The 236,296-nt window shown below is 50.8% G+C and overlaps 12 protein-coding genes across 18 annotated transcripts; 8 read left to right on the top strand and 4 right to left on the bottom strand.

Moving 5' to 3' along the window:
* The first annotated feature begins 4,322 nt into the window (after window positions 1–4,322).
* On the top strand, window positions 4,323–62,427 carry DIP2B (disco interacting protein 2 homolog B). 2 transcript variants are annotated; one of them, XM_065751463.1, is made up of 38 exons: window positions 4,323–4,444; window positions 30,496–30,567; window positions 36,358–36,504; window positions 36,994–37,119; window positions 38,350–38,562; window positions 40,871–41,014; window positions 41,764–41,883; window positions 42,453–42,650; window positions 42,891–42,982; window positions 43,606–43,716; window positions 44,343–44,466; window positions 44,989–45,098; window positions 45,836–45,938; window positions 46,477–46,541; window positions 46,801–46,894; window positions 47,402–47,521; window positions 47,852–47,966; window positions 48,615–48,754; window positions 48,844–48,980; window positions 49,220–49,300; window positions 49,553–49,680; window positions 50,037–50,151; window positions 51,092–51,293; window positions 51,946–52,055; window positions 52,187–52,267; window positions 52,835–52,958; window positions 53,907–54,028; window positions 54,574–54,685; window positions 55,103–55,212; window positions 55,820–55,950; window positions 56,507–56,675; window positions 57,608–57,778; window positions 58,246–58,307; window positions 58,429–58,486; window positions 59,087–59,161; window positions 59,616–59,793; window positions 60,053–60,176; window positions 60,643–62,427. In XM_065751463.1, the coding sequence occupies exons 1-38, from the start codon at window positions 4,357–4,359 to the stop codon at window positions 60,893–60,895; spliced, it is 4,725 nt and encodes a 1,574-aa protein (XP_065607535.1). In that variant the 5' UTR covers window positions 4,323–4,356; the 3' UTR covers window positions 60,896–62,427. The 2 variants fall into 2 exon arrangements, with proteins under 2 accessions (XP_065607535.1, XP_065607536.1); XM_065751464.1 differs by lacking the exon at window positions 38,350–38,562.
* A 3,820-nt stretch (window positions 62,428–66,247) lies between these two features.
* Window positions 66,248–77,883, top strand: ATF1 (activating transcription factor 1). Of its 5 annotated transcripts, none has more exons than XM_065751470.1 (8): window positions 66,248–66,449; window positions 69,960–70,073; window positions 71,985–72,113; window positions 73,925–74,022; window positions 74,907–75,037; window positions 75,621–75,800; window positions 75,896–76,055; window positions 76,822–77,883. In XM_065751470.1, the coding sequence occupies exons 2-8, from the start codon at window positions 69,966–69,968 to the stop codon at window positions 76,964–76,966; spliced, it is 951 nt and encodes a 316-aa protein (XP_065607542.1). In that variant the 5' UTR covers window positions 66,248–66,449; window positions 69,960–69,965; the 3' UTR covers window positions 76,967–77,883. The 5 variants fall into 5 exon arrangements, with proteins under 5 accessions (XP_065607542.1, XP_065607539.1, XP_065607538.1 ...); XM_065751466.1 differs by lacking the exon at window positions 66,248–66,449 and adding an exon at window positions 70,171–70,247 and having other exon boundaries at window positions 69,991–70,073; XM_065751468.1 differs by lacking the exons at window positions 66,248–66,449; window positions 69,960–70,073 and adding exons at window positions 70,215–70,247; window positions 70,408–70,548.
* Window positions 77,884–80,510: 2,627 nt separating this feature from the next.
* On the bottom strand, window positions 80,511–83,264 carry LOC136058183 (transmembrane protease serine 12-like). Its single transcript, XM_065751471.1, is given in 7 exon segments — window positions 80,511–80,516; window positions 80,617–80,736; window positions 81,354–81,499; window positions 82,115–82,157; window positions 82,159–82,315; window positions 82,317–82,519; window positions 83,058–83,264. Coding segments are annotated over 7 exon segments (840 nt in total). The 5' UTR covers window positions 83,223–83,264.
* Window positions 83,265–84,009: 745 nt separating this feature from the next.
* Window positions 84,010–86,350, bottom strand: TMT1A (thiol methyltransferase 1A). The gene is made up of 2 exons (XM_065751482.1): window positions 85,748–86,350; window positions 84,010–84,254 (listed from the first exon to the last, which is right to left on the bottom strand). The coding sequence occupies exons 1-2, from the start codon at window positions 86,246–86,248 to the stop codon at window positions 84,018–84,020; spliced, it is 738 nt and encodes a 245-aa protein (XP_065607554.1). The 5' UTR covers window positions 86,249–86,350; the 3' UTR covers window positions 84,010–84,017.
* Window positions 86,351–91,617: 5,267 nt separating this feature from the next.
* SCN8A (sodium voltage-gated channel alpha subunit 8) lies at window positions 91,618–138,998 on the top strand. Its single transcript, XM_065751477.1, has 27 exons — window positions 91,618–91,808; window positions 100,142–100,471; window positions 106,632–106,750; window positions 107,970–108,059; window positions 108,268–108,396; window positions 110,439–110,530; window positions 114,385–114,606; window positions 115,204–115,267; window positions 115,667–115,808; window positions 116,273–116,479; window positions 116,654–116,941; window positions 117,446–117,805; window positions 119,780–119,915; window positions 121,559–121,797; window positions 122,007–122,180; window positions 123,087–123,443; window positions 124,193–124,663; window positions 125,062–125,179; window positions 125,864–126,018; window positions 126,582–126,755; window positions 130,552–130,674; window positions 133,986–134,270; window positions 134,703–134,756; window positions 135,077–135,214; window positions 135,875–135,979; window positions 136,531–136,801; window positions 137,268–138,998. The coding sequence occupies exons 2-27, from the start codon at window positions 100,196–100,198 to the stop codon at window positions 138,413–138,415; spliced, it is 5,937 nt and encodes a 1,978-aa protein (XP_065607549.1). The 5' UTR covers window positions 91,618–91,808; window positions 100,142–100,195; the 3' UTR covers window positions 138,416–138,998.
* A 5,365-nt stretch (window positions 138,999–144,363) lies between these two features.
* On the bottom strand, window positions 144,364–145,038 carry TMDD1 (transmembrane and death domain 1). Its single transcript, XM_065751472.1, has one exon. It carries the CDS (start codon window positions 145,036–145,038, stop codon window positions 144,364–144,366), a length of 675 nt encoding a protein of 224 aa, XP_065607544.1.
* Window positions 145,039–147,740: 2,702 nt separating this feature from the next.
* Window positions 147,741–150,743, bottom strand: FIGNL2 (fidgetin like 2). 2 transcript variants are annotated; one of them, XM_065751442.1, is made up of 2 exons: window positions 149,566–150,743; window positions 147,741–149,502 (listed from the first exon to the last, which is right to left on the bottom strand). In XM_065751442.1, the coding sequence occupies exons 1-2, from the start codon at window positions 150,741–150,743 to the stop codon at window positions 148,590–148,592; spliced, it is 2,091 nt and encodes a 696-aa protein (XP_065607514.1). In that variant the 3' UTR covers window positions 147,741–148,589. The 2 variants fall into 2 exon arrangements, with proteins under 2 accessions (XP_065607514.1, XP_065607513.1); XM_065751441.1 differs by having other exon boundaries at window positions 147,741–150,743.
* A 31,295-nt stretch (window positions 150,744–182,038) lies between these two features.
* Window positions 182,039–185,222, top strand: ANKRD33 (ankyrin repeat domain 33). The gene is made up of 4 exons (XM_065751474.1): window positions 182,039–182,332; window positions 182,999–183,128; window positions 183,413–183,553; window positions 184,438–185,222. Exons 1-4 carry the CDS (start codon window positions 182,039–182,041, stop codon window positions 185,202–185,204), a joined length of 1,332 nt encoding a protein of 443 aa, XP_065607546.1. The 3' UTR covers window positions 185,205–185,222.
* Window positions 185,223–186,659: 1,437 nt separating this feature from the next.
* On the top strand, window positions 186,660–194,493 carry ACVRL1 (activin A receptor like type 1). Its single transcript, XM_065751481.1, is given in 15 exon segments — window positions 186,660–186,963; window positions 188,551–188,621; window positions 189,632–189,856; window positions 190,269–190,486; window positions 190,571–190,670; window positions 190,989–191,074; window positions 191,076–191,136; window positions 191,208–191,272; window positions 191,274–191,307; window positions 191,310–191,483; window positions 192,548–192,693; window positions 192,696–192,747; window positions 193,668–193,798; window positions 194,346–194,382; window positions 194,385–194,493. Coding segments are annotated over 14 exon segments (1,494 nt in total). The 5' UTR covers window positions 186,660–186,963; window positions 188,551–188,554; the 3' UTR covers window positions 194,483–194,493.
* Window positions 194,494–195,289: 796 nt separating this feature from the next.
* Window positions 195,290–214,224, top strand: ACVR1B (activin A receptor type 1B). Its single transcript, XM_065751465.1, has 9 exons — window positions 195,290–195,451; window positions 206,633–206,872; window positions 208,294–208,542; window positions 210,460–210,690; window positions 211,026–211,193; window positions 211,679–211,835; window positions 212,115–212,239; window positions 213,883–214,013; window positions 214,099–214,224. The coding sequence occupies exons 2-9, from the start codon at window positions 206,698–206,700 to the stop codon at window positions 214,222–214,224; spliced, it is 1,362 nt and encodes a 453-aa protein (XP_065607537.1). The 5' UTR covers window positions 195,290–195,451; window positions 206,633–206,697.
* Window positions 214,225–218,515: 4,291 nt separating this feature from the next.
* On the top strand, window positions 218,516–222,179 carry TAMALIN (trafficking regulator and scaffold protein tamalin). The gene is given in 10 exon segments (XM_065751440.1): window positions 218,516–218,668; window positions 219,820–219,869; window positions 220,275–220,329; window positions 220,844–220,913; window positions 220,916–220,945; window positions 221,038–221,288; window positions 221,571–221,637; window positions 221,736–221,914; window positions 221,916–222,018; window positions 222,021–222,179. Coding segments are annotated over 10 exon segments (1,098 nt in total). The 3' UTR covers window positions 222,161–222,179.
* Window positions 222,180–224,099: 1,920 nt separating this feature from the next.
* On the top strand, window positions 224,100–234,976 carry NR4A1 (nuclear receptor subfamily 4 group A member 1). The gene is given in 8 exon segments (XM_065751445.1): window positions 224,100–224,104; window positions 226,831–227,489; window positions 227,491–227,604; window positions 228,412–228,541; window positions 230,276–230,427; window positions 231,306–231,508; window positions 233,024–233,202; window positions 234,647–234,976. Coding segments are annotated over 7 exon segments (1,686 nt in total). The 5' UTR covers window positions 224,100–224,104; window positions 226,831–226,832; the 3' UTR covers window positions 234,898–234,976.
* Window positions 234,977–236,296: the final 1,320 nt, after the last annotated feature.

The raw sequence follows: 236,296 nt of genomic DNA on the forward strand, positions 1-236,296 counted from the left end.
CTTTTTAAACTATAATTTTTACAGGAGACTGGATTGTAGATCTGAGCACATGAACGGCAGAAGTTGTCTTGTACATGCAATTGGAAGGAGGCGGAAGGGAGTGTGTCAGAGCTCCTCACTTGACCTTCTTCCTTGCCTCCTCGAGGGCGACTTGATGGGGGTTTTTTTGTTTGTTTGTTTTTACCTTACTTTTTTCTTCCTCTAATCTCTTTATTACAGGCTTTTGTGCATTTATTATGGTATGTTTTTGTGAGGCAGACCTGGTATCGATGACTGATGGACAGCTGCATGGTCCTTGGTGTTAGCTCTATGTGCAGAGAGCCTGAAATTGTGGGGTTCAGTCTCACAGAGCTGTGTGCCCTACCAGGCTCAGGCTGGAGTCCGCTGTCGAGCAGTTAGCAGCTCAGGTGTGGCTGGGTTTTCTGTAGGCTGACCTGTCTGAGTGTTCTGGAGTAGGGCACGGGGTGCTGTACGCTGAAATCAGGGTTTACATGTACTGGGAACTCATTGTTTACAGCTGACATAGTAACAACTGACCTTGTAAAATTGTTAAAGTGGAACTAAGGATAAAGAATGAAAGAAAAGCCCTCGTGTTCAGAGGAGCTGCTCGCAAGGCAGTGTCTGGCCTAGCTTAGTGGCGACTCAGTTTGCAACACTATTTGTGCAAGTAGTTAAGTTTAAAGGCGATTACCGTCATGACCAGAATGGGAAAACTCAGTGCATTCATCTGCCAACGTCAGCATGCCCAGGTTCAAAGTTCTGTGTGAAGCGTTAGGGAGGAGGAGGTTCCGGCAGTACGAGATGACGCCTCTTTTCTTTCTTTAGTGAATAGCAAGTGTACAAACTTTTTTAAGTCGTAAGTTGTGAACACTGGAAAACTCAATTGTGATATATACCGTAAACATCTTAGTAATATATGTTAGTGTTGCCATTAGAATGAATGTAAGTGGCAGTTAAAATAACTGTGAAGATTTTCATTTTCTGATTTCTTAGCCAGATAACCCTTGGCAACTTCTTACTCGGTAGGCATTCTCTATCAACTGCTTTGAGAACACTCATATCTATTTTTATAAATATATATATAAAGCCAGAGTTGTCATTTCTCTAACTTATTATTCAGCTTGGCAATTGCTTTGATTTGATTCATAACACAATATGATGTATTTATGCAGTTAACTGTTCATTTCTACGCATGTTATATATATACACATATATATTAAAAAAAGTAAAAAAGAGAAAAAGAAAAAGAAAACCAAACCAAAATCATTACTCACTGTTCAACTACCTGCACCGGGTTTGGGCTGACAATAATTGTTGATCACATCTACAGTTTAGGAGTGCTGACAGAACCCTTCTCCGTTAATCTCAGTCACACCACATTTGTTGGAACGATAGAGAATTGGAAATATTTCCGTGGTTGAAGTTCACTTCAGAATTATTTGTGTTCCGTTGAGAGGCCACGAACGACGACCACGGCCAAACTGGAAAACAGATGCCCAAAAGCCACAGATGTTTGGGTCGGTGTGCGCTGTCATTGCGGGTGCGGTGCTAGGGTAACCTCGTAGTGCTCCACGGGGAAATCAGAGCCTTTAACAATTGTGAAATTTAAGGTTTTTTTTTTTTTATTGATTAATTATTTTATTACTCGTGGATAAAGATGAACTGCGGTTCGGTCTTTCCTGAATGATAATTGGGAAAATGTGACCGCGGAAAGGAATGCTGCCTATGTCCTGGGTGTATATTTTCCAGCAGCAGAGTTACAGCTCTCGTACAGCGCACACGAATAAGTCTGGAAACCTGTTGGCTCTTATTTTTATCTTTTTTTTTTTTTTTTTCCCTGGCATATTCAGACTTCTATCAAATCAGAGCACTCGTAATTATTTATTTAATACTTATCTGCAAGGATTTAACATTAGCATTCCCCTTTCTTCTTCCCACCTACCCTTTGTATTGTTTTTTTTTTTTCCTAATCTTTTGTGCGTCGAGGGAAATAACCAAGTAAATATAAAGGCTGTGAAAACTATAGTTCTGTGTGCAAGTTCTCCTGCAGTACTTGTATTGCATGGCAAGCGTTTAACTTACGGGCTAGCTGCTGTGCTCTCGTCTCTGTGATAGACTCAGGCGAGCTGTAGTGTCTGTGCCCACCACGTCTGCCTGTTGGGACAGACTGAGGGGCAGCGGGGACGTTGGGGAGCCAGTGGGTTTCACTCGTTGCTCCATCCGCAGAGGTGAAACTGTCCCTCGTTTGACAGCTGCATTCAGAATGTGCTGCAGGGGCAGCAGCTCTCAGCAGCTCCGTGTGGTGTGAGCACTGCTTTCCCTGCTCTGTGGATGATGATAAGTGCATGCCGTGGCCCTCGGGTTCAGGAGCTGTGCGTGGTTCTCAGCATCGCCCACTTCTGTTACCCGCAGAGGAGTGCTTCCCCTGTGAAGTTCTTTTCCAAATGATTGTGCATGGGAAAGACGGGGCTGCTCTCTTGCGTTTCCACTGGAGAGTGAAAAAGAGTAATTATTGTGCATGTGATAGTTTAAAAAAAACAAAAAGTGCAAAAAAAATTTTTTTTCTTTTGATTCATACGATTAAGTTAGTTTTATAGTATCTTACATTCCTGCTATCTTTGTTTTTAAAAAATAATAATAAAAAATGTTAGCCTGGCACAGTATGATGGTGCAGTTTTAGCAGTAGATTTATAAAAAAGGAAATAATAAAAATGTAACCCACTGTATTAACCAGAAGAGAAAGATGATACTGTGGCAGATCAGTAGCAAATAAGTGACTTAATCAACGCTTTACTGTAGTTCAATAGCTATGGCCTTACTACTTTGTCAATATCAGCTTAATTGTCTTGAAAATGTCTGCTATTTTTACTGTTACCCGGGGGAGCGTCCTCCTGGGCTCGAATATCTGCTATGTACAGATGATATTTTAAATTTGTAAAACGCGCCATTGTATTACAGACGATGCAACAGAAATGCACTTCGGGGGGAAAACTGCTTCTGATGAGTTCTTTTTGTAAATCCTTGATTACTACAGATATGCAATAGAAAATCTCCTTTCGTTTCTAACTTTGATATTTCCTTCTGAAAACGTTAACGATCGTTGCCATTAATCTGAATGATTTCTCATGCTCTTCTTTGTGTGTGTATATCTATCACCTATAGTCCTGAGCTTCCTTTTAGGATGGTACAGTTTCGGTTTGTCCGTAGTGTTTTAATTTGCTCTTTAAAGTGCCTTTAGCACAGGCACTGCAAGAGGGCTTTTGGAGTCTGTTTTTAATGTTGGGAGGGACTTGAGATGGAGTTAAAGCAACTTACATCTGAAAGAAACGAACCCAGATCCGTCTGCAAACTGTTAACAGCCTGAAAATTTTATATTTAAGAACCAGAGGTTTATTTTTATGGAGCTTCAGTTATGGATGTGGTTTCCAGGAAAAAAACAACAAACAAATTGCAAACTTCAGCTCTAAACAGACTGTGTGTAAATGGTTGAGATTTTTCTTTTGTTTTTGATTATTATTTTTTTAATAGAATACACAGGATTCAGATAATATATTGAGCTGATGTGGTTACAGCCCTTTGTGAAAGGGGAAAAACAAAACAAAATCAATCACATCTCCGCCTTCTCCTGTTTGTCTGTTCTGATCTATTCCCGTTGTTGAAACTGTCCAAAAAAAAAAAACCACAAGCGAAATTTGTGTAAAGTAGGTTCATGCTTTAAATGTTCCAATGATGATACGTGTTATTTGTTTTTTTTTTTTTTTTGGACATCGCCAAGGTGCTATGGGAAATTGAAATAACAGAAAAAAAAATAAAAAGCTGATTTAAAAGGAAAAAGCAAAACAAAAAAAAAAAAACAAAAAACCACCCACAAAAAAAACAACTAAACCACCACCAAAAAAAGGAAAAAATACCACAAAAGCCAACACCGTCTCTCGTTGTGATCTCTGTTACGCGTGTAGGGCGGCCCCACGTGAAGGGGACGTGAGGGGACGGCGGGAGGCGGGAAGCGGCGGCTTCGCCTCAGGAGCTCTGAGGGAGCGCGGGAAGAAGGGAGGCGGGAAACGGAAGCGTCGTCTGAGGGGACGCGCGCTGCTCCGCTGTGTGAGGGGCAGCGCGGGGCCGCCAGGGGGCGCTGTAGGTGATGGGGCCGGGCCGCCAGGGGGCGCCGTGAGGCGAAGCTCGGCACGCGCACCGCCCCGTCACGTGACGCGGTGCTGGGGCTCTCAGCATGGCGGAGGTGGCGGCCGCTCCCGCTGCGCCCGCGACCCGCAGCCCCCGGCGCTGAGCTCGGCGGCCGGGCCTGCCTTTATTCCCCCCTCCCTTCTTCCCTACCCCTTACCTTCTTCTTCTCCCGCCATGGCCGAGCCGGCGGCCGCGGGCATCTCCTCGCTGCCTCGCGAAGTCCGCGAGCAGCTGGCCGAGCTGGAGCTGGAGCTCTCGGAAGGTGAGGAGCGCCGGGAGCTCGTCCGCCCCTCCCCGGCCTGCCCTGCGCCGAGCCGAGACCTCAGGGCTATGGGAGAAGGGGGGGGATCTGTGTGGGCAGTTTGAGGAGGGGGCTTGTGGGAGGGGGGGGGCTGTGAGAAGGCCCCAGCCCTGAAGGGGTTTTCTGCGCGTGGTGGGGAGAAGAACCTCAGTGTGTGAGGTAAAAAAAAGGGATCATGGTCGTGGGGAGGAGGGGGGGGTCCTCGCGTGGATGGGCCGTGAGGGTCGCGGGGCCGGAGCTGTCCGGGCCGCTCTCGTTGCGTGGCCCCGGGGAGGGGTGGGAGTGACAGCGGCGGCGGTGGTGGTGGTGCGGGGGCTCGAAGGGCCATCGGGTGAATAGCAGCGTGCAGCCGGATGTGCTTTCAGCCTCTGACTTCTTTTCCGTAGCTGCGATGAGGGGACGCGCACGCTGTTGTTTTCTTTTTTTTTTTTTTTTTTTTTTTGCTGTGAACAAAACCCAACGAGTTTTGTTTCCCGTTCAGCGCCGGTACGTCTTTGTTTCCCGGAGCTTACGGTGCTGCTGTGGGGCGCGGGATGAGGCCGAGGTGCGGTGGGGGCTGCGGGGCTGTGTGTGCCAGGAACCCCCGCCCCATCGGCGCTGAGGTCGGTGCCATAGCGGTGCCACGTCAGGAGGAGACCTCATGGCTGCAATCGTCGCCCCCGTGGTTAACAAATTGACGGCACATCGAGCTACAGTATCATCCCTGCTCTGTCACTTCGTCCTGGAACGTACAGAGCTTAAAAGGAGACTGTTTGCAGTGGTGAAGATTTGAATTCCTCCACTGAGCTTCCCATGTTGGCATGCAGAGCTCAGTGTACTGCCCGATGGTAGTGCTTTTTAGCACAGGTTGTTTCTAGTTGGACTTAATGCTGCCTTCATGTTGGCTGTCGGCTCTTGTGAGTGTGTGTGTGTATTTTCCTGCCTGACCTTCTCCAGATATGCTTTCTGTAAACATTTATTGAAAGCGATAACCCTGTCTGGTGTTTGGTTTTGGGTAGTCCACGATAACAAAGAATGGAGGAACATCCTCTTCACTCCCCAGGAATATAATGAGTGGTAATTGATGGTTTATGGAGGAGTTTGCTGGATGCTTTTAAGCGTTTGCTTCTGTTTTCTGAAAGTTGTTCCATGTGATACTGACAGTTTTAGTTTGACCCGCTGATACAGTGCTGCAAGCTGTGCTTTTAAAAGTCCTTTTGATAGAAGGGCTGGCTGTGACATCATGCTAATCTTTATAAAGCTTCTAACAGCTTAAACTTCCATGCTTTGGAGTGAAGTTTCCTGTGTTATGTAATTCTGTGAACACTAAATCCATTACCACTTCATGGATTTAATATCCCAATTTTTTAGCATGCGTATTACAGGTTTCTTTGTGCCTATCCCTCTTCCTGTTGGAAAGCCTTGAGCACACATGATGGCATGTGGCCATGGCTCTGCTTTCCCTGAGATAACTGAGGGGAGCTGTGATGGAGCAGGGGGTCAGTGGGGTAATGTCATTGAAACGTATGTCCCGGATTGAGACTTCAGCTTAAAGACTTGAAGGTGAATGTGTGCATTGTTAACTGGGTATAACTATGGATCTGTTTATAGTAAACAATATCGAATAGAAGCATTTTATTAAAAGTGGCGGCGGTGCTTGGTGTGTGTCTGATTAGTTCTTGCTCAGCTAACAGCACTTGATCCTTCCCCCGCTCCTAACTGCAAGCTTTATTTTCTCAGGTTGCCTCTCCTGTGCTCTGAGAGTGTTTCTGTTGGGGTTTCTGAGTAATCATGCCTCTCTTTGGGAGTAGGAGAGGAATTGTACCTCGGGGGGGGGGGGCACGTGTTCAGTGCCCCTGATGCAGGCACTGGGAGATGGGTGATCCTATATGGGGAGAACCATGGGCAGGTGGAGTGAAGGAGTGCTGCAGCTGCGGGTGGGCTGGGAGCACAGACATGCTGTGGGCTTTGTGCTGTGCCACTGTTCCCACTCGCCTTCGTGGCTTGCAGAATCTCTAACAGCATGGGGGAAAGAGAGTGTTAAAATCTTAACTGACGATATGCTTGTGGAAGATGCTGTGTTGGCAAGTAGGATGCAAAGCAGAACAGAAGGATTGGTTTAAAGCATGCTTTGAATGATCTGCAGTGAGACTTTCTTCACAGAACAACAGTGCTGATGGTAACTGTGCCATCCCTGCTCTGTTCCTTAACTGCACCTCACGAGGCTCAGAGTGGAAGTAGCAGCAGTTCCCTTCCTGAAGAACCTGAAGTGTTCCTGCAGCACTATGGGACGTCTTTCAGGAAGCAGTAATTCTTCCATTAACAGAAACCACTTTAATTTCTTTCTTTTGGTCTTTAGTTGTGTGTCCTTATTTGGCCTCGGTGATTGATTTGGGTTTAGCTCATTTATTTCTAAATGAGTTTAGATAAGACTTCAGTTGTCTTCTATAATACGTTGTACCCAAACCTCCAGCAGCACATTTTCAGAGGGATTCTTTACAGAAGGGATCAGTGTCATTGCCTCTAATGAGAATGATTAACTGCAATGAATTAAGTCATGGAGCTACGTGGAGCCTGGAACCTACTGATTACTCATGCTTTCCTTTTTTTCTTACTTCAGTTTTTTTTTCTTTCTCATGCTTTTTTTTTCATCTGTCAGTAACACCCACATTATGCATCAGTAACGATGGGAAGGGCTGGCTTTGTGTTTGCATCTGCTGCTGCTTGAGGAGGAGAAGCGCTGGGGATCTGACCTTTAAGGAGGTCTTACCCAAACTGTTTGATAAGGTTCAAAGAAACAAAGTTTAACGTGTGCTGGAGCTCCATTTTATGCCTTCGGGGCTGAACCACAGCTGTGTGTGATGGGGTCTGTGGGTGCCCTGTAACACCTCTACTCTCAGAGCAAAGCACGTGCAATCCTCCATGTATGCTCTGAGATGTCAGCCCTGGAGTGCAGTGTCTGGGCACTCTGCTGCTTTGGGGGCAGTTCTCAAGCAGCTCTTCTCACATTAACCATGTTTCAGCTGTGTTAATACCCTAAGAAACTCAGGTACTGCTGGATTCATAGGTTCTAATGAAGCACATTCTGTATGTTTGCTTTATGCAGTGAACGGTGCGAGGTTCGCACTGTCTGCACAGTGAAGTTTCTTCCCTAGGTACCAGTGGTTGTACACTGGAGCTGCTGCTCTGGAAGTAGGACAGCTGTCTCTGAGAGGGTTCAGTGCTCTCCTGAAGCGCTTACTTGGCTGCTGGTTTGTGTTTGACTGTGGTTTCTGTCTGTTTTTAACTAGTAAAGGGATGTGAGTGGAGTGAACTTCAGCTCCTGACATCTGTGAAAGTATGAGGTAAGAGGAGGGGGAAAACCCCGCCTAATAATAATGAGGAATTCCTGTGATAGCACTTCGGGCTCCGAGCATGATTTGCCCTTTCTGGGTTATGTGACAGCGTTATCATATCACTGCTCTTGCTTCATGTACAGAAGGAGGTGGTTTCTGTTGACTTTTCTGGTTAAACATCCATTTGGCTGTCTGGTGTGTGATTTGGTGTGGGTGTTTCTGTGAATGGCTTTGCGCACCTGTGTTTGTTCCTTTTCAAGTTGATTGTCTCTTACCAGAGATGTGAGGCAGAGGGAAGCTGTGCGTAAGGACTTTCAGAAGCAGAAGGGATGGTGGCTGGTGTGGAAAACGTAGTATCAGCAGAACAGCTGAAACCCAGGACTGAAGGCCAGCCAAATAGGATAGAACCTTACTGGAAGGAAACATGTTGACTCAAGCAATTGGGTTGAGTCTTTATTTTGTTTGGCTTGAAAAATTCCTGAGGAATCCTGGTGTTTTTCTCTTCCCTCAAAAGCTGCGCTTTTCCGCTTTCATTCTTTGATTGCCAGGCACCCGTCAAAGTAGGTGAGGACCTTTTTAACAGATGGAGTAGATGAATTACAAAATCTAAATAGATTAGGGGAGAACCAAAGAAAGTAATTGATCGAGGAAGGTCTGCTTACATGGAATTTGCTGCGTGGGCAGAGAGGTTTCACTTCAGTTTTCTCCCTGTTGTTCAGAGGGGAGCTGTGACTATAGGGAGCTTATGAGTGTAAGCAGCCAGCTCTGATTGTCTTGCAGCTAGCAGGACTCTCGGGTGGTTTTGCACATTTATGCAGCATTGTACCCACAAGTCTTGCATTAGGCAAAACTGGTAATGGGAAAGCTTTTATGTTGCTTCTTTAATTTACCTGCAGGACTGACAGCGGATGGGTACCAAATCTGCTGAGAAATCTGTGTATGGCTTTGACACAGCCTCTCCATATGCAGCCAACAAAGGTACAGTTCTGAGGCAGTGCTTTGAAATGCAGAAAAATCCTTTTGGAGCACGTCATGGAGAGCTGTTCACACAAATTCAGAGGTGCTCATCCCTGCCTCATTTGGCTCTACCAAGATCCCGATAGGAGACTTCGTTTCTCATGGTGTTGTATTAAGCTTTACAGCAGGGAAAGAAGTGGTGTGAGCATGGTTGCCCGTGGATTGCTTGCAGTGCCCATCACACAGGAAAAGGAAATACAGCTCAAGTCATTATCAGCAGAGGAGCAGGGCAGCAAAACTGTCTCCAGTCCATCAAACAGAATGTCCCTCCGAACATCACGTACTGTGCAGATGGTCAAAGCAGAGCACTGAGAGTGATGAGTGGTTTGGAGAAAGTTAAATGCTAATGTGATCAGGAGTAAGTTATACTGTGCAAGAAAAGTATTTGGAGCATCCAGGTTAGTATAACAAAGAACAACCAGGAGAGTTAAGAGTGTGCATCTGGTTGCATTGTTGCTCCTATACTTAGGAAATGAGGAGCGGGTTTGGGGCTATTTTTAAAAGCTGCAGCTCTGACCCTTTGCCTTGGGGAGGGGAGGAAATTAGAGGCTTTAAAGACACTCCTCCACCTCCTCCCTTGCTTCTCTGAAGCCTTGCTAGAGTTAGAACCAGTTTTCCTCAGCTGGGCGGAGGTTGACATCTGGTAGCAATGATTCTTGTGTTGTCTTTGTGCTGCTTACTCTTACTACTGGTACAGTTTGCAGTTTCAGCTGGATTCTTAGACTGGAAGCATTGATCGGGCTTGTTAGCCTGACATCTGCAGTAAAGCTCTCTCCGGTGTTTTTTGTGGTATCCTAGACCTTCAGCTTTCTATCTTAAATTCTGTAGCATGAAATATTAAGGGGTAGATGTGATGGATGGCAGTAACTGCGCTCAGCCAGGTTGCAGGTCTGGAGAACACTTGGAGCCCCGTAGAGAAACAGGCATGCAGAGGACCCCGCGTGTTTCTAGTTCATTGGAACTGTGTCAGAAAAGGTGATGGGTTCCTTCCAGATTAATTTTTGTCGTGAAGCTTTCTATTCATTGGATTTATCATGTTTATTCAGTGGCAAGTTTCTGAAGCCAAAGAATGAACTAATGGTGAGACATCCCAGAGGTGCACGCAGAAGCTGAATGCTTTCCTGTTTTGATTTGCCTCAAATATAATGTCCAGATAATTTCTTAAAATGCTTTTATTGAAGCTGCTTGCCCCAAAGTTACAGAAGGCATTTCCTGAGCCTCAGTGGTCTGCTCAGTTCCTTTTGGGACCTTGTTGAGCAGTGGAACTGAAGTGTTCTGTTAACAATCGGTTCAATCTGACATTTTTCTTAGACCTTATGAAGTCAGGGAGGAGTCATCAGGCCAGGGTGTCTCATTCTATTAATTAGGATGAAAGATTCTTAAGTTTACAGTGGTGATTTATAGCTAACGGCTGCTGTGCTGGCAGCCACGTTACATCTGCTGCACAAATTTTGCCATTATGTTTTGATGACAAGTCTTGGGAAAGGCCTCACACCTGTATTCCTCATTCTGAGCCATGCTGGCCACTGCTGCTTTTTCACTCCTGCGTGGATTACTTATTTGAGTAGAACGCCCATTTCTATCAGCATGCACTTTTTTCTTCAAACTTCAAAGCTGAATGTGCCTGCAACACACCTTGGAGTACACGCACAGGTTACGTTGGTACCAAAGGCAGTTGATGTAAGAGTGCCTTGTGCTTTTGGCTCTAGAAAATGAATGCCTTCTTTTATTTAGTGTACCTTCTGGAAGAAAAGAAAAAGGTTGCTTAAAGTTTTAGAACTTTTCTGCCAGCATCAACTTTTTCTAATTCTTCTGGACCTGAGAAGTGCTGATACGAACTAGGTTTTGTGTGAATTCCATAGGGGTGGGAGCCCACAGAGCCTGCAGGGCATGCGCTGATATATTTTGGGAACCTAGGATATGAGTTATTGCCTCGGTGATCAGCAGCTGAGTTGTTCCCCTGCAGTCAGGCAACCTGCTTCCAGCAGCTCCACGTCCCTGGGGAGCTAAAGTAACCAAGAGAATTGTATCCCAGCCTGATAAAATTAGGTCTTCTGTAATCTCTCCGAGGGCAGCCGGATGGCTAGCTGCCTTCAAAAACATATGTTTTAATACAGGAGTAATGCGCTCCATTTTGAGTGGCTGTAGCTGTGGGAGCTGGTTGACTCTGAATAAAGTGCTCCCATTTTGCCTCTGGGATCAGGACTGATGTCAGATATCAGGTCTAAAGTGCAGCGATGGAAAAGGATTGTTTGGGATGCTTTTCCTCTCCTTTGCCACTGTACCTTAGTCATAAAGGATTTTGAGAACAAAACCTTCCTGTTGTTGGGAATAAAGCATGTATTGCAAAGAGGACTTAGCTACAACCTAGAAATGCATGCAATCATTCTGCATTAAGAAATGTACTTTGGAATAGCAAGGCTTTTGTTCCTCTAATGCAAGTTTATAATAAATTTCTCTCAGAGCAGCTCAGGAGGAAAAAAAAGCATTGCTTGTGTCTTGTCCCTGTGTTTCGTGGCAGCTCCAGCACAGAGGGAAGGTAGCAGTGCCATTGCAGCTCTAAATGCAGGCACTGCTAGTTCTGCTGGGAATCGACTGATCGCATCAGACTGCACTGTCTGGCTGCTGAATTTATCAAAGAAAGCCAAAGACAAGTATTTTTCTGCTATGAATATTCCCTGTGATCAGTATCTGTAGTTACCAGGAGGATGGATGGTGCTGAGCAGATGGCAGCGAGCTGTGGCTCCAGGTTTTTGGGAAGGTAGAGTCAGGTGAGGCTGTGTTAAGGAAAGTTTTATATTGCTGCTGTTTCACCTGTGCTACCTTCAGTGCATCAGCTTTTCATTTAGAGTGCTGACTGATCTTTGAAGTGAAGAACCTTTTCAATATGAAGCACCTTTTCTGAAAGTTCTGTAACCTCCTGGGTGAGAACAGCGATGAATGCACAGATGTCAGTGTGGGGTTCATGATAAGAGTGCTTTCTTTGCCTCGTCGTCATGTCTTCATCGTCACCTTTCCCTGTAATTACCTGCTGGGAGCTGTACCTGCTTCTGGAAGCAGTGATCTCACAGATACGCTGCCCAGACAAAAGAAACCCTGGGGGAGGGGAAGACGCTTTGAAGTTTTCTGGTCATTTTCTAGAAAGAGCAATAAGCAAAGGTGAGCGGCTCTAAAGGTCGCTTTGCCTTTCTGAGAAGGTGAGATTGTAGCTAACGGCTCCGTGTGGAGGTGCAGCAGCTGAGGCTCCTGCCACGACCTGCATTGTCACTGAGAAGGAGCAGGAGCGCTCCTCCCAGGAGCTGGAGGTGACACGGCACATTCCAGGCAGTGCTTATTCACCTTGTGCTGGAGAGAGCAGAGTCAGGTGATTGAACGGAGATAAGAGGGCCTCGATCCTCAGTGCTTCTGGTGGAGGAAATAAACAGACCTTCCCATCTTCGTTTGTGCCTTTGGATGGAGGAGGGTGCTGCTGGGAGGTTTGCTTCAGCTGGCTCCTTCCTGCGTGTGCTGTGGAGTGCCCTCAGCACACAGCTTCTGGCGGCAGGGTTGGATCCCACCTCATCCCCTTTTGTGTCACCAACAGCCCATATGTCTCAGCTGTGTGCTGGGTAAAGCTCTGAGCTGCAGGGGGCAATTGATTAAGCTTTTAAGAATGTAACTTTCCTTTTCTAAAAAGAGGAAATTGAACCATTTACTCCATTCCATATGCAGCGAATCATTGGTTGTACACCAAATTTATGAATTATTTTTGTACGGTTATTTAAACTTTTCTAGCAATCCTGAAGAGAATACTGAACAACACAAAGTGAAGCCTGTATTGCGTTAGCAAAAAGTAGATCTCAAAGCACTCATGTCAATGCTTTGTGCTTTTATTTTCAGACTGAGACTGTTTATTCTTAGGGCAGAAACTTAAAGTGATCCCTTGTGGATTAAAAGGAAAAAAAAAAAGTGAACAATTCTTATTGTAATTAGAATGAAAACCTCCACGCTTACACAATGTTGGATTGGAAGTTGCTCCAGTGAAAAGGGGGAAGTGTTGTTTTCAGTTTGCAGGCAGGATGCACAGAGCAGAGCTGTGTACCATGCAGAGATGTTGGATGCTCAGCCCCAGCTCCCTTCAGCCGGCCGCCTGCTCACTGACCTGGGAAGAGCTTGAAACGTGCAGCCTGGTAACTGCTAGCTGGGTGTCTGCAGTGTGCTGGGAGCACGTGTCCCTCTGCATGCTCAAGTAATCTCCAGTTCAGCACTGACTGCTGGTGTGTTTAGGTTGAGCACGCTGGTACAGCCTGTATCTGTGGGATTACCCCTCTCTGCTTTACGTTCTTGTGTCCCTCTTGAAAATTTCCCAAATTAAAAGAAGTATGTATATATATCCTGTTGCATAGAAAAAAAAAAAAAAGTCAATTATTGAGTCCAGAAGCAGGAGAATCGTGGATGAACACAAAGCAAATGAGTCAGATAGAAATAATCCTATTATGTCTTGGCTGCTGCCACACCTAGAAACCTTGAACAAACACTTCAGTTCTGCATGGCCATTCCTGTGTTTGATACACTTTACTTGTTAAGTCCTGTTTTAAAATTGCAGCATGTAAAAATGGCATAAGGCTACTCACCACGAGTGTTAAATAGTTGTTTTGGTCACTGTGAGCAGAGACGCAGATGCCTGAGCACAGCAGATTTGCTGTTGTTCCCCCAAATTGGGAAGATACAAAATCTCAGAGGTGCTGTTACTGTGAAAGGCTCTCAGAGCAGTTCTTTTTTTGCAGCAGACCTTTAAAAGGGGGAAAAAAAAAAGCCTGCCTAGAACAGCAAACAGGAAGATGTAATTCCCCTTCGGCTTTGGTGTATCCAAAGGTTATTCCTTGTGTAGGGCCTCAGTGAAGCACTTCTGGTATATCTCGTGGTAGCATGGGAGATGTAAAGAGAGGCATAAGGATCTGGCAGAGTCATGTTTGATGTATTGTGATTACTGTCATGTGTCTCCCTAGGTAATTACTTAATAGCTCATCTCCTTTGCACTTTCATGGTGAATAAGTTGATCTTAAAGAAATCTGAATGAAAACATTTTTTAAAAAGAAGAAAGCTGAACCCTTTCTTCTCGGCCCACATTCTGATCCTGCCATTGCAGCTCTCTCCCAGGGGCCCAAAGCCCTGTCTGCCAAGGGTGGCTGTCACCACTTCCAGGGCTTTTTAGGAGATGTTGGGGTTGGGTTGTTGGTTCTTGTCCAGACATGTTCCGTTTGCTTCACGTCATTCTTTTGTACTGACTGCTGTCCTCTGGGTTTGTATGGGGCTGTGAAACATGATCCTCTGTCCAGAAGGAGTCAGTTGAGATTTGTCTTGTGCATGCTTACCTGCAGTAATCCTGCTCAGTTTATCAGTGCTGCACTGTGACGGCTCATGATATTTAGTCCGTGTATTTCCCTGGAGTGAAAAGGTAATTTCTTGTGTTAAATGTGATGGAGAAAGCCACATAGAAACAAAGGTTCATGTCGTGACATCTCTATGGGGCTTTGTTTATGGGAACTTCCTCTTCTCCTTTGACATAAGTGATGCTTTTTTTTCCACGTTCTGTGGGCTGAAATGGATGAAGCAAAGCAGTGGGGGAGAGGGGCAGCAAGTAAGGCACAGGATGTTGGTCAGAATGTGCTGAAGGATCAGAAATCATAGAATTGCAGAATGGCACAGGTTGCAAGAGACCTTAGAGGTCATCTAGTTCCAACCCCCAGTTTACTTCCAACTAGGAATCTATGGAACTGCTTCAGATAATCCCTTCAAAATAATGGAAACAATCCAGTGCCACACAAGATGCTGCAACTTGGCCTTTTCTCTTAGGAAAATTACTGTATTTCTGTTCTTTTCCTTAACACTCCAGAACAGCTTCCTGTGAACAGTGAAAGGGACACAGACGTCACATAGCACTGCAGGCACACTCCTCTTCCAGCAGGGAGAGATCTATTTGGGCAGAAGGATAAAAGCAAAGACTTGGCATGGAGAGCTGGGGAAGGAGTAAGTAGTTTGGCTGCAGGTTATGGGAGGTCTGGCAGCAGGACAAATCAGGACGTACTTGCTGCTTTGTGCTGCTCTTACCATGCGGTGACAGCCTCGGTTGTGCGGGTCCAGCCATGGGAGCTGACAGCCTTAAAAAATGAGCAGTTGAATATTTGATATGGGAGAGGCAGAGCAGTCCAAGAAGAGAAGAATGAAAGGACCTATCGAAGCAGAGAGATTTGGGCAGTGTGAGGCTGCTTTTTCTGTAGTTCTGCTTTTGAGAATAGCTATTTCAGAACAGCTTACATTTTCTATGGGTGAAGTGTGACAAAAAGTCTGCAAAAGTTATTGTTGCATGGGAGCAAGGCTGCAGTTATTGGGCTGTTTCCATGTTTTGAAGGGGTTGTTTGAAGCTGTTTCATGGAATCCCAGCTGAATGGTAGATTTCTGCTCCTTCAGCACATTCTGCCCCAAGCAATTGCAGACTGCATCTCTCTTCTTAACTCACTAAACCAGTTGATGGTTGAGCTTTGAACATACCATCTGCTGTTTAAGTGTTACATGCTGTGAGATACGCAAACGAGAAGGACTGTTCTGGTTGTTCCAGGGAGTTAGCTCATGGAGGGGAAAAGCTGACTTGGGTTTCCTGTGATATCCTTTACCTCTGATTGTGCAGGCTGTGAATTCAGAGCCGCCCTGCATTATCTGTGGATGGAGGCACATATGAAAAGGAAGAAGGCAGCTAGGCCAGGGCAGCTTGCCAATTGCTTAAAGCCTTTGTTAAAGACCAAAGGAAACCTGCGCCCATTTAGGCACTCGTACAGCCCCAGGGGCTTTCTTGGCCTCATATGTAAAGAAGATGAATGCAGCCGCATGGAAATGATTGCACACTTTTGCATGTCAGTCTACATTAGCTTTTTAGACCCTGGTTGTTGTTTGGATGCTAAGATCTTGTGCTTAATTCTCCGAGTTTTCATCCAGTGGGTCTGTCAGTACAGCACTCAACCCATCTGGTGAAACTGAACTGTGAGGAGAGGATCTTCTGTGTGAGAGCACTGGCAGAACCCGTCTGCTATTGAACTGCCCCAAGCCTGTCTGTGACTTCACCCTGGTTATGGGGAAGGAGGTGTCTGCAGCAGTGAGGGACAGCTGTCTCCCTCCGATGGCTGCTTTCTCCTGGTGATAAATTCCTACTTCTTGATTTGCTACGTCCTTAAATTGAAAAATAAAAAGGGGAGGGGGAAGAAGGGAGATAAGAACTCCACTCTCAAAATAAACTTCAATTTTAAGCCAGTGAAACTAAGCAAATTAGAAATGGCCACACTTTGAAATCTGCACTGCTGTGCTGTTTCTCTTTCCTCTGCTTGGAAAGAAGGTTTTAGTGCCACATGTAGCTGTTCCACCAGTCACATCACATCACTGCTGGTGCACTGCTGGAGCTGAGGTTGGCTCCTGAAAGCTGCATTTCTGGGCTGACGTTTCTCCCTTTTAAAGCTTTCAGCATGAAGTATTCAATGGTATCTGCACACAGAACAGTCAGCACAGGCATCACGCTTCAGGGATCTGTAGTAGAGGTATTGCGTTGTGAGTGCATCCTCTGTCTGCGATTGCTACCTGAGTGTGACCTCTGGGTTTCAGGGCTGCATTGCATTGTCCTGCAGCAGAACTGGAGCAACAGGGAACTTCTGGCCAGAGTTCCCTGAAGAGTGGATGAGGTATCGCAGTCTCTAAGGGATTTTTTTGGGGTACTGCTGAGACAGTGTTTGGTGGGAGCATCTCAGGCGAGGAACTGATTTTGTGTTTTATCTACTGTACTGGTTTGTGCTTCTAGAATGCCAAATACTTTAGGAAGAAATACCATCTTGCTCAAGGCATCATGAAGGGAAATGATTGCTTTATTTCCCAAATACCATTATTTTTCTGTTACATACCGTGGCACAGATTTTACTTGCATAAAATGTATGGAGTCAGCAGGCAGGTCTTACTGAACAAATTGGAGGGCAGCAATCCAAACCGATGCCTGTTGACTAGCTAACTCCTTTTTCAGAGGTTATGCTTCATTGTGAGCTTTGTCCTTGGACCTCAATTTCTCTTTTTAGCCAGAATGTCTCGCCTTAAATTCCTGCTGTCAGCATGTCCTCAGCCCTTCCCACTCCTCCCAGCCCCCAAAGTGTGGAATAGTCTCCAGTGCTTCAGCCTGCTATTAGAACAGCCACTGTGTTTGCAGTTGAGAGCAGGGCCTGCTGCAAATGTAGTGCTTTATCAAGAAGGTGCAAGTGTCTTCCTGTTAACATCATTACATTGACAGACTGTTTTTATAAACATTTTAGTGCTCTATGAAACGGGCAATACCTAGTGATTACAGCTCCATTAGGTGTAGTAACAGATGGTTAATACAAGTACTTTGTCATCAACAGCAGAAAAGCTAAAGTGCAAGTGTTAGATCCTGGTCTCTTCGAGCGTAAGGCTGGAAGTTAATATGAGAAATGGTGGAGGATCTTAGCAAGCAGCTGCCTGGGATGGTGCAGGGTAGGCTGGAGAGGGGTAATGAGTCACACTGGAACACGGACGCTGGGATGAATTGTACAGCAGTGGAGCAGGACCACAATTGGGATGATCCTCAGATGGGCAGACCACAGTCTTGTGTAAAACTGCCAGGTTTTAGAAGGGGGAGGGCTCCCACAGTTATGAAGTTAAAGGGAGAGGCCTGGAAAGTCCCTGCCTTTCTGCCAGCCAGAGTAGAGGTGGAATTAGGCCATGGCCATCAGATAACAGCACCGAGGTCATGCTGTGGAGCTGAACCAGCAGCTTTGCCACACATCTGCAGTTTTGCCCTATACGCCTGCATGCAGTTGTACTTTCCATCAGGTTTTTGTAAATGGGGATCAGACACCTCTGTGTCCCTGCTAAGATAAGAATTGCAGACAGTGTTTAATTAGACTTGCTTTTTTTTTCCAGTGATACTTTTCAGTTTAGTCCTGTTTCTTTTGTTTGTTTGCTTTCTAGACACCTTAGGCTTATATGTTCTTAAAGGTTTATATACCCATGCCTAGAGAGAGCATAGTTGGCCCTGCAGGCTTTCTTCCTCTAAGAACTAGAGTTCACACTTCAGGGTTTCTGTTTTAGATGAGTAACTTGGAGGGCTTACACGTTTTGCATAGTAAGAAAACCAGCCTAATACTGTTAAAATTAAATGCTAGCGGTTACCAAAGGGTTCCGTTCATTATTTAAAGTAATGCTTCTGACTTCGAAGGAGATGGGCTATTGCTAAGGGAAACTGCACAGTCACCATTACATTAAATTTGTTGCAGAATGAAAAATTAAAATATGATCTCACTGTCATTAAAATGAAGTAATTGATGTCACCACTCCATTAGATTTTTTGGGGATCTTTTGGCAAATCGCTCTGGGTCTCTATTAACACCTGATCAACCAGCATCCTTAAATCAGAGGGAACAGGAGATATCTTTCAGTTACACAGAGAGCTACAAAGGAACAGCACAAGGAAAAACTAACCAGAGCAACCCTGTGCCGGGGGTGCCAGAGGTCTTCTTCAAGGAGATGTCTTTCTTGAGGTTTGTGAGACCAAGTCAAAGCAACAGTTGGAAGTAAAGCTGAATCCATTTCTTTTAATGCACTTCCTCCTGAGTTATGTGGCTTGGAGATAAGTGAACACGACTAAGCATCAGAAGTGGAATTTGGGAGAGAAGGATTCTGACTTTATCTTTGACATGGCAAACAGACCCGTAAGGGCAACACAGTACTGATAACCATTCAGTTCTGCTTTTCATTAACTGACATAACAATTAGCTGCTGTTAGTCATTCACTGTGCTGCTTGCTGCTTTGTCAGGCAACTTTCAGTTCCCAACGTGTACAGCTGTAGCTCGTTTTTTTGGTGTTTTGTTTTTTAGTTCATAATACCATCTAGCATGTTATGAATAAAATTTGAAAAAAAAAAAAAAAAAAAAGTGCATCCCTGTTTGCAAGAAACCTTTCATCCCTAGCTCTGGGCTCTGCAGAACTGGAGTGGTGAGGAACCTTGTGTTTTTGTGCTGGCTTCATCCCTTTCTGAATATTAATATTTAATTTAAGGCTTTTTAAAGCTTTTAGCAGGTTTGGGCTTTCTTCCCTGTGGTGGTTATATATGAGGACAACTTGAGAGAGTGTTCTGATGAACTTAAAATATGGAATATGATTTTATTTATTTTGATTTATGACTCAAAAAAAAATCTTTCTAGAAGTTTGTCCTGTTCTGGATGCTTTGCCATTAACAGCCATAGAACAGATCCGGCGCTTCTCTCTTTCTTCCAGCTTGAGCCCAGCCAAGCAGGTACTCCTCACATCCAAGCCATAGCTCCTTCTTGCGGTGAAGGCTGATGTAGTGTGGCTCTGCAGAGAAAACCATGGGTGAGCAGAGGTCCCTGTGCAGTGCAGCAGCTTCCCAGCAGCTCTGTGCTGAGGTTGAGCCTGCATTGCTTTCGTGTGAGCAAGCAGTGTCAGCACGGGCATTCGGTGACGTGGCTTTCACTGAGATGCACTTACATGTTTTTTACCCAGTATTTTAATGATACATTTTGCCTTTTGACAGTCTGAACCTCATTAGCACAGATATACCATGACATTGTACCTGTTTCTGGAAGTTGAGTTTTGTCTCTTTAATAAAAATTTCTTCTTCACATGAAGAGCGCAGGATGTGAGAACATCCCTGGTTTGGGTCGGTTGCCTTTCAGGGTAGGAGACTACTTGTCCTGGGAAGTAGGAAGCAGTTTATAGAATGATTCTATTTATTTTTTTGATTTTTTTTCCCCTTACTCTGTGCAGCTGCCTGTGTTACAGGAGCTCGTGGTGGTTTTGCATTGTGCTCACTGTTATTGATCAGGGCTGCAGAGGGGTTTGTGCGTCGCTGCTGACAGCACACAGAGCTGTGACTGAGCCCCACTGTGAGCATCCTGAAATCGGGTGTAGGTGGTTCAGGCTGCAAACAACGAATGGGAAATGCACTCAGCCTTCTGGCTTTTGCAGAGCCTAGTTTTGTTTACCAGCTCATGTTTCTTCCCACTTGGCTGGAGCAGTTGATCTGTTGTTTAAAGTATTTGTTTATAGCTAACGCTGTCCTTTGATTCTTTAATACTGAATTTACTAACAGGAGCTTTTAATTTACCTACTGAAAGCTGTGTCATTTCTAGGAGAATGTGTTTGTTTTTCTTCCCTTTTTATTATAAATAAATCTCAATGAGTGTATTTCCACTGTATCAGATGTCTCTGACCTTCGTGTGAAAAGGGTGCAGGAGCATTGGAGCCAAACTGAGCTGTTAGGAGAGCAGTTGTGTTGAGGTGTTTGCTTATCCAGCGAAGCTGTGCTGCCTTGCTGCTGTGATATGCCGGGTGCCAGGTGTAAGACACGCTTCCCTTTTCATTGATATTCAGCTCTTGTGTGTAGTTAAAGGCCGACTCATTAATATCACAAATGTCATATGTATTGTGTTGGAGCCAGTCCCTATTGTGGCAGTGATGTACAGTGGAAGTCATGCAGATGGAAGCTGCCCAGTTTGCTCTTTGGTCAGTGAGGTGGTTGGGTTTTAGTGTGTCTCACAGTGATAGCTTTGCTTTTCCAGCAGGAAGGCACTTGGTGGGTGGATCAGCATCCCCAGCACTGACATCCTGGGATGGCATCTGCTGCTACAAGAGCTTCCCTTCCCAAGAGGAGTCAAGTGCTGTCAGACCTGAGTAATTTGGCATTCCCAAGGAGCTCTACAGAAATGGTGGCGTAGGTAGAGCCGGGAGGAATTCAGATGAGATGATTTCTCAGCCTCTCTGTGGGGCTGCTGGGGAGGCTTTAATTATTTGTTGTGAGAACAAAGCAGTGATTGTCCAAAGCTCTGTGTTATCCTCTGTTTCTTGTTTGATGGAGAGCTTCTATTCCCTGCTCACTGAGAACCTCGCACAAGGTGGTTTGGAGTCATTTGTTTTGTGATTACTTTGTTGTCATCTCCTCCTTTATTTTTCACTAATGAGAAATCAGCAAGATGGAAGTTTTCTCCTGTGAATTTCTCTTACGTGAACGTTTGGTTGGAAACTGTGATCTCAGGAACGGCTTTTTTAACAAGGCCACAGTGACACATCCTTATGATAAACTCAGAATATTTGGGAAGGTAAATACAGGAATTCTTCATAGTGAAATAATTTTCTGACAAAGATTCTGTCTAAAACTGCATCAGTGTCTGCAGTATCTTTTTTGTGTGCTCTTGTGTTCATTTTGTTTGTGTTCTTTTCCTTCTGGCAAGTTGCTGACTGTGTGCTCTTAAATAATCCCACTGATTTCTCCATACTTCCTTCCCTCTACAAGACAGACCTTTGAGAATTCAGTTTATTGATGGAAAAGGAGATGCTGCACCCTTAAAGAGGCCCCAGTAGAGAAATGTGATGTGAGCAATAATTGTGGTTCTGGAGATAGCTTGTTGAATGGGATCTTCCTTGCTTCTAAGCCTGTTTGTTTAGGTTCAGGGTCCACTGGTGTAGTTGTAGAAAAAATATTTGCCTTCAGTTCTGTGAAAATACACTGTGACATCAGCGCTGTAGTGGTGCAAGGCATGAGAAACACAGCTGGTGTGGTCATTTTGCAGCAAAAGAAATAGGTATTGTAATTGGTCTGAGTGTTGCAGCATCCTGCATAACAAGGCCAGCAAATTGAGACTGACTACTCCTTCCCTTACGATAATAACATGTTTTTTTTCTACTTCAATATTTTGTACCAAAAATCGAATGCAGTTTTCTTTTTTTTTTTTAAAGAAAGGTGTTTGTGTGCAGAATCAGACAGGAGGAATTGGTATGCTGGGAGCAGTGCTTAATTTCCATTGAAGTATTTACATTCAGTAGCATTGTGATAAATCTTCTGGAGGTTCTCAGCTCCTGAGCTGAGATGGAGCATGGTGCAGCATCTGTTAAGCTGTGCTGTCTCTGCTGCAGGAACATGTGCTGCCCATTATTGGGATCTTCTTCACTGCTTAAAGGCGTTCACATTGGGAGGATCTTTCTGCATCCTGTTATCCAGCATCTGAACAAAGTCCTTCTGAGGCAGACGCTTTGACTCTTCAGCATGCCTAAAGAGCCCAAACAGAAGTTACTCCTCGCATGATCTTTCTTGTAAAGAGCATTGCAGCTGACAGAATAATGGGTTTTCTTAGCCTTGCTGGTGACATGCCAGCATGGTTTCCTTAGCAGTGAAATTCCTCAAGAAGCCAGGGTTGCTGATCTGAACAGAGCTGAAAGCTTAACACTGCCTGCACTGAGCACTGGGCTGGGGCCTGCTGCTGTGCCATCCTACCCAGTGCATTTTCTTCTTTCTGTTCCAGTCCAGTTTCCCAAGCTTGCAGCCAACTTGAACAGGGAGTGCTCTTCAGTGCAGCACAGGCGGCCTTGTCCCAGCGCAGAGCACCAGCCCTGGTGTGGCATGCTGTCAGCTGGAGCGCAGCTCTGCTTTCCTGGGACTCTATTTCTGATGGGGTTATGCTGAATTACCACGTGCAGAGCAGACTTAAGGATATCTGGCAAAACGCAGATGGATCTTGATGCCTTTGCCTGGGTTCCACTAGTCAGGATTAAAAGAAGTGAAAAAACAACTAAGAATGATTTATTTAGTAGCTGCTCACTGACTCGGCCTCCTGTCTTTTTGTCTGTATTTGACAAAGTGTATTTCTTTTGCAATTTGGTGGGAGTTTCTGAAAGTTAGATTACTGGTTTTGCACACTAATTTGAGGCTGGATAAAAATTAATAATTCTGTAGCTTTGATGTTAAGTAGTGGGATCCTACTGCGGTGACTAATACTGTTGAATAGCAACTATCTGAGAGAAAGCACTTGTGAGTGCTGTAAAATGACTGTGGTGTGTGTTTCAGATTTGAATGTTTTAGGAAAAACAGAGCATTTTGCTGTCTTAAGCAACCATCACTTTCTCAGCTGCCCTTTTCTGTGTAGTGAGAATTATTACATCCTCATGAACACATGCCTGGTATTGCTTCCTTGAGGGAATCAAGGTAGGGGGCACACAGGAGAACATTGTGACAGAAGTCTCATCACTTTAGTTTTGCTAAATTCATTCTCATTATTGAGGATTTTTGTTCGGGGGGTGATCCTTTTAAGTGCTAATGCTTTTCACAGATATCTTTCGTTTTTCCAACATACATCATCATTGAGCTCATCCAGTTACTTGCAATAGCATTTTCCCATCTGGAAATACATAACTACTGTGCTCAGATGCAGTGCAACATGCCAACCTGCATGCTAGCCTGCTCTGCCAACACTGTGTTTAAAAGATGAGTTACATTTCCATACTTGAATACTTTGTGATGAGAAGCCCTGTTTGATCAGTAGATAGCGGAGTAATTGCTCTTAACTTCTTTCGTTTCCCATTCTGACATGGTATTCAGAAATCTAGCATTTAATTACAAGGATAACCTCAGGTAGAGTTGGCCTGGAGCAGGTTGCATCTCCAAACTGATTTTCCAGATGGCTTGGAAAGGTGTTGCTGTGGTGTCAGACCTGGAGCAGGGTTACCTGTGGCAGCTGGCTTTTGTTAAAGAAATCTGTTAGAGAAATGCCATGTGTCTGCCTTGTAAGGGTGAATCCACTGTGATAACAGTCAGACAGTTTTCATAGAACCATAGGATGGTTGGGTTGGAAGGACCTCCGGGCTGCCCTGGCCTGTCCTACCCCTCCATCAGCCACTCAGGGCCCTGTCTGTGGTCTTGAGCACCTCCAGGGATGGGGCACCCACACTTCTCTGGGCACCCTGTTTCTGTGTGGCCACATTTGCTACTGAACAGAAGGCTGCTGAAATAAATCTGGATTCTGTGTGCAAGAGCAGAGGAGAAAACACCCCCATGAAGAAGGATCTGCAAAGCCTGAGGCTGGGAGCTGTTTGGTTTCATTGGCTTTCCAGATGAGTCTTTATTTTGAAGGAAGATAAGGAGTTCTCTTTGGATGCTTGTATGTATTGCCGTGTTGAAAGCAGGCTTGATTTGGAAATTCTGTCCATACTGGCCTATCTTGTGGAGAAAGTGTGCTGTTTCACATAGATGAAGATGTTGTGAGCTTTTCTAGTTGGGCTGGCTGGGCAACTCCTAGGAGAAGGTTATCAGCACTCACCGTTCTAGTAGCTCAGTTTCAGCCTTAAGGAAGACCATGTTGCACCTAGTGAATAAGTGCTGAATCACACGGCTGCTGCTCTTGCACAGAGTTTAGTCATTTCCTGGGAAACTTTTGTTTTCAGTCTAGTGGTGGCGGGTTGTCTATGCATTTGTGCAAGGACTAAATAAATGGGAATTTCTGCTGGTGTCTGTGATCACCAGGTTAGTCAGGAGAGTGTATTCTGACTTCTCATTCTGGCTGTTCTGCTTCATTGGGGTTGGAAAATGCATCGTGAGTGGTTTTACCCAGTGGATTGCTCAGCTCAGACTGCAAGCGTAGTGAGTTGTTAGATATGTGCACGTGGCACTTGCTGCTTCTCATTTCAACATGATGCTTTGGTGCAGCATTGGTATTACAGGACATGCAAGGGATCTACACCTGAGCTCAAATTCTGTGTCAAGACTGTGATTGTGTGTCAAGAGAAGGTGAAAACCATTCACTTGAATAGATTTTTATAAAATCATATTTGTGACAAAGCTGTGGTTTAGTGCCATGTGTAATACTCCAAAGGGAAATGGCATTTCCCCCATTTTTCCTGTAGTTATTAAAAAGATCGTTGTTGTTTTTTTTTTTTTTCCCTAGGATGAGGTTAGATGCAAGATTTATTACTTGTTTATGGGATTAAACTATTTATATGCGTGTGCTGGTTTTATGGGTAACGTGTAAAATTTGAATGGCTGCACTTTGCAATGTAATAGCTCACATAAAAACGGACCTCAGTAATTGCATTTTGGAGATATTTGTTAGAGGCTATGAACCGAGCAACTGTTTAATAGAGCTGACAGGATTTTGTGATGTGTTTAAAGGCTTTGAGCTTTTACTTACCTGCTGTAAAGGTAGACGTCGCTCACGCAGCAGTTGCTGATTCACCTGTGTATCACACATCCTTTTGTCACAGGTCTGAGCTAATGGGAGCATCTCTGCCTTGCAGTTTTTGCATATGGGTGAATTAGAAGTAGGGCTTTGTTTGGCTGCACGCTCATTTGAACGGCTTACCTGGAGAAGACTTTGGAGGAAGCTAACTCCAGAGCGCTGGCATCACGCTGATGCTGTGAAAACCGTGCACATGTAACGTGTAGGAATGTTCTTGTGTCTGCTCCAAGGAGAAGAATCAACAAAATTGCAGCTCATATATGAGAGGCTCTTTTATTTACAGTGGGAAGCTTCCAAGTATTTTTCAGCGTCCTGAACTCATTTTGCTAACTCAGGACAGTGGTGTTTTCAGCAGCAGCGGTCACATTGAGATTCCATACGTGTCTTTTTTTTGTGGGAAAAGGGAAGGCTTTTCAGCTGGAGCTGCTCCACTTCCCTCTCCTTCCCATTGCTCACCCCCTGCTCACAAAGACAACTCGGCTCTGTCCTCAGCTCACCCAGGTTGGTGATGCACCACATATGGCATCTAAGATTACAGCCCATAATACACGGGCCGAGACGGGTGACACGAGGACACTGGGTCATCTGGAGCTCTGCAGCACTGTTGTAAGACAGAGATTCTTCACTGAAGTTTCAGTAGTAGTGTTTGTCATCTGAAGGTAAAACAACATCAGCAGCAAATTAGAAAGGCTTAAGGCACACACAGAGCACCACACGACCTCGAGTGGCACAGAGCCACCACGACACTGTCACTGAACTGTGCCACGGAAATCTCATCTTCAGCTGCACTGTTTTGGGGGAAAGAAATGCTGAGATTAAAATAGCTCAGTGAAAAATGCACGGAACAGAGTCTGTGCGGTGCTGCAGCCAAGTGAGCTTGTAGTGGGTATAGATCAATCTGGAGCTGATCTGTCTGAAACTTCGAGGGCTGAAACCGTAGCAGTGTAATGCTCACGCTCAACAAACACAGCTTTGTAAGACCCGATGTTTTTTTCAACTGCCTATTCATGTTCTTAATGGGAACAGAATGGTGCAGTTAAAGGGAAACTGCAAGGCACAAACCTGCTCTGTTTTCCTTTTTTAGGGACGTATAGACCAAGTAAGGCTCGCTCTCTTACTGAGAAATCATTGGCTTTGTATCTGGAGGACTGTGTAGTTTGCAGACCTTGGTGTTGCTTTCAAGAAGGTAACCTGATGTACAGCTTCACCAGAGGGAAAGAGGAGTGGATCTCTGAAGCTGCATCATCACTTGGCCAAATTCAGTCCCCTCGCTCTGCCTACACTTTTAACATAGTTTCACTGCTGAATCTAAGGCCAAAGAGTGTTGGGAGTGCAGGACCATTGACAGGTACGCTCTGTTTGGACACATGGCCTTGAAGTAAAGGTTCCAGTGTTGCCTTCTGAGCTGCTGCAGCCTGAGATTGAGGATGTCCTAGCATCAAACCTGGTAAACTCATGGCAGAGGGAGTCTAGGAGTTCCCTGTTGGCCAGAAGTGGGAGGAGGATGAGCTCTAACTCGAGAATAAATGAAGGAGTGATGACAGTATCTGTTCCTGTATTGCTGTTCGGTTTGATAGCTGTTATCTACCTGGGCCATAGCTGAGATGGTCCAAAGTGCTGAAGTGCTACTTCTTATTTTGGATTGCACGCATGTTTCAAAGGCCTTACCTGGATGTGGCGTGCCACAGAAGAACATTCTGTGCATTCAGCTGCACTTCTGAGGTTTCAGCATCTCCATTGGTTTCTGCTTGTGGACAAGGACAGGAAATCCAAAATGATGGGGCTGAGTTTTGTGTTCTTGCAGAGGGAATTAGAGGTGATAAAACTCCAGGGAAATGTGACCTGTGTGTGTGCCTGGGGATCCAGGAGGGGAGGAGGGCAGACAGGCAGAGTCACAAAGGTCACTTCTGTGAGTAAGATCTGAAATACAGATGCAGTGGTGATAATGTAATTATTTTCCTTTTTAATATAAATTTTGTTATGGTGTCTGCTGTTAGGTAAACAGAGCAGGTATCCGTATTAGGGGGCTAATGAGCATAACCAGAAGCATTGCATGAGTTCTCTGTTAGCAGAAACTGCTTGAAACATCTGAACTGTGTTTTTGCTGTTGTTTTAAAAGCATACAAATGCTTCCTAAAATGCATGCGCGCTCATTTTGAATTTGAATCTTTTGCTTGATACAGTCAAGTGTTTGGAGGCTTTGTTGGAGAGATGCTGTGTCCTACGTGATCATTTTCCTTAATTTCTCCACTGGAGTAATTATGGTTTTGTTAGACAGTAAATGATTCAGTGTTCTCATTCCATGGGGGGAAGGGGAGCGTGGATGTTGAAAGAAGAGCATTGTCTGAGCGTAGCAGGATTAGCTGGTGTTACCACCTTGCGCTGATTGAGCACCACTCTTCAGAGCAGATCATCAGCACTAATTGCTAAAAAGCAGCCTGGCGTCACAGGGCGGTGAGGCTCCTGAAGCTTTAAGCTCCTCTGTTGCAGGATTTGAATATAGGTGCAGCATCTGTGCAGCTGGGTTGGGGCTGGCTGGGTTTCCTCCTGCCCTGCGGAAGCCTGTGCAGAGTTCGTCTCTCTTGCTGTCAACAGTTGGAAAACACAGGTTGGGCACGTACCATGAGGATGAACTGTGAGAAGGGAATCTCAAGTGCCATTGTGCATTTTCCCAGGGAATTCCCTTAAAGCAGAAAGGGGGTGTTCTTCTTGGGCTGTTTTTTTAGTTATCTGAGAATTTTAACACATCAAATGTCACAAAACTTTGAATTGATGGAAGCGGGGCTGATGGAGATTTACCAGCTTTATGGAGCAGGAGTGAATGGCTCTGGAGATTGCAGCCCCGTTGTCTTTGTTCTCTTCCTGTTGCTGTAATTTATGATATTCTGTGAGGAAATCCGCCTTTTCTCAGATCTAGCCATGTCCATTTCCTGTGGAGCAGCAGAGAAGGGAGAGCGTGGAAGTGAATTTCTTTTGGTGGATCTCTGATTTCTGTCTCAGTGAATCGATACCAAATGTGGACTGTATGGGACCAGAGGGAACACACACAATATGTTCGTTCCACTTGGTGCAGCACTTAGAAGGACATTTGTTTCCAAGACTTGTGATGTCAGCTCAAGCATAGCTCTTGTGCTTGTGGTAATCATGGCTTCGTTAAGATGATTTTAAACCTATCACCCATAGCTGCACACAACCTTATTTTTCCTAAGTCTTGCTGCCTGTGTCATGCTGGTGTTTTGTTTGTTTGCTTGTTTACAAGCTCTACGTGGAAATTCAGCAGTGGGAAGTCAGTGATGCTGCAGGGAAGTCCCAAGAATTTCTCATCTTGATTTCAGTTGGATTTTACTCCTTGTAGCTTTCCTGCTCTTGCCAAATAGCAGAGAATTTTTTCTCTATTAGTTCATGCTCTGAGAAACCTTTTTTCAAGTGACAGTGATCACGTGGTAGTTAAGGTTGCAAATAATGTTTTGACCTGGGTTTCCTTGTGTTCTTCTGCAGTATTTCACCTCCACTTCAAGTCTCCAAAAGCAGCTCTGTGAAGCACAGGGCTTGCATTCCTGGGTTGATGGGTTTGTTTTGCTGGTGGGATATTAGTGTGGAGCAAGTGATTGGAGATTCTATGTAAAATAGAATGAGATGCTGTGAGTGCTTAAACAGAGCACTGCGATCTGTTTGCAGTGTCCTGCTATTCCTGAGTAATTCCAGCAGTTTTCTGTGGCAGATGTTTCATTATGTGTAGCATATAACCACCACAGTCAAGAGTCCAATTAAATCTTGGGGAGAAATTAATCACAGAACAACAGACTACAAACAGACCTGTGGGTTGGCTTCCAGGGGAAGTCCTTCCCCTTCCCATGCAGGTTTGTTTTTTGTGATGTTCCCCTGCTCTGTTTGCCACCCAAAGGAGCCAGGGCAGGGAATCAGAGCTGTTCTGAGAAGGGAGAAGAAAAGCCCAGATCAGTTTGTAGATCTGGTTCGTGCTCAGTGGAAATATTACCCCTTTGGTGTGTGCTCTGTGTATGGCTTTTTGGAAGGTGCAGTTTTCTAACACAAACAGCATACCTTTCTTATGAGCTGGATTAATTGGACTGAGCTGTACATTGCAATCAAGCATAAAAATTAATGCTTTGCTTGGCATTTCAGTGCTTTGCGGACATTCTAATTTTCTATTGCTGGATTAGCTTGGACTTGTTGGGGCCTGACTCAAGCTCAGTAGAAGAGAAGTGAGATAAAGTTGCGTGTGCAAGTGCACACCCTCTGCCAAGCAGTGCCTTTATCCATTTCAGCTTTTGCTCTAGGTGTTGAATGACAGAGATTTGACTGTCCAGGAAAAGGAGCTAACTCCATTCCCTCTCCAGGCGTTTCAGTACTGCAGTATCACCTTTATAAGCAGAACAGCCTCTTAGCTGCTGTGCTGGGGGGCTTACAGCCTGAACCCTGTCATCACCTTTCTGATGTGACCCTCTGCATGTGGCTGGAAGTGCCAGGCAGAGGACCAGCAGCCACTGCTGTCAGTGCCTAATGCTCTGCAGTTCTGTGCTAATCAGGCTCATGGCAAAGCAGCCTGCTCTTCACCATCCCTGTTTCTTGCTGTGATACAAATGTGGGCTGTACTTCGGCTTGAGTAAGGACTACCAAATAACTCTGTTTTCTTACTGCTGTGTATTTGATCACTTCCAATATTTCAGCTCTGAGAGAGATGAGGTTACAAGTGCAGGTCAGGCTACGAGAAGGCTTGAAATGCTGCAGGGCTTTTTGTTTTAATCCCTTCAAGGTTTCCGTCTTTCTTGTGGTTCTGATGTAATGTGAGAAATTAAAACAAAAGACAGCAGCCAGATGGTACATCTCCAGGATCAGACAGATTAGGGTTTTGTTGTTTTTTTTTTTTAAGGGAAAAGTTTACTAATACTCTCTTCTAGAGTTTTTGCTTCTGTGGAGCTCGAGCTCCTATCTTCTGCATCATTCTGCTAGCAGGGAAATGATGGAATTACAGCTATCAACAAGTTAAAAAACAAACAGCAGCTTGCTTTCACTGAATATCAAACCGATGCAAATAAGTGTGATTTTTCTGCATCACACCATGTGCTTGCAGAGCAGTAGTCTTGAAGTTGGCTCTGCTCATCCTTGCCTCTCTCTGTAGGTGCTGTGCATGATGTTCCTTCCAGCAGCAGGCATGATTTTATTTGCTAGAAACTCTTCTCAGTTTCAGTACTATGAGACCAGACTCTGAATGTGCAGTTCCCTTTGCCCTGTTGTTTGGGAATGGCTCTGTTTAGCTATATCCAAGTTGGCTTTGTGGTCACAGCATATTTTTGTGCACTCTGAGTTTCCCCTTTTAGGTTTTCATGGCTTTGATATTTCATTTAGATAGCTGTTCTCATTCAAATTATTGCATTTAAATACTGTGTTGAGTATATCTGTAATCTCAAGGGAAACTATGGGAACTGTATTATGAAGACTTTGAAATCATAATGTACTCACATGGATTTGGTTTCAGATTTTCTCTGGTGAATGTATTGACATGTTCAGGTGAAACCTTCATATCACCAAAAAGAAACATAAATGAAACTCGACCACATCCTCAGTGTTCTGTTTGTTTTAAATTATGTTTTTTTTTCTTCTTGATTTTAGGAGACATCACACAAAAGGGGTATGAGAAGAAGAGAGCAAAGCTCCTGGCTCCATACGTCCCACAGACACAAGGTTGGTGCTTCTTGTAGCTGGTGTAATGATTTTGCATAGCCCTGACATGAAAGGGATCCATGAAATGGCAGTGGAGCGAAGCGCTGACATTTCACTGCCCGCCTCTGAGCCATTCTGTTTAGATATGCGTTTCCTTTGCTACCTAATAATTACACTTGTGGAGTTTGCATGGCTGCCAGGAAGTCATGGGCAATGCCTTTAGTTCCCTGGTTCCTCCAGAGCTCCGGGGGTTCCTGCTGGTTCCGCTGTTTGTTGGGGCTTTGCAGAGTGCCATCCGTGCCCTCTTGTTACCCTTGCTTCCTGCTCCTTTTTCAGCAGAGAAGTCAGGGGGTTTGAATCAGTCATAAAATGTGAGGTCCTCACAAATCATTCTTGAAACTTTAAAACTGATTGACTGCAGAGCTGGTCCGTATCTTGTCTTTCTTTCAACCATCTTAATTCCTCATTAGAGAAACATCATCATTTTAGTTATGCGTTGGTTTATTTTACTGCTGTAGCTGAATTCACGTACTATGTTTACACCTGTTTCTTTTGGATCAGAGATCCTCAGCTATAGGTCTGACTCACTGCAATATAATTATATATAGCTTTAAACTGAAGGACAAGGCTGAAAATATGTCCAGTAATTATTATGGGGTTGCTTACCCAAAATAATTGTGCTACTGATATGCTTAACCATTAAAAACTAATCCGTCTGGCTCTTAGCAGTGTGGGGAGTGAATGGGTATGATAGGCAGCCATGACTGGACTTACTGTAATTTACTGAGACTGAACCACTGCCAAGAAAAGAAAAAAGTGAAGGCTCAAAGTGCATTTATTGACAATCAGCACTGCTTCCACTGGGGAAAGTTTGTATGGGTTTTCTGAGGAAATTGCTGTGGTTCAGGCAAGTGCTTGAGCAATACAAAACAACTCCACCGCTGTTGTGGTAGCACCTGGACTCTGCTGCTCCAGACCACTTGGTGCCTGCGTTGCTGGGCTCCTCCATCCTAGGCATTTCCCAGCTGCATTTTGTTTGCATATTCTACAAGAGCTGTTGCTGTGTCTCCTGCATGAGACTGACTGCCATGGTGGGTGCTTCTGTACAAAAAACAGCATATTCTGATGGACTGAAGGTAGTGAGATGAACACAAATTGTTTTTCAGCCTTCAGCTTGTTACAGGAAGCACCCTGAGTGAGGACTCCTCCCTGAACCACGGATGTGATAGGAATCTCTGAGGTCTCAGTGCACACAATCAGTACTTCAGTATCAAATCTGTTTCTGTTATTTAAGGAAACCCAAAGCTAATACATGTGACTAACCCCTCTTCATGGTCTTTGTAAGTTGGTGTTTGTTAAGCAAGTCTTGCAGTCTCAGTCCAAGGTGTGTACCAGCAGATCTTGAGCCATCCAAGCTCCTCTCCAGTGTTGGGTGCCTTATTGGCAGATTGGCATTAATGGAGCTCACTGGAGGCTGAAGCTCTCCAAAGTGCTTTTCATCTGCCTGCAGAATGTGTCCCTTACACCCATCGCTTTGTGCACATTTGGTTTGTTTCAGAAAATCTTGCTTAATTAAGAGAGGAGAGGGAAAAAAAGGCGAGAGTGTCTGTGGCCCTGTTATTTTAATTGTCATGCTTTGTAAGTCTGCAGAATGAGCCAAAGTCTAGGAGGAGGCGCGGGTTGGTAGGAGGTCACCAATTAAGATAGCATTTTGACTGCTGTTCTGGCTCAGCCTCAGCTCTTTATATATCCTGTAGCCAGATGCCTCTGTGTCTGGGAATCTCCAGTTGTAAAAATGCCGTTGAAGTCATGCATGAGGGATACAGAATCAGGTCACCCCTTTAACGAGCAGAAAATTAATTTAGTTCACAACGACAACAGGAAAAATGTACTCCTGGCATTTAGTGCGTTGCGTTTCTCAAAGCTCGTGTATTGTCTCCATTTCATAGATGTGAAAGGGATGAATGAAGGTGGGGTGACATGCCAGGGCATGTCAGAATTGTAATTTGGGAGATTCTGATTGCTAAACCCGTGCTCCATTCCCATTGCCTCTGGGAGCTTGCCTCCTTATTTTTGAGATAAGGCAACAGTGTTGGTTACCTAAAGATAGGTGTTTTTCTGGTGCAACATCCATTTTTGTAAGTGGAACGTACTGAAGTGATGGAGATCCCACTCCCTGGTTGTTACTCCTCTGTTTCCTGCTGGCTGCAGCACAAAAAGGCTTTGGAGGAAGAATTCTGAGCAGCATCCCAAGTTCTGCACAGTGAGTAATGGAGCAGATTTCAGTGTTGCTTGCTTTGTGTCATGCTGCTGACCAACCTCCTCCAAAACTGAATGCCACCCTACTGTCATCTCGTTGTTGTCTTTCTTAATGAGTTTAGCTGTAGCTAAAAGGAAAGCTGCCATCAGAAGCAGGCAGAGGGCCTCAGTGGAGGGAGATGTTGCTTTTGCTGGAGTAAAGCTGGTGTTTTGAAACAACTCTTAGCCTTCTGTGACAACCAGGAAGGCGTAATGCAGTGCTATTTCTCTCTGCTTTGTGGGTGTGCTTGCTGGGTGAACTGTTCTGGCACCTGGAGATGGCACAGTAGCTCAGCACCTCTTGAAGTCTTTGCTGTGGGCTGCAGGCAGACTTCTGCCTTGGGAAGAGCTCCTGCCTGGATCAGTTGCTGCAAATCTGGAAAAGCACTTAGAGCTTTTTAGCTCAATCAGTGCGGATGCAGGAATACCTTGTGCCAAAATTAGCAGCACTTGCACAGAGACTTTTGGCAGAGTACGTTTTTTTGCTATTTAAGATAATTCATTCTGTTCCTCTGCTAATGTGTAAAGGAAATTATATTCATTAGCCCTGACTCACTGTCAGGCCTTTCTTTTTAGCTGCTGAAGTTCTGTGGTCTTGCTCCTGTTTTTATTCTCATCAAGAAAGAAACTAAACTATCTTAAACAGCTACATTTGGAAGGGAATATCGAGTGCTTATTGAACAGAGGGATGAGCACAGCGGGGTGTGTTTTGAGTCCCAGTACACGAGGAAAGGGTGTTGGAGCACACGAGTGCTGCGCTTGGAAACCTGTGGAGACCGATACCATTCAAAGCTGATGCAATTTGATCTGTGAATTTTTGTCGTTAATGTCTATTTCATTCCTTTCTTCATTTTTGTTATTCACGGATGGCACAAGGCGGAAGCATTACAGCTTTGTTATTTTACCCCTTCATTTCTTTGAAATCACAGCACTTTGGAAAGGAAGTGTTCCTGCTTTGCTTCGCACGTGGGCTGCCACACGTGTCCCGTCCGTGTGCTTTGGGTTGCTGATAACCCAGCACGACTCTGCTTTCCATTTGTCCTCCTTTTTTTTTTTTCCTTTTCTCCTCTTTCATTGAATTATTTCAGACAGGAGCTAAAGTGAAATGGTAATAACCAGTGATAGAACAGCTTTGCCTAAACCTGTAAATCACGCACACGCGCTGCAGCTTAGTGCTGGAAGAGTTTCACTCACTCACAAGATCTGACTTGCAGCTGCCACGCATGGGGAATTATTTTCTTCCTGATGAAGTCTGAGGGGTATCACAGTTACAAATAAAGCTTAGTGCTTGACTCTTGGAAAGCAATTTATCCACTTTTGAAATAATTTCTAGGACTAAATCAATGGGAGCCGTGATTTCTCCCATCGTGTCTTGCAGGGCAGTGCTGAGATCCATCTCAGTCTCTGAAATCTTCATCATGAGATGAGTTCTCAGCACAAGGAGGGAGCAGTAATGATTCTGGGAGTGCTGCTCAGGATTTGCAAACCTCAGCTATTTGTGTTTGTTATTTACATGGGTTTTATTTGGAAAGCTGTGTTATAAGGAATAGTCCGATACAAATGCTTTGTGCAGAGCTGTATGCAAAACAGCAGAGTAACAGGTTTGCTGCTGTTCTGTCAGATGAACAAGCCCTTGCTGCCCTTGTTGTTCATGTAAATATTTCTCCTTGATGATATGTGGTGCTTTTACTGATTCTTTTAGCCTAAAAATACTTCTATTTTAAAAATCTCTGAGTCTTCAAAATCACTGATCTTCCACCTTCAGCATACTACAGGGAGCGGAAGACATCCAGTTCTGCTAAAAACTGGTGTCAATTAAAAATCCATAGCATCCTTCAGAGTCAGTCTTCACATTACTTTTTTCATCTCTGCAGTTTGCAGTGCTGCCAGAGGAAGCTGCAGCTGTGGCAGGATTGTTGTGAAGGGAGCACTGGGTCGTCACCTCACCTGCCGGGCACATCTCACCTGTGTCACTTCCTTGTATGATAACCACATTGATTTGCTGCAGCTGTACACATCGTTTCTGATGTGTGCTCAGATGCTTTGTTGGGTCCTGTGGCACGTTGTTGTGTCATTGCAAAGTATTTGAATAAAGCACTTGCTCTTGGTGTGCCTTGCTGCTTACAAGCAAGTGTGACCCTTTTGTGCAGGGAGTGTTGCTTACCTGGTGATGCCCAGCAGAGCGGATGAGATGTTTCTGTGAGACTTGGAAGAAAGAACTGAATATGAATTTAATAATTTATTACAAATAGTGCTAAATGTGCTGCTGACATCTAGTGGGTACTCAGCTTTGTAAATGCTTAAATTATCAGAAAGAGTTAAGCTTCTCTTTGTTGTCTGTGAAGTTGTGTTGCCTTTGGATCAAAATTAAACTTTCCTTTATGATGAGGACAAGTGTGGCCCAATTTGGGGGCAGTTCTCTGCTGCTGCTTGTATCCTAGATGAGTTCACTTTGGTATTCAAAGAGATAATTGACTTCATTTGGGTCTCATACAGTCTGTGCCTATGTAAATTTAACATGCTTGGTGCTATGCAGAGTATAAGGAGGCTGGCTGATGAATTAGGATTTAGGATCAGGATATATTCAACACAGAGTTACTGTCAATTTTAAAACTTCGGTTTACCAATCTTGTTTCAAGTTTTGGATGAGTGATGCTGAAATAAGAACTTTCAATGTAACAAATAAATATTCTGCTCTTTAGGATTGTTGGAAGGTGTAGGAGATGGCTGAAGGTTTCTGTAACAAGTTAGGTGTGATTTGCTGGTATTATAAGTACCCTGAACTGGAGGTGCTTGCTTTAAGTTGTTTACGTAAAACCACACACTAAGAAAGTGGTGCAACTGGAATTGGAGCCCAGCATTTGTGGTTTCCTCTTCAGTTCTCTAATCCGTCGGTAGTTTGTGAGAATTCATAAGCAGTGCATATTTAGATGACACAATTGCTCTTTTCTTGCGTGACTTCAGGTGACAACCTCAGGGTAATTGCAGCTACATGACCTTTGTTTTTAGTCTTTAAGAAGTTCCCACTGAAGCACGGATTTCAAAATTAAAATTCAGTAGCAACCATTGCTGACGTGCTTGGGTGAATTATGTAAAGCAGTAATTTCTTATCAGATTATCTCTTCAGTTCGTTGTGTTCATGGGAAAAACAAACGTTTTGGGGATGGTAAAGCCACTCACTTCTTGACATATGCTGGAAGTTGCCAGAGCACTGGGTCTGTTTGGTTTTGTAATATATGTGAGCAGCAAAGGCTCTTGCTGCTGCTGGTTTTCCTGTTGGTAAGGCCTGCTGATCAGTGGGATGCTGAGTAACAAACTCAGCTTCTGAACAGATTTTTCTACATATTTCTGCAACTGATGCTTAACTTGTGATGTGTTACTGCATCAGAGCCCTTCCCTCACTGTGCCCTTAACAGCAGTGCCTAAAAGTGCTGTAAATGAGTATGATCTCTAAAAACTTGCATCTGTAACTGAACCACAAATCACACTGCTAATTCTGAACTGTCTTCCCAGGGGTTGATCCAGCTCTACAAAAGGAATCCAGAACTCAGACCCCCACTCCATCTGCAACTCCAGCCCCAGCCTCATCCTCTTCCTCATCCTCATCCAAATTTCACCGAGCCCGCTCAGGAGGAGCCAGAGATGAACGCTACCGGTCTGGTAAGGGCAGATCCTGATCACCCGTGGTTCTTGTCAGTAAGGAATAATGAGCACACATTGAACTGATTGTTTGTCCCCTGACTGAAAGTCCTACCCTGGTTCTCTGTGAAGAAACATCAGACTTGTGGGACTGGAGCAGCTGAAGTGCGAAGTAGAAGAACCAAATAACTCTTTGCCTTCTTGATTTTCTGGCTTGAATGCAGCTCTTCAGTGCCAGTTTTCCCAGAATGAGAAGCCTTTTTTAACTGTATCTGTTGGTAACCAGATTCAGTGAAGTGGATGACAATTTGTTCGTGGAATTGATGACTGCTGGGCAGATCTACTCTAGGAAAGTTCCTCATGAGATGGCAATATGTAACTGTTTGGGAAAGTGCAGTAAAAAGGGGTTGCATAAGTGTAGAAGGCAAGCAGTGGTTGAGTGTATGTAAGCCTTGCTTGTTTTTTTTCCTCTACTGCTGAAAATTGAGCACGTTAACTTCCATTTTGCAGATATCCACACGGAAGCAGTTCAAGCAGCACTGGCAAAACACAAAGAACAGAAAATGGCCCTCCCCATGCCCACAAAAAGGCGATCTACATTTGTTCAGTCTCCAGCTGATGCCTGCACTCCTCCAGGTTAGGTTCTTACAGTGTGGCTGTCTGTGTGGATGTTCAGGTACGCGCTTGTAACAGTTTCCAAATGAAGAGGCTGTAGTTTTCAAAATAGGCAAGATCTTCTGCACACTGTGGGCTGCTGCTACTCCTATACGGCTCTTGCTACCTTTGAGTAGCTGTTTTCATGGAGCTGCTGTTGGGACTGAGAAAGTGAGTTGTCTTCTGGGAGCGTTTAAAGAATCAATTGGCAAGAATTGAGCAGACCTTCTGTCCTGAGGCTTCTTTTGCTTCCCCCACACCTATTTCAGTAAAAACTGTCATAATTAAGAATTCACATGAAAACATGTTGTTAGGCCACTTTGGAAGTATTCTTCTACCTCCTTTATCTTTCTGTTTCTTTTGGGTGCTAGTGCTTTTTGCTGGTGTCTGTCTAGGTCTCAGCTTTGTACTAGCTTGTCCAGTACAGCAGCAAATTCTGAGCTGTGGACACTGCACAAATAGAGGTTAGCATTCACTTAGCATCATCTGGAGTCAGTCTTTTCCTCCAGCAGATAATCACTGTGAAGGACAGGTAAGTGTACGTGGTGCTGAACAACTTATGATGTCAAGTAATGAGTGTTTGATTCATAGTAGATTATTATTTTGCAGCTTTATGGCAAAGAAGATATCTGTTTGCATGGAAATGCAGGATGTGGTTCTTTTTTCTGTTTTTCCTCTCCCCTGCCCCTCCCCCCCTTTTTTTTGTTTTCGTTTTGTTTTCTGCAATTGAAAGGGACCCATTTAGAATACCAGACAAAAGCGTTTTCTGCATGTGGCCTTGGCACATTTGTTTCCCAGTGCCTGCATTCTGCTTTGTTGCTGTGAATTTTCACTGTTGACAGAGATACTGACCGCTCACTTTCAATTTCAGAATTACCCGAGTTAGGCAATGCAGCATCTGGTAACAGAATATGAATGGAAAAGTAATGAGACAGAATAAGACTCGGAGAACCCACAAGAAGGATACTTGCCTGTGTTGTGTCTTTTACGTGCAGTAAACAAGAGCAGAACACCAGGAGTAAACGTATTCACATTGGATGTCTGCTGCTTTAACTTTGTTTTGGCCTACGTAACTTTGTTTGACACAGCCTGTGAAGAAAGATCTTCATATTACATGCCTGTGCCATTGATATGTGACTTGCAAGGAGAGCATGTTCAGTGCAATGTGCTTTTTCCCTAAGCAGCTGGAGTTTCTTTTCTGCTTCCACACAGACACGTCTTCCGCATCCGAGGATGAGGGGTCACTAAGGCGTCAAGCTGCTCTTTCTGCTGCATTGCATCAGAGCTTACAGAATGCTGAGTCTTGGATCAACCGATCTATTCAGGGGTCATCCACATCTTCATCAGCATCCTCTACACTTTCCCATGGAGAAGGCAAAGGGACCAGTGGGTCACTAGCTGATGTATTTGCCAATACTCGAATAGGTAGGAGATGGGTACGAACAGAAAAATTGCTTCAAGTTCAGACTGTATGTATAAAGCTGGAGTTGTCTGTTGTGTAAGGGAAATTTGGAACAAGAATTCAGTTAGTTCTGATGAAACTTGCTAGGATCACAACTTCTTTTTCCCCTGTAGAGGTTTCAGAATACTGAGTTGGTTGAAAAAAGGGGAAGTGGGGAGCAGGAGGTTACTAAAGTAGGAAAGGTTCCTTGGTGTGATGAGGGCACTGACAGTGGGCTTGACTTTTGTTCTGCATATGGCATTGCTTATGTCTACAGCTAGTTCAGGTTACTGTGTGCACAAAGCTGCCACGTGCAAATAGCATTTGGCATCTGTGCCCTGATTACAGGACACAGGGAGTGTCTTTGCCTATTGAGCAGGGGAAATGCTGTATTTTAACACTTACCGAATGGTTTATTGTTTGTTGTATCAAAAGATAAGAAAAAAAAACAGAAAAAAAACCACCACAAACAACAGACCAGCCAAATAGGAGAACAGCTGAGCATGTCATTCAGAGAAAATGGCTGCAGCCAAGTGAAGATGTAGCATAGGTCTTTCATGACTAGTCTGAGAAATAATCAGTGTTGTGGTATTGAGAAGATGGAGCAAAAAACCTACGGATCTGGATACCCCAGGCTCAGTTTTTTGAGGCTCTGAGGTGCTCCTTGCTGCTGATGCTTCTGTATGAAATTGCGGTTTGTTTTTGCTCTGTGTATGTTTCTTTTTTATCTGCTATTAAGGAAACTACTGCATCTTAGGAGATGTCTGTATGTTGTGTGCTCTCTGCTTTTGCTTAACTGGTTTGGGGCAAGCAGTGCCTAGAAGTGCTGTGTTTTTGTTTCACTTTTTTTTCCCCTCTGTTATTTTCTGTTTGTTTCTTTGCTGCAATGCAAGTTGTCTTCTGAAATGGCAGACTGGGGGAGTTGCCTGTAAAACGTAGTCAAAGTAGTGAATCTGTTTATGGAGCACAGAAGCCCTTCTTAGTTGGGAAATGCAGAAAACCACATGAACTTTTGTAATGAATTGAGGTCATGTAGTTTTTTATCTATGGAATAACTGCTATCTGATGTAATTAGAAGTTTATGCAGAACGGTGTTGTTTTGTTTGTTTGGTTGGGTTTTTTTTTTTTTTCTGCATTCTTCTGTGATAACACCTAATTCAAAAGTATAGGAATTCTGGTACACACAGTTTGATACAGCTCTTTGGAGAGAAAAATAAAAAACCCTGCAAATATTTGAAGTTGTATAAAATCTGAATCCTTCCCAGTGAGCTTAGAAGTTCAGTGCATGAGAAATATTCCTTGCTGCCATATCTCCAAAGGTATGCAGCTCTTTCTTAGAGAGAGCAGAGAGTATCAATTGCATAAACCTGTCTGAATTCCTTCAGACTGTATCTTTGTAAGCTAATGTGCAGTTTCAAGGCTTGGGGTTTTTTTGCCTTTCAGAAGCAACAGTTGCTACTCCTATTAAGCTGGAATATAATATTTGTGCCCTATCAGATAATTGAGCCCATGGTGTTGTATAAAGAAATCCCATGTAAGCAAAAATTGCTTACTGAAGAAGTTGACACGCTACTGAAATACGCAGTTATTGCAGTTTTGAAGCTTACAAACTCATCTGAAAAGCAGAACAGTCTTGCAACTTAAAGCAAAAGACAGACCCAGCTCATTCTCCCCGTTAGATTTAAATTTGTTATTTAGCTGCTGCACAGGCTCACACTGTGTAGCTGCTGAGCTGGAAGAAATTTAAGCCTGATGTGATTGTTTGCTGCTGTGCTGTGGTCAATAGTCTCCTGTTTGTTTGGTTTTAGAAAGCTTTACTGGCCAAAACAAAAGTTAAATAGTATAGTTCTAGCAAGAGAGGTTACAGAGCAGGTGATGCAGGTTTTTGTTCAGGAGTTTTGAGTTATTTCAGACGTCATGTGGATTTCAAACTGTTCTTTAATGTTACTGAATGTTGAGAGATTAGCTTGATTTTGAAGGTTTGAGACCAAAAGTAATAATTATCCAAATATTTTAACAAGCAGCTTTCCTGACATGGATAAAACCCCTCATCTTGTGCCTTTGTTTTCTGTTTTCTGGAATAGATAACATATACATCCCAGCATTACTTAATATTTAGGAAGCAACATGTATAGCATTATTAGGAGACCATATAAATGCAACCCAATGAATTATTTTTAAGCTGGTTGGTAACAGGTAATTAATGCTTTGCTTTTTCCATCTGATAACGAGAGGTATATGTTAATTGTCATTTCAATTGTCTCCCTTTTTTTTTTTTTGTTTAATTTTTAGAAAATTTCTCAGTTCCCCCAGATGTCACAGCAACTACCTCCTCTTCCTCCACACGCCCAGCAGCAATTGACCTTCCTCCTTCAGGGATTGTGAAAGGCATGCACAAGGGATCTAATCGGTCCAGTCTGATGGATACTGCTGATGGTATGGAACCTTTCAGGGAGCACAGATACCAGAATGGCCTTAAGGAAGGGCTTGAGCTGGGAGAACAGAACACTTGATTATGTTTGTCCCCTTTATGCCGTTCACAAGTTGGAAATGGTTACGTGCTGCAGTAATCACCAACCTTGAACTGAAATGGAGAAAATTATAGCAGAAATAATAGACTTATTTTTCTAGAAAGCAGTAGAAATGCATAGGTAGACTATTAGCTAGAGCTGTTGTCCTGGAGTTCTGAGGACGACAGGTAAGACGAATGAAAGCATGCAACTTTTAGCTGTAATTGAGATCTTGTGGTGCTAATAATATTAACCATAAGCTGTTGGGTGTAAACCTTTATGTGGAGGGGTAGTATTATTGCCTCTGGTCTTGTGCCCTCCCTCAGCTGGTGATTCTTCCACTGCAGTTGATCAATACTGTGTGCAGGTGCAGATCTGTAGGCAGTGATTTACATTGAGTGCAGCATATCATGAGGAAGTCAGGGAGATCAGACTTAAGGATGGAGTAAAAATGCTTTCAAGATGAGTTTTCTTCCTAGCGTTTCCTGACCGCTGGGTTAGTAATAATTCATATAATGCTTATTAATGTCATCCTGCTTGGCACAGTTTTTAATAATGGAACAATATTTGAATGAGTGGACACACCAAGAGTAGTATCCTGCAGTGGAGGAAGGTAAGTCATAAACATTTATAAAGGTGATGCACACTTTCATTGGACAAATTCTTTCCCTTCAGGTGTCCCTGTGAGTAGCAGAGTCTCCACAAAGATTCAACAGTTGCTGAACACCTTGAAAAGGCCTAAGAGGCCACCTCTGAAAGAATTTTTTGTGGACGACTTTGAAGAAATTGTGGAAGGTAATAGCATTAAATGCTTTTGTAAATCATTTGTCCAAAGTACATGGATGTGTATAGTCTCTATTTTATTTTATGCCTTTGTTTTTGACATAGACTGAGATGGATTTACTGTTTGCAGCTGGCAGTATGTTTTTGAAGAGCGATTAAAAGAAAAAAATGAAATAACACACTGTACTGCTAAGTTTTTGGGACCTCCTCCATGCTAACTTCTTACAATAACTAAATTTTTCTAACAAAAAATATTGAAATATTTAAAAACCTTTCATCTGCTTTTGCTTCTTCACTTAGATTTCCAAAATCGATTGTCTTCACTGGTAATTTCATTATGACCTTATTTTGTAAGCAGTTCTTTTATCAATTCTACATTCCCTACCCTCACTATTATATATATACAGAAGTATATACAGAAGTATTTTGCTTTGTGCAAAGAGGACTTCTTAGAGACTGAAGCATCATGGGGTGGTTAAACCTAAAGGCTGTAAGGAAAAGGCATTGTGTGTCTTGTGAACCTAACTGTCTGGGAACAAATAGTGCAAGATGGATTGGAAACGCTGTTGAATTTCCTTCAGTTCCACAGCCTGACCCAAATCAGCCCAAGCCAGAAGGACGCCAGATGACGCCTGTGAAAGGAGAACCACTGGGAGTTGTTTGTAACTGGCCTCCTGCCTTAGAAGCAGCATTGCAGCGTTGGGGGACCACACAAGCTAAATGCCCCTGTCTGACAGCACTGGATGTTACAGGGAAACCAGTTTATACCCTCACATATGGTGAGTTGAGCCCTGGCTTCCACTGTTAAACTGTTCTGAGGAAGCAGGTAGAACACAGGATCGTTGCTGTGTTAGTCTGGTTGCAAATACTTTCCTGGTTTGTGGGAGCTCTGTGGACAAAGCAGTGTAACTGAAACAGAGGAGGCGACTGTGGATGGATAAAGCAGTGAGGAATTGAAGGCTTTTCTTATATGATGGATTGATTTAGAGTTGTGCAAGTCTCTCTTCTTTGTGTTCTAGGCAAATTGTGGAGCAGAAGTCTCAAGCTGGCCTACACGCTGCTTAACAAACTGGGGACCAAAAATGAACCTGTGTTAAAACCTGGAGATAGGGTAATGAGTTTGGAACTGTCTGGTTTTCCCTGTGAAACACAAAGAGGGTTTTGGGAGCCTATAGCTTGCAACATACACTAAAATCTTGTTCTTCTGATAGCAAGGCACTTATCCCAGGGACATTCTGTTGGGGAAAGATGTTTTTGTGACTTTTCATTCCTCCTGTCTCCTTTTTTAGCAACTTTTTGTCTCTAGACCTTGCAGTACGTCTAAGGAAGAACATTGCAGCTGAGAGAAATACAGAGTTTTAGAACTCTGTTTTGACTGTGCATCTTCATTTGTATATATACACAGGGAGTGCTGATAGGTTCATAGGTTCACAAGGTTGGAAAGGACCTACAAGATCATCTAGTCCAACCATCCTCCTATCACTATCCCTACCCAACTACTAAATCAAATCCCTTAGCACCTCATCTAAACACTTCTTGATGTGATTTCATGAGGAGTAAGTGCAGCTACAGATATGTAGATATAGATATAGATACAGATATTTGAAGCCTTGTGAAAATTACTGTTAGAATATGAAATAACAAAGTCTTCTGACGCTTAGTCACTGCAGATCTGAGCTTTGTATTTTTTTTTCCTTTTTATTCCAACTAACAGAATGTTTTTGTGAATTGTAGGTAGCCCTTGTATATCCAAACAATGACCCAGTCATGTTTATGGTGGCATTTTACGGCTGTCTCCTAGCAGAAGTGATACCAGTGCCTATAGAGGTACCTCTTACCAGAAAGGTAACGTTGATGGAACTTAGAGGAGTATTAGGCAGATGTGGGATGAAAACCAAATCAGACCATCGATGTCTGAAAGTGTTTCACAGCATCAAGCAGCTGCCTCAGCAGTTCTCTATTAACACAACATGCGAGACCTTTATGAACATGCAGTATGAGTTTAAAAACATGGAAAAACATATTGACCAGAGAGCTGTGCTGAGCAGCTGCAAATGGTCCATTTCCCTCAGTGCTGTAGTTTGGACGGCAGTAGCATTGACTAATATTGTTACAAATAATTCCTTTGGTACAGATAATATTGTAAATCTGCCTTCTGACTCATGTGATGGGGGCTCGTTTTGAGCCGTGCTTGTTACCGATCAGTCTTCTGATTTTTGCTGTAGGCTGAAGATGTGAAGTGTTTTGTAAATTCTCAACAAAAGCATTTTCTTTTTTGTCAGAATTTCTGCTATATTGCCATATTATTTTATATCAAAAGCTCTAAAGAGTTTAGTAAGAGGAAAACAAAGCAACAGGATAATGGCATGTTTCCAGAGCATTAGAAGTCTTTCGAATTAGGAAAGGGGAAAGCTGACTGATGTCATCTTTGAACAGGAATGATTCTTCCCCCTCTTCTTCTCTTTCCTCAGGATGCTGGTGGTCAGCAGATTGGTTTTCTTCTGGGAAGCTGTGGTATTGCGTTGGCCCTCACCACTGAAGTCTGTCTGAAAGGGCTTCCAAAAACCCAAAATGGAGAAATTGTGCAGTTTAAAGGTTAGATCAGTTGTGTAGTCACTTTTGATTGTACTTTTGCCATAGCAGAACTGTCTGAAATTAGTGGTCAGAAGTCTGAATGCATTTTTCAGGGCTTAAAGTTAACAATTTTCCCAATAGTGTCTCTTACTGTTGTGGGCTTTATGTGAATGACATAGATTGATCTGTGTATCTAACAGAACAACTGTGTTGTTCTGAGAGTTACAGTGAATCTGCCCTATAAGCCATGGCTCTCCTCATATCCCTTCGGTGACGTTGGGCAGATTCAAAAGCAGTTTTATTAATGATGGAACTATCTATATTTAGGAATACTGCAGGGATCTTTCCTGAGTAGAGGAAGTGCCTTGCTGCCCACTGAACTCCCTGATGAGAAATGCCTTCTGGCTGCCAGCTTGGACTGGATTGTAACTGTGCTTGCATAACTAAACTTGGATAAATGATGTGTTTTTGTGTATTCTTGCACAATATAAATCTGTCACTAAGTAAACTGTTATTAATGCTCCACTTTAATTTTGGCTCTAGGTTGGCCTAGATTGAAATGGGTTGTGACAGATTCAAAATACCTCTCCAAATCTCCCAAGGACTGGCAGCCCAACATCTCAGCTGCAGGAACTGAGCCAGCATATATTGAGGTAAGGATTGAATAGGGAATAGAAAGTAGTTTCTGTGAGCTGAATTTAATATTCTAATCATCAGAGGGAGTATACTTTCATCTCACTATCTTAAACTTCTCAGTTTCTAGTCACTGAAACAAATCTCACTGTGTACAACCTGCAGTGAAGCGTATTTTAGTTGTGAATATTTTTGTGGCCTTAGAGCACTGCTCAGAACGAACTGGAAAACACTGTTCTTGTTCCATAAAGCTGGTAGTTGAGTCAGCCGGGCTGAGAAGTGTACTTCCTGTACCTGATAACACAGATTTCTGGAACTATTTAAGCCAACAGCGTTTTGAATTTTCTGTTCTTATTAGCAGAGTTTCTTTTCATTTGTAGGAGGCCCCAATAAGGCATCTCCTAGGAATTGCAGTGATTTAAGTAGTAACAGTAATTTGGCTATTCTAAATTTACAAATTGATTTTTCACTTTGCTTATGGACACAGAAGAAGTTCTGAGAAACAGTAGTAGTGAAATAAGCATGAATACATTACGTTGCTGTCTTCATCTCTGGACCTAAACTGAACTTGTTTGATACTGAATCACTGTCTTTACTGTGGGGAACCTTACCCGTACTTTTCTGCAGGAAGTGATTATTTTTTTGTATACCTTTCAGGAGCTCTAAAGGAACAAAATTTTATTTAAGATGGACTCCTTTAATTTCTTTCATGTGTAGGGCCCTGAGTCACACCATGACCTTTTTTTTCCTTCTGTAGTACAAGACCAGCAAAGAAGGCAGTGTTATGGGTGTCACAGTGTCTCGGATTGCAATGCTGTCTCACTGTCAAGCTTTGTCTCAGGCCTGCAACTATTCTGAAGGTAGGTGAAGTCTCAGAAACATCAGAGAAGTGTTTGGGGGGGGGGAGAGGGGGAAGCAAGTCTGTACATCCATTGACTGCAGTGCTATTTTTAGAGCTGTATGTCATCATACTTTAAAATGCAGAGTATGTCTTTTGAAAGACATCACTTCATCACTTTTAATTTCCACTGCTTCTGGGAGTCAGTGCTTGAATGATATTCTTTCCTCTCTTCTGCTGCTGCTCATGCATAATGAGGTTAAGGCCTTTCCTATTCTACTGATGTCCATTACATGCTGGAGTGCTGTTTTCTTACAACTTTCTGGGACGTGTTTCTTCTCTTAAATTGTTGTTTGTTTGCCTTATTTTGCATAACAAGGAACTCTGAGTAGTAGAATGTATAAGCAGACAAACAAGGCTCTGCACTTGCTTGCTGTGCCAGTATGTATTGGGGCAGACCTGACAGTGTGAAATGACAGATTTGAATGTATGCATATTTGAGCATGAATAACAGCTGTCCAGGTGCATTTTACTTCAAAACTACAACTTCCTCTTTCCAGGTGAAACAATAGTGAATGTTCTGGATTTTAAGAAGGATGCAGGGCTGTGGCATGGCATTCTCACGGTGAGTTGAGCCTGTGAGGACTTTCTACAGCATTTCATAACTTTGTAACTGATATTTGAGGAGATGATTTAGGGTCCATTGGCTATTAAATCAATCATACCTCTCTAAACAGTGTGTTGTCCATCTGGCAGAAAGTATGGAAGCATCATCAGTACATTTGTGTGGCTTTGTATTATGCAGAGGGTTTGGGGGCTGAGGGTGACTGCTTTGTAGTAAGTTTTGTGAGCATTTTCCTGGAAATCCTTTTTCTGCTTTTCAGAATGTAATGAACAAGTTGCATACTATCAGCGTGCCCTATTCTGTGATGAAAACTTGTCCACTGTCATGGGTGCAGAGAGTTCATACTCACAAAGGTAGCTATGCATGTTCCACAACTTAAGCTTGGAGATTTCAGAACACATAAGTGAAAATCTAAAATGTTTTGGAGCCTCTCCTTGTTCTCTTCAGTGACAAATCGAACAGGCCAGGTCTCTAATTTGTTTCAAAATGTGCACGAAGTCTTAATCAGCAAACTGGAGAGAGCTTCATAGGGACCTCACAACCTGTTTACTTGAAGTCAGTGCTTTTTATGAGGCAAAGAGAGCACAGAGAGATCTGTTGATCCCAAATCCTTAGTGAGGGCATTCAGGTGGTGGTGTAATGATTCTGGCATTTTGGAGAAGAAACTGCAGTAGCAAAAGATCCTGACTCAGGTGGTGGGGAGGTGGCCTGTGTGTAACAGCAGATGCTGTTGTGTGTTAGGGTTTGCTATCACTGCAGGCTTATTTGCCTTAGAGTTTTCTCATCTGTAGTGTTCACATGAAAATGACTCATGGAAAGCTTTCATTTATTCTGATACCTCTTTTTTTGTTGGCTTGCAGCAAAAGTTGCTTTAGTCAAGTGTCGAGACTTGCACTGGGCCATGATGGCCCATCGAGACCAAAGAGACGTCAGTTTGAGCTCTCTACGCATGCTGATTGTAACTGATGGTGCAAATCCCTGTGAGTATGCACGTGCTGCTGTTCTCTGGAGAGATTTCTCAGTGTGTTACCATGAGCTCAAATCTAACTCCTTCTGTATATACTTGCAATCTAAGTATGCAATCTAAGGCATCCTAAACCACTGTGGGGCATAAAAACAGACTTACCTCTTCCCAGGTCCTGTTCAGTAGACAGGAGCTACTTTTTTTTTGTGGCTGATGGTCTTAGAAGATGTCACCTACAGTTTTTGGAAGTGATATTGTGTATATACTCTGCCAATATGCTGCACTTATTTCTAGGTTATTTTGGAGATTTGTATAAGATAACAGTCAAATATTTCTTTTTTTCCAGGGTCTGTTTCCTCATGCGATGCCTTCCTGAGCTTGTTTCAGAGTCATGGGCTTAAACCAGAGGCAATTTGTCCATGTGCCACATCTCCAGAAGCAATGACTATTGCAATACGGAGGTAATGGCAGTACAGCATTGCAGTTTATTTGCTAGATCAAGTGATGCTGGCTATGGCTTGTTCACGCATCTGTTGGTCATAGTCGACTTCAGTATGTATTAAGCTCCACTGACATTTACTGTGTCTGCTCAGGGTATTCAAGTAGCTAAACTGTTTAGCATTTCTCCTAAGGTGAGTGCTTTTTTATTCTCTCTAAGACAGGCAGTAGCTCAACAGGACCTTTAGGAAGTGCACTCCTTCCTTCTATCTTGATTTATGAAGCTGGTGGGGTATTATTGAATTTGAGATGAAAATTAATACGACTTTGGACAGCCACTTTCATAGTCTGTCTCTGTCCATTGCTGCCTTCTATAAATCACTGTAATTACCTGTGAGCTGGTATTTAACACAGGTTAAACTAAAGACCTTTAAGAAGGGCTGTGGTTCACATATTGTATGGCATTTGCCCAGGAATGCATTTTCTTACTTACAGATGGGTGCCTATTCCTCAGCAGAGTACATCTCTGCTCCCATTTTACAGTTTTAAATTTGTTATGCAAAGAACAGACACTGAAGTATTCATTTTTCTGTTGCTCTGATATCTCCTTCATCAGTCTAATAATAGCCTGTGTCTCTGATTTGGCATATCGACTTCTGTGTCTTTCAAAGGCCTGGGGTCCCTGGGGCACCTCTGCCTGGAAGAGCCATACTGTCCATGAACGGGTTGAGTTTTGGTGTGATCCGTGTCAACACTGAAGACAAAAACTCTGCACTGACTGTTCAGGATGTTGGGCATGTGATGCCAGGAGGTAAGAATACACGGGAGTCTCTCCTGAGATTTTCTGTGATTGCTGTGGAACATGTTAGAAAAAGAATCACTCTGTTGAATTTGTCCTAGGAATGATGTGTATAGTGAAACCCGATGGACCACCTCAGCTTTGTAAAACAGATGAGATTGGAGAAATCTGTGTTAGCTCCAGAGCAGGAGGAATGATGTATTACGGGCTGGCAGGGCTGACAAAGAATACGTTTGAGGTGTGTACAGCAGAGTGTGTATTTCTTTCCTGATTTCTTGTGTAGAAATGAATCAGTTAAATATTTTCTGTGCTCTCCCTTCGTGAGTTTGCCTCACTGTGCTAAAGTGATTGCAGCAAGGATTTCCTCCTTATTGTTTCACTCACATACAATACAGCTGTTGACACAGAATCATGGGAGCATGTTTTTTAGCCTCAGGCAAATCCTCTTTTCCTCCAACGTCCTCCCTTCTGTTGCAGGTTATCCCTCTGAACTCAGCTGGCTCTCCCGTGGGTGATGTGCCGTTTGTCCGTTCCGGCTTGCTGGGCTTTGTTGGACCTGTATGTAACATAGCTTCTGAGCTTATCTTAGCTTGTGCTAATGGCCTAGAATGTTTAAAAGAGGAGCATTGTGTTTGCAAGTGTGTATATGTGGTCGCTTGCTGTGAGTGACAGGGTGGTTGAGAAGGCAGTTCTGTGGATCTAGCTATTGAAACTGCAGACCAGTAAGAGTTGCAGAATATCCAAATCCTCCAATTTGTATATCTGCCTTATATGTATAGGTCACTGACTGATACTTTTTTTATCTTTCAGGGCAGTTTGGTGTTTGTGGTTGGAAAAATGGATGGATTACTGACAGTCAGTGGGCGGAGGCATAATGCTGATGACATTGTCGCAACTGGGTTGGCAGTAGAGTCGATAAAAACAGTTTACAGGGGAAGGTTAGTAAATTAAAGCTCACCCCTCCCCATAAACTTCTGCACATAATATAACGAAATTGGATCTTCAGTATAATCCATTTCTCTTCAGTAACTGGTTTGTTTGGGTAAGTCAGGCAAAGTAAACACATTTTTGATTTAGGCAGTAATTGGCCTGGTGACTCTGTTTACCTGTCTTGCAGTTTTTTCTCTTCATTTACTCCAGGGATTTTTTTTTTTGTTTTTTTTTTTTTTTCTGTGGGTTTTATTTATTTATTTATTTATTTTTGAGAGGGAGAAAGCTTTATCATCCCTTGGCTGCCTATTGCCAAGGAGCACATTCAGAATTCCTGCCAATGCAGTTCTCTCATTGTCCTTAGGATTGCTGTGTTCTCAGTATCTGTCTTCTACGATGAGAGGATTGTGGTGGTGGCAGAGCAGAGGCCAGATGCATCTGAGGAGGACAGTTTTCAATGGATGAGTCGAGTACTTCAGGTAAGCCCAGTGACAAAAGTGAACAAGGTGAGTTTGTGCAGTTTTTTTAGTGTGGGGGCAGATCAGAGGCCACCAGCATGACCTAGATGGGAAGAGCATGGGCTTGTGATCCCACTTGGCACAAGGTAGTTTGACAAGGTTGCAAGCTGGGTACATCTGCTGTGTACAAGCTGTTCTGTTGTGTCCTGAAGGTCTTGGGAAAGTGGCTGCAACGCAGAATTGTGACAAAATTATCAGCATTATGCTAGCACTGTGACCATATGGAGAAACATAGTTGCCTGTCAATGCTGCAAAGCAGATCCAGTGCTCAAATGCTGTATTTCTGCTATTGTATTAGGTCATGCTGGTGTTCAGATCCAGGCTTTAAAGTTGCCCTTATCTTTAAAGCTCATTTTCAACAGGATGACAGTAAACAGAAAATGGTTAAAACAGCTGAACAAGCATAGTTCTGAGAAAGGAGAACAAATGATAAATTCTTACTGTGAGTGCTGCATGCAGGAACATTGTAAGGTATGCAAACTAGGGAGAGAAATCAGGGAAGTACCTGGTAACCTGAATAATGCATTAGTTGCCTGAGTACTGTGACAGACAAAAAAAGAACAGAGTGGTGGTACAGTGGAGAGACAGATGGATAAAATCGTAGGATCAGAATCATACGATTTTGATCACGAGCAACTGTGTGTATTTTGAGATTTTAGTCATGAAAGGTTTAAAAATGAACTTCGGTATATGGAATGGATTAGGGATGCAAACAGGCACTTAACATTGAATAAGAGTAACTAATGTTACTCAGGTGAAGGTGAATGATAGTGACTGCCTTGCTCCTTCAGTAGCTTATAAATGTATGGTTTTATCTTTTGGCATGGGACACTGTGTCGAGTAAAGCTGCACCATCTCCAGTAATACAAAAAATTCAAGTGACCTTCTTCCCTTTCTTTAGGCAATTGACAGCATTCACCAAGTGGGTGTATATTGCCTTGCTCTTGTGCCAGCTAATACATTGCCAAAAACTCCACTGGGAGGGATCCATATCTCTCAAACTAAACAGCACTTTCTGGAGGGCTCTCTGCACCCATGCAACATCCTCATGTGCCCGCACACCTGTGTGACAAACTTGCCAAAACCCAGGCAGAAACAACCAGGTAACGTGAATCCCTTTTGTTTAACGTTGGTAAACTGAAGCTCATTACTTCAGATCCAGGAAGCTCTGTGTTGCCTGTATGCTGAGTGTCCTGCTTGCTGGAAACTGGGACTTGTGTTGTGGCCCATGGCTAGTTTGCTTGATGCCTTTCTTGGCGTGTGGCAATCAGGAATTTTGGTTCCTACCTCTGAGCTCATTGACATTGTCTCCTGCTCATTAACAGAGATAAGCCATGCCTTCTAAATTGTGCTATCAAGATTTCATTGCCTTTTTTCTTCTTAGCTATGCCTGGGAGCAGTGGGAGCCAACAGAGAACCTTTGTGTCTTTGCTTTCAGCAGATTGCAGTTCTAGGCCAGCTCCTTACCATTTGTATTAGAAGTCCTGGCTGCACCAGTGCAGCGTGGACCTTGATCCTCCTTCACAAAGCAGCATTTTTTCTCCACGTGTTAACTCTGGTTTTGGGGTAGAGGAAACTTAGTCTGCCTCGTAACAAAGTGGATTTTCCTTTGGTTGTATGTAAGTTTCTGCAAAGCCTCCAGTGCTGTCAGCTTTTGCTCGTTTTAAACATTATCCTGCTGCAGATGATACTGAAAGACACTGTTCATAGCACGTGAGTACATTTTAATTCTTTGTGGCCCTTCTTAACCAACAGGTGTTGGCCCTGCCTCTGTGATGGTGGGGAACCTGGTCGCTGGGAAGCGTATTGCTCAAGCCTCTGGAAGAGATCTTGGTCAGATAGAAGACAATGATTTAGTTAAAAAGGTAAATCAGTGTTCGTTTCAACTAGAGTATGGGAAAAGAGTTTACAGCTAAATGCAAGGCAGCAGTGTGAGACAAAGTTAGTATTGCCTAAGTAGAGTAACAAGTATTTAGTTACTGCCTCTTTGTTTTAGCACCAGTTCCTGACAGAGGTATTACAGTGGAGAGCTCACGCAACTCCTGACCACCCACTCTTCCTCTTATTAAATGCCAAGGTACAGTCACTTTTTTGTTAGTTTGTTTTTTTTCAGGTCCACAACGTGTTACTCAGCCCAAGTTTGAGATTATGCCTAAAATCTTTGTCCACTGCAGTGTCCTTTATTTAGTCTCTGTGTCAGATGTTGCCCTAGGAATTCTAACCTGGAATTTCCACATTTGAACCTGCTGGTCACTTGTCAATAACAGTAGTGGTTTGATGTTTCATTTTAAAATTGAACGTGTTTGTAGATCCCCCTAGTTCCTGTATCATTTGTTGGTGTATCCCTGTTGAGTGTGTTCTGGCAGGGTTCTGGTGCAAGGAGTGCTGAACTGACTCCTGGAAGGTAGAATTTTCTAGAACAGATCTAATCCTATTTCTGTATTTTCCAAATTGTAGTGGATGAACGGCGCAGTGAGTGCCAGCAGCATTGATAACTGGTAGCTATAGACTGATGCTAGTGAGCAAGGTGGTTGGGTCGTTCTGATTTCTTGGTTTGGTTCCAGCAGCTGTCTTACTGACACGCTGTGCTCGCTGGAAACTCGTGTCAGGGGCCATCGTTAGAACACTTCTGTCTCTTTTCAAGGGAACCACTGTGTGTACAGCCACCTGCCTTCAGCTGCACAAAAAAGCTGAGAGAATTGCATCAGTGCTCTGTGACAAAGGACATCTCAATGCAGGAGACAATGTGGTGCTTCTTTATCCTCCCGGTAAGCATGCTTTAAAAAGAACTGCATCCCACTGTGGAAATGCAGATGGTGTTTCTTTGAATTTTCATTGAGATCTGGAAGCTCAGTAGAGATCCTTGAAACATCAATACATCAGGGACTGCATAACTTCCTGATCTAGTTTTGACTCCACAGAGGGCTGTCCTAATGTCTTGCAGTTGCGGTATCTCTGACATCGATTCTTTAGTTCTGGAAGAGACAATCTGTACCTTCTCACTCCTGGAGAGATGCTCTCAGCTCTAGGGATCTTACTGTCTCCTGAAGTTTAGAATAAAAACTCTTTTTTTGTGGTTATCAAAGAACCTGTGGTATGGTATGATAACGCTCACTGCAAGATTATTGTGTGACCACACTGCATGTGCTGGTGAAATGCATTATGTGCCCTAACAGAGACCTCTTGGCTCCTGGTCTTCTATTCAGATCTTGTTTGCCTGAAGTCACATTGACAATTAGCAGCTCTTTATCCAAGGAAAGCTGTGAGAAATGGCAGGGTAGGTTCTGGTACAGACTGATTCCATCACCTTCAGCTCTGAGTCTGTTAGCTGCCTCTTCTATAGCAGTAGGTTGGGATCAGGGGGAAGTGCACACCTTTATCACTTGACATGTGTGCAACGCTCACTGCTGATGAGATGTGCCAGGGAATTCTGTTTTGTCCTGACTGACTTCTGAGTCACTGGACACTGGGATATTCTTTTCCTGTAAAGTGGGTATGGTTTGCTGTGGTCAGTCTTCTCTGCTTTCCCCGTCCCCTATCCCAAGCTTCCTTGTCATGCTGGCCTAAGTGTTTGGACTGCTTATGTTGCACACCTGTGCTGCGGGAGTGTACCTTTTTCTAATGAAAATTTTAACTGATGCTCAGAGAAGAAGTCCTCTGGGGAAAGGCTGGTGTCACCAGGGTGCTGTACACTACAGCCTGTCGTGTCCTTACAGGCATTGAGCTGATCACCGCATTCTATGGCTGTTTGTATGCTGGCTGCATCCCTGTGACCGTGAGACCACCTCATGCTCAGAGCCTCACTGCTACTCTGCCCACTGTGAGAATGATTGTGGAAGTGAGTACTGGGGCTGGAGAGTGGCTGAAGCAGTCTTGTTTCAGCCTCTCACATTTGAATAGTTAACACAGCTGTCTATGGTTTTTACATGACAGCGGTGAAGGACAGTGTTCTAGTTCATAAGATGCAAGAGAGGACCACCTCTCCTATGAGACAGTTGGCTTTGAGTGATACTAACGTGATGGTACTACCTGAGATTTCATATTGATGCTCCTTACTGAAGAGTGCACATCCTGCTATTGGTTATTTTCCAAGTCAGTAATCTAGACAGGATATTTCTACATTATAAACACAGAGAGGAAGCTAGAATTGGGCTGTTGTAATATTTCACCTGCCCTAAAGGTTCTGCCCTGGTTATTTGCTTTTTAATCTGTGTTTGGGGTTTTAATGAAGGAAGTGTTGGAAAAGACACTGAAATTTAAGCAAGTCCACTGGGGGGAAGCTGTTTGTAGGTGGTAAAATATATTCTCTGAATATGAAATCTTGCAATGACAGTGTCTGAGGGAGTTGCTTTTGCCTTTATTAGCAATTGTTTGCCTTTTTAGGTCAGCAAAGCTGCCTGTATTCTCACAACTCAGACCTTAATGAGACTACTGAAATCCAGAGAGGCAGCTGCTGCTGTAGATGTGAAAACCTGGCCAACCATCATTGATACAGGTGTGGTCATGTATGTCATACATGTATGACAATGTTTCATGTAATGGTGAACTTTCCTGGCCTGCTAGTCTGGCACTATAGAATGACTGAGCAACTCAGAGAGCATAAGAAGCAGGTCATGTTCCTGTATTGTTTGTCTCCTAATAGCTTCATCTCTTGTCCCTGGAGTGAAAGAAAATTAAAAATAAAAAAAGAATTAAAAAATCATGTATTTAAAATGTTCAGTTTACACACAGAAGAGAATGAGCAACTTTCTCCATGGGAATTTTTGCAAGGCTCTTCTTACATACTGTTTCTTTTGGAAAGAGTTTTAATCAGAAGATTTATTGTCCATCTCAGCCTTTCTGAAAACTGTTCTTCTTTTAAATATCAATTTAGTAATAAAGAGCTAAACATGTTTGTTTCTTTCTTGCACAGATGACTTGCCCAGGAAGCGGCTCTCTCAGATCTATAAACCACCTACATCTGAAATGTTAGCATATCTAGATTTTAGTGTTTCCACAACAGGCATGCTTACAGGAGTGAAGGTACAGTAAAATGCTTTTAGAAGACAAAGTTTTTGGTATCGTGTCTTTGGCTGATAGTCCAGGCCAGCTCTCCTGCCTACCTCCATCAGAACTGGCTTTGTAGATTAAATAAAGGGCATCCTTTTCTGCCAGTAAAGCTATAAATTTACTGCATGCAATGCAGTGTGAAGAGTCAACTCAGCTGTACAGAAAGAGAGATCCACAGCGGGCATCAGGAGCTCTGCTGCCTCTGCTGGTGGGTGTGAGGAGCACAGCTGTGTGCTTTTGCTTCCCCCCACAACACTAAGAGCCAAACAGGAGTGCAGTTGACAGAGAAGATGATACGAAACTAAAAAATGAAAGCTGTAGTGTGTCATCAGTGATCAGCTCTGTTTGGAGTCTGAGAAGCCCCAAACCTTTCAGCAGTATCTGTTGATGTTGCAGTTTCTGGTTTACCGTGGCTCATACGGTTCTGCAATGCTCTGCATCTGCTATGGGAGATAAGAAGAAATACTGTTTGTTGAGAATTACTATCAAGGCAGTTGTCATTCTTACCTGCCTGTCTCGATGAAATCCTATTTTGCTGCTGTGAGATTTCAGCACAGTTTCTCTGTCTTTGGTTTTGCAGATGTCCCACGCAGCAGTGAGTGGCCTCTGCAGGGCCATCAAGCTTCAGTGTGAGCTCTACTCCTCTCGGCAGATTGCAATTTGTCTTGACCCCTATTGTGGGCTAGGTTTTGTGCTCTGGTGCCTTTGCAGGTAGGACCTCTGAGGGAGAAAACAGTAAACATTCACTTTTGGCTGATTTTAAATGGGAAGTAGCAGTCTGTGTCTGTGACGAGGCAGATATTTTGACATTACCAAAATGACTAAGTTGCAGTAAGAGGAGAATTTGTCTTAAACTGACAATAATAGGTTCCCTTTTCCTGCAGGTTAGCAAGTTGTTGGTTATGCATATTTGTGCTGCCAAGTATTACTGGCTCCAGAATGCTTCTCTTGCCTTTCTTCCCTGATTATATGTTGCAGTAAGGGAATTTTGTTTCTGTAAATTATGTGGTTGAGCTAATTCTCTTCCTTTGCTTTCAGTGTGCGCACACATGTGTGTACGTAAATTATTGTTCATGCAAAGTAAATTGTATTTATTATGCATTGTTGCTACAGAATGTGGGCATTGGAGCTATGATCAATTTGCCTCAGATCAGTGTCCCACAACTTGCTTTCAGGAATGTAGGGTGAAATGAAAATATAGTAAATATTAGTTTAAAGACAGCTACATGCTACACGAGAATATTCTTCTCTTTGATGTTTTTCACAGTGTGTATTCTGGACACCAGTCAATTTTAATTCCTCCTATGGAGCTGGAATCCAATCTTTTTCTCTGGTTATCTACTGTCAGCCAGTATAAAATAAGGGACACTTTCTGTTCCTATTCAGTCATGGAACTGTGCACAAAGGGACTTGGAAACCAAGTTGAAATGTTAAAGGTGAGAAATATTTCTTGACTATTATGCTGCCTAAGTTAATGAAACCGCTGTAGCAAGCAAAGTCAACAGCATAATGATGCACAAGCCTGCTGTCCTCAGCTTACTCAGAAAGCAAATGCAACAAAAGAATGCTTGGAGCCCCAGGAAATTAAAAGGATTGAAATGGAATAAGGTGTATGTATTGCAGTGTAGGTGGCACATTGCCAAGGAGTGTCAGAGACTGCTGGGCAAGCCCTGAAGAGAGGATGCCAGCAGCAAAATGCTCTGCAGAGGAATTGCTTATATAACAGTCTGCAGTGAAGGCTCAGACCCGCGTGTGATGTAAAGCACACACATGAAGTACTTGGCTAAATAAAGGTGTTTTCTCCTGGGAAATGAGAGGAAGGGAAAAATAGCTACACAGCAGGCGTGAGGGGTTTTCTGCTTGGGGTTTACTGAAATAATTTTTGCATTCCATCTAGAAGGTTTAAGGATCAGTCTTGTTCTGTTGGTGGTGCCATGGAGTCCTTCTGTCTCGTGGTTTGTCACCAGTTAAACAGAACAATGCACAGGATTGAACTGCTAGTGCTGTTGAGTGCATTTATGATAGGGTTTAGAAGTAATAACTGATTCTGGTCTTGGTTTTGTTGAAGGTTTGGTGCAACCTCCATAAATGACTTTACATTCTCACTTGGTTTGGTTTTCACGTATGTAAATAGGGAATAAAAGATGCAGACAAGCTCTGAAGAAGCACTTGGTGCTACATTCTATAGCAGAGGAAGGAGCAGTGCTGATGATTTTGTTCTACCAGTATTTGTCAGATACGTTTTGACAGTAACAAATAGGAGCTGAAAAGAGCTTGCTTAAGCACAAGATGTCACTTTTTCAGAGGGGTTGGATCTTGGTGCAGTGTGGCAGAGGTCCCGTGCACTCATTTGAATGCTCTTTTCTAGGCACGAGGAATTAATCTGTCCTGTGTCCGGACGTGTGTGGTAGTTGCAGAGGAACGACCACGAGTTTCTCTCACTCATTCCTTCTCAAAACTCTTCAAAGACATTGGCCTCTCATCTCGTGCTGTAAGCACCACCTTTGGATCAAGAGTCAACGTTGCTATCTGTTTACAGGTAACAGGAATGCTTTCTGGGGCCTGTGTTTTCACTGGCATCAGGTTTCCACATTACCAATTGAGAACAGAGCGCAAACTTCCTAATCTGCATGTGATTCTGCACTGTGAGTGTAGCCCCACACAAGATTTAAGTGGCTTATTCTGTTTTCAGCTTCCAGGTTACATCACAAATACCCAAAACAACTGAAATATGACCTCTTTGTGACTTTAGTTGCCCAGAGCTGATAGCTCAGAGCACTTAAGCTGTCTCTGTAGCAGTTTCCCTGCTCAGGGTGCATCCTACGCTGGTGTCAGGCTTAGTAAACGTAGGCTACTTCTCTCTATACTGGCATGCTTCCCTGAGTGCAGCTGCAGAGATGGGGAAATGTGGATATGAGGCTTATTGTCAGCATGAAGCCCCTTGAAATCTTTGAGCAAAGACTGAAGTTACCTAAAATATATTTGTGTTAATGTTCACTTTTTTAGGGAACCTCTGGGCCGGATCCCACCACTGTGTATGTAGATCTGAAATCCTTGAGACATGACAGGTACAGTAAGTTTGATTAAGTTTACTAATGACTCATCTATAAAATGTTGTAATAGTACTGAGCTACCACTTCTCTCAGATTTCAGCTCTTCTTTTCCTGACTGTGTTTTCTTTAACTTCAGAGTACGTCTGGTGGAAAGGGGAGCTCCACAAAGTCTGCTGCTTTCAGAATCTGGGAAGGTAATTTCCTTTAACTACCTAGGCACAATGTGCAGCACCTGATGACCATACATTTCTTTTATATCCCTCATGATGCTGTCATGGACCTGGGAATGGTGGTCTTGTGATATAGCATGAGGAGTGGTGGTTATATTGCTCCTCAGAAAAGTCACCTTGATTTATAATGGAGTATCTGTTGGTTTAGGAGCATGCTTTGCTGGAACAATCTGGAGGATTAATTGGTTGTTTACGGTAAATGAATATATCAAAAGCATCTGCAGCATCCTTGAATGCATCTCAGGGTGCATTTGGGATAATGGATTCTTTTTAAATGGATTAGCAAGAAGATGTTTCCATTATTTTTTAACACTGAGGTCTCAAAAATCAAGGCTTAGCAACATGTACAAGCTTAGAGTGCCTTCCCTGTGTGGCTCTTCAGACAGGAAATACTTTTCTTCTGATGGTGCTTCATTGTACATGCCCTAGCATGTTTTATACACGTTTGTCATTTCCATGGGTGAAACCATGCCTTTGTGGAAGTAAATGAACAGCCGTGGTGTTTTAGTTGTGCGTGAAGATAATTCACATATTGATTTGCATATTCCTTCTTGTGATCTTTAGATTTTACCTGGAGTCAAAGTGGTTATTGTTAATCCTGAGACAAAAGGGCCTCTTGGAGATTCTCATCTTGGAGAGGTAAGCACAGATTTTACTTTTTGGGTAGTTTTTCCTGCTGTTTGCTTCTTGATCTGTATTCTCTCTTTGATTATCTAAGTTGATGGTAGGCAGCAATACTTGTGGGCCTTTTTAAGTTGAATTGTCAGTGGAGTGTTACTGCTTATATGACTGGCTTCCAAATAATCTAATTTATATTTTGCTCTGCTTATCTCAGTAACACAGCAGTATATTCAATCTGTGTTGAACATATGAAAATCCACAGGTTTACCATATCCTCAGTTTAATGTTTATTAGCAGAGGATATCTGCAAGATCCATTTTTAGGATTCTGTGGCTCGTTTGGCAGTTTGAGCTAAATATAAAACATTTTTGGACCTGGAAGGCCTTAGATATGTTCAAACTTAGCAAGACTCTCCTTGTTAGCTTATTATCTGCCCTTTTGATGTAGTGGATCTGTGTTTCCACTTGTACAGATTTGGGTAAACAGTCCTCACACAGCCAGTGGCTACTACACTATCTACGACAACGAAACCCTTCAAGCTGATCATTTCAACACTCGTCTGAGCTTTGGTGACGCAGCTCAGACGCTCTGGGCTCGGACTGGGTACCTTGGTTTTGTTCGTCGGACAGAGCTTACAGCTGCCAGTGGAGGTATGGCAGAAATGAGTCTTCATCTTTCAGACAAAAGAGCTTTCTCCCATACGGTATAATGGATAAGTTCCCATCAGTGTATCTGTGTAAAGGAGACACCTGATTTTTATCCAAATCCCATATCACAGAATTGTAGGGGTTGGAAGGGATCTCTAGAGGTCATTTAGTCCAAGCCCCCTGCCAAAGCAGGCTCTGTTTTACTCTCTGCCTCTTCCTGTTTTTGTAGCGTGCATACATTTTATTTCTGATTCCTCTCCAGAGCGCCACGATGCACTGTATGTTGTTGGAGCACTGGATGAAACTCTGGAACTGAGGGGACTGCGTTACCATCCAATTGATATCGAGACGTCTGTATCTCGAACACACAGAAGCATTGCTGAATGGTAAAACAGCAGTGAAAAATGAGTTCATCCTAACGTAGGTGGAACGTAGCAGTGTGTAATGCAGGAATGGGAAAAAGAAACAGAATGTAAAGCAAAGTCAGATACTTTTCTGTGTTATCATCAGCAAGTTGTGTGATCTTGATAGGCATCTCCTTTCTCATCCATAAATAAGAATAACACTGGGCCGACAGGCTGAATCCTTTCTCACGAGCCTTAATTCAAAATAGAAATGACAATTTCCTGTTTTCTGATTACATTTGAATCAGTGAAGGCAGCAATTAGTTCACTTGTCAAATTGAGTTGTGTTTGAACTGATGTTTGACTACTGAGACTGGGCATTGGTTGGGGTTATGCAGCACAGAGCAGGTGGTAAATGCCATCCAAGGATTAAAAAATAGGAACTCTGCATTTTTGTATTTGTGAAAATAACTAGGTTTTCTGTTTGTTTTTGCTTTTTAACCTTCAGTGCTGTATTCACGTGGACCAACTTGCTTGTGGTCGTTGTGGAGCTGTGTGGCTGTGAACAGGAAGCCCTGGATTTAGTTCCTCTGGTTACAAACGTGGTCCTGGAAGAGCATTATCTCATCGTGGGAGTGGTGGTGGTAGTTGATCCTGGAGTTATTCCTATCAACTCCAGGGGGGAGAAACAACGGATGCATCTCCGTGACAGTTTTCTAGCTGACCAGTTAGACCCCATATACGTTGCTTATAACATGTAGTCCGTGTGGGGACGTGATGCTCAGAAACTTTACAGGACCACCAAACGACGAAGGGTGGCCGTAGAAATGAAGCTGGTGAAAATTACTAATACTTGATATAAAGTTTGAGATTGCTGCCATATTCCCTTCATCTCATCCTGTGGTATTAAGATCACGTTAACTACCAATGGAAAACAAGGAAATGTGGTAGGCAATGGAAAACATTTGTAACAGTTTACTGAAATATTAGCTTTATAGCAAATGCAAAGTTGACAAGCGTGTGAGCTACAAAATTCCTAAGGCCTTTACAGTAGTGTTACTTTTTCATCTGTTGTACATATTTGTATTTTTATCTAATACTGTTTTAGGATTCTCTAAGGGGAGGGTTTATTTAGTTAAGATAATAAACTATTACGAGGAGGGTCATTGGAGTTCTGCAGTTCCCTACTATATAATGTACTTTGCAGCTGTACTGTAGCTATCCATTCCGTGGGATCACACAACTTATTTAAAATCGTGCCATGACCAAATCAATAACTTAGGGAATCTAAGAGTTACTTATTCATATAGATATTTCTTGAATTTAAAAAAGAATTTTGCCTATATTTTAAATATGTAAATATTATTATACATAATTCACTTAGATAGAAAATTAACTTGGGTAATGATGACAGCTGAAGGTAGAAATTAAGGACAAGTAAATTTTGTGGTCCTTAGCATAATTACATCTGGTTAGACAACTAATGTGAGATGCAGAGATCTCACACCAGTTTTCTTCTTTCAGTACGTAGTCTTCTATTGCTGGCCAGAAGCGTGTTGTAGCACGTAGAAACCCGTGATTTAAAGGCACATCTTCCTAAATAGGCTGAGGTATTTAAACAGTCCCATCAAATCTGGTAGAAATCGCAGTGCTAAGTCCAAAATGCTTGACTGAAATGATGCACCTGAGTTACAGTCTCTGCTTCCACTCTCTGGAACCTCGTGTTTAAAGGAGAAAAAAAATCCTTTAGGTTAACATGCAGTTACATTCACTGTTTGTGCAGTTCATTCCATCCAATTCCCTCTAGGGTATAGCGAGAATCACAGTAGATAGGCTCTGCTCTGAACTGGGAGATGGTGACCCAGATTCCTTCCAAACATTCCCTGGAAACAATTAGATATTTCTGGAGTTTGGGCAGTTCTATTACAGGGGGAGGCACAAAAATACAACAACAATTGTGGTAAATGCATCATTAAAATTAATGTCCCAACCTTCAGAATGCCATGTTAGTTTTCACACTAGTCAACATAAAGAAGCAGAAGCTGTAGAGGAGCAGGTCCAAGCTCTTCCTGCTGTTAGGGAGCAACTGCAGGCTGGTCTGAAGGAAGAGATGGCATTTAAGCTCTGGCTCAGAACGACCTTTCTTTCATGGAATCCTGAATAATATTCCAAATTCCTATGGGTGTTAAGGAAATACAATTTTGGAAGCAATGAGAGTTGATACCAGATATCGCAGCAGGGTTTTTTTGAGTCAAATACGGTATAGAGTGTAAATAAATTTGTTATTAAAATGCTCCACATTACCTCGTTCCAAATTTGTAGGCGGTTTTTAAAAGGTTTATAGGATGAGCTCTGAAGATCCTGTGGCAGTTATCAGTGCAGAACCTGGCGTATCTGTAAGCCAGTCACAGTTTTGTTCTTGAAAAACTCCTGATGCATTCTGTTAGCTCTTCACCAAGGACAGGAGTACTGCAATGTACATAGGAAGTTCTGAATATTTTTGGAAAGTATTCAGTGCTGAAATAGAAACAGCAAGTTACTGTGGCACATCTCGAGTCGAGTCCTTTGCAAATGCTTCAGTTTATAGGTGTGTATTTCTGATCAGTTTATTTTTCCCTATTTGCCACTGTAACGAGACAGCATCGCAGATGAAATATTTTGTGGTGCTGTCCTGCTGCATGGATGTGACAGGTTTTCTGCTACGGTGTCTAGTTCCTTACAGCCTGCATCCTAAAATACCTTCGTGTGTTCTTCTGTATGTTTAGCTTTAACAAATTGTCCACAACGGAAGGACAGTGACAGGTATAACTGTGACTCACACAGTTGGTACTGCAGCTGCTTATTTCTAGTGTAAAGTGCACTGAAATTGTCATTCCTTTGCAGCCAGTGACGTGGGAGAATCTCCTTGTTTTGCTGTGCACCATTTTCTTTTTGATTTTTCTTGCCCAGTAAGGTGACCCGAATTACAGCTTCACTTTGTTGCATTTTTTCAGGGAAAGAAAACAACAAAGGGCCTTGACTTTTTTCTACTGAAATTAAAGCTTTGGGTAAAATTGTCTCAGCAAACACTTTGTTTGTCCATGGAAATGGATTTCACGTACAGGTCTAGGATTTTCTTTTATTTTTCTTATCAGAAATAAAAAGTGGATGTTTTAATCTGATCAGAGATTCCCAGTACGTGGCAGATGTACTTCATGAAAAGGATTTTTTGAGTGGCACAACCTGATCTGTTTTGTTTTGTTTTGCTTTTGTCCTTTGTTTTTTATGTGGCCAAGTATTTGATAGTTTCTTACGTTTTGGGCTTTTGCCTCTTAAGTTTACTGTGTGCTCTTAATCTTTATTCTGATATATTGCATTTCTCTGAGAACTAAATTTACAGTCCTGTCCTTAGAATGAGATAACATGCTACTCTGGATTGCCAGTAAGTGACACGTGAAGCTGGCTGGTTTTGATTTCATTGAATGCTTTTGTCTGTTTGGCACAGTGAAAAACAGCGTATTGGAGAGGAGGAAGTATGGAGCTGTGAATCTGGAAACCCTGATTTCTAACTCAGCTCTGCTAATGACTTGCCACAAGGCCTTCAACAGGTCATTTCACTCCTTCAGTTTCTTCATCTGTAGATGAGGATATTACCTAATCCTTACAACATCCCTGTGAGGTAACTAACTGTACAGCACTAAGTGCTAAGTATTTTTCATTGCTAGCCTCTTTGAGGTCAGGGTCAGTTTGTTCTTCCAAACTGATAAATGATTATTTGATTGTCTTGGGAGGGCTGTCAAGAGATGTGACCATTTCACTTCCAAATGCTTGCTTGGTGTCTTTCCACGTGAAAACAGAGATATTTAACTTCATTAAACTGGCAGGGCCGCTGAAGGTTCTGATGTCACTTGTTCAGGTTCAGAGTTGGTTTCTTTTCCATAAGTGCTGAATCAAGTGTTGAGTCCCAAGAAGCAGACTCTCCATGCTCGTTTGGCTTTGCAGCTTATCCAGTTGCAGAGGACAAATGATTTCCTCTTGCTGTCTGTCAGATTCCAAGCTACCAGCTGCAGTGAAACTGAAACTAGGAATTTTTACCAGTTGGAACTAAAATATTTTGTATGTCTTACTGTTTATGAATACTCCCTAAACAAAATGTGTTGGGTAGAGGTAACTTCAAGTCCTGTTTCGTTAACATTTGCACTGCATCTCTGGTTTAAATAAATGTAATTAAGATGTGTCATACTAACTGTCCTAAAAAGGTTGTAAAAATGATCAATTCTAGCCCTAAATGCAATTTTTCTTTAATTTCTATCAACCTATTTACCATTGTCAAATTCAGACTACAGCATTATGTAATTATGTAAAAAGTTTTTATTTATTTAAAATTAGATTAGATATACATTTTTAAATTTAACATCTGGCTGGACAGTGTTCCATTAACGCATTGATTGTGTTTCCTTTGTCTTGTGTTAATAAATATTGATGCCTGATTGCTTGTTTAAGTTCTTCATCTCCTGTTTCCCTGAAGGATTTTGTTAGGAACCAAGATTGTTTAGCACTTAGCCCATTGAAAGGGAGAACTTGCATTTTTTACTGCACAAGACCTGAGCCTGTGAATAGCTGAGCTCCATGCACAACCATGGCAATTCCCATCAGGATTTGAGTGTTTCTCTTCACTGGAAGAACAAAGCAGTGGTGTAAGGCTCCGTAGTGAGCTGATGTGGCACGTGAGATTTGAACACTTAGAATCTCTGCTGTCAAAAACTTTAACAGTGGAATTTTTTATCGAGACTTAAAATACTCACAGATGTTAAGATACAGTTCAGTACTAGCGAGGATGTAATTATTATTATCATCACTAACACCAGCTGCTGTTATGTACATAGCTATTAGTGGTTACACGACTCTGGGTAAGAATACACTTAAACACATTATTTGCTACAAATAGCAATTTTACAGTAGCATCTTCTGTGCACATTTCACTTTCACTGAACTCTTTAATATCAAAAAACCTCTAAAGGAGAATGAAAAAGATAAGAAAAATCTTTGAATTGTTCTATTGAGGAAGCTGAAATAGCCAATAAAACTTTTTGTGAATCTATTAGACATGAGTGATCAGATTTCTTGGGTGTCTGAAGATTTTTGCTTCAGTGTTCACAGCTCTGGCTCAGGCACATAATGAGGTATCTTCGTGATATAACCTACATGCGTGGGTAAAACATTGCGTCGTCCTCAGGAAGAGGAACCTTGAGAACGTAAAGCTTTTGCTGCATCACGACCTTCTAATGACCACATCAACTTCTGTTGGAGGGGTTCGGTTGTTTCCTTCGGGTGTTTTCGATGGGATAAACTCCACCCCTGCAGCAGGATGCACTCTCACAAAGCAAAGTGGAGGTGGTGATTGGGAAATGCAAGTTTTGTTGGACTGCCCGTCCCCAGCACCCTGATCTGGGAGCTGGGAATTCCCGAGCGATCTCGTGGCTTCCTATGGCATCTACAGCACCTTCCTATGACACCAAAGCTTTAAGCAGGACTCCTTTAACGCTGCCTTTTGTGCTTTGGTGCTCGGACAACAGTCAAAAAATCATGGGAGGGACTTCCAGGGTGATTTAGAAAGGAATTTCCTTTGTGCAAAGGCGTTTCTACACCACTGCCTTTGGTCTTCATGGCAATTGGGAGCAGCAGAGGCAGTAACCCCCAAATCACCTCTATGGTAGCCCAAATCCTCCCTGCTCACGGGTGCCTGACCTCAGTTAAAGCACAAGCCTGAAGGTCCTTTTTAGTAACAGAGCTGTTCTTAACGATTACAAAAAAAAAAAAAAAAAGCCAGAAATTACAGAACAGAGGTCTGAGTTCTACGCTAGGTCAGTCTCTTTTAACGGGCCTTTTGCTGTGGTGAAAGCCAGAGCCGCTGCGCTTCGTTTTATTCCTCAAATTGTACAGCTGAAAATAAACGGAAGGTTTTATTCGCTTCCGGAGCTGAACGCTCCCCCTCCACAGCGGGCGGAAGAAGGCCGCGCCCGGCCCTGCGCGCGCCGCGGCGGCGCTCTACCTCCACCTCTCTATGGTCCCCGTCCTCGGAAACCGCCGGATATGGGCGGCGCCAGAGCGGCGCTCTAGCCCCCGCCTCCGGGGCTGTGCGCTGCGAGAACTCTATGGTGGGGATTTCTAGGCGAGGCCTCCGCGGAGACTCTATGGTCGCAGCCCGCCCACCCCGAGCGTCCCGCGCGGGCCCTCCGTGTTTACGATGCCGCCGGCGCCGCTTTCCTGAGGCGGAAACGGGCGCGGCGGCTCTCCCCACGCGCGGCCACCGGCGGGGCCTGGAGGGCCTCTGAGGTAAGAACGGGTGAAGGAGGCCGCCCCCTCCCCGCCGCTCCGCCCCCGCCGGGCCCGGTGAGGCCGCTCCCGCCGCCCCTGGGCCTAGGCTAGGCCGCGCCGCTCCCCTCAGCGCCGTCCATAGGGTGCGGCCTAGGCCCGCTGCAGGCGGTGGGCCCCACGGGACTCGGGGAACGCGGAGGCCTCGGGCCCGAGCTGCTGTGCGGCCGCTCCCCGTGTGGCTCTGCGGTCGCTGAATCGGGGCCGGAGGCGGCGTTCCCGTAGTGCGTGCTCGCGTTGGTCCCCTCTTTGTATCTCGCAGCCGTCGGGACGCTTCCAGGTGGCCGTGTGGTGTCGTTTCGTAACGATCTCAGCGACGTTTTCCCTCTCAGATTCTGAAGTCCCCGTGGGGCCGTCTCCCCCATCCGTCCGTGGGCTGCGGGGTTTTGTCTGCGGAGCTCAGAGCGCTGCTGAGCTTCGCTACGCTGCATAAGGCAGAAACGCGGGAAAGTGGAAGGAAACACGCGTGGAAATTACGGCCGGAGTTGTGAGCAGCGCTCAGTGCGTCCATGGCTGTGAACGGAGTGGGTGCTCTGACTCAGGGCTCCTCGCTGCCTTCCTGGCTGAGTGCACAGGGCATGCCGTCGTTTGCTGCTTTCAGTGGTTCTTGGAAAGAGAATTGCAGCTCTGTCCGTCTTCTGAGTGAAAAACAGTTTCCTAAAGCATCTTCGTTGTAGGATACAGCAGAAGGCATTTTAGCAGCAACGTTTGCTTGCGAGCACGGCGTGTTTTTGAGGCATTCAGGAATCCAGAATTTCAGCAGGTGGTGTGGACTTTCACTAAAAGGCTGAAATTAGTTTCTGTGATTATATCCACCTGTGTTTGATTATTAACAACACTTGAGGAGAAAATTCTGTCTCTGCTGTGCTTTGACTTCTGACTCTATATGCAGAGTCTTTAAAAAATGAGCCCCTTTAACAACGTTTGAGTACCAAAATTTGGGCCTTTCACCTGTTAGATTTAAGAAGGTGAACCAGTGTGGGTTCTCCCTTCGGTGCTCCCATGCTGCAGCTCGCAGCACTTTGCCTTATGTGCAATTGCAATAAAATGCCTTATATGTGGTTTCATTCTTTGTCCCCCAGTTGTGCTTTGGGGCTCCATCTGAGGCAATGAATCTGAAGTGGAATTGGAAGTGGTGGCAGTCGGTTCTCAGAACTTTTCAAACAAATACATTCTTCGTGGTGCTGCCATTGCAGCATCCTTTCACGTAATTAAAGTAATTTTGAGGTGTAGCTTTTGTTAAGAGAAGCTTTATCCTTGCCACTCTAATTATAAAAAATGGTTTTCACTATAGTGCTACAAGTTCACATGTACTGTTCTGAATTCCCTCACGGTGGAACTCTCAGTGACAAAACTCTTCCTTCACCCCAAAACTACACAACTGGTTCTGATAAGTGTATGCTCTGTTGCAGCTGTAGCTGCAGTGTAAGGGCTGCAGCCCTCCTCTCCCATCTTTGGTGCTTCAGGTTGAGGTTCACTGGAACTGAGAGATGGCAGTCAGTGTTCCAGGTGTTCACAAAAGGCCCTTCCAGTGCCAAGTTCCTGATCTTCCAGCTGCATGGGTTGCTCTGGCAGGGCAGAGGCATGTCAGGTTTGTGTGTGGCACTGTGCAAAGCCAAATGGCATCGTGCACATCCAGCGGAGGGTATAAAATGCAAGTGTAATTTTCACTGTGTCAACTTTGCTTGCCAAGACTTTAATTTTACCTGAAATGATGGATGCTGGCTGAATCTTTAGTTCAGAGTGAGTAGTGTTGAAATGAACTTGAGAAAACGCATTTATAATGGGAAATATTTAGTCTTCTTTATTCCTGTAAGTAAAACTTCACACCTTGCAGAGAAAGATCAGCAAAGGTTTCTGTGCTCTCTCTGCAGTTTGTTTATTTTGAGCGGTTTTGTATCAGTTTCATTGTGTCTTGCAGTCAGTTTTGCTGTTGTTGTGAGTTTTCATGGGACAGCCAAGCAGAGAAAACCAGTAAAAGAGTGGAGGAAGCGGGGAATGCGGTTTAGCACTACAGAAATGAATGGGTTATTTCTGCAGCGCTGGAAATTTATTTTAGTTTTTGCTGTTGACTGGATTTCAGTTTGACAGTGCCCTATTTACTGGTGACATTTCATACGTATCTCCCTTTGCCCAGGTGCAAAATGCAGATTTTCCTTTGTGAAACAGGAGGAGGTATACAGAGTTTCCTCCCTTCTGCGATAGGTGCAGCTCATTCTGCTCTCTGTTCCCTTATGGCTTTGAGACGTTTGCGTGATTCTCTTCACTTCTCTGTTTTCTTTCCTTAAAAAAGAAAGCCAGACAGCCCTTGAGATGTTGAAGTGAGCTCTGCAGAGGCAGCAATGAGAGAAGGGAGCGTGAGGAGCTGCTCAGGTGCAGCACAAGCACTGCTCCCACGGACCCACTCTGAAATTCAGCCTGCCCTGTGCTGCTGCAGCCTAAGCAATGGGCAGATGGCTCTGCATTACAGCAGCGAGCACGTTGGGAAGCCAGGTTGTGTGTCTCAGGACGTTTGTCCCACACTGTGAAGGACACAGCACCAAAACATTGCCCTCTCTTCACTTTTCCCTCCACAGAGCCCGAGTTTTAGTGACTTACTGAGGAGTTCTGCCTTGGGACTCCTCGTTGCGTGAACACACGCTGGTCCTGGTGCACGCTGACTTTTTACCCTCTGAGTATACGTCAAGCTGCAAGAGCTGTGGTTTATCTCAGTAGGGAAAAATCAATGACTCACATTTCCACAGAAAGAAATGTAATTTCCAGTCTCATAGCAACTGTCCTCTCAACAGTTTGAAACCTTCTGTGACAAAATGTTTAACGCTCACCGATCATCTCTTAATGCTCCCGGCTGGTCCACCCACTCACCCCACCTAACAGCATGCATTTTTACATCACTGTATCCCCCAATCCTGGGAGGGCTTTGCTGTCAAGTCATGTTGAACAGTTATATTTAACATTTTGGAAATGAGAGAAGCGTTACTTCATTTATTATACAGAGACTGAGTTACTCTCACGGGGTTTAAAATTCAGATCTGTGTTCTTGCCCCATTTGTGTTTGTGCACCTTCTGCTGCTGTAAAATGGCTTTGGCTGTGAGCTCACAAAGTACTTTGGAAAATTATTTTACTTAAAAAAACTGCCTGGTTGAGGTTTGGTTGAGGTTTTCTTCCTCCACCTTCTGATCTGATTGTGCATTTTCACCAAAACTCGGGGTTATTTGGTCAATGTATGTGACTCCAAACTTCAGCACTGGGTCTGAGGCAGTGCCAGCAATCAGAGCTCAGCAGTGTTGGGGCCGTTGGAGACACTGCTTTGTGCTGCTCTGAGGCCTGGGGAGGTGGCGTGCTAATTAAACTAATTAAAAACATGCAAGTGAGGCTAAAAGCACCACGCATTGAGACTTCATAACCTGGGCACCCACGTCTTGTTGGAAGTTAATGTTAACCAATTGAACTTGTTCCTTTTCTTGTAGCTGATTATGGAAGAGGTGCACAAGAGCAGCAGCAGCTCCGCGCCGCCTTCCCAGCCCTCGGCCGTACAAGGTACAGCACTGCAGGCAGCTCAGCTCTCTCATATTGCTCAACAGGTAAAAGCCTGAGCCAAACCCCAGCAAACGTTTGGGGTTGTTAAGAGCCATGGTTTTCTTTCACGTGCTACAAACTGTATTAATTCTTGAATTTTAGAAACACTTGGAGAAGGAAAAATCGAGAGAAGGTTGAGAAAAAAATACTTATTGATGGACAGCACAATTAATAAAAGGGTGTGTATTCAAAAGACCAAAATTAATGTCATGCTAGCGAGATGGGCAGATGCAGCCCAACAGTTGGGTTGGATGGAATGTGCTCTGACAACAGTCAGCAGCCTGACTTGCAGGAGCTGCTCAGTAACAAATCCAGGGCCTGACTTTCATTTTTTTTCAGAAGAAGCATTTGCAGCTCCTTTTGTAGCAATGGCTGTTCTGGGTGCTCAGCACCATGGAAACACTTGGATTTTAGCCCAACATGAATATATTTAATGTGATAAAGCGTATGGAGTTGGAAATTTGACATAGTTTCCTGGAGGTAACATCACATTCAAAGCTCTAACCTGACTTCCTCGTGATTCAAATGTCTGCATCTGAAAGAGCTCCTTTCTCTAGGTAAAGTCTGCTCCCACTGCCCTGCAGCAGTCTTGTGAACCAATGTTTTGCAGCTTGTCCACTGTTTATTCTATGGAAGTGTTTTAAATTGGATGCAAAACTGGGATAACTGCATGAGTCAAAGGCAGCAGAGCACCAGCAGGCATCCTGCAGCCTGATCTTCAGATCTGGTTTTATGTAAGGTTGCCAGCGCGGCTTAATATTGTGATGCACCACAAGTAATATCAAATGCAAAGTGATCAGGGTGAGTTGTAATGATTCCTTCATCTTTTCACACGTTGCAGATTAATAAAACTAGTGGAGAGATGTGGTGAGGAAACGTGTGCATCTACGTGTGCAACTTGATGAATTTTCAAGTGCAAAGGCTCATGCAAAATCCACATGGAAATCCACTACAGTAATTTATTTTACAGTCTTTTATACAGGGGCAGCTGCAGTAACTAAGTTTTGCCAGTTTAGCCTAGACTTCAGCTACAACATTAATTGAAATTGATGGTTGCAAAACATTAAGGAGCAAAATATTAAAAGAGATGCTGTAATTTTTACTTGGAAAAGTCTGCTCTTTGCTCTGCTTGCTTGGCCACAGCTCGTGTTCTTTGCCTTCTTTCTTTTCTCTCGCGGCCTGGTACCTGTCATAGCACCCTCCTTCTGCCTTGAACTTTCCAATTAGATTGCTCAGCTTCTGCTGTGCTCTGCTCCTGTGATTTATCTTGAAAATGTTTGAACAATGGCTTTATAGTGTTGCTTAAAAAAAGGCAAGAACGCCCAATATGTCCATGAATCATGCCACCTTCTGCATTGCTTTGGCACTGTTGGTCTGATCTGAGCCCTAAGATTTATTGATGGTTTTGTCTGGGTTCAGATTTCGGTGCCCCAACTCCTACTGACTTTGGTGGGAATTAGAGCACTTTAATTTCTGCTTATCTGTGACGCTCCTGAAATGGATTTTAACCTTAGAAAAAGTGCTGTAAATGTGGGGCTTTACCTGGGAGCAGTGATGGAGAAATGTGGGAGCACTCATGCTCTGCTCGCCTCAGCATTGTGGTTCCGAGGAACTGCTTCGTTGCCCTTCATTTAGAGCAGCCTGTATTTAAGTAGCAGCACTTTAATCATTTGCCCATAGTGCTACATATTTGATTTTCTCCCTAACCTGAGGCAAATAAGTAACAGTTTCGGCCTTTTCATATGCAGACATACACCTGAAAAATGTGCATCTTTAAAGGATAACTTCTGTGACTTAACTGGGCTTAAAAGAGGCTTCTGCTAATGCATGTTCTCCTGTAGCTTTCTTCCTGTGTATATGTGTTCTGACTGCTGCAGAAGATGTGCTTTCTTTCACAATTCTCTGCTTTCTTGCAGATGTCTCTGCGAGGTCCTGCTCCTCTGACAGTTGTTCAGCTTCCTGGAGAGCAAGTCCAGGTCCAGGGAGTCATTCAGACAGCACAGTCCTCTTCTGTAATCCACTCACCCCAGGTGCAAACAGTGCAGGTAACCACAGAGTGTCTGTTGAATAACCAAGAATCCTGTTTTGCGTGCACGAGAAGACTTGTGAAGGCTTGTCTGATGCTGCTCAGTCTGCTAAGTACAGCCCTTTTGGGAGAGGTAGTGAGCAGTCCAGTGAAAGGGTTATGGGGATGCATGGTTCTTACTGAATATTTAAGGTAGAAATTATTTGTAGTGATGAAGTTGTCACTGAAATTAAACTATTTGATATTATCTCCCTTTACTGAAGAAGAAAAGCAGACAAAAGCACAACTTTCTAGCTGATGCTCTTTGCAGACGTGCAACCAGCGTGCTTCAGTAGCTCAGTAAGGAGAGCAGAGAATAACCCAGGGAACAAAATGTGTCCTTGGAAAGGGCAGACCTGAGTGGTGGTGGAGGTGCTGGTGGTTGCTCGCCATGTGTGCTCTGACTCCATTTCTGTGGTGCCCAGCTATGCTCACTTACTCACTTGCCACGTGATCTTTGCACAAGCCACTTCAGAGTGGTGCCCTGGGGAGTGACAGCTGAGTCTGTTACAGCTCCATTCAGTTCTTGGCTGCAGAGAGCCCTCTGGGCAGCGTGGCACTGAAGTTAACACTGTGAAATAACTGCAGCAGTCAGCCCAGGGAGTGGAAGAGCTGTGCTGAAACACACTCATTGGTTACTCATCCTTTTAGCTGTGCTTATCTATTCATATGACATTCAACTGATAAACCATAAAAAGAAAACCACTGACACTTTTTCGGCTACCATTGTTGCTGTAACTGATAATGGAAAGCAAAACACATTTCACCTTGCTGAAAACAGTTCAGCACCCAATTTACTGGGTTGTCATGAGCCCCTTTCCTGTTATATTCTGATTGCAGATCCCCACTAAAGGTATCCTTGCATTTTTGGGTAATTTATGAGTATTGTGGCCTTGTAGCTCAGAGGGGAAAAAAGTCATATGTGAGCAATGTGGGTTTTTTTTTTTTTTTAATGTTGATAGTAGGTTGTGCTTTTTTTTTTAATCTTTGAGACAGTAGCAGCAGTTAGATGAGAAAAGCTTTTCTCAGAGCTTCATGCATTCTCATTGAGTTTTTGTTGCTGGCACACAGATAAGCATGAATACATGTTTTGTTAGCTTGTATTTAATAAGGAGCTTCAAGGAAAGGAATAACATTTGCCAGCTGGCTGAGAACACAGTGGGACAAGGCTGGAGATAAGACTTTGCATATTTACTCCCTGATACTCTTCTGCCTTAAATATTATTTTCACTTGGTTCTCATATTCTGACCACCAAAACTTGCTGCTTGTCTGCAAAAAACATTTATTTTATGTGTTTGTACCTAAACAGTGTTCTGTTTCTGTTCCCTCAGCCTCCTCAGACAAATTCATCTGTGGGAGCAGCCTGCCTCTGCAGACCATGTCAGCTATTTAGATAGTTGGGCTTCTGAGAGGTTTATTTCTTCAAATTGTTTTCAAATTTCTAGTTGGATTACTCCTGCAGTCGTAGAAGAGATGGCTTTAGGTGGTGGAAGTTTGTCAATTTTTAATATATTTTAGGAGAATCTCTTGAGTTTTGTTTTTATAGGGAGTTAATAGGTTTGCATCCTTTGGTTTTACAGTGAAAATTATGAAGCAGATAATGTGTGTGAGAACTGCAAGAAATTAGATAGCACTGAGTCTAGAAATCACCATGTTCTCTTTCTCTGTGTAGTCAGCTGCATTAATGTAGTTTTCATGCTGCTATAGCTTGTACAAAGCTAAAACACATCATCTGTTCTGCATTTCTCTTGTGTAGAGCCCAGGGTAACCACATGGGATGTGTTTTTTAGGTATCTTTGTCTGAGAGTGAGGATTCTCAGGACTCATCAGACAGCATAGGCTCTACGCAGAAAGCTCGAGGGATCTTAGCACGTCGTCCATCGTATCGGTGAGCACTGCACACACTTTATTTTGGGCTGTTACTCAGCTCCAAAAGAGCAGCTTCTTCTGACAGCTTCATCTGCTCCATCGACCTCTGCGTTGTTTTCCTCCTCTTGAAACATGTGTTGGATCTGCTCATGCACAGCACGTGTTGAGGGTGCCACGTTAGCGCAGAGAAACTTTTACTCTACTGACTGGAGGTTAACTTGGGGGTGATGTGGCACAGGGAAAACTGCTTATCAGCTCTGAGTTTACTCAGTGATGTTATAAATGCAGAGAAGAAATGAGAAGTCTCACCAAGTGATGACAGAGCAAAAGATCTGAACTTCTCTGAAGTAACCCCCTCCTTTCTGCTTTGTTCTGTCATTAGAGCATGCTGGTTTGAACTGGGAATACAAGGTTTATTCTTGTGAGAACTGAGGATCAAGTTGTAACTCAGAAAAATCTCTTCCTAGGCCAGTTATAAATCCCTGGAAAAACGTTTGTGATGGAAACTGTGATGCAGGTTGTACTGAAATGAAGTGGTGCAGCTGCAGTGCTAGACAGACTTCAGGACAAAGTGGTTTTGGCACAGTGGAGATTACTGAAACTTACTCTTTGTGATACAGGTTCTCACTGCAGGTTTACCAGTCCAAAGATTTCAGACTTTTATAGGTTAATTAAATAAAAAAACACCTAGAATTTAAAAACTATGGAGATGTAATTACAAGAAAGAGTTGGACACGGTCCCCTCATACAAAATTCTGGTAATCCTCAAACTCTTTTCTATAAAAAGCCATTGGTGTTCATTCCTGTAATGCAAAGTAGGGGTTGGCAACTATTACTGCAGTAATTTGTCATCTTTGCCTGCTGTTACAGCTAATAGGCTCTTTTATTTTTTATTTTTAACAGAAAAATTCTGAAAGATCTCTCTTCTGAAGATACACGGGATAGAAAAGGAGATGAGGAAAGTCCTGGGGTCTCTACTGTTACGTCCATGTCTGTTCCCACACCCATCTACCAGACGAGCACTGGACAGTACAGTATGTTATACAAAACCTGTGCCTACCTGGATAAATCCCTTCTAAACTCACTGCAAAGTACAGATTTGTTTCTTACACATTTGAGATAAGATGAAATTCACAAGGTTTGGTTATTTATCTAATAGTTAATAACGTTAGTATGGTTTAGCACCTGGAACTAGACTGGTGTCTAAAGGCTTCAGACAAACTCTGCTTTATTATCTTAACTTTTGCATATTCAGACAAGGCATTCAAAGGTTGTTTTTATGAGGCACATAGCAGTCTTCTAGATTTGTTCCAAAAGGTGTGATCAGGTACCACTAGAGACCTGAGGGCTGCACAAAAGGCTCCACATCCCTGGAGGACCTCCTCTCCCCCTTGTTCTCTGGCCTTGGTGTTCACACTGCTGTTTCTCACTTTTATTTCCCCTTGGTCCCAGGGATGGATCCGTGAAAAGCCTTCTGAAATTAGCAGTGCTTTACATCAGTGGGTTGAGATACAGATTTGCCAACTGGGAGAGATACACATTCTGCAGCTTTACCTTTATCTGTGTTCTGTAGCATACAGTTACAGGTTTTTTTCTTGCTTTCCCTTTGTCTTCAAGTTGCCATTGCTGCAAATGGATTGCAGCTGGCCAGCGCCGGTGCTGATGGTGTGCAAGGCCTGCAGACATTAACCATGACAAATGCTGGTGGGACTCAGCCCGGGACAACAATCCTGCAGTATGCACAGACATCAGATGGCCAGCAGATACTCGTACCCAGCAACCAGGTGGTAGTGCAGAGTGAGTATGGGAATGCTTACAAGTGCTGATGGGTAATGTGGGTGTGTTTGGGTAACGCTGCCACGTTTTGACACTTCGTGCCACGACCACAACAGCTGCATCAGGGGACATGCAGACGTACCAGATCCGCACCACGCCGACCACCACATCCCTCCCTCAGACCGTGGTCATGACATCTCCTGTCACTCTGACGTCGCAGTCGAGCAAGACCGACGATCCGCAGCTGAAACGAGAGATCAGGCTGATGAAGAACAGGTTCGTGAGTGAGCTCGGTTGCTTTGCTTCATGTGCTGAGATCAGGGTCACACGGAACATCAGCGACTGGAAGGGGCTTCAAAAGATGTCTAGTCCAGTCCCCCTGCCAGAGCAGGAGCACCTAGGTTAGGTCACACAGAAACGTGGCCTGGTGGGCTTTGAATGTGCCCAGAGAAGGGAAACCCCACGGCCTCTCTTGGCAGCCTGTTCCAGTGCTGTTCCCCTCACTGTGAGGAAGTTTTTTCTCATATTTACTGGAACCTCCTATGTTCCAGCTCACACCCATTGCCCCTTGTCCTGTCATTGGACATCACTGAGTAGAACCTGGCTCCATCCTCCTGGCACTCACCCTTTCCATATTTATAAACATTAATGAGGTCACCCCTCCAAGCTAAAGAGACCCAGCACCCTCAGCCTTTCCTCATCAGGGGAGATGTTTCTTCAAAGGACAAGTAGCAGTCGTGTAGGCTCAGGCTGCTGACTGTGCTGCAAAGAGTGATGAAAACTCTGGAAATTCTGATGAAAATGTGCCATGTGCTCTGTCCCACACCATTTAAAGGAAACAGTTTATTTCTTCCCCGCAGATTGATGTGTGTTACCAGATCCTGCTCATTGTCAATACTTTCCACATACAGTGGTGCTCCTTTCCATTTATTGTGTTCATGATTTCAGTGCCAGTTCTCTCCTTGTGTTGGTCAGTATCATGGCATTGGTAAAAGAGGCAAATCTCAAATAAAAACCAATCACTTCTGTCTGTGTGTTCCAGAGAAGCTGCTCGAGAGTGCCGTAGGAAGAAAAAGGAGTATGTGAAATGCCTGGAAAACCGAGTTGCAGTCCTGGAAAATCAGAACAAAACTCTAATTGAGGAGCTAAAGACTTTGAAAGATCTTTACTGTCATAAAAGCGTGTAAGAAGAGGAGGCAAAACTTTGGTGGACTGCTGAAATTTCGGAGGAGAATTTTTTTTTTTATACTGAATTTTTTTAACTAGATGAAAGGTCAAAAGTGAAACTTTTCTACCTAGATTTCACAACGTAAAGACTGTATAGATTTTATTTACAACGTGTTGGTGACAGAATACAAAAAGGAGACGAGAAAACCTCACCACAATTCCTGCTGGCACAACTGGAAACTTCATAAAAATCAAGATTGCATCTGCAATAGAAGGACATTGGCGTTTTACCAGGCAGGTGATTAGAATTCCTCTGACAGTTTTTACCTCTTGTAATGGGGACAGTATTCGGTTTCAGTTAAATGTGGATGGAATGGAATCCATGCCATAGTTAACATTGTTAGTAACATTTATAACCAGTGTATGTTTTGATTTCTTAACTCTTTTTCGATCCTTGCTCTTCCTTTCAGTTATCTGTATGTAAATATTTTAATTTGAGCCTGTAAGTCACTATTTACAGGTGTGCAGGTGATGAGAAGCTAATCCTTTGCTCGAGGCGTAAATTATGTTTCCTCTTTTTCAGCCGACAGTTTTCCAGGTTTTTCTTTCTTCCTTTTTTTGTTTTCCTTTTCCTTTTTTCCTTCAGTGTTTGCTGTGTTGATCAAATTTGGAAAGGATCTGCAGAAAGCAGCAAGAGGAGCAGCCCTGAAAATGCCTCTGGGGTGCATGGAGTGGTGTTGACTTAGGAGAGCTCAACACATCCGGTTATTTTTAAGCACAGTTTGGTAGAATGAGGAGCAGTGAGCAGAAGTTTCTGGAGGATGAATTCGCAATAGTTTGTTTTTAGTCACTGGGCACCAGAGACATCTATAATTGAACAAGAAATGATGTGCTGATTATCTGTACACTTAAATATGCACTGCTTATTCTGTCTGGAGATTCTACCGTGCTTTGGGACGTAAACCAAATAGAAGAACACAAAATAGAGAACAGGAGATATATACCAAAGGGTTTCATGAGGTTTTAATCCACGGTTTGTACACTGAAAGTAGTGCAAAATTTCCAGACTAATTTTGTAAAGTAGGTGATATTTTGCAAAGCAATGGTATCTTTGTAAGAAAATACTCTATTGAAAACAGGTAGATGGTCGGTATATTTTGTAGCTGAATTGTGATCTTTACAAATCCCAGAATTAAGTTTATATACGTATTTTGACAGTTTGTATATTTCATTTTAGTAAACAAATGGAATATTTTGTGAAGCAGATTTTCAAGCATATATTTTTATGGATAGCACAAAGTCAAATGAGATCCTCTTTGGCATAGGAGATATTTGAATTAATTTTATATGACAGTAGGCAACTTACAGAAGAAATGGATCTTAGGGGAAAAATAAATAAATATATTGGGGCTTTTTTCCCCTACAGTTGATAATATCTGCACGTTAGATCTGATTGCTCTCAGAGATTCTGGTTGGTATTACTTTGATTTGTTTCAGGCAGACGTTACATGTTTGATGTGACCAGGGCTCTTTCTGGGTGTTAAAATCCACCTGGACACGGTGCTGGGCAGCACTGGGAGTCCTGCTCACCCCCCCCCCAGGTCCCTCCAACCTCAGCAGTTCTGCCATTCTGTGACATAGAGAAATGTGTGTGCAGTGCTTCTTGCATGACGACTAAATACACTATTACCATAGTTAGGACTGAATCCTGCTCCCAGTTCTGTCAGCAGGAATTGCACTGTGGGCTACGCTGCTCAAAAGGTGTTAGAGCTACGTGTGTGTGTTGTGCTAGCTCGGGTCTGAATGAAGTCAGGAGCTGTGCTCCCTCCCCACGTGTGTACTGCTTATCATGTGCTCAGTCACGGTTTTTATTTGACTCATTTTGAACTCATGGGTTTCTGAGCTCTTTGCAAGTGCTGCGAGAGGGACTGTGCTCCGCCATCACTCTGTTTGCAGCCTGTACAGATGGGTTTTGTTCCAGACTTTCTGAACAGAACGTGTCCATCGTCCACAGCACGTTTCCTTTAGGCCAAACTGGAGTACCCCCTCGTGTTCTCCATCATGGCAAACAAAACCAGAATGCTTTTGTTGCACATCAGAAAGAACGATGCTGAGAAAGCCATTAGGTGAGAAAATTGCTCCTGGGGAGGTGCTCAGTCCTCCTCTGTTCTCTCAGTGGAACTTCAGGAAGAACCAACACCTCGAGGTGTGCTCAGCACCTCCAGAATTGGACTTCCAGTGTCTGCCATCAGAGTGCGTGTGCACTTCAGAGGGATTGACCTGCAGTGCTGCAGCCGATGCACGGCTCCTCTGCGTGCTACCTTGATCCTCACTGCGTGCTGTTGTTCCTTTACCTTCTTTTGTAATACAGAATCAACATAATAAAAGAAGTTATCACGTGCTAAGACTGTATAAAAAAAAAATGGTGGCCAATTCTTTCTGTATTTCAGCAAGTGGAGCAAATACATAGTGCTGCCAGGCATCACTTATCCTCTTTTAAAACAGCGTTCTGGAAAGAGCAGCTTCATTTTTCATCACAGAGATACTCACCACTGACATGGGTTTGCTCTTTTAAGTCATCCCTTAATCACAAAGTACTTATTTTGGATTTAATTCAGAGTGTTGATGGTAAGAGAACAAAATCTCTGTCCTGAGAGTGAGAGGTGTAGTACCAAATACTGCTCTGCTTTGTTCCAAACCAACGTACGTGCTTTATATGAACTGTAAATATTTGTCAAAACAATTAGGTGGTTGCAGATTTTGACCTTGGTAAATAAAGTCACCAAAAGATAACTCTGGTGTTCCTTATTTCTTGGTCAACTTGCTTTTAATTAACACAGGACTGCAGCAGCTCTGAGTGGAGGTCTGTGCCGTGTAGCACCGGGTCTTCACTGCATCCAGAAAGTTCTCTTTCCACGTGTGTCCTTCCACCACTCGGTGCCACAGCAGTCACGAGTGGGAGAATACCTTCGGCCTTTCCAAGGTGTATCTTGGTTTCAGTGAAGCCTCTGCTAACTATAAAACCATTTTGTGTTCTGCTGACGTTCCCCCAGCAGAGGGAGCGCCTGGGCCGTGCACAGAGTCAGTAATCCCATTTCTGATCACTGGGAAAGCGCAGTAGGGAAAAACATTTCCAGCTGGTGATGCTCCTATGTTCATTTTCATTATTAGGGTCGAGGTTGTGAGCATTTCTTCTACTGTCCGTATGGATATCAAAGGCAGAAATGATCATCAACTGCACACATTTGGGACGCCTATCTGGGAGCACTGGTAAATGTTTTTTGTGTTAGATTTCGTGCTTATAGGATTGTTCTTGTCAACCTAAAACCATCGTGTTTGCTGTCTCCGTGCAGGTCCATGAGAGCAGCTTTTCACAAGAAAAAAACCCACCTGTTTCTCTCATTTTGTTGTAAGAATGCCAAGCAGATGCATCACAGCATTCCTTTAAGGGTAGAGCACTGTGTGAGGTGGTGGAGCTTTACATCCCTGCTTCCTTCTGGCAAATTGATGCTCTCTATTGTGACCTACGCTTCATTCTAACGTAATGAATTCACATAACGTGCTTCATGCCTGGGGAAAGATGGGAGGTTATCACAGATGGAAACCTTACACCCTTAGAAAATACCAATAGGGGTGTATATAAACTACTGCACCTTGCTTTGGTTCCTACGTTTACAAGAATTAATACAAAACAGATTTCTTTTTTTCCTAGTGCTGTATCCATATGCAGCACCACGTAGTATCTGTTGGCAGTGGGGTGGTGGCACACTAAAGCTCCTCTGCTGTCTCCCTATAAATAAACAATAAAACAAATTAGCGACTGCATTCCCCTCCAGGAAACAATTTACAAACACCAGTAAGGAATCTGCTTATTTTAATGAGTTATTGGGAACGGCGTGGAGCTGTGTAAAAGTCAGAAATGTGCTCTGACTTTGCATTCTGAGTCCACCCAGCTTTATTCGTGGTGCAGAAGACACGTTCTGGTCTGTCTCTGCAATAACCAGGAGACGCAGCGACAAAAACACAGCCTGAATCTTTGCCAAAATCACTTGTTTAGAGAAAACTTGCTGAGGGAAGCAGGAAGTCTATCAGACTAATGACACACTTAGGAAATCATTGTTTTTTAATTACAAATGGCTCCACGTCGCAGCTGATGCCTCAGTTTTAGCGTGGGGCTCCTGACCCGAGAACTGTCCCTTCTGAGAAACAGATCCCGAGCCAGTGTGCTTTGTGCACGCTCCTGAGATGTGAGGCTTTTTTGGTCTCACCTCTCTTCCTATTTGTGATGCTTTGTTTTTTCCCAGGCTGATCTATTTTCATGATAGGGCCTGTGCCATTTTAATTAACGATGCCATGAACGCTGGTCACTGGGATGCCCTCAGTGGCTTCTGCAGGGGGAGGTTTCACCTGGCAGGAATCAACCCCTCCTGATGGAGAGCCAGCACAGATCATGTTGGCATTAATCAGACCTCCAGACACATCAGAGCTGTGACAGACGTGGGAAGGGATGATGTCCACTTGTCCCTCTTGAAGCACAGATGAAGTTTTGCCTTCAGGAGAAAAGAGAACATAGAAAAGTCAGATATTGCTGCTGCTGCGTGTAGCAGTCCTTGCTGTGGTGTCCTATTCCTGTTCTGTGAGCTTAAAGGTACCTCTGTACATGTTCAGACGTGCACTAGCACAGAGGTCTGCCTCGCTGGGAATGCCACAGGTGTTGGACCATTAATAACACACAGCCTCCAGCTGTCCTCCAAGTCCCCACTCCCTGCACACTGCCAGCTGAGCCGCATCTCTGCATTCGCAGTGGTTAAGGGTATTATGAGGGAAAGCAGCCACTCCTGAAACAAACTGGGGCCGCTGAGCTGAGAGGGCACTTTGTGAGAGCTATTGTTTGTCAAGAGAAAAGCTTTTAAGTGTATCACGAACCTAAAAGCTGCGATTCTTTTCCTTTATTGGCATTATCCTCGGCAGGAAGGCCACGCATTGATGCCTTCAGTTACACCTGGGCACCTTTAAAGGGGAAAAAAAACCCACAAAAACACTGAGAGCTGCGGAAGGATTGAAGGATGCTCCGGGGTGAGAGCACAACCTGAGCAAACACCGAGACCCCGAGGGACTGAAGCCTCACGTCCCAGCGATGGAGCTGATGGTGTGTACCACTTTTGCCTTTACTGCTGCGCGTCCCCAGCCGCTGATAAAGCACTTTTTTTTCGCTGTCTGTGTAGGGGTGGGGGTGTGAGGGAGGTAAGCAGATGGGCTGGATGGAGTCGCTGTAGTGCACAGCAGAACAGAGCTTAAATAACGTGATATCGTTCTCAAACGTCTCGCTGTTGAATTCTGGGTGCACGGAGGTGTGGGTGATGCTTCTTGTGTTTGCTGTGCTTCCAAAGGTTATCAGTGCCCAGCACAGCTCTCCAAAAATACGGGTCCCTAAGGGAGAACACAGTCAGCATGAGCTTGCATAAATTTCTGGGCAGGTTTTGCAACTGCTTTAAAGGCCACGGTGATGGGTTCGGCCAAAACACAGCACCGGTTTGGGTGCACTTAAAAAGCCTCTTCTGAAAAGCTTTGTGACCGCGTCGTCAGAGAAAAGGAGTTGTGTCCAATTCATGCTTGTTAAATGGGAAAACAGAAATGGGAATGGGACAGGGAAAAAAAAAAGGAGCACTGCGGAGATGTTGTGTTTCTCAGCTGAGTGTTGCACCATTTTCTTTTTGCTGTGAGCTTTGCCTCTTCAGAAAGGTCTATTAAACAGAAATACTCTGCAGAACAGAACCAAGGTGGTTGTGGGGCTCAAACGCAGTGCTTGGTGCATTGGCTGCAGTGTTTGGTGGTGGTGCTGGTGGTATTTTTTCCATCTGCTGTGTTACTTGCGGTGTTTTTTTAATGCCTGCAGTTGGAGTGCTGATTCTGGAGAGAAAACGTGGGTGTTTTATTCCGTGTGAAACGCGTTTCACCCGGTTGCAGGCGTTATTTCTTGCATTTGGATTTGCTGTGTGCATCAGTGAGGGTGTTCCAGGCACTGCAGCTTTGTGAACTCATCAGGTCTGGGGACAGATGAAGTTTTTACATGGAGTTTTGTGCAGAAGCTGCACAGCAGTGGACCCTCACCCTCACCCACCCCTCCCACCGCTCCCCAAACTGCCCGTTGGACACCTCCTCACCATCATTACCAACAAAGACCTCCCTGGACAACCATGGGGCCACCACAGTGGGCACGGTGCTGGCCAGGACCCACAACAGCAGCACAGAGGTGGCAGGCAGCCGGGGCCACATCCTCCTTTGGGGGCAACCGATGGTGGCAGGGCCACCAACGACCACCAATGGGGCTGAGGCACCGACCTGTAGGACACCTTAAAGAAATCTCTGAGCATGTAAAGTTAAATGCAAGGCTTTTAGCACTCTGCTGGTGAGCTGTGTTATAACTGAGGGACGCACAAGGGCAGGCTGGTGGCCAAGAAGTGAGAGTGGCGATGGGTGTTACCCTCCCAGCACTGTTTGTAAATAAGTAACTTGCTGTTGGGCAAAGATTGTGTGTCAGAGGATCTGCGTTGTTTTGATAAAGCCAGAGAGCAAATAAAGCCCAGGGAGAGGGATGTGAGTGCCAGCAGTGCCCTCAGCCTGGGCCTGGGGCCTCAGTGGGGAGTGGGGGCACTTTGAGGTGCAGACAGAGGGGTTCATGTCTTTGTTTTGTCTGTCAAGCTTTGCTCTTCTGCTTCTTTGGTTTGAAATGGCCCTGAGGGCAGCGGTGAGAGGGTCCCACCTTGCCCATGGACTTGGGGACAGCGTTGGTGGTAGGTGGGTGGTTGGATTAGACACCTTAGAGGTCTTTTCCAACCTCAGTGATTCTGTGGCTCATGAGCTGCTCCGAAGCCTTTAGTGCACGCCCAGCGCAGCTCTTCTAGCTTAAAAATATTCACAAAACTGACCCTCCTCCTCCACTGAATGGCTGAATCAAACATTTATTATGTCCTCAACCACGCTGCCTACATTCATGGGCTAGGATTAGTTGATGCTCCTTGTGCGCTCTGATTGTGCCCAGGAGTGGCGGAGCTGAGCACGGTGCACTCCTCATTTCACAGCGTAGCCGATGATGTGCGGATTAATGGGAGTACACGGCAGCGGCACGCTGATGTGCTGCAGCTTCAGCTCCGAGAAGTTGGCCTCTTCCAGATCCTTCCATATCTCCCTGGTCAGGCAGCAGCCGTCAAACACGAGTTTCCACGTCGGGTGGCAGACCCGCTGCCAGAAGAGCCTCCAGCTGGAAGGGTTCGCGGCCACGTGCTCCAAGAAATAGAAAACGCCTCCCTGGGGTGGAACACTACAGCTCAGTGCCATAGGAACACACACTGCCCTCCCCCGTCCCCACAGCTTGGTGCCCGCCAACCCCAGATCCTTCACCCCACTGCATTGCTCCCCCCTCCACCTCTTTGCTTTTCTGACGTTGATTGGAACTGAAATCAGCACAGACTCAAAGAGCATATTTCAAAAGCGTGAAGGATGCCCGTATTTGGTCCCTCTTTCATTGCAGCAATAGTTTGTTGTCCTTTTGTTTGCACTACAGTTGCTAACGTGCTGTTATTTTTCTCTGTGCAGACTGAGAGGAATGTGTAAACCTCAGTAGAACTCACTGGATTTTTGCTGCCCAGGGTGCTGGCTTGAAAATAACTTTTTAATGGCTGAAATCCTATTGCAAAACAAAGCAAAACAAAAACAGAACAAAAAAAAACCCCACAACAAAATCAAAACATGAACACAGCGCTCCCTTTTTTTTCTTTTTTCAGTTCTTCACTTTGATTACAAGGAACAGAGGCATTTCATCAGATGGGAGCCCTTGCTCTGAGAGCCTGAGGCCGTTGAAAGCACAGACTTTCAGTCTTGATGGGTGAACTCCATCCAAAGAAAAGCTGTGTGGGGCAGAGACCGAAGCAGTGGTGCTGCTTTAAAGGCACACTGCAATTCCCTGCCACCCTGGTGGCAGAGCTCAGTTTGGAGTTCAGTGCTCTTAGGGTTTTCCTTTTGGGAACAGAGCAGAATGAGTGCATGTTTCCATTGCTTTGCACCTTCCAGTAGTGCAGAGCACCTCCAAATCTTATCTTATTAAACTGGGTCTGGGTTGTAGTCTCAAAAATAAAAACTTTTTTTCCCTTTTTTCTTTTTTTCTTTTTTCCTTTATTCCCCTTTTTTTCTTTCCCCTTTTTCCTCTTTCTTATTTCTTTTTTTTTCCCTTTTTTTTCATTTTTTTCTCTTTCCTTTTTCCTTTTCCTTGTTTTTTTTTCCTTTTTTTTCCTTTTTCCCTTTTTACTTTTCCCCTTTTTCCCCTTCCTTATTTTTTCCTTGTCCCTTCTTTCTTCTTCCCTATTTACTTCTTCCTTTTTTCCCCTTTTTTCTCTTTTCTTTCCTTTTCCTCTTTCCTTTCCTTTTCTTTCCTTTTCCTCTTTCCTTTCCTTTTCTTTCCTTTTCCTCTTTCCTTTCCTTTTCTTTCCTTTTCCTCTTTCCTTTCCTTTTCTTTCCTTTTCCTCTTTCCTTTCCTTTTCTTTCCTTTTCCTCTTTCCTTTCCTTTTCTTTCCTTTTCCTCTTTCCTTTCCTTTTCTTTCCTTTTCCTCTTTCCTTTCCTTTTCTTTCCTTTTCCTCTTTCCTTTCCTTTTCTTTCCTTTTCCTCTCTCCTTTCCTTTTCTTTCCTTTTCCTCTCTCCTTTCCTTTTCTTTCCTTTTCCTCTCTCCTTTCCTTTTCTTTCCCCCTGTGCACTGCCTCAGGAATACTTACAGCAATAACCTAAAACTCTTCCTCCAAACACTCACCGGTCTGAGCACGCGCTGCACCTCCTTCAGGGTTTTGCTCACACTCTGCACCGAGCAGAGGACCAAAGTGCAAACAACAGCATCCACAGAGCCACTGGGCACCTGGTGCAGGTCCTCCCCGGCTGCCGTGAGGAAGCGCTCGTAGTGGATGTGCTGGTTCTTGCTCATGCTCCTGGAAAGGCCCTGCTGGAAGTTGGGATTCACATCACTGCAGGTGACTCTGCAGCCTGGAGGGTAGAACTGAAAGTTGGCACCGCAACCGGTGCCGATCTCCAGCAGTTTCAGCTCTCCCGACGGTCCGGTGAAGTCAGGCAGATTTCGGAACAATTCCTGCTTCTGCTTCTTGGTTTTCCTGTTGTGAATCACAAACAGCCTCTCTAAGAAGTAAGGGAAAAAGATCTTCTTGCAGAACGGCTCCCATATGCCCAGGAAGAACAGCAGGTAGATGGGCATGGCCAGCAGCGCCAGGCAGGCGCGGAGGAAGAGGATGGTGACCTCCATCAGGAGCAGCACGAGTGCAGAGGGTCCTTACAGAGCAAAACTGGTTCTGCTGCGTGGCACAGCCCACGAGGTTCAGGCGGAGCTGCACTCGCTGTGCTCCTCTTGAAGTGTTTCCAGTTTTGTTGCCTTGTGTGCCCGGCAGCTGAACTCAGTCTGCTCACACACAGGGAGGGGAAAACCAGGACTGAGTAACCAGAGTTACTGATGCGTCCCAGCTCTGGTAGGAGAGGTGCTGCCAGCATGTTAAGTAACCCGGGTCAGTTGGGCAGCCCAACCTCGTGCTTTGCTGCTGGCAATGCATCAGAAAGTGCCCAAATGTGGAGCCTGCAGTTTCAGGTTACAGCCCCTATCTCTCAAAGCAGAACAGTGCTGTGTTTGTGAGCAGAAGGAAGTAGGCTTGAGCTCTGGGTTTGTTGTCAAACTTTCACCTGGGGCTTGATGAATATTTCAGCTGAAGCACATTTAATTGTTATGTCCCACCTCACTGCAGATGGGACCAAGCTATCCGTACCCTGAACTGAGCTCTGACAACAGCAGTTTTCATTATTCCCACTTAATGGGCACCAGAAATACTGCACTGCACGAACAGGGCTCCTTTGCAGGGAATGGTTTTGCATTTCTTGTTACCTCTGATGGGACTCATGGACCAGAGAGGGAACAACTTGTTAACACAGTGATCACTGCACAGCTCGGTTTTATTGACCCGATCAGCTGCAGTCAATGAGTAATGATCTATTTGATGCTAACTGCATTCTGTCAAACTTTTCCAGCACTGCCATCAGCAGCACTTGGTCCAGTGTGGATTAACCACTGGTTTTTAATTGCTTTGGTTCAGGTGACCCTCCTGTGGGGAGCGGACTGCAATTCCCAAATTCTGGCTGTTCAGTTGCAAACCATGAGGGAGAACTCTGTGTCAGCCCTGCTGTGCCGTGAGTTCCCTCCTCCCTCTAGTGGCAATAAAGCAAAACCAAAAGCCATCGTCATCAGAATAACCTCTGCTGTCGTACCTTCGTACTTTGTGGTAACTACAGCAGAGAAACAAATCTGAGCAATGGGAAATCCTTTGGATGTATGTTCTGTGTAGGCCAGTTAAGTCTACAAACATGAAAAAACATTGGTTTTCTCTTCCCAGAAAAGCAATCCCACTAAAGGAGAGTGTCGTTCCTGGCCTGAACAAGCTGTGGATGCTCCCTCATGTTTCCATGTTTTGTTTTGCTGCTGTGTATGGGCTGACAGAGAAAATCCTCCTGCAAAGCATGGGAGGAGTGCTGGAGGGAGATCCCGTGTCCTGCCACGCTCACAGTCCTTTATTTTACTGCATACCCAGTGATGTAAGGACTGGTAGGGACCCAGTGAGGTGTGACATGGATGTGCTTTAAATTCACTTCTGATAAATCCGTTCTCTAGAGCTCCTTCTGTGTCTCTCTGCTCAAGGAGCACTGCAAAAGGCCTCCAGAGTCATGGACCCTCTGCCAAAAGCATATCCAAGCAGAGGGGTCTGCAGCCACGTGCTCCACGAAGTGGAAGGCACCATCCTGCCAAACAGTGCCTTAAAACAACTGAAAAGGACTGAGGGCCTTTCAGCTTCAGATGCATTCAGAACACTGCCTGGAGAAGGGCACTGAGCAGCACCCGTGGGTCGGCGGTTGGGTGGGACGGTCGTTGTGTCCTTCCAACCTTCGTGGTCCTATGATTCCACATCTCGACCTCCTTTCCTAGAAGCCATGCAAGGCAAGGTTTGTATTCGGACTTTGTCGTCTCTATGGCTGCCTCCCATTTGGTTTTCACTGAAGGAGGCAGCTATTATGGGATGACTGCAAGTTTACCGGTGGGTCTGTGCAAGCTGTGTGCTCTGGTGGATGGGAACTGCTGCCATGGGTTTTTATCTCTGTTGCAGATGACCTTGGAGAACCACTTTATCTTCCTCGTGCTGTTCCACAACTGCAAAACTGCAGCATCTCTGCAGCCAGGACCCTCCCAACGCTGCCCACGGAGCACCACAGGGCCGACCCCACATCCACACTGCTGTGCTGCAGATCCTCTCCCAGTGCAACAACCAAGCACCCAAGCTTGGGGTGCAGCATCTCTGAGAGGTTCTTGGGCTTTGGGTCGGTGTGTGTTGGCTGACAGCATGGTGAGTAGAAGTGGAAGTTGGTGCTGATGGCAATTTCCAGCAGTGCAAGCCAGCCTGAAGGGCCTGTAGATTTTTCGAGGTCGCTGAAGAGGGTTTGATTCAGCTCGTAGGCTTTGTGGTTGTAGATTGGTGCAACCTTAGCCGTGAAAACTTTCTTAGAGAAGGAATCCCATAAGGCCACGTGTGGGGTGGGATGAGGAAGCTGGATGCACCTCTGGAGAACAGCACTGAGCACCATCCGTATGGGGCTGTGCATGCAGCAAGGGTGCATGGGGCTGTGCATGCAGCAAGGGTGCATGGGGCTGTGCATGCAGCAAGGGTGCACGCAGCCCTGGAGCTGTTTCCTGGTGCCACAGTCCCTCTGAACCGGACGTGTCTGTCTGTCTGGCCACACTCCAGAATCTGCCTTAAAGCGACAGAGCTGCAGTCTTATAAAACTGCCTGAAAGGGGAGGGGGGGAGCAAACCCTGCCGAGCATTCCTCCTTCCCACAGCCAACGTGGGAGGTGTAGCTGTGAACGTCCAAGTTGTTTTGAATGCTTTCCTTGTGTATGAAGGGCTGCACTGAGTCTGAAAGCACGCGTCTTGCTCTGAGCTTGGTGTCAGGGGAAGCAACTGCTCCAAGCCTCACATGTGCTTTGCCTGGCAGCTCTGTGCACTGCTGTCTCATGGTGCTCTCTGTCAGCAGCACTCCTTGCAGGTTTGGGACACAGTCATCCCAACTACTGAACTTTGTTTAGCTGCAGTTTGCTTGCACGTTTGCTCCAAGCAGTGGTACATGGTGTGATGGGCATTGTTATAGAGTCACAGCTGCACTGCATGCTTTGCAGGGGTCTGTCTGTGACACATCCCTGTCCACAGTTTAGGAACTGACCGGGCATTTCAGAGATCACTGCACAAAAAAGGGAAGGGAGAAGTGAGGCTGTAATGATGAAAAAAAGAGGATCTTTATCAAACATGCATTATTTTACACCAAGCAGCCATGTGCTGCTTAAAGAGACAGCACAGTGCCAGGCAGCGACCGTCCAGATTGGGAATTACACTTCTCCTGGTGGTGGTGTTTGAGTTCTGGGTGGTTTTGTTCTTTCTGAACCCAATGGAGAATTCCTGTTCATCCTCATTTGGGCCAATGCTCTGGGTAGACCTGATGGGAAGAGCCAGCAAGAGGATGAGTGAAGCACTACCCAGAAAGTGGAACTGCGTGGGGGCTGTGCTGAAACTCATGCCCCTGGCCCAGGGCAGCCCCTAGGAGGCTCTGCTGGGACCCTCTGTGTCCCTCAGGAGCCTTTTTTATTACACATGCCCACCATACCCCTCAGGGGTGCCCCACTTCGTGGCACTGATCCCATCTGCGCATCAACGACGCTCCACATCTGGGAGATGCTCTTTGGTTTTGCAGCTGTTTTTTATCAGCAGATTGCTTCATCCCTTATTTCCTCGGTTTTATTTTCACTTACTTTGCATCCACTTGGGAATTCATGCCCTAAGGGAGAGCCTTAGCACTGCAAGGAGGTGCAGTTTGAACTGAAACTGTCTCGAAATGGGCAGCACTGTGCAAACGCTGATGCGATGTGTATGATGTGATGTGTTATGGCCAGGGAGATGGACGTTTATTAGGCTGTGCCTGCCCTTGTGTCACACTAGGGTGGGCCCATAAAAGTCAGCGATGTAAAGTGAGGGCAGATTTAGCTCCCGTGTCACAACCCGAGTGAGATAAAGGAGTCCTGCAGCACGGTGCTGCGTCCTGTTGGCTTGTCTGCTCAGCACACTGCTCAGAGGACAGAGATTTACAGTTCTGTAGAGAGGACACTTCCACAAGGTGGATATTTTTCTCCTAAAGCAGCAATCCGACCCGGAGCTTCAGGCTGTGCTTTTTGCGACACAGGCATGGTCCTACAGAGAACAACGTGACAAAGGAAATTGATCCTAACACTCCATTCGTAGGCAGCCATAATTCTTGAGCCTTTCCTTGGTCATTGCTTGGTGGTGCTCCTGGGAGCTCAGATGTTGGGAACTACGAGTTGGCCAGTGCAGCAGGCAGCAGTAACGTGCAGTACATCACAGTGCAAATCAGTGGAAACTCCATCTTCACCCAGGTCAGCTAACCGACTGGGGAGAGTAAATGGGATCTTCCTGCAGCTCTTGTGCCCCCAGATTTGTCTGTCTTCCAATAGTTGGACTGATCGAAGATATTTCCCCCCTAAAACAGTGCTCTGATTGTAGAGATACATTTCCTCCCAGCATGACAGCGAACATATCCACTCCTGAGCTGAGTATGTACTGCAGCAGCTCAGAGAAGCAGAGGTGTCCGGTCCTTCATCAGCACCCACAGCTTCACCTTTGCCTCCACTTCCACTGCCTTTCCTCATTTCTCTGTTTGTTTTCCTCTAAAGAGTAAATCTCGCTCTTTCTGCTCCTTCAGAGCTCTCTTCACATCCCAGATCCTCTCAGGGAGACACGCTGCTGCACGTTATCAGCAGTCCCCTATTAAACCAACAGATCCCAGACAACTCCAGCACTGGAGCCACCTTCCAGTCGCTGCACCTCTGAGCAGCTGATGGCTCTGCAAGTCCAGGGCTGAGGTCGTGGAGCAATTCTTGTTGACACATCATCCATGGGCACGCCTGCTTGAGGTGTCCGAGATTTATCTTATCCTGGGACTGCTTAAAAAAGGAAAGAACACGAGGAGAGGATTGGATGCTTGGTTGGTTGGTTGGCGTGAAGTTGTCCCCTTCCTCTTGCTGCCACCACTTTTCACACATTGAATGGATGCAAATCCCGCGTTGGGAGGGACCCCCACGGACGCCGAGCCCAACGCCACGCGTCACGCTCTTTGCTGGTGGACTTTTTGCACTTCTTTCTGAGTAGTTGTGCACGGAGAGCAGCTCAGCTCGAGGCAGAGCACTGCGGGCTGCACGAAGTTCAGGCGCAGCAGGAACAGCGGCCGTGTCCCGCTCATCCCCAGCGGCTCTCGGGGTCGCTCGGGCTCTTGCACATTCGGGTTTATTTTCCACCGGAACACAACGGCGACGGGGAGCGATGCCGAGCACCGTCCCTTGGCCGAAAGGGAGGACGGGTGCCAAGCTCCGCTCACCAACCGCGCTCCAGCAGCACCGCACCCCGCGGTAAGCACCTCCCGGTCCCCCCCCCCGGAGCCTCCTCCCTGCAGAAGAGGAGGAGGAAGAGGAGAAGGAGGCGGGGGGGGGGAGGGGGGGAAAGGAGGAGAAGCTCGGAAGCTCCCGGGCGGACTCCGGGATTTTTGCCACGCTCCCTCCGCCGCTGCAAAGGGCCGAGCGCGCAGCGCGGGTGGGAGGGGGGGGTGGGGGGCAGCGCACCAAGATGGCGACAACCGCAGTTCCTCCTGCAGCTCCCCCACCTCCGCAGTCCAGCAACGCCTTGCGGGAGACGTGCTAGCGCGGCGGCCGCAGTAAGTGACAGCCCGGGGCGGGGGGAGGTGAGGAGGGGGGGGGGGGGGGGGTTAAGGGTACGGAGAACGTCGTCTGTATTTTATTTTATTTCTTTATTTTTATTTATTTATTTATTTATTTTAATGATAACGATTTTTGTACCTCTCGGTGCCCCCTCCGCCAGCATGCTCTCTACTTGCTTTACCTTCCTCCCCCTCCCTCCCCCCCCCCCCCCCCTCGACACACGCACGCATCCTGGGTGGGGGCTTTGCCGCAGAGCTATTTTCCAGCTGCTCCCTCCGCTTGCATGTGGGGCAATGCCACAGGAAGAGGGGGGGTGCAGGGGTAACCCCCTCCCCATCCCACTCCCTGAATCTCCCCCTGTTCGCGTGGAGGAAGCCCCGGAGGGGTGGGGGGGTTCCCTGCTGCAGCCGTCGCCGTTCCCCCGCGGGTGCCCGTTGGCAGAGGGGGGGGACCGTGGGATGCCCCGATTTCTGCCATGCCCACCCATCACCGCGCCCGGAGCTCTCCCCTACCCCAGGACAGCCCCTGCCCTATGGGGAGGGGGCACCACCACTCCCCCCCAGACCCTCAGCCCCTGTCCCGGCCTTTGGGAGGGGGTAACCTAAGCCTGGAGCAGTGGGAGCCTTCTTATGGCCTCCATCCTCCATGCCATGGTCTGGGGCCCTTCTCCCAGGCCCCAGATTCTGGGCTGTGCTCTTTGTCTGCATTGTGGGGAGGGAGAGACTGAGGATAATTGGAGTTGTTCTCAGGATCCCTTCCCCCTCAGCCCTAGCTGCAGAGCTGTACATCCCTCCTCCACCCTCCCTGTTCTCCTCTTGTTCAGCATCCCAAGGCTCCTGCTGCCAGGGAAGGGGGAGAAGTTGGAGGACGGAGTTTTATGGGGGGATGCATAGGGCGGCTTTGAGGTTCCAACCTGACCTAGATGTTGGCTTTGTGCTCTTACTTTCTTCCACCACACAGATTTGGGGCAGACTTATTTTATTTTTCCTTTCCGATGAGAACAAATTGCATGTTCTCAGGCTTTTTCTCTTAAAAATCGGTGTGTCTTCTTCCCCTCCCCACCCCCTTCTTTTTCTGGTGCAAATTCTGCCCAGCTGATGTGGGGGTGGGGAAGCTGGAAGGGATGCTCCAAGGCTGCAGATGATCCGAGGTGAAGCCTAAAAGTCCTGGTGAAAGGGGAGTGTGTGCCAGGGGGGACCCAGCTGGAGCTCGGTTGTAAGGGGCCAGGGCTCAGTTTTGGAGAGAGATCCCAGCTGTGGTAGGTTAACTCACAGCTTGCTTTCCATGTGTGCTGTGTTGCAGGTAATTAGCATGTGATCGTTTTGGAGTTTCACAGGTGGGGTCTCATTAGGGGGTGCTGGTTGTATTTCTGCTGTGTGTTGGTGTGTAATCTGGTCTTTGTAACACTGCAGCATTCCACCCCCAACGGGAACCCATGACCTGTATGTCCTCATTTCACACTGGGAAGGATTAAATTAGGAGGAGCGAGGGTGTTCTAGGAGCCTGATTGCCCCCTCCTAGCTGTATCTTTAGCAGCAAAAAGGGAGGAAGCATTCCATCAATTGTTTTCTTGCAGTTGCTGGCTGACAGTCCACATCATTACTGCTTTGGAGGGAGGGGGACTGCCAATATTCTTGCGTAGGTCTGCTTATTTATCCATGCCACATGACGGATGCTAGTCTGAAAAGAGATCTTGATCCAGGAGAGGCAATGTGCAGGACGGTTTCCCGGGTGCCAGTGCCCCATCCCGTCGTGGTGCTGAAGGGACAGCTCCCGGCGATGGGCTCGCCTCCGGGCGCGGCTCCCGGCCCGGCGTCCAGCGCGGTGGGGCACTGCCGGCGGATCGGCCGCTGGCTGCCGCGGAGGCACCATGTAAAGTTCCTGAAGCTGCTGGGGTGGGTGTGCAAAAGTCCTCCGGTTGGAAGTGACGCGAGAGCGGTGAACGGCGTGGAGCTGTGTCGGGGGAGAGTCTGGTTGGGTGTTAGAGAAGGTTCTTCGCAAGAGGGCAATGGGCATGGCCCCAAGCTGCTAGAGCTCAAGGAGAGTTTGGACTGCACTCTCAAACAGAGGGCTTAGATTTTTTTTTAGTGGTCCTGTGTGGAGCCAGGCGTTGGTCTTGTTGATCCCTGTGGGACCCTTCCAACTTGGGAAAATCTGTGATTATGTGGTAATGTATTTTAGAGTAATTGACAAGTTGCTGGTGCTCCTGGGAGAACTCCATTCCATAGAAGCAAAACACGAGGCCACTCAGAGCTCAGCTCACCGGCTGTGTGTTTACTAAGTCCACATACTTAGCTGTGTAATGTTTAAATAAAATGATTGGCAACATGACTGAAGGGCTATCTGATCCTGTCTTCCATTACAACACTTCTACAATGTCATTCATGCTGAGTATGAGGGCCTGCACTTACTACAAATAATTTAACTGGTTATATAAGCTCATATGTATGACATATTCAGATCATGGTACAGATACTGTAACTTGTACCAATACTAATTATGTGACTATTTTGCAAACGGAGTTGTAAAATGAGGTTTATAATAAACAAAAGAAGAAAGAGTGGTTGCATGTTGCAAGAAGTTGGGCATGAATGCCTTTCTTCTTTTGGTTATTATGTCAGTATTCATTTGTGGGTTTGGTTTGATTAGCATGCTTTTACGTTGAAATGATCAGATATGTCCTAGTATATCTGTCAATACTGAGTATTTTTCAATGACTCGAGAAGCAGTTGGCTCCAGCAGCCATATGTGACTCTTGGGGCATGCAGTGTTCATGTGGTCACAGGATTTCCATTCAGTATTGATCGCTTTCCAACTGAAGTGGCTGCAGCTGTCATTGAAATAAACAAATACACAGAGATCGATAATTTGTTGTTGTGCTTGGAGAAATGGCTTGGATTAAAGATGATGTGGTAAAATAACAAAACAGAAGCTTCGGCTTTGAGAACAAGCATAGGAAAAATAATTTGAGAAACCACAGAGAGGAAATTGCATGGGGTGGCTCTTGTTGCTGGTAGTACCGCAGAGAGCTTGTCACTGTTTGGCAATAGTTTTGCATCCTGTGTGTGGTACAGCAGTGACTAAACGATCTGCTTCATCTCTTGCTTGGACTGTGCTGGTGATCTTGGTCCAGAAGATTATAGAGAGATTTATGTGCTACTGAAAAGAAAAAGTGTTAGTTGTCTTTGATGGCTGTTGCACCAAAGAATGACCAGGAAGTCCATTCCTTGGGCTCTCCCCTTGCATCCTGTTATTCTTGTTCAGCGAGGAGTGGGCAGTCATGCAGCTTTAGTGATTTAAGGGCAGCTTATATGATGCATGGGCCTTTCAGTGTGAGAGAAACTCACCTGGGTGGGAAACACTCAAGAGCTGTGAGGGTGAGCAGCACAGACACTGTGCCAATGACGTTCTGGCAGTAGCAGGAGGTGAACATTGTATTGTCTTCCTAGCGGGATGGCCGTGTTATCAGAGCCAGGAACAGCTGATGCCTATAGCAAGTGATAATAAGGAAAGGTGAAGGTGTAAGGACCTGCCAGGCCTGCATGGGTTGTATTCCATTACACTGCAGAAGTTTTGTGATCTGTTGTGTAAGGGCAGAGAACTGGATGAGTTTATTCTCCTTCCTTTCATGTTTGCCCGTGTTTGTACCATATTTAATTGTACTCCTTGAGCTCCCTGCAGCTTCGAATAAATCCCTCTGAAATTATTGTGAAAATCAAGTTGCCTTTCTGCTGTTCTGTGGGTCGCTAAATGAATTCAAAGAGAAATCATATTTTGCTCTTCTGAGCGGATGAGCTAGTGTCTTCCCAATTACAAGACAGCTGTTTTGGACAGTGCTCTGTTCAGATGTTGGGCTTTGGAAGGGGGAAGCCAAAGTGCTGTGCATGAGCTGGCGTAGCTTGCCCAGATCTCTGGGTTCCTTAGTGAGATTGGTGATAAATGCGAGTCAGCTTTGAGTAACATCTGACAGAAGGAACTGGTTCTGCTATTTTTAGTTCTTGTAACTCACTAGGAGACAATAAAGAAGTCATAACCCTGCTGATAGGCACCAAAAAACCCGCAGTATTAGATCTGTTTTTTCAGTAGTGCTTCTTTAAACGTGAGTGCCAGCATTTCTTCAGACATTTTTCTGTTGTGTTTGGTGCTGCTGCGCTTCTCTGCCTTCCCTCTATTTCCGTTCCTTTTTGACCTTTAGATGTGTGCATTCAGCTTCGGTTCTGTTGCTGTTTCAAGAGCTTCACCTCTCTCCTGCCCTGTCTGGCATCCACCCTTGAGCACAGTGGAGAATCGAGAGGGTGGGAAACCCCTGCAAACGTTCTACATAGAGTGGGGAGAGCACAGTGATAAATACTGCTCGATAGTGAAAGCATTCCTTTTTTCCTTCCACCTTACAGCATCAAGCATCACATGATGCCTTTCCAAGGGAGAGGCTTCCTCCCGCATCGCAGCCGGTTGTGTTGCCTTTCATTGATAAAATTGGCCTGCTCCAGGCTCTCGGAATCCACTGCAGATGGGAAAGATCCGTGAGCCCCTTTGAAGGCTGTTTCCAGCCGCACGTTTTTCTTATGCAGAGATGATTTGGTTTGGGGTTTTTCAGGGCCTCATGCAGAAGGATTTCAGAGGGCTTTCCATCAGCATGGTGCTTTCCTTTCTGTCCCAGTGCTGCCTGTTCAGTTCCAATCCACGTGCGTCTATGTGGGTTACATAAAGCCTCCTATGGAAGGACTTGCTCTCCGGGGGGATGGAAGTTGGACTGCAAATGACTGAATCTTGCAAATTAATAAGTGAGGAAATGTATTAAAGCAAAGATTCTGCCTCAAAAGTGGTTGTTTGTTTTTGTTTTTTTCCTAATTTCTTTTGACAATTAGCTTGAATAATTTATTAGAGTATTTCATAATGTACCAGTAAACGGACTGCTGGGAACATTTATAAAAAATAATTGTATTTGTAATTGGGCACCACAGTGCAGCATTTTCTTTGCTGGTGTAAAATCTTTGATCTATGAAGCACGTGCTGTCCTGAGCACTGAGCTCCAGGTGCACAGAGCAAATTTTGGGGACACACAGCAATGTGACTCCATTACCAAAGCAGTCACCCAGTGCTTGGTGTGGCACTCATCCCCGTGTCACAGTTTCCCATGGGTTGGATGATCCAAGTGTTTCTCCTGTTGAAGAATCGATGAAAAGGGAAATGTTTTGCCAAAACAAACTCTGCTGAGCTGGTGGCGTGGCTGTGTATGTTGAGTATGTGACAGTGAGCATGGAAATGTGGTGGGAAGGTGTAGCTAGAGGTGTTTTAATATATTAATCTATGTGATTTTTGTAACAAAACAGAATCCCTGAAGGATCCAGGGTAGTTTTGTTGCTGTGTGCTGAGTAAAGGTGAGGATTTGATGTTGTCTGTGGGAACTGCAAAGCTTGGCTTCTCATTGTGAGGATATAAAGCATGATGCCATCAATGCTGTGAAAATGGGTATTTGAGTCTGATTTAAGGAACTGAATGAGCATTCCATTCCCATCATTCAGTTTCAATCCCAATTTTGTCCTTTCTCATAGCGTGGGGTGATTTCCTGGGGAAACAAATGAAATCAGGGTAGGTAGAACTTCCCAAGGAATGGGAACACCAGATCACTGTGTACTGATATCGAGCAAGCAACAAATCCCAATACAAAGGCAACCACAGCAGAAGAGGCTGCACCTACCCAGAATGAGAACAAACAGCACAAAGCCAACTTGTAGCTGGGTTTACCGGAATAACATCAGAGTGTCTGGTGATTTACTAATGGCCAGAACCCCTTCTGAGGATGGGAAGTATTTGCAGTGGTCTCCTAGGGATGGGAAGAGTTGCAGTGTTTTTGGCCAAGACGTGATGCAGTGCGGGATCTGAGAGACTTTGGAGTTTACTCTGCAGGGAAGAGAATTTTCCATGTCAAATACTGTGGGACTCGAGGAGTGAGAGACTTTTACTGTCACTCTCATGTTATAGGATGAGTCTGCTTTGGTATGCAGTTGTGTACCAAATTTACAGTTTTTTTTTGTGGGGGTTTGTTGTTGGATTTTTTTTTTATTATAAATGGCCACTTATCGTATTGGTTGCTTCCTCTCACTGGTTGCATAATTACACATACAAATCAGGCATTCATTTGTGCCTTCATTTTTTTTCTTCCCAATTTTTTTATGTTCCTGTGTCCCTGAGCTACTTTGGTTTCTAAATTCAGGCCTTGCATATTTATCTGTGCCATTCAATTAGACCACATCCCCAATGCTGCTGTATAGTTTCACAGTATGTGGGAAATTTGGTAATTAAATGCATGCAAATGCTGCGAGAATAGAATAAATTAATTTTTTTCTTTAATATCAGCAGAATATTTTGTGATGTTTCTAGCGATAACACAACCAAGATGCTGGCATTTCTTTCTTCTTCTTGCCGTGCTTTTATTGCATATCTGGTCAAGTTTAAATGAAAAGAATCCCAGCCCCAGCTGCGCTGTGTGTTTCCATGAAGAGGAAGATCTGTACTTAAGTTTTTTGGATCTATGGATAAACTCAAGTTGGAAATGCTGCTTGATGAAATCCTGCACGTGTGGGGCAGCAACTTATGAGTATGTGCAAATGGCAATGTCATGGCTGGAGTGAAGCCGTGGCAAGGAACAACTTGCACTTACTTGCAAGGATGCTTTGCAGTGGTGGTTCTAGTTTTTGGGAATACTTTATTAAAGGTTGGATGGGATTTCCCAGTGTATTAGCAAAGAGAACTTGATTATTTCAATGCTGTGTTTATTTGTGAAGCCTGCTGAGGTTGCTAGCAAGGTTTTGGAGTACGTGGGCCCATTGCTGAGCCTGGGCAGTCTGTCCCAGCCCATCCTTATGGACAGGAGCACTGCTTTCTGTTAGTGCTGTCTGCATTCCCCCTTCACTACAGGATGCTCTTTGAAATCAAGGCATAGAGAGGCCGTTGGTAGCCAACTTCATGCTGAAATAGCTGAATTTTAATGGCTCAGTGCTGTAGTGCAGGTTTCGTGGAATTTGAAAGTCATTTTTCTGTCAGAGGTGCAGGAGCTTTAGTACGTATTTTGATGCAGTGTGTTCATTAGGATAAAAGGCCACGTTAATGATGATGTTATATCCTGAGTTAGGGGGCCTAATGTCAGCAGTGCTCAGGATCCCTGTGTGTCATGTGCTGGTGTTTTGTTGCTCCTCTACAGTCCCTGACTGCTTTGCATGTGGGTTCCTCCCCGAAGGCAGCATCCCCGTGTTCCTGCAGCACTGCAGTGTGTTGCATCAGTGCAGGCTCTCAGCAATTCCTCAGCTCTCGTGGCCTCTTCCAGTCGTGTGAAGAGCTCGAAGCAGAAGCACCATCAGAATTGCAATGTGTTCTCCTTGCTGGGTCTCCAGCCAAAGGTGCAGAGCTGCGGGGAGGGTTTGTAGGCAGGCTGGATTCAGGTTAACTTGCCAGCAGCTTTCCTCTCTTGCAGGAGGAGAAAGCACGGTGCTCTCTGTAGGGACAGTGCAAAGCCCTGTGCAATGTGCATGCTGTTTTTTGCAGGCTGGAAGCTCTGTGAGCCCATCCTTGGCTGCTGCCTTCCCTTCTCTTCGTGCTCTGTGGAGAGCTCGTTCATGTTGCACCTCAAAGAGGACTCTGTATTTAACTCACATAGTGTAGAAGTTTACTTTTCAGCAATTAATATTGTACTTGATGGAAGCCTTTAAGTTTATTTCATTCTTAGGCCTGAAATTAATAGAAAACCTGAAAAAGTTCTGTACGGATCGATCTGTAAAATAAATTTCCTATATGAGGCCTGAGGCTGCAGAACAAGAGCTCCCTGGCTCATCACTCCCAGTGCCTTCAGAAGGAGCTCAACTAGAAAACCTTTCCTAAGCTATGATAAAGTGGGTTAAGGCAGGAGGGGTCGGTTTTGTCGAAGCCACAGAGTTGTAGTTTTGGTTGTAAAGAGGCTCAGTTCTGTGCCTGTTGGCTGCTGGGCTCTCCGAGAAGCCTGACCTCAAGTTATTCCTCTTCGTGTGCTGGGAGAAGTGCTTTGCTGAAGGCCTTGTTAGCAGGAAGGTGCTAACACCATGGCAAAGCACCTCATCCTGACCCTGGAACTGAGCCGAGTTGGATTTTGTTTCTAATAATTGGTTTGCTGGAGAGCATTGACTAGTAATGAGCAGAGAGCAATGGCCCCAGCCCTGTGAGCACCCTGTAGCTTGCATGGGGATGGAAACCCAGCAGTGCTCGCTGAGCACCTCCAGACCTTTGGGTCCCTGGTGTTTGTTATCCTGTTTTTTGCCACCACTGATGTTCTGCCTGTGCTCTTTGTCCCATGCAGAGCTGACCTGTCCGGGCTGCAACATCACTAAAGAAGCTGCTGCAGGATGAAAAGATGGCAGCACGGCTGCTCGCACCACCAGGCCCTGATAGTTTTAAACCTTTCACTCCGGAGTCTCTGGCTAACATTGAGAAACGCATTGCAGAAGAAAAAAAGAAGAAGCGTCCAAAGCAAGACAGCAGCCACCGTGACGACGATGAAGACAGCAAACCAAAACCAAACAGTGACCTTGAGGCGGGGAAGAATTTGCCTTTCATCTATGGGGACATCCCTAAAGGCCTGGTTGCTGTACCACTGGAGGACTTTGACCCTTATTATATGACCCAGAAAGTGAGTCTGCAAGAAAGAAGTCACTAAACCGCCTTTCTCGTAGGAGGTTGCAGGTTTGGGTATGGTTTAAATAGAAGACAAAGAATGGAGTCTTTGGATGGGGCTTTTTTTTTGGTTGTTATTGTTGTCTGTGATTTTCTTTTCTTGATTGTTAACAGTATTTCCCTTGTGCTTCATGCACCTTTGGAACGCTTACAGAGTCCAGCTAAGACAGAGATGATCTGATCAGTCTGTAAGCACCTGCTTGGACAGAAGCAGCAGAACGAGGTCTGGAAACTAAAAATAGACAAAATTGTGCTAATGTGCCCATTTTAACCATAAGGGCCATAAGAAGAATTTAACCGAGGGGGAATGGTAAACGTTTTAAGTGCGTATTTCTTTACCTGCTTTAAAATCATTTTGAAGTTGATTGTAATGGAACTGTGGTATATCAAATTGTGACCAAAAAAAAAAAAAAAAAGGAGTGAGGTAACGTTTAAATTGCTTTCATTCTCAGAATTTTAATATATATTTTTTAAATCATCTGTGGAATTAAGGTGATATGGCAGGAGACATTTATTGGTGCTGAAATGTGTTAACAAATGAAGTGGTGTCATTGAGGGAAGTGGTGAGTAAGCAAATGTTGCTGAAAACGGAGGGAGGAAATCTGGCAAAGTAAGGAAGAGTGAAGGTTGGAGGACTTAAAACTGAGCTTCTTCTCTGCTCTTTAATTGAATTGCTTTCTTTGATAGAAATTGTGTTTGACTAATCTGAGATGAATTACAGGACAGATACCGCTCGGCCTTAACAGCACTTTAACTGCATGCATGATAACTGTATATGTGACAACTCTGATGTGGCCAAGCAAAACTCGGATAATATGGCTGTCACATGAAATCAGCAAGCTGGCAAGGGTAACAAAACATTTCATGACTTCGTGTTGGAGCAGACACTTCTTGCCGTGCTCAGAAGATAATCCTGCGACTCGCGGGGCAACGTTCACATGAAGTCGACAGAATTTGGCTGCTAAAGTATAGAGTAACTGTTAATTCTTCTCTACATTTGCACTTCAGTGCTTATTTGTTTTGTTGGCGGTGGTAGGAGAACAGGTACCAAAGTAGGATGGTTTGTGTGAGTTGAAAATGAATTGGACTAGTGTTTAGATGGACTTTTTACTTAAGGAAATGTATTGACAACTGGTGTTGTTGTTAGGGAGGAAACTTATGCTATCATTCGAAAATATTTTCTTTTTATTAAGCAAATATTTTCTCATTATTAAACAAATCTGTTGTTGCTTGGTTTCGGTGTGGGCAGGCTATGAAACACATGGAGCTGAGAGTGGTTCCCAGGATCTCCGACTGTGGCTGGCCAGTAGCACCCCACCATGCTGGGTACTGGGAAATGCCACTACAAATCCAACAAGAAATGGTTTGTAGATGTGCGTTGGAGGATCAGGCAGTATTCTTTCTAGCTAGAAACAGAAAGCATTGCTCAGTGGGTAGTAAGTAATGCCTGAAGCACTGGCAAAGGCTTGGTTGTCTTTGGTTCCACCAGCATCTTTAGCCCCGCATGCTTTCTTGATCATCAGATTTGCCTCCAAACGCAGTGCTCTTGATGAATCTCCCATTTTTAGGAGAACTAAGGCATGTTCCCAACTCCAGAGACATCTGCCGTGTCTGCAGAAGAACCGTGCCTTTCTGCATGGAGATGCTTGCAAGGTTTCTGCTTACCGCGGAGCAGCTGCAGATGGAGGGAAGGTTCTGGAGGATGGAGCAAACCCACCTCCTCCTTGCTGCTCTGCAAAAAAGAGCCTCACCCGCCCTGAAAACACCGGATTAACATTTTGCTGGCTTGCTTTCTTTTGCATCCGTTTCAGGATGGCAAGAACTTAGGTACGTGTTACTTTGCTGCTTCAAATAGTCGGTGACTTCCCACAAGGAATTTTTTAAGGCCATTAAAAAAGGCCCTTCTCTGAATCATCAGGAATTGCGAATCTGGCTGAATCATGGGAAGTTTTCCAAGAGATTTTTTTTTCCTCCCTCTCTAGCATTTGCCAGAAGGCTTTGCATCGTAGGTCTTTTCTTTTAAAGCGAGATGTACAGCGTGCATAGGAACAAATCAGCTGGTTGCTTTTCCTTGCATTGGGACACAGTGATCTTGGTTTAAAGAAACTGAAGCTGCATTTTAACTGACAAGCTGAACTTCCCAGGGGCCTGTTAACTGATACTTAAAGAGAGAAACAGAACCATGATCATGGAGTCCAAACTCCCAGGTCCAGAGCTCAGCTCAGTTTTTTTCCGAGCTGCTTCGTTTTCCTCTGCTTAATTTCTTTCCTTTGCAAAATGGGAGTAATGACTCTTGATAGGATCGGGAAAATCCACTTGTTCACAGATACCCATTTATGGAGCTAAGGTAGCTCCCCTTTGTCTTTATGTAACTCCCAGAGAGAAATTCTTCCATAGTCCTTTGTTTTGCCAAATAATAATTGCCTTCCAATTCCTGGTGTGAAGCGTGTGGTAGAAGCATGACTTGCCCATGATTTCTGATGCGGATGTTAGAAAAATTTCCATTAAAAAGCAGAAAACCTCACTTCCTTGTTTAAATGTACAAATGAAATGCATAGAACACAGCGGTGTGATTGTCCTTGGCAATGAAAGCCAACCAGAACTGTTTTCCCACTGGAGTGGGATTGTCGGAGGTCACCTATATCTTGCAGATGGACACCTGAGGATCCTGCTCACGGGTACGTGCCAATGGAGTGACTTGCATCTTCGTCAAGTCACATGCATTGTTTGGAAACGGGCCCTCCAGCCCAGAATGTCACCTTGAGGGTGTGGAACTGGGAAAATTACAGGGATGTGAGCAGGCAGAGTGGGAGAGGCATGTTTGCGTAGCGTGTGCTTCAAGAGCCTCCGCTTAGGACTTCTCCATGGCAAGTTATGGCCCTGTGAGGTGACACTGAGTTTTGTGAGCATCTCAAGGAAGGAACGGAGGGAAGAAGCGAAAGATTGGGGCCATCACAAAAATCAAAAAGCCTTTTATTCTCATCCAAAAACCTTTCCCAGGACTTGATGCCTAGCGATGTTTTTCTCCGCTCCATCTCTCCAGTAGGCTTAAAAGGAGCAGGCAAGCATGGGAGGTGAGAGAATCTTGGCTGTGATGGGTGGAAGGCAGCAGCATCCCTTCCGCTTCTGAGGCAGAATGAGTTTGCTTATGTAGGCAGATTGTGGTGCTCTTAAAACTTCAGTATTTCTCAATATCTCTCTACTTTCTTAAATGCGTCTTTTTGGAAATGTTTTATTTGATAAATTAAAAAAAAAAGGCGAGTGTTTTTCCTTTGTTGGGCTTCAAACAAGAGGTTAAAATGAGCAGAATGTGGCAGACGATTCTTTTCCCCACTCTATAAATAACTCTACTGTTGGAGAGTAAATTTTCCTCCTTTTTGTAGGGATAGAAAAATGTTTTCTGTATCAGAAAGCACAAGTGATGAGCCGAAAGCGGACTTGAAAAATATTTTGCATTCATATTTAATTCTTTGTGCATATATATATATATGTGTGTAATATTCTTCCAACCTTCAGGGTGCCAGAAGTCCCTGTAAATTCATCTTGGAAGTAGTTGTGTTAGAGGAACTCGCTCATAGAAGAGAACATCTCTGCTCTCTTTTGCTTCGTGCTGGGAGTAAGGCAGTCATCATATTACCACTGCAGGAATGTGGTTCCATATGTTCATGTGCTGTTCATAAAGCTGTTTTCTTCTTCAGCCTTCTGCCCACTCCTCCTCACTTTTCAGCCATTACAGAAGTGCTTAATGTAAAAGCTGCATGAAGCAGGATTAGTCTAAATCTTTTTGCCATCACTTGATCAATTCTGTCGTACTCTCCCGCGTAGCTTCTTTCATGCCCTATTTTGCAAACAATTTTAGAGAAAACCCAACTTCTCTTTTGTAATGTTACTTCCTTTACATGAGAAATATCTTAAGCTTTTTAGAACCAATGTTAAGAAAACCATTGTGTCCAACCAGTTGGGTACCCAACCAATGGGATTTCCAGCCAACATTAAGAAAACTAAAATGGGCAGAACCTTTTTACAACTCCTTAACATCAAACAGAGACTTTTGGAAGTTCAGCGAGGCTTTGTCTCTTACAAGAAGACTGCAAAATGCCTTTTTCCAGGTATCACCTTTCTCTTGAGTTTTATGCTTTGCCTCAGCAGATCTTGAAAGAGCTTAAGGATGTTCTTGGACCTGAACCAGTGAATGTTTTAAGAGCATGCAGCCATTTTGAAATTGACTTTTGATATGTCAGCAGCATACAGAAGAACGAAGACAAGATTTTAAATTGCCAAATGCTTTTTGGCTTTTGTGCCCTTCTTTCTATTTAGAAGGCCAAGTGGAGATTTACCCGGGATTTTACAAGGTACATCTAGGAGATCTTGGAACCATCAGAATCAATAAGTGGACCGGAACACATGGGGCTCCTGAAAGGCCCAGTTGTGATGAGCTTTATAGAAAGCAGTAAGTCCAAAGAGCATTACAGTGTTAAGAGCGAAATTTGACCAGAGCATGGAAGAGAAAGCACAGGACGGCCTCATGGAAGGTCATGCAATGGGAGATGGACCAAGCTGGCAAGCCGAATGTGGAGTTCATATGTGGTGGGCAATTGCTGATCCCCGGACAGCTTGTGCTACCCACAGGGTGTGCTGAATTTCTGGCTCATTCCTCATGAAATGGCTTTTGCAAACGTGTGTGACCCTCAGTACGGAGCCGCTTGCGTCTGCTTCCCGTTGAGCCTGGCTTGCTCTTCTAGCTCAGCACTGAGTCTTGGCTTGGCTTACATCCGCGGTGCAGCATGCTTCGGTCTCCGGGTGAGGAGTGGATTTGCTTTGAGCTTGCAGATTGGATTAATTGCTGCTGCACACTGATAACCCCATGTAGAATGGAGGCAGAATGGAATTTGCCCGTTTCACACCACCACTGCACAGTGACTTTTTCAAGATTTTCTGTCTCTATCCACAGAGTTTTCAGCACTGGAGATTTCATTCCTTTAACAGCTAGCAGTGTTGGGAGCTACTATTGTGCTAGGGACACCAGTGGAGCCTGTGAGCATGTGATGGGTATTCCCCTCTGAACCTGGGGATGAGAGGAGATTTAAGGTTGAGTGTTGAGTGAACCGTGACAAGTTTGCTGTGTTGGGAAAGGAGGAAGAGCTGGGTCTTAAAACTGGGGGGCCCTTGAGCACCCTGTAATCGGCAGCTTTGAGAAGCTTCTGGCCTTTTATAATATTCTTACGTGTCAGGGTAATCTGTTCATTAATTCTTCATGCTGCAATTTAAGAGCTCTCTAAGGTTGTCTTTAAAGTGCTCTTTGTTGGGAGATGCATTAGTGGTTGTGCTAACTAATACTTCTCACGTAGCACTGAACCACAATCTGATTTTGATTTCCTTCTCAAATAATTCACTGCTCAATAGCCTAATTTACCCAAACGAGCTAAAACATGTTGTTTCCCTTACGAGGGAGGGAGATGACAAATCTCCAAAGAGCGATGCTCCTGGGGGAGCACAACGGCTGTGTGGGCAGAGAGCCCTCATGGGTTCCTCTCTAGAGGGCATTGGGAGCCCAAATTCACTAATTTTCACTAATGGTCTCTAATTAACAGCAGTAAGAGCATGTGGCAAGGACTGGGGCTTGTGCTCTCCTGGCAGGTAAGGTTTGTTAGTGGTTAGCAAGGTGTGGGAGTGCTGCCCTTTGAGGATGGGTCCTCACATGGGGCTGTGGCTTAAGGGCTGGGTTCAGCTGCTGCATCTGCACAGCAATTTGTGGTCTTTGGGTGCCTAGGACCTTGATTCTTGTCTATCAGATAGGGATAGTGCTTCTGCCCTGTGGGATGGAGATACGTGCTCCTGGATGGGAGAAGTTGCTTCTGCTGTCTGTAGTGTCTAGTAAAATGTGTGACTTGGAGTAGAATGATTCATGATGTGCTGGTGGGTATATTTCACCCTAATAGGAACTTCTTACAGGAGATTATCATTTGAAAATGAAGAAAAACACAGTATTTTCTTTACCATAAAAGTTGTTGGTCTTTTCTTTGTGCTGTTCATGCTTTGATTTTCATGCATTAACTCTCTTTCTCTCTCTCTTTCTTTTTCTTCCTTTCTTTCTTCTTTTCTTTCTTTCTCTACAGACCTTTGTAGTACTAAACAGAGGGAAAACACTCTTCCGATTTAGTGCCACACCTGCCTTGTACATTTTAAGTCCTTTTAATCTGTTTAGAAGAATAGCTATTAAAATTTTGATACATTCATATCCTTTTTACTACCGTGGTATTTTTGTCTTTGTTGGTTGAAAGGTCTCTTGCCTGTTGTCTTATTGCTCAATTCAATCATTATTTATTAACTACAGTTCTAGTGGAGTTAGGTTTGTTTTGAATGAAGAAGCATGGCCTTTTAGTCAAATCCAATCAAGTAAATGTTTAATTTATGTATTTCTTGCTAAATTGTGCCTTTCAGTGCCCATTCCACCATCAGTACATGGATATTGCTAAGTTGGGCATGGTGGCCATGGGTTGACCACTGAACTGGACAATCCTAGAGGTCTTTTCTGATGTTGACAACTCCCATGAGTGGACGTGCTGGGGGTGGGTTGGGGTTGAACTTGATCTTAGAGCTCTTTTCCAACCTTAATGATTCTATGATCCTAGGCATTGGAACAGACAGCTTTAAGGTTGTGCTCCTCATGAAGAGCAGTTGAGCTTTAACTAGCTGCTGGAATAGTTAAACAGAATTAATATTTGGAGAAGGAGCCAAGGGCACTTTGACTTCTGACGCTAGACACCAACTAATTTCCTGCTCCTTTGGCAACTCTTAAACCTCCTTCTCATGGGAAGGCTCTTCCAAAGTATTCTGCTGCTGGGCTCCAACTGCTCTGAAACTTCACCTGTGTGTGATATTAGGAGAGGAAGCACGGAGCAGCATTTATAAACTGCTTTGCCATGTTTGCTGGGTTTTTCAGAAGGTGACTCTTAAGACACATCTACGGAAGCACCTTCATTAGTTACTTTAGGGGTTTCTCCTTATAAACTCATGCATCTCAAGAAGAAAAAAGGGTTTTCCATCTCCTGTTGCTTCAGTCTCTGCTAAGGAGCTGAGGCTGGGAATGGCATTTTGGGTTCTGTGCTACTCAAGAGTTTTCCTCCCATTTGGGTGTATTGGATGTTTCTGCAGACTGTAGTTTTTGATGATAGCGAACACGTAGAATTATTTGGGAAGACAGGCATGTGATCTTTGCATTGTTAAGGCATATGAGAAAGCAGAAAACAAAGTGACACAAAAGCACTATTTGTATATATTCCCCCATTCTTATCTCCCACAACTGCAGGAAGCATCTTGGCTCGTACGTGTAGCACACAGAGAATAGAATGGAAATTGTTGTTGAGCTGTAACGTAGTGCAGAGGTCTTTGGGAGCTGTGAGCTGATGTGAGGAGCCACCCCAGTGTGCCTTTGATCCTTGACTTTGTTCCACAGTATTTAGCATGATCATTATGTGCACTATTTTGACCAACTGTGTATTCATGACTTTTAGTAACCCACCTGAATGGTCGAAGAATGTGGAGTAAGTAATATTTCTTCTATTTTTATACATAATGTTGCTTTCCTTCTCTTCAGAAACCTGTTCTTGCTCATATTTCAGTTAGCTTGAATGCTAGTTGCCTTCCTATCCGCTCTGTGTAGACAGAAGTGTTTGTAACTCACCTGTTAGCACGCCTAGCATTGCATTTCCACAAACTTCTCAGCACAGCTCTCTTTGTTCCTTTTAACAGGTATACATTCACTGGTATTTATACATTTGAATCACTTGTGAAAATTATTGCAAGAGGTTTCTGTATAGATGGCTTTACTTTCCTACGAGACCCATGGAACTGGCTAGATTTCAGTGTGATCATGATGGCGTAAGTGGCATTTTCAGATTATTTCAGGTATTTGTGGCACGTGGGAGGGAATGAGACCTCAGGAGGAGGGTGGGTGTGCAAGGAAAACAATAAATCGGGGAAGCTTCGGTGAATCCTTACGTTATTGTTTATTTTCAATAGAGTGAAAGACCACAGACGTCAAATGCAATTCTGTGAATGTAGTGGCAATGCTGCTGTAAAAAATACTAATAAGAAAAAATTGCCTTTGTAAATATAAGATTTTATAGTAGTATCTAGCATCTAGATGAGCTCACATGCCAGATCAGCAGCATGTTCTGTTGAGCATAGGATAAAGAGCCAAACATCTTTAAATTCTGGTCTCTACCACCCCTTCCCCTCTGGGCTTGCATGCTGGAATTGTTGCAGGTTGAGCAATTTCTGATGAAGATGCGGTGTCAGGAAAGGAGATGCCTTTTTTTCCCTTCCTCCTCCTCTTCCCTTGTGCTGGATCAGCCTCCGTTGGGCTCACAATGAGGAGTTCACATGGATGCCTGAACTCACAGCTGGACCTGGGGCTGTGAGCTGGCAGTTGCTGATGGAAATTATATATATATATATTTCCCTTTTCTGTGTTTTGAAGCATTATATATGTGCAAGTTTGGGCTCCCATAGTTAGTGGTGGCCAATGAAGACTGGAGGATCATGCAGAAGGCTCAGGAGCCTGGTTCTCAAGGGATGGAAGCAGATGAGTTTAATCAGAGATATACTTTAATTGTATGAACTACCAGGCCCTGGTTGAGCTGCGTTCTGAATTCTGGGCCGCAGCTTTTCCTCAGTGTCTGCTCTTTATGAGTTGAGTTGAGCTGAGTTGCGAAGAGTTGGATGTTGCACACAAAAGTTGGAGAACCTGTAACTCACTGCCATTTTATTTTTACTTTAGGATGGATCTGCTGTGCACAAAGTAAACCTTTGTGGGCCGTGCTCTCAGCACTGTGCACGTAGATGGAATTCACTCTTAATTGGTTACTTGCTTTACTTCTTAAATTAACAAGTAACAGCATGCTGGCTTTAAACGGCCCAGTACACTGATATCTGCCAAAACTGGAGCTGACCTAACTACGGAATAACCCTTTATTTCTAGTGGGTTGCCTTGCTGTAGGAGAGTCTGGTGCTGGAAAGCAAAGAAAATAAGAGAAAATTCTTTAAATAAAATACTCCTGCAGCAGGAGGTATCTTGAATACAGCCCATTTTTGTGCTTTTTGGTGCCCTCTTCCTTGCCAGATAGCACAGCAGAGAGGAAATGTACTGAGTTGGGATACGATGAGACTCTGTAGCCCTGCACTAAGCCTCTTACCTTCTGTGTGCTTCAGGTTTATCCCTCCATAAAATGGGGATAATCCCACCTACTCATGGCTCACAGGTAAAGCCAAATGGATTAGAACTGGAGCAAGCAAAGCAGAAGGTGGTGGTGTTTTGTTAAGACACAAAGGAAAGCAAAGTGAACCTCCCTGAACCCACTGAGCAGAAGTGATATCACCAGGACTCCTGGCATATTTGGCCATGGTGCTACATTTCCCTTCTTCTGTAGGGTTAGCCTCACGTTTTCATGCCCCGTGTAGTCAAGAATACAATGTCCATCCATGCAGCTGGCCCAATGTGAAGAGTCTTAAACTGAATTTTCCCTTTAGAGTTCTCTCTCCCCTTTTAAATGGGGATCCTGAAGGGTTTGAAATGACGTGCTGTTTCCTACAAACAGCCAGCTGTGTTGCAGGGTGACCCCAACGGTGCCATTAACTCTGGTTTAATTCTGCAGGTATATAACAGAGTTTGTAAACCTAGGCAATGTTTCAGCTCTGCGCACTTTCAGGGTTCTGAGAGCTTTGAAAACTATTTCTGTAATTCCAGGTAAGGCGGCCTGCGGTTGGTGTTAGCTGTTGGGTTCAGGGCCCCTGTGAGTGATGTATTGCTCTGTCTGTAGTGGTTGTTTTTTTTTTTTTGGTTTGGTTTGGTTTATTTATTTATTTTTTTTTGGCGTGTGTATTGTCATTGTGTTTTTTGTGTGTGACCTCCCTCATTGCAGATATGTCACAGAGTTTGTGGACCTGGGGAATGTCTCAGCATTGAGAACTTTCAGAGTTCTCCGAGCTTTGAAAACTATCTCTGTAATTCCAGGTGAGAATCATGAAGCATTAAAGGCCGGTCTTGCTGTGTATCTTTTGATATTTCCCCCCTCATCCTGCATTGCTTGTTTCTCAGAAGTGACACTGGGATATCATTGATGGGCTTTGCAGTCTGTACGGATGGGATGGTTGGAAATTGAGGCTCCTGGGCCGTTGGATGAGCAGCCCACTGGTCTTTATGTCCCTGTTCCTGTGTACACGTTTGGCTCTCCAATCTCTGAAATGAAAGCCAGACTGGAAGTGGAGTCCACAATGAGTCAAGCATGAGTTTGGAATGAGTTGCTGCTCAATCCTATCCTGGGCTGTACTGTGGCCCGAACTGCAGACTGAGCTTTCATGAAGACCCAGGTCCTAATTCCCAGCGTTGCCCATTTTGCATGGCACCCCCAGAGCAGGACTGGCCCTTACAGGGATGCTCCTGGACTTTGCCTGAATGCCAAAGAATGAGCACTGCCCTTTCCTACAGGAGAGCATGGAGCATCAGGGCCTGAGAGTATGATCAGAAGAGAGAAACTCTCCCATCCCTGTACACAGAGTGCTGTGGACACACACAGAACCTCATGTGGTGGTTCATCAGAAGTGTCCCACATTTTAAGGTCAAGCTTAAGACTCCATTAATTGAAGCAGCTGTGATTTTCCAGCTTTGAAGTGCTTGACCTGTCTCACCCTCAGGAACCACTTGATAAGTTTTGCTATTCTATTTCTTCACGTTATTCTCCCAGTGCACTAACTGCCAGTGGGTGTTTTCCTTACTCATGGTGCACTCTCATATACATTTATGAGAAAATGAAATATAGAATTGTAGGAGCCCGTCACTTTGTCCCCGTTCCAGACTGCTAAACCCATCAGATGTACGTGGCTGTTGTGCATGATGGTCTCAAGTGGCTCCTGCTTTCCTTGCACTGAATGAGAGAATGCGAGAATAATGTTCTTCCCCCCCCCTTAATATCTGGCAGTACACACACAGAGAGCAAAAGGTATTTTGGTAATTGCTGTTAGCAGTGCACCGGGTGGGCCTGGGGTGCAGCTGTGGTTCCATCAGCTGCCACAGGTATTGACCATGTTGATTGAAGAGAAGCATCATTGTTGGAATAAATTCCGTGTGTGTTTTGCTTTTGTAACGGTAGGGAAATGAAGGTGATGCAGCTTTAATGAGCTGGTTGCTAAATGTGCGGCAGCATGCCTTGTCTTCCTATGGAAAGGAGTAGAGCAATTTTGTACCATTCCCTCCAGGCTGCTCAAAACTGATTGAATTTTCCCATTATTTCCAAATGGCAGCAAAGGTTGAAGGGATCTGAGCTCTCAGTTCAGTGCAGCCGCACTTTTCCTGCACCCAGCTGAGGGACTCCTGGCTGAGCACTGGGTGCACTGGATTTATCCGTGGCCAGGACTCACAAGTGGCCAAACTTGGGTTGGTTGTGTGGGTTAGGCTCTGGGATAGGATTGCCCCAGTTGTGGTTCTGCAGCATGGACCCAAAGCACAAGCCTTGCTCCCATCTCGGTTTTATGACTGGCAAGGTATGAGGATTGTGAAGCACTTGTGTGATTAACCTTTCCCGTTACTTAATATGAAGTTAGGTTTATCAATCCAATAGCAGAAGTGAAAATATTCTACATCAGGGGGTTTCCTTTCTGCTTCACTCTATAAAGGAAAAGGAATTTTAACATTGTGCCTAACGAGGAAGTGATCTTATTGTCATAAGAAGTGCTAATTGTCTTCCATCAATAATTGGAATCATCCTTGTGATGATTTTTGGACAAGATAAAAGTGAAAAACACCACCAGGATGTTACATGCCACTGGATAAAACTGATGCAGGTGGAGGCTCTGCGTGGAAATACAGAAATACCAAAATATTGCATTCATGTTATGGCTCTTAGACCATTTATTGTTGGCACTTCTGTTATTGGTGATTTATTTTTCCAGTGCCATCAGCTGTCAGCCTGACACATCCAGTGTGAAATCACACCCAAAAAGAGGCTCAAAGCCACATCCTCCTTTTGTGCCTGTGAGAGAGCGTCATGCAAACCAGAAACACAACTGCTGGGGTAGCGGTTGCATGTGCAGAGTGGAGCAGTGGATGAGCATGCAAATAATGTTGTAATGGGCATCTGTCTGCCAGAACTAACAGCAAACAGCCTGCTTGGTGTTTGAGTTGGGCTTTGTCACTGACTTAAACATTCTGAAGGAAACAAAAGAAATTGATAAAATTATACCTCTATTAAAAAAAATCCCTTTTAATAACTTATTTTAGGCTTTTTCTGTTCCTGATATGGATCCAAACCTCTTTGGTGTTAGAGAGAGGTTTCTTGTCCAAGGTTTATTGCAGAATGTGACCCCCAGACAGAGACCCTAAGCCCTAGCCCTGTACTCATGGATCTGCTTTTTTTTTTTCATTTTTTTCTTCATATTTCACTCTACACCTCTACTCTACACCTCTACTCTACACCTCTACTCTACACCTCTACTCTACACCTCTACTCTACACCTCTACTCTACACCTCTACTCTACACCTCTACTCTACACCCTGTTCATTACCAGGATGTTTTGTCTGCTTGACCAAAACTAAGTCTCGAAATAAGACTGAAATAGATGCTTGAACTTAAAAATACTTCTGCTGATTGAATCTTTAAATTCTGAAGGATAACGTCTCCTTTAGTGCTACCATCATTGATGTAAACATGAAAGCACTGGGAGATGGGGTAGGGTAGAGGTGTTGGGGTGTTGATAAGGGTGTATTCTTTGGGAATGTGAAATCTGAGTAAAAAAAGCATGGTGCAGAACACAGAGTTAAGTGCCTTTTCATATAAGGAATTAGATTACGGGAGGAACTACTTCAGTATATATTTTATTGGTGTGGGACAAGAAAAAAGACTTTCAAATGTTTTTTAAGCAGTGGGCCATGCCTGACCTGCAGCAGTGTCTCCTCTCAGATCTGTCTGTTCTGAATTTCAGCATTTCCAGCTGACTTGGACTTGAATTGTTCCCTTTTCATCTGTTTTATTGCTACCCTAAGTAGGAGCATTTCTGAAGCGCTTGATGACAGTTTGATATATACAGTTGCTGAAGTTTGTAAAGGGAGTGGTTGACTCAGGAATAGCTGAGAAATAGGGAAAAGGGGAATTGATCCTCAACCTTTGTGTAAAAATCTGGGAAAAGTTCATTTTCCTCCTCTGTCTCTCCATCCTGCTTCTCCATTCATTTACAAACTCCAGTTTGGCCCTAATTGATGTCAGAAATGCTAATTAATGGGCAGTGTTCCTGCGTCCCAAATCCTTGTTTAAATCTGAATGGTTTTGCTCTGTGATTTACCCCCAGTAACATGTCCAGAGAGTCATGGATGGTTCCTTTTCCAGACCAGATGGTTTGGAAAACGAGTGAGATTTTGTCCCCTTGGCTTTTATCACTGAGCCTCGCTAGTTGATGACCCTGAAAGTTTTGGCATTGGAGCCAGCACTGAGAGCAGCCCTGCCTCAGCTATAACAAAACCCCTTTGATTTCTGTGTTCAGAAAAACCCAGCCTCCAATCCAATGACTTCAGAGCACAATCCACATCCCATCCTGCAAACCTCAGGGCTGATCTCCATATTTCTTGATCTCATATTGCTGGTTTACCTCGTAACCTGGTGAGCCCACAGTTGGCTTGGGGTTGGGTCATCCCTCACATGTATTGAAAATCATCATTTCAAGGATGCTCTGGAGCAGCCTCGGGTTCCCAAAACCCAACCCCTTTATGGCAGCATTAATTTGCCACCATAGCTGTGATAAGGTACTGTATACATTTGGGTTTGCGATGCCTCTGTGTCCTACAGGAGTGATTTCCAGTCTTGTTCTCCTCTCCACAGGCCTGAAGACCATTGTGGGTGCCCTGATCCAGTCGGTGAAGAAGCTGTCAGATGTGATGATCCTGACAGTGTTTTGTCTCAGTGTCTTTGCTCTGATTGGGCTGCAGCTGTTTATGGGCAATTTGAGGAACAAATGTGTGATATGGCCAATTAACGTGAATGAGACATTCCTGGATAACGGCTCCAGGGGCTTTGACTGGGAGGAATACACCAACAATATGTGTAGGTATTTCTGCAGTGGTGCTCCCCGAAACCTTCTTGTTTCACTTAATGCTGCTGCCCAGAATTTCTGACCTGGCTATAGCGTGGTATGCCCAGCTTTATGCAATAAAAACCCCGTTAGTGGATGCTTCTCTGTTCCTAGAAGCCTGCTTTTGTTAAAGTGCTTCTGTTGGATCTATCTTTCAAAAAAAAAAACCCAAACAAACCACAGCTGTGTTCTTTTAGCTAAAGATTTTCTCCACAATGCAATTTTATTTTATTTTTTATTTGTATATTTAATTTTTATTTTTAATTTTCTGCTTTCTTTCCAATTAAAAATGGCTTTCAAATATGGCAGAGGGGAAACAGTCCTGCCAGTCTGAGCCCCTGGGCTCAGGGTCGGCTCCTTCCTTCAGTTCTGCTCAGCTTTGAAGGTGCTGGCACCCATCTGTGCTTTGCAGAATCCCCACGCCTGTGCTAACGAGAGGGAGCTTGATAAATTTACCAGTAGGGGATCTGGACAACACTCCAGTTGAGGTTTATATCACGCTGTAGTATGTTAAATCCTCTCCTTCCATATGCGTGGGCATGTAATCTTCTCTTTTTCATCTCCTTCAGCAAATTTTTACATAATTCCTGGTGCCCCTGATCCTTTGCTCTGTGGTAACAGCTCCGATGCAGGGTGAGTGTTGAGCTTTATTAAGAGGAATGACTAATTCCACTGATGTTTGCTAATGATGACAAAACCTTTGGAATATTTCCTGTTGCTTTGCTTTGTTGGTTCTGGTGTTATTTCAGATGTGAAATATAAATGTTTCACGTTCCTTAATCTAATTATGAGGCCATTGTTACTGTCTATTGCACTGATGCGATGTGAGCTGGCATTTCTCATGTCATCTGGGGCAAATGGGACACCTAATGATGATGACTAGTGGCATTATTTCTGCCTAGTCCAATCAGAGAAATAAGGGCTGGTGGCTCAGAAACAGAAACCTTCTGCACGTCATTGTCTTCAGTTGGTTATCACAGTCCAGATGCATTTGATGGATTTGCCCTGAAATCACTTTCCTCTTCTCCGCAGTCAATGTCCAGAGGGTTACACGTGCATGAAAGCAGGACGGAACCCAAACTATGGTTACACAAGCTTTGACACTTTCAGCTGGGCTTTCCTGGCTCTATTTCGCCTTATGACTCAGGACTTTTGGGAAAACTTGTATCAATTAGTAAGTAAATCCTTTGCTTCAGTATTACACAACGTGAGAATTAGGGGAAAAGACAAGGGAGAAGGTGGCAAGCTTTATTTGAGTTTTTCCTTGGAACTTAGCAGCAATGGGTTTATTTTGTTTATTAATGTCATTTTATTTTGTTTTGAAGGAGTTTAGACGTTGAGTTTTGTGTTGTACACCCAACTCCTTTTCAGTTTGCATGCGGTGGATGATTCAGAAGTGAGATGCCATCTTCTGGGTTTGTAGCTTTGATTGTGTAGCATCTTTGTGCTTTGCAGTGATAGCGCTGAGATCTTTAATATTCATCACCCCTGATATCCTAAATACATTCAGAAAATACTGTAATTTTCTTAGGAGTGTTCAGGTCAAGAAACTTTGGATTGAATTAGATGGACGTGTCTCTCTGGAAATGGCATTCCCATCTCCTTTCCTCTTCCCTCTGCCATTCTCTTTCCTTCCAGACCTTACGAGCAGCAGGAAAAACCTACATGATCTTCTTTGTCTTGGTGATCTTCGTGGGCTCATTCTATCTGGTCAATCTGATTCTGGCTGTGGTGGCCATGGCTTACGAAGAGCAGAACCAGGCCACGTTGGAGGAGGCAGAGCAGAAAGAGGCAGAATTTAAGGCCATGTTAGAACAGTTGAAAAAGCAGCAGGAGGAAGCACAGGTGAGTGTTTTGATTGTGAATTCTTTATTGGTTTGCATTTTTTAATTATTTATTTGCCTGTTATTACAGTAGCATATAATAAAAGATGCAGCAATGCCATGGTTGGCTTTCTTAAAGCAGCAGATGGAGCGTTGTCCATGTGAAGCTCAGATTTATTTCCCTGTTCTCCTTCAGGCTGCTGCCATGGTCACTTCGGCAGGGACAGTTTCTGAGGATGCTGTGGAAGATGATGGCGGTGGGAGGATGTCTCGGAGCTCATCAGAGATCTCTAAACTGAGTTCCAAGAGTGCCAAGGAGCGTCGCAACCGGAGGAAGAAGCGGAAGGACAAGGAGCTGTCGGAAGGAGAGGAGAAAGGAGACAACGAGAAAGTGTTCAAGTCAGAATCAGAGGATGGCATGAGGAGAAAAGCCTTCAGGCTGCCAGATAACAGGATAGGAAGAAAGTTTTCCATCATGAACCAGGTAGTATTCGTTTCCTTCCTTAGTGTTTATACTTATTTGTAGTCAGGGTAGTATTCTGTTTAATTCTGATGAGAACATCAGAGGGATCTGCCCCCCAGTGACATGTCCAGGGGATCAGGAGGTCACTCATCGCCCAGGTATGCATCCCTCGCATGGATTGCTGCTGAGATTTGTGGTTCTACCCAGATCAAACTCCTTCAGCAGCCCCACCCCCTGCCCAGGGCTGCTCCCATCTCCCATCAACCATCCAGGTTCCCACCCATGGCCCTGAGCACCTCCAGGGATGGGGCACCCACATTCCTTTGGGCAGCAGTGCCAGGGCCTCACTGCCCTCTGAGCAAATAACTTCCTCCTCACATCTCCCCTCTTTCAGTTTACAGCCATTCCCTCTTGTGCTGTCAAAATCAATATAAAAGTTGCTCTCCATCTGTACTGGAAGAGGTCCCCCCCTTGTGTTTTGCGTCCGTGCCACTCACCCCACTGTCCTTCATTCTCCCCTCCTAGTCTCTCCTCAGCATCCCGGGCTCCCCTTTCCTCTCCCGACACAACAGCAAGAGCAGCATCTTCAGCTACAAGGGCCGATTCCGCGACCCAGGCTCAGAGAACGAATTCGCCGACGATGAGCACAGCACGGTGGAGGAGAGCGAAGGCCGTAGGGATTCCCTCTTCATCCCCATCCGTGGCCGCGACCGACGGAGCAGCTACAGCGGCTACAGCGGCTACAGCCAGGGCAGCCGCTCCTCGCGGATATTCCCCAACCTCCGCCGCAATATCAAGAGGAACAGCACGGTGGATTGCAACGGCGTCGTGTCCCTCATCGGCGGCCCACCTTCCAGCATGCCCGGCGGGCGCCTTCTGCCTGAGGTGAAAATAGATAAGGCAGCTCACGATGACAGCGTAAGGAGGCCAGTGTGTGGCTAGCGTAGGCATGGCGGCCTTGTTGTCCTCCTCCACTTCCCCGTATGCCGCCCTCCGAGCCGTCTGGGCACCCCGATGCAATGAGCGTTGGTTTGTCTGACCGCAGACACCAGAGCTTGTTTTGGGTTGTGTTCCCCATGCTTTAGCTTTCCCCTTTTTTCCCTTAATCAGACTTAATGACCCCCACTCCCTTTCTCCTGTCTTCCAAAAAAAGGGCTTGGAATATAACAGTCCTCAGTACATCGGGGTGCTTCTCATGGAGATTTCTTGCAGGTCAACCAAAACTTGCAAGTGCTCTCCACGGTCAGATAAAACACCTGGGAAGTAGAGGCAGTCATTTAGCCCTCACAAAAATACTTCTTTTCTTCAGAGGAAATGTGGGTACCAACAAGAAAGTCTTACCATAGGGTGGGTTGAGTTGGAAGGGACCTCAAAGCGCATGGAAGCATGGATTGGGTTGGCTTAAAAGAAACCTTAAAGAACATCCAGATCCAGCTCCCTGCCATGGTTGCCAACCACTAAACCAGGCACTAGCCCTGGGCCTAGTCCTGAAGGTTTCCATCCGTCTGCAGGCCCTGTGGACCTTTCTCAGACCAGAGCCTTGAAGTATGTGTAGGGAAACACCTGAGGGACTCTGCTGGTTTCGATGCTGTTACGTTTTGAAAGGCTTGTTTTACAAGGGAAGCTGTTAATATAAAAAGGAAATTCTTGAATTTTAATTTTTAAATTTTCCTGGATTTATCTTTAGTCGGTTGACTGAAGCGGTATTAAGTGTTCAGCAGTTCTAAGTGTATCAGTAACTTGGGACAGAAACGTAGCTCCAAAGTAGTAGCTCAGGAGGGAAGGGCTGATGAGAATCTGGAGAAGATTTAAACAGTTATTTCTGAGCAAAGCCTGGTTGCCATGCCTATAAATTCCAAGCAATTTTTAACAGTTGTTTCAATTCTTGCAACCTAATTGACCCTAATGAGCTATGTTAAGCATTGGTTGCTACCACTTTTGTTTTTCTTCCCCTGTTAGCATGTTAATACAACATTTTGCTATTTAATTATCTTTTTAACGCAGCATGAGTGTGGTAGGAATCATAACCCGCATGATGCATGCGTAAAGGAGAAAGTTTAACTTGGCAATCCTTTTTGAAGTCTGAGGCATGGTTCTGGCTCTGCTGTGTTAGAAAATCAGCTTCCAGTGTGTGAGAAGTTTCTTTAGCTTGGCATGACCCATCTCTCTCCAAGGACTGCTGTTATTGCTGTTTTCAGGTGCAGATTTTGAAATTAATGTCGATAGTATGAAATACTCCAGTGGGAAACTGGATCAGTTTCCTCAAAGGAGGAATATCTGGGATTGAATTCTCACTGACCGGACAGGATGAAGCATGGGCTCGTTAGGAGTCATTGCCTGCCTGCTGTTAGTGGTAGAGTAGAAACAATTTTACACTGTGGCAGGGTTCATTAGAAATGATCCTCAAGACATAATCTTCCCTTTGCCTGGGTCTGCAAAGCAGTGGTATGAGCAAAAATGAGGGCTCAAGTTTTGGGTTGATCGCTTACGTAATATCATCGTCTTTGTCCTAGAAGGGGTTGAGTCGGAAGGGACCTCAAAGACCATAGGATGGTTGGGTTGGAAGGGACATCAAACCAACATCAAACCAACCCCCTTGCCATGGGCACGGTTGCCACCCCTACATCTGGTGGCCTGGAGCCCCATCCAACCTGGCCTTGGGCACATCCAGGGTTGGACATCTGCTGCTTCTCTGGACAGCCTGTAGGAATGTGAAAATTAAACAAGAATTAAGATGTCTGTGTTTTTTTGTTTGTCTGTTTTAATCTCTTGGCTATACCTTGCATATTCCTAGGCTGATAGCACGTAAAACACCAGGAAGATGAAAAGCTCGTATTAATCCACATATGAATGTTGCAGGGTACGACTGAAATTGAGATTAAGAAGAAACCTGGTGGGTCTCTCTTGGTCTCGATGGATCAGGTGAACGCCTCCTATGGAAGGAAGGATCGTACCAACAGCGTGATGACCGGCTTGACCAACACCCTTGTGGAGGGTAGGTATGGTTTGGAGGTTTGCTTTTGGGGATTTATGAGTGTGTGTGGATCGATTGCCCTCTCGTGGTGTGTTCTAGGAAGGCAGAGGACTCATCCACCAGGCAGCTGTGTACGTGCTTCATTCTGCTGTGGGGGTCCACATCTGTTTTCCTTGTGCTGAGCAGGGCTGGAGACATGTGTCTGCCCCGTTTGCTCAAAGGGACACTGAGTGGTGATGTTGGATGTCATGAGAAGGTTTTGGGGTGGATGGTAGGACTAGATCAATAGCTGCTTGCTTATGTTGGCCTTCCTTGCACTAGGAAAAATAGGAGTATTAGGTCAGGGCCGAGTCTTTTAGAGTTGTGCTGCACAGTGGAGATACTCATGCATTGTTTTTATCCACACCTGCTTCTTTCAAGCCAACACTAATACAGAAACCTTTATGAGAGTTTATTTTACTTGGTTTTAAATATAAATTACATAGATGTGGAGGCAAAAACAACGAAGAGTTTTAATTTCATAATAATGAATACACAGTTACAGGAGTAAGATAGTGGTACAGGTGCCCTGCCATCTCCCAAGGGCTGGAGGGGCCCTCCCTGGCTTACAGCCATGGGGACAAAAGGTTTGAGGTGCATGAAGATCTCCACTGCAACAGCTGTGAAGGGTGAAAGAGGCTTCTGTGCGATGGATGTTCTGAAGTAGTACATAGAGATGTGATTTCCAAATATGTTATACAGGAGCCAGCAAGAACTGGTGAGCAGCAGCCATATGAGGTTGATGATCTCAAATTCCTGCTGTCTACTGCAATAAAACTGTATGAAAACTAAATATACTTAGAAACAGAGCAAGGCTCTTCTTCTGCTTTCCTCCTGCGCATACGCCTACAGGCTCCAGTGCTACGGTCCTCTTTTTTAACTTTAGAAATTCCAAGGCAACTCAATACTAGGCAACCAGAGAACCAATGAGAAAGGGAGCAGTGGTCCTTTCCCTTCCCATAAAAAAAATAGAACTTCAGTGCAAACAGCTGTACAGCCTCAATAAAACCACTGCCAAAGTCAAAGAACGAGGGGGGAAAGCTCCTGATTTATTTTCTTCCTAAGCACTGGAAATAAGGCTGTTTAAAAGATGGACTCAGCATTATGTTTGATTGCTGTTACTTGGATGTGTTTTGTCTTAATCAGGTTATTCCTGCTCAAAATCCTTTGGAGCATGATGTCACGAATTTCCTCTTTTAGATCATGCCTGCATTCAACACAGAATTCGTTTAACTTCAAGTTATTTAAAAACTGGCACTGAAGGCAGTTTCGAATCTGCAACTTTTATTTAAGCTGTTTTACCTTGGTCGGTTCTGAGTTAAATATATCCTTTCATTTATAACAATTTGAGCTTGTTCTGGTGGTCTGTGTGATAGGCCACGTCCAGTGACTCCGCTGCTTGGTAACTCTTTGTATTAAGCATTGCCACGCAGCCTGGATTTATTTCTTTTGTTTGGGGTATTGTTTTAGAGAAGGAATGTTGACTCATTGTGCAAGCAAAGAGATATGAGGGAGGTTCAAGATAGCAAGGCTGGGAGTATTTTAGCTATGCTGAGAGCCAGGCAGACCCAGCAGTGATAGAGGGGAAGACTGAACTCTGTTGCTGTGTCCTTTTGTAACTGTAGAGCTGGAGGAGTCCCAGAGGAAGTGTCCTCCATGCTGGTACAAATTTGCCAACACGTTCTTGATCTGGGAATGCCACCCGTACTGGATCAAGCTGAAGGAGATAGTGAACTTAATCGTCATGGATCCTTTTGTTGACCTGGCCATCACCATCTGTATTGTGCTCAACACTTTGTTCATGGCAATGGAGCACCATCCTATGACCCCAGAGTTTGAACACGTGCTCTCCGTAGGAAATCTGGTAAGATGGTGTTGGTAAATGTTCATAGAATCATTGAGGTTGGAAAAGACCACTAAGGTCACCAAGAGCAACCCCAACCCATCCCACCATGCCCACTAACCACGTTCCTCAGTACCACATCTCTGTGGTTCTTCATGAAGACTCAATATCACAAAATGGACAGAAGTGAATCTGTGCCCATTCTTTTCTCTCTCTCCCCAACACTCCAGGTTTTCACAGGAATTTTCACAGCAGAAATGTTCCTGAAGCTCATTGCCATGGATCCCTACTATTATTTCCAGGAAGGCTGGAACATCTTTGATGGATTTATTGTCTCCCTCAGTTTAATGGAGCTGAGTCTGGCGAATGTGGAAGGACTTTCTGTGCTGCGATCTTTCCGATTGGTATTCATCTTCCAGTCCTTTCTGAATGTTGCTATCTTATCCAAAGAAAAAGCAGACTCCCCCCTAAACTCCCTTTTTATTCTGATTTTGGGGAGGACAGTGGGTGGAATCGTATCATTTTTTTGTGTGACTTCTTCCTTCTCAGCTGCTGGTTCATTGTTTGAAATCTGAGCAGCAGTTTATTGTGTATATGCACTGAGGGGTGACTCGGTAGTGTCTTGGTGTAGAGTACCTAATAGGAATGTTGATTGACCTCATTAGAATGCACTTTTTATTTTCTGTGGTCTCTTGAGACAATTTGCCAAGTCGAATTTGCTGGGCTGTATGTGTATTGAGCACCCACAGACTTCATGTGCTTTATCTTGTCCTGGCAGCATTTAACTTCTGACAATTAAGTTCTGACCATCTCAAGGTTTGATTTTTGGGCACAGAGGTCCACAACTGAGGTCAGATTTTCCCAAAGAGCTCAGTGCTCAGAAGCTCCAACTCATACCCAGCTTCAGCAAGTTTATCTCCAAGATTCTTTGTGTATCCTGGATATGCTGGGAAAGCAAGTCCTTTTTTATTCATAGGATGATGAGAAACATTCAAGAAAAATAAAGTAAAATTTTGTGACGTGTCCCCTTCCAATGAGATCTTCCTTAACGTTGCAGAGTTTGAAAGTGAGAAATAAGCTCCGTGCTTTTCCTTTGCAAATGGAGATTAGTATGTGGAGGAATAACTAAGTACAGAGTACATGAGGTTGAACTCACAGAAAAGTTAATCGTTCCCTATTGCCAATGATTTCAGGAGCAGGAGGTTATAGTTATGTAAAATGGCTGAGGTTTATAAACTGCTTGATTGTGCCTCTTTTTTTAATGATGAAATTAACTACTGTTTTTCTCTTTGCTTTTTTTTTTTTTGTAGCTGAGAGTCTTCAAACTGGCCAAGTCTTGGCCCACTCTGAACATGCTGATAAAAATCATCGGTAACTCAGTGGGTGCTTTGGGCAACTTGACCTTGGTGTTGGCCATCATCGTCTTCATCTTTGCAGTGGTGGGCATGCAGCTCTTCGGCAAGAGTTACAAGGAGTGTGTCTGCAAGATCAATCCGGAGTGTGAGCTACCCCGCTGGCACATGCACGATTTCTTCCACTCCTTCCTTATTGTCTTCCGTGTGTTGTGTGGGGAATGGATTGAGACCATGTGGGATTGTATGGAGGTGGCAGGACAGGCCATGTGCTTGATTGTCTTCATGATGGTCATGGTCATCGGAAATTTAGTGGTCAGTAAATAGTTACTGATGGTCTTTATCATTTTCCTCTGGGTGGGGTAGAGCATGGGGAGATCGCAGGACTGGGGCAGAACGTGGGGAGACCACAAGTCTCCAGGCAGTCTCTTCCAGCTTGCTTGGGGTCCTTCATGGCCTTTGATAGGTGAACAGTCTGTTGACTTTGGTAGTACAGTATTAGGGCTGTACTTTGTTTGGTCTTAGCCAGTTGCCCATGAAAACAGCAGTTTGCAGTAAAAGCTTTTCAAATTCCAGGAGGGAGAGGTCCTAAAGTGATAAAATAAAGCTTTATATAATAAAGCTTTATAAAATAAAGCTGGAGTTTTTTTCTAAATCTGCTAGTTCAATCCTGCAGCATAATTGTATGCAAGGGGCTGTTGAAATGGCACAGGCTGTCCTGTGGGAGGTCAGACTGGATCAGGATGTTTCTCTCTAGACTTGTATTTTGTGCAGAAAAGTCTGTGGAGGAAAACATATGCAAGAATGAAGAATGAAGCAGAGTGAGCAGTTGCATATCTTATAAGCAGCGTTTGAATCTTATCTCAAAGGACTTGTTTCTCAACAAGGGATTTAAACAAAATGAGTCCTGGGACTACGAGTAGATGTGGGCAGGGAAATAAATCTGGGAGTGATCCCTCAAAATGCCCCTGAGTGGCATATTTCCTTTGAGCTTTAGATGGGCCCAAGGTGGAAATCTTGCCTTTGTGTGTAGGCTCTGCCAAGTGTGACCTCTTCTCCTTCAGGTGCTGAACCTGTTCTTGGCTTTGCTGCTGAGTTCCTTCAGTGCAGACAACCTGGCAGCAACAGATGACGATGGGGAGATGAACAACCTGCAGATCTCTGTGATTCGCATCAAGAAGGGCATTGCCTGGATCAAGGCAAAAGTGCGTGAATTCATGCAGGCTCACTTCAAGCAAAGAGAGGCAGACGAGGTCAAACCCTTGGACGAGCTGTATGACAAGAAGGTGAACTGCATTGCCAACCACACAGGGGCCGATATTCACAGAGACATTGATTATCAGAAGAACGGCAATGGCACGACCAGTGGAATTGGGAGCAGCGTGGAGAAATACATCATCGATGAAGACCACATGTCCTTCATCAACAACCCCAACCTCACCGTCCGGGTGCCTATTGCTGTCGGGGAATCAGATTTTGAAAACCTGAACACAGAGGATTTCAGCAGCGATACGGACCCTGATGGCAGCAAAGAGGTACGTCATGATGGTAATTACCCATCCCTGTCATGTGATGTGTGAGCACCTGGAAGCATGGTGGGAGGGAGAACTAGACAGTTCCAACCCCAAACTTCTGTTTGCATTCTGATGTTGTCTTGCACCCAAGGCAGAAGCTTCTTGTGCTAGTTGCTTTATGGAGAACTTCTGTATTTACTTGATGCGTTTGGATATGTGATTGTAGGGACCAATTGAATGAGGTGTCTGTCCATCCTATTGACATGAGATGTAAGCTGAGTCATGGTCTTAATGAGGTCAAGTGAGGGAACAGCTTTCTTTACAGTAAATGAAGTGAATGACTTGCTGAGTCACCACGAATTTCAGTATTTGGTGGGAGCTAATTATAGGTTGGAATGGGTTTTATTTTGTGTTTGAAGAAACTGGATGATACCAGCTCCTCCGAAGGCAGCACCATTGATATAAAGCCTGAAGTGGAAGAAGTCCCTGTGGAGGCACCAGAAGAGTACCTGGACCCGGATGCGTGCTTCACCGAAGGTACATTGAGTTAGATGGTACCTCTGAGCTGTTACTGGAAGCCTTATCTGCTGTAAGCTCACCTTCAAGCTAGGTCTGGGGTTGGGTTTTAGCTTCTTTTGAGAGCTTTCTTGGGCCCTCCCTCACAGGTAAAGTAGGCTGGAGGCATTTGCAGGATGAGGGCCTCAGAGATGTAGCTGCCGTTGCTAAGACCTAGCTGACTTACAGGTAGGGAAAGCTGATCTTTTGCACAATTAACACACTGAGTATTTAGAAGCAGAAGAATCTGATTCTGGCTTTGTTTTCCTTTTTTTCCCCTCCCTTTTCTGTCACTGGCCTCAATGTCTTTCAGCAGCTGATCTGTTACAGGTATTCCCATGGCAAAGAGATTGTAAATGGTTCAAGGTTATTCTGTGGGCAGGTTCTCCGTTCCTGTCCTATCAAGTGCATAGATTTCTCACCAAATATAACAAGCTTAACCTGTTTGTGAATTCTTGTTAGTTCAGGTGCCCAGATACAGAAATGATGGTAGTAGTCCTAAAAACCTCCATAACTCACAGAATTTTAACTGAAACTCAGCAAGCTTAATATTGTGGGCATCCAAATCAATTCCAGGCTCTGAAAATGTGATGTTCTTACATTATCTCACCCACTACCCCAAAAATGCTGGGGCTGACCCCTCTGTGTGCACTGTCCCCATTCCAGGTTGCATGCAGCGCTGTAAGTGTTGTCAGGTCAATATTGAGGAGGGGCTGGGGAAGTCTTGGTGGACCTTGAGGAAGACGTGTTTTCTGATCGTGGAGCATAACTGGTTTGAGACTTTCATCATCTTTATGATTCTGCTGAGCAGTGGAGCTCTGGTAAGTGGCATACAGAAGTACGTGTAGCCAAGGGACATCTACTTGGGAAAACTATGTAGGAAATTTGGTGAAAAAGGAAACTGTGGTGGTTCTTATTGGAAAAAAACAGAGCTCTGTTGTGGTAGGTACTGTACAGAAGTCTTTTGGAGTGAGTTTGTTTAGTTTAAACCAGGAGTAAAGACTCTGAGCCTGGACGTTTAGGTTCTGGCCATATTTTGAGTAGAAATGTACTCATTTGAGACAGTTGAAGCATTTTCACATTACCAAACAAGGGTGGTTTTATTTCCCTTTCTCCGCTTCCCATCCTTGCGGAGCTTCTTCAGAGCAATTAATATCCCACAGCAGCAGCGTGGTGTTTTTGCATGCATATTTTGGTAATAACAATCTGATTTTCAGTGAACTCAGCCAGTCTGGGTGCAGCCACTAGAGCAGATGCATTACACTGTGTAAGGAATGTAATCCCACTGCTTCATCTCAGTATTGTTTGAATGAGCTTCTAGGTAACTACATTGACCTGTGGAATAAATCCAGTGTATTGATAGGAGTTCCTGGTTATTCCTCAGGCTTTTGAGGATATTTACATAGAACAGAGGAAAACCATCCGGACCATTCTGGAGTATGCAGACAAGGTCTTCACATACATTTTCATCCTGGAGATGTTGCTGAAATGGTGCGCCTATGGATTCGTCAAGTTCTTCACCAACGCCTGGTGCTGGCTGGATTTCCTCATTGTGGCTGTATGTATCCTCTCCTCCTTATTTTTTATTGGGAAAAAAGAAAGCAGAATGCTGGGGTGATGCTTTCTCCTGAGAAGTGTCCAAACTGAGTCATGTATTTGGTGTGGATTCAAACCCAGATGTGTTTCCGAAATGCATTGAAGGGTTGAGCCCTTTGAGTATTGAGAGGTTTCCTGTGCAATTTTGTGTTCCCAAGTGCTTGGATTCTTTGAGAAACGTTTTGCCATATCCAGTTGTGTAGCTGCATTGTAGTGAGTGCCCCGAGAGCAAATAGAATGAAAAAAATACCACCCTAAAATCCTTCCAATGCTCTGGTTGGGAAAAGGAACATTCTGAATATGATTCATTGATGCCAAGTTGCTGTTCAGCGACATTATCACTCTGGAAATATTTCTGAGTAGGTGGAGGAACTATCCTTGGAATTCAGGGGCAGAAGTGACTCAGGATGTCTACATTTCCTGTGGAAAACTGACTTATATGTATATTATATATATATATATTGAATTTTTTTCTATCAAATACCTCTGCTCCCCTTAGCACCTTTCCTTCTTACACACATCTCGAAGAAGTAACTCTTCTTTTCTGAAAATAACTCTGTCACTGCCTTAAGATGAAGTGCTGACATGAGAACTAATGCTAGCTGCCACCTATTCCTCTGTACTGCACTGGGGAGAGTTTCACAAAACAAAATCCTATGGGGTACAGCATTACAAAGAAGACCAGCTGCTCAGCAACAAAAATAGCACGCGCAGTCCTTATGCTTCGTGTTGTGAGTTGAATTCCAGCTGTTGGGAACGAGCAAAGTGTCATTTACAAATTTCACTGTATGTGGTCGTGATAGATTTCCAGGGAATGAACAAGTGCAGTGGCAGCGATGGATGCAAGGAGCCTGAATTTGCAGTACTTAGGGTAAACTTCTCTTTGCTTGCTGCCATAGATGGGAAATCGGTGTGTTTTTACCTGCAAAAAATAAATGGGAATTTGAGTTGCCGAAAGCTGTAGAATAAGCTGATGTTGAAATGAATGAGCCAAGGCTGGATGTTGCTCAGCAAAACCTCAGCTCTGCGTAGTATCCTGTACCTGTTAAAGATTTATTTTTCTCAAATTCTCTAATGTGATATCGATGGGGTTGATTGGAGTCACGTGGTGGCAGCCGTAACGAATAGAGAATAAGACTTTGCATCATAACAACGCTCTTGACTGTTATTTTTCAGGTTTGATAGCATTGTCAAATAACTCTCCTCCTCTGGTCCCCAAAGCTTGCTGGGTGTATTTGTGAAGACAAAGTCTTGTTCTGGGTAATCATGAAGGCTTCTGCTTTTCAGTCAATCTGGGATTCCTTTTGTCTGACATCGGTGCCTGCTGTGTCTTCTGTTGGAGTGCAAGAGAATAACACTGGGAAGGCCCCATGAAAGCTGAAAGAGCCTTTAGACATTGTCCTGCCATTTTGATAGGTTCACGCTCAGGAACCCCATAACCTCCAAACATCATTTGACATTGGTCTCACCCTGAGCCCATTCTTCGGGTGATTCCCTGTAAGCCTTCCCATTCTGCTTGTTAACATCATAACTTTTATGTTCTCAGTTTTCTGTGCAGTCAGATCCTCTCTTTCAAACTCGACGTGATGCAGATGTCCCTGGGTTGCATTGCCCTTGGTCCCATCCCACGTAAGATAGTTTTCTTTCAAGAGGGCTTTGTTTAAACCCTTGGGATGCTCTTGGGTTATATATTTTTCTCATCAGTGTAACTTGAAAATAAAAAGCAGACAACCCAAAACCACATGGGAGAACCAAAGAGCCCCGTTGCCTTGTATTGTAGCATTCTGGGGCAAACACAAAGACAGAAGAGGCGTGAAGCAAGTTAAGCAAGGTGAAATCTGTGTCCTGCAGCCACAAGCAAATTTAGTAATTCTTTCCAACATCCCTTTACCAAAGAGATGGAAAATATCTCCCTACTCTGCTGCCTGGGTGGTGTTAACCACTGTTGGAAAGACGGGTGGTCATCATCCAACATTGTCCTTGACCCACAGAGGGGAAGAGCTTTTCCAACCCAGCATACCAAAGGGTGGTTCTTTAGGTCAGACGATGCATGGGTAGCTCTACGCCTCTCTAAGCTCTTATATATCACGTGGGAAGAGGATTTTCACATATAGTGAAGGAAGTCCGAAACAGAGAACAAGAATTCCCCTGCGCTTGAAATCTGGTCCTGATATTTTTCCTGGAATATGTGTTGTTTCATTAGGATCATCTTTGTAATGAATTTCATATCCACTTAAAGCCAAAAAAAAAAAAAAAAAGAATAAATAGGAAATGTCCTGTTCTTGAAGACAGGATCAAAATAAAAAACAAAAAAAGCCACCAAAACAGACTTGCTAGAGGAGGTCTCGTGTGTTTCCATTGTTTGTTGCTGTATATTGATGTCTTTTTTTTTTTTCCTTACAAAAGATTGACGTATCTGTTCTTATCTGTGTCTGTAACGTGATGCCAGCCAAAAATGGAAGGTAGTGGGATGCTGATGGGATGGTGTCTGTAGGTGCTGTTTGCATACGGCCGACTCATGCGTAATCCAATCCAAAGAGTTTTCCCATGGGCTCACCTGGAGCACTGCCCTGAAGGCACGTGCCAGCTCCTAAAGGGGGTGGCCCCACACTTCCAAGCTTTTGATCAATGCAGTGAGAGCCTGGGCTGAACCAGTTGGCCAAAGACAGTCAGGAATTCATAGAATCGTTAAGGTTGGAAAAGGTTTCCAAAATCATCAGCCGAGTGTTGATCCATCCCCATTAAACCGTGTCCCCAGGTGCAACGTGTCCACGGTTCCTGAACCCCTCCAGGGTCGGTCCCTCCACCACTCCGTGCCAATGCATCACTGTTTTTTCAGAGGATAAATTTTTCCTAATGTCCAATCCGACCCTCTCCTCTGAGGTCATTCCCTCTCATCCTAAATTCAGGAGTGTGGAGCCTGAATCCAATGGCAGGCTGTAAACAGAACAGGTTGTCTTCGTGGCTTTGAAAAGGGGTTAGAAATAAACCAGTCCCGGTGCTGCCGTCGTTTTGGGATCGGAGCCTGAGCAACCACGTAATCCTGCATTTCACCCATCTGTAAGACACGGATCTACCCCAACCTTCCCCTGGAGATGTTTCCCCAGTGCTGCTTGGGTTTTGAGCCCCCAGAACTGGGATCAGCCACGGTGGCCGTGTGCCCTGCATTCAGAGCCCCCATCTTTTGGGGCCATTCTGCCAGAAGCCAGCTCAGCGTGCGCCCGGCTGCTTGTACAAACAGAGCACAGGTGGTGCAGTGTGTGTATTTATCTGTATTCTTTCTCATAGGTACCTTTAACATTTGTCTGGCTTAATTTAATGGGAGCCGCTGGGATCCTGCAGACAGTACAGGGCGAGGGTAAGGTTTTTGTCATCCGTTTGGGCTCCTCCTTCCGACAGACCCCTTCTCCGTCTGTGTGTCTCTGCCTCTCTCTCACTTCTCTTTCCCCTATGTTCTTTTCTTATTGCCTTCTCTCAAACCGCATTATTTCCTTCCAGGTCGTTTCAGTCAAGTGAAGTAGGCAGCTGGTGTCATGTCTTCGGTATTTCTCTATGGGGGCCGCCCAGGCTGGCAGCTGGGGTTGGGCAATCAGGGCTAGGGGACTCGTGCTAACAGTCTGGAACCTTTTTTTTTTCTTTCTTTTTTTCTTTTTCTTTTTTTTTCTTTTTTTCCTTTTTCTTTTTCTTTCTTTTTTCTTTTCTATTTTCTTTTTTTTTTTTTCTTTTTTTCCTATTTTCTTTTTCTATTTTCTGTGTAGGTCTCTTTAGTCAGCCTTATAGCTAATGCCCTGGGCTACTCGGAACTAGGTGCCATAAAGTCCCTTAGGACCCTAAGAGCTTTGAGGCCTTTAAGAGCGTTGTCCCGATTTGAGGGGATGAGGGTAAGATGCCATTAGCAGCTGATCCTTCTGCATGCCCGTGGAGCGGTCTATTTTTACGCATGCTAGAACTGATCAAAACGGGTGGAAAAGAGAATCCCAAACAGAAGTGTGGTGCAGCTGCTGACTCGATCACCTCGACCGTCGATGTCCCCCACCCTGCCCACCGCTGCGCACTCCCCAGTTAAGAAAGGGAGAATGCATCCAGCTGCCTCATTACATTAATGACCGGCCCCAACCACGTGCCATTTGTAGACGATGTTAACACTTGGCTGTTCTCATTGAGCCTGGCTTTGACCTCTAGCATCCGAGGGGGCTTCTCAGCTGTAACTCTTCTATCTAGGGAGAATCACCAGGTGCAAAGAAGCAGAATTCGAACCACCCCAGGCTCTCCGCCGCCTCTCAGTGGGGTCGGTTGGAAAGAATCTCTGAGGGGCTGCCAAAAAATACAATGCAATGGGATGAGAGGCTCCAGGAAGGGACCAGCGGGGAGCTCGGCTGCTTGCAAAAACAGCGTTGGTTTAATTCCTCTTGTTGCACCTTGTTGTTCTCAGTCCAGTCTGGCGGTGACTGGAAGCCTTTGTCTGGTAGTGAAGCTTTTTCCCTTTCCACTCCCTCCCTTGTACCATGCTTTGACGGTCCCCTGTCCTGTCACCATGACATGAGCCACGAAGCACAAGCAAAGCATTGAACTTAACAAGCTTTCCTCAAATTATTAGCCAGGGTTCGAAATTATTCAAAATTATTTCAGTGTCTTCGGCTGCTTTCCCACTCATATCGGTATTTTGGTGCTTGGGGTTGAAACACTCTTAAGAACACGTGGGAGAATTGCATGTAAGTGAAGGGTATGCCACATGGATGGGTCTCCCCAGTTGCTCCTAGGTCAGTAATTTAGGTCCTTTTTTGCCGAATCCTAATTGGCTCACAGTAGGAAAGACTGTTCAGGTGATATTGTATATATTAGAAGAATAGGGGAAATATTTTTTTTTAAAGGGGAAAGAAATAACATCTGTACAGTTGTTTGTCTTTTTTTTTTTGCATGGTCTGACTGTAGCGATCCACCCTGAGTCGTTCTGATTTCCTTTGGACTTGCTCTGCTGTAACTGAGTGCAGAGTGCAGCACAGAAAAAGAGTCCTCGAACTGATGAGGAATTCCCAAATTCCACAGGAAGTGATGGAAACAGATGAGAGAATAAACCCCGAGAGAGTTCTTTCTCCCCCTATAAGCTCTGTTGGCTTCATGCTAAGCTTTATGATGTGATACGACAATGCAGGATGGCGATTCCTCCATTGGCACCAAGCACCCAGGTGCCACTTTGTCCCTTCCTCGCACTCGTTGGGTGCCTCTGTCTCTTTTTGTCCCCGTAAACCAATAATGCTGCGATGCACTTCATCAGGACAGAAGGATTTTGCCCTTAGCACGCAGCCGGTGCAACTCGAATGAATTTTATTGCCACAAAAGCACACAGTCATTTTTGCACGTGGTGCTCAGCAGCAGTTCGTGTGAGTGCCGGCAGAAGGGCTGATGTGGGCACGTAGGAAATAGTGCTAAGCCTGGAGGTATAAAAAAAAAACCCAATGAGAAGCAGTGATTTGTAATACACAGCCAGGAAATTCCTTGAGTCGGGGATTTCCATGACAGCAAAACCACTGCAGAGTTCTGAACGCTGCCCAGGGACCCCATCAGTTACCAAAATCCAGGGATTTTCTCCTTTCTTTTTGACTTTTGAGACGAGTGTTGCTGCACTGTGCAGCCAGAACCATCCTTCAGAGCCAGAGATTGGAAATGCCTTTGCAAAGGAAACGTACAATGTAGTTCTTTGCTTTTCTCTACTCCGTAATAATCTGCATTTTAAAGGGTTTGCTCTGCTCTTCGGTTATTCAGGGATCTGACAGTAGTGCTATGAAACATGCATGCAGTTTTGTCAGTTGCCAGTGTTCAGTCTGTGCATGAAAGCCATGTTCCTTCGCTCAGATCTTCTTCAGTGGCGTATAAATGTCACGCAATAACTCGTAATGAGGTATAAATTTGTTTTGGGAGGGCATAGTGCTTTTTATGATGCAGCGAAGCAGATATCTGAAGGATCTTAGAACAAAAAGGCACGGTGCTTTGCTGAAGTGCATCCCATTTGGAGAAAAGGGGAATGGAAGCAAAGCCTTGTTATCTCTAGGGCCTGGCTCTAACCTTTGCCTTTTTAACCCTGTGTAGATGGGTGAACTTGTGATGTCATTTGCTAATTGTTGCAGGGCTGCTGGTTGCCAGGATTGCTGCTTTCTGAGGATGGGCACTCACTACAGAGCTCACTGCACGTGCAGTGACTGCATCCAGCGAACAGATCTGGTGGGACAGGGCCACGTTGCTGTGCCAGGAGCAGTGGTGTTGCTCTGTGTGTGCCCAACCTCAGGCAGAGGGGTTAAAACAGTTTAGATTCTGCTCCTCTATTAAAGGAACCTAAATTAGGAGCGCATAATGAAAGATTTAATATCCTGCTGCCCTAACTCTATTAAAAGCCTGGGAGCTTCAATTTGCTCACGTGGTGGCCAGGGATGCTGAAGGACACGGTGCTCCCAAATGAGGAGAGGCTAAAATTAGGGGATGGAGCCCACTGCGGTCTTTGTATTCGCTGCTGTTGGAGGAAGGAACATGGCTTTTCTGTCTTCTCGAGCCTGCCTAGCTGCATGCTCAGCTGTCTGCCTGAGACGACACGGTTGGCCTTGCTTAGTCACCCAGAGACCTTGCGAACAGAGCACTTCTGCCTCGGTCCTGTTTCCACCGAAGTCAGTGCCACGTTGGGTGGTGACCTCGGTGGGAGCTGGAAGTGGGCGTCCACGTGATCACAGCCTTGTTTGACAGTGGGGAATGGCCATAAGGGGCCCTGGAGGCCAAGAGCCACCAAATCCATCAGCAAACGCACCCTCAGATGTGCTCTGAGAGGACTGCAGTCAGGAGGCAATGTGAGAGCACGAAGAGCCTCGCTTGGTGGTGCCCCCCTCTCCCTTTGGGCGATTAAAACAACACGAAAGAACGATCGTTGGCTTAAAGAAGTGACCCATCCAAAAGCAAACCTGGCAAATCCAACACGCCGCCCTGTTTTAATTGGAAAACAGAGCTACAGAGGTGGATTGACGAAGGGATTTTTTTTTCACCGCCTGGAAATGAGTTCACTGCTGACTTCTGTGTGGAGTCAGTGCCACCGATCTGCCCGTGGCCTTACCTCCTATTCCCCCCCCCCAAAAAAAAGTGCTGTTTTGATGCTTGCTGTCTCCTGCCTCATGTTTTGTACTGAAACTTTTTCCCACCCCTTCCAACACAGGTGGTTGTCAATGCCTTGGTTGGCGCTATCCCTTCCATTATGAATGTCTTGTTGGTCTGCCTTATCTTCTGGCTGATTTTCAGCATTATGGGGGTTAACCTGTTTGCCGGGAAATATCATTACTGCTTTAATGAAACATCTGAGGAGCGCTTTGATATAGATATTGTTAACAACAAGACAGACTGTGAAGCGCTGATGCCGCCCAACTCCACTCAGATTCGATGGAAGAATGTGAAAATTAACTTTGACAACGTTGGGGCAGGATACCTGGCTCTTCTGCAAGTTGTAAGTGTTGCCTTCATCTCCTCCTCCATAGCAGTGGTAAAAACAGACTTTTTCTCGTGTATTTATTCTCTGCATGTTGACTGCTTCCCCCCCTCCATGACATAGAGCATCCCACGGACTCCACACAACTTTGGGTTGGGGGCAGAATCCCTATTTTATCGTTCATCCGTTTGCCTGACGTGGGTCTCCCAGCACAGCACGTGGCCCCAACTCCACTCTTTAAAGATTGTACCCAGTCATCCACGGGCTGACAGTAAACCCGTTCATAAATATTACTTATTGTTACTTAAATACTGGTCTTTTCATTTAATCTATGAGTTATTTATAAAGGGACACTAAAAATGCCATTGTGACATGGCTGGCACAAGTCAGGCTTGTTTGGTTTTATTTCAAGTGATTTCTGTCTAAGGGAACATGTGTTTTCCTTGCTAGGCAACATTCAAGGGCTGGATGGACATCATGTATGCAGCAGTAGATTCCAGAAAGGTAAAGTGATGGCCAGAAGCGCTCTCACCCCCTCCTAGCTCACGCTGCTATTTTGCTTTCTTAAAATCAAGAGCAAAACATTGGAGAGCTGTGTTTATATTGTGTATTTCATTTTGTTATAGCATGGTTTTACGTTTGGTGGTGTTACTGTGGTAAGTTAAAAGATGCTGAAGCAAATCCCTAAAAGAGCATTTATTTGGTTGCTTTATTAGGGGCAGGGAAACTCCAGGTTGCCTAAAAATACACTGAAAAAAAATCTCATTTTGTCTCCATGGGTTGGATGTCTTTGAAATGTCATGTACTTCTTATCTCCCATTCAGCAAGAAGAGCAACCCAAGTACGAGGACAACATCTACATGTACATATATTTTGTTATCTTCATCATCTTTGGCTCCTTTTTCACTCTGAACTTGTTCATCGGTGTCATCATTGACAACTTCAATCAACAAAAGAAAAAGATAAGTGCTCGCTGTCCGCTCGCAGAAGTTGAGGCCCATTTGAGGAACACTGACTCCATGCCAATGGGGTTTTTTGCATCTCGAGGCCCAGGAGCTCCATCCCCAGCACAATCCACCCCTCTTAGAGCTGAGGGTTGCAGAACCGTTGTGAACTGAGGCAACCCAAAGCTTTATATAAGAACTCTGCCTAGATGGAGCTCCTGCCTAGAATAAATTTGCATGTGTTTGTTTTTTTTATTTGCTTTTCCTCATCTGAAACGTATAGGCTTGAAGTAAGATGTCTTCCTTGCCACCATCGTTTTCATTATCACTCTCTGCTTTTCTTCCTTGGGAGTCAAGCTACGTATTGGCATGTATGGAGCACTTGCTAAACGGCATCAGTTTTATTAAGAACTCTGACACCTCTGCTGCCTGTTTATCACAAATGAGACAGAGGGGATGGGGACGGATATAATGCAAATAAAGCTCGATAGGAAAAAATATTCCGTTTTCTTTAAGGGAAAATTGGTTCATCTTGGGTATTAGTGTAAGTTATTGCTGTCTAAAATAGCTGCCACCAACTTGCCATATGGCAGGTATCCTCATGACTTGCTGCTGTGTTCTTCCTTTCCCTTCTGGTGCTTGAACCGATTGTAACCAGTTTTCCTTTTGCCCCTTTACTTTGGAGGTCAAGATATTTTCATGACAGAAGAACAAAAGAAATACTACAATGCCATGAAAAAACTGGGCTCCAAGAAGCCTCAAAAGCCAATTCCCCGACCTCTGGTGAGTACGGTAGAAGGGGAATAAATGCAGAACAGACTTCTGAGGGAGCTTCAGCTCCAGAAGCATCCTTTGTTCTAACTCATGCTGGACAGCACATCTCCATCGTTTTATCTCCTCTTAGCACTAGAGTGGGGTCTGGGCCATATTGGTTGCACCAGTCAGGACCTGGGCACGTTTCCCTGCTTTGTGAAATGCTTTGCATGGTCAGTTCTGTAGGGAATGCCATGGGTGAGTCATCCTGAGGTCGCTGCTGTAAGGCAGACCTGGCTGCTTCCTCCAGTTGTGGATGAAATTGTCAGCCTGCCTTTGCTCCCACCAAAGAGTGAGACATGCTGGTAATAGGGCTGCTCACTTGGGACATAAATAATAGCATTTTCCTACCTTTCCCACAGTCGGATTGATCTGTGGCTAGAGCGTGCCTTGAAAGCTTCAAAGGGTAACGAGCAACAGTGTCCTCATCCACACTTCTACCAACAGGAAAGCGATTTGTTGACTGATAGCAGATTTTTGTTCGAAGCTGTTTGGCTCACAGCCTCTCTCCCGTTGCACAGAACCGCATTCAGGGAGCTGTCTTTGACTTCGTCACTCAGCAAGCGTTCGACATCGTCATCATGATGCTCATCTGCCTCAACATGGTGACCATGATGGTGGAGACAGACACACAGAGCAAGCAGATGGAGGACATCCTCTACTGGATCAACCTGGTGTTTGTCATCTTCTTCACCTGCGAGTGCGTGCTGAAGATGTTTGCCTTGCGGCACTACTACTTCACCATTGGGTGGAACATTTTTGACTTCGTGGTTGTGATTCTGTCCATTGTGGGTAAGTGCAGCACCCATTTTTCTTTCTTGGTGTTTGCAGTGACGTTGCACTCTAAGAGAGCATGTAGGTACCTGGTCTTCTGGCTTCTCCCTTTACCTATGGTGGAGTTTGGTGGCAGCTAAGGCCCAACTTGCCTCCCTCTGTCCCTGCGTTCATTTCCAGTTGTATGGAGTAAAACATTTGACAATTACTCTCCTTATCTTTAAAAACAGACTCCTCCTTGGGATGTTATCGTGCTTACCAACCACTGAAAATAGCATTGCAGCACTTCCTACATCACCATGTGATTTGCACTCTTGCTTTCTGTTTGGTTGGGTATTGAATCGAGCTGTTTCCTCCAACAAGTGTTTGTTTTTAGCTGCTAATCTGTGAGATACCTGTAACCTCACAAGTACAATTTAAAGCTCATTTGAACCTGCCTGGCTCAAGCACACTGACAAAGCCCAATCCTTTTCTTCTTCTTTAGGAATGTTCCTGGCTGAAATCATTGAGAAGTATTTTGTATCCCCCACTCTCTTCCGAGTCATCCGCCTGGCTCGTATTGGACGTATCCTGCGTTTGATCAAAGGAGCCAAAGGGATCCGCACTTTGCTTTTTGCCTTAATGATGTCTTTGCCTGCCTTGTTCAACATCGGCCTCTTGCTGTTCCTGGTCATGTTCATCTTCTCCATCTTTGGCATGTCCAACTTTGCCTACGTCAAGCATGAGGCTGGCATCGACGATATGTTCAACTTCGAGACCTTTGGCAACAGCATGATCTGCTTGTTCCAGATCACAACGTCGGCTGGCTGGGATGGCCTCCTGCTGCCCATCCTAAACCGGCCTCCAGACTGCGACCTGGACAAGGAGCATCCCGGGAGCGGCTTTAAGGGGGACTGTGGAAACCCCTCAGTGGGGATATTTTTCTTTGTGAGCTATATCATCATCTCCTTCCTGATTGTGGTCAACATGTACATCGCCATCATCCTGGAGAACTTCAGCGTGGCGACGGAGGAGAGCGCGGACCCGCTGAGCGAGGACGACTTCGAGACCTTCTACGAGATCTGGGAGAAGTTCGACCCCGACGCCACGCAGTTCATAGAGTACAGCAAGCTGGCGGACTTTGCCGACGCTTTGGAGCATCCTTTACGCGTCCCAAAGCCCAACACCATCGAACTCATCGCCATGGACCTCCCCATGGTAAGTGGAGATAGGATCCACTGTTTAGACATCCTGTTTGCCTTCACCAAACGCGTCCTGGGGGACAGCGGAGAGCTGGATATACTGAGACAGCAGATGGAGGAAAGGTTTGTGGCTTCCAACCCTTCCAAAGTGTCTTACGAGCCCATCACCACCACGCTGCGGCGCAAGCAGGAGGAGGTCTCGGCCGTGGTTTTGCAGAGGGCTTACAGGTCACGGTTGGCGAGGCGGGGGTTCATCAGCCGAAGACCTGTCCCCACCAAAATGGAAAACGGAGGAACGAACAGGGAGAAGAAGGAAGGGACCCCCTCCACCGCGTCGCTGCCGTCGTACGACAGCGTCACCAAACCCGAGAAGGAGAAGCAGCAGCGGGCGGAGGAGGGAAGACGGGAACGAGCGAAAAGGCAAAAAGACGTCAGGGAATCCAAGTGTTGAGACAGAGCTAGAATTGTACAAATCTAGGAAAAAAAATTAAATATATATATATATATATTTGCAAGTGGAAAAAAAAAAAAAAGATTGTTTACAAACTTGGTGAAATATATCCATACAGAACAGCTGTGGAGACACTTACCCGAAGATCTTATACCAAACATAGTCTGCTTCCTGTGTGACAGCGTTGCATCTAAAGCAGTGACCTACCACCTGCTTAAAGGACCCCTGTGAACAGACATTTAAAACAAAGCAGGGAAAAAAAGGAAAAAAAATAAATAAATATGGATTTTCTATTGTTCAGGCAGGTGGATACTGCATGTTCCACATCAGTCAATGCAACTTAGGACAAACAAGCAAAATTAAACACACACACACACGCGCGCACACACACAAACAAAACCCGCTGCTGGGATTCATATATTTTCCAAAGCAGCCAAAAATGGATTTTATTTTCCCATTTTGTTGGTTATTATTGAAAGAAAACCCAGAAGTCACGATGTTAAGGGGTTTGTTCATGCAAAACTAGATTTGCATTTAGTTAAGCAGCAAAACAATGAAAAAAAAAGAAAAAAAAAAGTAAAAAGCGAAAACAAGCAAAATGACAAAAAAAGAAACTAACCACCCATTGAGCCCATGCCATTTAATTAATTGTCATAGTTTATTTGATATTTATTATCTGCATTCTACTTTCTACATGGGCTTTACTTGGTTTGGGAGATGGGGTAATCGGGAACCTTCAGCCTGGAACCAGCTCAGGCTGTGAGCCCCCAAAAATAAAAGTGCTCGTTCAATGCATAGAAATGATTTGCATGATGGCATGCCGTGACCAGGAACCATGCATGAGGAACCATTAAACCACAAGACACTCAATAATCTGTCCACAGCAGTGTGTTAAGCCATAAATTCGAGGCACTCCACTGACTTACCGTACACTGTATTTGGAGATTAACAATAATTGTGCCCTTCTCCGGTACTGACCCGTTCTCAGCAATCTCTCGTAGACCTGCCAGTAGGAAAAACAAAACAAAACAGAACAACAACAACAACAAAAAGAAATGAAACAAGCAGATGAAATCCGTGTGTGTATGTTTGACGACGTGTCTTTCTTTTCCATCCAGCCATCTTTTTTTGCACACCGAAATAGTGAACTCAACTCAATGCTGCTCCGGACCCAGTCCAAGGGGGAGACGTTAAGAACTGAGAATGGCTTTGTTCTACTCTTGTCACTGTAAAACCAAAATCTAGGGCTCCGATACCAGTCAGCACGTTGATTTGTATCCTGCAATAGTTCCTGTTCACGTTAATTATTCTTCTGCCTCCATCCTGCAGCGTAGACACACTCGTTTTGTTTCTTTACGTAGGGATAAGTGCTGAGGACCATAGCATCTGCTGGTAGAGAGGAGGGGAGCTGACACCACGCAGCCCCCAGAAGGGCTGAGGAAGGGGACATCACTTGGCTGTGCCATGGCCGTTGGGTGGAGGGGATGGTGGAGAGCTCTGAGCCCCTTCTGCTCCTCCATTGCTACTGCGTGTTGGCGCAGCATGGTTTGGTGTTCTTGCTTTCACAGTGAGTTTTATTCTAATTATTTTGTTGGTGGTTGTTCTGGATTTTTTTTCTTTTTTCTTTTTCTCTCTTTTTTTTCCCCGTTTGTTTCAAACAATAGGCAGCATATGCCCGTGGTCAGTGGGAAAGCACCAGCCCGGGGGTGCGGGGGGAGAGCCGGGCGCCAGGTGCCTTCACCTCCTTCCCATTTCTTCCACTTCCATCGAGTGGTGAACTCGAACGGCCCTGCAGGGTGGGTAGGAATCAGAGCTACCTCTTGCCTAGTCTTCTCGCTGCAGCAGCAACCGATGCCACAGAGGAGAAGTCCCAACGTTTCTTTTCTTCCTAATAACCACAGCTTCTCCTAACCAACCACCGCTCAGTGGAGGTTCATTCTTCAGGGCCAAGGACGGGTTTTCTTCCAGGGTAGGAAGGGCGGTGACGGCTGAGGGCCGAATCAAGGGGACCCCGAAGAGGGGGAGAACCAGGACCTGGTGGTAGCAGGAGGGCAGAGGTTGGCATCATCTCATGGCCCAAGCAGGGTACCCAGCACTGTACCCATCACGAAGGCCATGGAGCCATTCTGCTGCCCCAGGAACACGGCGAGGAACCTTTTCTATCCCGTCAGCTCTTGCCCCAGTTGCTCCTAGGATATGATGTATAATAAAACAGAGAAAACATACATATGTACAGGCTACATTGTAAACAGCACAAGAAAAAAAAAATAGCTGAAAAGTGTGGTTGAACTTTTTAAGAGAATATTATAAATACTGTAATATATCATTTTATTTTATCAGCATGCCTTTTTGTAAATACAGAGAACTACAAAAATAATAGAATGGCTTCTGGCTTATGCCATTGTCCATGTTTATTTTTATTTTTTTAATATCTTTCTGTTTTCCTTAGACTTTAGATAGCCAGTATATGTCCCCCAAAGACAAAAAAAATAACAACACAAAAACCAAAACCCCACCCCCCGAAGAAAAAAAGTAGGTTTAAACAAACAAAAAAAAGCTTTATTGCAAATGGTCTTTGCAGCAGCAGAAGTGTATATTTTCAGGTTCCAATGTGCAATAAGTCGACCACTTCTATGCAAGATTTGGCTAAACATCGTAATTGTTCTTAAGCCGGGCCATTGACTCGCAGGTGAAGCTTGGTGCAATTAGCATTCATGCTGGCAATTCCATTCAGCTACTCAATTCCCTTTAAAGAAAATCCCTTCAAACTCTGTATATATATTTATTTTTTTAAAACACGAGATCCGTACTAAACGCACGAGGACGGTGGTGGCGTCAGTTGGTGGCAAAGGAACAGGAACGAAGGGTTTCTTCCACTGTCCTTTGGCTCAATGGAAGGTTTTGGGGTTTTTTTTGGTGCATTCTCAACCTCTTCGTTTCTTGCTCGGGGCAGACAGTGCCATCAGCCACTGCAGCCAATGGATCTGCGTTTCTGGACATCTTCACTGGGTGAAGCCAAGGACAGAGGGGAAACTTTGGTCCAAAAGCGTGAAGGACGTCAGCGTCTGAAGTCAAAGGTGTACACAGGATTTATATTCCAGATTCAGGGTAGTGGGAACAAAGCTGAGGGTGGTGTTGTCAATGAAAAGGACGTAGCCAAAAAGCCAAGACTACAGCAAGTAGCTCTCTTCCCTCCCCCCGTGTCCAAGTCCTCCCTTTTTGGTTCATTTGTTACTGTGTAAAAGAGCAGAGGGGAAGGGCAAAAAGGAAATACCAATTGAAGCTGCTTATTCACTTTTCCTGTTCACTGTTTTTCTTTTTTCTTTTTCTTTTTTTAATATAGAAGCCAATGTTGAACAACAAAAAAGAGAAATTAAAATAAAATCATGATGTTAGAGGCCACACCCGAGTTCGGATTATTTAATTTTCCGCCGCAAAAAAAAAAATAAAAAATTGTTACAGCTGTAAAAGATCAATAGTGAAGATTAGTGTATTAGAAATTGCATGGTGGCTCATAATGATCTTACCCAACTTGATTAAGGATTACGTTACTATAAGCCAAAAGACAATAAAATAAATGTTACCCTTTTCACTGTACAAGGTCGGGTTGTCTCGGTGTCCCAGTTATTTGCCTGGTTGTCCTCTCCATCCTTCCTCCAAGGTCTTCTTTGGTTTGGTTTGATGTTAATGCAGTGACCATGATGAGATGTTTGGGTTACGATGGTCCGTCATATCCCAACGGATGCTCTGCCCCACATTTGGGGGCGTCTGTGGTGTGGGCTCAATGGCCAAGGGGCATCACGTACCCATGTCCACAGCACTCCCTGCCCTTGGCTGTGCAGCATTGGTGTGGCTGGACAGCTCTGGAGCAAGCGACACCCAACCAAGGATGGTGACCCCCACCCATCCCTTGGGCGCTTCCTGCAAGACCACCTCTTTGCTCCCTGCTCGCTCCAGGAGCTCAGATCCCACACTGGCTAACAAAGTGACAGCGAGGACTGAACCCAGGCAGGGCACAGGTCTATAGGATCGTGGACTCCCCCAGCATCCTGCTGCAAGGTGTTGCTGCCTGGCCTCAGTGGGAGCTGAGGTTTGAGATGTGCACAAGCTCTGTGCTTTGCTTTTCCAGGGCTTAGGATCTGACGTGGGGTTGTTCGAAGGCAAAGGGCCAAGGGATCACCTTGAAATCGATTTTCCTAGTAGAGTTTTGCTCCAAATTATTAATCAGATAGGAATTGTTAACGTTTGTTGGTCTCTGCTTGGTTAAGGTTGGTCCTTTCGCTCCGCTCCCAGCTTGGTCTGAACACTGTTTGTCCCCCTGTCGCCTCCAGGTTTTATTCTCTACTGTGTTATGTGAAGAAAGGAGGAGGATGAAACTGGCTGGGGTGGGTGGGAGGAGGAATGCCTCCGGGGAGAGCAGTGGGACGGGCGCTCCATGTCTGAACACTGAGTTCCTTTGTACTGTACATCTTTTTACTTTGGAATTTGCAATAAAGAGCTCTGTCCATCTGGTTTTAACTCCTTCTGCTGGGTGCCCTGTCGTTCTGTTACCTTCATGTTAACTGAGAGTGTTCACCACCGAACACAGTGTGTAAATTCACTCTTGTGTCCAAGCAGCTCTGGGAAGAGGGAGAGACAGACTCCTCTTTCTGCCCCAAAGCAGAGGGAGGACCCCTAAAGAGACTTTATAGAACCACGCTTGGATCCAACACATCCTGAGCGAGCACCTGAGTCCACGTGGGACGAGGAAGTCCCCATTGCATCAACCAATCAATGCAGAGCTCACCCCAAGCTCAGTGGGGCACACTCAGGCTCTTGGAAAGGCCAAATGCTGAACTGCACTCAGAGGAACATCCCCTGTAACCCCAGTGCACGTGCTCCGTTTCGTTCCCCTTCCCCTGCCAACACACAGCTCTCCCACGAACCCTGAGCGGTGCCACAGGCGCAGCCCTCATTCCGCTCCAGAGTTAACACCACTGTCCCTTGCTTGGGGCTGACAGGGACACAGTGACCTCCAATCGTGGTGGCCGACGTGCTGCAGTGCAGCAGATGGCAGAGCAGCGTCCGGGAACAGCGGGGCGGCCGAGCAGCTCTGACCTTCCCTTCCTGGAAGGAGAGGCCCCGAGAGGAGCAGCGCAGTGCCAGGAACCCACGGTGCTGCTGCTCCAGGAAACAGCACTCTCCGAAGGGAAGGAGATACTATTTCATTGTATTAAAAAAAAAAGAAAAGAAAAAAGCATTCTGTGGTTAACTGCTTCGCTCACCTTTTAAAGGCATCCTCAGCGCGACTCGGCCTTTTTTTCTTCTCTCGTGTCTCCATTTGGGTGGATCAGTGCAGTCCATTTCTCGATGCAAAGTAGAAGCTTTAATTCTAATGACGGCAATGCAGATGGTGAAATCAGATCCGGAGTAAAAGATGTTTCATTTCTGCAGAGAACCTCCTAAGAAATGGAGGCAAACGTTCAGACACGACTTAACAGCAACTGAACAACTGCTCCCATAACAAAGCTCCCGGCTCCTGGGGAGCAGAGGTTGCTGAAATGCTCGAGTTTAGTAGCAGGGGATTCCTGCAGGGCTCAGGATGTTAGCACATGGGGAGGGAACAATCTCCTCATCCTCATCCCCTTTCCAGGCATCCTGAGAGCAGAGAATCCCCCCTGGAGGGGAAGGAAAGAAGGGCCTGGAGACCCCGCAGTCCACTGGATCAGAGACCCAACCAAGGCCTTGGAGACCCCATCCAGTGGAGACCCCCAAGAGCTGCTCCATCCCTACCCAAGGACATTCCAACACCCAATTACACAGGAGATGTCCATCCTTTGGATGCTCAAGGCGACCGAAGCCGAGGATAACACACGGGGCTGCTCTCTGGCTCTACTCCACAACTCTTTATTGCTCGGTTTTCCCAGCAGCACCCGATGGTGACGCTCCAGTTCAGTCCTGCCCCCACTTCAGGAGGTGACAGAGCCCAGTGCCCAGTGACAGGAGAACACGGAGATCACAGAGATGAGGACGGAGGCGACGAACCCCCAAACGATACCCGAGAGCACAGGGCCGACCCAGCCCAGGGGGCTGCGGGTGTAGGGAGGGGGCGGCCGCCTCACGAAGTGCAGATCCCCTATATCCCCCACATCCCTCCTGCTCCGTTCCATGCCTTGATGCTCGTCCTGCAGCAGCAGTGAGGAGGTGAGATGCTGCACGCTGCGGCCGTACTCCTCCACGTTCCTGCGCAGCTCCAGGCTCCGGTCCTGGTTCAGGTTTTTCCCCAGCTCCCGAGCAATGTCAGGGCGCCCGATCTGGCGGAGGCTGCGGGTCAGTTGGTCCCACGATGTCACCTCTCCCTCTGTCTCCAGCCACCTCCGCAGTGCCTCCGAGCAGCCGGGGCGTTGGCGTGGGATGCGGAAGTGTCTGCTGTCCCTTCGGGTCTGCTCCAATCCCCCCGTGTCCTTGTTGGGTCTCATCAGCTGTTCCTGGAGCTGACGGCACTCAGAGGGGGACAGAAGAGCGGCCATGCGGGACATGGTGTGATGGCCAACGTTGGCCGCCACTGCATCCTCACAGTATCCACCCATTGCCAACAAGACCAGGATGAGCCCTGCGGGTGCCAGAATCGCTCTGGTGCCCATTGCCACCACAGTGTCCCCTGATGACATCACAAACATTCCAGGTTCCCTGTCTCTGAGGGGCTTTGTTTCTGTCCCACCCAGTGCTGAGCATCTCCTGCACTCAGCTCAGCCCCAGACCCTCTACTCCCCCCAAATTCAGCACAGGGACTCAAACAGTGAGTTTGATTTTTGGGTGTACTGTCTGGAGCCAGGAGTTGGATGCAATGATCCTTACGGATTCAACTCAGGGTGTTCAACAGGAGGGCCGAGAACCTCATGCTGCCTGCAAAGGGCCTCAGGGCACCTTCACCACTTCTAGCAGTGCCTTCCCACCCATCCATCCATCCATCCACCCACCCACCCGTCCCTCCCGTCCGTCCGTCCGTCCATCCGCCGTAACCACGAGGTGGCAATGCAGCCCCGGCCACAGCCGTCTCCCGTCGGCTCACGCTGTTCCCATCCCGCTGTGGCAGTTCCCAGTGCTCCCAGCACCGTCCCAGCGTGGGGCAGGGACCCACGAGCAGCGGTCACACAGCCTTAACGAGATCACTTTTTCCACGATCCCCTCATTAAATCTTGCCACAGAAGGGCTCTCTTGGACAAAAAAAAACACCCTCAATTCTCCGCTCCTGCTGCCGGGTGAAGGTGGGAGGAGCGGGGCACATCCCCATGGCTTTTATCACTCCTGTCCTAATATCCGCACACCCCAAAAACATGGGCATAGTGGGGTCGGACCAAGCGAAGGTGCAATGCGCAGACAGCTCGTGCACAGCTCTGAGCTGCGTGCATGCAGCAAGAGCGAGCAACAGAGCAGAGCACGGCAGGAAGAGGAGGAGGAGGAGGAGGAGGAGGAGGAGCACAAAGGCTCCCGCACCTCCGAGACCGAGAAACACCACCACCCGACGATGCACCGCAGAGGGAGCACTTGGGCATTTGCAACGCGCTCTTCACCCCCGTACGTTTGCAGAGCTGCGTTTGCGTCCGTGCATTTCCAGCGCCCCACTCGGACATTTGCAACACTCGCATCCCTCCCCCTCAAACTGCCCCAAAGGAGGGGACAGGGAACACCTGGACCCCCACCCTCAAACTGCCCCAGAGGAGGGGACAGGGAACACCTGGACCCCCACCCTCAAACTGCCCCAAAGGAGGGGACAGGGAACACCTGGACCCCCACCCTCAAACTGCCCCAGATGAGGATTGGGTACACCTGGACCCGAACTGCTCCCACGGAAGGGATGGACAGAGCTGGGCCCCCACTGCTTCTAACAAATGCCTCCCCCCAATCCCCCTCCAGCTGTCCCCTATTAATGAGAAGGGGGAATTCCTGGACTCCCCCAGACTACCACCACCAAGTGATGGGGCACATTGGACCACCCCTCACACAAAACTGCCCCTAATAAGGGGATAGACATACCTAGACCCCCTCCCCCTCCAACACTGCCTCTAATGACAGGAAAGGGCACACACCTTGTCTTCAGACTGCCCCCAATAATGGGACAGAAAGCTCTTCTGGACCCCCAAACTCCCCCTAATAATGGGATCCCAACTGCTGCCCTCCCTCCATACCTCCATCCACCCACATCCTCCAGTTTGGGGCTGAAAAAGATGGGGTTGGGTAAAAGCTGGTGCCAGAACCATGGGCTCTCCGGGGGGTTTTCATGTAATCTCTTTAATACTGTGTAATACTTTTCTTTTTAAAATACAGTATTTCTTGAGGTAGACCATTACAGCTCAAAAGCATTTCTTATTTTCAGACATCAATAAGACATGAATTAAATATTTTCATGTACAATACGTTGCAAAATGAGGTAGAAATGGTTACAGAGAGTGTACAAAGTCAAATAATGATAATTAATAATAATAATAACAACGACAACAAAAAGTCTTCAGGAACCCAGTACCACTTTTTGGAGGTGATGGGGAGGAGGCGGAGGTGCATCCCCATTAATGCCCTTTGTGTGCATGCACTCCCATGCACACTTCAATGGGAAAATGAGAAAAAAAAATTGGGGGAAACCCCCCCAAAATTGGCTCCTTTGGCATCCTGAGCACTGCGGGGTGGGAGCACCCCACACCCCCAGTGCTCTTCTCCTGCTCTGCGTGCGCAGACCCTGAGGTTCGGGGGGAGACTGACTCCCAAACACAGTACATAGCACTAAAAGAAAAAAATATTATTATTATTTTTAAGCAGAAAAAAATAAAAATAAAAATAAACCACCAACAACAAAACCAACAACAAACGAAATGAAACCAAAACGCAACGACCCGACCGGATGGGGCGTCGAGAGAGGGAAAAAAAAGATGGAGCCAAAAAGTGGTGCTGGGGACAGCTCCCGACCCACGGCACTACCCTGGGGTCAACGGCGCTCCACCCAACGCCATCAGAGCTACGGGAACGAGAAGAAAGCGAAAGGCGATGGAAACCAAACGGCGGCATAGCAAATGTGGAAAGCACCCAAAATACATTCAACTTTCATCTTTGTAACAGCTTCAAGTTTAGCTACGGTGGTTTTTGTGGTTTTTTTTTTTCATTTCTTTCTTCTTTCTGTCACCTTTTTTTATTTGGAAGCATATGCACGAGGCAGCTTTGTCTTTAAAACCTCTCTCTTTTTTCTTTTCTTTTTTCCTTTTCTGAGAAGATTAAAAGACTTTAAAAGCACGGTTTTTTTTATTTTCCTTTTTCTTTTTTTTTCCTTTTTTTTTTTTTTTAATGCTGAGGTAATTCGTTTCCTGAGTAGTTAAAAACAAAACAAAAACACCAAAAAAAAAAAAAACAAACAACCTACATACCTTACAAAAATAAAACCAAAGTCTAGTATATTAATCTACAGCACTTTACTCCAAAGCCCTGGGTTCTGCGATCCTCCCGCCTCCCCCTGCCCGTGCCGCTTCCTCCATTGCTGTGGTCGATGTTTTGGTTGGGAAAAAGTGAGAAGAAGGGAAATCTCTGCACACGGGCACAGGGGCTCGTGCATCGATCTGCAGACAGCTTTACTTGCAGTGTGTTTCCAGCTCTGCTCGTTGCATCTGAGCAATGCGACCGCGCTGCGGATGTCCACTGCACGGGAGTTGGAGTGGGTGACCCTTGAGGGCCTCTTCCAACTCAACCAATTCTATGGCTCTGTGATGGAGATGTGGATATTCATTACATGGGAGTTGCACTGGATGACCCTTAAGAGTCCCCTCCAACTCAACCGATCCTATGGTTCTATGATCGAGATGTGGATGTTTGTTACATGGGAGTTGCACTGGATGACCCTTAAGGTTCTCTTTCAACTCAACGATTCTCTGGTTCTACGATCGAGGTGTGGATGCTCACTGCATGGGAGTTGCATCGGATGACCCTTAAGGGTCCCTTCCAACTCAACTGATCCTATGGTTCTACAATCCTACAGTTTTATGGTTGTGTGATCACTGGTCTGGAAACGGCTGCAAGGGGAGGCGGGTGAACAATAAATAGGTTATCCTGAGTTCAACGAGCGACTGCTTCCAAAAAACAAAGGACCAAAAAAGCCCAGTCCTATCAGAAATCCTAAGAAAGAGGTACGTTGGTTGTCGCCGGGTCTTCCCGGTCAGTGCCTGGACCCGTACATCTTATCCCACTCAGCGAACAAGTCCAGCTCCTTCTGCGAGGCGGCGGGGCGGACCTTGCAGAAGGCCTTCTCAAAGTCCTTGTAGGAGGTGGGTTGGATCTGGCCTGGCAAACCGTGCAGCGTGGTGGCCCCGGCATGCTGGCAGAGCTGGATCAGCTCGCTGCCCGAGAAGCTCTCAGTGTGCTGTACCAGAGATGCCATCTCCCGCTCGCTCAGGCAGGAGCTGTGCTGAGCCAGAGTGTGATGGAGGATCTGCCGCCGGGCGATGCTGTCCGGTGGGGAGACGTAGAAACGCTTGGCAAAACGCCGGTGGGAAGCTTCGTCCACGCTGCCGGGCCGTGAGGTGGTCCCTATGACGACCACATTCTGCTCGGCCGAGGTAGCTACGTTGTCCAGGTTGGAGAGGAGCTGTGACTTGAGGTTTCCAGCCTGGCCGCCATCCTGGGCCACCAGCAAGGACTCCACCTCCGTGATGAGCACCACTGAGGGCTGCCGGCACTTGGCCACAAAAAAGACGGTCTGGAGGATCTTCTCGGCTTCGGCTTTCCAGGTGGTGAGCAGGGTGGTGGCACTGAGCTTCAGCAGTGTGGAGCCCAGCTGGGTGGAGATGCAGCGGCTCAGGAGGGTCTTCCCAGTGCCGCGTGGCCCGAACAGAAGGATGGTTCGGGGCAGCCTGCTCGCCCCGGTGTAGGCACCAGGACGCAAGATGGGCCACACCAGCTCCTCCTCGATGGCCGCTTTGATGGAGACCTGCCCGGCGATGTCTGTCCACTGCACAGGTGGCCCACGCTCCACGATCTTGGTGTTCACCAACTCCAACACCAGCGGGTCAACGTTTTTGGGTTGCTCCTCCACTGGTTGGCTGCTGAAGATGGGCGCTTTGGGTGGCAGCCTCAATGGGAAAGGGTGTCCTGGCTCGGCCACACGCTCCCCATTGGCAAGGGGAGGGCTGAACTTCTCAAAGGGCTCCGTGGGTCGCAGTGGGGCCTCCCCAGCTCCATAGGGTGGTGAGACAACGCTCTTCATCGCCTGCCCACCGTACTTACCGCTGTGCTCCTCAGCAGTGCCCGTCGGCCGCTTGCCAGCACTGGGGAAGCCGTTGCCTCGGCACTCACCGTTGTCCGACATGGGGTAGGGGGACTTTGGCTGCTCGTAGCTGTATTTCCGATACCTGCCCTCCACCTCGTCCTCCCCACTGGAGATATCGAAAGCTTTCCTCTTCAAGGTGCCCGTCGCCTCAGTGCCCAGGGGCGGCACAGCCAACGAAGCCAACCCAGCAGCTTGGTAGCCATAGGCCGGCACCACAGATGGGCGAGTGGTGGGACCAGGGGCTGGCAACGGGGTGGGTGCCGCGATGCCTGAGGGCAGGTAGGAGGCGGAGGGATGAGGTGGGTGGATGGCCCCGTAGCCCGGCTGTGTGGCGTAGCTGCCCGAGGCGTAGTTGTAGACGGGGCCAGAGGAACCATAGCCCGGCACCAGGGCAGATGAGGGGTGTGTGGGCTGCAGGAGCCCCGAGCTGTGCAGGGTGGGCGGGTGCGGAGGGGCAAGTGCTGTGCTAGGCTGGGCGCAGTAGCCAGAGGGCAAGTAGGTGCTGCCATAGCCTGTGGGGTACTCCTGAGATGAGCCCAGCCCACCAGAGCCAGCCGCTCCTCCACATGAATTCCCAGCGTAGATGGGATCAGCGAGGTTGGCTGACACCACTGGGGAGCCAGCGAGCCCCAGTGGAGCACTACCAGCTGGCACGGCGGGCGGCACCACAGCCTTGGCACCGGGGAGGCCATCGTGGATGGGCGTCAGCTGGTAGGCACCGTCAGAGCCATGAGGCACGGGCCAGGGCTCACCATCCCCTTTCTGGCCATTAACGGGCCCAAAGGCGCCGTCCCCATAGCTGCTCAGCGCCGGGCGCTCGTAGGGCGCATCCAACACCCCGGAGTACTTCTCGGCGTACCTCTTGAGGAGGTTGGAGGCGGTGAGCGCTGAGATATCGTCGTTGGCCCAGGCGTAGTTGAAGCGCTGGCGGGTGCTGGGGTAGAGGTCAGACTTGTGGGCTGGTGAGGAGGTGGTGGAGGAGACGTCGAGGTGCTGCTCTGGCCACTGGTTCAGGGACTGGGCATGCTCTGGTGACCAGTGCATCTTCGACAGACCTATGGGACGCAGGAATTGGGGTATCATTAAGTGTGGAAAAGGCTTCAAAGATCTTCAAAGCCTAACCCATCAACCCGTGTTCACTAGAGCATATCCTCAAGTGCCCTCCTGCGCTGGACAAAGCCCACTATACTGCCCTGTCCCCTGGACCACGTTGCGCCTGCTAATCCCAGTCACCCAGAATCGTGGAATTACAGAATCATGGAAAGGCTTGCATTGGAAGGGATCTTCAAGACCATCTCCTTCCAGCCTCTGTGTCCTAAATTACATACTTTATAGTCAAAAATCCCCCGATCACTCTTTGGCATCATCAATGCAAACACCTTCCACCACTGATGCAGACACCCCCAACAAGGACTTCAGAGCAACCATCCAGCTCAAGCTTTGATGGTCAATGATCCAACAGAAGACAACATCCACGCTATCAAACCAACCCACCACCCAACAGAAGGCAATATCCACGTTATCAAACCTACCCATCATGCAACTGAAGACAACATTCATGCTATCATACTAGGCCCTCCCAATTCCCACCTCCCAAAGCCCACCAGCAGATCCATCTCCCACACCCTTCTCCCTTTGTTTGACATGGACCAGAAGCCAGGCGTTGGCTGGCCACTGCACACCCAGCATGAACAGCATATTCATAGATACATAATGATTATGATGAAGTCTTAATAAGGGCTCAAAACAGTGATTGAGCACCTGGTGGGAGGGCAGGGCCAACCCAAGGGAGCTCAGGTGCATACAATGCAATGCACCTGAATGGAAGTGGTGGAGCCAGGATCCACCCCTTCCCAGACCTCATTTAAGGGTTGGCAGTGGTGGTGGGGGTATCTTGGTGGGGATCTCTGTGTGCTTGAGGTTTCTTGAAAGTAAGCACCTTTGTTCTTTTGTTTCTGTGCTTTTGAGATGCTGCATTTGAGCGAGTCCTTGCTGCAGTCTGGAACTTTGCTGCTCTGTTGTCACTGCTGTGCTTTGCATTGTGTTGTACTAGCACGTTAATAGCACTTGGCTTATTTATATCATAGAATATCCTGAGTTGGAAAGGACCTGTAAGGATCACTGAGTCCACCTCCTGGCTGCACGCAGGACGCCTGTTTTAATTGCATCAGGTGTATTAATAGCATTTGATATATTAATAGCAGTCAGTGAGCTGGGTTTAAGCACAGACAACGCTGCAATGGGGAGGGAGTGGGGCAGCCCCATGCGACCCCACGTGTCCCATACGCTCCTGCTCAGGGAACAAAGCCTGGGTGGGAGCTGTGCATCTCCCCTGAGGCAGCTGGAGATGTGAGCTTGCCCTGCATGCATGAACACATGTGGAAGCATCACCCCACCTGGGCCTGCATCCCTCTGCTCAGTCCCTCGCAGCGGTGCACATCCCTACTGGTATTTCTCAGGGAAGGGAAGGCAGAAGAGCTGTGGCAGCCCCCAGCCCCATTGTTATCTGCCGTGCTGAGCCCCCCAGCAGCCCCCCCACCCTCTGCACAAAGCTGCAGTGGGAGCAGGAGGGCCCTCACGCCCCATTCAGCCTTTAAGCCACTTTGTGACCGCAGCACAATTAGATTACTTAATGCTTTAATTGACTTATATGGCATTTGTACTTCCACTTTGGATATCAAACTTCCACAAGAGGATTTGAATGGCGGCTTTGCGTGGCTTTATCTGCCTTCCCCCCCCTGCATTTACTTGCCATTATTAAAGTGCTACCGATAGATAAACGGAGCCAGCCTGTGGGAAAGAGCCCCTCCACTGAGCACAAAGAGAGCACTTCCCAGCAAAGCACAGCTCCTACTGCAGGTTTTCCCCCGAGCAGAGCAGAGTGGTGGGGGTTGGAGAGGAGCAGAAGGCACTGAGAAGTGATGAATGGGAAAATGAGGTTTTGCTGAGGAGTGGGGCATTGGGTAGAGATGAATTTGGGGGGGGAGCTGAAGCACCACGAGTTTCCATCCTTGCTCTGTGCTGTGGCACCAAGAGGGGAAATGCTTTCTAGGTCAGGACCCAAACGGTTGCTGAGCTGCAAGAAAAAGGAAAGGAGGTTTGGGCCCCAAAATACTGCTTCCCACGGGCACTCAGTGCTGGAAACACCGAGCAGAGAAATGCACTTTGCTCCATCCCATACCGTGGGTGGATGCCAGCCCCAAAGCCTACAAATCTGTGCTTAAAGGAAGAGCAGTGTTTGCTCTGCAGGGCTCTGAGGAAGGTGGGCATCCCCAGGGTCAGGTGGGACGTGGTCCTGCAGCTCTGCCCCAGGGCACACAAAATGCAGCCGTGCATCAGCGCTGCAGCGAGCAGAGCATGAAAGGGCTGCAAAACCCGACTGCAAAACCCGTGCATGGTGTGGTTGGGAAAGGGAAAGCAAACCCAGAGGAGGGGGAGGGCTGGTGGGACGGGGAGAAGTTGTCAGGGGGCTGTGATGTGACGTGAATGAGCGCTCGGAGCGGGACAGATGTTTCAATGCTCCCCCTTGGCAGTGTGAGAAAATTACTGTCCAGTGACCAAATGGCACGGCTGGTTCCCACCCTCGCTGCTGCCCCATTATCCACAGTGCAAGACAAAGGCGGGCAGGGGGGGCTGGGCAGGGGAGAATCCTATTGTTCCCTCCCGCCCTAATTATGGAAATCTTGTTAATCTATTCAGGAGTGACTCTGAACTGGGCTTTTGTTCAGGGCCCTTCTAGCTGCGCGCAACCGGGGTGCGGCACCGAGGGTGTCCTGCTGGCATGGGGATGGGGTTGTCCCAAATGTCCCCTCCTGGGGGGACCTTGTGCAGCTGTGGGTGTCAGACACGTGTGCTTGGATGGCTGTGTGCACACACGGCTGCTGCTCGTGCACCAAAACCCACACGGGTGAACGGTGCACAGCAGTGGGTGCTGATGGTGGTGGAGGTTCATCTCTCCCCAAAGGGACTGGGGTCCCGTGGATCTGGAGGGCAGAGGTGGTGTCTGCACACAGCATGGAGCCAATGATGCACTGAAGTTGGGGTTTAAACCCACACGAATACCCGTGGTGGAGCAGCCCTGCAAATGCTGAGCGTGCCTCAGTTTCCCCTTTGCTCTGCAGCCAGAGCAGGGAGGGAGAACACGCAGCAGAAGCAACCCAGTGAGCCACTCCTTTGGCTCGTGCTGCTGTCATCTCGGTGGTTTAATCAGCAAGGGCTCCTTTCTGTGGGAAGGATTTCTGCTTTTTCAAGGCTTTGCATAGCTCCATCATCCCCCCCATTGGCCTCAGAGTGAACATGCCCAGCTGCTGGGGGTCTCATTTCTCAGCCCAGCCCCTAACGTTTCCCACAGCCCTTAGGAAGAGATTGGTGTGAGCAGCATTTCATTCTGCAGATGGGTTTTTCCCGACAGGATTTTGCTCTCAGCACCCACAGCTCAGTCCAGGCAAGCCCCTGTCCCGTGTCCTCACAGCATGGCTGCAGTTCTGTTGTATGAACAGCTTTGCAACTGCAGGAGGGTTTGCCCCGGGTCTTGCAGCATGCCTCGGTGCTTTGCAGCTTTCAGGTTTCGCAGCCACGGTTCAGTGCTTCGAGGTTGAGCAGCACGGGGCCCTCCAGCACATGGGAGGGTGGAGGGGCGGCGGTGTTTCTTGTAAATGAGGCATTTCCCGATGATCTTTTTGGGTTCTGCTGTGCAGATCTCATCCTGGCCCAGCTCACCCTGGCTTATAACAGCACCACTGGTGTTACGGCAAGTCAAACCCCAGCAATAAAGGAGAATTATGGCCACTGCAGGAGCGCTTGGACCTGGGGGCTGTGGAGAAGTGCAGAAGCATTTTGGCAGTGATGCTATAGATCACAGCAGCGTTTCAGCAAGGTCACCTCCAGCGCACCCCCAGGATCCAGAGGGGACCTCCAGGACCTGGGGCTGCACAGTGGCACCAAGTCTCTGCAGCACTCCCATCTTCTGATGCATCTTCCAGATGTTCCCTCTTCAGGGCTTTGTCCTTTGCTGATTCCCCCACTCCAGAGGCTGCATCTCCCCTCTGCCTGCTGAGATGGACAGACGGATGTTTGCTTTGGCAATGCCCCTGCAGCTCCCGTCTCCTCTGTGCTTCTTGCACAGTTCCTTTGCTTCTAATCACAGCAGAGCAAGGAGCACCCAAAGCCCCGTGGTGCAGCTGAGCCATGAGCTCCATCTGCCCATGGAAATTTCCCTCTCCCACTCCTCCGTGCCCAAACCATGCAGCTCCCAGTCCTCCAGCACAGCTTTGGAGTTTTCAAGAAGCTGGCCACCAAGACACCAGGTTGGGTTGCATGGCAAACCCATAAGGAGCCAACACATTCCCAGCTGCCCCCCAGCAAAGAGAAGGATGGGACGGTGACTGCAGCACGGCCAACACAGACACGGTAAACGGAGGGTGACAGCCCCCACGTACCCCATCCCCACCCCACGAGGATCAGCCATCCACGCTGCTGACTGTATATCACACCCGGAGCAGCTGGACATCAGGACGCAATGCGGAGGGCAATGGGCCACTGCCCATCTGTGCAGCTCCAGGACCTGTCCAGAGAATGAAAAATTAATACGTGTCTGCTCAGCCTGGCAGCAGCTGAGCATCGGCCTCCATCTGGAGAGGCAGCGCTGGAGGCTGAGTGTTGGAGGAATCCCCACGATCAGAGGACATGGGTGGGGAAACAGAGTCTCCATGGTAATGGGTGCCATGGTGGGTTTGGGGCCCCAAAAGCCCTCTTTTTTTCTTTTGGTTGGAAGTTTGCTGGGTTGACATTTTGGCAGAGCGTGGCTGGAAGGGCAGTTCCCAGTCAGAAGGGTTTTGGTAGAAGCTTCATTGAGCATTGAGGTCATGCCAGTCCACTTTGGGCCAGTGCTTCAGTCCCGCAGCGTGTGGCCCATGGGTGCTGCTCCCAGGACCGAACTTTGTCACCAAAATCTCATTCCTTGACACCAGATGATCTCTCCAGAGCCAGGCTTGGATGGGGCATGTTGGACCCATCCCATTTCCCACAGATTCCGCATGGGAGGAAAAACAAAGTTCATTTCTGATCAGCAGAACCGGTTCCCCAAGCAGAGGTGGTCCCAGAAGAGGTGAAACGGACCCAATTTGAACACATAACAAGGAGCACACCGTGGCACACTGCTCCCAGCCCCATGCTGCACCTCCTGCCCCGTCCCATAGCGAGCTATGGGCTTTGCTTCTGCCCCTCTACAGGGAGACGTATGGAAATCCTCTGAAGACATCTTCATGGCATCCTCTGCGGCGCTGCTCCACGACAGAGGAATCGTGGAAGGTTGAAAAGGTTGGAAGGGGTCTCCCAGATCACCAAGTCCAACCCACCACACCCACTACCCATGTCCTGCCGTTGCACCCAGACCTTGCACAGACCCCCTGCAGGACACGTGCATGAACCCCAGAAGGCTGAAAGCAGATCTGCACTCCTCTGTTTTCAAGAAGGAAGCATCACAGCTCTCATTTGCACCAGAGCCTTGCACGGACCCTCTGCAGCCCATCAGCCAAAAGGCAGAAGACAATTCTGCATGATTCCCATTGCAAGAAGAAATCACTGCAGCTCTATTCCATCCTCCCACCAGCAACAAACAGCTCTGCACGGAGTGAGGGGGCTTGGGAGACCCCCCCAGCCCCCACCCTCAGTTGTGTCCCTTCTCCAGGAGCTCTCCACGCTGCAGCTCCAACAACGGACTCCCCTGGGGGCAAAGCCACGCCAGCAGCCCCCACCCCAACCCCCCTCAATCCCCCCCCCTGCTCTGTGTGCTCCGGTAGAGCTGGGGGCTGTGGAGGAAGCTGCAGCACGGAGATAATTTGCCGCGTGCAGCGGAGCCTGGCGCAGCGGTAGCTGTAACGCTCCAGCTCCTATCCTCCACGGAACGAATCAATCTTAATTAACTCTAATTCTGGATAGCCTCCCTGCCCTAGCCAGCACCTTTAGCAACGCGGTTGGATTTTCTGCCTGGCTGCCCTCCCCGGGCAGCACGCTCCGAGGAGGAATTGAGCAAAAATCTCCTGTTTTTACACCAATCCATCCCTGCTGTGCGCTGTAGGGGAAGGCAGAGCCCGTCCCGAGCCCACCCCACACTCCTCAGGGCATCACCCACCGTGTGGAGGCCTCTCACCCCCGGTGCCTTTTGTTTTCCCAAGCCTTTTGACTCCCCGATTCTTTCTTAAACACCGCCCCAGCAGCATGAAAAGCCAAAGTCCCTCCTGCACTCCATTCACTAATGGATTTTCCAGCAGTTCTCTCTTTGGGGTTTCTTTCTTTGCTGATGCTGCAGCCCTATAAGCTGCATCGCCCCTCTGCCTGCAGGGACGGACAGACAGACGTTGGGTTTGGGAATACACCTGAACAAATTGGGAATTTGGTCACAGAGAGTTGGAAATCCTCCTCGGTGAGATGAGATTCACCTCCTAAAAGGGAGATCCTACGGACAGCAGGCCCAGCGTAGCCCTGTGAGGCTGAAATTTGCTTCTCCGGGTTCTGACATACCCTGGGAAGGATTCATCCCACCCACAGAGAAAAAGGATCAACATTCCCAGTGCTGGGAAATGCAATCCTGAGCTGTGCCGACTCTGAGCGCGCATTGATCGTGCAGCGCTGGGTCCGTCTCCGAGAGCTAATCCTAGGGCAGAAATAATTCATTTTCCTCCCTTTTCAGCAGCCACTCATTAAAAAGTAATCACCTCGTACCAGGAGGATATGAACAGCCCAAGGTCAGATCCATAACCGAGTTATTTCTGCGGCGTGTACCTGGAGCACGCGGCCAACGCGGTGAGTGCCACCCCAGTGCTGTGCTCGGGGATGGATGGGGATGCCCAGCTCCCAGCACCATCCTTCCCCCCTCTGGGTGACACCCGGTGACACGTCCACCCCAACCTCCCTCAGCCCATCAGTGACTTTGGGGTCATAGCTCAGAGTTGGGTACAACGCCTTCAAAACCTTTATGACTGATCTGTATAATAGCGCAGGATCGCAGTCCATCACCATTTAATTACATCATTCTGGAGTCATCTCTGCTAATTACACCACGTCCCCCCAACTCTGGGAGGCACTGGGATGTGGGATGCAGTGGGGGTGGCTTTGTGAGCTCTCCCTATTGCAAAGAGATGCTGGAATGGAAACATATATTGGTTGGGATGGAAGGAACCTGGGGATCATACAACCATAGAAGGGGTTGGAAGAATCCTTAAAGATCACAGAATCGCAGTTTGAGTTGGAAGGGTCCTGAAAGATGGCAGAACCATAGGATGGTTGGGTTGGAAGGGTCCTTAAAGATCATGGAACTGTAGGGTGGTTGGGTTGGAAGGGTTCTTAGGATGAAAGAACCAGAGAATGGCTGGATCGGAAGGGACCTTAGGATCAAGAAAGCATGAAATGGGTTGGAAGGGTCCTGAAAGATGGCAGAACCATAGGATGGTTGGGTTGGAAGAGACCTTAAAAATCAAGGAACCATGGAATGGGTTGATAGGGTCCTTGAAGATCGCAGAACCATAGAATGGTTGAGTTGGAAGAGACCTCAGGATCATAGAACCACAGTTTGGGTTACCTTAAAGATCACAGAACCATGGGTTGAAAGGGACCGTCAAACCCATTCAGTTCCACCCCCTCCTGCCCCCAACACATCCTTCTTTGGGCAAACAGCATTTCCCCATACAGACCCTACGGGACAAGGAGCAGAGCTGGGTGCAACCCTGGCTGCTGGAAACGTCCCCTCTCCACTGCCGACAATGTCAGCCCGCAGCTGATGCTGTCACTTTGGGAACACGGGGGGAGATTAATGACAGAGAGCAGCTGAGAGCCACCAAGCAGGAGATGGGGAAGGGGCTGCGGTGTGCTGCCACGAGCCCCTTCCCCGCTCCGCGCCGCCGCACCTCTCCTCTATTTACACAGCAAATTCTTTGTCGGGGATGGCCTCCTCTGATGAGGTTGGCCGGGGCAGGAGAAAGGGGCACTTATTCTGCTATTATTCAGCCCTTTTTTCTTTTTATTTTTCTTGTGGACAAGACAAGTGGGGGTTAAAGTGCAATTTGTCTTGATGTTAGTTTTCACTTTCTTGGCGGGGGAAAAAAAAAAAGAAGTGGCTCTTTGGAAAGGGAACACCGCAGTCAGGAGATGTAGGGTCTGCAAATGGCACTGAAAATGGGGGAACCTGGACCAGGGCATGGAGTGAGGGGCACATCTGCAACACGAACAGTGAAGGCATTGCTGTAATTAAACACATCTGCCCTTTTTTTTTTCCATCGTCAAGTGGTGTGTACTCGGGGGAGGGGAGGGAAGCCATACAGTGTGCACCCTGCCCTGCTGAAAGCGGAGAGGCCTTGGCCGAGTTTATGAGGGACCCCATAAAGATCAGGGGTTGCTGATAAGCGACCCCAGGCATGCGCTGCTGTGGGAACAACAGTGCTGGTGATCTGTACAATTTAACCAATGTTAACTGCAGCTGATGACAGGGCACGGGGCAGGGAGAAGGAGCGTGCAATGGGGATCTTCCCATCCAGCAATGGGGATTCTCCCATCCAACAAAGGGGGATCTTCCACCCTCCAATGGGGATCTTCCCATCCAGCAATGGGGATTCTCCCATCCAACAAAGGGGGATCTTCCACAATCCAATGGGGATCTTCCCATCCAGCAATGGGGATTCTCCCATCCAACAAAGGGGGATCTTCCACCCTCCAATGGGGATCTTCCCATCCAGCAATGGGGATTCTCCCATCCAACAAAGGGGGATCTTCCACCCTCCAATGGGGATCTTCCCATCCAGCAATGGGGATTCTCCCATCCAACAAAGGGGGATCTTCCCATCCAACAAAGGGAAATCTTCCACCCTCCAATGGGGATTCTCCCATCCAGCAATGTGAATGCTCCCATCTGACAATGGGAACTTTTCCACCCATCAATGGGAATTCTCTCAAGCACCAATGGGGATCTTTCCACCCACCAGTGGGAATCCCCTCAGCCCCCAGTGGGGATTTCCCCATCCAGCAGTGCCAGTTCTCCCCTCCAGCAATGGGAATATTCCCATTTGATTCTGACAAAGCCCAGTTTGGTCCCAGTGGTGCAAACCCAAGCGGTGGCAATGAGGTTTTTGGAGCTTGGGTGTGACAGCGGTGCCAAAACCTGCACAAAGCCACGTGCTGCTCCCGGGCAGCAATGGGGGGAGCACAGTGACAAACGAGCTGCTCTGAGCTGGAGCTGTGCAGAACCAACGTTCAGCCAATGCAAGGGGGATGACAAAGGCTCAAAGAATCACCAGAGCTCAAAACCTACAGCTGAAAAGTGTTTACAATGGCATAAATGCAAAGGTCAGCGTCGCGCAGGGGTCACCACCGCTTCTCCAGATGCATTAACGTCAGCTCCGAGAAATTCCCTGTAGGAATCCTCCGGCAAATCCGGCACCGTGGGGGCATTCCCCTCCCCGGGCAGCAAAGGGAACTGCAGCAAAGCAGCCAACCCGAGCAGGGGGAGGAGGGAAGGAAGGAGGGAAGGAGGAAGGGAGGAAGGGAAGGAGGAAGGGAGGAAGGGAAGGAGGAAGGGAGGAAGGGAAGGAGGGAGGGAGGGAGGGAGGAAGGGAGGGAGGGAGGGAGGGAGGAAGGGAGGAAGGGAGGAAGGGAGGAAGGGAGGAAGGGAGGAAGGGAGGAAGGGAGGAAGGGATGGAGGAAGGAAGGGAGGGAGGGAGGGAGGGAGGGAGGGAGGGAGGGAGGGAGGGAGGGAGGGAGGGAGGGAGGGAGGGAGGGAGGGAGGGAGGAAGGGAGGAAGGGAGGAAGGGAGGAAGGGAGGAAGGGAGGAAGGGAGGAAGGGAGGAAGGGAGGAAGGGAGGAAGGGAGGAAGGGAGGAAGGGAGGAAGGGAGGAAGGGAGGAAGGGAGGAAGGGAGGAAGGGAGGAAGGGAGGAAGGGAGGAAGGAGGAAGGAAGGAAGGAAGGAAGGAAGGAAGGAAGGAAGGAAGGAAGGAAGGAAGGAAGGAAGGAAGGAAGGAAGGAAGGAAGGAAGGAAGGAAGGAAGGAAGGAAGGAAGGAAGGAAGGAAGGAAGGAAGGAAGGAAGGAAGGAAGGAAGGAAGGAGGGAGGGAGGGAGGGAGGGAGGGAGGGAGGGAGGGAGGGAGGGAGGGAGGGAGGGAGGGAGGGAGGGAAGGAGGGAAGGAGGGAAGGAGGGAAGGAGGGAAGGAGGGAAGGAGGGAAGGAGGGAAGGAGGGAAGGAGGGAAGGAGGGAAGGAGGGAGGGAAGGGAGGGAAGGGAGGGAGGGGAGGGAAGGGAGGGAAGGGAGGGAAGGGAGGGAAGGGAGGGAAGGGAGGCTCACATTCGGCCGCCGGCAGAAAAATCCACGCTCAACGTTTGTGCCTTTGGGGATATCTCAAAGAGGAGGATGCAAAAATGCAGAGCATCTGCAAACAGCAGCAAAACCACGGGTTCCCTGCGATGGGGTCGGAGCTCCTGGTCTAGGGATCCCGTTGTGATGGATGCAGAAACAGATCCCATGCTGTGGAGCTGCCTTTGGGAGCCGGCCCTCCTCGAGCCCTCTCTGTTTACCTTTGCCATCAGAGGAGGAGGAGGTGACCCCGCAGCCGCTGCTCTGCCCGAGGTTACGCCCTCAGCGCCGGATTTGGACACCCAGCAGAGCAGCTACCGAATCCCCGCAGCCACGGATGGGTGAGGGGCACGGAGCCCGAACCCAAAGGATCGGATGCAGAAATACAGAGCTGGGAGCAGCCCAGGGTGTGGGATGTGTGGGAATCGTGGCCCCTCGGCTCGGATCAAACACACAGAGCATCCCTGCATCAGCTCCGGCAATCTACAAATAACGCAATCGGAGTTTTGGCCGCGCACCGCGTGGACCCACGGCCACAAATTGTGCTGTTCCCCTCACTGGGATGAATTTTCCTTCGTTGCCCATTTTGGAGCAAGGATGAACTCCTACGGGATGCGAGCGCGTTGTGTTACGGGATGCCGTTAGAGCCCCGATGTCGGGGGGGAGAGAAAGGCCACGGGGGAGAGGGAGGGAGGAGAAAACACCGCTCCCAGATAAGCAATTGTTAACATGATCCATATGGTACACAACTCGCCTTTCTGTTTAACCAAATGATAATGGCAAAAGGAAAGAATGCGGCGGGGGCTCCGCGGGAGAACAAAGGCACTGCCCAAAGCCTTCCCTGCAGAAAAGGGGTCGGGAGAAAGGGGAGCATCGCTCGCTGCTCTGTGCCAAAAGCCCACCCCGAGCCCCCCGCTCCCCCTCCAGGGATAAACACCGGCACGCAGCGCGTTGCGATCCCGCAGCTGTCAGCCATAAAAAACCCCGACACGAATTAGCAGGGACGGATTCCCACTCCATAATAAAACTTTCAAGGAGAACTGCAGCTCCGGAGCAGCACTGCTGTACACACAGAGCCCACAGTGCTCAGAGCACCGACGGATCCGGGCTGCGGTGTTTACGTTCCCGCAGACCCCGAGGAGCACAATGCGATTCGTGCCATTCCTTATCCCCGAAGAGAGAATGTCAACACACTTCTGCTGCAGAGACCGAAACCAAATGTTGGGTTTGGTAAACAACGCGGCCCTGGGGACAGCGGCACTGCCCCCCCCACGTGTCACCCGTGGCACTGCACCTCCACCTCAGTGCCACGAGCTCTGTTCTCAGTGCAGATCCACGTCCAGTTCTGCACTCGGTTCTGAATCCGAAATCTACATTCAGTTCTGAAGTCGCTCCCGAATTCAGTTCTAAATTTGGTTCTACATTCAGTTCCAAACTCGGATCCGAATTCAGTTCTGCACTCGGTTCTGAAGTCACTTCTGAGTTCAGCTCTGAATTCAGATCCGTGTTCAGATCTGAACTCAGTTTGGAATTCAGTTCTGAGTTCAGATCCGCATTCAGATCTGCACTCAGCTCTGAACTCAGATCCACATTCAGTTCTGAATTCGGTTCTCCACTCAGTTCTGCACTCTGCTCCCAATTCCATTCCAAATTCAGTTCTCATTTCAGTTCCTCCTCCAGTTCTGCATCCATCCCCGCATCCATCCCCGCATCCATCCAGCTCCGATTTCAGCTCCCTCCCGGTGCTCTCCCCGCGGACCGCGGGCTCCGATCCGCGGCCACGCGCGGATTTATTCTCGCTGCGGGATTGGGACGATGCACACACGCACGGGGTGCCCAGAACCCCCGCAGCATCACCTCATCGCCCTTCACTTTCGCTCTTTCTGTGCCTTTTGTCCTCCGAGAGGAACAAGCACGCCCCAAAACAACCCACCCACCCCCCCCCAAAAAAAACCCACCCAAAAAGCGCTCTCGGGAGCGGTCCCCACCGCTCGCAGCCCGCGGATCTTTGGGGCCGTTTGACGTTCGCGGTCGCGCATTGTTTGGGGCCGGACCCCCGGGAATGGGGCCGGACCCCCTCCGGGGGCAGATCCGGGACACGGTCGGACTCCCCCCCCCCCATCACGCTCCCCCCATGTATGGGGGGCTTTTTTGTAAAGGGTGGGGAGGGGGAAGGGAAAAGGGCAAAGCTCGGGGCACTGAGGATGCCCGACCCCAGGGTGGGGTTGGGACCGCTCTGCAGCCAGCAGCGCCGAAATCGCCTGATTTCACCCCAGAACTTGGAGAATTCCGGAAGGAAGTGCCAACAGAGCCGAAATCTCCTGATTTCACCCCAAACCCTCGGAGATTCCGGCCTGGATGGAGAAGGTTCCCAGCACGGGGATGCGTGGCCAGGAGCCGCCCCTCCCTCCCACCATGCAACACCCCCTCCCCCCCCCGGGACCCCCCCCTCCACTCACCTCCTCATACCGACGGGCCCTAACGCAGCCCGGGGGGGGGCGGCCGTGCGGGGACCCCCATCCTGCCGCTGCCCCCGGACAATGCGGGGCGGCCCGCGGGCGGCGGGGGCTGTGGGGCCGGCGCTGGGGCTGTGCTGGGGCCGAGGGTTGGGGCTATGGGGCCGGCCCCCACGACGCCCACGGACCGCCCCCCGTGCACCGCTGTGGGGCGGAGCGGAGCGGCGGAGCGGAGCGGCCCCTCGGGCGCAGAGGGGGTGGGGGTGGGGGGAAGAGTGGAGCGGGGCGGGGGGCGGAGGTGGATGCAGGGAAAGGTTCGGGCCCGGGTGGGGTTAGAGAGGCACAAAGAGGGGGGAGAGGGGCGGGTGAAGTGGGGGACCGGCAGCCCTGAGCCCGTGCACCCCGACCTCCCGCATCCCAGCACCCATGGACCACAGCATCCTGCATCTCTGCAGCCATGGACCCCCCCCCTCCTGCATCCCAATGCCCTGGCACTCTGCACCCCAGCGTCCCAGCACCATAACATCCTGCCCCCCAGCACCCCACTCCCACGCACCCTGCCTCTCTCACCCGTGCACCCTGACCCCACACACTCCACCTTGCTGCACCCCGTGCACTCCATCCTCCTACATCCCAGCACCCCAGCACCTATACACTCTGATACCTCGTACCCCAGCACCCCACCCCCCTACGTCTGAGCACCCACGACCTCCAGCACAGCCCCCAAAACCCCAAGCACCCAATCCCCTACATCCCAGCACCCCGACACCTTGTACCCCAGCACCCCATCCTCCTATATCCCAGCACCCACCCCCCCAGCACCCTCAGCCCTGCCCAGAGGAGCGTGGGGAGCCCCGGGCTGGGTGCTCAGCTGCTGAGCAGCGCTGGGAGGAATCCCAAATACCTGGCATACTTTCCTACTATTACTTTACCACGCAAAAATAAAACAGTTGCCCCAAGGATACTGTGTCAACGGGAGGTGTCGGGCGGACAACCCTTTATTAAGGCATTATCCGCCCCATCAGCTCCACAGCAGCAGGGCTGGGGTGACGAGGGCTTCTCCAGACCCCAAAATTCACATTTTTAGGGTCATTTTGCAGCGAGAACACCCAGCGGCCGCCTCAGCTCTGCTGCTGGAGCCCCTCTTCCATTTTATCGAACCAGATCGAGTCCTTCCCTGATGTAATCACATTACGGCCCTAATTCTCCCTGCACGAAGGCCGGGATGAATCCCTCAGGGACTGGGGCTCATTTTTCCTCCCAGGAGCAGCAGCCGTTGGGGACGCAGCTGCAGTTCCCCACCCACAGCTCAACCCCAGCGCAGCGTGGGCACAACGCTCTGCTGCTCCGCTGTACCCCACTGCCGTCCGTGCGTGGCAGTACTGCTCATATCCCCCCTCCAATCCACACGTGGGGATGCTGCCTATCTCATCTGCAATCCGTGCATGGGAATACTGCTCATCCCTTTTGCAGTCCATGCATGGGAATATTGCTCATCCCTTTTGCAATCTGTGCATGGGAATATTGCCTCTTCCATCTGCAATCCATGCATGGGAATATTGCTCATCCCTTTTGCAGTCCGTGCATGGGAATATTGCTCATCCCTTTTGCAATCCATGCATGGGAATATTGCTCATCCCTTTTGCAATCCGTGCATGGGAATATTGCTCATCCCTTTTGCAGTCCATGCATGGGAATATTGCTCATCCCTTTTGCAATCCATGCATGGGAATATTGCTCATCCCTTTTGCAATCCGTGCATGGGAATATTGCTCATCCCTTTTGCAGTCCATGCATGGGAATATTGCCTCTTCCATCTGCAATCCATGCATGGGAATATTGCTCATCCCTTTTGCAATCCATGCATGGGAATATTGCTCATCCCTTTTGCAGTCCATGCATGGGAATATTGCTCATCCCTTTTGCAATCCATGCATGGGAATATTGCTCATCCCTTTTGCAGTCCATGCATGGGAATATTGCTCATCCCTTTTGCAGTCCATGCATGGGAATATTGCTCATCCCTTTTGCAATCCATGCATGGGAATATTGCTCATCCCTTTTGCAGTCCATGCATGGGAATATTGCTCATCCCTTTTGCAATCTGTGCATGGGAATATTGCTCATCCCTTTTGCAGTCCATGCATGGGAATATTGCTCATCCCTTTTGCAATCTGTGCATGGGAATATTGCTCATCCCTTTTGCAGTCCATGCATGGGAATATTGCCTCTTCCATCTGCAATCCATGCATGGGAATACTGCTCATCCCTTTTGCAGTCCGTGCATGGGAATATTGCTCATCCCTTTTGCAATCCATGCATGGGAATATTGCTCATCCCTTTTGCAATCCGTGCATGGGAATATTGCCTCTTCCATCTGCAATCTGTGCATGGGAATATTGCTCATCCCTTTTGCAGTCCGTGCATGGGAATACTGCTCATCCCTTTTGCAATCCATGCATGGGAATATTGCTCATCCCTTTTGCAATCCGTGCATGGGAATACTGCTCATCCCTTTTGCAGTCCATGCATGGGAATATTGCTCATCCCTTTTGCAATCCATGCATGGGAATATTGCTCATCCCTTTTGCAGTCCATGCATGGGAATATTGCTCATCCCTTTTGCAGTCCATGCATGGGAATATTGCCTCTTCCATCTGCAATCCATGCATGGGAATATTGCTCATCCCTTTTGCAATCCATGCATGGGAATATTGCTCATCCCTTTTGCAGTCCATGCATGGGAATATTGCTCATCCCTTTTGCAATCCATGCATGGGAATATTGCTCATCCCTTTTGCAGTCCATGCATGGGAATATTGCTCATCCCTTTTGCAGTCCATGCATGGGAATATTGCTCATCCCTTTTGCAATCCATGCATGGGAATATTGCTCATCCCTTTTGCAGTCCATGCATGGGAATATTGCTCATCCCTTTTGCAATCTGTGCATGGGAATATTGCTCATCCCTTTTGCAGTCCATGCATGGGAATATTGCTCATCCCTTTTGCAATCTGTGCATGGGAATATTGCTCATCCCTTTTGCAGTCCATGCATGGGAATATTGCCTCTTCCATCTGCAATCCATGCATGGGAATATTGCCTGTTCCTTTTGCAGTCCATGCATGGGAATATTGCTCACCCCTTTTGCAATCCATGCATGGGAATATTGCTGACAAAGCGAAACCCCAACATGACCAATTAATGGGATTTCTTTCCCAGAGGATGAGCAGAACGCTGTGCGCAGGGGGACGGGAAGGCGGCGGGGCACTGTGGGCCGGGGGCAGCTGCTGTGGGCCGGGACCCCGCGGGGCGGCCGCAGGAGGGCCGACACAAAGCACTAATTGGGGTTTCGCCATTCTCCCGCGGAAACGAGCTCTGGCAGCTCGCTGCTCCTCCCGAGCACGCTTTGCTCCCACCTCACATTCTCTTCATTCCGCCTATTTGCATGCAGGAAAAAAAAAATAAAGAAATTCCTTCATTTCTGATTTTTTTCCCGATCTGCTCCAGTTCAGCAGCAGGGAAGGGATCTGGCACTGCTTCCTACTGGAGCTGCTCAGTGACCCACGAGGGTTTCCCCACTCTTCCCACACTGGGACGAACACGGGCACAGGCGTTTCCCACTGATTTTCCACGAGGGAAATGCTTTAGGACCGACCCCATCAGATCTGCACCGCTCTGCTTTACATCAGAGCACTGAGTGCTGCACAGAGGACCCCCAGGATGTTCTGCGTCTGATGGGATGTGCATAAGGGGGAGCACAGGTGACCCCAACACCAGAAGGGACTTTTGTGAGCGATGCCAAAACCCCACAGATGTGAGCACCGGGGTGGGGGGGCCAGCATCCCTCTCCCTGCAGTGGGATGGGGTGTTTGGTACCCGAACTTTTATGCCACCTCTGGGTGATGCAGAGTGGGAGCCAATGGTTTTTGGTACCCAAACACAGAGGGGACCTATGGGAGACGGAAACTGGGAGCCAATGCCTTTTGGGACTCAACCACACATGGAACCTCCGGGAGATGCAAAGTGGGAGCTGACATTTTTTGGTACCCAACCACACATGGGATCTTCAGGAGATGGAAAGTGGGAACCAAAGTCTTTTGGAGCCCCGCAGTGCAGAGGACCACAGCGGTGTCACCCAGAGGTGCACGTGCTCTGAGCCACGTCGCCGGTAGCATCGTGTCCCCAACCAAATGGGTTTTGCCATTCTTTGGGTCTCACCACCCTTCACAGAGTGGGACGCCGGATTTCCAGCCCTGCTCCACCTCCCCTCATTAGTGCAGAACCTCGGGATGGGAACCACGGGGTCACACGGTTTGTTTTCACTAATGACTCCCCATGATTCCCCTAAAAAACGAGCTCCCCATCCAAAAGTCCGAGCGCCTTAATTACGTCTCCGTTTGATCAGCGATAGAAACCATCAGCAGAAATGCGTGCTGACACCTTCTGCTTCGTAACACCGGGGTTTCTGTGCTCCCACAGGGAAGGGACATTCCTCGGATCGCGTGAGGGTTTAGTGACAGGATGGGATAATCCCAGGTCCCGCCACGTGACGCGGTTTGGTGATGGTTCACGGAGCGGTGACATCGGGGGAAGAGGCTCTGGTTGTTGGATGTGGGGTCGGGGCACCGGGGAGAGCTGTAGGTTCTCCTTGGGGATGTTTAGGATGTGAGCACTGCTCCTGGAGATGGAAGGCTCAGCCCGTGCGTGCGGGTGAGATGGGTTCCCATTGGGGATTTGGGGTTTATGTTCCATTGGGGGAGGGGGCTTTGGTACCCTTTGGGACAGACCATGCCCACACACCCTGTGGGGGTGGGATTTAGGTTCCCATTTGGGGACAGGGCTGATTCCCTTTTGGGATGGGGCTTACATCTCATGTGGGGGCCGAGCTTTGGTCCCCTTTGGGGATGAGACTTAGGTCCTATTTGGGATCAGAATTTAGGTCCCCCATTGGAGAAGTTCGTAGGTTCCCTTTGGGATTGGGTTTGTATCTCTCTCGGGAATGGGACTTAGGTCTCCTTTAGGGACCCTATAAAGCTGAAATCCCAATAGCAGAGGTGTCTGTGAGGTGGGGGCTGCTCATTCACCCCGTCCTTGGGGGCAGTTGGAGAGTCTGGGTTGTAAACCAGTTATGGGATCTGGACACAGGCCCGCTCCCATTGCAGACAGTGGTGAATGGAGCTGGAGCCCATAGGAAGGATGGGGTGTAATTTTTAGTGTCCGGATGGGAAAATGAATTTGTGTTACTGGTGGTGCTGGTGGTACTGGTGGTGCTGGTGGTACTGGTGGTGCTGGCGGTGATGATGTTGATGACACTGAAGATGTTGATGATGTCAGTGCTGCTGGTGACGGTGGTGGTGGTGGTGATGATGACATTGGTGATGTTGGTGGTGTTGGTGGCATTGGTGATGATGTCTGCGATGTTGGTGATGTTGGGGTACTGGTGATACTGGTGATACTGGGGATGCTGCTGCGTAGACCTTGGGACCATCAGAAGGGATGGAAGAGCCCAACGGGGAACTCAATCCAAGTTCACACCCACAGCCTGGGGACTTTTGACCCTACAAAAAGTGGAAAATCTGCCAATCCCCCATAGACACAGGGTCCCTGTGACCCCCTCCCCGCTCACCTCTGGGCACACAGAGTCACTTCTGCCCAAGTGGGGAGGGGGGGGACGCTGCCCGGGAGCCATCCCATCACAGAGGTCATTAAAAATCTTCCCAGGCCCCCAACCCACTCACGGAGGCGGACAACCATCAATCTACAAATTATTTTAAAGCACCGTGCCGGAGAGGGAGGCTGATTTATGCCCTACAAGGCCCGAGCTATTTTCATTTGTCTGATTTATTAACGTTACATAAAATTACAGAGAGGCACTGATTTACGACCCGCGCGGGTGCCGCATCCTCACCGACCGCCGCTCCCTTCAATGGGGCTGAGCACCCGCGGGTTCCTAATGAGGATAATTTCCCTAATGAGCATTCTCGCCCCGCTTTAGGGAAATGCAATCTGTGCAGCTTGGGAGCGGGTCGTCTGCTTACCAAGAGTGGGTTTTTTGGAGGAGGGCTGGGGTCGGTGGTGGGGGATGGGGCTGTGAGCTCACTGTGAGCGGGGAGAGGTCCCCATATTGTCACGTTGACGTATGGGATCTGCCCCTGAGCAACGCCTCTGGGTTCTGTGTCGTCGTCCCCCCCCCCAACCTCCACCGCGGCCACAGAAGGACTTTCACAGCTCCGCTGCCCACATCTGGATGTGCTTAAAGGCAGAGCTGCCCCCAGCACTGCGCTGCAGGGATGTGGTCATCGTCGGCTCAAGGAGTGTTGGAATTGGGGTTCGGATTGGGGATGGTGCAGTGTGGGGCTGGGAGCTGGGCTCGGTGGTCCTTCCAATCTGAGACACTGTTATTCGGTGATTTTTGGCGCTGATCTGTGCTGCTGGGGCAGGAAAAGGAGCAGAGAAGGGGGTGGAGTGGGCCATGGAGCGCTTGGAAATAGGGATTGGGTTTGGAGTGGTGCCACGTGGAGTTGGGAGCTGGGCTCGGTGGTCCTTCCTATTCAATGTGCAGCATTCCTTTGTGATTTTCAGCGCTGCTGGGGCAGAAAAATGACCATGAATGGCTATGGAAGGGGCAATGGGCACTCAGCCGTGCTGTGATCGGTTGGGTTGGAAATCAGAACTCAGCTCCGCAGCCTTGCAACCATCTCACCTCGATGCAAACTATGGGGAGCAAAGCAGCAAGCACCGAGCAAACCTGACTTCTTTCTGCAATGATTGTTGTGATCTCAGACCTCCTTCCTAACCCCGTTGGTCACTGCAGCCAAGCAGACACCCGCATCTGCTACAAGATGTGTTTGCAGCAAGAAGGAGAGAGCTTCTCCTGGCGGATTTCTTTCTGCACAACCCAACCCTGGTCCGTTTGACACTCTTTTGCAGGACACGGAGTTTAAAAAGGAGAAGGCACAGATTTCTCCTGCCTCACTTTTTCCAGGGGGCAGAAATACCTCTGTGAAGAGAGCGCATCAGCAGAGAGCATCAGAGGGGCTTCGGGGCATCGTCCCCTCAAGGGGAGAAGCATGGACCCACAGATGTGTATATAGGGCAGTCAGTGGCTTCAGCACATCCCAACGCACTCCTGTTTGGGGTTTTATGCTGCAATTCACTGATTTCTGCTCACCGGGGGTGGGGAGCAGAAGGGAGAGGAAGGGGACCGGGTGGGGACCAGCTCTCAAGCTACGTACCCAAAAACTGCAATTAAAGCTACCAAAAAATAAAGAAAAAAAGGTCATTAAATCTACCCAAAATTGCAATTAAAGCTCCTTTGCCCCTTGCATTGAACCCAGGCCGTTCCTAAGCACGAGCAGTCCCCTGCACCAAGCCAAGCCCCAATGGGAGCACAATGGAGTCTTGTTTCTGGTAACCCGAGCTGCCTCCTTCCCTGCTCTTTAATTTTAGCCTCCAACGCGCTCGCATTCCTCAGCACTACAATGGCAGATATTTATACTCTGGAATGCGGAGCCCAGCGCTAATTTAGCAGGGCTGGGTAACCATGAGCTGGGGCTCAACCGAGATAAAATTGGAGCAGGAGGAGGTTTATGGCGCTGCAAAATCTCCGCTTGCGTTCACCGCGCACGCGGAGCCGCCGGGGAAGCACTGAGCAGATGCACGCGGCAGCTGCGGGGTACTGGGATGGTGGCATGGTTACGGGGGGCTTGGGGGGGTCCTGGTGCTACGTGGGGGTTCGTGGAAGTGCAGAACTCTCAGTGCTCACCCGTGCACGGGGGCTCCTGCTCCGGGCGTTGTTCCCATTGTGGCATTATGACAGCTGCGGGCACCGCACCTCTCTCCATTATTTTACGGAGAGTGGACCCCGTGATTGTCCCCAGATGTCTCAAAGTGGTCCCTTGGCTTCGGTCCAGCGGACACACTGATGCCACAGTTCCTCTTGATGCCCCATAGCATCCAGAGAAATGGGGAGAAATCCATCCTCAGTGCGTTTCACGAGGCTGGAGCATCCCCAGGACCCTCCCAGCGTCACTGCCCCCTCTCCCACATTCACTTTGCCCCATCCTGAAGAGAACTGAGCATCCTCCGAGTGCTCCCCGTCCCACATCCCCTCGTGGAGGGCTGTCCCTATGGAAAGAGCTGAGGGGAACCGCCCCAATGAGCTCTGTTTCGGGGCCACTCGTGCATGCACGAAGCCACGCTGACGCCGGCCAAGTGGTCCCAGCACCGGGGCAGAGGGGTGGCAGCTAATTGAGAGAGGAGCAGTATTAGCAGATAAGGGAAGAGGTCAGCGCCGCCAAGCTAAATCCTTGACCTGTTATTTAAGAGGTCAGGCAGAGTTCAATAGACGAGTCCAGGTCAATTCACTCAATTAAAATATTAAAAGTTCGAGGCAGGAGCGAGGAGATGGAGGTTGTCCCGTGCTCCTCCTCAGAGGGAGAGAGGGATTGGGGATTGCGGGGATGGAGATGTGCAGGGAGAGGTGAGGAGGGAGGAGAACCGTTCTCGAGTTGAGTGATGGTCGAACAAAATCTGTGGCCTCGTCCATCAGAACCCATCAGCAGCAGCGCTGCAGCATCTTCAGGGTTGGCCAAGGGACCACGAGCACGGACTTTGAAGACATTGAGGTGGAGAAGGGAATGAACCCCACGTCCCTCCTCCAGCCCATGGGGCTGCACCTCGTGTCCCACCATGGGGCGGCACGCCGCGTCCCACGGGGCCGAGCTTTGCTCAACAGCAGCACTGCGATGGGCTCTTGTCCATGGTCCTAGCAAAACCATCGACCCCGTCACCGATGCTTGAAAGTTGGCCAACTGGATGAGCCCTCGGTGGCATTGACGTCGCCTATGGTTTGTGCCCGTGACGTCCCGTGCGTGTCATCCCAGGGGAGAGAAGACTTTGTCTGAGAGAAGCATTGCTCCCCCACGCCGTGCAATGAGAATAAATAAAAGCTTTCAGCAAAATTAGCAACAGAGGGAATAGATAAACACTAAGCAGATATTGACTTCTGTTGAGGTGAACGTCGAGATTTATTGAGCCGGGGAGGTAAATATTGACCAAGGCAAAGCTAAGGTCAATAATTAACTCAAGGGATGATAAATCAAAGCACAATAATACATGAACTCTGCGCGTGCATCGTTACGGGCGTCCTGGATGTCTCCATTGAGGAAGATCTTGACTTTCTGCAAGACTTCGGGGTGGAGAGCGGGACCTTAAACTTGTTGCTGGGCTCCAGAAGTCAGGAAATAATGGTATTACTGTGAAGCCCTGAATCTGGAGACTCAGTGATGGAAGGGAAGGGAAGGGAAGGGAAGGGAAGGGAAGGGAAGGGAAGGGAAGGGAAGGGAAGGGAAGGGAAGGGAAGGGAAGGGAAGGGAAGGGAAGGGAAGGGAAGGGAAGGGAAGGGAAGGGAAGGGAAGGGAAGGGAAGGGAAGGGAAGGGAAGGGAAGGGAAGGGAAGGGAAGGGAAGGGAAGGGAAGGGAAGGGAAGGGAAGGGAAGGGAAGGGAAGGGAAGGGAAGGGAAGGGAAGGGAAGGGAAGGGAAAAAAAAGGGTACACACACCCATCCCCACACTCATCCCCTCTCCTTCCCACTCTTCTTCCCTCTGTCCCCAACCCGAGGGGACACAATGACCATCCCATGTTTCCCCCTTGAGCTGCAGCCCTTCCCTTGTGCTCCCTTCATGCTTGGTTGAGCACAGCACCTGGATCTTCTTTTCCCACAAGCCCCTGCACGAATCCACCTTGTAAAAAGAAACCCACTCAATTATGACTTTTGCCCCTCAGCCCATGAGTTGCACTGCCCCCAGAGTGCAAACAGAGACCTTGGGCTGCAGGGATGAGGGATGTACGACACGGGATGTGCCCCACGCTCTGGATGATGCTGTGTGCCACATGCTGGCCGTGCAGAGCACAGGTGATGAGCAAAGCATCGGACAGATGGACAGATGGATGCTTCCAGCCACGCTGCCATCACAACGCCGAAGGGAAGCGCTGCAGGTGTGGGGCTGGCACTTGATGGAAAGCAGAGCCCTCATGCTCTTGTCAAGAGCTTTTCTCACCCTGGTTGCAGCACCCTGCACCCTGGCTGACCTCCATACGAGAATAAATTGGTTGAGATAGAAGAAACAGCCTTGCTAAGACCTGCAGTGCATGAGCGAGCTCCCCAGCAGCAGTGGAGAAACCCTCCATGCTGCACTTTTCTGCAAGCTTCACACTGGGAATTGATAACACAACGCATCCCCTCAGGGATTGATAACACAACGCACCCCCTCATTTCCCCCAGGGAAAGCTCGTGCATCCCTGGGACGGGTGGGGATCTGGCTGCAATGATGTGGGGAAAGCAGAACCCCACTGGGCTGCTCCAAGCAGTGATGTGTCACGGCCGGGAGCGGAGGAGTTTCACATTTCAGCTTCAGGTGTCATCGACAATAACGCCGTGTGCTTGCAGGGGGAGAAGGGCACGATGGTGGCCTTCGTGTGGGCAGCTCTGCTCTTGTTTTTCTGTTAAATTAGTGGGAAAAGAGCAGATACGGTCAGAAGACCCATGTGTTGAGTTGGAACTGGACGATCCTTAAGGACCCTTCCAGCCCAACCATCCCATGGTTCTCCGACTCAACACATACCATGGTTCTATGATCTTCAAGGACCCTCCAACCCAACCATCCCATGGCTCTGTGACCTCAGAGAAGTCTTCCAATCCGACCCATTCCACAGCTCTATTGACCTTCAAGATCCCTTCCGACCCAACCATCCCATGGTTCTCCAACTCAACCCATTCCATGATCCTATGATGTCTAAGGACCCTTCCAACCCAATCATCCTATAATTCCATGATCTTCAAGGTCTCCTCCAACCCAACCATCCCATGGTTCCATGATCTGCAAGGACCTGTCCAATCCAACCATCCCATGGTTTCACCATCTTCAAGGACCCTTCCAACCCAACCATTCCGTGATTCCATGATCTTCAAGGACCTGTCCAACCCAACCATCCCATGGTTTCACAGTCTTCAAGGACCCTTCCAGCCCAACCATTGCATGATTCCATCATCTTCAAGGACCCTTCCAACCCAACCATTCCATGATTCCATGATCTTCAAGGACCTGTCCAACCCAACCATCCCACGGTTCCATGATCTTCAAGGACCTGTCCAACTCAACCATCTCATGGGTCTATGACCTCTAAGGTCCCTCCAAAAACAACCCACCCGGTGGTTCTATGATCCTCACGGTCCCACCACAGGCCGTGAAGAATGGGCAAAATGCAGCAATTGCACCTAAAAGGGGACGTCCCGGAGGGTCGGCTTTGTGTGTCGCGTCCATAAATCAGCGCTCTCTGTGGGCCGTCCCCACACACCACGCCATTCGGGTTGGGTTATAAATAGGGCCGTGGGTCCTTTCAGGTTGATAAAGGCCGAGGGGGCGGAGCAGTGAGGAGGCGTCACGACCACATAACACTTTCATGGCGCTGTCAAAATAAAGAATACCGGCGCTGCCCACCCCTTCTTCTGCAGCATATATCAGCAGCGCTGCTGACACCACATTTCAGCCAAAGGGGGGGGAAGCGGGAGGAAGGATACCACCCCCTACTCCAGACCCCAGTGTTTGCTGTCCAATTGGTGCAGGGAGAAACGATGGACATCCCATAGAGCACTGCAGGATCGCACAGCACCGTGCAGCACTGGTTTTGAGGTGACACCGTGGAGAGGGGACGTCATGGGGAGGGGACACCACGGAGAGGGGGTACTACGGAGTGGGAATGCACATGGGGAGGGAACACCACAGAAAGGAGATGCCATGGGGAGGGGGCACACAAATGGAGGAGACACCATGAGGAGGTGACACCACGGAGAGGGAACACACACGGGGAGGGGACAGCACCACAGCCCCTTCCCGAGGGCAGAGGGGTTACCCCGAGCAGCCCCCCTAGATCTGAGGGACAACCCCCCCAGCTCTGCCTTTAACAGCTCCAGCGATAAAACGGCCGTTTATTGGAAACACATGGAGCATTTACGGGGGACATCAAAGCGGGCCGGGGGTTCGCATGGCAACGGGGCAGATTAAGCCGAAGGCATCTGCTTTTTCGGAGCTCTCCGGAGGCGCAATAAATCGGCAGCACAGTGGCCCCTCCGTTCCCTCCTTTGGGGAAAGCAAAGGTTGGCCAAACACGATCTCACCACATGCCCGGCCATGTAAAACATGACAGGAATGGGAGAGTCGGGTTACACCGCCCCGAAGTGCACCGCGCACCGGGCTCCTCCATCCCGAATCCGACCCCAATGAAAAGGGGAAAGATTGTAGGGAGAGCAGGGAGCACTGGGATCCTCCATCCCAAATCCGACCCCAATAAAAGGGGAAACCTCATCATAGGGTGAGCAGGGAGCACTGGGATCCTCCATCCCAAATCTGATCCCCAAAAGCAATGGGGAAACCCCATTGTAGGATGAGCAGGGAGCACTGGGATTCTCCATCCCAAATCTGATCCCCAAAAGCAATGGGGAAACCTCATCGTAGGGTGAGCAGGGAGCACTGGGATCCTCCATCCCGAATCTGACCCCAATGAAAAGGGAAAACCTTTTCACTGCCTGCAGCAGTGTTGTGTTTCCTTTTTGGGCCATTTTGGGGCTTTCTGCTGCTCCTCCCCCGGCTCTCCCCCCACCCAAAAACCTCTAAGAAGCATCAAACCCCATTTTTCACCCCAAAAGCGGCCTGCCCTGCTCCTGTTTGCTTTCCTGCGGAGCTGGGCTGCTGGGGGGCAGACATGGGGAAAGGGCCCAGCACGGCCCAGCACACCTCGCTGTGGGGGAGCAGAGGGAGTCCCCCCCCCCGGGCACTCTCTGGGTTAACGAAGGAAGGAGTTAACGAAGCACCGGGCACGGGCTGATGGCAGGAGGCAGAGGGGAGGGTGACAAATGGGGGGGGGACGCCCTCCAGCAGCGAGCCCAGCTGTGCTGCTGCTCCCATCCATCATCTCCGAGATGGAGGTGTCACCACTCACAACGATGCTCACGGTGCCGTCCCCACAGCCCCGGGACATCGTGGTACTGGGACAAACTGGGATGGGGACATCCCAGTGCTGGGACATCGTGGTACTGGGACAAACTGGGACGGGGACATCCCAGTGCTGGGACATCCTGGTACTGGGACAAACTGGGACGGGGACATCCCAGTGCTGGGACATCGTGGTACTGGGACAAACTGGGACGGGGACATCCCAGTGCTGGGACATCGTGGTACTGGGACAAACTGGGACGGGGACATCCCAGTGCTGGGACATCGTGGTACTGGGACAAACTGGGACGGGGACATCCCAGTGCTGGGACATCATGGTACTGGGACAAACTGGGACGGGGACATCCCAGTGCTGGGACATCGTGGTACTGGGACAAACTGGGACGGGGACATCCCAGTGCTGGGACATCATGGTACTGGGACAAACTGGGACGGGGACATCCCAGTGCTGGGACATCGTGGTACTGGGACAAACTGGGACGGGGACATCCCAGTGCTGGGACATCCTGGTACTGGGACAAACTGGGACGGGGACATCCCAGTGCTGGGACATCGTGGTACTGGGACAAACTGGGACGGGGACATCCCAGTGCCGGGACATCCCAGTTCCTTTTTTCCTTGCCGTGTCCCTGTGCTGTTGGCATGGGAGCACCCCGAGGTGGGAATGTGGGATAGGAATAAAGGGTGGGAATAAAGCCATAAGGATGGGATGGGAAGAAGGTTGGGAATAGGGAATGTGGGTTTGGGATAGGGAACGAGGGTTTGGGATAGGGAACGAGGGTTTGGGATAGGGAATGTGGGTTTGGGAAAGGGAACGAGGGTTTGGGATAGGGAACGAGGGTTTGGGATAGGGAATGTGGGTTTGGGATAGGGAATGTGGGCTGGGAATACATCTGGGGATAAAGATGGGAGGATGGGCTGGGAATAAGGGCTGGGGGGGGCAACTGAGGGAGATTCTGTGAGGATGGGTGGGAATTGCACTGGGACTGGGAAACAAAGGTTGGGAAAAGGGAATGTGGGCTGGGGTTAATGGGCACAGGCTGGGATTAGGGAATATGGATTGGGAACAGGGAACATGGGTTGGGAATAGGGAATGTGGGGTGGGATTCAAGCCATAAGAATGGGTGGGGGAGGCCGAACCTGGGAATGTGAGCTGGGAATGAGGACTGTGAACTGGGAATAATGGGATATAGGGGCTGGGACCAAACCTGGGAACGTGGGCCAGGAATGGGGCAGCGGAACAACAGCGCTGCTCCCCCCTACCCCCCCAAGTGTGCCCCAGAGCCACACCCCACAGCCTCTATAGGGCACCCCACAGCCTCTATGGGGCACCATGCACAATGCTGGCAACGAATGGGTGCTCCCCCCCCACCCCCCCATCCGCCATCCATCTTCTTTACAGCCCCGGTCCGGAGCCGGCACCATCTGCGGCCCCAGAAATGCAATTACTGCGGATGAAGGGGGGGGGGGGGGGGGGGGGAGAAGTATGAGGGGGGAGGGGGGGGTGGGGAGAGCCCCTCATCCTTCCAAATTTCATTGCAGCCCCGAAATGAGCGCTGCACACTGGGGACTGCGCGCTGCACCGGGATCTGCAAGTCTAATGGGCTGCTCTGTGCACCACCCCCCCCCGCCCCCCCCCCGGCAAAATGAGGGGAAAAAGGAGAAATTGAAATTGATCCGTCCGGCTGTAATTTAATCAGAAGAGCTGCTCTGTTCGGTGGGGATGAGGTGGGGGTGGGTTTCAGTTCTGGCTCTGCATTAAAAAGGATTGGGGAAGGGGGGTGGGGGGGAGTCGAGGAGTGACGCTGCGCTGCAAAACCGTGCAACAAAAAGGGGGGGGGGGGGGGGGGGTTGCACGGATCCCGCAGCGTTTGAAGTTGGGGTACGGTCCTTCTGGGAGCAGCCAATGGGGACGGGGGGGGGACCTGAGGAGACCAAAAATGCATGCGACCCAGTGCCACCCCATAACGCCCCCCCAAGGGACGCCTCATAATCCTCCCAGTGCCACCCCCACAACCCTCCCATTGCTACCCCATAAACCCCCAGCGCCATCCCGTAACCCAACCAGTGCCTCCCCGTAACCCCAGTGTCACCCCTAACCCCCCCCCAGTGCCTCTCAATAACCCCCCCAGTGCCCCATAACCCCTCAGACCACTCCACAACCCCCCACACTGCACCCCAGTGCCCCATAACCCCCCCAGGGCCTCTCAATAACCCCCCCAGTGCCCCATAACCCCTCAGTGCCACTCCACAACCCCCCCACACTGCACCTCATAACCCATAACCCCCCCCAAGGCCTCTCAATAACCCCCCCAGTGCCCCATAACCCCTCAGTGCCCCATAACCCCCTCCAGTCCCTCCCAATAACCCCTCACTGTCACCCCGTAGCCCCCCAGTACTGTCTCACAGCCCACCCCAGTGCTGCCCCATAACTCACGCACTACCACCCCACTAACAGACCACATCCATCCTGGGACCAAGATACCAGGGGAGGGTCGAACACCCCCGGTGTCACCCGAATCGGATCCACTGCCCACCCCCCCCCCACCCCCCGCCCCACAGTGCCACCCCCTCCATGGGGCAGCAGTGCCCTCGGCCGTGACCCCATTGCTGACCGCGGTTCGGGCTCTCCATCACCGCCCTCCGCTTCCCCTCCGCGCTGAGTTATTGCACTGCGTTTTGTGATGGAGATGCCGGGAGCTGAGGGGTGGGTGACACGGAGCCGGGCCGGACCCGGAGAGAAGGGTGAAAGATCAGAGCGGCCCCAAAGCCCCTCCTCATCCCCCCCCATCCCCCCAACCTGCGCGGCTGCTCCCGGACGTCAGCTGTGATTTAGGGCCTCTGGGTTCAATGGGAGAGCAAGGGATGCTCTGATGCGGGGGGGGCTGGGGGGGGCTGTGTCGTCCTCAGGGCTCTGTGATGTCCCCATGGATTTGTGGTGTCCCCATGGGTCTGTGATAGCCCAATGGATCTGTGGCATCCCCATGGGAATGTGGTCCCCCCCCCCCACGGCTCTGAGCTGTCCCCATGGATCCGTGGTGTCCCCACTGTCCCCATGGATCCGTGGTGTCCCTGTGGGTCTGCACTGTCCCCATGGATCTGTGGTGTCCCGCTCCCATCGGGTCTCGGGCAGAGGATGCACTGGAAGAGCAGAAGCTGAGCAATGGGGATCAGGAGGGTGGGGGAGACCGGGAGGGTGTTATCACACGTGTGGGGGCGTTATCACACCTGGGGAGTGTTATCAGACTGGGGGAGGGGGGCGTTATCACACGGGAGGACACAATTGCACATGGGCAGATGTCAGAACTTTCCGCACCTGGGACCGTCCCCACTCCGCGACAGCAGCAGAGCCGTGAGCCCCCCACCCCGTACTGTCCCACCCCCATATCCCCCCCCCCCCCCAATGTCTCCTCCTCTTCCCCGTCCCGCGCTCTCCAGCGCCCCCTGGCGGCAGCGGGAGGCACTGCGCGTGGCCGCCGCTCCGTCCCCACGCGCGTCCCCGCGTCCCCGCGCGTGACAGCGCCGCAGGAGGAGGAGGAGGAGGAGGAGGAGGAGGAGCAGCGGGGAGCGATGCGCGCACCCTCACCCCCGTCCTCACGCGCCCGGCTCAGATCGCGCCGCTGCGGCTCAGGGACCCCCGCTGACCCCATAAGCCCTCAATCGGCTCCGGCACTGCCGGGTGGGGGGGGGGAGCTGCGGGGGTTGGGGGTCCCCAGGTCCTGGAAGGGACGTGGGGACTCTTCGGGAGCACAGAACTTGGGGTTGGGATTTTGGGCGTCCAGGTCGTGGAAGGGAAATGGGGACATTGGACTTGGGGGAGATTTTGAGGGTCTGGGTCCTGGAAGGGATGTGGGGACGCCTCGGGGGCACTGAAGTCGGTGGGGGATTTGGGGGCCTGGGTCCCGGAGGAAACATGGGGATACCTTAGGGACACAGAACCTAATGGGGCCTTTTTGCAGAATGGGTCCTGGAAGGGACGTTGGGGACACCTCAGGGACACTGTAGCCAGTGGGGGATTTTTGGTTCCAGGTCCTGGAAGGGACATGGGGACACACTTCAGAGGCACAGAATCCCATGGGAGATTTTGGGATCCAGGTCCTGGAACGAACACAGGGACACCTCAGGGACACTGAACTTTGGGAGGGGGGATTATTTGGGGTCCAGGTCCTGGAAGGGACATGGGGACGCACTTCAGGGGCACAGAATCCCATGGGAGATTTTGGGGTCCAGGTCCTGGAAGGGACCCGGGGACTCTGTCGGAGCAGACCGGGGTCCCTGTGTGGGAGCGGAGCTGAGCGCAGCAGCTGGGATCCTTCTGCTCCTCTCGGGAGGGTGTGAGCAGAGCGACCTTTGGGATCTGCTCCGGGACCAGTGCTCATTTTTGCCCTTTTTCCCTTTTTCCACGAGAACGAGGACAGAGTTCGCCCTTTCCCGGCTCCCACAGCCGTCCCGTCCCCACGCCACGGAAAACACTCAGACCCAACCAACCCCAAAACCCTTCCGAGGCGAAATTTGGGGATGTGCCCCTTGCAGCTCCTGCACCCCCCTTTGCACAACCCCCCCCCCCCCCCCCCTCTTTGCAGCTCCTTTGCCATTCCTTTCCAGCTCCTGCAACGCCTGCATCCCTTCGCAGCCCCGTGGGTGGGAGCATGGCACGCGTGGCACTAATGCGTGGCTCCGAAGGGATTAGGAGAGCTTAATTAGCGCACCTGATTCACCGCGGCAGGGCAGAACGGCCCCCCGGGTTGACCCCATCAGTGAATCCACGTGGGGAGGGGGGAGGTGCGGGGGGGGGGGGGCTTTCTGTTGGGCTGGGGGATGGGTTAGGGAGCAGCACCCGGGTGTGACCCCCCCCCCCCATCTCCTCCCCCCTCTCCCCCCCCTCCTTCAGTCCCGGATCGCGGCGGCCGTGCAGCTCAGGACGTTAAATCCCGTCCTGATCCGTCTCAGGATGGATGGAGCCATTTTTGGCAACAGGTGGAATTAAGGGATCGGGAGCGGCTGAGCCCGCGGCGACGTGTAAGGTGTGGCAGCCCGGGTGTGCAAAGGCCGTCCCCGATCCAGGACACCCTACGGGGGAGTCCCGCTGCCCCCAGAGCCTCGCGGGGGTCTTCTCCCCTCTGGGAGTGGGGATGGTTTCCAGCCCACGAGGAACCTGCACCGACAGTGTGAGCATCCCCAGGTGAGGCTGCGTCCACCCCCCCCCCTCCCCCCGTGCAACGCCGTGGGGTCCCGGGCTGCTGCTGGGGGTGCAGGGAGCAGCTCTGCTGGCTGCCCTATAGCTGCTGGGGCTGCCCTATAGCTGCTGGGGCTGACCCTATAGCTGCTGGGGGTGCTGCCCTATAGCAGCCCCGCAGAAGGGTCTCTGCAGCCGATCAGTGCTGCCCCACACAGGGTCGCTATGGGGTTGGGTTTTTGCCTCATTCCCTGCCCACCTCGTGCCCCTGATTCCCACGCTGGGGTCAGTTTGGGACCATGCCCCCCCCTCCATGCCCACGCAGCCGGCACTGAGCCCCAGAGCCCCCCCAGCCCCGATGACCGATGAGCGCAGTGGAGCAGAGAGAGCTGCAGCCTCCGACCCCGACCTGTACTATGAGGATGAGGAAGATGAAGATGACTCGAGCACCGGGTCAGAGCCCTCGGACAGCAGCAGCATCTGCTCGGATGATTCCGTCTACCCCTCCTCTGAGCCCCCCCCCGTGCTCGGGGGGTGCAGGGAGCTGAGTCTGTACCAATGCTGTGCACGGAACGATGCCCAACTGCTGCAGGAGCGGCTGCGGTGTGGGGTGGGCAGAGGGGAGGCCACAGAGCAGGACATCAACGGCAGGGTGAGCGGGGGGGGGGTCCTGAAGGGTGCTGGAGCAGGAGGGGTGGGATCCCAGAGCTGGAAGGGGCGGGAGGGGTGGGGTCTCATGGGACTGCGTGGATCTGTAGGGCTGAACTTCCCCTCCTTCGCCTGCGCTGGGAATGGGGACACCTCCTGGGAATGGGCTGATCCTGAAGGATGCTGGAGTGGGAGGGATGGGATGGCAGAGCCGTGGAGGGTTGGAGTCCATGGGGCAGAAGAGGGGGACAGAAGAGAGGGGACGGCAGAGCCATAGAGGGTCCCCGGGAATCACATGGATCCATGGGGCAGAAGAGGGGGACAGAAGGGAGGGGATGGCAGAGCCATGGGGGATTGGGTTTTTCTGGGATGGCATGCATCCATGGGGCAGAACCTGGGGGGTAGGAGGGAGGGGATGACAGAGCTATGGGGGATTGGGGTTTCATGGGATTACACGCATCCATGGGGCAGAACTTCCCCTCCCTCCCCTTCCCTGGGAATGGGCTGATCCCAAAAGATGCTGGAGCGGGAGGGATGGGATGGCAGAGCCCACAGAGGACTGGGATACCCCAGGCACCATTCAGTGGGATGGCACGGATCCATGGGGCAGACCCTCCCCCACCCTCTTGTTTGGGGTGGGGGTCCCGAACAGAGTGCTGCTCCCATACAGAACGGGCTGATGGTCGCCTGCTGCCAGGGCTTCGTGGACATCGTGCCCCTCCTGCGGCAGTGCCCCTACGTGGACGTCAACCAGCAGGACACGGAGGGCAACACGGCGCTGATGATGGCTGCACAGGCAGGTGGGCACCGCAGCCCCCAGGGTGGGCACCGCAGCCCCCAGGGTGGGCGCTGGGGGATGTAAAATCTGCACCCGGGAGGCCCACGTGCACCGCACGAGCGTGAGCTTATGGCTGAAAAGCAATCCCATTGTGCAAAAGTGGAAAGCCATAGAGAAACGTTCCCTTGCCACCAGGTCTACCCTGGTTAACTCTGGGGAGGGATGGGGTCGTAGCTCAGCAGAACCAAGCAGGGGTCAACGAGGATCCCTCGTCATCCATATAAACGTGGTTTCTCTGCTGCGAAGGGCACATCACCATCGTCAATTACCTCCTGAACTACTTCCCGGCGCTGGACGTGGAGCGGCGCGATGCCCGCGGGCTGACGGCGCTGATGAAGGCGGCGGTGCAGGGTCGGCACGACTGCGTGACCGCTCTGCTGCTGGCGGGTGAGCACCCTCGGGTCCACCTCCAAGGTGTGGGTGCCCCATCCCTGGGGGTGCTCAGGGCTGCAGGTGGGGCCCTGGGCAGATGGATGTGGTGGGGGCTTAAGGTTCCCCCCAGACCCAAGCTGTTCCGTGGTCCTAAGGACCTCACCAACCCGTTCTGTCATCTTGAAGGACCTTTCCTACCCAAGCACAACCATTCTGTGGTTGTGTGGTCTTCAAGGACCCTTCCAACCCAACTGACCCATGGTTCTCTGATCTTTAAGGACCCTTCCAACGCAACCATCGTATCATTCAGTGATCTTTAAGGACCCTTCCAATGCAACCATTCCATGGTTCTATGATCTTTCAGGACTCTTCCTACCCAACCCATTCCATGGTTCCATGATCTTTAAGGACCCATCCAACCCAACCATCCCACAGTCCCCTGATCTTTAAGGACCCATCCAACCCAACCATCCCACAGTCCCCTGATCTTTAAGGACCCATCCAACCCAACCATCCCACGGTCCCATGGTCTTTAAGGACCCATCCAACCCAACCATCCCACAGTCCCCTGATCTTTAAGGACCCATCCAACCCAACCATCCCACGGTCCCATGGTCTTTAAGGACCCTTCCAACCCAACCATCCCACGGTCCCATGGTCTTTAAGGACCCGTCCCACACCAGCCCCATTGGTGACACCTGCTGGTCACCGCTCCCGTAATCATGGCTTCAAACACCTTCTGTTTTGGATGAGCAATGGGATCTTCCTTTGGTTTTTGCACCACTGTCCACCCCACGGGTGCACCCTGAGCTCCGTGGTGGTTTGGGGGACGGATGGGATCCTCACGGTGACACTTCGGTGACGCTGCAGTGACGCTTCTTGCATCCAACTTCCACCAGGAGCCGACCTGCACGCCGTGGACCCCATCAAAGGGAAGACAGCCAAGGATTGGGCAGCCTTCACCGGACGCTTCGAGACCACCGTCCGCATCCGGACCCTCCTCCGGCGCCCGCGGGCTGAGCAGTTTGGCGCCCGCTACCTCCCCGAGTGGCCAGCACTGGCCGGGCTGGTGGCCAAAGCCCTGAGCCCCAAATCCCACAGCCAACGTTTGGTGGAGAAGATCCGTTCCCTCTTCACCTTCCGCATCCCCCGTGACCCAGAGGAGGACGGCGTCCTGGACCACATGGTGAGGATGACCACCTCCCTCGCCAGCCCCTTTGTGAGCACCGCCTGCCGAACCGTCTGCCCCGATAGCCCCCCCGAAGTGGGCAAGCGGAGGCTCTCGGTGGCAGAGATCCTCCAGGAGCACGTGCCGGAGCCGGGCACTGGGACGGCGTCGTGCAACGGCCAACCGGTGTTGCACGGCCAAGTTGGCCATGGCCACGTTGCGTCGGACCGAGGGGTGGCACCGCGCCGTCACCGCGTCCTGGGCTTCCTCCCACGGCTGCTCCGTGCCAACTGCATCTTCCCCGGGGGGGAGCGCGTCCCCAGGATCAAGCTGAGCAAAGCCAGCTCGCCGGGAGGGAGGGAGCGGAGAGCTCGAGCCCGCGACAAAGCGCTGCTGCAGCCGCCCAAGTGGAGGTACAAGGAACTGAAGGAGGAGAAGCGAGCGGCCGAGGAGGCGGAGGGTGAAAAGAAGAGGAAGAAAGGGAAAAAGGGACGCTGAGGTGTGATGGGGGTCCCTGTCCGGATGCTCCCCCCACGTCTGCAGGAGGTTTTGGGGTGGCCCCCGCGCCCTCGTGCTGTCACCTTGGCTCTGCCGGCCCCGTGGTGCTGGGTGGGGTTGTGATGGAGGGGCTGTGCTCTGGTTTGGGATTTTTGGGGGGTTTGGGGTGTGGGTTTTTTGCCTGGTTGGTCTCATGGAGATCTGGATCTCGCTGAAGGTGACTGTTATTAAAGCAGAAGAGGTTGCCATGTTAACAGCATTGATTTAATGAATAAACCCCGGGGCTGCAGCGAGCATCTCCCATATGGGGCAGCCCAACAGCCCAGGGAGGATGGACCCCCTATGGGGTCCGTGGGGCCGACTGGGCTCTGCTCCTCGTGCACATTTTCGGGTCCCCCGCTCCCAGGAGTGCTGCTGCTCCAGCACCAAATTCCCATCACCCACCCCACAGTGACCCACAGGGGGATGATCTGCTGGGACCCCATCCCCACGGGTGACGTGGGTTCGGTCGCGGCTTTGTGCCGCCGTCAAACAACAAAACTTCCTCTGCTGGGAGATCTGAGAGATAGGGGAGGGACCTCAAAGCGCTGCGGCGGAGCTGTGTCGCCAGGAGGGGGGGGGTGGAAGGATGGGGGGGGGCTCTGGGAGGGGTTGTGCTGTGGTTTGAGGTCGTGCTGTGGTTATTTGGGGCTCGTGGTGTGGTTTGGGTTCACGGTGTTATGGAGGATGGGGCGGGATCCAGAAGGAGCGAAGTGGGGCTGTGATATGGGGAGGGCACCGGGTGGGGGCCGTGGTTCTATTTGGGGGTGACCGAAACTGCAACCTCGGGGGTGGCAAAAGGGGAAGGACCGCTTCCTCTGCCCACCCCGTGGGAACGGCCCCACTGTGCGTGTCCCAGGGATGCACACGGCCAGGGGTGGTGGCACGTGGGGTCCCTTTGTCCTGGGCCTGGGGCTGTGTCCCTTATAGGGCCGTGTCCTAGTGCCTTCAGGGGTGGTGGCACGTGGAGGATGTGTCCATGGGTCCCTTTGTCCATCCCTTATGGGGTCGTGTCCCAGTGCCACTGGGGGGACAGTGACACACGGGGGATGTGCCCGTTGGGTCCCTTTGTACTGGGCCCAGCGTCCCTTATAGGGCCGCATTTTGCACCCCCCCTGAATCCCCATCCCACCGGGCTTATGGCACAGCAGCGGGTGATGGGAAACCCCTTTAGTCCTCCATCACATCCCCAGTCCCATACGGGACAGACAGCGATGTGCTGGGACAGCAGCACCCTTTACCCCACTGACCCCAGAGCTGTGTTTGCAGCGGCTATGGGAACCCTTGGGCACTGTGTGCGCCCCACAGAGCCGCCCCACAGCTCCATCCCGCTGGGAAATTTGGGATCACGGGGGGGGAAAGGGCTGAAAAAGGGCCGGAATGGGACGAGGGCGCGGAGCAGGATGGGGCCGGTGCGCGGGAGGAAGGGAGGCAGCGTGGGGCCGTGTGCTCAGCAATAGGAAATGCTTTATGAGCCGAGAGCGGTGGAGCAGAGCCAGGCAGGAAGAGGCAGCGAGGAGGAACAGTTTTTGGTGACTTCTCCCACATCCCGAGCACAGTGAGCCCGCTGTGGGGTCGAGAAGGGGCTGAGCCACGCGGGGGGCAAAGGGGCGGCCCTATGAGGATCCGTGGGGTGCGGGGTACCGCTGCCAGCATCCCCGGCTGAGCGCGGCGTTGGGACGTGGGATTCGGAGCTGGGAGTCGTCCCCAGATGTTGTAGGTGAGTGCTGTGGGGTTTGGGGCGGCCGTGGGGAAGGGTCTGTGGCCCTGTGTGGGTCTATAAGGCCGCTGGGTGCGGTCTCACAGCCCACCCTGTATCCCTGTATGTGATTGCTGTAGGGTTTGGGGGGGGTCATGGGGATGCTGTGGGGCCACGGCGTGGCAGGGTGCGGTCCTACAGCCCCCGGCTCACCCTATATCCCTGTAGGTGAGTGCTGTGGGGTTTGGGGTGTCCTTGGGGATGCTATGGATCTATAGGACCCACTGGGTGCGGCCCCACAGCCCCCACCCCCATCTTCCACCTACACAGCATTTAACACATGGGGGGTAACCAAAGCAGCTCCAGATCTGGGGGCTGTGAGGGGGGGGGGGAGGGGGGGGTTGGTTCAGCTGCTTTTCCCAATGGGTTTTCAGCAAAATCAGGAGCTGCCCCCGTTCCCACTGCACCCCCCAACACCGGGGTTCGTGTTGAGAGGCGGATTCGGGTGCGGGTGAGCGCGGGTTTGCGGTTCTGGGTGCGTTTCCAACGGGGTCGAGGTGCAGTGGGGGGGAGTGCCAATCGGGGCAGCGCCGGGAGCAGCCGCTCTGCTGCTGCGTGCAAGGGCGGGCGTGCACGGGGACGTGTGCAAGAGGTGGGCGCAGGGAGAGGCGTGCAAGGGGGAGAAGTGTGCAACTGGAGGTGGTCAAGAAGGCGCGTGCGAGAGATGCGTGCAACCGGAGGCGTGCAAGGAGGTGCGAGGAAAGCAACGTGTATAAGGAGAGGCGTGCAAGGGGGGGGGTGTGCCAGGGAGGGCTGTGCAAGGGGAGTTGTGCAAGGGGAGGTGTGCAAAGCCGGCTCTGCCTCCCCGTTTCTCCTATGGGTGCGGCTGAGCCGCGTGGGCTGCGGTCCCCGTCGGGCTCCAGGTGCGTGATCCCAAACCCTGCGCCCACGGAGCAGCTCCCGCAGGGGGAGCTCGGGTCACCGCTTCCTCTCCCCCAGCGGCGACAAAGCGATCTATTTTGGGGAGGAAAGGCCCTCCTGTCGCGGTGCTTTGCGTGACCGCCTCTCCCCATCAAGGGCAGAATCTAAACAATCTTGATTCCTGTCCCGGCCCCACGGGCAGGGCTCCTTCAATTGCAGGAAACGGCGCTTTTGGCTGTGTTTATATATTGGGAACAGTGGGGAGACGGTGGAGTGGGGGGGGGGGGGGGGGGGGGAACGCAAAGCAGTGCTTCAAAAAGAGACACAAAACGGGAAGGGATGGAAAGCAAAGCCTTCCCCGGAGGCAGTGATGGGAACGGCTCTGGGGGTCGGCAGCTGGAGATATGGGGCGCTGGGGTGGGGGGGTCCAGCTGCACCCTGCTCTGGGGGTTTTCTACGGGCGTTGTATGGGTTTTTTTATGGGTGCAGCGATGCACAGTCCCCTCAGAGTCCCTCTCCCCATTCCCAGGAAGGACCGCAGACATCCGGAGCCGAACTCCACCGTGGGGCGGCACATTCTGCCCCATCCCAAACCCAACGTGTGGCCGTGCTGTTGAGTGCCCCCCCCCCCCCTCCCCCGCTGCTTCCTCCCCACGCTGTGCCCACCGTCCCCTTTTCTTTCTGCAGGAAGATGCCCCCCAGAGCCCGCCGTGGGGCCGTGCTGGTGCTGCTGAGCCTCTCGCTGAGCCTCGCTGCCGGTGAGTAGCCAAGAAACAGCAGATCCACAGCCACTGGGAAACCCGAGTGCCCACTCTGCTCAGCAGAGATGGAGCTGAGCCCCGGTCCCAGGGATCCAGGCTGGGATCGCCCCCCCCATCCCCCCCAGCTTGGCTCGATAAGAACTATTATGGGGCCACAGTGGGGCTGTGGGCGTCCGTCTGTCCCCCCGCTGCTGTCTGTCTGGCCGCCCTCGCGCTGAACTCCAGGAGGCAGAGCTGATTTGGGAGGAGGGAGTCAGGCAAAGGGAAGAGCCCGAAAACAACATCCCAGGGTCTAGCTCCGACGCCCCCCACGGGCAGGATGCGGCCCTGGGTTGTGTGTCCTCTGCTCATTGCGTCCCATGGGATGGATGAGTGATCCCTGCACGTCCCCTCCACTGGGTGCCCAAAAACGATGTCCCAAGGACCAGCTCCAGAGCTCTCCGTGGGCAGGATGCGGCCCCACTGAGCACTGCCAGATGGGTTCACCCAACTCGTTGCATCCCAAGCCATGGAGGCACAGTCCCTGGCTGGTCCAAGGGTCTTTGGCATGGATAGCGTTGACCCCAAAGCCAACAATATCCCAGTGTTGGATGGGTGGATGATCTCCCCAACCCTGTTGTCCTCTCCAACATCTTCTGGAGGTCCCATGATGCTCCAAGGGTCTTTGGCATGGATAGAGTTGACCCCAAAGCCAACAGCTTCCCAATGCTGGATGGTTGGATGATCTCCCCAACCCTGTTGTCCTCTCCAACATCTTCTGGAGGTCCCAAGATGCTCCAAGGGTCTTTGGCATGGATATTTTTGACCCCAAAGCCAACAATATCCCAGTGTTGGATGGGTGGATGATCTCCCCAACCCTGTTGTCTTCTCCAACATCTTCTGGAGGTCCCAAGATGCTCCAAGGGTCTTTGGCATGGATTGCGTTGACCCCAAAACCAACAATATCCCAGTGCTGAATGGATGATGTCCCCAGCCCTGTGACAGATGTGATCTCCTCGTGCCCACAGATGAGCTGCAATGTGCATGCGACGTGCCGCACTGCACCGTGCCCACCTGCACCGGCAAGGTGTGCTTCGTCAGCAAGAGGAGGGAAGCGGGGAGGGTCACCCAGCACAGGGGCTGCTTCTCGGACCACCTGCTGGAGAACTGCCGTCCCTACGTGATGGAGCACTTCGGCACCCGGTGCTGCAACGCCAGCATGTGCAACGCCGAGCTGGAGATCCACCTGCGAGGTACACGGCTCTGGGCTGTCCCCTTTGAGGAGCATGGGGGATGTGAGGATGCTGGGGTTGGGGTTTCTGGGTCGTCTCCCTCCTCATTTGGTATCTCTAGAAGCGCTTTGTCCCATGTGGGATGGGGTCAGCAAGGTGCCCCCCATTGCACCTCCTTGGGTTGTGCTTGCAGAGCTGCCATCCATGGGTGACCCCAATGCCAGGCCACCTTCCTCATGTCCATTCCCAGTGTCAACACCTCCACCTTCCCCATTTCCAACCCCAAGATCCAGGACCTCTGCCTCTTTCACTCTTTCCATATCCATCCCCAAGCACCAAAACCTCCACCATTCCCGTTTCCAAGCCCAAGCACCACAACCTCCCTCCATTCAACCCCACCCTCATCCTCCCACCCACCATTTCCTCCTTCCAGGAGAAGAAACCCTAGAACAAACTCCTTCCCTCTCCAACCTTCTCCTGCTGATCTTCGTCCCACTGCTGACGCTCCTCATCCTCGTGGCGCTCACCATCCTCTTCTTATGGAAGCTGGCCCAGCACCGCCGCAAGAGGTTGCTCCTCTTCAAGCACAGCGACCTGGGGGACACGGACCTGATGCTGAAGGCATCCATGGTGGGAGACAGCACGCTGGAGGTGGGGCAGCTCCTGGGGTCCCCAGGTGTCCCAGGGGTGCGGGGTGACCACTCATCTCACACCGCTGCCATCCCGGTTCTGTAGGATTTGCTGAACGATGACTGCACCACAGGCAGCGGTTCGGGGCTGCCCTTCCTCGTCCAGCGCACGGTGGCCCGGCAGATCTCCCTCGTGGAGTGTGTGGGTGAGGAGAGCAGGGATCCAACCCCATTTGCCAAAACCCCATAGAGACACTGCGCCCTCCCCTGGGAGACAGAAGTTGGGTGGGCGCACGGTGGTGGTGTTGGCCAAGGTCAACCCAACCCAAGAACAAAGGGTCCTCCACCGCCCCATTGCTACTCCACAGTGGGAACTGACTGATGGTTGGAACTGATGATGGTTGAACTGGATGATCTCCAGAGGTCTCTGCCAACCCCTACAATTCTGTGATTCTGTAGTGCTGGGATGGGGTCGGGGTTGGGGACCGGAGGGTCGACGTGACGCGGTGCCGTGGTCGTGGCAGGCAAAGGGCGTTACGGCGAGGTGTGGCGAGGCGTGTGGCACGGGGAGAGCGTGGCCGTCAAGATCTTCTCCTCCCGGGATGAGCAGGTCGTGGTTCCGTGAGACCGAGATCTACAACACTGTGCTGCTGCGGCACGACAACATCCTGGGTGAGCAGAGAGACCAAGGAACAAGGACGGCGTTGTGATGGCTCCGTCACCCGGCTCCTCTCCCCATCCAGGCTTCATCGCCTCCGACATGACCTCGAGGAACTCCAGCACCCAACTGTGGCTCATCACCCACTACCCACGAGAACGGCTCGCTCTACGACTACCTACAGAGACGACCCTGGATGTGGAGACCTGCCTGGGCTTGGCAACCTCCATCATCTGCGGCCTTGTCCACCTCCACGTGGAGATCTTCGGCACCCAGGGCAAACCCGCTATCGCTCACCGTGACCTGAAGAGCAGGAACATCTTGGTGAAAAGCAACCGGCAGTGCTGCATCGCTGACCTGGGTGAGAGCACGCTCCTTTGGACGCATGGTGACACTATGATGCCAACCATCCTTCCATCCATCCATCCCTCCTTCCATCCATCCATCCATCCCTCCTTCCATCCATCCATCCATCCCTCCTTCCATCCATCCATCCATCCCTCCTTCCATCCATCCATCCATCCCTCCTTCCATCCATCCATCCCTCCTTCCATCCATCCATCCATCCCCTCCTTCCATCCATCCATCCTCCTTCCATCCATCCATCCCTCCTTCCACCATCCCCTACCTTCATCCATTCCCCCATCCAACTCTCCACCCATCCCTACATCCATCCATTCAGCTCTACATCCATCCAAACCTACATCCACTCATCCAACCCCCCCATCCAACCCCATGCCATTCCATCCATCCCACCCTACATTCAACACTACCTCCATCCATTCCTCCATCCACCCCTTCATCCATCCAATCCTACATCTACCCAATCCTACACCCATCCATCCACCCATCCATCTCTCTACCTCACCAACCCTACAACCATCCCTCCATCCATCCAACCATCCCTCCATCCCTACAACCCTTCAACCAAGCCTACAACCATCCCTCGATCCCTACAACCCTTGAACCATCCCTACAACCCTTGAACTATTCCTACAACCATCCTTCCATCCATCCCTCCATCCCTACAACACTTCAAACATCCCTACAACCATCCCTCCATCCCTACAACCCTTGAACCATCCCTACAACCAACCTTCCATCCATTGCTCTATCCCTGTAACCCTTCAACCAACCCTACAACCATCCTTTCATCCATCCCTACAACCCTTCAATCATCCCTACAACCATCCCTCCATCCCTACATCCCTTCAAAATTCCCTACAACCATCCCTCCATCCCTACAACCCTTGAACCATCCCTACAACCCTTTGAACCATCCCTACAACCCCTTCAAACATCCCTACAACCCTTGAACCATCCCTACAACCCTTGAACCATCCCTACAACCCTTGAACCATCCCGACAACCATCCCTCCATCCCTACAACCCTACAACCACCCCTCCATCCCTCTGCCCCCCCAGGTCTGGCCGTCATGCACTCCCAGGGCAGCGACTACCTGGACATCGGCCACAACCCACGGGTGGGCACGAAGCGCTACATGGCCCCGGAGGTGCTGAGCGAGCAGATCCGCACCGACTGCTTCGAGTCCTACAAGAAGACGGACATTTCTGGGCGTAAGGACTGGTGCTGTGGGAGATCACCCGGCGCACGGCCGTCAGTGGTGAGCGCACCGCGGGCTCCGTCCCTCCTCCTCCTCCTCCTCCTCCTCCTCTTTTTTTTTTTCTTTTTCCTTTTTTTTTTTTCCGCTTTTCCCCTCGCCCGGCAGATTAGCCGTAAATTATAAACACTGTAATCTAGTGTCAGCACCCGGCTCGCTGATTAAAGGGCCCATTAGGCTCAATCAGCGCTTTGTTTGTTTCGGCGCTGATTAGCAAACAAGCAGCATCCAGAACCGCTGGAAGCGCTCCAAGGGGACCTCGTGGCCGCGGGGACAGCATCGGGGTCCCCACGGAGGTCCCCTCATCCCAACCGTTCAGCATCAAAGCCCATTAGCGGCGTTAATTAACTGATGGGCTCTGGAAGCAGAAGGACCCCCGGTGTGGTCTGGTTGGGATAATCCCACTGAGCGCTCCGGGGCTCCTTTGGGTTGAACGTTGACTCAGAATTACCGTGGATGTGTGCACGGGGTGAGCAGCACCCCCCGTTTAAACCCCTGTAGGGTCCCTGGGTGTTTCTGGGGAGCAGGGAGGCGGGGGGCGTGGGAACCAATGGGACCCCCAGGTGTGTGGGGTGGGGGTTAAACCCAATGGGTGTATGGACAGATGGAGGTACTAAGAGGGGATTAGTGGGGCCAGCTGGCGGGGTTGGGTGGGAGAGGGGTTGGGGGCAGCGCTGAAGACCCCTGAACCATCCCAGTGAGGTCCCATAGTGCACCCCAACGTTGTGCTGGGCATCCCTTTCCCCCAAACCACCCCACTGAGACCCCATAGTGCACCCAACATAGGGCTGGCACTCCCTGACCCCCCCCAAACCATCCCATTGAGGCCCCATAGTGCAGCAGAGCTGTGCACCCCATGCGCTCTCATATAAGGCTGGACCCCCCCACAGCCCCATATCCCCACTGAGTCCTGCACCCCATAGGCATCGTGGAGGAGTACCGCCCGCCCTTCTTTGACGCGGTGCCCAGCGATCCCAGCTTCGAGGACATGAAGAAGGTGGTGTGCATCGAGCAGAGGACCCCCACAGTGCCCAACCGCCTCTTCTCCGACCCGGTGAGACTTCGAGTTCCCCCCCCCCGGAGCAAAGGGGACATAACCCAGGCAGCACTGGGGGGTGCTGGGAGCAGGGGTCACCCCAAAACCATTCCAAATCCTTCAGGGAACCACAGCACTGTGGTTCTCCCAAAGGCCTGCCACCCAACGACTGGGGGTTGTGCAGGCAGCAGGGATGCGCCCCCAGGACCCCCCCACCCCCCCCAGCACTCCCTCTTTGCTCCCCAGGGTCTCTCTGTCCCCTCTCATTTTGCCCCCAGGTGCTGTGTGCCCCAAGGACCCCCCATCTCCCCTTGTCCCCGGGGTCCCAGTCCCATCTTTGCCCTCAGGACCCCCCCCCCCCCCCACCCATCCCCCTTTGCTCCCAGGTACTGCATGCTGCTCAGAACCTCCACCCCCCCCCTTTGCCCCTAGATCCCCCATCCCCTCTTTGCCCCCCAGGCACTGCATACTCCCCCTGTCCCCCTTTGCCCCCAGAAGTGCATGCCCCCCAGGGACCCCCAGTCCCACCTTTGACCTCCACGACCCCCCCCCCCTTTGCCCCCAGGCGCTGCGTGCCCTGCCCGGGCTGATGAAGGAGTGTTGGTACCAGAGCCCGCGGCGCGTCTGACCGCGCTGCTGCGCATCAAGAAATCGCTGCAGAAACTGCAGCACTCCTTGAGGGAACCCAAAGAGGAGCACTGAACCCCAACTTGGGGGGGACGGGGGGGGGTGGGGATGACAAAAAAAAAAGCCAAAAAAAAAAAACCCCAACCAAACAAAAGCAGAACAGCAGTTTCCCGCTGTTGTTGTCCTCAACACCCACAGCCCCGGGGGGGGGGGTTGGGACCACCCTCTTATTTAATGACCCAAATGTAATATATTTAATAAAGCACGACGCTGTTGTATGGCTCCACGGCTGCAAAGCCCCCACGGGACAGCGGGGGTCTCACTGCACCAATGACAGCTCGCGCTTATACACGCGTGTGCACGTACACAGCCACACACACATGCACGTACATACAGACACGGATGGGCACACGTAAGCACACGTACGAGTGCACGCACACAAGCACGCACATATGAACCCGTGTACGTATGTTTCCATATGTACATACCGTGTACAAATGCATGGCACACACACACAGATACACGCACACTCACACATATGCATGTATGCACATACATACTTGTGCAAACTCACACGCATGCATACATACACATATACATCCACGCACACACACACATAGATACAGTGTACACTCACTTTTATTATGTGCATGCACACATAAATACATGCACGCACACACACATGCGTGTACGTACACACCTACGTGCACACGCGCGCCAACACCCACACCCCACCCTCAGGCGCGCTCCGTCCCCTTTAAGCGTCACCACGCCCCTCCGCTCAATGCCACGCCCCTCCTGCCTATAACCACGCCTCCTTTCGGCCGTGGCCCCGCCCTCTCCCGTGGCCCCGCCCCCTCCCGCCCCTCCCGAGGCGCCGCCGCCGCCGTTGGGCTCTGAGGCCGCGGCGTTCGCCATGGCCGCCCCCCACCGCCGCCGGCCCCCCGCCCTCCGCCGCCACCGCCGCCGCCTCCACCGCTTCCACCGCCGCCGTTCTGCCGCTGCTCGCCCTCCTCGTGGCCGGGGTTCCCGGTGGGGCCCGCGGTGAGTGCGGCCACGGGCCCGGCTCGGCGGGCCCGGCCACAACATGGCGGCGCGGCGCCCCGCCCCCGCCCGGCGGCACCGGGGTTGGGGGGGGGGGGGGGGGGGAGAGGAGAAGAGAGGGGGGGTGGTCTGAGGGGAACTGGGGCAGATGGAGAGGGAGGGGGGGGGTCGTAAAGGGGGTCTGGGGGGGGGGGGGGCTTGAGCTGAGTTCGGGGGTCCTGAGGGAAACTTCAGGGGACGCTGCGTGGATCTGAGCGCCCTTAAGGTGATTTATGGGGTGGGGGGGGGGGGGGGGCTGTGAGTGGATTTGAGGGGGCCTGGAAGGGGTCCTGAGCTGATCTGAGTGAGTTGAGGGGGGGTGAGGAGGTGTAAGGAGGCCGGGGGTGGTTTTTAGTGCGCCCCGAGGGGTCTCGTGAGGACCTGAGTGGATGTGGGGGGGTCTCGGAGGATCGTGTGGTGTTGGGGGGGGGCTGTGTGAGTGCAGGGAGCCTGGGGGTAACGTCAGGGGGAACCCTGAAGGGGTTTGGGGGTCTCTGAGTGGATCCGAGGGGGGGATTGAGTGGATTTGGGGAGCCCAGAGGTGACGTTGGGGGGGGGCTGCGAGGCAATTTGGGGGGTTCCTATGAAGGCTGGGGGGGGGAAGGACAGAGGGGGAGCCCTTGGAGTGAGTGTGGGGGAATGAGGTCAGTGCTGGGGGGGTCCTCCGGCGATTTGGGGTCTGTGCTCCCCCCCCCCCCGACGAAGATTTGAGGAGATTCTGAGGGTCAGGGAAATGGGGGGGGGGGAGGGTCAAGAAAGGGGAGATCCCATTGTGGGGTTGAGGGGATGAATCGGGGGGGCTGGAGGCAGCAGTGGGGGTTGGGATTGGGGTGGGGGCACATAGGGGCACCCAGGACTCTGTGCAGGGCTTCGTAGGCCCTGGGAGTGTGGGGGGGGCACAGCCCGGAGCACTCCCTGGGGGTGGGAGGATGTTTATTTGGGGGGGGGGGTGCTGAGCTGTGGGCAGCCCCCGCAAATCTGGGGGCCCCTTCCCTCCTATGGATCCGCGATGGAGGGGGGGAGGGGAATAGAGCCTTGGGTCACCCCATCTTGGGCCACCCCATGCTTTTTGGTGAAGGGGGGGAGTGTACCGAGCCCCGGTGCTCCATAAACTGCACCACGCAGACACCCTCCCCCCCCCCCCCCCCCCCCCCCCACACACAGTTTCTACAGGAAACCTTTGTAGGTGCTCCCCCCTCCTTCCCCCCACCCCTCCACCCCCCCCACCCTCCCCCCGGCCCCCGAACAGTGACAACTGCAAATATTTGTTAGCAGGGAGGTGAGTGGGGGGGGACGCTCTTTGTTGGCTCCGCTCTGCTGCGCTCCTTTCCCTTCCCCTGGGACTGCAACCTGGGGAAGGGGGGGGGGGGCGTGAATTCACCCCCCTTTTTTGCAGTCCTCGCAGCACCTGTTGGTGTGTGTGTGGCACGTGGGGTCGCTTGGTGCTTGTGTAACACGGGGACCTGTTCCAACAGGAGCGGCGCTGCTTCCTCCTCCCTTCCTCCTCCCTTCCTCCTCCCTTCCTCCTCCCTTCCTCCTCCCTTCCTCCTCCCTTCCTCCTCCCTTCCTCCTCCCTTCCTCCTCCCTTCCTCCTCCCTTCCTCCTCCCTTCCTCCCTCCCTTCCTCCTCCCTTCCTCCTCCCTTCCTCCTCCCTTCCTCCTCCCTTCCTCCTCCCTTCCTCCTCCCTTCCTCCTCCCTTCCTCCTCCCTTCCTCCTCCCTTCCTCCTCCCTTCCTCCTCCCTTCCTCCTCCCTTCCTCCTCCCTTCCTCCTCCCTTCCTCCTCCCTTCCTCCTCCCTTCCTCTCCCTTCCTCCTCCCTTCCTCCTCCTTCCTCCTCCCTTCCTCCTCCCTTCCTCCTCCCTTCCTCCTCCCTTCCTCCTCCCTTCCTCCTCCCTTCCTCCTCCCTTCCTCCTCCCTTCCTCCTCCCTTCCTCCTCCCTTCCTCCTCCCTTCCTCCTCCCTTCCTCCTCCCTTCCTCCTCCCTTCCTCCTCCCTTCCTCCTCCCTTCCTCCTCCTCCTCCTCCCTCCTCCCCTTCCTCCTCCTTCCTCCTCCCTTCCTCCTCCCTTCCTCCTCCCTTCCTCCTCCCTTCCTCCCCTGGCCCTCTCGCAGGCCGGGTTTACCCCAGCAGCTGCTGCAGGAGAGCCCGGCAGAGGCAGATCCGGACTTGTTGGCTGCAGGAGATGGCTGCGGGGCGGGAGGGGAAGGTGCATGTGTGAGCTGAGCCTGCCTGAATTGCAGGAAGGGATCGTGAGCGTGGCCGTGTGTCATAGTGTGTGTTTCTGCTTCTTTTTTTGGGGGGGATAAGGTGCAAAGCAGGGCTGAAGCAGACCTGTTTTGTGGGTGAGCAGCTTGTGCTGTACCCGAAAATGGTTTTTCTTTGAATACACCCGGATAAAAATAAACAGGAAAGGGCCAATTGAGGCGCAGACCTCCCGGAAGCGATGCAGCACGGCTCTGCCTTTGATCCAGGGCTATTGTTTCCGCCTCCTTTGCCTTGTCCCCTGGAAGGGTTTGGCCTTTGGGGACCCGAGGAGCTGCTCTGGGTGGTGGCGGTGTGGCACTGAGGCGGCTCTGCCCCACCTGCAGCTCGGCGGGCATCGCCTGCCCCTGCTGCTCCCCATCTTCCACGGAGACATCCCGATTTCTGCACCTGCAAAGCGCTGCGTGCCTGCAAAGCGCTGCGTGCCCGGGAAATAGAGCAGGAAAGGCCTCCTTTGCTTTCCTTTCCAAAGAGGCGTGCTGTGATCCTTCACCACGGCCTAGGTGGGTTTTGCTCCTGCAGAAAACCCCACGGGGAGCGCCCTCGGGCCGGCAGATTTCATTCCTAACATCTCCTTCCCTCCCACATCTCCCCGCTCCCGTCGGGCTGGACCGAACCACCCGAGAAAGATGGCTCTGACTGGAAACGAAAAGAGGTGTCCAAGCAAACATTCTTGAACTCTGTTGGCTCCTTGGCCAGACAGCCCGGATTCTGGCCGCTGCCGGCAGTGGATGTGCCGGAAATCATTATTGCAAAGGAGCTCTGAAGCAAAGTTCATTGGGTGTTGACCAGGGGGAAATCTCCCCACGCTGCTGCTGTGCTCTGCCCAGGGCAGAGCTGTGGTGGCAGTCAGCTTTTCTGGGCATTTGGGGTCCTTCTTTGGGAGTGGGAGCGCTCTTTGCTCTCAGATTTAATCCCCCCTTTCTTTGATCGTGGGAGGTGTTGGGTTTTTTTTCCCCTCCCTGTGCGGAGAAGCAGATCTCCCAGCATGGGTGAAGCTTTCCTAACGTCTGCTGCCTCCTCTGTCCGTGTTAGAAGTAAGAGATGTGTGCTGCTGGTGTTGGAAGGCGGGCTGCATCTCGAGCACCGTGTTCAAGACATCAGAAACGTGCCTGACAATGGACAGCGTGGGCTTCAAGCCCTGAGAGTCATCAGTAGTGCTCTGTAGACCCCCAAAATCTCTGCAGTCCCCCATTGTTTCTGCTCTGTAGACCCCAGAAATGTCAGTAGTCCTCCATCAGATCTGATCTGTTGATATCAAGGCTTTACAGTGTGGCTTTTCAGTCCTGAAAGCCGTCAGCTGTGGTCTGTAGGCCCCAGAAATGTGCAGCGTGGGTTCAAGACCTGAGAGTCATCGGTGCTGGTGTGTAGACCCCCAAAATGTGTGTAGACCCCCCAGAATGTCTGTAGACCTCCGTCAAGTTCTTCTCTGTAGACCCCAAAAATGCACAGCAGGGGTTTGAAGCCTGAAAGTCATCGGTGCTGGTGTGTAGACCCCAAAGATGACTGTAGGTCCCCCCAAATGTCAGTAGACCTCCATCAGTTCTGCTCTGTAGACCCCAAAAATGCGCAGCGTGGGTTTGAAGCCCTGAAAGCCATCGGTGCTGCCCTTTCAACCCCCAAAATGCCTGTGGAGCCCCAAGGAAGTCTGTAGACTCCATCAGTTCTTCTCTGTAGACCCCAAAAATGCGCAGCGTGGGTTTAAAGACCTGAGAGTCATCGGTGCTGGTCTGTAGACCCCCAAAGATGACTTGTAGGTCCCCCAAAATGTCTGTAGACCTCCATCAGTTCTTCTCTGTAGACCCCAAAAATGCACAGCAGGGGTTTGAGGCCCTGAAGGCCATTGGGTGCTGGTCTGTAGACCCCCAAAATGTGTGTAGACTCCCGCAAATGTCTGTAGATCTCCATCAGTTCTTCTCTGTAGACCCCAAAAATGCGCAGCGTGGGTTTGAGGCCCTGAAAGCCATCGGTGCTGGTCTGTAGACCCCCAAACATGTCAGTAGACCTCCATCAGTTACCCCAGAAGTGCACAGCAGGACTTTGAAGCCCTGAAAGCCATGAGTGGTGTCTTGTAGACCCCCAGAAATGCTCTGGAGCCCAGGAGCTCAGCATCCCACCACTGCTGGTGGCACAGCAGCCTTGCAGGATGGAGCTGCCCCGTGCCAGTGTCTCCCAAACCATTTTCCTCCCAGGCGCGAGCACCGTGCAGGCGTCAGACCCAAGCACGGAGAGGCAGTTTGGAGCCATATGTCTGTTTTCTCAGTTGAAGGAGCAACAGCAGCAGAAATGTCAAGGCTTCTTCTATTAACCTAGTAATGATGAGGCTCCTGTCAATTCCCTTATTTAAAATTCATTTAAAGCTTTTTGTGCTGCTCGAGTCCGTGCAGAGAAGCTCTTCTTTGAAGGTGAGAGCACATTTTGCTTTCTTTTTCCCCCCTTATGTTCAGCCATGCCAGGGACTGCAGGCCAGCTCGAAGACGTTGGGACTCTTGTTTCTAACTTTAAATCTCCCCGTATAATTTTTAGGTTCTGGATGACTTGTGTGCGAGTGCTTATTTTTTTTCTCAGCGCCTCGCAGCTAATTTTATCTGTGTTCATTTAGCAGCAGTGGGTCAGTAGATTGCAGAAGCACCAGCAGGGAGCAGGGGTAGGGATGGGGAGGCAGCGAAATGCGGGGAAGGATTTGGGATGGCGACGCTGTGTCTGCAGGAGCAAAGCTGAGCTTTAAGGACCTGTCCAACCCAACCGCCCCGTGGTTCTGTGAGCTTTAAGGACCTTTCCAACCCAACCACCTCGTGGTTAAGGACCCAACCGCCCCGTGGTTCTGGGATCTTTAAGGACCCAACCAACTCGTGGTTCTGTGAGCTTTAGGACCTTTCCAACCCAACCACCTCGTGGTTCTGTGATCTTTAAGGACCTTTCAACCAACCCACCGCCCTGTGGTTCTGTGATCTTTAAGGACCCAACCGCCCTGTGGTTCTGTGAGCTTTAAGGACCTTTCCAACCCAACCACCTCGTGGTTCTGTGAGCTTTAAGGACCTTTCAACCAACCACCTCGTGGTTCTGTGATCTTTAAGGACCCAACCGCCCCGTGGTTCTGTGAGCTTTAAGGACCTTTCCAACCCAACCACCCCATGGTTCTGTGATCTTTAAGGACCCAACCACCCCGTGGTTCTGTGAGCTTTAAGGACACAACCGCCCCGTGGTTCTGTGATCTTTAAGGACCCAACCGCCCTGTGGTTCTGTGATCTTTAAGGACCTTTCAACCCAACCGCCCCGTGGTTCTGTGATCTTTAAGGACCCAACCGCCCCGTGGTTCTGTGAGCTTTAAGGACCTTTCCAACCCAACGCCCCCGTGGTTCTGTGATCTTTAAGGACCTTTCAACCCAACACCTAGTGTTCTGTGAGCTTTAAGGACCTTCCAACTCAACCACCCTGTTGTTCTGTGATCTTCAAGGACCCATCCAACCCAACCACTACATGGTTCTGGGATCTTTAAGGACCCATCCAACCAACCATCCCATGGTTCTACGATCTTTCAGGACCCATCCAACCAACCATCCCATGGTTCTACGATCTTTCAGGACCCATCCAACCCAACCATCCATGGTTCTACGATCTTTCAGGACCCATCCAACCCAACCATCCCATGGTTCTACGATCTTTCAGGACCCATCCAACCCAACCATCCCATGGTTCTACGATCTTTCAGGACCCGTCCAACCCAACCATCCCATGGTTCTACGATCTTTCAGGACCCATCCAACCCAACCATCCCATGGTTCTACGATCTTTCAGGACCCTTGCACCATCCCAACCCATTCTATGATCCTTTGGTCTCTACGATCCATTCTCAGGGTCCCGTGGTCACACAGAGGCCGGGACCGCCCTCCCCTCCCCCCCCACAAGAGCTGGGTTTCTCTCCCACCCAATTTTCACAACCGACCCCTCAGCGACGCACAGAGATGGCATCGATTGCAGCTCCCACTGCAGAGCTCTGGGGGGGCTGAGCCGTGGGGGGGGATCGCTGTTGTTGCAGCGATGCAAAGTGCTCGCTCAGCACGCTGGGGGGGGGGGGGGGCTATTGGCAGCGTGCCAATCGTTGCCTTCAGGTTAATTACCTTAATCCATCCTGATCAGGTGGAGCATATTGCCGTGAGGGACAAAAAAAACGTCCCCTCGCGTTGCACAGCTCCGGGAGATTTGGGGAGGGGCGTCCCCGAAGGGGTTCGGCACTGTTGTGTTTCGCTGTGCCACTGTCGTGCGTGTGCTGTCCGTGCTTACTGGTTTCAGGTGTCCCAGGAGCCCACCGGGTGTGCTGGGAGCACTGGGATGGAGCTGAGCTGTGCTGGGGGACAGCACTGCAGTGGCTCTCCTGCGTGGGGGGGGTGAGGAGGAGGAGGAGGAGGAGGACACAGCTCTGGTCCTGGGGACCCACAGCTCTGAGCTGCTCCTTTGTTTTCCTCTGCCCCGGGTCGGTTTCTTTGGTGCAGTGGGTGGTGTGTTTTAATGGATGGGAGCCTTCCTTCCCCCCCAGGAGGAATGCTGTTGGCATCTTTGCTTCGCTCTCGTCTCCTCCTGCTTCACCCCCGCTGCTCCTGGATCCCCGTGGAGGTACGAGCGGTGGGGCTCTGCCTGTGGGTATTCCAACCCCACCCGTGGGGGGAGAGAAGCACTGATGAGGGGGAGGATTTTCCCTTCTGGTGAAGCAAACCTGAGACGTGGGGCATGCCTGTGCTGTGCTGCAGTCTGCCCTGGGATGGATCCCCTGGAGCCAGGGGATGCTTGGGGAGGAGCAGAGCTGGGGGGGGCTGGGGAGCAGAGCTGGGGGGGATGGGGAGCAGAGCTGGGGGGGATGGGGAGCAGAGCTGGGGGGGATGGGGAGCAGAGCTGGGGGGCTGGGGAGCAGAGCTGGGGGGGTGGAGGAGCAGAGCTGTGTGGGGCTGGGGAGCAGAGCTGGGGGGGGATGGAGGAGCAGAGCTGGGGGGGCTGGGGAGCAGAGCTGGGGGGGGTGGAGGAGCAGAGCTGTGTGGGGCTGGGGAGCAGAGCTGGGGGGGGATGGAGGAGCAGAGCTGGGGGGGCTGGGGAGCAGAGCTGGGGGGGGATGGAGGAGCAGAGCTGGGGGGGCTGGGGAGCAGAGCTGGGGGGGGTGGAGGAGCAGAGCTGGGGGGGGGTGGAGGAGCAGAGCTGGGGGGGGGTGGAGGAGCAGAGCTGTGGGGGGATGGAGGAACAGAGCTGTGGGGGGCTGGGGAGCAGAGCTGGGGAGGGGTGGAGGAGCAGAGCTGTGGGGGGCTGGGGAGCAGAGCTGGCTCCTGCCTGCCCACTGGGGTCAGGACCTTGTCCCAAAACGCACCACAGTGACCTGCAGGACCTGGAAGAGCCGTGGTGCTCTCTGCTGGCTCTGTTGTCCCTGCTGTCCCATGGCAGGGACAGCACGGGGTGAAGCGTGGCCCGCAGAGCCCTCGTGGGACGGGCAGGTGGGCTCTGCACGGAGCAGGTGGGGCTCTTCCCACTGGGTCCGTTTGTTTTCAGCCGTGCCAACGAAGCCCAGAGGCTGCGGCGGTGCCTCCGCTGCAGTTTTGGGGCAGGTATGAAAACGGAGAGAAATGTGTGCAGCCAACTCCGGTGGAGCTTTGGGGGAAGGGGGGGGGGGGGATTGATTTGCCTTGGAGATCTGGAAGCACAAGCACCTCGGCCCACGTCTGTGCCTTGGGAAGGAGCAGAGCTGAGAGGAGCCTGCGTGGTGGGACGTGTTTTGTGAGCAGCTTTAATTTATAGCCTGGGTTTTTGATAGAGGAGCTGCTTGAAGATGCTGTTTCCTTGTGAGTAGACTCGAGGGCAGGAATGTGCCCCGTCTGCTCTTTCCTTCCCTTGTTTTTCTCTCCGTGAGAGCCAACCTTTGTTCCCTGGGTGCAGAGCTGTCCTTTTCTGCTCTCTGCCACACGGAGCTCCGGGGGATTTCCCCCCATTCATCACAGATTTGTGATCCCAGAGTGTCCCTTTCAGAGCTGAGCAGTGCATGGGTGCGATGCTCTCAGGGCCGTTCATTTTTGGGGTCTCCCCCCCCCGCCTTCCTGTCCCGTATCCCTTTCCTGTGATGCTTTAGAGGACGCCTCGCCCCGCAGCCCCTCTGTGTTTCCCTGCCTTGCTGCTGCCTCCCTCCCTTCCGAGGCACCGCAGCAGCTGGGAAACAAAGAGCACGACGTCCAGGCAAAGCGAGCCCTAATGCAATTAGCCTAATTGATTTACCACTGGAGATGAAGGATAATGGGCATCTTCCTCCCAAACAACCTCGAAGTTGGAGGGGATCTGCTTGTTCCCCCCCCCCAGCACACACATGTCCCCAGCGCTCTGCTCCAGGAGCAAAGCAGAGCTCTGGGTGCTGCTACCATCTCTGGGTGCTCGTTAAACCCGCTAATTAATTGCTCAGCACGGGGGGGTGGGGGCTCCACACACCCCCTGCCCCACAGCGCAGCAGTCGGGCAGGGCAGGAGTTAACCGTGCTGCTGTGTCTCCAAACCCTCTCCACCTGAAAGAGCATTTGTGCAGCGGGTAAGTACATGTTGCAGGCTCCCTCCGGGGAGGCTGAGATCTGATGAGAGCCCGAGCAAGTCCTGCGTGCTGCTCAGCAAGCCCCACCCTTCTCCTCCTCACCCTTCTCCTCCTCGTCCTTCTCCTCCTCAGCCTTCTCCTCCTCGTCCGTCCTTCTCCTCCTCGTCCTTCTCCTCCTCGTCCTTCTCCTCCTCGTCCGTCCTTCTCCTCCTCGCGCCTTCTCCTCCTCGTCCTTCTCCTCCTCGTCCGTCCTTCTCCTCCTCGTCCGTCCTTCTCCTCCTCGTCCGTCCTTCTCCTCCTCGGCCTTCTCCTCCTCGTCCGTCCTTCTCCTCCTCGGCCTTCTCCTCCTCGGCCTTCTCCTCCTCGGCCTTCTCCTCCTCGGCCTTCTCCTCCTCGGCCTTCTCCTCCTCGTCCTTCTCCTCCTCGCCCTTCTCCTCCTCCGCCCTTCTCCTCCTCGCCCTTCTCCTCCTCGTCCTTCTCCTCCTCGTCCGTCCTTCTCCTCCTCGTCCTTCTCCTCCTCGTCCTTCTCCTCCTCGTCCGTCCTTCTCCTCGTCCGTCCTTCTCCTCCTCGTCCTTCTCCTCCTCGTCCTTCTCCTCCTCGTCCTTCTCCTCCTCGTCCTTCTCCTCCTCGTCCTTCTCCTCCTCGTCCTTCTCCTCCTCGTCCTTCTCCTCCTCGTCCTTCTCCTCCTCGTCCTTCTCCTCCTCGTCCTTCTCCTCCTCGTCCTTCTCCTCCTCGTCCTTCTCCTCCTCGTCCTTCTCCTCCTCGTCCTTCTCCTCCTCGTCCTTCTCCTCCTCGTCCTTCTCCTCGTCCGTCCTTCTCCTCCTCGTCCTTCTCCTCGTCCGTCCTTCTCCTCCTCGTCCGTCCTTCTCCTCCTCGTCCGTCCTTCTCGTCCGTCCTTCTCCTCCTCGTCCGTCCTTCTCCTCCTCGTCCTTCTCCTCCTCGTCCGTCCTTCTCCTCCTCGTCCTTCTCCTCCTCGTCCTTCTCCTCCTCGTCCTTCTCCTCCTCTTCCTTCTCCTCCTCGTCCTTCTCCTCCTCGTCCTTCTCCTCCTCGCCCTTCTCCTCCTCGTCCTTCTCCTCCTCGTCCTTCTCCTCCTCGTCCTTCTCCTCCTCGTCCTTCTCCTCCTCGTCCTTCTCCTCCTCGTCCTTCTCCTCCTCGTCCTTCTCCTCCTCGTCCTTCTCCTCCTCGTCCTTCTCCTCCTCGTCCTTCTCCTCCTCGTCCTTCTCCTCCTCGTCCTTCTCCTCCTCGTCCTTCTCCTCCTCGTCCTTCTCCTCCTCGTCCTTCTCCTCGTCCGTCCTTCTCCTCCTCGTCCTTCTCCTCGTCCGTCCTTCTCCTCCTCGTCCGTCCTTCTCCTCCTCGTCCGTCCTTCTCGTCCGTCCTTCTCCTCCTCGTCCGTCCTTCTCCTCCTCGTCCGTCCTTCTCCTCCTCGTCCGTCCTTCTCCTCCTCGTCCGTCCTTCTCCTCCTCGTCCTTCTCCTCCTCGTCCGTCCTTCTCCTCCTCGTCCTTCTCCTCCTCGTCCTTCTCCTCCTCGTCCTTCTCCTCGTCCGTCCTTCTCCTCCTCGTCCTTCTCCTCGTCCGTCCTTCTCCTCCTCGTCCGTCCTTCTCCTCCTCGTCCGTCCTTCTCCTCCTCGTCCGTCCTTCTCCTCCTCGTCCGTCCTTCTCCTCCTCGTCCGTCCTTCTCCTCCTCGTCCGTCCTTCTCCTCCTCGTCCTTCTCCTCCTCGTCCGTCCTTCTCCTCCTCGTCCTTCTCCTCCTCGTCCTTCTCCTCCTCGTCCTTCTCCTCCTCGTCCTTCTCCTCCTCTTCCTTCTCCTCCTCGTCCTTCTCCTCCTCGTCCTTCTCCTCCTCGCCCTTCTCCTCCTCGTCCTTCTCCTCCTCATTGTTGTCTTCTCCCTTTGTTCCTGGGGACGGGGCTTTGCTGGCAGCTTTTCAGCAGCGTGGGGACCCCCCCGCGGGCGTTCCCCTTCGCTCTGCACCCAAATGATGTTCACGGAGGGCAGGGATGCGTGTGACCCAGGGTGGCATCTCACAGCAGGGAGGGAGTTACTGATGGAGCTGCGGGGGTGCAGTGGTTTGAGTGGTGCTGGGGTCGGTGCCCAGCACGCGTCCTTTGGGCCGTCCCTGTTGGCAGCCGCAGCGAGGGCAGGGCGAGGGCTGGCAGTTGTGTTCAGCTTCGTGCTCTCCCATGTCTGCAGGATCAAGCACAAGTCGTTTCACCACCAGACAGAGCTGTGCCTCCCAAACTGAGGGACAAGCAGAGGGGGATGGTTGTCTTTTCCTTGCACGCTGGGTCTCTGTTGAGCTCTGAGGGTTTGCTCTCGCTCTGTTTCCGCAGCTTTGACGTGTCTGTGCTCGGACTGCAAGCAAGCCAACTCCACGTGCGAGACGGACGGCGCGTGCATGGTGTCTGTCTTCAACCTGGATGGAGTGAAGCACCACGTTCGGACCTGCATTCCCGAGGCCAAACTGATCCCCGCTGGGAAACCCTTCTACTGCCTGAGCTCCGAAGATCTGAGGAACACTCACTGCTGCTACTCCGATTTCTGCAACAAAATCGATTTGATGGTTCCCAGCGGTGAGTGGAGGGCTGAATTAAGTCTGGGGGACGTGGGGAGGAGAAACCTGGCTGCTGGGGGGGGATGGGGGTGGGGGTGGGGATGGGGATGGATAGGGATGGGGATGGGGATGGATGGGGGTCGGGGTGGGGATGGATGGGGATGGATAGGGGTTGGGGTGGGGATGGATGTGGATGGGGATGGATGGGGGTCAGGGTGGGGATGGGGGTGGGGATGGATAGGGGTCAGGATGGGGATGGGGATGGATGGGGATGGATGGGGGTCAGGGTGGGGATGGGGGTGGGGATGGATGTGGATGGGGATGGGGCGTTCTCGGCACGGTTTTCGCTTCTTCCCTTCGGTCGCTGCGCAAAGTTGAGTGCCTGGCTTATTTCCTTGATTGGCAAAGTGGAGGTAATAACGAGCTGTGTCTCATTAACACGTGGAGTTGCTCAAGCTCCCCTGTGGCAGACAAAATGTCACCAGACGGACGAGGTGTTGCTTCAGGCCTGGAGAAGCTTCCCCAATTTGGCTGCGGTTGGGTTTTTCCCCCCCCCTCCCCCCCCCACGTTCACATTATGACACTCCTCTCCCCTTATCAGCCCTGATCTCCACGCAGACTCCTGGAAGCAGCAGCAGAGCTGTGCATCTGCAGTCAGAGTAGAGCTCGTGCTGCTTTGTGCCTGCACGGCCTGAGGACAGCGGGCCCTATGTTCCATGGGCACAGCTCGGGTCCCTCGTCCCCCCTTCGTGTCCTGACTTTGCTTTCCTCCCTTTGGGGCTGCAGATCTCCGCAGCGCGAGGAGGGGAGCAGAGCAGGAGGGGTGCTGGGTGCTGAGGAGGCAGCCCTGCCCTGGCTGGGGGTGTGGGAACTGTCTGCTGCTCTCTGCTCCTCGGGACGGAGCGGTGCTTCCTCATAGCTCAGCGCGCTGCGGTTGGGGCTGTTGTGCTGTGGGTCTGATAAAGGCTGAGGGATCCGTTTCCTTCGGGTGCGATGGGGAAAGTGCTGCCTGTTCTCTAGACGAGCTGTTGCTGTCGTGGTGTCCAAGTTGTTAAAGGACAAAGGGGACGGAGGCAGAAATGAGTCCTTCCTCGAGCAGTGGTTTCTTTTTCTCCCCTTCGGAGAGCACCAGGGCAGGGTAGAGCGCAGCTCAGAGAAGCAGAGCTGGGCTCCCAGGCCTGCAGAGCAGCAGGAGCTCTTCACAACCGAAGCACCACCGTCTCCTGTGGGTCCTCCCCACGGTTTGCCTGCCTGGCAGCAATCATCCCCATGCCAGCGGTCCCGTTCGCTCTGTCCTCTGCCATCCTGGGGCAGCGAGCGGAAATAGTGTGGGCACCGAGGGGGTAATTAAAAGGAGAAGGTCCTCAAGGAGCACTCTGTGAAGGAGCGATGGTTTTCTAACTGAACCTGTGTGTTCCTTCTCCTTGTTTCCCTCTCAAGGACACCTGAAAGACAACGAGCCCCCGTCGAGCTGGGGCCCGGTGGAGCTGGTGGCAGTGATTGCTGGGCCTGTCTTCCTCGTCTTTGTGGTCGTGATCATCGTTGTCTTCATCTTTCATCACCACCAGCGTGTCTATCACAACCGGCAGCGGCTGGATATGGAGGACCCCTCTTGTGAAATGTGCCTGTCCAAGGACAAGACGCTGCAAGATCTCGTCTACGATCTCTCCACCTCTGGCTCTGGCTCAGGTAGGAAGCTATGACTGGGAATGACAAACGAGGACGTGGAGCTGGAGCAGGACCTGGCTCCGGTCGCGGGCACGAGGCCGTTGCCTTCTCAGGAGGAACGTGGAGGGCGCTCCTTCGTTTCGGTCCTGCAGCAGATTCTGTATTGCGTTCAGTGCTGTGGGGCAGAGCAAGAGCAGTGCTCCCGTTCCTCCTCGATTGGAAATGCTGGCAGCACTTTTCACATCGCTTTCCTCTGCGGGAGGACGACTCACTGATGGATCTCAAATTGAATCCTGAAGTTGTGCTAACCCAAGATCCAACCAGGGAACCAACCTTTAGCACCACATCTGCTATATATAAACTGTTCAGGGATCTCTTCTGTGCTCACTGTCAGCAGGTGAGCTCTGCAGCTTGCATAAGATGCGGCAGCTGTGCTAGGACTCCTTTCCTGGGGAGTTTCTGGGTTTTTTTACTGCTTTTCAGCATTCTGCCTCCAGGTTCCACTCTTCCCATATTCACGCTGCAGTTCTTTGAAGTGCCAGGGTGCAGTAGTGCCCCGACTGCTGTTTTCCTCATCGCTGGTGGTTTGCAGACTGTTTCAAAGCGTGCTCAGCAGCTTTCCAAGCAGCTCAGTGGCCCTTCCTCCCCAGGTGCAGGAGCTGCTCCCGTTTGCTGGTTGGGATCCTGCTTAGGCTGCTGAGCACTGTCAAACATAGAGCCCTCTAGGTTCGGTAATGTTCCACTTTGGGCTTCGGGAGTTTCTTTGCACAGTGTTGATCAGGTCCCCTCTCCCCTTCTCTCCCCCAGCTGCACAGCCCTGGGGCTCTCAGCCTGTCCCCACCACAAGGAGCTCCAGGCCCCCACCAGCACCGCACCCCCCATGGGGCTCTCCAGCACTTCCCACTCTGCCCGGAACTGGGCAGCCCAGCACTGGTTCCAGTGCTCCGGATGGTTCCTCCCCAGTTTGGGGCAGAGCTGGGGAGCACCTCCCTGCCCTGCTGGCCCCACTCTCTGCAGTGTCCCCAGGGAACTGTTGGTCTTCTTTGCCACCAGGGCACACTGCTGGCTCATGGTCAGCCAGCGGTCAACCATCGGTCAGACAGGGCACCAGTGGCCTTCGTGGCCACCAGGGGTACACAGTTGGCTCATGGTCAACCACTGGTCAACCATTGTCCAACCAGAACACCTTTGGCCTTCCTGACCACCAAGGCACACTGCAGTTGGCCAACCAGGACACTATTGGCCTTGCTGACCACCAGGGCATGCTGCAGTTGGCCAACCAGGACTCCATTGGCCTTCCTGACCACCAAGGCACACTGCAGTTGGCCAACCAGGACTCCATTGGCCTTCCTGACCACCAGGGCACGCTGCTGTTGGCCAACCAGGACACTATTGGCCTTCCTGACCACCAGGGCACGCTGCTGTTGGCCAACCAGGACACCGTTGGCCTTCCTGACCACCAGGGCATGTTGCTGTTGGCCAACTGTTGGCCAACCAGGACACCAGTGACCTTCCTTACCACCAGGGCACACTGCAGTTGGCTAACCAGGACACTATTGGCCTTCGTAACTACCAGGGCATGCTGCAGTTGGCCAACCAGGACTCCATTGGCCTTCCTGACCACCAGGGCACGCTGATGTTGGCCAACTGTTGGCCAACCAGGACACTATTGGCCTTCCTAACTACCAGGGCATGCTGCAGTTGGCCAACCAGGACTCCGTTGGCCTTCCTGACCACCAGGGCATGTTGCTGTTGGCCAACTGTTGGCCAACCAGGACACACCAACGACATTCCTGACTACCAGAACACACTGCAGTTGGCCAACCATTGGCCAACAAAGACGCCATTGGCCTCGTTGGCCGTATAGCACACTACTGACTGCTGACACCTATTTTTCCCCTGCAGCAGACCTCGAGTTCTCGATTTTCCTCTTTGTAGGTTTGCCACTTTTTGTCCAGCGGACCGTGGCTCGGACGATCGTCCTGCAGGAGATCATCGGGAAAGGTCGCTTCGGGGAGGTGTGGCGCGGCCGGTGGCGCGGAGGTGACGTGGCCGTGAAGATCTTCTCTTCCCGTGAGGAGCGCTCGTGGTTTAGGGAAGCAGAAATCTACCAAACCGTCATGCTGCGGCACGAGAACATCCTGGGATTTATTGCAGCAGACAACAAAGGTAAAACATCGCTCGGCCCCGAGAGCGGAGACCCCACGAGTGTGCTGCGCGTGGGGGCTGCATGGCCTCGCTCAGACGTGTGGTTCAATGCTGAAGGGAACCATCCGTGCTCCTCTGCCAGGCTGCACGGGTGGATGCTTCCCACCGGGGGTTGAAAACCGTGGTGGGGTGACGTGTGCATTGTCTGCCTTCACCTTCTTCACCTGCCTTGCCCACCTTCACCTACCCCAACGTGGGCTGTCGAGCTGCAGCCTTACCCAGCAGTTCTCTGTGCCAAAAAGATGTGAAGTTCTCAGTATCTGTGCTGTGCCTGAGAGACCTCTTTCCCTCTGCAGACAACGGGACGTGGACGCAGCTGTGGCTCGTGTCCGATTACCACGAGCACGGCTCCCTCTTTGACTACCTGAATCGGTACACGGTGACCATCGAGGGGATGATCAAGCTTGCTCTGTCTGCTGCCAGCGGGCTGGCCCATCTGCACATGGAGATCGTGGGTACTCAAGGTACGAGAGGAGTTTGGAGAGGTGCTGCAGGGGAGAATGAAGCACACGTGGCGATGGGTGCGGGCACGGTTGGCTCAGCGTGGGTCCGACTGGGCCGTCCTGGTGGGCACTGGGCCTGGTGGCTTTGTCCAGCTGCGTGCAGTGTTGGCCTGGCTTTGGGTCCTGGGCATGAGATCAGTGTTTCCCACCCGAGCAACTGTGATTTTGGGATGCAGATGTGAGGTCAGCGCGGGCAGTGGGAGTGATCTGCCTCTTGTGGCTGGGGGCGTGGGGCTGGCATCCCTCTGCAGGCCTCGGGGTGATACTGCGGCTCCGCAGCCAGCCCGGGGCCTTGGCACACTGTCAGCACTGCTCTTTCCTTCAGTGCTGAAGTGGATCCAAACAGGAAAATGTGTCACAACACGAAGAATTCGGCGAATGACGTGAGATCCGGTGCTGCCTCACCAGACCTTGACCCCTGCCACGTTCTTGTTTTGCTCTCTTAGGAAAGCCTGGGATTGCTCACAGGGACCTGAAATCCAAGAACATCTTGGTGAAGAAGAACGGCACGTGTGCCATCGCTGACCTCGGCTTGGCCGTCCGCCACGACTCCGTCACGGACACCATTGACATTGCCCCAAACCAAAGGGTGGGGACCAAACGGTACGGGCTGCTGTCTGTGTTCTGGGCCTGAAACCTCCCCAGTGTCTCCCAGTGCCAGCGTTGTGCCCGCTGAGCTGGGAGGCGTATTGCCTGGGAGGCAGTGGGCTCGGCCTTCGCACACCCCCTGTGGGGCCTGCTGTGCTGTGGGGTGGCTTCGCCTCTTTCCCAGCTTGCTGCTCTCCTGGAGCCGCTGTGTTCGCTCCTCTGGGCCCAGCTCTGCATTTCCCATCTCCCAATGCCCTCAGGGAGTTAACACACTGCTCCTCCTCTGTCGTGCAGGTACATGGCCCCCGAGGTCTTGGATGAAACCATCAACATGAAGCACTTCGATTCGTTTAAGTGCGCCGATATCTACGCCCTGGGGTTGGTGTACTGGGAGATCGCCCGGAGGTGCAACGCAGGAGGTAACGCTGTGCTGTGTGCTCAGCCTCCCCAGCCACGCTGGGGAAGTGGGAGTTAACACTGTGAGCAGTGCCTGCTGTTGTTTTGGCCGCGTTTGGAGGAAGTTTGGTGCCGGTTTGGTGCCAGTCTGTTCCCCTGCTTGGCACACGCTGCCGGCGTCGCTCGGCCGACCCTTCCTCTGTGCTGGGAGGCAGCGATCTGTCTGACTGCCTTCCAGTTCAGGCTGCTGTGTTCTGCTGCCCTGAACGTATCTTGCCCGGATCCGATTTGCTGATGATACGGAGTTGGGAGGATTGGCTGCCACGCCTGAAGGCTGTGCTGCCCTTCAGTGAGACCTGGAGAGCTGGGCAGTCAGAAACGGGATGAAATTTAACAGGAGCGAGCGTAGAGTCTTGCACCTAGAGAGGAATGATTGCGTGCAGCAGTACAGGCTGGGGGATGAGTGCTGGAGAGGAGCTCTGCAGAGAGGGACCTGGGTGTCCTGGTGGAGGACAGGTTGACCATGTGGCCAAGAGGGCCAGTGGCATTCTGGGGTGCATTTAAAAGAGCGTGGCCAGCAGTTGACCTGCTGGGAGCGGATCCTCCCCCTCTGCTCTGCCCTGGGGAGGCCTCATCTGGAGCACTGTGTGCAGTTCTGGGCTCCCCAGTATAAAAAAAGACAGGGATCTCTTGGAAAGAGTCCCATGGAGGGCCATAAAGACGGGGAAGGGCCTGGAGGATCTCCCCTTTAAGAAAGGGGGAGTGAACTGGGTCTGTTCAGCCCTGAGAAGACTGAGAGGGGACCTGATCCAGGTGGAGAAATATCTGAGGGGTGGGGGGCACAGTGGTGAGGCCAGACTCATTCAGCAGTGTGTGGAGACAGGACGAGGGGCAACGGACAGAAACTGCAGCACAGGAGGTTCTGCACTAATGTGTGCAAGAACTTCTTTATGGTGAGGGTGATGGAGCAGTGGCACAGGCTGCTTGGGGGGGTTGTGGGGTCTCCTTCTCTGGAGGTATTCAAGACCCACCTGGATGCCTACCTGTGTGACCTGGTGTAGGGAACTGCTTTGGCAGGGGGTTGGACTCGATGATCTCTTGAGGTCCCTTCCAACCCCTATGATTCTGGGATTCATATTTTCTTCCTCCTATGGGGTTTCCTATGGGTTGACCTGGCCGACGTCTTCGTGTAGTTGCCTATGGGTTGACCTGGCCGACGTCTTCGTGTAGTTGCCTATGGGTTGACCTGGCCGACGTCTTCATGCAGTTTCCTATGGGTTGACCTGGCCGACGTCTTCATGCAGTTTCCTATGGGTTGACCTGGCCAACGTCTTCGTGTAGTTTCCTATGGGTTGACCTGGCCGACGTCTCCGTGTTGTAGTTGAGGGTGATGGAGCAGTGGCACAGGCTGACCAGGGAGGTTGTGGGGTCTCCTTCTCTGGAGGTATTCAGGACCCACCTGGACGCCTACCTGTGCGACCTGGTGTAGGGAACTGCTTTGGCAGGGGGTTGGACTCGGTGATCTCTTGAGATCCCTTCCAACCCCTATGATTCTGTGATACCTGTTCGGAATAACCTCACAGCACTCACTCATCCCGAGTCCATCCTCAGCGAGCTCCATCCCACCAGGATCAGCACATTCCCCCCTTTTCTCCCCCCCCCTCAGGTATCCACGAGGAATACCAGCTGCCCTACTACGACCTCGTGCCCTCCGACCCTTCCATCGAGGAGATGCGGAAGGTGGTGTGCGATCAGAAGCTGCGACCCAACATCCCCAACTGGTGGCAGAGCTACGAGGTAAGGATGAGAGCTTTCCCCTCGGCCCGAGGCGAGCTGCGGGGGGGCAGCGGGGGGCTCACTGCCCTCGTGTCCCCCCCCCCAGGCGCTGCGGGTGATGGGTAAGATGATGCGGGAGTGCTGGTACGCCAACGGAGCCGCTCGCCTCACCGCCCTCCGCATTAAGAAGACCCTCTCGCAGCTCAGCGTCCAGGAGGACGTGAAGATCTAAGCACTGAGCCCCCCCCGCAGGAGGGGACTGCACAACGCTGCCATGCTAGAGTAGACGTGTGATGGAGGCCTACCTCGTGTTTCTGCCCAACCTACTGCTCCCGAGCAGACGGCGTGACCTGCAGGCTGCTACGGGTACGAAACAATCAGAAACCTTTTACCCATCACCTCCTGACAGCGTGGAGAGCTCAGAGGGACTCTGAGGGATCTCAGCCGTGCTCTCAGCTCCCGATCCTCGGTGGAAATCCCTGTAAAGTTGAGTGCGTGACGCAGCGGGCCGCGCTCGGGGCCGAGTGCTGGCAGTGGGATGGGAAAGGGAAGGATGATTCCGATTTCTCGCCGCGCTCCGAGGATTATTTTTTTCCAGGGGATTGGCACATCCACTGCAAAAACCAATGGTGCTCCCTTCCAGGAGGCTGAGCCCGACCCCGTCGATCAGCTTCACCAGACCGTCTCCCTCTTTTATTTTATTTTATTTTTATTCTTTAAACCTTTTAAGCTCGAACGAAAAAAAAAAAAAACGGAACAAAAACCCAAACCCCGACGAAAACCGACCCCCGACGATGGGAGCGCGGCCCCGCTGCTCTCCAGCTCCATCCCGTGCTCTGTCTCTGCATGTGTGCATCTCGGGTGTCCTCGTGGAGCTGTGCGTGTGCCCATCCCCCCCCCCCGGGGGCTGGACTGCTTCCCACCAGACCCCCAGCCCTCCCCTCCCCCCCCCCTGCCCATCCCCCCCCCACCTCGGCTGCAGGAATCTCACTGCCACCCCAGCCCTTTTTCTGTTGTTGTTAGGATGGGAAACAACAAAATGAGGAACTGATTTCCCTCCCAGGGTTGGGGTTGGTTTATTTTGGTTTTTGGAGGGGGGGGGGGAGGGGGGGGGGGTTTGTTTTTTGGGGTTTTTTGAGGGATTTTTTTGTGATTTTTGGGGTAGTGGAGAGGTGTGCTGCTGAGCTGAGCTCGGGGTGCTCCCGGGTGACCCCTTGCAGAGCTCTGCAGCCCAGGGAGGACCTTTGTGGGGGTCCCACACCCCCATGGGAGGGGGTCCGTACCTCTCTGGGGCGATCCCATACCCCGTGGGGAGGAAGGGGGGGATCCGTACCCCTCTGGGGGTGATCCCACACCCCATGGGGAGTACTGTACCCCTCTGGGGGTGATCCCACACCCCATGGGGACGTCCATACTTGTATAGGGGGGTCCCACCCCATTGTAGCAGTCCCATATTGCTCTGCAGGGGTCCCTCTGCCCCGCTGTGTAGTGGGGGGGGGTTCATACCCCTACACCCCTTTGTGGGGGATCCCATACCCCCTTTGCAGGGTCCCGTACCCCTCTGGGGGTGTCCTACACCTCATGGGGGGGAATCTCATACCCCTGTGGGGATCCCACACCCCATTGAAGGGGTCTCACACCCCTCTGGGTGCTCCCATACCCCTTCAGGGCTCCCCACTCCCATTGCAGGGGTCTCAGACCCCTCTTGGGGTGGGGGGGGGGGGTTTCACACCTCTCTGGGTGCTCCCTTACCCCTTCAGGGGTCTACACTCCTCTGAGGGGGGGGGGGTCCCCCACCCCTTTAGGACACCCCACCCCCATGGGAGGCCGCACTCAGCCCTTCTCAGGGCACCACTCCCTTTTATTTCCCCATATCGACCCCATAACCTGGAAGTGGCTGTGTATAGTGGGGGGGGGGGGGGGAGGGGCTGCATGGGTTGTACTGTCCATTCGGTGCCGTTTTGGGGTCGGGGGGGGGGTGGGGGGGGGGTCCATCCGACTGTTTGGGGCTGAGCACTGAGGGCAGCGCTCATTGCTTCGGTCCGTGGGGAGGAGCTCTGAAGCCATAACTTTGATTATTTTTATTCATTAATTTCTTCGGGGGGGGGGGGGGGGGGGGGGGTTAAGGGGGGGGGGTTTGGTTGGTTTGTTTTTTCTGGGAGGGGTCCGGAGTGGGTTCGTTGGTTTGGTTTGGTTGGTTTGTTTTTTTTTAATTAACGTTATCCGTTCTTTCTCTGAGCATAAAAAAAAAAAAAAATTCAATAAATCAAATCAATATCGGCGGAGGGAGGAAAAAAAAAAAAAAAAGAAAAGAAAAACGGACGAAAAAAGGACGGAAAAAAAAAAAAAAGAACAAAAAAAAAACGGAAAAAAAAAGGAAAAAAAAAAAGAAAGAAAAAAGAAAAGAGGAAAAAAAGAAAACACGACGTAGGAGAAACCCACGCAACGCGCGCGGCCCCACGGCTCCGTCCACGCGGATCCGGGTGAGCCCCCCCCCCCCGCCCCCCCCCCCCCCCCCCCCGCGGCTCTGTGTGATGGGGGGGGGTCTCTCTGTGTCCCTCCTGTGGGGGGGGGTTGGGCCGTGCAGCTCTGCAGACCCCCACCCCGCTGCTGTCAGTGGGGCTCGGTGGGTGGGGGGGTTCTGATCGCTGCTGTGAATGAGCGCCATAGGAAAGTCCCCCTCCCCCCACCCTGCGCTGGTGTGGGGTGTGTTGTGGGTTCATCGCGACCCCAGTGCGTCCTGGGGGCGTGCCCCCTCCCGTCCTTAGGGTTATAGGGTCAGGGTTACAGCTTCAGGGTCAGGGCTGTGGGGTCAGGGTTACAGCTGTGGGTCAGGGCTGTAGGGTCAGGGTTACAGCTGTGGGGTCAGGGTTACTGCTGTGGGGTCAGGGCTGTGGGGTCGGGGCTGTGGGGTCAGGGTTACAGCTGTGGGTTGGGGCTGTGGGGTCAGGGCTGTGGGTCGGGGTTACAGCTGTGGGGTCAGGGCTGTAGGGTCAGGGTTACAGCTGTGGGGTCAGGGCTGTAGGGTCAGGGTTTACAGCTGTGGGGTCAGGGCTGTGGGGTCAGGGTTACTGCTGTGGGGTCAGGGCTGTGGGGTCAGGGTTACTGCTGTGGGGTCAGGGCTGTGGGGTCAGGGCTGTAGGGTCAGGGTTACAGCTGTGGGGTCAGGGCTGTAGGGTCAGGGTTACTGCTGTGGGGTCGGGGCTGTAGGGTCAGGGTTACAGCTGTGGGGTCAGGGCTGTGGGGTCGGGGTTACAGCTGTGGGGTCAGGGCTGTAGGGTCAGGGTTACAGCTTTGGGATCAGGGCTGTGGGATCAGGGCTGTGGGGTCGGGGTTACAGCTGTGGGGTCGGGGGCTGTGGGTCGGGCTCGGGTCTGCTTTGCGAGGCGCCCATGTAGCATTCACACACACAGCACTTTGCACGCAGACCCCGACCCGGCAGCAGTGGGGGGTATTTGGGGTGGGGTTGGGGGGGGTGGGGTTGGGGGGCAGAGCCGTGTCCGAACGCATCCATGGGGCGGTGCGATGCCACTGAGACACTTTACCTCTTCAGTATGCAACTGTACATAGGTGTAACATAAGGAGATCTTTTTTGTTCCGTCGTCGTCGTTTAATATAAAATCATAAAACCCATAAAACCGAGGCTGTCGGGTTCTGCTGTACGTGATTAAAGTTTGGGTTTTATTTCACGGGAGGTGTCGCGCTCTCTGTGTTTGCTGCCCGACCTCGGGTGGAATTGGGGGGGGGGGGGGGGAGGGGGGTTGGGGGTCTCTGATCGTGCTAATTATCCCTAATGAGAGCCTCCTGTCCACGCACAGATGAGCGATCAAGGGGAAGATCTCAGCCCCTGAGAGCAGCTGCCATCTGTGCGCCCTGGGGCTCTGTCTGTGAGGTGGGAGCTTTTGTAGGGCAGAATATTTAGGGCGGGGGGGGGGGGGGGGGGGGAGGTGTTGGGGGCAGGGATGGGATGGTCGTAGACCAAGGGCTGTGCCCTGCTATGGGGCTCTGTGCCCTGCTATGGGGCTCTGCCCTGCTATGGGGCTCTGCGTGCCCTGCTATGGGGCTCTGTGCCTTGCTATGGGGTTCTGCCCTGCTGTAGGGCGCTGTGTTCTGTTGTAGGGCCCGTTTTGGGGCTGGGGGCGTGGCTATAACTAAAGGAGGCGTGCCCAGCCGCGACTGAGGCGTGGCTATCAGCAAGGGGGCGTGGTTATAGTGAGAGGGGCGTGGTTTGAAGGAAGCGGGGGTGTGGTTATGCTCGTAGGGGGCGTGGTTATGTGCGCAGAGGGCGTGGTTTATAGGAAGTGGGGGCGTGGTTTGTACGAAAAGGGCGTGGTTACAGCTGGAGGAGGCGTGGTTACAGCAGAAGGGGCGTTGTTATGGCAGGAGGGGGCGTGGTTTGCATGAAAGCGGCGTGGTTATGGACGAAGGGGGCGTGGTTTAGCAGGAGGGGCGTGGTTATGGACGGAGAGGGCGTGGTTCCCGCGGGCCCCATATAGCGGCGCTCGGGGGGGCCCGGCCCGGCCATGACCCTCCGGCGGCGGCAGCGGCTGCGACCGAAGGAGGGCGATGGGGCGGCCCCGGAGCGCGGCTCTCCGGTTCCCGGTCCCATTGCCGCCCCGGATCCCTCTCCCGCCGATGTGTACCGGACTCTGGCGGCCGCCGGAGGGACCCTCCCCGTGTGCGGAAGGTACGGGGAGAGCGGGGGGGGGGTGTGCGGGGGTCCGGGGGGCTGCGAATGGGACCGGAGGGGGACGAAGCGCTGCGGAGTCCTTCCCCGCGTGCCCGTCCTGTCCCCACGCGTGTCCCCCCCACTCCGTTCTACTCCCACATCCCCCTCCTGTCCCCATGTCGCCCCCCCCCCATCCCCTTGCCCCCTTCGCCCTACCCCCAGCATCCCCCCCCCCGCCCCGGTCCGGTTGCCCACCCCACGTCCTCCCCACGCCCACATCGCTCCGCCCCATAGAGACGGGGCCCCCACCCCCACGTACGCCCCCGTGTCACTGTGTCCGCCGCGTCCACGCAGCTCTGCCCCACACGCGCGGTGCCGTCCGTCCCCAAGCCCCGGGAAAGCCCCCACCGCGGTTGCCACCGCCACCGCCCCGTGTCCCCCCCCCGCCCCACAGCCCTTCCTGAGCGTTGGGGGAAGCGGCGGCGACATCCGGAGCCGCGGGGCCCCACCCGCGGGGTCACGCGATGGCTCTGAGCGCTGAGGACGACGCTCGTGTCCCCGACGGGGCCACCCGAGACACCCACCCCCCCCCCCCCCCCGTGGGGTCGGGGTCGTGGGGGTTGGTGGCCTTGGGACATCCCGGTGGCACCGGGGGTGGTGGCACCGGGGGTGGTGGGCACCGGGAGGTCCCTGTGCCGCTCTCAGTGCCGCGGTCCCCCCCCCCCGGGGCCGTTTGGGACGGCAGTGTCACTCCACCCGCGGTGCCCCCCCCCCCCCCCGCCCCCGCCCTCTACAAAGGGACCATTGTGGGGCACCGCGAACCCCCCCCTCCCCCCCCCCGCTCCCAACGGGGCCGCTCTGTGCCCCCCCCCCCCCCCCGAGCGCTGTGGGGCACAGCTGATGTCAGCCAACGTGGGGGGAGGGGGGGGGTGGGCAGATAAAGGGCCCCTTATGGCCGTGGGGGGGGCATGGGGGGGGCGTCATTTGGGTGCCATTATAGCGCAATGTGCGTCCCCTCTGGGGTCCCCCATTGGGACTGTCCCTATGGGGACCCCGTTGTCGCCGTCCCTTGGGGTGCTATGGTGGCGGAGGGGGTGTATGGAACTGTGCCCCCCCCTCTTCATAATGACTTTGTGCCCCCCCCCCCCCCCAATCCAGGATGTGGGGTTCTCATGGCCGTCCCCGAGCGGTTCCCCGGAGGAGCACAGGTGGGGGGACATTGGGGGGGGCAGTGGGGGGCAATGCTGTGGCTATGGGGTGAAGGGTTGGGGGATGGGGGGGGTTCTGGCACCCCTATACCCCACGAGGACCCCCACGTGGAGGGGAAATGGGGGGTGGTCCCATCGCTTGGGAGGGGGGGGGTCCCATCGTTTTGGGGTCCGTCATTTGGGATGGGGGGGGTCCCTGTCCTTTGGGGGGGTGGGGGTCACACGAGAGGGGTTCCCCTCCCCGCATCACGGGGGATCACCTGGGGGTGATAAGGGGGATTTGGGGGGGGCGGGGGGGGCGGTTCTTAATGCCACTGCCCCAAACCTCTGTGGGGTGGCACATGGGGGGCTCAGCTCCCCCCCACCCCGTGCCCCCCCCCCCTTTACCCCCCTCCCCCTCCCCAGGCGGGTGGTGACGCTGCAGAAGAGAGCGGAGGAGACGTTCGGCTTCGAGATCCAGGTGGGCACCGTGTCACGCGTGGGTCACGCGTGGGTCACGCGTGGGTCACGCATGTTCCCTTTGAGTGTGCCGTGGATGCTGCACCACTGAGGTTTGGGGGTCCCGTGGGGTTCTGGGAAGGGGGGGGGTCCCACTGGGATCTCATACGGGGGGGGGGGGGACTGTGGTTATTTGGGGGCGGTGCTGAGGTGTTTGGGGCTCGCAGTACGTTGGGGTTTGGGGGGGGAGGAGGGGTCACAGCGGTGTTGTTGGGGGATCACAGTGGGTTTGGGGGTCACTGCTGTGATTTTGGGGGGGGGGTCACACTGGGGTCTGAGGATTGCGGTGTTGTTGGGGGGGGAGGGGGCGTTTCCGCTATTGGGGTTTCAGTTGCAGTGGGGTTCACGCCGGGTTTGGGGCACTCTGGGGTCACAGCGGGGCTTTGGGGTCACATTAGGGTTTGGGGGGTGGGACGGGGGGTGTCATTCACATCTCCCGGTCCCCCCCCCACCCCATTTCCCCCCCCTCCCCCCAGACCTATGGGCTGCACCACGCGGAGCACCGCAGTGTGCAGATGTTCACCTTCGTGAGCCGCGTCCACGGGGGAGCGCAGCCGAGGCCGCGGGGCTGCAGAGGGGTGAGTGCGGGGGTCCGTGGGGTGGGGGGGGCGTCCGTGGGGTGGGGGGGGGTCCCCAATCCCTGATCTCATCCCCCCCCTCCCCCCCCCAGGGGACACCATCACGGGGGTGAACGGGCAGAACGTGGAGGGGACGCGGCACCGCGACATCGTGGACATCATCCGCAGCGCTGGAGATGTGCTGAGGTCAGGGGGGGGGGGCATGTGGGGCAGCCCCACCCTGACCTCTGACCCCACCCTGACCTCTGACCCCACCCTGACCTCTGACCCCAAGCAGCTGGAGACCCTCTATGGGACCTCGGTCCGTAGGGCTGAGCTGGAGGCGCGGCTGCAGTACCTGAAGGTGGAGGGGGGGGCTGTGGGGGGGGGATGGGGGGGGGAATGGGGAGTGGAGGGGGGGGTGTTAATGGGTTGGGGGGTATGGAGGGGGGCAGGGCGTTTCGGGGGAGTCAGAGGGTTTGGGGGAGCAGAGGGGGTTTGGGGTCAGGGGAGTTAAATGAGTCGGAGGTGGTTTGGGGTCTGGGGTGGGGGGGGCAGAGGGAATGGAGCGGTTTGGTGCCCCCCCCCCCCCCCCCCAAGGCCTAAATCCCCCCCCTCCCCTCCCCCCCCTTGGTGTTTCCCGCAGCAAACGCTGTATGAGAAGTGGGGGGAGTACCGCTCGCTGATGGTGCAGGAGCAGCGCCTGGTGCGGGGTGAGTGGGGGGGGGGACACCCACCCCACGATTTCCCCTCCACTTCCATCTATGGGGGATGACATCCCCCCCCCCACCGCATCCCCCCCCCATTCCAGGCGTGGTGGCCAAGGACCCCTCCATCTACGCCACCCTCGAGTCCCTTCGGGGGTGGGGGGGTCCCGGCTCCCCCTGCGCGAGCAGCGACGATTCCCTGTACCAGACGTGCGTCTTCGCCGACGGCGGCGACAGCGACGGCGACAAAGGCGGTGCCACCCCCGCCCCCCCCCCGCCGCGCCCCCCGCCCCCCCTTAACCCGCAGCGTCAGCCTGAAGTGCAGCAGCAGCAGCAGCAGCGGGGCGGGGGGGGCGGGGCAGTTATGGGGGGGTCGCTTTGGGGACCCCCAGCCCGGGCTCGGGGGGTCACGGCCCCGCAGCGCGCGCCCCCCCCCCGCAGGGGTCGGCGCAGCAGTTTCCGCCGACGGCTGTTGAAGTTCATCCCCGGACTGAACCGAGCGCTGGAGGAGGAGGAGAGTCAGCTGTAATTGGGGGGGGGGGGGAGTGGGGGGGACACCCCCCCCCCGCAGCACCGAAGGGTATTTATTTATTTATTGCAGTGGGGTGCGCTCCCCCCCCCCCCACCCCGAACCCCTCCTCCATAGAGGGGCCAATGGATGGAGCTCTGGGACACCACCCCCCCGCCCCCACTGGGGGGCAGGGGGCTCGTGGGGGGGGTCCCAGTGGAGCCCCCCCGCCCACAAAAAGACACTTTTGGGGTTATGCCCCCCCCCCCCCACACAGAGGTTTTGGGGTCGTGGTGCTGTCCCCACACAGCCCAAAACCACGGCCCGTCTCAGGAACTGAGGACCCAACCCCCCCTCTGTGCTGGGGGGGGGGGGGGCTGTGGGGACCCTCCATCCCATATATCCCCCCCCCAAAAAGAAAGGGGGGGGTTTTGTACCAATACAGAGACTTTTTGCACGTGGTGTGGATGGCACTGGGGGACAAGGACATGATGGGGGGGGGCGGGGGGGGAAGTATCCCATGCCGAGCCCCCCCCCGCGATGCAGCCCCCCCCCCACCAGAAAGGTCTTTGCACCGTGCTCACCGATGTCAGCCTCGATCCTATGGGGCCGCCCCGCGTGTTCCCCCCCCCCTCAAGCCCCTCCCCCCCCCCGGGTCCCTTCCTGCTCCGTTTCCTAAAGGAAATCACTCCCACCCCACACCCTTCCGCCCGTGGGGGGGGGGCGATGCGGATTGGGGCCCCCCCAGCATCAGCGCTGTGCCCCCCCTCCACCCCCGCGTCCCCAAACCATCAGCAGAGAGCGCTGGGGGGGCCCAATGCGCCCCCCAAAGTGTGGGGACCCCATCCTGCTGGGAGACCCCCCCCCCTCTCCTCGGGGACACCCCAATGCACCCCGAAAAAGTTCCCCCCCCCGTCCTAGGGGACGTCACACGCTGGGTGATGACGTCACGGGTTGGGTGGTGACGTCACGGGGTGTCCCCCCCCCCCCGGGTCCCGTGATGCGGAACGTCTGAACGTCGCGGGGGGGGGCGGGACCCCACAGCTCCGAGGTTCCCTGCCGAGGTTCTCGGTGACGTCAGCGGGATTCCGTGACGTCACGGGGAACCCCTCCCCCCCCCCCGGTGGGGGACCCCCCCGGGAATCCCCCGAGATCCCGTGGGCTGTGCCCCCCCCCCCGCCCCGAGCTCGGCTCTAAGTGGGCAGCACTGAAGGGGGCATTACCGGGGGGGGCCCTGATGGAGCGGGGGGCACCGCTGGGGGGGCACAGATTATTGGGGGGGGGGGGGCACGGCTGGGGGGGGTGACTTTGCAGAAGGTGACATTGACGGGGGTCACCCTCCATTTGTGGGGGGGGGGGAGTGGGAGAACTAAGGCTGGGGCACTGCAGAAGGGGATTCCTTCTCGGGGGGGGGGGGGCACCATGCTGGGGGACGCCCCGCTCTGTGTGTACCCCCCCCCCACCCCCCCAACCCCGGCGGCACCGGAGTGTTGGCGGGGGGGGGCTGGGGGGGGGCACTGGGGTTACCGGAACGGAACGGGGATACCGACCCCGGGCGGCACCGGGGACACCCCCCCGCCCCCACGGGGAACACCGGATCGGGGCCTCCCCCCCTCCCCAATATCCACAACGGAGCTCCGTGTTGGGGGGGGGGCGGGGGGGGGGGGGGGGTGGAGTTGCGCGCTATTTTTAGTCGGGGCCGCGCGGTATTTTTAGCGCGAGCGCCGCGGTTGCGTCAATGGAACCCCACGCGCGTCACAGCCGCGCCCCCGCCGGAACCGCCCCCCCCCCCCGGGCCATGTTCGGGACCGCCGTGCGTCACTCCCCCCCCCCCCCCCCCTCCCACTCCCCCCCCCCCGCCCCGCCCCGCGCTACCCGCCTTAAGGGGAACGGGCGTGGCGGCACCGGGAGCCCCCGCGGAGCGCAGCGGAACCGGAGCGGCACCGGAGCAGCGCCGGAACGCGGGTATGGGGCGGGGGGGGGGGATATGGGGCGGGGGGGGATATGGGGTGGGGGGGGGTCCCGGTGGGAATGGAAAAGTCCTCCAGGGTGTCCCGGTGGAACGGGGAAAGTCGTTGTGGGGGGGGGGGGGGGAGTGTCTGTAGGGAAAGTCGCGGTGGAGCGATCCCGCGTTTAAAGGGGAGCGTGGGGTCCCCGTGGGGTCCCCGTGGGGTGTCGCGATGTGGGGTCACGGTGGTACGCGGTGTTGTGGGGGTGGGGGCGCGGCGGTGGGGGGGGGGGGGAGCCCGCTGTGCGGTGTTGGGGGTTTTGTATGGGGGGGGGGGAGTTGGGGTGATGCGGTGGCACTGGGGGCATTTCTTGGGGTGTCCAGCCGCGAGTGGGGATGGGGGCGGGGGGGGCGGGGGGGGGGAAGCAGCAGAGACCCCAAATGGGCAGCACCGAGTGGGCAGCGCTATGGCACTGGGGCAGGACGAGGCAGCAGGTGTGCGTGTGCGGGGGGGGGGGGGAATATGGGCAGTGCTCCCCCCCCCCCAACGACACCGGCTGCTCCCCCCCCCCCATCCCCCCCGCCCCCCCCCGGGGGCTCCGTGCCAGCTCCGTGCTCCAGCCCCACGTTGGCAGCTGCCCACGATCCCAAGTGGGGAACGCTCGGGGGCCGCTGCAGAACGGGGGCACCACGTCCCCGGGGGGGGGGGGTGGGGGATGTGTGACCCCCCCCCACCCCCCCCAAGTGACGACGCGTCGGGACGGGCAGAGCGCTGCCGATCCCGCGTGGGGTCCGGGTGGCACCGAGATGCGTGGGGACGCGTGGCCGTCCGGGACACCGCCGTCCCTCGGGGGGAACGTGTCCCCCCCCGAAGTGGGGGAGGGGTGCGGGGGGAGGGGGACACGACGGACGTGCCCGGCTGCCCCACGGCCGCGGGGACACACGCGCTATTTTTGGAGGTGGCACTCAGCGGGGACTCCGTGCCAAGCCCCCCCCTCTCCCCTTTTCCCCCTCCCCCCCCTCCCGTCCCACCGTGCGGGGACGCCCACGGGACCCACGCGGGGTATTTTTAACCGCGGGTTCGGTGTCGGCAGCGCCGCGCGGGGCTCTGGGGCCGAGAGCTGCGTGACCTTTAAAGGTCCGTGGGACGCGTTGCGCCGTCTCCTCGCGCTCCGCTTTGCGCTTCAGTGGGACGGGCGCTCCCGTGGGACCCGAACCGCGCGGGGTTCCGCTCCGGACCCCCAAACGGTTCAGAATTGGGGGTGGGGGAGGGGCGGGGAGGGGGGGGGGGGGGCTTCCCTCGGCCACGTCGGGATTCCGCCGGCCGCATTCCTCCCTCCTTCCCTTTCGGCCGCTCTGCTAACCCAGCGTTTTGGGGAATGTCCTTTGCGCCCATTGGCTGCGGAGTGACCTTTCGTGGGGACAGCGGCGGAGGCGAAGGGATCCGCTCCTCCGGACCCGTGCCGGGGGGGTCACTGCGTGCCCTCGCCCCTCTGCGTCCCTCGGCTGCTCCGTCCTAAGGGTGGCACTGGGGTGGCTGCGCCGTCGGGGTCCCGCAGTGCTCAGTGTGCCCCCTCCAGCCCTGGGCACGCGGCCCTTGGGGTGGCAGTGGGGTGGGTGCACCATCGGGGTCCCCCAGTGCCCAGTGTCCTCTCTGCCCCCCCTGGGCGCTTGACCCTTGGGGTGGCAGTGGGATGGGCACACTGCCGGGGTCCCCAAGTGCCCGCTGCCCCTGTCCACCCCATGGCACTGGAATGGCACACTGCCGGGGTCCCCCACTACCCAGTGTCCCCTGTCCATCCCTGGACATGTGGCTCTTGGGGTGGCACTGGGGTGGGTGCACCATCGGGGTCCCTCAGTGCCCAGTGTCCCCTGTCCACCCCTGGGCACATGGAGCTTAGGATGGCAGTGGGATGGGCACACTGCTGGGGTCCCCAAGTGCCCACTGCCCCCTGTCCACCCCATGGCAGTGGGATGGGCACACTGCCGGGGTCCCCCAGTGCCCAGTGTCCCCTGTCCATCCCTGGGCACGTGACCCTTGGGGTGGCAGTGGGATGGGCACACCGTCAGGGTCCCCCAGTGTCCCCTCTCTAGCCCTGAGCACTTGGTCCTTAAGATGGCACTGGGATGGGCACTCTGCCGGGGTCCCCCAATGACCCCTTTCCACCCCTGGGCACTTGACCCTTGGGATGGCACAGGGATGGGCACACTGCCGGGGTCCCCAAGTGCCCAGTGTCCCCTCTCCCCCCCCCTTGGCGCTTGACCCTTGGGGTGGCACTGGAATGGGCACACTGCTGGGGTCCCCAAGTGCCCAGTGTCCCCTCTACCCCCCCCGGGCGCTTGACCCTTGGGGTGGCACAGGGATGGGCACACTGCCGGGGTCCCCAAGTGCCCACTGCCCCCCTGTCCACCCCATGGCACTGGGATGGGCACACTGCCGGGGTCCCCAAGTGCCCACTGCCCCCTGTCCACCCCATGGCACTGGGATGGGCACACTGCCGGGGTCCCCCACTACCCAGTGTCCCCTGTCCACCCCATGGCACTGGGATGGGCACACTGCCGGGGTCCCCAAGTGCCCAGTGTCCCCTCTCCCCCCCCCCGGGCGCTTGACCCTTGGGATGGCACAGGGATGGGCACACTGCCGGGGTCCCCCTCCGCCCCCTGCCCCCCCCCCCGGGCACGCGGACCCCCGCAGTCGTGTGCCCCGTGCCGCGGTCCCGCTGACGCCGCGCTCTCCCCGCAGCCATGCCCTGCATCCAGGCGCAATATGGCACTGCCACCGCCGGCCCCTGCGACCGCTGCCCGACCGATCTGCTGATCCCGGAGGGCGGCCGGTACCCCATGGAGGTTCCCGGTGCCGATCCCACGTCCGCTCCGGCTCTGCCCAGCTTCAGCACCTTCATGGAGGGCTACGCCGGGGAGCTGGACGCCTTCCTGTGCCAGCTGCCGTCGGGCGGGCAGCACCCGGCGCTGAGGCTGGAGGAGCTGCAGCTGTACGGCTGCTACCCCGCGTCCTTCGGGCAGCACGAGGAGACCCTCTCCTCGTCCTCTTCCTCCTCCTCTTCCTCCTCCTCCTCCTCCAGCGGGTCGGACTGTTACGGCAGCCCCTGCTCCGTCCCGTCGCCCAACTTCCCCGCCCCCCAAGCTCCGGGATGGGACGGATCCTTCGGGCCCTATTCGCCGACTTACGACGGCGGGCGGCAGTGGGGGGAGGCGGCGAAGAGCGGCAGCGCGCAGCCCCCCTTCTTCTTCGCGCCCCCCAACCCCGTCGGTTCCCCGAAGGATCCCCGGCTGTTGGACGCCGACCCCTTCGCTCTGCCCCACGGACCCGCGGGGGCTTTCCCTGGGTTACCCCTCGCCCCCTCTTCGCCGCTGCTGGAGGGGCCCCCGCTGCCCCCCGCCCCCAAAAACGCGCGGCCCCGGAGCGGGGGAGGGGCGGTGCGCCGTCTGCGGGGACAACGCGTCGTGTCAGCACTACGGGGTGCGCACCTGCGAGGGCTGCAAAGGCTTCTTCAAGGTGAGGGGGGCGGGGGTCACCCTGCAGGGACACACCTCAGCGCCCCACTTCTGCTGTCCCCATCCCTGGGAGTCCACGGCCCCAGTGGTCCCCACTCCGGTGACCCCAAATCCAGGGGGACCATCCCCAACGTCCCCAGAGCCCCAGTGTCCCCACTCTGATGGACTCAGCCCCATTATCCCCATCTCCAGTGTCCCCAAAGCCCCAATGTCCCCACTGATGGACTCAGCCCCATTATCCCCCATCTCCGGTGTCCCCAAAGCCCCAGTGTCCCCACTCTGATGGACTCAGCCCCATTATCCCCCATCTCCGGTGTCCCCAAAGCCCCAGTGTCCCCACTCTGATGGACTCAGCCCCATTATCCCCCATCTCCGGTGTCCCCAAAGCCCCAGTGTCCCCACTCTGATGGACTCAGCCCCATTATCCCCCATCTCCGGTGTCCCCAAAGCCCCAGTGTCCCCACTCTGATGGACTCAGCCCCATTATCCCCCATCTCCGGTGTCCCCAAAGCCCCAGTGTCCCCACTCTGATGGACTCAGCCCCATTATCCCCCATCTCCGGTGTCCCCAAAGCCCCAATGTCCCCACTGATGGACTGAGCCCCATTATCCCCATCTCCGGTGTCCCCAGAGCCCCCGTGTCCCCACTCTGACACCCAGCCCCCCCTCCTGTCATCCCACCGTGGCATCCCCACCCCCAACGTCCCCCCCTCCGTCCCACTGTCCCCGCGGTGCCATCGGCTCCGGACGCTCTCCCGGCGCAGGCGGTGCACAAACCCCTTTTTGTCCTTCGCCTCCGTCCCCCGCAGCGCACGGTGCAGAAGAACGCCAAGTACATCTGCCTGGCCAACAAGGACTGCCCCGTGGACAAGAGGAGGAGGAACCGCTGCCAGTTCTGCCGCTTCCAGAAGTGCTTGGCCGTGGGCATGGTCAAAGAAGGTACTGGGATCGGGTTGTGGGGCCGTGGGTGTGGGGCTATGGGGTCGTGGGGCCATGGGGCCGTGGGCATGGTCAAAGAAGGTACTGGGATTGAGGCTATGGGGCCGTGGGTGTGGGGCTATAGGGCCGTGGGGCTATGGGGCCGCGGGCATGGTCAAAGAAGGTACTGGGATCAGGTTATGGGGCCGTGGGCGTGGGGCTATGGGGCCGTGGGGCTATGGGGCCACGGGCATGGTCAAAGAAGGTACTGGGATCAGGTTATGGGGCCGTGGGTGTGGGGCTATGGGGCTATGGGGCCGTGGGGCTATGGGGCCGTGGGCATGGTCAAAGAAGGTACTGGGATTGAGGCTATGGGGCTGTGGGTGTGGGGCTATGGGGCCATGGGCATGGGGCTATGGGGCCGTGGGGCTATGGGGCCGTGGGCATGGGGCTATGGGGCCGTGGGCATGGTCAAAGAAGGTACTGGGATCGGGTTGCGGGGCCGTGGGTGTGGGGCTATGGGGCCGTGGGCATGGGTCTATGGGGCCGTGGGGCTATGGGGCCGTGGGCATGGTCAAAGAAGGTACTGGGATTGAGGCTATGGGGCCGTGGGTGTGGGGCTATGGGGCCGTGGGCATGGTCAAAGAAGGTACTGGGGTTCAGGCTATGGGGCCGTGGGCGTGGGGCTATGGGGCCGTGGGGCTATGGGGCCGTGGGCATGGTCAAAGAAGGTACTGGGATTGGGTTATGGGGCTGTGGGTGTGGGGCTATGGGGTCGTGGGGCTATGGGGCTGTGGGCATGGTAAAAAGAAGGTACTGGGATTGGGTTATGGGGCTGTGGGTGTGGGGCTATGGGGCCGTGGGGCTATGGGGCCGCGGGCATGGTCAAAGAAGGTACTGGGATCGGGTTGTGGGGCCGTGGGTGTGGGGCTATGGGGCCGTGGGGCCATGGGGCCATGGGCATGGTCAAAGAAGGTACTGGGATCGGGTTGTGGGGCCGTGGGTGTGGGGCTATGGGGCCGTGGGGCTATGGGGCCGTGGGCATGGGGCTATGAGGCTGTGGGCATGGTCAAAGAAGGTACTGGGATCGGGTTGTGGGGCCGTGGGCGTGGGGCTATGGGGTCGTGGGGCTATGGGGCCGTGGGCATGGTCAAAGAAGGTACTGGGATCGGGTTATGGGGCCGTGGGTGTGGGGCTATGGGGCCATGGACATGGGGCTATGGGGCCGTGGGGCTATGGGGCCGTGGGCATGGGGCTATGAGGCTGTGGGCATGGTCAAAGAAGGTACTGGGATCGGGTTGTGGGGCCATGGGTGCGGGGCTATGGGGCCATGGGCATGGGGCTATGGGGCCGTGGGGCTATGGGGCCGTGGGCATGGGGCTATGAGGCTGTGGGCATGGTCAAAGAAGGTACTGGGATTGGGTTATGGGGCCGTGGGTGTGGGGCTATGGGGCCATGGGCATGGGGCTATGGGGCCGTGGGGCTATGGGGCCGTGGGCATGGGGCTATGAGGCTGTGGGCATGGTCAAAGAAGGTACTGGGATTGGGTTGTGGGGCCGTGGGTGTGGGGCTATGGGGCCGTGGGCATGGTCAAAGAAGGTACTGGGATTGAGGCTATGGGGCCGTGGGCGTGGGGCTATGGGGCCGTGGGGCTATGGGGCCATGGGCATGGTCAAAGAAGGTACTGGGATCGGGGTTGTGGGGCCGTGGGGCTGAGGACGCACGCACTCATCGCGTGTCCCGCCCCACGTGCAGTGGTGAGGACCGACAGTTTGAAGGGCCGCCGGGGCCGCCTGCCCTCCAAGCCCAAGCAGCCCCCCGACGCGTCCCCCGTCAGCCTCATCACGTCGCTGGTGCGGGCGCACATCGACTCCGTCCCCAGTGCCACCAAACTGGACTACTCCAAGGTGGGCGGCACCCCCCGCCTCCCCCACCCCCCCCCCTCCACTGCCCGAACCCGGTGTGTGATCCCGACCCCATCGCCGTCGCACCCCATTGCCTGAGCTCAACCCCATTCCCATCCCATGGAATCAGTGCCATCCCCATCCCCATTCCCATCCCATCCCATCCCATCCCATCCCATTCCCATTCCATCCCCATCCCCATCCCATCCCCATTCCCAACCCCATTCCCAACCCCATTCCCATCCCATCTCATCCCATCCCCATCCCATCCCATCCCCATTCCCAACCCCATTCCCATTCCCATCCCCATCCCATCCCCATCCCATCCCCATCCCATCCCCATTTCCATCCCCATCCCATCCCCATTCCCAACCCCATTCCCATTCCCATCCATCCCATCCCATCCCCATTCCCATCCCCATTCCCATCCCCATTCCCAACCCCATTCCCATCCCATCCCATCCCATCCCATCCCATCCCATCCCATCCCATCCCATCCCATCCCATCCCATCCCCATCCCCATTCCCATCCCATCCCATTCCCCAATCCCAACCCCATTCCCATCCACTTCCATGAATCGCTGTTGTGCCTCTGTGCAACCCCCTACCCTCCCCACCCCTCCCCCACCCCCAGGACTCAGCTCGTCCCGCCGCCCCTCCCCACCCCTCCCCCCCCCCAGGACTCAGCTCGTCCCGCCGCCCCTCCCCTCCCCCCCCCAGGACTCAGCTCGTCCCGCCGCCCCTCCCCACCCCTCCCCCACCCCCAGGACTCAGCTCGTCCCGCCGCCCCTCCCCTCCCCTCCCCCCCCCCAGGACTCAGCTCGTCCCGCCCCCCTCCCCCCCCCCCCCCCAGGACTCAGCTCGTCCCGCCCCCTCCCCAGTTTCAGGACTCGGTGCCGTCCCGCTTGGACAAGGAGGACTCGGTGGACGTGCAGCAGTTCTACGATCTCCTCTCGGGGTCCATGGACGTCATCCGCAAATGGGCCGAGAAGATCCAGGGCTTCTCGGAGCTGCCGCGGGAGGACCAGGAGCTGCTGCTCGAGTCCGCCTTCCTGGAGCTCTTCATCCTCCGCCTGGCGTACCGGTGTGCACCGCGCGGACGCGACACGGGACGCGACACGGGACGCGACACGGGACACGACACGGGACACGACATGGGACACGACACGGGGACATGACACGGGACGCGACACGGGGACATGACACGGGACGCGACATGGGACATGACACGGGGACATGACACGGGACGCGACACGGGACGCGACACGGGGACATGACACGGGGACACGACACGGGACGCGACACGGGACACGACACGGGACGCGACACGGGGACATGACACGGGACACGACACGGGACGCGACACGGGACGCGACACGGGACGCGACACGGGGACATGACACGGGGACACGACACGGGACGCGACACGGGATGCGACACGGGACATGACACGGGACATGACACGGGACATGACACGGGACACGACACGGGACGCGACACGGGACGCGACATGGGACGCGACACGGGACGCGACACGGGATGCGACACGGGACATGACACGGGATGCGACACGGGACACGACACGGGACATGACACGGGACACGACACGGGACACGACACGGGACGTGACACGGGACGTGACACGGGGACACGACACGGGACATGACACGGGACACGACATGGGACACGACACGGGACACGACACGGGATGCGACACGGGATGCGACACGGGACATGACACGGGACGCGACACGGGACACGACACGGGACACGACACGGGACATGACACGGGACATGACACGGGACATGACACGGGACACGACATGGGACATGACATGGGGACACGACACGGGACGCGACACGGGACATGACACAGGGACACGACATGGGACATGACACGGGGACACGAAACGGGGACATGACATGGGACATGACACGGGGACATGACACTGGGACATGACACGGGGACATGACACGGGGACAACGCCATGGGGACACGACACAGGGACACGACACGGGGACACGCCATGGGGACACGACACAGGGACACGACACGGGGACATGACATGGGACACGACACGGGGACACGACACGGGGACATGACACGGGACACGACACGGGACGCAACACGGGACACGACATGGGACATGACACGGGACATGACACGGGACACGACACAGGGACACGCCATGGGGACACGCCATGGGGACACGACACGGGGACACGACATGGGGACACAACACAGGGACACGCCACGGGACACGACACGGGGACACGACGTGGGGACACGCCATGGGGACACGCCACGCGGGGATGCGTGGGGTTGTGCTATGGGGACACGTCCTGCTGCGTGGGGACGACAGGGACGGTTGGGGTGGGAGGTCACTGTGGGGGTGGGGGAGGTGGGGGGACGTAGGGACAGTGGGGACGTACCATCGGGGACACACCACGGGGGGGCCGCTGGGGTCGTACCATGAGGATTTGAGGGGGGGGGGGGGGGCGGGACCCTTGGGGCCGTGCCGTGCGGGACCACGGGTTGCGTGACCGTGGGCGGAGCCACGGGGCCGCGCTGTGGGGTGACCCGGCGCTGTCCCCGCAGCTCGAAGCCGGAGGAGGGGAAGCTGATCTTCTGTAACGGCGTGGTGCTGCACCGCCTGCAGTGCGTGCGCGGCTTCGGGGAATGGATCGACGCCATCTTGGAGTTCTCGCTCAGCCTGCACCGCATGAGCGTCGACGTGCCGTCCTTCTCCTGCCTCGCCGCCCTCGTCATCATCACGGGTGAGGGGGCACTGCGGGGGTCCCCCGCCTCGGCTTCCTGGTGGGGGGGTGGGGGGGGGGACTGTCCCCTGAGGTCCTGAGCTGGTGGTTCTTGATGGCCTCGTGTGGGGCTGCGCTGCGCTGGTGGCCCCACTGTGGGGTTCTGTACTCCCGGGGGTCCCGGTGGTCCCACTCTGCATTCCTGTGGGGTCTCCACGCTGTCAGGGTCCCCAGTGCCCCACGTTGGGTTCCCATGGGGTCCCCATGCCCCCAGTGCCCCACATTGGGTTCCCATGGGGTCCCCATGCCATCAGTGCCCCACATTGGATTCCCATGGGGTCCCCATGCCATCAGTGCCCCACATTGGATTCCCATGGGGTCCCCATGCCATCAGTGCCCCCAATGCCCCACATTGGCTTCCCATGGGGTCCCCATGCCATCAGTGCCCCACATTGGATTCCCATGGGGTCCCCATGCCATCAGTGCCCCCAATGCCCCACATTGGCTTCCCATGGGGTCCCCATGCCATCAGTGCCCCACATTGGCTTCCCATGGGGTCCCCATGCCATCAGTGCCCCACGTTGGGTTCCCATGGGGTCCCCATGCCATCAGTGCCCCACATTGGGTTCCCATGGGGTCCCCATGCCATCAGTGCCCCACGTTGGGTTCCCATGGGGTCCCCATGCCATCAGTGCCCCACGTTGGGTTCCCATGGGGTCCCCATGCCATCAGTGCCCCACATTGGCTTCCCATGGGGTCCCCATGCCATCAGTGCCCCACATTGGCTTCCCATGGGGTCCCCATGCCATCAGTGCCCCACATTGGCTTCCCATGGGGTCCCCATGCCATCAGTGCCCCACATTGGCTTCCCATGGGGTCCCCATGCCATCAGTGCCCCACATTGGCTTCCCATGGGGTCCCCATGCCATCAGTGCCCCACATTGGGTTCCCATGGGGTCCCCATGCCATCAGTGCCCCACGTTGGGTTCCCATGGGGTCCCCATGCCATCAGTGCCCCACGTTGGATTCCCATGGGGTCCCCATGCCATCAGTGCCCCACATTGGCTTCCCATGGGGTCCCCATGCCATCAGTGCCCCACATTGGCTTCCCATGGGGTCCCCATGCCATCAGTGCCCCACATTGGCTTCCCATGGGGTCCCCATGCCATCAGTGCCCCACATTGGCTTCCCATGGGGTCCCCATGCCATCAGTGCCCCACATTGGCTTCCCATGGGGTCCCCATGCCATCAGTGCCCCACATTGGGTTCCTACGGGACCTCCATACCACCAATGCCCCAACCCCCCCCCCCCATATCCCCATGGGGTCTCCGTGCCATCTACATCCCCAGCACCCCACGCTGGGTTCCTATGGGGTCACCGTCCCACCAACGCCCCCAACACCCCCCACTCTGCCCCCCACGCGGTCCCCCCTCCTCCCTCACTCCCCCTCCCCCTTTTCCCCAGACCGCCACGGGCTGAAGGAACCCAAGCGGGTGGAGGAGCTGCAGAACCGCATTGTGGGGTGCCTGAAGGACCACGTGTGCGCGGGGGACCCCGGGCGGCCGGGCTGCCTGTCCAAGCTGCTGGGCAAACTGCCCGAGCTGCGCACGCTGTGCACGCAGGGGCTGCAACGCATCTTCTACCTGAAGCTCGAGGACCTGGTGCCGCCGCCGCCCATCGTCGATAAGATCTTCATGGACACGCTGCCCTTCTGAGCGCCCGCGGGGACGCACGGGTACCCCCAGCCCGACCCCGGGATGGGGATGGAGCCCGGGGTCACACCCCACGGGGACACCTGGGTACCCCCCTGGGATGGGGACGGAGCCCGGGGTCACACCCACGGGGACACCTGGGTACCCCTATCCTGACCCCGGGATGGGGATGGAGCCCGGGGTCACACCCATGGGGACACCTGGGTACCCCCCCGGGATGGGGATGGAGCCCGGGGTCACACCCATGGGGTCACCTGGGTACCCCCCCGGGATGGGGACGGAGCCCGGGGTCACACCCATGGGGTCACCTGGGTACCCCTATCTCCCTCCCGGGATGGGGACGGAGCCCGAGGTCACACCCATGGGGTCACCTGGGTACCCCTATCCTGACCCCGGGATGGGGACGGAGCCCGGGGTCACACCCATGGGGTCACCTGGGTACCCCTATCTCCCCCCCGGGATGGGGACGGAGCCCGGGGTCACACCCATGGGGTCACCTGGGTACCCCCCCGGGATGGGGACGGAGCCCGGGGTCACACCCATGGGGTCACCTGGGTACCCCTATCTCCCTCCCGGGATGGGGACGGAGCCCGAGGTCACACCCATGGGGTCACCTGGGTACCCCTATCCTGACCCCGGGATGGGGATGGAGCCCGAGGTCACACCCATGGGGTCACCTGGGTACCCCCTGGGATGGGGACGGAGCCTGGGGTCACACCCATGGGGACACCTGGGTACCCCTATCCTGACCCCGGGATGGGGACAGAGCCCGGGGTCACACCCATGGGGTCACCCGGGTACCCCCTGAGGACGGTGCCAGCCCCTGGGGTCTCTCCCCACTGGGGACAGCGCTGGTCCTTGGGCTCACGCTCCATTGGGGACATTCGATTACCCTATGGGTACACACGGGTACCCCTTGGGGACAGTAGTGGCCCTTGGGGTCACACTCCACTGGGGACACCCAGGCACCCCACTGGGGACAGTGCCGCTCCCGGGGTCACACCCCACGTGGGACCCCCGGGTACCCCCCCCCTCTCCCCCCCCCCCCGGGGATGGCCAGCTCTTCCCTCGAGGGTGCCAGGGTGACCCCTCACCCTGGGGCTGCCCGCGTCCCCTTGGTGTCACCCCCTCCCCCAACCTCGGGGGTGCCCATGTCCCCCCTTTTGGGGCCCCCCCGCCCCCTCGGGGCCCCCCCACGTGCCTTCAGCACCGCGCACAGCGGCGCTCCCCCCTCTGTACAAACGCCCGCGTTGTAAATACCCGAACCATGTACATAGCAGCGGATTTGGGGCGGGGGGGAGGAGTCCCCCAGCCTCCTTTCTCCCCCCCCCGCCCCCCCCCCTCCTCCTCCTCCTCCTCCCCCCCCCCTCCGTCCTTCTTTTATTGGTTTTTTTTTTGCTCT

This window comes from Cyrtonyx montezumae, unplaced genomic scaffold (assembly GCF_038088225.1).
Source record: "Cyrtonyx montezumae isolate F1298 unplaced genomic scaffold, pur_monq_1.0 scaffold_70, whole genome shotgun sequence".
Lineage (NCBI taxonomy): Eukaryota > Metazoa > Chordata > Aves > Galliformes > Odontophoridae > Cyrtonyx > Cyrtonyx montezumae.

Bases quoted from the DNA above. Each gene is read 5' to 3' on its own strand.
- TMT1A (XM_065751482.1), bottom strand. From the start codon at position 86,248: ATGGAGGTCACCATCCTCTTCCTCCGCGCCTGCCTGGCGCTGCTGGCC. The intron at 84,255-85,747 runs GTGAGTGTTTGG...GTTCCACCCCAG, and splicing joins TGCAGCGCGTGCTCAGACCG to GGAGGCGTTTTCTATTTCTT.
- ANKRD33 (XM_065751474.1), top strand. From the start codon at position 182,039: ATGACCGATGAGCGCAGTGGAGCAGAGAGAGCTGCAGCCTCCGACCCC. The intron at 183,129-183,412 runs GTGGGCACCGCA...TCTGCTGCGAAG, and splicing joins GATGATGGCTGCACAGGCAG to GGCACATCACCATCGTCAAT. The intron at 183,554-184,437 runs GTGAGCACCCTC...AACTTCCACCAG, and splicing joins GACCGCTCTGCTGCTGGCGG to GAGCCGACCTGCACGCCGTG.
- ACVR1B (XM_065751465.1), top strand. From the start codon at position 206,698: ATGGTGTCTGTCTTCAACCTGGATGGAGTGAAGCACCACGTTCGGACC. The intron at 211,836-212,114 runs GTACGGGCTGCT...TCTGTCGTGCAG, and splicing joins CAAAGGGTGGGGACCAAACG to GTACATGGCCCCCGAGGTCT. The intron at 212,240-213,882 runs GTAACGCTGTGC...CCCCCCCCTCAG, and splicing joins CCGGAGGTGCAACGCAGGAG to GTATCCACGAGGAATACCAG.
- ATF1 (XM_065751470.1), top strand. From the start codon at position 69,966: ATGGAAGAGGTGCACAAGAGCAGCAGCAGCTCCGCGCCGCCTTCCCAG. The intron at 75,038-75,620 runs GTATGTTATACA...TTTGTCTTCAAG, and splicing joins GACGAGCACTGGACAGTACA to TTGCCATTGCTGCAAATGGA. The intron at 75,801-75,895 runs GTGAGTATGGGA...CGACCACAACAG, and splicing joins CAACCAGGTGGTAGTGCAGA to CTGCATCAGGGGACATGCAG.
- SCN8A (XM_065751477.1), top strand. From the start codon at position 100,196: ATGGCAGCACGGCTGCTCGCACCACCAGGCCCTGATAGTTTTAAACCT. The intron at 115,809-116,272 runs GTAAGTAAATCC...CTTTCCTTCCAG, and splicing joins GGGAAAACTTGTATCAATTA to ACCTTACGAGCAGCAGGAAA. The intron at 122,181-123,086 runs GTATTCATCTTC...TTTTTTTTGTAG, and splicing joins TGCTGCGATCTTTCCGATTG to CTGAGAGTCTTCAAACTGGC.
- FIGNL2 (XM_065751441.1), bottom strand. From the start codon at position 150,743: ATGCACTGGTCACCAGAGCATGCCCAGTCCCTGAACCAGTGGCCAGAG.
- DIP2B (XM_065751463.1), top strand. From the start codon at position 4,357: ATGGCCGAGCCGGCGGCCGCGGGCATCTCCTCGCTGCCTCGCGAAGTC. The intron at 36,505-36,993 runs GTAAGGGCAGAT...TCCATTTTGCAG, and splicing joins AGATGAACGCTACCGGTCTG to ATATCCACACGGAAGCAGTT. The intron at 46,895-47,401 runs GTAGCTATGCAT...GTTGGCTTGCAG, and splicing joins GAGAGTTCATACTCACAAAG to CAAAAGTTGCTTTAGTCAAG.
- TMDD1 (XM_065751472.1), bottom strand. From the start codon at position 145,038: ATGGGCACCAGAGCGATTCTGGCACCCGCAGGGCTCATCCTGGTCTTG.